We start from the raw sequence: 242,654 nt of genomic DNA, 5'->3' as shown, positions 1-242,654 counted from the left end.
TGAGAGCAATGGTACATGTGTTAATTAGATTAGACCCACACACACATACACTTATTTTCCTATCAACATATCGCAGATAACCAGCATGCAGTATCTGTTTTCTGAGTTATCAAGAACTGACCTTTGGCATACATTGGGTGTTATCTGCCTCAGTGTGAGTTTTGAACCTTTTCAGGCTGTAAAGAGAAAAAAAGGTTGACACGTGCCCACTAATCAGTTAATAGTAATCAGTTTTCCTCTCAAACGTGTCCACTCCTCTGTACTTTGATTATGAGTGCCAATCTAATGGCATTGTTTGGAGTTTGTTTCTTGTTTTTTTAAATCCAGATTTCCAAGAAGCACACTGAGAAAGCAAATCTCCACCAAGGCAGCTCAGACACTGGGCAGTATTTACTTTTACTTGAATGTTGTTTGATATTTTAGCTAAATGTTATGTAGGAGTAGGTGATGGAAAAGAGGTACTGACTTGTAAATAACTGGACGTGAATAACTTATATAAAGATTATAGGGTGTTTATTTTGTGAAACTGGAGTTATTCACGTCCAGTTATTCACTGGACGTGAATAACTTATATAAAGATTATAGGGTGTTTATTTTGTGAAAGTTTGACCTTATTTAACCTTGAAGAAAAGGTCAGAGCTCCAGAGTAATGTGACATTTAGAATCCCCATATATCGTTCCTATAAGCCTGGAAATTATCACTATAAACAATGGCAGTAAGGAACGTAGCTTTAAATAACTCTGTATCGTATCATCATTTTGACCTTGAAGTAGACGTCAGATGTCAAATGATATGACAATTTAAATCTTTATATGGTACTTTCTGTATATTGACAATACACACCACACTTGTAGCAATAATACTTTTTATGTTATAAGACTTTTTTGTCAGTTTTCGACCAATAAATCGTTAAACTAATCTTGGTGGACGGAAACATCCTAAGGCTATAATTCTTCTTCTATGAATAACATAATCGTATCTCCTTTTTGCAGCGTGGGGACACCAGCATCTGCAATTTGTTTGCATGTGAAAGAAGTCACTGAATAATTAAAACTCATGTCTATGTCATAAAAATGCAGCAACTGACAGAAACTATAAACTCCAGCTGTGACAACTATAAATGGCTGTTTGTTATTAATAAAAATATTTTGCATCAATCAGAGTTTGCATGTTCTCGTTTTCTCTGCGTGGGTTCCCTCTGGGTACGCTGCTCCCTACCACAGGGTAAAGACATGCTTGCTAGGTTTACTCGTGATTCCCATACATGTGATGGATGTATTTGAATCCACCAGTTTGCTGGGGCCTTTCTGAGTGGAGTTTACATGTTCTCCCCATCCTAACACTCACACAGGTTAGGTTAACTGGCAAGTCAAAATTCAGAGGTGTGAATATTAGCATGAAGGGTCTGTCAGTAGACTGGTTACCAGTACAAGGCTTTTCCCTTTCTCTTGCCCTGTAACTGCTGGGATAACCATCCCCACAACACTGAACTGGATAAATTGAAGAAAATAGATGGATTCTTATGGCAAGACATCATTTTTTTTCACTTGGAAAACAAGCCAATACATTTAAATAATATGTAGGTTTAAATTTTAACAATGAATATGTATGCAATATTAAGATATATTAAGACATTAGTAAAATCTGTGTCTCAAAGAGCCACCCTATTTGGTCTTGTTATTGTAATTTTTCTGCTTTATCTAAGGTATCCAAACTCATTTTTTTTGTTCTGTACCTGTGTTTGTACTGTTACTTTTAGTCAGTATGCCACAGGCCATAACACACATCCTTCTCTCTTATCTGCAGATAATCTGTGACAGATGTTGAGTCCACCAGAAAAGCCTAACAGCTTTTTTGGCTGCTGACTATAGTTCACAGTATTTACTTTCCAGTTGTTGGAGTTTGTTATCAGTAAATTATGAAAAAAAGAGGTCGTTTTTAAATCTAATTTTACAGAAATCATACATCATACTGATCATCATCACCATCATCCCCACTGCTACACTGGAACTGCTGCATCCAGCGTTGATGCATCAGGATTCACTTGTTTACTTGAAAATAGCCATGAGATATTTTATTATTACTGGTTAAAAAAAATACATTTTTGGGCTCATCTCAGTAAGGCTACTTCCAGCTGCTCCCTTATTCACAAGAGGTCACCACAGCAGGTAGCTCTGCATGATTTTATTTTATTTTTTATGAATAAAATAAATATGGGTCACTGTGCACCCAGCTCCTGCTGATGTGTGTCTCCAGAATTAAACCTGGAATCTTTGACTTGTGAGCAGATGTGTAAACCACTACCAATGGAGCCACGTGGTAAATGTTAAAACAATGGCATGGCTTGTTTCACAGCATGATTTTCTACAAGGACATTTTCCATACTTACATTATCTCTCCACAACCATACATCTGCCTAGCTACAGGGCTAGGACAACAAGGCTGTAAAATTAAAAGAAAAAAACCCTTTACAGTCACAAAGTGGCAGATGTGTTTTCATACATGACTAGAAACTATTTTTTTTAATTCAACCGATATTTTTTTGTGTGTGTGTTCAGGCTCTGCTAAGAAACAAACAGCCAAATAAACAGTAAATATCTAAACGGATCTCAGTTGAAACGCAGTCTGGCCTACAGGAGCCATTCCAATTGGTAGGTCCTTAATCAACAGCGGCTTTCATTAAACAGACTGAGTTTTGCAGGAATTAATGCATCTGCACGAGGGAAACTACACATCTACAGTTTTATATTTCGCGGTAATAACCCACACACTAAATATTCGGGCCCACGGTAGAAATTTGCGTTTTTACAGCCCACACTGAGATGCTGTAATCTGAGCTACGGGGCTGGTTTCTCCGACAGACTGCCCATTTCCTCCAAACCAAGACTCGACGACAAAGTCTCGACTGTTCACTGCAGATGAAATAAGGTGAAAGTTGTTTAACGCGAGGACCTCTCCCTCCCTTTCTCTCTCTTAAACTCATTCATTCTGATATTTTCGCACTTTTATTTTTAAAGTAACTTTACTCTGCTGATCAGTCGAGGGGAATAACCTGGGGAGCTGAAATAAATCAGACGGCTTGTCTCACTTACTTGATGACTTGAGTCAATCAGATAACCCGGTCTCATTGATTAAGCCCTCGCGCAGACTCAGACGCTACACCGCCGCATTAAAAAGGGGACACATGGCTGCATCTGTGGATAGCAGATGTTCCTGTCAAACCTGTGCTGCTGAGGTTAATGATTTGCTGGTTATCTCGTACTTAGTACTTGAGCGTGGAGTTTGGAGTCTGCCCTCCGCTCCGATAAAACAAAGCAGAAGAAGCTTGGAGCTGCTTTGCCTTTCCTTTTTTTGGCCCTGTGGTGCCACTTCATCCACTGACTGATTTTTAAATTCATCTGGCCGCAGAGAGAGGACGCACAATGCTGACTTTTGTTGTGTTCTTGATTTGTGCAGCCATATCTGTCTCGGCTTCTGCCAAAGGTGAGTTGATGAGTCTTTCTGAGGGGACTTTGGGGATGTTTAGAGGAAAGCTGTCAGTTATAGCGAAGCCTGATTGAGTTTATTTGGGACTAGAAGATTGATATCTTGATTTGTAGGAATTGGTCAAAACTCTGGCACTTTGCTGTTTTCTTGAGGCGTTTACAGAAAAGAAATGTTTGTTAGTTACTGATGGGCTTGTTGTTCCTTGCTTCTTGCTTCTGAGACACTGAAACTTTCAAAGGCACAAATGAATGAATGCTGGCAGGAAAACAACCACCACATTCAATGTCAGTGGAGTGGCTTCCCATATAGTGCTGTTTGATGAAATCACCAGCTTATAAGAGGTAAAGGAGACATAACATAAAAGCACGTAATATGTGCCATTTGTAATGATGACTGGCTTCAGATCTCTCTGAAATATCCTTTGAGGTTTCCCAGGGAACAAAAAGATCCACAAACTGATCAAATAGGCTTCAGGGTGCACAGTGACCCATGATGAAATCAAATACTGACACGTCAGTCTGTCTTCCCCTGTGGAGTAATCTCATAAAGGGTGTCACTAATAGAGCCCGGGAGAGAGTTTTATCTTCTCTCACTTGGAGCACACCCAGTTAAATGACCGCTGATTGAATCACAACAGCTCTACAAACGTACCCACTATGCAGTTTGTCCATTTATAACAGGGAATTTGTTGCAAAATATATGTTTTTAATATGAACAAGTTACTTTGATATAACTGGCAGTGTATGCGGCACCTCAGTTCATCTCAACATTGCTCTGAAGTTAAATTAAAAGCTCTAAACTTTCAAATCTGCACATCACTTCCTCTAAGTGTTTTAATAATCAGTCTAAAAGCTATTTATTTGATGGCATTTAAATTTTTCTACTAAGCAGAAACTTTTCAAATGAAATAAATGACCAAATTATGTCTTAGACTTTCTACAAACCTGAGCTGTTGTGTTATTGATGTGATTTTTCTGAGAAACACTATCAGCTTATCAGCAACTATTCCTCAAATGTAAGAATTTGAAGCCTCAATGATTTAACTACACACAACATTATTCTCTTAAAAATGACAAACACTTGATTTTTGAAGTGGTGGATTACTATTTCACTCTCATGATGATAATAATAGTAATCATAATCATAATAATGATGCATTGTCTGAGCTAAAAGTCTTTTCATAGATGATCGTAACCCGATGTTTGTTCACAAGCTGTGCTTCCTGTGTTTCTTCAGGTGCTGCTGCTGGACCCCGGCTGAACAACAACCAGCTGTACAAATTCAGCTACACCACTGAGGTTCTGGTAGACAGAGCCAGGGGGTCAAAAGAGGGCAGTGCTGGCTACAAGATCTCAAGTGATGTGAACGTTAATCTGGTTTGGAGAGATCAGAGCAACAAGGATGACCAGCTGATTCAACTGGCGGTATGTGGACCCGAATCTATGCTGAGAGAGGACATAATGAGATTATATCGTACATTAATTTAATGTTAACTCCAAATTCATTTGGATGAAACTTCTTACTCAAGCTAGCTTGTGATAGAAAAAGAAGAAAAGAAGCTTTTTGTTATAATTAATCAATCTCTCTTTAACAGATCTCAAATTTGAGGATAGAGCCTGTGTCGCCCAGATCAGAGAAAAAGAACATCCTACATGGATCCACAACCGAAAGTATTTTGGGAAAAAATAAACTAGCAGATCTAACAAAGCCTTTCTTGGTGCATCTAAAAAATGGAAAGGTAAGAAAACCACTGTTGTACCTTCAAAGGAATCTCCGACCTAATGTAATTGTCAGCATTTTCGGAATGACAATCATTATTTTCTTCTTCTCTTTTAAATGGAAGGCATGCTGATATAGGTAGTGATAGAAAGTCAGTACTGTCCTTGCAGAACTCACAGCACTGTTGCTGTCATCAGAGAGTTAATGAGTGTACTTTCATTATACTGAAGTGATGATGCTGGCAGCGGAAATACCAGACAGATGTGTGCATGCATGTGCAAAGGTCAGCTGGTTCAAAGGGTCAATAAGTGAATGAATGAATGATGGAGTCTGACTAAATGAGGGACTTTGGGCTTAAAACTTTAATAATTATTTAATAATTAAATATAATAATTATTATATGGTCAGTTTCAAAGCTTTATACTTTAGACGAGCATAAAGTGTGATGAGACTAGTTGAACTTTCAGGTTGGCAGTTTGTTAAAACAAATCTAATAAGACGTTGTAACCAGTTTTCATTCAATAATTGTCACATTTAACAATGTATTAAAAATGTATACATTGCAATGCAATACAGTATAATACAAAGACCTGCAATAACTTGTTTGAAGCAGTGTGTTCTATGAAGAGAGCACAACCTGCAAAAAAAGGGTTGAAAGTTTAAATAAATGTCATTGAAATAAATTATACAAAATATATAAAAACTGCTCATCTAGAAAATCCTGACTAGATAGAAATATAGAAAAGCTAGACGATAATATAATAAAAAAAAAAGATTTTTGTGGGTTTTTTTTTTCTATTTTTCAAATGTTTTGAATTTTGATTTGTTTTTAACAGATTTTTAATATGTGAAAACAGACAATCAAAAATATAAAATTTGCAGAGAAAACAAAACAAAAAGGTGTCTTTTTTTTTTTTTTTTTTTTAAATGTAACTATCTGGCATAATTATATTTGCTCTTTTCAATATGTTTTATATCTTCTTTTTTTTTTTTTTTTAAACATTTTTAACTTTTACATATTAAATTAAATTTTTTAAAATATGTTCATATTTATTTTTGGTTTTTTTTGCTGATAATAATTTTTAACAATTCTTTTAATTTTTCATATATTTTAACACATTTGTAATAATTTATTTTTTAAATTCTAGTATTTTTGCATTTTTCATCTTGAAAAAAATTACACTATTAACACATTAAAACCTTTTTGAAGGAAAAAAGTGATGCAGTTATTTCTCACACCCAGTGTGTGGTGCAGTCAGTGAAGAGTTTTTTTTGTGTGTTGTTCAGACTGGTTTCAGACATCGCCTTCACTGGTAGATATGGATGCCACACTTCATCCAAACATATTTAAATTTGTGTCTTGTACTGATCTGTAACTTCTGTAACAGGATTCAAGAAAGTCTCACACATTTTAGCTAAAATATCATCTTAGCTCCAGTTTGGAGAAAAGTTGAGTGTATGTGAAATACGATAGAAGAGTGTCTCCCTTGGTGTTGTTAGTTTATTTTTACCGATGGCAAGCTGTGGCAGGAAAAATACACAGAGTAGCAGTGGAGCGTCTATTTATGGTGGTCCTATCTGATATTGTGGTTGGGGGCCACGAATAAATTACATACTGTAAAGGAGACACTGTAGGGTGATGTAACTGGCTGATCTCTAAACTCATGACTGAGAGTCAAAGTCCATTATTGAGCCAAACTGAAGCCTCATTGGAGAAATTTGTGGTGTGATAAATTTAAATATATGGTCAGTCTGATCTAAATCATTTCAAGTCTGTTTACCAAAAAGCCTGAGAGTGATACAGCCGCATGATTCACAATATATGAGAGCACCATTTGCCATGTGTTGCATGTGTCTACAACATCAATAATACATTTGAGGTGATTTAAAAACACCCTGGATCTCTCAGTGTGCTCCTCAAAGAACTGACATGTTTCTTTTTCAATTGTTTCAACATACTCAACTCTTAAGTACTTAAGTTACTTAAGTAACTTCCAGACTTCTAGTGTGTTTGTTTGTGTTGAAAGTAGAAGTGTGATGTCTTATATATTTTAAACTAGAATGATTTGAAAATATATTATAACATTGCATTATACTATTTCTCCTTCAGGTCTTTTATTTTATGTGCTAATGCTAAAGTCATTCTAAGTTTTTAACATTTTTTATCTGCACCTCAAAGAACAGCGCTAATGCCTGCACGTAATGCAAATAGTCCCTGATGTCACAACTATGCACACATGTTTCTATACACGAATGTGCAAAGGAAAACTGACACCTGTAAAGCCATTGTCAGTTACAGCATGCACAAAACGGAAGGTTGTTTGCCTCAGTTGCTATTTTAACTGCTGGTGCAGTTTGATATGCATTGTTTGAGAGCATAAAATTCTGCTCTGACATGTTGCTTTCTTTTTACATCTACACTGTAGGCAAAAGCATTTTATTCCTACCGGTCAGAACCTGCAACAGTCAAGAATCTAAAACGAGGCCTGGCCAGCTTGCTGCAAGTGCAGCTCAGTACTGGGAAGGTTGTAGAGGTTAGTGACAAACTAATCATCATTTCACAATCATTTTTAACATGCATCCATGTACGTTACTAATAAAAACAAGCTGTCTGTTTAAACAGAATGATGTGTCTGGGAGGTGTACTGTTGAGTACAAGGCAGTAAAAGGTCAAGTAACAAGAACCAAGAATCTAGAGACATGTAAGACAGAAGAGGCTGGATTTACCACTCACAGTAAGGTCAGTCAACATCCAGAACAGCTCCAACTCTAACCATACTAAACACTAACTTTTGCAAGCTGATTTCTGAAGTATTTCTGAATCCCGCCCTCTCCAGGTCCTGGGTGTGAGTAGGAAGTCCAGTTCTGTTACAGTGTTCACACTTGAAAATGGTTTCATCCGCTCAGCTGAGGCTGAAGAAACACACTCCCTGGCTGTTAATGCTCGCAGATCTGTTGCAGCTAAAGTCTTGTCCAGGTAAGTACCCTGACTGGGAATTCATCTGAGATTCCGTGTTTTATAACTACACACTTCAAATTGTACTTCCTTCTATCCTAGGCAAAGCCTGAAATTGGTTGGTACAGAGGCAGGACCACTGGAGGCTGCCGGGAAAGATGCTGCTGCAGTTGTCAAGTCAATAGATGCCAAACTGGCAGCTGTTGGTATTGTGGCTGAGAAGGTCAAATCTGAGTGCAAAGGCTGCCCATCGGTGAGTAACTGTTTACTTACAAATCTTCACTGTCACACAGCTTTTGTTCTCATGGATGCTATAGTTGATGATGGCTGCTCCTCCCTGACCCTGGTTCTGCCAGAGGTTTCTTCCTGTCAAAAGGCAGTTATTCCTTCCTCTCCCCTTATAAGGGGAGTTGCCTGATTGTTGGGGATCCCTCCCTACTATAGATACTATAGAGATGTGTAGAATGCCTTCAGGCAACTGTCGTTTTGATTTGGTGCAATGTACTGTAAATAAAATGTAATTGATCTGAATATTTCACTATCTTTTTTCATTTCTTTTGTTATGGTATTATCACCCATGTATAGCTAACATAGCTTATCTGGCTCTGAGAATTAATTCGCTATTATGTATTTCTATTCACATAAATAACATGTCTCTTTAAATTTGTATTAACAGGACAGGGAAATGTCTTGTACTTGTGTTTCCTCTCCAGGAGCACTTTTCATGCATTTAAACCTTGTTCTGAATAGGAAAAGTGGTTTCAAGTTGAGCTGTTACAAGTCATTTTGCTTTAATGACTTGTAATAGTACAGTCTTGGTAAACAGATACAGTTTATTTTTGTACTTTGATTACTAAGTGAAGATGATCTGTGTTCTAATCCCCTCTCCGCTGTGTTCTTCCTCTTAGCTTTTTGAACATTGGCAGGCTGAGAAGAAGCAGCTGGAGCCAGAGAGCCTGTCCAAAACCAGGGCTCCTCGGAGCTTCCTGGCCCTCATCCAGACCATTAGGAAGGCGCCCAAGGACGAGATCCTCAAAGTGCTGAGGAGTGCCAGCAAGACGTCTCTGTAAGTGAGAGCCTCTAATATCTATAATAGTATATATATTATAGTGAGATATAAGATATATATTATCTATATATCTCTATATATTATAGATAATATAATAGATATATATATAGATAGATATTTATATATATACTATATATATATATTATATATAAATATATTATTTTTTATAATTTTTTTTTTTTTTTTTTGCATCTTATTTCCTCTTTACTGCTCTGCTCTGTTTAACTTCTTTCTGCTGGTATCAGACCTCAGGTTGTTGATGCTGTAACATCCTCCCAGACCTCTGAATCCCTGGATGCCATGCTTGAATTCCTTAACTTCACTGATGCCAAAGGTTTGGTTCTGCAGGAGAGGTTTCTCTATGCATGTGGCTTTGCTTCACATCCCAATGAGAGAATGCTCCAGGCCCTGCTGGTGAGTTAAAGGAAAGTTTAAGAATTTCTCCCACTTAGAAGGTATCGTAAGAAACTGGTGCCCTCTAGGTAATAAGATAATAATGCAGGATTCACTCCCAGTTGGTTGTAAACAAAGAATAATTTTGCTTAAGTTACCTGCCAGCAGTCAGTGTTTTCAGCAAATCTTTATAAAGAACATTTTCCTTTCAGGATATTTCTAAAGGGAAGATCGGCAGTACTGACATCAAAGAATCTGTGGTGATCATTATGGGAGCCCTGGTCCACAAACTGTGTCAGAAAGGAGGCTGCAACTTACCTGTGAGTCATCTAAAGAAGAAGTGACACTGAACAAAGCCCAGCATTTCTTAAGGGCCAGAAAGTATACCCTACATACTGGAATATACTACAAACGCAATAAAAATGACCAACAGTTAACTGATGATTTTTCTGCTTCATGTTTGTCCCTCAGATCGTGGAGCAGGTCAAGAAGATGATATTGAACGCTCCCGACAGCACAACGGTTGAGTCGGAGGTCCAGATGTACCTTTTGGCCCTAAAAAACTCTCTCCTGCCCGAGGCCATTCCTATTTTCACCAAATATGCAGAATCAGAAGTGGGAGCCTACAACACCATTGCCCTCACTGCCCTGCAGAGATACGATGTGAATCTCATGACTAGTGAGGTATGTATCGAATATTACTCTGTGGATAAATAATTACACACCAAAATACTTTCCTGCCAGCTAATCTTTTTTTTTTTTTTTTTTAGGTCAAGCAAACAGTGAACAGGGTTTACCACCAGAATCGCCGCATCTATGAGAAAAATGTGAGAGCCGCCGCTGCTGACGTCATCCTTAGTAGCAACCCCACATACATGGAGGTGAAGAATCTGCTTCTGTCCATCGGAAACTTGCCACATGAAATGAACAAGTACATGCTGTCAAAGATCCAGGACATCCTACGCTTCCAGATGCCTGCCAGGTGTGTTACAGGAAAATAACCTGTCTCTGCATCATAGCTCAGAAGGACTTGAGAGTTATATGATGACGATATATTAAAACTGTTAAATATGTTTCCCTTTTTTTTTTCAGCAAAGTGCTAGGGCAAGCTATGAAGGACATGATTTCTTGTAACTATAACCGCTTTGCAAAGGTTGGATCATCATCTGCATTTTCAGGATTCATGGCTCGTAAGTGACAAAAGAATGACATACTTTTAATATTTCATCACAATTAAAAAAGTAAGTCAGCTTAATTAAAGAAAATATCAATCTTTGACTATATAAGCAAACACAGTTACATGCATACTAACTGAGTACTTCTAATGTCTTGCTCCCTACAGAGTCCCCCGATCTGACCTCCACATACAGCTTGGACATCTTGTATTCAGGCTCTGGGATCCTCAGAAGAAGCAACATGAATATTTTTGGTGCTACTAATGAAGCAATGCTACATGGATTACAGGTGAACTTAAAGAGTTTCATAAAATCACTGAATCCTCAAAAATGGAGCGAATTACTGAAATAAATGGGAACATTTCTCTTCCAGGTGGCGATCGAGGCCCAGGGTCTGGAGACTCTGATTGCTGCCACACCTGATGAGGGGGAGGAAGACCTGGAGTCCTTTGCCGGGATGTCGGCTCTGCTTTTCGACATCCAGCTGCGTCCCGTCACCTTCTTCAAGGGTTACAGTGACCTCATGTCTAAAATGTTCTCCATGACTGGAGACCCCATCAATGTCGTGAAGGGTCTCATCCTGCTCTCGGATCATTCTGAGGTAAGATCCCAATCAGTTATCAGCTGTTCCCAGAAGCCTTTCCACTCCTTCAAAAACAGTGCCAGATTTGCAGATTGTAGTTCACTCTGTTCAAGGAAAAGCAGCACACACTTAAAAACATACACGTGTACACTCTGTGTGAAGTCAGAAGTGCCGTCATTGTTGCTACATCACGTTGCCACGTGGATGACTAAGAGTGCAATAAGCAGACTTTGACACTGGAGACGGAGGCTGAAGAGGCTTAACGCTGAAGTCAAACTTAGCGTAAATGTCAAGAAAGCGTAGAGGAGGCAGGGCAGAAAAAGCTCACATGAGTCATGCTGGGCAACACATGTCTTTTTCACTTGGTCAGATTCAACGAGTATGTGTACACAGAGAGGAACGGGTCATACTTAATAACTCCAGCTGTCGAGGTGAATGACGCAAGTGTGAGTAGGGTCTAAATGTGTGAAGCTGAAACAAGGATGAGGTATTGTGAAACAGGTGCTATTTTAAAAACAGTGCTTTTTTTTTTTTTTTTTTTAAATTTTACTTTCATATGATACTCTATCCCTTTTTGTATTGGCTTTTCGGTGGAAATACATGGAATCAGTTCTGACTTCAGTGTATCCATAGAAAAGGGTTACTTCCTGTCTGTGACTGTGACAAGCTCATTAGTTCCTACAAAAGCAGATTTCAATCTAGAATATTTCTGTGTATACAAAAGCTAAGTTGATCATTATTTTCTATTTTGAACTGAATTCAGACATTGATCATTTTATTTTTTGTCAGCTTGTGAGTATTTATGTTGTCGACTTAATAAACTATTGTTAGTTTGGGTAGTAGAAGTGATTCATTCTCATTCATGACTGATATATAATTCAGTTATATAATTGTACGTTTGTCAGAGTGTGATGAAGACTTGGGGTTAATATGGTCTGGTGTGTATTTTTTTTTTTTTTTTTTTTTTTTTTTTTCTCATTTTCTGGCCTAATATACACAAAGAATAAATGTGATATGAAGTTTAAACTAGAAAAGAAGTTTCTTGTTTTCCTGGGGTTAATTTCCACATGCTTACATCACTTAATATCTAGAAAGACTCTCATTTCTTTCTTTCTTTTTCTTTTTTTGCAAACTATCTTAATTTCAATTAAGCATCCATTGTGGGATTTCTTCTTATTTGCTGTCTTTCAGGTCATCCAGCTCCAGTCTGGTCTGAAGGCAAGTGCGGAGTTTCAAGGAGGTCTCGCCATTGACATTTCTGGAGGCATGGAGATCAGTCTGTGGTACAGAGAGTCCAAGACCAGTGTCAACAACAGGTACATCCCTAAAACATTGAAATAAACAACTTTTACCATAAAACAGCGTACAACACAGCACAAAAAGCCTTTTGATAGACAGACAGTTCTTAGAAAACACTCTCTGCGACTGAACGTCGATTCTAAACCCCATCACTCCACTGCAAATAGATTTCTGTTGATGTTGGATTTACGTGAACTTTAGACAGTCTATAAGTGTTGTCTGATTCATTTGTTCCATCTGCACTTTGGATTTGCTCCAGTATTGTGCTTCACTCCTGTCTCACTGGTAGGGTTGTGTGGCTATGACATCAGGTCTGTCTGGTTCTCTATTTTAAAAACATTACAGTCAGTGCACAACAGTAACTGCACATCATCAGGTCGATATCAGTTAGCTGTCGGCATCCGGTGATGAAAGAGTAATGCTACAGATTTTTAATATTCATATGTGGTTTGATGGACTGCACATCAGTGCTCATGTCCTGCATCTAGAATGTTTAAACTTGAGTCCCAGAGCTGGTTAATTAATTGATTAAAGAGAAGCTTCGGAATGATTCACTGTGATGATGACATTAGAAACAATACCTTGGTTTGTAGACCATTGTTTGGAGGGGTGTTCGCAACTTGAAGTTGGACTTCAGGACTGTTTGTGTGCAGGGGAATGGCAGAGGCAGGTGAATGGATCAGCATAGCTGTACCTCTTCCACTCTGATAATAGAGTGGCAGACTATCTATAGAAGCAGAACAAACCACATTGGTATCTCACCATGTCTACATGAGCAAAGTTTTGACTATTTAGTGCTCAGGCATTAGGGTAGACATTGGGATTGGGCTTATGTATGTACCTTTCCCTCTGTGAGTGTCTTCATAACTGAAACTTGCTTGACTTCTGTTCACTTTATCCTCATTCATGTGATAAACCCCACCAAGAAGTAGGCTTATACTGGTGGTATCACCAGTACGTTGATAGCATATTAGAAGGAGACGCATATTATAGTCAGTGGTGGTTCTAGTCTGTTCACAGGGTTCACCTCCAACAAGCATTCATCACCACTGTGTTATAAATAATCTGACATGAAGAAAACAATTCTTACTTGACCGTGACGTGTCATGGCCAACAGAGGAGGCAAATTTAACAAACTTTAGTGTCAAAGTAGAGAAAAGAAAATATTGAGATGCTAGAGGAAGTCATGTAATAAAAGCACCTCTGCCAAACAGTAAATGATAGACTAGACAGCTTTTAGTTATTTAGCATTATATTTAATTATCAGTTACACTCACCAGGTTTTGCTCTTTTTTTTTTTTTTTTTTTTTTTTTTTTTTACTGAGTGGCTTTCCTCGCTGTCATTAGGTTTAAACAGAATTATGCTCTCCACTTGCAGTGGGAGGGAGTGGAGTCAGGTGGGGGCCCCAGTAAATTAGGTCAGGTCTCTCCTACTGTCACTGCAAACTTTGCACATTGCAACTACTGTGGTTGCTCACTCACCAGACCAAAGCACAGATTTCAAACGGTCTAATGTCCATTCCTTGTGTTTCTTGGCCCAAACAAATCTGTTCTACTTGTTGCTTTTCCTTAGTAGTGGTTTCTTAACAGCTATTTGATCATAAAACCCTGACTCCTCTGAACAGCTGATGTAGAGATGGGGTGCAGTGACTGCGCCTGAGGACACATTCAAAGTTTTGGCAATTTTCTGGACTGACTGACCTTCAGTTCTTAAAGTAATGATGGACTGTCATTTCTCTTTACTTAGCTGATTGGTTCTTGCCATAATATGAATTCTAAAAGTTGTCAAATTGGGACAATCAGCTGTATACCAACCTGACTTCTGCACAACACAACTAATTGTCCCAACCCCATTAAGAAGGCAAGAAACTCCACAAATGAACAAGGCACACCTGTGAAGTGAAAACATTTCAGGTGACTACATCCTGAAGCTCACTGAGAGAAGGCCAAGAGTTTGCAGTGCTTTCAACAAAGCAGGGGGTGGCTATTTTCAGGATCTAAAATATTAAACACATTTAGAGTTATTTATATTTTTTCCTTTGCTACATAATTCTATATATCTTGTTTCATATATTTGATGTCTTCAGTATGTATCTACAATGTAGAAAGTAGTAAAAAAAAGTGCATCCAAACTTTTGACTGGTACTGTATTCCAACTTCAGACCTACAAAGCCAAGAGTCCCAGCATTGTCTGTTGAACACATTGTTTTGATTTGGCTGTGTTTTCAGAGCAGCATTAGTAGTCACTGGCAACGTTACTGTGGACATGGACTTTTTAAGAGCGGGTGTGGAGGTCAGCTTTGATACAGAAGCATCTTTGGACTTCATCACCACTGTCCAGTTCTCAGAATACCCCTTCCTGGTGTGCCTGCAGATGGACAAATCTACCTTCCCAGTCAGGTACTAAATAAAAAAAAAAAAATAAAAAAATGTTGCCATCTTTGAATAATCTCTTATATTACTTAACTTTTTATTTGTAATACTCTTTCTTCAGTGAATACCTGACCAAGTATGAGAGCCTGCCGTCAGGGAAGAGTGTTGTATCTCGCAAAGGCAGAAAGACACTCATTCCTGGTTCCGAATTCCCTCTTCACCAGGAGAACTCGAACATGTGCAAGAGGGTTTTCGACTCCAACTGGTAGAAAAGAAACCGTCGGTTTTCCACACGCCCAAGTGCTTCACTGCATTCAGGGACAGCAGCCACACCTCTGGTGTGACAAAGCAGGTTGTGAAAAAGCAGTAAAAGACCATAAGAAAAGAAAAGTGGTGCTTTTTTTTTTTTTTTTTTTTTTTTTTTTTTTTTTATTAACAACACATGCAATGTTTACATTCCTGTGAGTATTTAAGTAATTGTAATTCAAGCTTTTGTTTCCAATCAGGGATCCTTTCTTTGTGTTTTTATGGATTTATTTGAAAATATATTTATGATGGGCACATACAAGATGTATGTTTTATATGATGTGAAATACTCAGCATGAATAGTGCCACTGTAATCTTCTCCAACACAGTTACAGCAAAGAGAAACATGTAAATATCAGACTTCAGAGCGCAGGTTAACTCAGAACACATGTGCTCTTTTCCCGAACCAATTCTTCTTTCTTTTTTTTCTTTTTTTTTTTTAATTAAATGTATTTTAAAGAGGAGTAGTTTATTGTTTTACATCACTGTATAACCCTTGACAAGCTTGAAATCACTTCAGGGTAATGTTCTCAATTAATTCAGTCTTTTACAATCTTGTTGAAGATTTAAGTTGCTCGTACAAAGTTAACAGATTTGTTAGCTTTGTCATTACTTTATGAATTATCAGATGAAAACTGAATCAATAAAAGTGAACCATTACCATAATTTATTTTTATTTTTTTTGTATAGGAATATAATTGGTGTTTGTCTGAAAATGTTTGGGCACAACATGAACTTGATTCCATGTTAAGGAAACAGATTGGTTGACAAAAAGTGTACACTAAAGAATAAAGTTTTACATGTCAAAGTCGCTATATTTGTCTATTAACCCCATGAAAGCGATTGAATGTATGCATGTACAGTGCTGCGCAAACATTTTAGAGACAAAAATAAACTCAGGATGCTTCTGAAAACTATTTTATGTTTTAATTTTTGTCCTTATGTTCATGGAAAGTAACACAAATAGAAATAAATTAGGACGGTCTTGTGATGTGATTGCACCAATTACAACACCCGGCAACGTGTTGGTGGATTCGGTTAGGATGCTTTGTTTGAATTTGGCTTTCAACCAGATCTTAATCACACACCTGCAAAGTTTTGTGATGGAGTCAAGTTGAAATCACAATCTAAAATAATATTGCGACTTTGTCATAAATTAACCTTGGCTTCCTTGAGTATTTGGCAAGTATGTAGTTCCAGGTATCTTGGAGAACAAGCAGCAGTTAGTGAATTTAAGTAGTCTTCTGTTTCTTTATGCTATCCAATACTGACTCAGAGTTCAAGACGTTAATCTGTATTCAAAATCCAGTGCTCTTTGGGAGCTGTAACATCTGCAGCACTCCCAGTTTTCTGTTTCTGCGGTTGCTTCAGAATAAATGTGGGACTGCTTCATTTCCTCTGTTGGTACTGCATGATAAATAAAAATCTAACTTACACAAAATATGGCTAAATTTGATAAAGACCCTCAAGTAACATCATCTACTTATATTTTCAGAAAGCCTACATGTTAACACCACTGAGCTTGCATAACAAAAACCGAGCTCAGTATTGACTGTTCTCCTCATCATTACAAACATGAAGACAACACTGCCCCATGGCTTGTCATCAAGTTTGCTGCCACCTGATTAAACACACCTTTAGAGTTATGCTACTTTTTAAAAAATCTATTTATATATCTGTTTTTTAAATTAGATAAGCAGAATGAAATTGATTCATAGATGTTAAATGAGGAGGAATGTAGCTATAGTCCTGGGCTAACGACACTAGAATTTAAAACTTGATACTGACACCCAGGAAAATATTTGTAGTTTTAGATACCACAAGGAAATATTTGACTCTAGTAAGAGGCATAATTTTGTTAAAATAAAGATTATAGTAATTCTGGTTCATCTAGATGTATTCAGCCAAAGCCCAATTTATTTCCTGTGCTTCTGGTGACTTGGCACCATGTTTTTATTGCTGATTAGATAGAGTTGGTGAGTATGGAAGCCTGTTTCCACCACTAAAGAAAAAAAAAAAAGGATCCATCACTCAAAATTTCCACTTATTTACTCGAAATTTTGAGAAAAGTAACTCGAAATTTTGAGTTAGCGCTGCCAATCAGTAATCTACGTGAATGATGTCATTTCCTTGTTACCCGGAAGCTGAAGCCCTCAGGTGTAAATGCTACAGCTAAGCTACCAGTATTACATCCAGTCATGAATGCAGAGATTGCTGAGTATTTTCAGTGTGGCTTCAAAAATGATGAAATCCTTGTGTTATTAGCTGAATCACATGGCGTTACTATCAGCAAACGTACTCACGAAAGCGCCAATGTGTTGCGATCCGGTTTTGAGTGCGCGAAAGTGACCTCATTCACGTAGATTACTGATTGGCAGAGCTAACTCGAAATTTCGAGTTATTAACTCGAAACTTTGAGAAAAGTAACTCGAAATTGTGAGTTATGTTGCTCCAAATTTTGAGTTATGTTTCTCGAAATTTCGAGTTATGGATACTTGTTTTTTTTGTTTGTTTGTTTTTTTAGTGGCGGAAACAGGCTTCCATAGATGAGGGAAGATGCCACTGTTTCTGTGCTGGTGGACTTTGCTCAGCTTCAGTGTGGAACTTTAAAAGAAAAATAAGACTTTTTAGATGCAAATAATTGTGTTATCATGTTAAATTAACACTCTGTTAATGTTATAGATTGGCAGGACTGATAATGTTTGCTCCCATTAACATTGTCATTTTGTTATTAGGCACAGCCACTTGTCGCTACCTCAATGATTGTCACTGTGAGTAGAATGAGGGACCCAAAAGCGGAGCTTGTGGAATGAATAGACAGCATGTTTATTTACAGTGAAAAAGGATTCAAATAACAGTTCAATGTGCAAGCCGTCCTCCGTGTGTTCCTCCCCGTGTCCCAAACGTGTGTGATAGTGCGTCCGTGTCTTTCTCCAAAGTGAATCTGTGCTCGTGACTTCCTTCCCAGCAATCTCCTCTCCGTCCTTAATCCTAAGGATATAAGTACAACGAAGGTAAGTTCACTTCTCTTCACAGTCCTCATATAACAAGACACTCAAAGCTACTACCAGGCTTGGTTAATATTCCCACGCCGAGTGTCGCCTGACTCTGCAGTTAAGTAGCCCTCATAAGATGGCGGATAACTGGGAAGAGCATCAGTGCCGGTGTGGCGACTCCCGTGCGGAGGTGCTTCCAGGTCAGATGTCACCCGGCGTCTGAAGATGACCTCTGTAAACCCACGGAGATGGAGAGGAAGAAAAACTGGAGGACAACACACGGAAAACACACACAGGCAGGTCGGCCGTTGGGGACCATCCAGCCATGACAATGACAGCAGACAGCTAATGTGAGTACCTGCTAATCGTTAAATTGCTAACATTAATGTGTGTGCCAGCCAGATTAATCAAACTGTTTAATGCTTACATGTTGTTGAAATAGGAGCTATACTCACCTCACAAAATTCTTCCAGGGTGTCAGTCTTTAAGATGCTTTGCCAAGTTGTTGTTCTACTGTTCTCATGTTCAGCTGCTAGTGGGGGGAGGAGCTGTGTCTGCAGGTGCTAACAGCTGAAAGAGGCAAAGACACCTGCTACAAATGTAAATGTAAAAGTTAGTATCCAAGCTGTTGGCAACCTTATGTGCTGCCAACAGCACATAAGGTACAGAATAAAGAACTAAATTCATTCATCAGTTCAAGACAGCATACTCTTCATATAACATTATTTGATCCTTTAGAGCATATAAAGGATTGATGTTTTCTTTATATTCCCAGGTAGCAACCCCTAACGGCCCTTACACACCAAGCGCACTGCAAAAAAGCAACACAAAATTCCAAACTTAATCTGTAAAATATATGAACACTGAACATGCGGCGTTTTTCTGGAAAATTTGTCCTCAAGAAAATGTGCTGTAAAAAAATGAGTTAGACATTAAGGGATGATGAGCTGGTTCTTATGTTTCTAAACAAGAAAGAGACGAAATGTAAACTCTGGGTTCATTCAGGGAGAATTTCATGGTTTTCATGGTTTTGTCTGGGGCGTTTCTTTCCTCCTCTCTTTGTTTCATCAGCTGCTTCCTGGAAAAAGCTTTTACTCTACCGTGATCTTTCATGACTTTGTGTAAGTTGGAGGTACAGCCACAGTACAAACACGGATCGTAGTTTGCAGTGTTTTCATTTACAGCTGTAAAGTACCTCTGCCTTCCCACTCACAGAGCAGATAGTTATTAGCAGCAGTAATTAGCAGATGCATATCTGGGTGTTTTGCACGCACACTGTTCATGGGTGCATTATGTAAAGACGGCATGCTAGTCTTAGCTGACAATAGTTGTACAAACAGGGTCCCTTTTGGTTCCAAAAGAGCCGAGCAATCAAAAATGATGACATTAAGGCTTTAAAATGAAGAGTCCAGTCTATGTTCCTGTCTGTGAAGGCTGTACCAGCATTAGCATGGACTTTTGATAGATCATTGTTTTGCAATGATGATATACCTTAGTGGCTTAAGTGCAACTCACACTTGGTGATCCAGGTGAGCTAATAAATCTTGTGTTTTTCCGTGGTACAACTGTGCCATCAGAGTACCTGCTGGCATCCGAGGACAACAACTGGTCCTTAATGTAGATTCTTTAGAAACCACTGAGAGCAGCTGGGGGCAAACCAGTGTCTGCCAGTCTCCCTGCATCCATGGCAACCAAGTAAACACAGCAGCAAACTGACAGGTTAAACTTAAGCCTGGCCGGGTGATGTTTCAGTGTCACCCGAAAGCTAACCTCGCACGCTGCTAGATGCCAAATGTGTACTTATGTTGGCATAAATCTGTTTGACTGCCTTTCACCCTCGTTTTTTTCTTTTCTTTTTTTTTTTGCTCAGAGGTGAAACTTTACAGTAATTAGGTCAGTGAAACTGAGTGTAAAGCTATGGTAAACGCACAGGGAAGATAAAAGAAAGTAAAACAAAAAGTGTATATATATATATATATATATATATATATATATATATATAGATAGATAGATGTATATTACTTTGATGTGGCACATTTTTTTATTGCTCCTGTTTACCTTATTTACTTTTCAATAACATTCAGAAGGAAAATATAAGTTCCAATCATAATAGCCTTCACTTGATTTATTTATTATTAATCATGTTCAGATCAGTTATTGCCATTGCTATGCTCACTTCTACATGCGCTGACTGTCTAACTAGGCACATGGATTTCACACAACATGATATCCTAACAGTGTTTTGGTAGTGGATGAAAGCATTAATGAATTAGTAATTATTCACTAATAAAGCTGCTTCTTGCAAAAAAAACGTGTATTGGGTTTCACTTTAGAGTATCTTGATGAATAAGCACAGCTTCTGTTTATTCACATCATTTCCTTGTTGATGATACCACCTATCAAAGATTAATTGAATAAACATTAATTTTATTTAGTTAAACAAATGTTTGATATTAGCGCAGCTGTTTTGAAAGTGGCAGTAAATGCATTTCATTCAAACACAAGGAGGCCTTAAAATGATTAAAATGGACACACACATGTTCAGTAGCTTGTATTTTGAATTTATTGCAAACATATGTAGGCTTGTCAGTCTACATAACAGTCACTAATCATGTTCTTATACTTTCCAAGTTGTAAGTGCAAACACAGCACTCACTTCTCTTTTCAAGGTATCTCTCAGCTGTCGTCCTGACCTCTTCCTGTTCCTGGGCCAGCCTCGCAACACAGTTGACATCATGCATAGAAAAGGCTGTGGGTAATACACAGCTGTATCTCATTAGAGGACATTTCATTGAAACATGTGCCCCTTTCCTTTAACCGTTCACACAGTCTTTGCACTTATCTCGAACCACCGTCACCTCACCGTATCCCTCTTGTTTAATACAAAATCAAGCACTGATGCAATCACTTTCTCACATTAAACCTCAAAATCAGCAGGTGTTGTATTTGTTTGTTGTTTGACAAACATTTTCATGAAAGTTTTCAAAGAAATTACATTATCTCTACGTTACAGTGCAATATTGGGCAAAATTCACCTGAAAACATGAAAAATGTTATTTTCAAATGAAATCAGATTTTAACAAAATTAAACAAATCTACATTGTGCTGCTACCACCAGTGTTTACAGCCATTCATTGCTGACAATGTTGATGACAGGTGCATTAAGTACATTATTATTATTCACAGATAAAAATCATACATGGTGTTCATAAAATGCATGGGAGAAATTATGCTTTACATTCATAACAACATTAGAATAGCTGGTTTACTGGAGCCTGCAATTTGTAATATATTAGTTATTTAAATTTCACAGGGTTTAAAAATGATATGTTAATGTGATAAAAATAAAATCATCTAGACTTAGGAAAATATCACCTTGGACACCTGGGGAAACACATAAAAGTTCAAAACTGGGAGGCAGTGTTATCATTTTTGTACTTCAAAATAAAAAATGTGTCATTTATTTATTTAAAAAAAAATTTTTTTTTCATCTCTTAGGTCATTTCTGCCATTTTGTACAAATTTTATATAAATAAATGTTCAGTAGCATCAGTTGCTTTATTTGCACTGCTCTCATTTTACAATGGAGTAAACTGATTTCATTCAACAGCAAACCTACAATTTTAAAGGAAGTGTTATTAGTTACAGTTACATATCTCAGTTACATTTACCTCAAAATGAATTAAATTTGGCAACATTAACATGCTCCAAAGAGCAGCTCGTGCACATGAATCAGTTAGAATGAAATCAATTCATAAGAATAAAAGTTGCAAAAATTGCATTTTACATTAAGGTACATAGACTGTCCAGCATGTCCAGATACCTTTAATCTGTGTAACTAGGAAACGTGATAAAAATAGCAAACTACATGTATTACTACATGTATGCTTGCTTATATAACTGAGTAAAATCAAGCACAATGACACATGATGCCCCTGCATATTCAAATGGAAACAGGTAAGAAAACAGAAAAAAGTATTCAAATAAAAATATTTGAATATATTTGCTCAGTGATTTAGATTTAAACTGGCATTTCTCCGTATGCTATGCAAAAACACCCAAACCAAACACTTGACCAGTCTATGCTCACGTCTGCAGCAAAGTAACATAACTCCTCGTTGTACTCACATAATGCTCAAATGCCACACATAACTCACAGGCACAAACACAGACACACATCAGCCCCCATCTCAGTACACAAAAGTGTAAACTGAACCAAAGCAAATAGAGGAAGTCATCCTCTAAATGTCCCAGCTGGCTCTGACGCATTAGGCCCAACGCTACTTAGTTACCTAAGTAAACTAATAAACCACAGTCCCAGCTTTGTTTCATCTGACATACACACATAGTGTATTACTTTTCTCCTGAGCATGCTTTAAAAATATAAATGCAGACCACTTCATACTATAAATCAGTTATGCAGCAGGTTTGAGCATCATTTCGTGAGTCATGACAGGACGGTTATATAGACTTCAAGACAAACATGGGCATGGACTGCTCAAAAACATGGAAATGCTGCTGCTGTGCATGTGAAAAATATGTTGGTGAGTTGTAACACAGCACATAGTAATGCCAGCCGATTATTCTTTAACATATATTTAGTAGGGAATTCTTTACAATATATTTATTTTAAATCCAACAATAAATGATTTCCTTTTTTGACTGAACTGACTGTAAAAGAATAAAAATATATACAGATAGTGAGGTCTTAATCTGTCGTGTTTAATTTTTAATTAAGTGCAGACAAATGGTCCCTGTGCAAAATGTGGATCATATGATGTACAGCAAAAATATTTTGTTTAAAACCAAGACTATGCAACTTCCACTGAACAGCAACCACTGTGGCACAAACATCAAATGGAGGAAAGCAGTACTTGAATGAAAGATGCCATCATCATTACACCCATCTGGCTATTTTTCTTGGTTAAATAAGATTACATACCTAAACTTTTAAATGTGAAAATGAATAATATGTGATACAGAATCGACTTGCTTGGTATCTATGTTATCTTGTTTATTATTTTACTGGAGCCCATACATTCATTTTCTGTGGCTGATCTTGGTGACAGCAGGCTAAACAAAGTTGCCCATATGTCTTTCTCCCTAGCCACATCCTATGTAATCCCTCCAGGGTATTCTGACTCTGTGCTGTGATCTCTTTCCAGTTGGATCTGTCTGGAATACCTCCAGAGAAATCAGATGTCTGAAGAGCAGCGTCTCTTTCAAATGTCTCAGATCACCCTCTCTTTGCATCACCCAGCGAATGAAACTTGTTTCAGATGCTTGCATCTACAACCTCATTCTTCCAATGACTAATGGGTAGGGTTAGAAAGCAGATCCACCGGTAAGTCGAGAAGTTTGATGCCAGGCTCAGCTTTCACTTCAGCGCTTCCACTCCACTCTGCATTACTGCTGATGCGGTACTAATATCTGCTATCAACCTCTCTGTCCATCCTCTCATGGATGAATTCACTTGGAGTATTAATTCACTCAGAATTCCAAAAAAGATCTGTGTACTGTGGTCTTGGGATCTTCTACATGTTACCTGGCTACTAAGGATCCCAGTGTCCACAGGAAGACAGAGCCTTTGCTGTGGCTAGAAGTTGCTCAGTGTCCACTGAGCATGGTTGACCTCTTTAAAATGGCCCTGATCCACTACCAGGATGGATCTAAAGTTAGAAGCTTTAATGCAAAATGATGTAAACTTTATGTAGGAAGTTGAGCAATGTGATACCCCAAAAATAAATAAAAATGGGACCCACCACTTGCTACCTGCACTGTCCCCAACATTCACATGGCATTCAGGATTGCCAGTCAAATAAGCCCTACAATGCCCCGGACCTGAAAAAGACATCCTCTGTCCTACCGAGCAACTGATGTGTGCAGATGAAAACAGCAAATGCAAAGCACCTCTTTTGATACCTGCTGATACACCAGAATCTCATATTTGTCTCTAATACCGTACTGCATTTGCCCACTGGGATAAACAAGACCGCAATGCCTAGCTGTTGTCATACGCTTAGAATAAGTGTGACCAAGCATCAACCGCAGCAGACAACCAATATGTGCTCTTGTCAGGTACATCTTTACTTTTTGTTTTACTTTTCTGATAAAACCATAGGGACCTGTGACATCCTTACACAGTAGTGTTAATGAATTGCACACACACTCAGTAAGGTCAGGTACAGCGTAATGATCACAAGAGGTTATAGAAAACAAATCTTGGGTATGCGGACTTTAATAAAGTTGAATTTTATTTTGCACATATTAAACCTTTTTTAGGTTAAATATGTTTTTCAAAAGTTACATAGTCTTGCTTAAAATACTTGGCGACAGTAAAATATCAGTAAACCAGTTGCTTTTGGCCAGTAATGAATAACACTGAGCAGGAAGCGAAGACTTGCCTTTTTTCCTTTTGAATAAGCATGCTGCAGGGCACAAACAGCATTTCAACAGATCTAGACAGCAGCTGAATGGAAAGTATTATAAGCCTATTCACATCAGAACTTCAGCAGGACAGCGTGGCAAAAATGTTGAGTTGACCCTATGTAGCACTGCAGTGCGTATACAGTAATGTCTGCTGCAAGTTTAAACAACACAGAACTGGGGGCAGATGATGGTGGTGGAGGTTGTCCTGGGAGTAGATCACGGGGTGGGTGACAGGTGAAAACTGAACTTACAGTGACTGAAGGCAAAATCCTCAGCAGAAACATCTAAAGGTGATAAAGAAGACAAAACATGGGTGTTAAAGTCAGATGGATGCTGTGAAAACAAGTTAAAAACATAAAGGAGAAAAGTTACTGTGTGGTGCAGTTTGTGAAAGAGCTACTTTCACCAGCCACTGAAACGCATTCACTCTTCAGATTTCCTCAACCTTAGCCAGCTGATCAGATTCAGCCAAATCACTGCTGAGGGCACGCTACAAGATTTGTTTACATAGAAGGACAGCAGTGCCCTCCACCTCCCTCTCCCCATTTAGGAATAGGCAGAGGGGGAGGGGGCTATAAAAAGTTGACCCCATCAGAGTCCCGCAGAATCGCCTCCAAGCTGGAGCTGCAACAGCATCTGATCTCTCCGAGCAGCTGTCCTCTCCCTGCATCAGCACAACAAATACTTTGCATTGCCTGACCTTTTCCTCCTGCATCACTATCCCAGCAATCCCCCCCCCCCCCAACACACACACACACACACACACACATGTCCCTCTGCCCCACCGACACCAGTTACACACACACGCAGACACACATGCACATGCCCTGGTTTCCCTTCACACAACTACTCAACCCCGCGCTAGGCCTCTGCCTGACACGCACCCAGCTGACATGAATCCCTCATGCTCATGGGGATGTATTATTGCTCTGACACATTAGCTGAGAATGGACTGTGGTTAGTTGTAAATGTGTATATCTAAAAGAAAAGAAAGAATATGACACTAAAAAGATTTCTTTTTATAATTTTGCATTTATATTTGGTTTGTTTTGCTGGTGTTTTTTTTTTTTTTTATGCCCTTCTTAATTGTTCATTTGCAGAACTGCTGTTGATGTTTGTCAGCTCAGATTATTGCCTTGGTAACCTGTCAACCTGTGTTCATATAAACATCTGCTGATAAAACAAGCATACCACAAACATAACACATTGTGGGCCACACACACCCCAATTTGATGCTGAGAGGACCAATCCAGTAAACAGAAATGTCTAAAATACACAAAAGTGTAATTTTATTTATTTGTTTGTTTGTTTGATGTTTGTGTGGGCCTACTATAAAAGTAAACCTAACAAACAAAAAAGACACCCCGATAAAATGTTACAGTATATAGGCATTTCTGTGTTATCGATTGGAATTTGTTTTTAATATATGTCATTTAATGGTTTATCTTTTAGGCTGCTTACCTTTGGTACTGTTGGACAATAAGAAGACTGTAAAATAAATGAAAATGAAAAATGAAAAAAATGCAGTTAAAAATCCAAACTTTCTGGCCTTCTTCTGCTTTTACTTTTTCCAAAGCCATCCAGTGAGCCAGATTTAACCTTTTGACAAGCTGTTTATACGTTACTACAAAACCTCTGTTGTAGAGCTCTTTAGGATTTTCTTAAAAAGTGGCAATCAACCAAATAAAAAAAATGCTTCCTGGATTTACATCACTTTGATCTTACTTACTATTGTTAACTTTTTCTGATTATATTAAAATGCATGTATTCAATTTTAATTCATAGCTACAAAAGCATCATTAGTAATTAGTAAGTTCCAATGGCTAAAATTTAGATCAGTATTTAGGTCCATGGTTCAACTGTACAAAGTCATAGCTGGTGTTACAGGTCAAAATGTATGCAGTTTAAAATGGCCTGAGAAGTAAGGTTGGAATGTAAGTTAGACACAAAACAATGTGAAATATAACTCCTTATTATTCTATTACTGTAAAACTTTTGGAGTGAAAACTTTAAAACCAGTGCAAATAAAACTTAAACTATTTGTAAGGAAAATATGCTGCAGTACCATTTACCACCACAAAGATCTCTTGTTTAAATTTGATTTCCACAGTACTGTAAACTCAGGTTTTTGTTTATTATATAACATTATTTAAAATTATTTCCTGATTTGCGTAAGCTCTACATTTAAACTACACAGTCAATTATTCTGTAAAATTAGTGATCAGATTATTTTAGCCCTCTGAACCCACTGCTTGTCTTACTTGCTTAAAATAAATTAACATTACATTGGCTACATTGTGTCCACCTTCACTGCACAATAAACATATTGCACCTAGGAGTTAATTATTTTGCAATCTGTGAACTGATTATTTCTCAAGATATTTGTTGGATTTGTGAAATGTCACAAGCAAGGAACGAACACACTAATAAACTGTAAAGTTATACAAGTAATTAAAACATTTATAACGGATTAAGAATAACTTGATGTGAGGTGTCACTAACTGGAATAGTTTCCTGTGACACTTTCCAACCCTGAGAATAAACCATGTAAACAAAGTCGTCTCACACTATCAAAATAGCCCGACGATGTGTAATGCAGAGAAAAGCTCTGGGCCATGGCTGAAAATCCAATCTCACTGCAAGTCCAGCCGAGCTCAGTGGAGTCAGGGTTACCTGTCATGAAGCTGCTGCGTGTCTATTAACATGTCACTGTTATAGCATCCAAGTTGGACTGCTGCTTTGACCACATTTATGGCACAAAATAATGAAAAAACACGAGTTGGTGAGGTCATCTGAATGTAACACACGAGCAGCCTCGGAATGTGAATCTCTATAAGTCTTGGTACGGACTTCAGGAGATTCCTTGAAAGTAACAGCATTAAATTCTGTTGAGATTTTATGTACTGAATTTGGCTACCACATTTGTAAAGAGGCACTTGCAAAATGTGCAGCGCTTTAGAAATGTATTATTCACATGCAATAAAAACAACAAAACACAAATATTTTAGCTATCTGTCAAAACCTTGCTTAAGACTAAAAATTACTGAATTCACTGAACAGAATTAATGTTTTTATATCCAGATTCGAGCACACTGGACTTCTCTGTCTTTTGGCGTCAGAATAAAAAAAAAAAAAAAAAGTGCTTTTTAATGTGTATTTTTTCAGCTTTTTTGTAAAACAGCACCTTTGAAAAATCATAATTAAACAACGATAATTAGATTTGAGCATTAAAGTTATCATTTTAAATAAAGATCTTAAATACGCTGGCAGATTAACCACTACAGTAACCTAAGAAAGATCTTGGTGATTACTCTAACCCTCTATTTAATGTAGCTGTTGCATAAACCTTATATTATTTGGTGGTGGTGTAATTAGGTTAAGCGCTGCAGATATAGCCAATTATAACCAGAACAAATTGGTTCACAATGATATCTTTATTAGTTTGAAATAAGTGCAGAGGCATCTTATCATATATTAAAACTGAAAAGTTTGTTTTAAATACGTGCTTATTTTGAATATGATGCCAGCAACATGCTTCTGAAATGTTGGTTCAGGGCATATCTCTCACTGTCTTCTATGGTATCTTCTTTTAACAGGTGCTTAAAAAGTGCTGAAAGCAATTTCTGCAGTTTTGAAAGCCAAAATTTCCCCAATCTTGCTTGTTACAAAATTCCATCTCCTCTACAGTTTTTGACCTCAATTAGTTTCTAAATATGTGCACAGCCTGGTTTACAATTATTAATGAAATAAACAAAGCCTTCCTAAAAAAAAAAAGACTATCCATATGATAGCATATGTTGCTTGAAGATCTGTATGTATCAGTTAGCATTAATTGGGCCTTTATAGGTGCCAAAGCCAACTCCTCACCCAACCTCTGACACCACCAATACCATCAAGAATATCTGTGTCCTGTCAACACTTTAGATGATTAAAACCCTCTTACTAATTAGGCAATTTAATTTGGAGGTAATTTTATTTTAGCCTTTGTACAACTTTTCCAGTCTTTTGCCCCTGCCCAAATCCAAGGTGGGGCTTTGTACATAAAAAAGCGCTATAGATGAGCAGTGCATGTATATCAAAATGTATTATAGATCATGATCAGGAAAATCTTAATGAGAATCTGTCTGAAAAACTAGATTTATGTGCTGAGTGTGCTGAGCAATTATTTTTCCATATGTCAGAAAAAAAATATTGTTCTACAGAAATTTCAAATCCCATTGTTTTTGCTTTTTATCGCTCTTTAAAAAAAATAAACTAAAATTTCAGATTGGGAAAATATTTTGCTTTTTGTTTGTGTGTGTGTTTTCTGTTTTTAAATGCTATTTGTTTAAATGCACTATTATTACTTCCACCCTCTGTGTCTAATCAGAAATTGACTGCAAATATACATCATGACATCACACACAGGAGATTTTGAACAGTCATATTGATATTAAGATTCTGAGCAAGACTTACAAAAAAATAAATGTCTTTTATCTGCTTCCAACAGAATAGATTCAAAATTTAAGAGCGGTTGGAGTGAGGTGAAGTCAGGTAAATACGGAGTCATGCAAGTTGCCAGTCTGAATGAGCAGGTGAAAAACTTACATCACTTATGACGAGACGTTCTCTTGGTCACCGATGCTCCACTACGAAGCTCATCGTTGTGCCATCGAAGGAGGGAGGGGCAATGATTCTTGGACCTTGCTGCGTTGTGATGCTGATAACTGGCTTTCTCTCTGAGCTCCCGCCACTTCCCCTGGTGGTCAAAAGTCCCAAACTCACAGGTAACTGCAGCTGCGCCTGGGAAGTTTCTCCTGTTGCACTGTAATATGTACTCTCTGTGCCTGCTGTCTTACTTTCTGGCTGAGGACTAATATTCTTTTTGATATTTTCTCCTCCACCTGCATCTTCAGAATAACATGGGGACTGTGGCAATACCGTCTGGGCTGCTATAGTGGGTGAGGAGATGAAGCCTGGGTAGATCATGTAGGTGGGGGCATATCCTCCTGGGTTAAGTGCCAGGGGAGACACAGAAAGAGGCACCGGGGTTACAGGTGCCGCAGGTGAATGAGGCATGGGTACATCCACGTACTGACCTGTTTCAGGGTCAAACAGTCTCTTAGAGGTCGCTTTAATGGGAGTGTCCACCAAGTAATAATGTCCAGTTGTGGGGTCCACAAGCATCTTGCGCTGGGTTTGTTGCGCTGGCTCTCCAGTAGAAGGTGTAGGCGACACATTTGGGAGGTAGGGAGAGAAACAGAGCACCTGCTGCTGTTTCTGAGGCCCTGTTGCTGCTGTTGAGTGATGGTAGATGCTCGTGCCTGGGTACTCCATGATTAACGGAGAAGTTTTCTGCTCAGGTGCCTTGAGGTCAGCTGCATTGACTTTACTGTTATTTGAATTGCCCTCCTTCGAATCGTGTTCTGGGTTTGAAAGTTTGATTTCATTTGTGTAGGCCATCCCTGGTATGGTTAAATAGTTCTCAGAGTCCGAGCAGCCCTGTGTAACAGAAGGATTAGTGGGGCTGATTTTGACCTTTCCATTCTCCACCTGGCAATGTCTTGGCTCCTCTATTTTCACAGACAGTGGAGCCGCTGGAGTTTTGAAGCTTTTCACAGTTGGTGGCAGTGGAACCGCAGAGCTGCTGTCTGAGTTAACACTGACGCAAGCCTTGCTGCCAAAATGGAGGACGCTTTTGTTAGTAAATGTTTTGCTTTGTTGTGTTTTAAAAGCATCACTGTCATATGGAACATGAATGACGTTGAGGGCTCTTTTGTCTTCATGCGGCCTCCCCATTTCTGACTGAGGAGTGCTGTCGGTGCTTGCTGCCTCTGGCACCTCTGCTCCCTGCTCCTCCCTGGCAATAAGCGACAGCACATGGCTGCCTGTGATGGGGCGTGGAGCCTGACTCTTGCGCTTCCACTCATTGTTGTCAAAAAAATAAAGCTGCTCCATCGTTTTGACAGCAGCTTTTATTTTCTCCACTGCATCCTGTTTTGGAGCTGCCACCTCATTTCTCCTTTCCACCGTCTCACCTGCAAACTTCTCCTGCCTCTGTTTCACCAGTTGAGTTGTTTGAATGTCTGATTGGTCAGGGCACCCCTGCTTGGTTATGACTGGCGGTGCCCTGTTAGCCACAGAAGCAGAAGGTCCACTTTCACTCTGGGGATTTTCAGATGTAGCTGCTTGTTTCTGTGCAGCAGTTTTCTCTGACTTGACATTTGTTTTAACAGAGTTGCATTTGATTACAATAGGAGACGGTAATAAATGTTTAACATGCTCTGTTTTTGCCTTTTCCTCAGGTTTATCAGCTGCTGTGGAACATTTACTGCCACTATTATTCAAGGAAACAAAGCGATATGAGCTTTTTACCAACTTGCGTACATCCCTTACGTGATATATTGGTGTTTGAAGCTTGCATTTGGTGTCTCTTATGTCTCTAACAGTGAAATTTGGAACCCTGTCGGCTGCTGACAAAATGGGGACTCTGGTATCATCTGCTGTCCTGAACGTGTTGACATTGTAACTTATTTTAGGGGTTAGGAGATTGGCAATATTCAGCGTGCAGCCTTTATTTTCTTTCACGCTTCTCAGACATATTTTTATCTCGGGTTTCTTCCCTCCCTTCCCATTTTCTTCTTTGTTTCCGTTATTACTCGCTTTCAGCTCCTTTTCACTTTTCTGTGAAGCAGCAGGTGTGACAGAGTCAGGTGTGTGTCTTAGTAAATCTGAAAAGTTCCTCTCCTTTGAGTGTAGCTGGCAACTTGGAACAAAAAGAAGTTTTGACAGCATGCTGCTGGTGTCTAATCCTTCCTTTGCTGCAGTCTGTGTGCCACTTACAGATGGAGGTTCGACCTGTTTTACAGGTTCTGGATCATCTTCTTTTAATGAATTAGATGAAGTACTTTGACTGTGGATGGTTGAATCCTTTTGGAGTTCATCCTGTCCCTTGTCTGAATCATCTGGTGCTTTGCTGCCTTTTGTTTCCTCTCCATCACCACAGGAACTCTGTTTGCCAACCTCCGGACACTGATCATCAGCAGAATTCACAGTGAATCCTGAGCCCGATTCTGATGTTTGCCTTTGTAGGCCTCGTCCCGGACTCCTTTCTCTCATCACCTCTGGATCTTTTATCTGAAAACAGGGGGATGTGTCACAGATTTCACCCCTCTCCATTTTGCGCTCCTGCTCAAATTGCATCTTTTTGGAAATCACATTTTTCAAAAGACTTGATGCAAAAATTGCCCTTTTGTGAGTATCTCCTAGGTTATCTGTGTGATGATACTGCATCTCATACCCAGACCTGGCCAGCACAGCCCCGGTAGCTCCATTGGGTCGTGCCTTTTTGGGGCATTTTGAATCAGCTGTTTCATGTGATTCAACATTACAGCGGAAATTCAACGTGACACCGCGCTGCACTGGCTGAACGTGATCTTTCACTTGGATCTTTTTGCTGGAAGATGATGCTTGCTGTGAAGTTATTCTTTTATTTAGCGCGCATGTTTTGTTTTGCGGGGTTTTCGTGCCGGTAACAGACTTACCATGCTTCTTACTTTCCACGTTCTTATTCATTTCCAGCGTTGCCCTGGAAGTCTTGTGCGCAATTACGCTGCGCTCTCCGCCTCGCGTTATGTTTCCATAATTCCAGTCTACATAAGCCGACCACTTATTGAGGCCATATTCCGAGACAGAAGATTCACTAGAGGTGCTAAGATTAATAGCATCGAAGTACGGACATGCCAGGCTCCGGAAAGACTTGGCGGTTAAATTACGCACCTCTTTATCAGCGTCATCCAGCTCACTGATCGAGCTGGACGCTCCGCTGGAATACTCATTAATATCTTTCCGTCTCAGTTTGGTTGCAAGGTGCTGACGGCCCGGAGCAGGGATGAAATATGGGGCCCCGCTGGCGCCAGGGCTCACAAAAGAGAAATTGCTCTTGTCTCCACAGTGTTTCTTGTACCCAGAGAAGTTGTTGTCAAATACATTAACTGGGTCGTTAACTGCTCTAGAGGAGGTTTTTATCGACAGGTGGATTTTCCCCTCACTAAGGTCTTCACTTGGATTTTTACACACGCTTTCGTCCGAGCTGGCGCATTTGTCCGAATCACAAAGATCGCTCTCCTCCTGCTCAGTGCTGACAACTGTTCCACCGAGATTTGACTGCACTTTCGCCTGGCCCCTGCCCTCTAGTATCAGAGTGCTCTCCTGAGTATCATCGCTTTCAAAAGAGGCGTAATCCACAAAGGAATAGACCAGGTTGTCGTCTTCAAACTCCCAACAGGTCCCGCGGCCTAAGTCGTAATCTACGTCGTGGTCGAGCTCGGTTAGCTGGATTTCGTGCGTGGTGATATAGTGGGACTCGTCCTCCACGGTGTCGGAGCCGCAGTGGTCGGACAGCAAGGCGCTGGCGCCGTCATCGGACTCCGTCTTGCTGTTCAGATACATGTCCGTGTACCGGAGCTCATCACTTTCACTGCACACATTGTCGCTGCAGTCACTCGGGTCGAGCTCGGCCTGGCGCTGATTCTCATTCTCGGAGTCCTGATCAGTGTTGGGAAGTTTAGTCAGAGTTTCCGACCGGGGCTCATCCGATCCGAGCCCGGGGACGGTGTCCTGCTTGTCCTTGCTCGAAATGATTTTACTCTTTCGTTCCTGCTCCCCCTGATTTGAACTGTCGCATTTGATTACAGACAGCTGGTTCCCTACACCTGTGAAAGTCACTTTAACCGTTTTGGGACAGTCAGGTTTTACGTCCAGATCCACATAATTGGACTCGTCGCTGTTCGTCTCGGTGGCGTGGTCCTTACCGCCGGTCTTGTCCTTATCCTTGTCATCTGTGAGCAGCTTCCTGTGAAGTCCGGTGTCATCTTGGTAAGTGAGAGTTTTCTCCGCTGCTTCCATTTAGTCCGGTCTTACCGTCAGGTGGTCCTCGTTTACGATGTTATCCTGACACAGGACGGAAAACTCTGCAGGCTGGAGGGACCGAGGGGCACAGAGAGCCAAGAGAGAGAGAGAGAGAGGGAGAGAGAGGGAGAGAGAGAGAGCGAGAGAGAGGGGGAGTAGGAAAGAGAGAGAGAGGAAAGTCCCAAGATGGTTTCTCTAATGGTTACTCTCAGGCTCAAGCAGCTACTTTATTTTTGTAGCAACAGATCGGTCTTCTGAAATCAACATCCAAAAAGTTCATTTTCAGCACCTTTTCTCCAAGAACAGCTCCTCCAGAGTCCATTATTAGTTTCACTTACATAAACAATACAAGCATTGCTCAATATTCTTTACAATTTACTAAATAAAAAAAAGATAGGTGTATTTTTTTTAAATTAATAATAATAATAATAATAATAATAATAATAATAATAATTGTACATTTCCATTTTATTTTAATTATTCACTTATCTGTCCTGAAACCATAAAATATTTTTTTAAGTGGAAGATTTGGAAAGTAGTATTTTTTTTAATGGGAAAGTGGCACATTTTAAACAAATCATTTTCAACATTAGTATTATTTTCTTTCCAACAACAGTTACACTTTGTTTTCTAATTGTGCATAAACATAAGACCATGAAATATAGCAAGATATTCAAAGTATGGTCAAACATAAAGAATTGAAGCGAGAAGGCTGCCCCATCAAAAGCTATAAGAAGATATAAAAACTAAGAAAACGTTTGTCAAACCATAAAAAAAACATATCCATGTTCGTGCATGAAAATGTAAGCGCGTGGAAATAAAAAGCAAATAATCTAGAGAAAGGAAAACAAAAGTTGCTGTAGCATGAATACCAGATGTAACGTATTGGCACTTTTAACATTTGTGGACACGTGAATGTGCTCAGTGCTTAACCCACTCACCGAAACAGCTGTGAACATGATGGAGAGAAACACTCACCATCAGCTGGTGGAGAATGACATTTTTTTTACACGTGTTGAGCTCATTCCACATCACACCCTGAGCCATTTGGGGCTTGGCAAAAAGTTTGGGTAAACTGCATGAAGGAATATTTTCATGATGATTATTTGCTAGCAGAGACAATACAGAATCCTCATGTCTTGCATAATAATAATAATAATAATAATAATAATAATAATAATAATAATATAGTTATGAGAAGTCTGCTTAAGTGTTGAAAACACAAGTGCTGTTTCTGGACTCGGCCCCAGTTTGGTGGTATGCAGCTAGGAGGGGGTGGGCCGACAGTTGCTGCATATGGAGGGCACACTGACAGCAATATCAAGGACAGAGGCCACTGGCATAAAGCTTTTGTCACCCTCAAATCCCACTCCTGCTCTCAGTGCCACTAATGTGGTGTAGGGCAGCGGTGAAAACAACTTTAGCATATTTATTTAAGGGGTGTACTAAAGTGCATTTTGGGATTCCATGGACTATGCTTTACAGTTTGGGAGCACCTGGAGTAAAATATAATTGTATATAAAGTAGTATAGCTTCACCTCAACTGGTGATATTAGTAAAATAACATCAGCGGTCTAGAGTTCAAGCAGCCTATAGGTAAACTGAGATCTTCTCCCATTGCTGTTGTTGATGTATTCGCCTGATAGATGAATGGATTAAGGGTCACAATTCATTAGCGCAAAAGAACGAGAAATAAAAAATGAAAATAACCCATAATTTCACTAATGATTACTAAACACATGTAATGAATGTCATCCAGAGAGACATATCACATATGATTGACCCAACCCCCACCTCTTCCTCGCCCCCCTTCATATAACTCAAATGTGAGCTATTAAGCATTTCACAACACACGCAGGTTGAAGTGAACTCCACAAAGCTGATAAATTTAGGTAGCTATTTAAAATGGGGACGTTGCTCATGCAAGCAAGTTGAGATCAGTTTCTTACACTGGCCACATTAAAACAGCAGGTGCTAAATCATGAGCACCATTAATCAAAGTCTTGAACGGTCCATGCGAAGACTTTTTTCGAGCCTAATTTTCACCCTCACACCTCAAATGTTGATGCAGAACAGAGGGGATTGAAACCCAATACCCAAAATTCACAGGGAAAGGTAAGCTGAACAAACCCTCACTCTACATTAATATAGTAGCATTTTATACTGTACAGATAATACAACACTGTGCTGTGTAGAATATAATATTTGCACTATAATACTGTCAGTGGTTTGACTGTTATTGTTTTAGCAATGTAAACTGTTTGTTGATTTACACCAATATCCAGTATTTAATCATCCAAATGCTTTTTTTCACATCCTTATCTAGATGCTTTCTTTGAATTTTTTGAAGTTACTGTCATAGTAAGATTTTTTCTTTTTGTAATTTCTTACCTAAATTAATGGCTTGAGCTAAACATTTCCATTTCTATGACTGTTTGTGTTCACCAGTGTGGAACTGGAGATAACTAAAGTAATGGCTTTGTCAGGTTTCCAAAATATTTTAACCATACTTTGTGTTTCTTGTGTCATAAATGAAGTTGTGGGACATGATTTGTCAGTGAGTTATGGTTAAAGTCAAGCAACAGGGTGAGATCCAAGATTGCCCTAAATGGAAATGGGGCAGAAATTATACTATATTACACTGTAAGAGTACACAGTAGTTTGCTGTTAATATGGTATCTGCATTTTTTTTTTTGCAGTTTAGCAGTATTTGCAAAGAACAATGCATCCCTTTACCAGTGCATTATTGTCATTTCTAGAGGCTGTTCCACTCTGTTTATAATACAATAAATGACATGAATTAAAATGCAATCTAACAAATCTCCATGCAGCTGCAATGCAAGTTTTTATGCTCCATAGGAAAACAACTTAATCTAAAATAAACAACTTGAAAATGGTAGACAAAATACATAAATAAAGTGATGAGGTGAGATATGCAGCTCTTCTTTATAAAACATTACAACATGCTGCTCTTATTTGTACAGTCATTTACTAAAATAAATGTGGCACAACCACAACATCACTCTCACACAAAATCCATTTTAAACATGAGAATTTGTGTGATGTATGTTGCTCGTATTTAACACAAACTGGTACACAGCATGCTGTTGTGACATGTCTATGTTTTAGGTACCATGCGGCCGTACTGGTGACCTTCTGACACTCACTGCTGAGCCCTCTGCAGCTTCTAAGTGGGAACTGGAGAAGTCAGAGAGCCTGAACACCTGCTGTGAAGCAGTCACCAGCCAGACACCGCACTTTTCTAGGTTAAGTTCCCTATCCTTCAAAGGTTTCATGGTTCAAAGGTTAAAAGGTCACCTTTGGATTTGCAAGTGTTGTATGGAAGTTAGTTTAGAGGATGTTATGGATTAGAGAGTTACCCTAAACCAGTGATATTGACAATTTACTTAAAGAGGAAAAGTGATCACTCTGACAGTGTCATTGCCGGTGAATAGGTTGGATGAGTGTGTTTACCAGTATCTAAATAACTAAATATAACTCCCAGATCTCAGGTGAATGATAGACTTCCCTTCACATATAGATTATAGCAGGTAAAGGTCATACTGGGTTTATTATCAAAATATGGCCTACCTTAATTTAGCAGTTAAGAAAAAACTTGTAAGGGTTTCCTTCCTCATTATGGTGACATCACTTACATGCATCCTCTCTCTTCTACACTTCATTCAAGACTCTGAGTATCACAGTTCTTTATGTAACTCATTGTTCAGTACAAGTCACTAAGTGACTTCTTAATTGGTTTGCTGGCCCTCTTGAAATCTAAAGAAACAACATCACTTTTATTTACAAAGTCTTACTGGGTAAATTACATTTTCTTCATTTCTCCCATCTTTGTTTTGTATTTTATGTGAATTTGTAATGGTGTACTTTCTTGGCCAGGTCTCCCACAAAAGAGATTTGACTCTCAAAGGAGGAAAAGAAAAGAAAAGAAAAGAAAAAAATATCACAATTGGGAAAGTGACATATTTATGTAAAAATGAAAAAAAGTTGATCACAAAACATATTTTAAAAAACAAACTTTGCAACATGTATCACCAACTTCCAATTAAAGTGCTTTATTATAAAGGCATAACAAGAGAAAACAAGCTATTCGGTTATTTTTACTAATGTTATCAATAAAACCGAGGTTGAAAAATGGTAATTTTTATGTATAAATTTTTTTATGTATTGTTATGTATATTCAGTAATGTATTGTAATAACATTATTAACATCAAAGGTATTTTTTATACTTGTTTTAGTATTGACTAGGTTAAAAAAAATGTTGGCAGTAGTTATATACTGACATACTTTTTTTTATAAGTAGACATTATGAAGTGGTACTAATTTTCTTTACAAAATGTTTTTGATTGTAAGATTGGATGTCAGTAGAGAGAAAACAACACAAAACAAATCCCACTTTAACAGGACTATCTCTGCTGTCTCTCAAAACGTGCATTTATTACTTTGTCCCACTTTGTTCTCTTCAGGATCAAAATCTGTTCACTCCCCTGAAGTGGCATTTTTGCCTGATATGAGTCAAAAAGAGAAAAAGTTATCCATTTCTGTGATCTCTTTGTGTCTGTCAGAAAATGTTTCATCCTTCATCTGACACAACCAGTTACATGCCTGTGAACGAGGACAAAAGAAGACAAAGCTGTTTTTAAGTGATTCTTTTGGATAAGTCATTACGTGCCGACGTGCCAGCACTTTAAGTTACCAAATGGAAAAAAAAAGTGCAATTTGTTGTATTCAAGTTGCAGAGATATCCAAAATATGAACAAATAATGATGTTTTTAGTATGCTGGGGTTCCCAAAACTCAGACACCCTTTCATGTTTGTGTAGATTAAAACACACGTAAAAATAAATGAAATATAAAAATGCATCTCTCAACTTGTATTTCCAGTTCTCTAATTCCATCTTAATCATTGTTTAGATTAAATAACTAGGAGATGTTTGCTCTGTATCATCTGGTGGTCCTGAGTGTTTAGGAGTACTCTAGCCTATAAACAGCAATGCAAGAGTCAGAGCTGTCGTGAATTATGCCAGCAATGGCAGACATGTACGGTTGCTCCCTTCTGGCAATGGCTATTCGGTTTCACTCATGCTGCCAGACTGCTGGGCTACCAGCAAAGGTTGGCACCTTGTTAGGACCTGGTGGGACAACTTACAGCCCTATTGTTGTGCTCCTTTTCATGAATAATGACACAAACCTGCGTCTGAAAAAACTTTTGAAGAGCAGTGTCTACAATAAAAATCATAATGAATTGTTATATGTAGCAGCATACGATGGACAATCTTGGTTTATGTCTCTTAATGTAATGATGTGATAACTGTTATTGACTACTTCATTAAATGCAGTGTTGTCAAAATGTATGTGTCACCCTTGCATGTTTCAGATCATCACACATTTAATATCAGACAAAGAATGCAATTTTGAAATTACGATTTCATTTATTAAAGTAAAAAAGCAATATGTGACGAGGCAATTAGCCCCTAAACCTAATAACTGGTATAATAAGCCTACAATCAGTTTAACAGGGAGTGCAGAATTATTAGGCAAATGAGTATTTTGTCCACATCATCCTCTTCATGCATGTTGTCTTACTCCAAGCTGTACAGGCTCGAAAGCCTACTACCAATTAAGCATATTAGGTGATGTGCATCTCTGTAATGAGAAGGGGTGTGGTCTAATGACATCAACACCCTATATCAGGTGTGCATAATTATTAGGCAACGTCCTTTCCTTTGGCAAAATGGGTCAAAAGAAGGACTTGACAGGCTCAGAAAAGTCAAAAATAGTGAGATATCTTGCAGAGGGATGCAGCAGTCTCAAAATTGCAAAGCTTCTGAAGCGTGATCATCGAACAATCAAGAGTTTCATTCAAAATAGTCAACAGGGTCGCAAGAAGCGTGTGGAAAAACCAAGGCGCAAAATAACTGCCCATGAACTGAGAAAAGTCAAGCGTGCAGCTGCCAAGATGCCACTTGCCACCAGTTTGGCCATATTTCAGAGCTGCAGCATCACTGGAGTGCCCAAAAGCACAAGGTGTGCAATACTCAGAGACATGGCCAAGGTAAGAAAGGCTGAAAGACGACCACCACTGAACAAGACACACAAGCTGAAACGTCAAGACTGGGCCAAGAAATATCTCAAGACTGGTTTTTCTAAGGTTTTATGGACTGATGAAATGAGAGTGAGTCTTGATGGGCCAGATGGATGGGCCCGTGGCTGGATTGGTAAAGGGCAGAGAGCTCCAGTCCGACTCAGACGCCAGCAAGGTGGAGGTGGAGTACTGGTTTGGGCTGGTATCATCAAAGATGAGCTTGTGGGGCCTTTTTGGGTTGAGGATGGAGTCAAGCTCAACTCCCAGTCCTACTGCCAGTTTCTGGAAGACACCTTCTTCAAGCAGTGGTACAGGAAGAAGTCTGCATCCTTCAAGAAAAACATGATTTTCATGCAGGACAATGCTCCATCACACGCGTCCAAGTACTCCACAGCATGGCTGGCAAGAAAGGGTATAAAAGATGAAAAACTAATGACATGGCCACCTTGTTCACCTGATCTGAACCCCATTGAGAACCTGTGGTCCATCATCAAATGTGAGATTTACAAGGAGGGAAAACAGTACACCTCTCTGAACAGTGTCTGGGAGGCTGTGGTTGCTGCTGCACGCAATGTTGATGGTGAACAGATCAAAACACTGACAGAATCCATGGATGGCAGGCTTTTGAGTGTCCTTGCAAAGAAAGGTGGCTATATTGGTCGCTGATTTGTTTTTGTTTTGTTTTTGAATGTCAGAAATGTATATTTGTGAATGTGGAGATGTTATATTGGTTTCACTGGTAAAAATAAATAATTGAAATGGGCATATATTTGTTTTTTGTTAAGTTGCCTAATAATTATGCACAGTAATAGTCACCTGCACACACAGATATCCCCCTAAAATAGCTAAAACTAAAAACAAACTAAAAACTACTTCCAAAAACATTCAGCTTTGATATTAATGAGTTTTTTGGGTTCATTGAGAACATGGTTGTTGTTCAATAATAAAATTATTCCTCAAAAATACAACTTGCCTAATAATTCTGCACTCCCTGTATGTTAAATGTATTTAACTATACATTTAACAATTAAAGCATTAGAGTATCTTTAATTAGAGGACAGCAGATATATACTCACCAGTCATTAGTCACCAGTAATTAGGTACACCTTGGATGAAGTCTTCTGGTCATAGATTCAACATGGTGCTTTAAACATTGTGCAGATATTTTGTTCCATATTGACCTGATAGCATCACACTACCACCACATCCAACAGCTGCTTTACTGGATTGAGATCTGGTGACTTTGAACTCATTCTTATGTTTATCAAACCAAGTTTAGATGATCTGAGCTTTATAACATGACATGTTATCCTGCTGAAAGCAGCCATCAGAAGATGGGTACCTGTGGATGGACATGGTCAGCAACAACACTATCAAACGAGGTGATTTTTTTTTTCAGTCTTGTGTTTCCCAGTTTTGATGATGCAGTGTAACTTGTAGCCTCAGCATGTGGCGTGTTCATCTGCTTCAGGGCTTGAAGTCTTCTGTCTTCAGAAATGCTTTTCTACATACCTTGGTTGTAATGAGTTGTTCAAAGGCTCTCAAATCACCTTTCTTCCCCATTCTGATGTTTGTTTTGAACTTCAGCAGGTCATCTTGACCACGTTTGCATACCTAAATGCATTGAGCTGCTGCTGATTAGATATTTGTGTTAAGGAGCAGAAGAACAGGTGTACCTAATAAAATGTGTATATTTTAAATCAGATGGTTGTAAAGAAAATTAGGAGAAGAATATGAAAAATAATCAGGAAATAGTAAATAAAGATTCAGGGCGATCACAGTTCTCAGAAATTCTCAAAACCTTCTTTTAAAAAACTCATTTTGAAAACTTTGAAGTCATTTTCACTCAAGACAGAAACAAGAATGAATGAACAAACTTTACAAACCTGATACTGTGTTAGTTTTTACTTCACCAACCCAAATAATTAGTGCAGCAAGAGTACTGACAGGGACTAGAAAGAGAGAGCAGATTTCTCCTGTTTTGGCTTCCCTTCATTGGCTTCCTGTTAAATCCAGAATTGAATTCAAAATCCTGCTCCTCACATACAAGGTCTTAAATAATCAGGCCCCATCTTATCTTAATGACCTTGTAGTACCATATCACCCTATTAGAGCACTTCGCTCTCGCTCTGCAGGCCTACTTGTTGTTCCTAGAGTATTTAAAAGTAGAATGGGAGGGAGAGCCTTCAGTTTTCAGGCCCCTCTTCTGTGGAACCAGCTTCCAGTTTGGATTCGGGAGACAGACACTATCTCTACTTTTAAGATTAGGCTTAAAACTTTCCGTGTTGCTAAAGCACATAGTTAGGCCTTAGTTATGCTGCAATAGACGTAGGCTGCCGGGGATTCCCATGATACATTGAGTTTTTTCTTTCCAGTCACCTTTCTCACTCACTATGTGTTAACAGACCTCTCTGCATTGAATCATATCTGTTATTAACCTCTGTCTCTCTTCCACAGCATGTCTTTCATCCTGTTTTCCTTCTCTCAACCCAACCGGTCGCAGCAGATGGCCGCCCCTCCCTGAGCCTGGTTCTGCCGGAGGTTTCTTCCTGTTAAAAGGGAGTTTTTCCTTCCCACTGTCGCCAAAGTCCTTCCTCATAGGGGGTCATATGATTGTTGGGTTTTTCTCTGTATCTATGAAGCGCCTTGAGGCGACTTTTGTTGTGATTTGGCGCTATATAAATAAAATTGAATTGAATTGAAAATAAAATTAACACTTTCTATGACATTTTGGATTTTAAAAATATCAAAAATTAAACAGAACAACTATAGCAGCACGACAGATGCTTTCCCCCCATGTTAGCAAAACAGTTGCCACAGTGTGGTTCCTCTTTCTTTATCAGCAGCTTCCCTCTAGTGGTGCACTATCTGAACTGACACACTACACTACTGACTGGTAAACAAAAGTCTGGTTACCCTTAGGCAAATCACACTTTGTTTATTTCTGAAAAAATAAAACATGATTAAAAAATGTATCTTCTCATGTTAAAGCTTTGTACTGCCTTTTGTCCTATAAACTTAATATTAAAGGTCAGGCATTGTGTGTGTAACATGACAGGGGTCTGTAAGTCTTACTTACCTTATTAGCACTCAAGATATGTGGGAAAAGTCATTGAAACCAAAGAGACTCACCTAAGTAACTTAAAAACAACTAACAAAGCAAATATTAGGATTACATGGGGTCATGAAAATACTCCAAGAAAAAAAAACAATAAAAGAAGAAAACTTATAATAATACAAATGAAAAAAAAAAACTCCTACAAACTAACATGATCCAAATAATATTTCAAATCCACCATGACGTACTTGTAGAAAACAATCACATACAGCAATCTTGAACAGTTAGAAGGCTGAAATTCATAAATTGGTTCATGGCCTGACATCTCACCATACTTTACTTTTTTTTTTTTTGCTTGGTTTTTTTTTTTTCATCCCTTTGCTCTCCAGAGTCAGAACTATATTAGCAAAAATTAGTTATAAAGTCACTTGCCTTTCCTCCCGGGTGGAATTTAGTTCATTTTAATATGATAAACAAACTTCCATTTGTTACTGTGATTTATTTTAATTTTACCCTGATTTTTGACTTTTAGTATTTCTTTTTTTGTTAACTTATTATTAAAAACAGACTTTTAGTCTCAGACTTTTTAAATAAAGCTTATGAGAATAATAATAATAAAAACAATCACCAGGAGAGTGCATTTGGTGAACTGATGACTTTTCTGTTTCTTTTTTAATATAGAAAATGAATTGAGCCTCTGAAATGCCTCTGTACCAGTTGGTAACTACAGCTGAGAGGATAATTCAACTACCAGGTTAAAAAGTGCAATTAAATCTCTTCCTGGTATGTGGAGGGACTTTATTAGGCTATTTTCATTGGATTTGGTACTTTCTGCATAGTTATGCAGAATGTATCACGTGATGAAATCCACGACAGACGCGGGCAACTATTATGACAGTATTAATACTCTCCATGGTGCTGAAAAACCGAGGTCTGTTTGTGTTTTCTATTGATTGCCCCACTTTGAATGCGTCTTTAAGTCGAGCACTTATTAAATGCATATATACACAAACGCTGCCTTGAAGTCTTTCGACACAAATCACCTCTGATCACTGACGTCCGACACCAAAGCAGCAGCCCTCCAGGACGCAGCTGCAGCCGTATCAGCCTGTGTCAGGGCTTTCCACTGTAGTGCTGCATTCTGATGTAGCCCAGCGGATACACAAACGACACGCTCAGACCTCGCATTCAGTCGCTGTTTTTAATGTCTACGAAGCATCATGACACTTGCTAAGCAGTGGCTGGCCGGATTCGCGCTCCTGTGCATTTATGTTGCAGCTGAATCGAAAAAGAATTTCAAATGCCCTTCAGGATGCTCCTGCACAAAGGAGACCATCATCTGCGTCGGCACTTCACAGATCCCCCACACTATACCGAAAGAGATCAACTCCCTGTAAGTACATTTCTTTGGCTATGAAGAGGGTTATTAAAATCCGTCAGTGAGTCACAAGATAATATTAATACCGCATTCAGAAGAATAATTGACTGCCTGTAGTGGGATTTCGTGCCTGACGTGTCTGGTACAGACTGTTAACATGTCCCTAATGTGTTTCACTCAACAGGAGCATGGTTAATGGATCAATTGCGGAAATTACAGAGGGGATGTTTTCACTTATGCCTTCTCTTCAGCTGCTGTAAGTACCCACTGATTACTTGGTGATTATTGACGTCTTAGAGGAGTCACACCCAAACAAATAAGGCACACGGATTTATTATTGGTTAAGTTGTTTTTGGTTGCTTTATACTGGAAACCAAACAACTAAAAGTTGTTTTTTAAAGGAAAGTTTTAATATTTTAAGCTGTAAAGCTTTTTTTGTTGTTGTTGTTGTTGTTGTTTTTTTACCTTTACAGGCTTCTTAATGCAAATTCTTTGACCGCAATCAAAGATGATGCTTTCTCTGGTCTGCCTCATCTAGAATATTTGTGAGTATTATTAAACAAATTCTTTCATAATCTAAAAAAATCTCAGTCACCAACAACTTTTTAACTTATCCCAATACCCAATGCCCTCACCAGTGGAGCAGAAAATCAAAAATAATAAACAGTGCACGTGTGCTTTTCAGACATGACAAAATATATTTATCTTTCTCTTGTCATTGACAAATCTGTTCTGTTACTATTCATGGAACAGGTTCATTGAAGGGAACAAGATAGAAACCATCACCAAAAATGCCTTTCGTGGTCTACGAGGGTTGACTTATCTGTAAGTTTTGCTGTCATCTTCTCTCCTAATCATGACAGCCGCAACGGCAACATTTCACAGTTAAAGTGAAAAAAACAAAACAAAACAGAATTGTGTTTTTTTTTCCTTCTCATTCTTTGTGTTTCTGGTTTAGCTCCCTTGCAAATAACAAGATAAGGTTTCTGCCGAGGGATCTCTTTTTTGACTTGGATTCCTTGCTGGAAATGTGAGTAAGCAGTTGTTGTGTCAGCAGTGTGTATGTGGGTGTGTTTAAGAGAGAGAGAGAGAGAGAGAGTGTGTGTGTGTGTGTGTGTGTGTGTGTGTGTGTGTGTGTGTGTGTGTGTGTGTGTGTGTGTGTGTGTGTTTTTCTAACTGAAGCTGACTCAGACTGCACTTGGCAGTGTTCAGCATTAAATCCTCCGAGTGGTATGATATCTATCTATCTATCTATCTATCTATCTATCTATCTATCTATCTATCTATCTATTTTGTTTTCCAGTCATTTTTGTCTCTCGTCTTAATCCTTTGTTGTTGATCATTCCCTCTGTGATGCATCAGAGATCTGCGAGGCAACTCTTTCCAGTGTGGCTGTGAGAACAAGTGGCTGATGACATGGCTGAAAAACACGAATGCCACAGCATCAGATGTCTTCTGCGCAGGCCCCAGTGACATGAAGAGCAAGCGGCTCAATGACCTTCCTATTCCACCGGGCGAATGTATTTCCACAGGTGAAATAACAAGGGCATGATGAAAGGCATTTCTGTCATTCTAAAATCAATAAAAATGTTGAATAATTAATCATTTGCTCTCAAAAAGAAACAGATTCAAGGTTTGCTAACATGTTTCCTCCTGAAAACATAGACATATCCACACATGCTGCATAACCTTTGCAAAAAAAAAAAAACAAAAACACACACACACACACACAAAACACAATACGTTTATATTTGCAGATATAAGAATGAAACTGAGAGCCAAATGCCTGTTCCAAATCTCACAACAATCCATGCAGCAGTTGGTGAAATATTTTGTGCAAAACCTTATGGTCACTGCAAATGACTGTTAAAAAACATACAATCTCGAAAATAAAATATTACTAAGCTGAAAGCCAAATTTAATAGCCCTGAGTACATGAATGAGGCTTCTCAAAGCACTGAAATGTAACTGAAGCTGTGAGTATGTAAATTTTGGTGTTTTCACTTAATCAGCAAACCAGCAGTTTCTGTTTTTGTCTGCATCTCACAGACTTTGTGCGTCATCAGTCCATCCCCATTCAGTCCATATCAGCGGACATCTTCTCCTTCAAAGACGACATCTTTGTAGCGATGGCCGCCCCAAACTCCAACAGCTGCATAGTCATGGAGTGGGATCACATTGAACTGAACTTCAGAAAATTTGATAATATAACAGGTTTGATAACATCCATAAAGCTGGTAAAGTTATTTTTTTTTTCAGTGTCAGTAGATTTCATGAAAAGACCAAAATAGATCAATGAATGGTCCTGCATACATTTTAACTGCACATCCAAATCATGGATATTGACTAACTGACATCCTCCAGGTCTGAAAAATGAAGTAACAGTAGATAATCAAATGGCCAACTGAGACTTGATCTGACAATTTGAGACAGTTGCCATATATTTAAAATACCCAACTTTACAGAAGAACATTTAAAGAATATTTTTGTGCAAAATACTTTTTTGGTATATAAAAGTAATTTCCCCCAGCAGCTGTAGTCTCTGTTACATGTGGGTAATCAGATACAGTTCTTCCACCAACTCTGTGTGAAGCTTTTAACCATGCATCCCACTGATCCTCACTGAACACTTTATTGCAGTAAGACAGGAAATGTCTAATCAAACATCATCTCCCAGCAACCTCCTGCATAAAAAGAAAGAAGGTAACCAGGGGAGCCACTGCTTAGGTTCATCTTCCAACTCACCTGACAACGACGCCTGCTATATGCTAAAGTTAGCTGATAACTAAACACTAGTTGTATAAAAAAGTGAGGCCAGAATCCCTAAAGTCCATTACATTCATCAACAGCTGAAAGAAACAAAAATCCAACTTTGTCATTGGTCTTGTCTTGGTCTGAACTTTGGTCTTTTCATGCTTGACCATAATGATTTTAATACTGTCATCATAGAAGTCATAGAATTCACAGATAGAATTCACAGATCCTTCAGAGTACGTTAATTTTCAACTAATACTTTCATTTTCCGTGTTGTATTATTAATGACCAACTTTTCTTCACAGGGAAGTCTGTTGTTGGATGCAAGTCGGTTCTAATTGAAGACCATGTCCTAATAATAGTCACCCAGCTCTTTGGGGGTTCCCACATTTACAAGTTTGATGGTCAACAAAACAAATTCATCAACTTTCAAACTATTGAGGTGTTCAACATCTCGAAGCCAAATGATATTGAAGTCTTTCAGATGGAAGGTCACTGGTACTTTGTGATTGTGGACAGCTCCAAGGCAGGCATGTCTACTCTCTACAAGTGGACTGACCAACCAGAACGCAATGAAACTGGTTTCTACTCCTACCAGTTTCTCCATGAATGGTTTCGTGATACAGATGCTGAGTATGTTGAGGTGGACGGGAAGTCCTACCTGATCTTAGCCAGTCGCTCTCAGTCACCAATCATCTACCTGTGGAACAGGAGTACCTTAAAGTTTATACTTCATAGTGAAATCACAAACGTTGATGATGTAGTGGCTGTCAAAGCTTTCCGGGTGGAGGGTGACTTGTATCTGGCCATGGCTTGCTACATCGGTGACTCCAAAGTCCTCAAGTGGACCAACAAGCAGTTCATCGACGTGCTGCCTCTTCCCTCTCGAGGGGCGATGATCCTCCAGCCGTTCACCTTCGCAGACAGGCACTATCTTGCTCTTGGCAGCGATTACTCTTTCACACAGATCTACCTCTGGAATGCAGAGTCAAAAACATTTCACAAGTTCAAGGACATTTACGTGCAGTCACCCCGGTCATTTACTGTGGTGACCACTGACCGAAGGAGTTTTATTTTCTCCTCCGGCTTCAAGGGGAAATCGATGGTCTTTGAGCATATATTTGTAGATTTAAGCTTATAATAACTACAAAAGCAGTACTGATCAAAATATACAGTGCTTAAAAAAAATTATGAGACCATTGTAAATGCTGGCGGATTAACATTGCAGAAACATTTAAAAATGACTTGGCAATTACCAGTACTGATAATTTAGGACAGCTGTGGGATGAACCTCATGGTGGTGGTCAAATAAATTTGTTAAGTACTGCATGTTGGTTAGTCGCTTCATAATGAGTGTATGCTGTCAAAGAAGTGTCAAATGCTGTGTATTGTACTTATGCAACTAGATTTATCGTTCTTGGTTTGAAACTAAATTTAATCAAGTTTTCTGCAAATAATGTGATATGGATTCAGAAAATTATGAAGGCAAGGTTAATGTTAGACCAAAGTAACTAAAGGCTGACAGAAATATAATATGACAATGCAACTGCATTAAGAAAATGTTATGGCAATACCAATACATCCTTAAAAAGGCTTGGCTTTTATCATAATTCTGTCAAGCCAACAAGCCAGACACTGTCCACACTAGCCAAAGATATCACAGACTATTACCCTCCTGCCCTACACAGGAAGTAAGTGAGAAGCGTGACCATTTACACCCTACAGCTGATGGTGTAGCTGTGCAAGCAAAACAAACTTTGTATGTCACGTCAAAATGAACACTGGCAAAAGCAAATCATGTTGTATGGTGTTGTATACTCCGTTTAATCTGCCATGTCTGAAGGAAAAAATGACCACCGTTATCGACATTGGTATTGCACAGATGTCACGGTTTTTGTAGTTTCAAAAAATTACAAAAACTGTGACATGTAGTCCTCAAAATTTTGGTATTTGAAAAAAGTGTGCATTTCTGAGGGTTTACGCTTGGAAGTAAAATGCTGAATGTTAGTCAGAAAGTCATGGCGAGTAAAAAAATGGACACTTTCTCTGAGAAGCCATCAAAAATTTTGAAGCCATTTCATTGCAGTAAGTGTTATGACTGCAAAGATAAAAGTGCATGATGCACAGTTTTCTTCCTTACCTGAAAACAGAATATCCATCCATCCATCTTCTTCCACTTTATCTGGGGCCGGGTCGCGGAGGCAGCCGCCTAAGCAGAGAGGCCCAGACCTCCCTCTCCCCAGCCACCTCCTCCAGCTTATCTGGGGGAACACCAAGGTGTTCCCAGGCCAGCCGAGAGATATAATCTCTCCAGCGTGTCCTGGGTCTGCCCCGGGGCCTCCTCCCGGTGGGACATGCACGGAACACCTCACCCAGGAGGCGCCCAGGGGGCATCCTTGTCAGATGCCCAAACCACCTCAGCTGGCTCCTTTGAATTTGGAGCAGCAGCGGCTCTACTCTGAGTCCCTCCCGGATGGCTGAACTTCTCACCCTATCTCTAAGGGAGAGGCCAGCCACCCTTCAGAGGAAGCTCATTTCTGCCGCTTGTATCCGCGATCTCGTTCTTTCGGTCACTACCCACAGCTCGTGGCCATAGGTGAGGGTAGGGACGTAGATCAACCGGTAAATTGAGAGCTTCGCTTTTATACTCAGCTCCCTCTTCACCATGACGGACTGGTGCAGCGTCCGCATCACTGCGGCCGCAGCACCAATCCGTCTGTTAATCTCGGGCTCCCTTCTCCCATCACTCGCGAACAAGACCCCAAGATACTTGAACTCCTCCACTTGGGGCAGGAACTCATCCCCGACCCGGAGTGGGCACTCCACCCTTTTCCGGCTGAGAACCAATGGCGTAGGATTTGGAGTTGCTGATTCTCATTCCCGCTGCTTCACACTCGGCTGTGAACCGTTCCAGTGCGAGCTGGAGGCCATCACCCGATGAAGCCAACAGAACCACATCATCCGCGAAAAGCAGAGATGAGATTCTGAGGCCACCGAAGTGAAAGCCCTCCGCCACTTGGCTGCGCCTAGAAATTCTGTCCATAAAAATTATGAACAGAACTGGAGACAAAGGGCAGCCCTGGCAGAGCCCATCACCCACCGGGAACGAGTCTGACTTATTGCCGGCAATGCAAACCAAGCTCTTGCAACGGTTGTATAGGGATCGAATGGCCCATAGTAATGGGCCAGACACCCCATACTCCCACAACACCTCCCACAGGACACCCCGAGGGACACGGTTGAATGCCTTCTCCAAGTCCACAAAACACATGTAGACTGGTTGGGCAAACTCCCATGCACCCTCAAGTATCCTTGAGAGGATAAAGAGCTGGTCCAGTGTTCCGCGACCAGGATGAAAACCTAATTGTTCCTCCTGTATCCGAGGTTCGACTAGCAAACGAACTCTCCTTTCCAGCACCCTGGCATAGACTTTCTCAGGGAGGCTGAGGAGTGTGATCCCCCTGTAGTTGGAACACACTCTCCGGTCCCCCTTCTTAAAGATGAGGACCACCACCCCGGTCTGTCAGTCCAGGGGTACTGCCCCTGATCTCCACGCAACATTGTAGAGGCGTGTCAACCAGGACAGCCCTACAACGTCCAGAGCCTTCAGGAACTCGGGGCGGACCTCATCAACACCAGGGGCTCTGCCACCAAGGAGTTGTTTAACTGCCTCAGTGACCTCGCCCCCGGAAATTGACGGGCCATGCCCCTCATCCCCAGACTCTGCTTCCTCCTCAGAAGACGTGTCAGTGGGATTAAGGAGGTCCTCGAAGTATTCCTTCCACCGCCCGACAATTTTCTCAGTCGAAGTCAGCAGCGCTCCGCCAGCACTATACACAGTGCAGGTAGAACACCGCTTTCCCCTCCTGAGACGCCTGACGGTTTTCCAGAATCTCTTTGAGGCAGTCCGAAAGTCTTTTTCCATCACTTCTCCGAACTCCTCCCACACCCGAGTTTATGCTTCAGCCACTGCCCGAGCTGCATTCCGCTTGGCCTGTCGGTACCTGTCAGCTGCCTCCGAAGTCCCACAGGCTAACCAAGCCCTATAGGACTCCTTCTTCAGCCTGGTGGCTCCCTTCACCTCTGGTGTCCACCATTTGGTTTGGGGATTACCACCACGACAGGCACCAACCACCTTGCTGCCACAGCTCAATGCAGCATCTTCGGCAATGGAGATGCTGAACAATGTCCCCAGTCTCCCTCGGAATGCTGTCGGCTTGCTGCCGGTACGTTGGGGTATGTTGAGGGGAGATTAGATCTAATCTCCCCTCGGCTTGAAAACAGAATATTACTAGCTTAAACCTAACTCCACTAGATTTATATCAAACTACTTTATGGCCATGCTACTGAGTGCCTATTTAATAGCAACATAACATACATAATTTACTTTTGATTCCTATGCAAAATGTATGATACTAAGTGTTAATATGGAATAATAACCATAATGTCTATTATGTGCTACTATGTACCTTTAAAGCCTTTGTAGGAGGCCTTTTCAGTCAGTGAAAAAACAAGCGTGCCCTTTTCTTTACAGAACGTTTGATATTTGTCATATATTGTAAAGATTTTTTTTCACACATTAAACAATATTAGAGCCTGATTTTTGAAAATTGGCAGTTAGATAAAAATGACAAAATGCCAACTAGTATAATCAATGTGTTTTGATAGCTTTGATAACAAGTTTGTCCTTTAATTATTCCTAATGCACTACCAACAGTGATGTATACATATTTTTTCCCATGTCATTAAAAAGTAATGCTGAAAAATAATCATGTTTTTCAGATCTTGAATCCCATGTAAGAACAGTTTGTGGAAATGCATTAAAGAACATTTAACCACAAATGTTGTATTAAATTGTTTTTCCATCATGTTTTGCTGATGTAAACATGAAACCATTAAAGTAAAGATAAAGTGTTGCAGACAGCATGTCTTAAACTGAATGTACTGTCCGTGTTTTTTGATTAGCATAAGGACAAAGACAGAATCTCATGTTTTGTTGATTTTAGGAAACAAGAAGATGGATAAAGTATTGTGATAGTGTGGGACAGTTTCCCCTAGTAGTAGTGATTTAGACCATTACAGAAAAAGTAAGGTGATCATAGAGAGCATCATTATAATCTGCTATTGTTATAACTCAGTGTGCATTGATATGACTGAGGTTCCTCTCATAACCCTGACTTAAATTGCTCGCCACTTGTCTACAGCATGCCATCAACTGTATAAATGATTATTCACTGACCAATCTTAGGGGTTTGTGCTTTACACAAGAGCGTCATAAATACAACTTCAAGCCCAAAAAAAAAGGGGAAAACTCACACCAAACAACCATATAACAACAACAGCACTAGTATAAAAAGGTTTAAGGTTTAGTCACATTTGACAAAGAAAAAGAAAAAGTAATTTAAAGGTTTTCCACAGTAAATCACATCAGGCTCAAAAATACTGTTGATTTGACCTGTATGGTAGAATTTTGGGACACAGGAAGCTCAAATGGCTATTGCATATTTATTCAGTTCAACAGTGCAGTTAGTTTTAGTCTTACAGCATCACCATCATCATAATCATTATCAACAACAACAACAACAACAACAACAATAATACTAAAATCTTGACGACATCTGATAAAATGTCATATTTTGAAATAAAATATAGAAGATCAGCTGTATGCTGACAGTGTTAATGCCTGCCTTCGTTTTAATAAAGTTAAACCATCTTATTTTCATGATTTGGCACTAGTTAAGCTATAAAAAAACAAACAAACAAAACAGAGAAACAAGTATTTTTACCCCAATTCTTATTGACTATTTTATAAATAGAGGGACATTTATTGCTTAATACAGGGGTGGGCAATTCCAGGTCCCGAGGGCCGGTGTCCTGCAGGTTTTAGATCTCACCTTGGGTCAACCCGCCTGAATCACATGATTAGTTCGTTACCAGGCCTCTGGAGAACTTCAGGACATGTTGAGGAGCTAATTTAGCCATTTAAATCAGCTGTGTTGGTTCGAGGACACATCTAAAACCTGCAGGGACACCGGCCCTCGGGGCCTGGAGTTGCCCACCCCTGGCCTAATACATCATTTGTCACGCTCTCTTACTTGTTTAGGGGTGATTACTATAATAAACACACACAACAGCTCAGCTGTTAGGCATCTCGTTCCGTTTTGGTTATTTTGTTTTAGACTCTTTCTGTTTTACGAGGTTCTGTAAATGCGACGTGACGCTTTTCTGACGTCGAGACGGACGGAAGTGATGCAAATCGCGTTTCTCGATCGCTTTAATCGGTTTTGACTCTGATTTCTGCAGATGCAGAGGGGTGATGCTTCTGTGAAACTCACTGTGCTTGGGTAACCTTTGTTCCGCCGCAGGACGCGATGGATCCGTCCAGGAGGAGCGAAAGTGACTGGCAGGGGCTGGTCAGTGAGGTGAGACTGCGAAGACGCAGAAAGGACGAGAATGAGGAAAGAGCGTAAAAAAAACCTTCACTGACGCACACTGGGACAGGTGTCCTGACCGGCTAAAATACTGTGGCGTACATGATCGTTTCACTGTGTTTTAGTTCTGTCTGCTATCGCTTGTTCGGATCCACTGAAACACTTGTGTCCAAATTAATCCGAGCTCACGGGATTAAATCTCAGCTGCTGTGGTTTCTCTTACCTGCAAGGACTGCACATGTATGAGGAAGAAGATTTGAGTTTCCTTGTACCTGCTGAGCCCGTTGCCTTGAAAAGTTACTGACTTGCACCACACTGCGAGTTGCAGCTTTAATGAAGAAACACGTTCAGATGGCTGCATATCAACGCGTTTGCTCGAGTATTTCACTTGAGTGCAGTCAGTGTTGAACTGCTTTGCATTTAAGCTACTGGAGTAGTTTTATCCTAGTCTATGCTTCATGCTACTATTTTTGTCCACAGCTTTGGTTGTGCAATACTTTGCAGACATACACTCATTAGCCACTTTATTAGATACACCCTGCACTGGGTTGAACCCCTTTCCTTTCAGAAGTGCCTTAATTCTTCATGACATTAATTCGGCAGAGTACTGGAAACATTTTGGTCCATATTTACATGCTAGCATCACACATCCATGATGTAAAGCTCCTGTCCCACCATTCTCTCTATTTGACTTAAATCCGGTGAATGTGGAGGCCATTTGAGTACAGTGAACCCCTGCTCAAGAAACTAGTTTTCACAAAGGGTCAGAGGGCATTGTAGCCTCGGTTTCCTGTTCATAGTTGACAGGAGTAGCACCCTGTGTGGTCTTAAGCGGCTGTAGCCCATCTGCTTCAAGATCTCATGTATTGTGCATTCAGAGATGCTCTTCTGCTTTTGAAAATGTTTAACCAATACATCAGATGGACAAGCAGTTAAAATAACAAGGAGCTGCAATGCAAACCGTTGCTATTTTTTATTTTTTTTTACCATCAGAAAACGTTTTTGTGCCACTATAGTAGTGTATATGTGGGTTTTTTCTTTTTTTCTTTTCTTTTACATGTTTCACAGTGCATTTGATCTTTAATGATGACCAGAGAACTCTTTAGCCCTCAAATAATCAAATAACGTTATATCGACTACATGCCAGAAGCTTTTGTTTTTCCTCAAAACCTTGCTTTCTCTGCAGTTCCTGGTTTGTAAGCGGAAGTTGGAGAGTAAGAAAGAAGCTCTTCTCATTCTGTCTAAAGAGCTGGACACCTGTCAGCAGGAGAGGGATCAGTACAAACTGATGGCCAACCAGCTCCGTGAGCGACACCAGGGACTCAAGAAGAAGTACAGAGAGCTCATTGTAAGCTGATCTGACGCAGTTTTAAAAGATGCATCGGAGCGGAGGATAAAACCTACTGCTATTAAACTTTGTGGCATCTAATGACAACTTCCTTTGTCTTTGTGTCACTGACAGGATGGAGATCCTTCTCTGCCTCCAGAGAAAAGGAATCAAGTAAGAGATTTAAAAATGCTAATCACTGCACGCAGAACTGTCTTAACTGTACTTTGATACACTTGCATTTCACAGTGATGCTGGAGACTTTCAGCAAAGTCAGTAATGTGGTCACAAGTTGGAGATCTCTTTGGATGGGGTGCTTGAACGCTTTACTACTAATATTTACTCCTAACTATTAACATCTCTACGGCGCTCTTTGTTTGACAATTACAGCACCTTGATCTTAGAATAATACATCAGATCTTTGTCTGTCTGTTTGTCCACAAACTTCTTATCCGTATCTGATGTTAAGGCCTCATCATGCTTCCTAGCATGAAGTGCCAACATCCTAAAATGATCCATTTTTATCCATGTTCCTCTAAAACTTTATAAAGTCATTGTATCATTTTATTTTTACGATGGTAACGTCTGATTTATATCAACAAAAGTTGAGTTTTGTATTATATATTTATTGCGTTACCTAGAAACCACTTAGCAACAAGCTCAAATCACCCAGTTTTAGTGTTTATGCGCCTACAGTACAGCACCTTCTAAAGGGATGGTATCATTTTCATTTCACAGTCAACAGCATGAACAGCCCAAACAGTGCTGTAGCATGGGTGTGTACTACTTATCATAATGTGTCATAGCATGACACACACAATGTTCTCACAAGTTGCTCTCTGATATAAAACTGTTGGTTAATGACACAGTAACAAAGTCACCACTGAATGAATCACAGATTTAAAAAAAAAAAATGTAATGACAATTTTATTTTTATGGTGCATTTGTTTACATTCAAACTCAGTGTGCTTAAGATCAACAATAAAAACTGAAAAAACAAGAAGAACAAGAAAATAAAACCTTAAAAGAATTTAACCTGTTTTCTCTCAAAGATTACACAGAAGAAGAAAAAGATTTGGGAAACATATTTAACCACAATTTTTTTTTTTTTTTTAAAAAGAATTTTACGTTTGGTTGTTTTGAACCTAATGTTTCAAATTGGAATGATAGAAGCTAATTTTTTTTCAAGTATATTATCTGGTGGGCGCTGTACCTGGAAGATTGGAAATGCTAGAAGGTCTATCATTCTTTTCAGAAAGATACTGATGGATTGGCTTTAATGTATCTAAGGTGGGCACTTGATCACCTCGGAACTAAAACATAACATTAAAGCCAATGAAATAGTAAGTCGAGTGAAATAAAGACATAAAATGATCTATATAACATACAAACATACCTCGCTGGCTGACCCATGCTTTGAGGCAGAAATGAGCACTTTACAGATACTTTTAAGAAACCACTTTCTCAGAATTAAATTGGCTTCTCTTGCTTCAACTTGCCATGCTCACACATCAACATGGGCGTGCATCTCCCTCAGGTGCACCAGTGGAACCAAAATGCAGTACAATAGTTCCTACATGAGAATTTTCACAATAAATGACCTAATGGCATATAAAATATGCATAGTGCAAAACAAAATACATTAACTGAAAGTAAGGCAGTAAAAATGTCTCTGTATTTACTTCATGATCAGGTGAATTTAGCCCAGCTACTGACAGACTCCAGAGAGCGAAACTCTCATCTGTCCGAGGAGGTGAAGGAGCTGAAACAGCGACTACTGGAAGCTCAGGGTGATAACAAGGTATGTTTCTAATGTATATTTGCTGAATCTTTGCCTCTCATTATTCATAAATACATTTCCAACATACCTTTGTACATTTATTTGTCAGTCTAAGTAACGATCAAGTGGATGACTGTTGTTTATTTTAAGGGCAGGTTTCAAATTGTACTGTACAAACACACCAAAGGTGTATAATTGTAGCTTAGTTGAGACTTTTCTTACTTTGTGCTATCACAGCTTCTACGGATGACCATCACCAAACAGAGGCTGGGAGACGAAGAGGTCGGCGCCCGACACTTTCCCGCGCATGAGCGAGAAGATCTGGTCAAACAGTTAGAAAGGGCGAGAGAGCAGGTGAGAGCCCCCTGCTTGATTTTGACTATTCAGCTGATATTCACATAATGGTTCACTTTTTTATGATTTACATTTATTATATACATTATATACTGGCATTTAATAGTTCTAATTGGTTCTTGCATTAGAAAAAGAAAGTTTATATTTATTTATATTTTATTTGTCAGTATTTTTTTTTTATTTATTTTAAAAGCAATCACATGAACCCTATTTCCATTTCAGCAAACCCAGTGTTTTCACCCTTAGCTGTCACAAGGTCACCATATCAGTATCAGATGAATATGATTTAAAAAGTATGATAGTTTAAAATATCACATAAGAAATAAAAGTGCTGTGCAGGAAAAAAATGGAACCGATTAGCAGTTTTCTTTAAATGTAGGTGAATATTAAAGCTGCTAACACTGGTGGCAATTAGATTTCTTTAAGCTGTGACACTTATTAGATGCTGTGCAGCGAGGTTGCATATCCCTTTCTGTCTGCTATGTGACATTGCAGAACAACCAGTAATTATACTTTAGATAGATGTAAATATATGTCAAGCACAACATGTACATTTCATCCAAATTGGATTGAATCTGTCCCTTAGGTCAGATTTCCTGTTGCGAGAAGGTGGCGCTAGGATTATAACCGAATATTTGCTTGCAGACCTCTTCTCTTAGCAATAACGTAAAGCTTTGGGGAGATCCGATGATGTTCGTCTGAGTTATAGATGAAATGGCTGACAAAATATCAAAATTCACATTATTTAGCATTTTGATTAGACTGACCAAATAAAAAGCCAGTTTGATTCTGAAGGATCTGCGTTATTTAGTGTACAACTGTAAATGGGGGGGGAAAAGAGAACACAAAAATGCAGGAACGGGGTGCTAGTAAACCTTTTATGCATAGCCACAAGTGTCATCAACTTTAAGCAATTCTGCTGGTTGTTCAAAGTTTAATTTGTTTTTTGAGTACGTCAAATCCCTCAACAATGGATTAATTTCAGGAAATAATAATAAAATTTGGAGTTTCAAGGAGGTCCTCGCATTAGAGTTCCACTTTTAATGAGAAGATGATATATATTTGACAAGAAGAGACTTGTATTGCTAGATAAAATTGTCCTACATCTTGAATCTTGTTTGGGTGCAGAACGAGGTGCTGGAGAACAGCGTGAAGTCGCTCACGGATGAGCTGCAGGATGTTCGAGCAGAGCGGGACGTGTTTCAACAGAAGGCTCATCGTCTCAATGTGGAGATGAACCACATAGTAGGGAATGATGATGTCCGCATCTTAGACATCGACGCGCTCTGCATGGAGAACAGGTTTGTTGCTCTTTTAAAAAGATCATTTTAAGTAGTACCTCTGTGATTGGCTGGCATGTTGAAGCAGTGATTTTCAAAAGTCTATTCATGTACACGTGCTGTCTTGCAATATATAGTTACATACACTGATCAGACATAACATTATGACCACTGACAGATCAACTGAACAAGACTAATTATCTCTTCATCGTGGTACCTGTTAGTGAGTGGGACGTATTAGAAAGCAAGTGAACATTTTGTCCACAGAGTTGATGTGTTGGAAGCAGGAAAAATACGCAAGCATAAGGATAGTTCAGGCTCTGGCCTCTTTCACCAGGATGATGCACCCTGACACAAAAGCAAAAATAGTTCAGGAATGGTTTGAGGTTTGAGGATCACAACAACAAGTTTAAAGTGTTGACTTGGTCTCCATATTCCCCAGATCTCAATCCAATCAAGCATTTGTGGGTTGTGCTGGACAAATAATGAGTCTAGGGACAAATGGGGTCATAATGCTGTGCTTGATCTATATATATACAGAATTTAGATAAAAATTTACTGAGTTGCAGTTGAAATTCTTCTCTACTGTTGAAACAGGTTAAACTGAACAGCATTTGTGGTTTCTGACATTTCAGGTATTTGCATGAGCGACTTAATCAACTTCAAGAAGAGGTCAACTTGCTCAAGACAAATCTGCTGAAGTACAAGGTAGTTGTAGTTTTTTTTCTGTAATTTCATATATATTTATTGTATGTTATCTTTTTTTTTTTTTTTTTTTAAACTCTTTCTTTTCTCCAAACTGTTTCCTGCTGATGTCAGAGTGCCCTGGAGTGTAGGAAGACCTCTAAAATCAGTGGAAAGCCCAACAGCAGTGCTCTGACTGGGGTGCTTTCTGCTAAACAAGGTCAGAGGAATCATGCTAGTTCAAACATCTACACTTTCTATTATGCACATATTACCCTTTAAATGTGTGAGTTCAGTTTTATTCAGTGTCTCGTGGGAAATGATGACTGCTGTTTCTTTTAACCGTGGCTCGTGACGTGCTTGCAGTGAAGGAACTGCTGCTGTCTGAAGAAAACGGCTGCAGTTTGCCGGTGACTCCTCAGTCCATCTCAGACCTCAAATCTCTCGCCACAGCCCTGCTGGAAACCATCCACGAGAAAAACATGGTGATTCAGCACCAGCGCCAAATCAACAAGTACTAAAATTCAGACTTCACTCGCACTCTTATTATGTGCTCCATAGATCACGGGTGTCAAACTGCATTATAAATAAATGCTCCTGTAGTAAATGAAAGAAATCTGTTAGCATGAGTTGGTGGACTTAAATTGTAAGAAGTAAATGTGTAAAACTACAGAAAAAGCTCTGGCGTGCCGTTGCCCAGACTGTTCTGCAGAACGTTTTTGTTAAGTCACAGAAAACTTTTTGGTTTGTTCTTAGTATAAATGGCCTTGGAGGAGTCTTTGCTATTAGTAAAGCCTGCAAAATTTATGAAAATGAAGTTAATAGTCCATAATGTATGCCCTCCTTCACATTTTCCAAGACTGAGTCTTTGCCAGGCTGATTCTGCCCCCTAGGCCTTTTATTTGACACCCCGGCTGTAGATTTTTAGCCACTTCACTTCTTGATGTAATGATGGGTCAACTGCAATATCCTTTTTCCCCATTAGGATTCTTGGAAATCGAGTAGCCGAGCTGGAGAAGAAACTAAAAACACTGGAGATGTCCGGATTATGGAGCCTTCCAGGTTATTATAGTTGTCTCAATATACTGAGACATGTGCATATCACTCTAACCTGTGCTAAGAATACTGTTTTTACAATAATTCCTCTTCCTTTTTCTGCCCTTTTGCTTCTTGCAACCTGGAGGCCTGACTTATAATGTGTCTCTGGGAATTTGCGGAAGTATGTTTCTCCAAAAACAATGTCATCTACGTCATAAACTCTCAACTTAATCTTCTTCTAATATCTACCAACACTTCTTATCGCTATCTAATCCAACCTTTTTTAAGTAGCTGTTTATGTGAACCACTTTTCTGAAAGCTTACTTTGACTGTTTTGTGATAACAGGGGGAAGAGACGCCATCATCCTGAACACGCAGCTAGTGGATTCGACCGATCCATCTGATTCTCCGGGACAGAACGGTGATTATTCAGTGGAATTATTCCTCTATTGGTCAACAGCAGTTAAAATAGGAGCTGCATTTCTTGAATGTTATTTTTCTGATTTGTTCTTAAAGGTGACAAAAGGTCAAACAAACCAGCTGAGCACGAGAGCTCCCCAGAAGACAGTGTAACACCAGCTGCGTCAGATTTTCAAGATGACGCACCAACACCATCATCGTGTGTCGAGGCCTCGAACCAAAACTGCTCACCACAGTTGGACGAGCAAGAGTCCTCAAGGCCTCAAACAGAAATGCCAGCTAGTGAGGAGTGCCAGGAAAGTGGCCAATCACAAAGCACCGCGGTTTTTACCAGTTTTGCAACAGAAGAGGGTCTGAGTGACTCCAGTGCTGATGTGAAATACTTGAACAGACCTGATCCCTCAGACCCCGGCCACTCACAGCAACTCTCAGAGAACTCAGTCCCAACAGCTGGAGGAGAGGAGTCAGATGAATGCACTGTAGGGGGGGAAAGTGTTGAAACAGAGTGTAATGTAATAGAGAGAAATAGTCACGTTACATCATCTACTACTGTGTCTACTACAGCCTCCGAAGAGCAGCAGGAGGACGTCCTGACTACCGCGGATGTTTGCAGTAGTCAGGAGGAGTTGTGATGTCGCACAGCATTAGGAAAAAACCAAAACTAATTAAAGTATTTACAAAATCCATAAAGCTCTTTAATTATTTTTTTAAATAATTCAAAAATCAAAAAAACTGATAAACGAATCTTTGGAAAACAGCATATTAGATTTCAGATGAGTGTGAATGAATCAACAGTGACTCCTACCAAACTGAAGAGTATTAACGATACTCTTCAGATGCTCTATTGTTTCTCTGCTTTCACTCGGTGCATTGTCTGAGTTCTGCACCACCTTTTGAACTGATGTCAATGTGACCAAAAGTAACTGGACACCTGTGATTCGTCATCCCCCAAACCATACTCACAGGAGTAATAATATTCACTCCTGTGAGAGTTTCTCTGAGAGTTTTAAAACGTGGTTCATTCATTCACTCGCACGTTTCATGTAGTCTGCATATCTAATGTGGCAAAACAGTGATTTCTCTTTATTAACACCAGAAAAGATGCATGCATCGGTGCTGTATGTGTTATACTTAAAGGTTTCTTTCTGCTTTTGAAGGTAACATTTACAGAGTTGTCTGCTTTAGGCGTAGGAATTCTTTTGCTTATTAAATCACATAATAAAAAGGAGTTAATGATGATCTTTTAAATGACCTTTGTTAGGTCATGAACCGGCTCCTTACTGTCAAGAATTCAGCCCTGGCATGATTTAATTCAGTCATCACGAGGATAAAAGCAATTTGACAAAGATGACAGGAAGCACTGTGTGCTTGTTCTAAATACGATGTGCCCCACGTGAACCAAGCACAAACAGACCTTCTGCTTTACTTAACATTTGCAGCGTATAATCAGCAAAGCCGCATATGACAACACTATGAGTTCATGAGACCGTATGATGATGTGATATGTCAACAATGTAAAAGCTAACTCAAATGGTTAACATTCAGAGACTACAAGTTCTAGTAGTGCTTTTTTTATCACATCAAATATTACGAAACAGTCAGATAATGTACAGAACAAGCAATATGTTATCAGAAAGTATAATAAAAAATGTGGTTATGATCTGAGAGGAGAGCTAAAAAAAGAAAAAAATAGGGTGAACAACAAAGAAGAGCTGGTTCAAATTAACCTGTGCAGTGAATTTGTGTAATAATATGGAGAAGGGTTTTGAAAATGTGCACAAATATAAATCAGTTTTAAGAAATTATACATGGGAAAAAAAACCACTTATAAATCAGTATATGGAAGCAGAGTATTAAATATTAAACTCTGCGTGGATATTTGGGTTGAACACTGTGAGGTGATATGATGGTTATACTGTGCATAAAGATATAAAAATATTTTTAGATTGTTGTATAGGTACATTTATTTATAGATACAGGTATATATTATGCTCTATAACCAAAAACAGACATATGATTTAAACAGGAAGTAGGAATTGGAAAGCATTTGCTTCCTTCTACTCCTTTTCGAACAGGAAATGGTCAGTATTTTATGGGGGATCGGTCTGTGGAGTTTATTTAATATAATGGCTTCTTTATTTCATACCCATTTTTTAATATTTATTAACATTTGTTACTTAGATGTTGGAAATAAAGATTTCATTCCTTTTATTCATTCAAATATGAGATGAGAGAGATGATGAGATGAGATAGCCTTTATTTGTCAGTTGCAGGTCTTTTGCCCACAACCGAGATGACAGACCTTGCCGACCGTACATACAATACACAAACATCACATTGGGGAGACAGGTCAGGCTAGGTAGCGAGGAAAAAAACATCGAAATGTGTAACACAAAAAGATAATACAGGAATGCACAGATATCAACACACCATGTGTTAAATGCTATACGACAGCATGCTACTGAGTAAATAAAGACAGTCTCGGTTGTTTCTTTTATCTGACCTAATTTATTGACAGACATTTGATAATTACAAGAGTCATTTCTCGAAGCTCCTCCTGAAATATAACACACTGACATCTTGATCTTATTTTTTTTATTAGAAAATTTGTGTAAATTACCTTTTGTTTTTGACTTTCAAAACCATTGTATTTGTATGCATTTTTATGTATTCTGTATTTATTTATTTTTACACAAGACCACAGCTACGACTAACTAACTTCGAGCTACAAAGACAGCACAGCTGAGGCTGATGGTACTGAAATTTATTTCAATAATTTTGGTCACAACTTAAGGACCAGGATAAGCTGAGAGGTGAATCTGATGATGGAGCCAAAGGAAAAGCAGTCCAATCATATATTTGGTTTGTTGATACTCCAACCAACCAACTGTACCATTACTAATATTGAACACCATAATTATGCTAATTTGTAGTAAGAAAACTCTTGAACAATTATTAAAGCATGTTTCTAATACTTCTAAGAAGCTACTATGCATTTTGGCAGGATGTGGGTTTAACCACCTCGTTATTTTTTTTCTTGGTATCAAACTGGAAGTAGAGTATAGCACACTACTGTAGGTTAATTCCTCCTCAGCCGCCTGGAGTACTGCTTAAAGTTCATATTCCAGAGATTGGGGGACGAAACCCCAATAATACAGCATGCGAGCCTTCGGCCTGCGTTTCCATGCAGCAGGCTCCCAGCATCTCCACCATGCCCTAAGTCGTCTATCTTTTCATGAATCACCACTGCTCTCCCAAACACAGACAGGCTTCCAAACAGTGTTGCATCAGATTCTAGCATTGTATTAATCTTCCCTTGCTGGGGCTCAAAGTTTCCAAAGTCTCCAGGGTGGTTAGGGTGATTTACACCATATGGATTGTAGTGGCCACCGGTGGAGTCACATCCCCGGCTCAGGTCTCCATACTGATGGATGTGCACCGCTCTGGGCTCCGGACTGCCGTCTCTGGGGAAGCCACTAAACCGGAGAAGGACCTTGACTTTCTCCTGAGGATGATCCTGCTTGAACAACACATGGCCGTACACTTTGGGCAGGTCCTCCGGGAGAGAGGTGCTGGGTCTCACCTTGCAGACTGCATACAGGGTGCCGTTGTTCTGCAAGACCTCTGGAGCCAATGTGTCGCTGGATGCTAAGACACATTGTTGACAGCCTGCCAGCAAAACCAACAAAGCAGCTTCCAGTATACCCACTGACCTGTAAGATATTAAAAAAAAAAATTAGGACAAGACCCCTCTGGCATGAAGGACAATTAGTGACTATAGACCAATTAAGGCAATATCTAGATTGTTCACCTTGGTAAAAAATGTCCTGCTATTGCATTTCACAATACAGCAGTACATTCAGAAATATTGTTATTGTTAAGAATCCACACTGGGGAAGCTGTAATTATGTAATTATTATCGCTGACATGTTATGTAACTGCTAAAACTCAACTCTACACAGGGTTTAAACGAGCCTCTCTTATATCATAGAACAATTTTACATAATTTTTATTTACAATCTTCATCTGCATCTAGGTATAAGGTGTACTTTAATTTACTTTAATGTAAAACTTCAGTGTTTCTAAGTCTGAGGACAAAGTGGCACTCAAAAGCTTCTCAGTTAATGTTTTTCTGACGATGTTTTTAGGCGCACACAACATCGCCCAAAAGTACAAGTGGTTAACTGTCGCAGGAATGCAAATAAAGTTAAGTACACAGTGCCAAACAAAGTCCACTTACGCGTATCGATGCATGGTCACCTGTAAAAGGCGCAGAAAAGGCTGTAAATTAAACGTAATGGTTTTCACAAGCCGAGCGCTGCAGTCTGCAGGGTGAGGATGCAAAGCGTTTCCAAACAATGTTGTATAAACTCTTGTGAACAAATGGGCGTTGCTGTTTGGCGAGGGTGGAGCAAGGGACTTAACAAGTCTTTTGATGATTTGATGAGTAAATCTCGAAATATACATTACCGTTCAGTTTGTGGGTAACAACAGAAAATGATATATTTTATTGTTCTCACGTGGTATCACACGGAGTCATTTTAACAAACCGAGGACGTTTTGCCTGATAAGAGCATAATCACGTCTGTGTAAACTCGATTCATAGAAACCTTAACGCTCAATGTACCACGTTCTCCAACCACGTTTGTCCGTGATTTGGGAGAGGGCGCAAACTGACAGGGTCAGCCTGATGTTGCTTGTGTCGCACTTGTGCCCATTATTATTATTATTATTATTATTATTATTATTAAAAATGAAAGGACAGCACAGAGTCCTATGAAAAACTAAGTACATCTATTACTGCTCCCACAGGAATTAAGAGCAGCCAGATGTTCCTAATCAAATACACTTGATAGTCAATCGTCAGAAAGTGTGAGCACCTCCATAAAAGCCAGTTTGTTGGTCTGGAGCATTCAGGTGCCGCAGTCTTCCCAGGAGTGGATATCCCAGCAAATGTATACATAAGTTCATAAATGTATTAAAAATAAATAGCTAAATAAAACAAGAGCAGTTAGCATGTTAAATGTTTACATTCATGGCAGTACAAATAGAAAAAGCCTGAACAAGTATGGCTTGTTTGGAAGGGTGTCAAGGACAAAGTGTCTTCTTTCCAGGAAAACCATGACAGCACAACTTAGGTTTACAAAGCTGAACAAACCACAACTCCTGTAGAACAATGTCCTTTGGACAGATTGGAGCAGAGTGGAGATGTTAGGCAATAATGTAAAGTGCCACATTTGGTGAAAACCAAACATAGCATATCAGCACAAACACTTCAGGGGTGATGAGGGGTGATGATTTGCAGTAGTTTGCAGCCACAGGGCCTGGGCACCTTGCAGTCAGTTGACCATAAAGTCCTCTGTATACCAAAGTATTCAGTAGTCAAATGTGAGCCCATCTTAGCCAAAAAACTGATCATGCAACAGGACAATGAACCCAAGGAGACCTGCAAATCTACAGCAGAGTGTCTGACATAGTAAAGAATCGTAGTGTTGCAATGGCCGGTGTGGTGGGGCGTTACGAGAGCTGTGCATGAACCAATGAACGCAAACCTCAATGAAATGAAGCACTCTGCAGAGTCGGCCACAATTCCTCCACCGTGATATATGACACTAGGACTTTATAGAACCCATGGGAAAACCTTTCATATGACTTTAAAGTAGAATAAAAAATATTTTGATCTATGCTCAATCATCCAGGTAAGTAAATCTGTAAGGTTTCGGTGGATGAGTGGATGAGTGACAAAATGTTTCTCCCACTGAAAACGTTACATCCATATGAACAGTAAATATATATATATATATATATATATATATATATATATATATATATATATATATATATAATTTTGTAATAGATTAGGCCTAGAATTTTCCCCCAGTGACACACTATAAGCCCCTACCACCACTTCTAAAACATCTGTTTGCGTAATAATAAATAGATGTGCTTGATTTCCTGTGTGGTACGATTATCAAATTCATTGTTTAAGGACCAGTAGCTCAAACAAATGGGCAAAAAACGTGTTTTTATTTGCTTGTTTTTAATGTGCCAAATTTCTTTGAAATCCAATAGAAAATAAAAAGTATTATATGGTTATATGACTATATATAGAGCAATTGATAATAAGTGAAAATCCATTTGAAAGAGATTGCCGTGGAAACACCAGTGAAGACTCCACAACAGTAGGTGGCGCTTGCTGAAATTGTGTTACACAAATACGAAAAGAAGAAAACACTTCGGTCGGAGAACTTGCAGCACAGGAATCAGGAAATATAACCTGCCGGGTAGAACTGTGCCCGCGTTAATTGTTTCACAGAAAGCCACATTTTACCTTTAAGATGTCAAAAAGACATCGGTTGGATTTGGGTGATGACTACTCCTCCAGCAAGAAGAGGTCCGACGGGTGAGTGAAGTCCCACAGTTATCGCTCTCAAACTAGTCGGGTACAAGCTAACTGCTAGCTGCCGCTCTCGGTCACCATGGATGGAAGATGGGAGCTGAGAAAATATAACCCTAAGCTGCTCATGCTGCAGCTCTGCTTTATTCGCTGTTTCTTGATGGCACCTGAATGATCGTGCAGCGCGAACAGAAACGTGCTAAGTGCTTGTATTAAAAAAATACCGTAGACGTTGGGCTAACAAACGAAGCATCAACGTTACCTTCATCGTAGCGGGGGCACGTGTGTTTGGCTAACGTTAACATAGCTCCTTATCTAACCCGTGTTGGTTCACCTAGCCAGCCGTAGCTTCGATTTAAAAGACTGTGATTTGGTTCTTAAAATAGCCATCTAATGTTGTACTATACTAGCTGCGAACTAAAATTGTCCTTGGCGCCGATTAAGCTAGCAGAAACTTTAGCGTCTCTTAACACTCACATGTTTTACGTTGTGCTCGTGTGTGTTTATCTCAGTGAAAACCTTCACAACAGACTTACAGATGCGAAAGAAATCGTGGCAATTCTTTTTAAATTTGCAGGATTTCATTGAGATTGACTGTTCAAACTACCAGTAAAAGTAGGCTAAATATTGACAGTTTGCAAATAAGTATATTGTGACCCATTAATTGTAAACAATTTGTAAAAAAAAAAAAAATAAACATATAAACTTTAAAGCCTTCAAAGAATTTGATGTGATATTAGAAACATTTGCTATAACTGTGTGTGCTTGTTAAACTGACAGTGTGCACCCACTGCAGATATGTCAGTATCTGACTAAATGCAAAAATAAACGTCAGGTAGTTTAGAAGTGGCACTGCTATAAGGTCATAATTTAAACAGACTGGTGTCAGGTTCGTTTTATAACTTTAAAATATCACAACACAAAATCATAAGTATGAGGACAGCAATGAAGAATGCAAAGGAGTGACAGTTGGGTTCAAGGTGGGCGTGGGATTACACCAGGAATCGGTTCTGAGCCCCCGCTTGATTGCCATGGTGATGGACAGACTGACAGATGAGTTCAGGCAGGATCCTCTGTGGACTATGATAACAGAGGACGGATCTGCAGAGAGCAGGTGGAGGAGAGTCTGGATAGAAAAAGAATGAAAGTCAGTAGAACTAAGACAGAATACATGTGTGCGTGAATGAGAGGGAGACAAGTGGAAAGGTGGAGTTACAAGTAGTAGAGATGGTAAAGATGGATGAGTTTAAATAGCTATGAACTGAGGAAAAGAAATTTGAAGAAGAGAGTGCAGGTAGAGTGGCGTGGGTGGAGACCAGTGTCAGGGGTGGTGTGAGACAGAAGGATGGAAGCAAGAGTGAAAGGGGACATTTATGAGACAGTTGTGTAACCTGCTATGACTCTGATTTGGACATGGTGGCACTGACAGAAAGGTAGGTGGCTGAGCTGGTGATGTCAGGTTTTTATTAAGAGTGACCAGAATAGGCAGTGCATTAGAGGGACAGCTCAGGTTAAGCAGTTTGGAGATGAAATTATAGAGGCAGACAGAGGAGGGATAGTAGATATATTGCACAAATGATGTTGAGTATGATGTTTCCAAGCAGGAGGAAATGAGGAAGACCCCAGACGAGGTTCATGGATGTAGTGAAGGAGGACTTCATTACATCCATGGGTAGTGTAGTGGGTGCGATAGAGGAGGATGCAAGGGATAGGGTGAGATGGAGGCTCACTATGGCAAATAAATTTGCAATAGGCTGCCATTTAGTGCCTATCAATTAAAGTGGTGAAAAGGTCGGTAGACAGTTTAAACATGTTGAACGAATCAAGCATGCTTGAATATGGGAAACATGGGACAATGTCCCAACTTTACTCTCATTGCCCTGAGATGGCAAACTGTAGCCTGATTATTTCTTTTACAATTAGAATGTTGACAATGATGTGCTGTTCTAATGTTGACAGGAGAGACCGGGACCGTGACAGAGACCGTGAGGACCGTTCGAGGGATAGGGACCGAGACAGAGACCGTGATCGGGACAGAGACCGGGACAGAGAACCAAAGCCATCTAGTGCCCCATCTAACAGCACACCCGCTGCTTCAGCCTTACCACCGCTCAAGCAAATGGTCCTACAACAGCAGATCAACCCATTCACCAACCTGCCCCATACTCCCCGCTACTATGAGATCCTGAAGAAGAGGCTACAGCTTCCAGTGTGGGAGTACAAGGAAAGCTTCACTGACATCATCACACGTCACCAAAGCTTTGTGCTTGTCGGAGAGACTGGCTCCGGCAAGACAACACAGGTATGAAGTCAAGTAGATTGGTGCGTCTCTTATGTGTCAGTAATCTTGTGCTACCCTTGCTGAAAAAAGCCAACAGTGTGATGGCACAGTGTAAATGCATATCATTTTTAAAAAATTGATATTCTCTTGATTTGGTTTTATTAGATTCTCTGCAACCTTTGATTAAATCTGCAGATCCCACAGTGGTGTGTGGATATGGTTAGAGGCTTGCCTGGTCCTAAGCGGGCAGTAGCCTGTACTCAGCCCAGAAGAGTAGCAGCCATGAGTGTGGCTCAGAGGGTGGCGGACGAAATGGACGTCATGCTTGGACAGGAAGTTGGCTACTCCATCCGATTTGAGGATTGTAGCTCTGCCAAGACTATATTAAAGTAAGTGGTGCTGTGAGTGAATGAGATGGTTTGATTCAGAGAATCTGCTTTTCACTGGCACAGAGCAGCCCAGCCTAACAAAGCATTGTTGTTTCTTCAGGTACATGACAGACGGTATGTTGTTAAGAGAGGCCATGAATGACCCACTGCTGGAACGATATGGTGTGATCATTCTGGATGAGGCTCATGAGAGAACTCTGGCCACAGACATCCTGATGGGAGTACTGAAAGAAGTGGTTCGTCAGAGATCAGATCTGAAGGTATTTTTTTTCTTCACCCAAGTGGGATGTAATTTTAATGTATCTATGTCTTTAAAAACAGGTGCTTCCTAGATAAAAACAAACAAACAAACAATCTAGATGATTTAATAACAAAATTTAATTTCTACTCAGAATATTTAAAACATTTTGTAAGGAAAACAAAAGCAGGTGTGCCAGGTGAATTATGCTTCTTTCTAGTTGCCTCAGAAGTTGGATGTTGGATTTAGGAGTGACACCACTCACAAGTTGAGTATGTTCCAGTAGTAAAGTTAGAAACGCTAAGAGCAGCAGGATTTGTTTAGCCATTCATGCATCAGTAGCAAATATCACTAATGGAGCATGTCAATGGTCGTTAGCCATGTTAAATTAAGCAGTGTCTACTGGAGGTGGCCTTTGATGCTTGCCATGGTTGTAATTTGTTATCACTTTAGTTATCCCCAGAAAATGTAATTTTGTACACAAAACTGGATTTTGGATGTGGCCACTAAAGACGCTGATTAGAATTCCAACCAGGGACAAAGACCAGAAGAGACAGGAAGTCAGAAATTGGGACAGTGTGGAGAATCTGGTCAATTTAAAAAAAAAAAAAAAAAAAAAAAAAAAGAAACCTGGGGTAGACTAAAACCTCCACTTTTAGAGGTTTCTGGTGTGATTTGAAGTTGTGTGAATGACAGAAGAAAATGCAGATGGGGTATTTAATGTATAGAGAAGGATGATTGCATACATAGGAATTTTCATAAAAGCTCCATCTTTTGTTACCATGTAACAACATTAAGAGCACTATACAGCTAATATCATACAGAGATGATACCATTGCAGATATTTGTAAGATTTAAGTATTTTATATACCCACATATAAACTTTGTGTGCAGGTGATTGTCATGAGTGCCACACTAGATGCTGGGAAGTTCCAGGTGTACTTTGACAGCTGTCCTCTTCTAACTATTCCTGGACGTACACATCCTGTTGAGATCTTTTACACTCCGGAGCCAGAGCGGGACTACCTTGAGGCGGCAATCCGTACCGTCATCCAGATTCATATGTGTGAGGAAGATGAAGGTGACTGTCTTCTCTTCCTCACCGGTCAAGAGGTAAAGCTCATAATTCTCAGGTTACAGTTCCAGTAGACTTTAATTTGAAGCAGCACACCCTCCACTGATTCAAAATGCAAGGTTATAATACTTTTTTTTTTTTTTTTTCTTTCAGGAAATTGATGAGGCATGCAAACGGATCAAGCGTGAGGTAGATGACCTGGGTCCTGAGGTCGGAGACATCAAAATCATTCCACTGTATTCCACGTTGCCTCCACAGCAGCAACAAAGAATCTTTGAGCCTCCTCCTCCAAGGAAGCCAAATGGTGCAATAGGAAGAAAGGTACAAGTTTGAAATAAAGTCAAGGAGATTAAGGTTTTAAAATGCATTTCCTGTAAATTTGCTGAAGGTATTACATTCGCAGATGGTTGTTAAGGCTAGTGGAGAATAATGATGACCAATAACATTAATTTTGTGCATCACTTTTAAAGTTATTGCAGTTTCATGTCATTTACATAGTTGTCTTTATTATCTCAATAGCCTGCATTGTAAGATGTACAGTGGGGCAAAAAAGTATTTAGTCAGCCACCGATTGTGCAAGTTCCCCCACCTAAAATGATGACAGAGGTCAGTAATTTGCACCAGAGGTACACTTCAACTGTGAGAGACAGAATGTGAAAAAAAAATCCATGAATCCACATGGTAGGATTTGTAAAGAATTTATTCGTAAATCAGGGTGGAAAATAAGTATTTGGTCAATAACAAAAATACAACTCAATACTTTGTAACATAACCTTTGTTGGCAATAACAGGTCAAACGTTTACTATAGGTCTTTACCAGGTTTGCACACACAGTAGCTGGTATTTTTGGCCCATTCCTCCATGCAGATCTTCTCGAGAGCAGTGATGTTTTGGGGCTGTCGCCGAGCAACACGGACTTTCAACTCCCGCCACAGATTTTCTATGGGGTTGAGGTCTGGAGACTGGCTAGGCCACTCCAGGACTTTCAAATGTTTCTTACGGAGCCACTCCTTTGTTGCCCGGGCGGTGTGTTTTGGATCATTGTCATGTTGGAAGACCCAGCCTCGTTTCATTTTCAAAGTTCTCACTGATGGAAGGAGGTTTTGGCTCAAAATCTCACGATACATGGCCCCATTCATTCTGTCCTTAACACGGATCAGTCGTCCTGTCCCCTTGGCAGAAAAACAGCCCCATAGCATGATGTTTCCACCCCCATGCTTCACAGTAGGTATGGTGTTCTTGGGATGCAACTCAGTATTCTTCTTCCTCCAAACACGACGAGTTGAGTTTATACCAAAAAGTTCTACTTTGGTTTCATCTGACCACATGACATTCTCCCAATCCTCTGCTGTATCATCCATGTGCTCTCTGGCAAACTTCAGACGGGCCTGGACATGCACTGGCTTCAGCAGCGGAACACGTCTGGCACTGCGGGATTTGATTCCCTGCCGTTGTAGTGTGTTACTGATGGTGACCTTTGTTACTTTGGTCCCAGCTCTCTGCAGGTCATTCACCAGGTCCCCCCGTGTGGTTCTGGGATCTTTGCTCACCGTTCTCATGATCATTTTGACCCCACGGGATGAGATCTTGCGTGGAGCCCCAGATCAAGGGAGATTATCAGTGGTCTTGTATGTCTTCCATTTTCTGATGATTGCTCCCACAGTTGATTTTTTCACACCAAGCTGCTTGCCTATTGTAGATTCACTCTTCCCAGTCTGGTGCAGGTCTACAATACTTTTCCTGGTGTCCTTCGAAAGCTCTTTGGTCTTGGTCATGGCGGAGTTTGGAGTCTGACTGTTTGAGGCTGTGGACAGGTGTCTTTTATACAGATGATGAGTTCAAACAGGTGCCATTCATACAGGTAACGAGTGGGGGACAGAAAAGCTTCTTACAGAAGACGTTACAGGTCTGTGAGAGCCAGAGATTTTCCTTGTTTGAGGTGACCAAATACTTATTTTCCACCCTAATTTACGAATAAATTCTTTACAAATCCTACCATGTGAATTCATGGATTTTTTTTTTTTCACATTCTGTCTCTCACAGTTGAAGTGTACCTCTGGTGCAAATTACTGACCTCTGTCATCATTTTAGGTGGGGGAACTTGCACAATCGGTGGCTGACTAAATACTTTTTTGCCCCACTGTAGGTTTTTTTTTTTTTTTTTTTTTGACTGACACTAGGGGGCACTAAAGTATTCCTGAAGTCTGATTTTGGGACGCAAATGTTACCCTGTGTGTATTACAAATGGAAAGAAAAACTGATTTCTGATAATGCACAGTAGATCAGACCAAGGATAATATATAACAGAATTCTTATGTCTTTAAGAAAAATGCACATTTAGGCCATTTGTGGCAAAGAAAAAGTGCCAATACTGTGCTGTGGCCTAAATATAATGGATGAGTTTTGCTTTTGTGTGCAGAAACCCCTTTTAAACAAACAAACAAACAGATTCTCACCTATCAGGTTTCAAATATTTTACATCACTTTGCTTCTTCCCTCAGGTTGTGGTGTCGACAAACATCGCTGAGACTTCTCTAACAATTGATGGTGTGGTGTTTGTCATTGACCCTGGATTTGCCAAACAAAAGGTAGACCAAAAGTGACTCACCTGATTGCACTGATTGCTCAGCTTTATGATTAGTTTGGTCTCAAGTGATGTGAAAGTGACTGAAATGTAGATGTTTATGATTTTGTTTGTTTTTTTTCGTCTCATTGTAGTAATCTATCATGAGAGCTGTTGTACCTAAACATGCTTTGCCACGTGTGTCTAGGTGTACAATCCTCGAATCAGAGTGGAGTCTCTGCTCGTTACAGCCATCAGTAAAGCTTCTGCCCAGCAGAGGGCAGGACGAGCTGGAAGAACACGTCCAGGGAAATGCTTCCGTCTCTACACAGAGAAGGCCTACAAAACAGAGATGCAGGCAAGTGATTTTTTTTTTGTTGTTGTTGTTGAGGTTTGGATAAAGGCATAGTAAACTGTGAAGGACCTTGTATGCCATAGTGCAAATGGAGGGGCCTGGGACACACAGATTGTGGCAGTGTGAGTCACAGAAGCCCAAAATGACAACAGCTCATCAAATGAAAGGAAACTTTATACCGAATACTGAGTTATGCTGAACTAACCTGATTCCTGTAATATTGAAATAAAGTTAGAGTGTAGTAAACTTTCCTAAATTAGAGGCATGCCATCAGACTGCTGCCTTCATATGGATGCAGCAGTGTCAAGAAGTAAGAGTTTATACAGTGTAAATACTGCAGATGTCACTTCACATTCATGATCATTTGTAGATCATGCGGATTGCTTGAATGGTGATCACTCAAGCACAAAGATTTAAACTCTTTGCTGCCTTCGAAGTGAACAATCTGCCATATAAATTCAGCGTTATGTCTTCTCCACAGTTTGCCCTTGTACATAGGTCGCTCATGTTGTGTGACAAAGGCTCTCAGACATTATGCTAAGAGCTCTGCCCTTGTTAGCCCCTCATATCCCCTCACTTCACCACATCAGGTTAATCTTTGTGCTGCTCGCTCCTTCTTCAGGATAACAACATTCATTATATTTGACTTTATTATCGTCCCTTTGTAGGATAACACATACCCTGAGATTCTTCGCTCAAACTTGGGATCTGTAGTGCTTCAGCTTAAAAAGCTGGGTATTGATGACCTCGTCCACTTTGACTTCATGGATCCACCTGGTAAGTCAGCCTGCAGTCTTATTGTGAACTGTAAATAGTCCTTTTATGCTAGTTAGCCATGGCTAGCTGACCTCACTGTCTTTCCTCCATGCAGCTCCTGAGACGTTGATGAGGGCCCTTGAGCTGCTTAACTACCTGGCAGCTCTCAACGATGACGGTGACCTGACGGAGCTGGGCTCCATGATGGCAGAATTTCCTCTGGACCCCCAACTGGCAAAGATGGTCATTGCAAGCTGCGAGTTTAACTGCTCCAACGAGATCCTTTCCATTACTGCCATGCTGTCAGGTAATGCCCAGGACTGGGCTGACATCTTACTTGCCTGTTGTAGGCCAAGTCCCTTTGGGTTAACACTTCTGATTACAGGTAGTGTTAAAAATAATCCCAATGTACGTCCAGTTTGTGCACATTTTCTACTCCTCTAAACCAGCCATTCCCAAAGTCAAGAGTGCTGCGACCCATTTAAAACACAGAATATCCCACGGGGCCCACCAAGTCTTATCTTATGTCTTGCATAATAAATTTACTGAATAATGATGAGATGTATAGAAAGCTTATTAAAGAGGTGCTATTATCCTTTTCTTTATTCTGTCTCATGTATAAAAGGTACTGTCAAACTGAGGGATGCTCATATTGAATGGGCTAAAGAGATCCACATTTGTGGAAACAAACCTTGTGAGACACAATCTTGAACTTCAGACTGCTCTAAATGATTTCCTCTTGATTTCTGAGGTTTTTCCCCTACCCCTGGCTTTGCTTGATTTCAATGAGAGCAGATAACATTAATATGATTATCTAAGCCACGTAGCTCTGGCTGTGAGGACATCAGCCCCCATCAGAATTGAGGGGTAACGAATGAATAATAAACTGACTCATGCAAAGCTGCTCTTGTAGAGACAAAAAAAAGAGATCTGGGGGTCACTTATGCCCCTTTTAAGATTTAACAACTAAGCGCTGACTTAATGTTTACGAAGTACTCAGAAAACAAGTGCAGATCGTTTGTAGTGCCTTGTCCAGGGATTATGACAACTGAACAGGCTGATATTTCAGATGCTTGTCAATACATATATGACACATTTCATGCCAGTATTAGTCACAACTGATGTTATTTATATTGAATCATATATTCATCAGGGTGGTTTGTTGGAGAGTTTATTTTTGATTTTAGTACAAATAAGGAAATAATGAATCAGTTGGAAAAAGACAATAAAATACTCATATTTCTGTTTTGTTTTTTTGCCACAGGCATGTAGGTCAATACGACTTCATATATTAAGTCTTAACTTTACATCTCAGGTTTTTGTTTGGGTTTTTTTTTTCTTTTCTTGCATTTTTGTTAATAGAAAGCGAGTTTTTCACGAGTGCTTCATCATTAAAGAAAGTGGATAGGGCAGGCACCACTTGGACGTTTTTCATATTTATTGAATTTTCTTTTTTGAAGTAACACTTTAAAAATTAATGTTGCACTGTAGAGTAACATGTAGCTCAGATGTGTTTCAGTCTTCCACTTACTAAAAGGCCTAACACTCATGTAGCTAAAGTAAGATCTGTGAGTTTTGGAAAGGTTCAACTTTGTTGGTGTCCCTAACACTCTGCAGCTGTGTGAAAACTCTTGTTTTACAGATGTGGTTAAATGACCCCTCTCTACGAGCTAGTAACCATTACAGTTGGGAATGACCATGAGAACAGACTGCAGCTCCCTCTTATAGAGCTTGTGGTCCTGCCCTGTCCCAAGCAGTGTCGAGTGCCCTAGCATCATAGGCTTTGCTGCATTTTTCTGTGAATGTTTGACTCATCCCTATGGGCGGCTTTGTTGGGGCCCATACCAACCTTGTTTAGTCCCACAGTGTTTTGTCCGTCCTACGGAGGCTAAGAAGGCAGCAGACGAGTCCAAGATGAGGTTTGCTCACATTGATGGAGACCACTTGACGCTGCTCAACGTCTATCACGCCTTCAAACAAAGTGAGCATCAGTCCACGTTTTATTTGGATTTCTGCATGATGAAGTTAAACCTGCATTAATTTGCTTTTGTTTTTGTTTTTTTTATACACACACTTTATGGTCAGCAGAATAAGATGAAAGTGCAACATATGAGCTTTTAAAGCTAAAGAAAACGTGCTGAAGAAAGATGTGTTTATAATGGAGCAGTAGAATGGTTGAATGTTATATGATATGTGAGCATTCGTACAGAAAAATACAGTAGATGAATACAATGAGATTTGTTAAAACAGTCACAGGTGGCTTCTGGATAACCAGCCTGAGCAGAGATTTCAAAGACAGCACTGACTCTGCTGACCAGATTTCCTCAGGCAGTTTATTCCAATGCTTCAGGGATCTGACTGTGAATGTTCCTGGAAACAGATGAACCTCTCTGTTACATACAGGCTAGTATGCAACAGAGAGGTTTGAGGTGTTGTGTGACAAGACTCAAATGTATAACCTATTGAGAGCTACTGAGGTGACAGGAATATGCGTTTTTGTGTCCTCATGCATCATTTCGGTTTAAAATGACTAATTCAGTACATGATTTGTACACATTTATGCTTGAAAACATGTTTCATCTGACATATTTTAAAGATAAAGAGTCATGATCTATTTATTAACAACTCATTTGGGGATTAGTTCAATTTTGATGATCTAGTTAGCACCTTAGACTTGAATGTCTCTCATGCCTTTTTCCAGACCATGAGTCTAACCAGTGGTGCTATGACAACTTTGTCAACTACCGCTCGCTGATGTCTGCCGACAATGTGCGGCAGCAGCTGTCCAGGATCATGGACCGCTTCAACTTGCCTCGTCGGAGCACGGAGTTCACAAGCAGAGATTACTACATCAACATCCGACGGGCGCTCTGCACCGGCTTCTTCATGCAGGTGAGCAGACATAATAGATTTGGAGGAGGAGGAAGAAGAAGGAGCTTTGGGATGCTTTGAGGACAGTCTGTTGTTCAGTTTGGAATCAAACGCACATGAGTTTTGTTAAAACCTTTGCAGCCATAAATCGAGACACAGTACAGCGAAAAACGTGTATATTAGGAAAGCTGCTTTTGATTTCGAATGGATCTAAATTATTCTGTTACCCCAATTTTCTAATGATTGATTTATCTTTTCAGCCCAGGTAAAACAGATAATGTGGTCAGTGTTCCTCTCTGGCAGTAAACTGAAGTCTGCTATCAGCCTGTTAGTGGGCTTAGTGTTGAAAAGGATTAACTGAAAAGGATTTTATTGTTATCCTTTTTAAATTATTCTTTTGGACCTCCCTGCAGGTGGCTCATTTGGAGCGCACAGGCCATTACCTCACAGTGAAAGACAACCAAGTGGTGCAGCTGCACCCATCTACAGTCCTAGACCACAAACCAGAGTGGGTGCTCTACAACGAGTTTGTCCTCACCACCAAGAACTACATCCGCACATGCACAGACATCAAGCCAGAGTGGTACGTGTACAGACAATAAGATCTCACTAAAAGCTGTTATTTTAACATGTGTTGCGTTAGCTGAATGACGGGGTCATCCATGTTCTCCTGTCTCTGTTACAGGCTGGTGAAGATTGCACCTCAGTACTACGAAATGAGTAACTTCCCACAATGTGAAGCTAAGCGACAGCTGGAGCGAATCATTGCCAAACTAGAGAGCAAAGAGTATTCCCAGTACTGAACAACAGCCAACAAGTGTCCTGGAAAAACAACTGCTTACTTTAGTTTTAGATCTTTCTCTCATTGTATCTTAATGTTTCAAATTTGACTTTTTGATTATTTTTTAAAAATATTTTCTTTGGCCCCCCCATCAATGTTAATTCTGTAACTACGTGTACCGTCAGATAAAATGTCAACAACAGTGGTTAGACCCGGTCGTAATTACTGAAACGGAATAACAAATGTGTTATTTAGATGTGGTTGAATTTTGTTTAGGAAACTGCTGAGTCATAAACGTTTGTGCTTGCTTTGTTTCTTTAAAACAATGAGCTTTGACTTCATTTCTCTGTATAAATTAATTAGTAAAGTCAGTTATCCGAAAGACAGTTTGATCCGTGGTTTTTGTGCTTTTCTCTAGATGCTTTTGGTTGACTAAATATGGGAAAAAATCTTGGGTAAAGTGAATTAGTACTTGAACACCTGCTGTTTAAAAAAGAATGATCTACTTCAGTGCAGTGTTATGTTTATGCATAACATGACTTTAGAAATTCTGGGAAAATCCAGTAAACGGTTTGCTGGACTTCGACTCAGGCAAAATATATTTTTTAGGAACAAAAGGAAAGTAAAATGTAACAGATTTAATGAAACTCAGTTTATTGGAAATATAACACTAACAATAATTTCTCACCTGGAAATGGTTCTCAAAGTAGACATTAGTAGGACTAAAACAGAAAAATGTAAAAGTTGTGCGCATTTTAATGAAACTGCTGATTTATGCAATCATAGTAGTCGTCGTGGTAGTGTAATTAATTGATTTGGTTATTTGAAATCCTTTAAAGTTATGCAGTTTCTAGAGTAAACTGCACTTGAGTTCACAGAATAGACTGCACTTTGGCTGTAGAATATCTGACGGGCCGAACAAGTTCATGTCAGAGATTCTTTACTACTGCTTCTGTTCAATGTCTTCTATGGTCTCTGGCAGGCACCTGTTGCGGGTCTCTGAAAGGGTCCTTGCTACTATTCCCCCGAGTACAGCCACAAAGCAAAAGATGACCTGTGGCAGCTCCGTCCAGACCTCATCCAGTAAGAGGATCATAGGAGCCACAGCTACGCCAAACCGAGCCATGAACGAGTTGTAACCCATACCATTCTGCCTGAAAACATAAACATATTAGTCTTAATCAGAGGATCTTGCAGAAAAAGCGATGTCCTGAAGAGTTTATTCAAAAGCAGAAGATTGGAATTAGGCGTGTAGAGTTACCTTACTACAGTCGGGTACAGCTCAGAGCTATATAGCACTAGAGTGGCAAAGGATGCTGAAGAAAACCCTTTTCCAATGATGGCTACCACAGTCGTGGCGACCGACATTTCTACAAAGAGCATCAGAATCACGATTACCGCCAAATTTGAACACAAACGAAGATGGTGTGTTAGTGTAACGGTGCAAACGGTACAAAAAGGGAAAAAAAAGATTTAAAATACTGTGCAACAATATTGAGTGATCCCTCATTTCTTTTTGATTTTCCATTTTCTTTTGATTTATCACATTGTAGTTTATTTCAAAGCTGTAAAACATACAACATTACCACCATTCCCTAAGTTGGTAGTGACAGCAGTCTCTTCTTGAAAAAGATTTTTTTTTTTTAAAACAACCCAAATCTTAGATCAAGCCTGTGATCAAGAAGTGCCTACCTTTTGGTATCACAATATTGATTCCAAGACAAATGGCAGCCATCAGCAAAGTTCCCACCACAGTGTGTCGCCTGCCTATCTTTTCCAGTAAGTAGAGGACTGCCAGCTTGGCAGGAATTTCAATTAATGCATAGGTAAACTGAGTGAGATAGATGTTGAGCCCGAAACCTGTGATCTTGAAGCTGATGCCGTAAAATGTAGTTGCAACGCAAAACCTAGGGACGGAGAAGGAAGCGGCTCGTTAGTGAACAATCTGTTGGTTTACAATTTATACCCAAGATTCAATACACTGTAAAGCCCTGAGAATGCAGACCATGATATACCAGTACGCAGGGCCAGTTTCCTCATCTCAGGTGTCCGAATCAGGTCGAGGTAAGAGTAGGTTCGATCTCGTTTCTCCGTTGTAACAATGGTGGATAGTGTCTGAAAGAATTCAAAGCCATTTGAGGGCAAGCTTCCATTTGCAACAATGCTGTGAAGATCAGAACAAAACCTACGATTACATTTAAATAAGAATACACTGTATTCTTTAGTGCCTTTGTTCACCTTCTTTGTGTGTAATTAGTGCCTATAGTAACACCATAATGGACTCTACTTGGCTCCCTTGACTTAACCATCTGGAGCTTACAAACCTCTATTTCCAGTGTGTGGATCGACTCTTCTGTCCGATTCATGTTGGCACAGTTTTTCAGATATATCTGAGCTTGCTCCAGCTTTCCATTGGCAATCAGCCACCTAGCTGACTCTGGCATCCACCTAATGTTAGGGGGGAATTATTATTATTATCATTTTTAACCCATATGTAGGCCTATTGCAATGCAGCATTTAAAATAAAAACCAATCTCAAATATCTGTTCAGATTGAGAGACATAGTGAAGACTTGATAGAAGATTTTGAGCTAATAGTTGACCAATGGAGCTGGTTTTTAATAAAACAGATTGCAGAAGCCATGACAACAGACAATGGTTGGACATGTCTGATAACATGGATGATAATAAGAAGAAACCATACATTCAGAATCTAAATGTCACAGACTATAAAGAATTATGGTTCAGCTAAAAGTTATCAGTTCACTGTCCCTGTGGTCATCACACTGCTTCATTTTAAATTTTTGTCAAGTTTTGTCAGTTTTCAGGAGGTCAAAACTTCACTTGTGAGGTTTCAGGGAGCTTGACCTTTGACCACCAAGACCTATTCAGTTTATCCTTGAGTCCCAAGTTTTGTAAAGCATCAGATACGTAGTCTTTGTATTCAGTTAATTATTCTTCCTTCAAGATCAAGTGTCTACACTTACCCAAAATCACTTCCCTCGAAGGCCACAATCCCAGAGTTTTGTTAAAATTTCATAACTAATTTCATAACTAATCTATCAGGACAAGGACAAGCAAGGATATGCATGCCATTTTTGTTTCATATATGCAGTGGCAAGCTAGTGTTTAGTTACAGAGGAATCATCAAATTATTTTAATGCTTAAATTTTCTAAATTAAGCTTTGTTGTAAAAGGCAGAAATTGGGGTGCTTAAAATTTTACTATTACAACATTAGTATTATGTTATTAAATCGGTGCGCAAAATATTTTTAATCTGTGTTTGTCCTTCAACTCATGCATGACTAGATCGATGCTGGATGTTAACCAGTCACAGACTTCCAGGTGAAAGCGATTAAAGTGTACTGAAATGAGCCTCTGTTTGATAACATGCCTTAGTCATACCTCCAAATGAAGATGGCCAAGATTAAAGGTAATGTAACACTGATTATCAGCCTCCTCCAATCATTCACAAAATAGGCAATAAGTGAAAACGCTGTATTTCCAAACGTCCAGGATAAACTGTCGATCACTCCCACAATCTTCCTGTGTTCAATGTCCACCCACTCCACACCTGAAATAAACAAACAGTCGATTCATTTCTTAAGTAGCTTAATTAAAGAAAGCCTTTAGTATGATGCTTATCAGCAGCCTTAGAGGGGACACAATTCAAATAACTTTTACATGAGCTGAAAAAATGTTGTTGCGCGCACACAAGCCAAAAGAGAGTGGGTGCCTCTATCCTCTATAATGCAATATAATACTGTAATTTGGGAACGCGTTTCTGTCTTTTATGCAAAAATTTGCAATACAGTGTGCTCTCTCTGCGTCCCCCCCCCACAGAGTTGAAGCTGAACAGGCGTCTGCAGCAGCTCATTTTGATCTTTTTTTTCATTTTTAAATTACATTACTAAGCATACGGCACTACTCGTACTGCAAGTCAAAAGTTCACAGGACTACTGACCAATGTTCCCTCTAAGCTGCACGCGTGCGCAATTGCGCACTGCTGGCACGGTCTCTGCGCACAGTAAATCTGCGTTGCGCACGGAAAAAAAATCTGACCTGAATTGAAATTAAAATTAATACTTTAACAATTCTGTTTTGCAGTGTTAGTCAGTGAGTGACTGGCTGTGCCCGTATGGGATTAGAATGATGCCACCTTATCCCATAGTCCAGCCAATAATGCGATTTACATTCGTATATACGCAGCTAATCAACGTCGTTGACAGGCTATGACAGCGTCCTTATGTGCCGACACCGGTGTTTTAGCTAGCAAAGCGGCGTGGCTGATGTGGAGTGAAGCCACGTTAATGACAACGTGGACAACCATTGGAGATGTGAGCAGGACAGACGGAACAATTGACGGAAAAAGTGTGGATTTTATACCAGCTTTTAAATTGTGTTGATAGGCCACGTAAAACCAGAGTTACGATAAAAATATCTGCAATGTTTGGTTTTCTTCCTGAATACTATCGTTGTTTATATTTACTGCGGAAAGAAACGGTAAAAACAGCGTTTTATAAGGAAAACGAAAAAACCCCACCCTTTCCCATTGGTGGAAAAATGTACCATGTCGACCAATCAAAAAATGATATGGCAACAGTTGTTTAGGAAGGGGGAAGTTTTAGGAGTGACGGCGGTGCTTTGAGATGTGAGAGATTTGCGACGTTTAGCGCAAATCTTGTGTAGTTAGTGTGTAGTGTAGTTTTGTTGTGTGTGTCAGAACAATGAGGCGACTGCTGAATGTTACAGGTGTTACAGCAGTGATACATCTCCTGTTGTCAGGCCTGCAGGAATCAGGCTCCTTTATCTCATAGTGGACAGAAATTATTTTTTGAAGTGGCACAAATAATTTGTGTGGCATCAAATTTGATGCAGAACAGCTGATTGTTCTGTAAATAGCTTGAAATGTTTATTTAAAAAAACGCCTTGGCTGCATTTTTAGGTAAACAGCTGCAAAAAATGTTGTTGTTTGCATAACTCAATTACTTTTTTGAAGAAGTAACTATATAATTAATTGCCCAACATTGGTCATTATATACTGTATTTTGCAGACAGAGAGTTACAGGACTCTCTCCCAGACCACAGACTCAGACTCATAATACAAGTCAGAGCTTTATAAAAAAATTTTTTTAGAAAGTTGTGTTTTCAAAATTGGAGTTCAAGTTATTTTTACTTCCAATAGTTTTAACATACTGCACAGATCATGAACAAGATTTCTTTTTAAAAATTTTCATTGTAAGTGGGCTAAAGCAGTTAATTAAAAATAGTCTAACATAAATGCTGTAATTTGATTATTTTAATAAACCATGTAACTTGGATGGATTAGATGCCGGCGTGACCACAGTGCACACGTCTGATGTCGCTCACAGTGGTCCACGGGACCGCTCAGGGAGTTTGTGTGTTCGCTCAGACACATGAAAAATTAGAGGGAACATTGCTACTGACTAAACACTGCCTGCTATCATGACCTGTTACGTGTAATCAATGTGTGCAAAGCTCCTCTGTTCTAGAAAAAAAAAATAGATTTAAGATTTTTTTTGCGATTACATTTAAAGCTTTAGTGTGCTCACAGCAGTCAACATGGCATTGAAATAGTACATATTCATATACATTCTCCTCTGTGGCTTCTGAAGTGAAGCTGATATAAGAACGGATACAGTGTATGTTTAGATGAAGAAATGAAATAATCACTGAGGACTGCTGAAACGATGACGATGCCTGTGATGCAGAAGCCAGTAAGGAACCTCAGGACCATGAACATCACGTAGGAAGTAGAAAAGGCGCTTGCAACAGCAAACACCATCCCAGACACGTATGATACCAGCAGCATGATCCTTCTGCCATACCTATGGAAAAATCAGAAAGTCTCAATATTTGTTTTGTTTTTTTCAGTAGCTGGAACACTGGAAATCGCTGATACCTGTCACTCAGGCTGCCAAAGGCCATCGCTCCAAACATGACTCCAACAAAGAAGATGGTAGCAGTTGCTTTGTTTTTTCCTCTTCTATCACACACCAAGTCCCACTTGTACAAAGAAAAAAAAGATGCTATTCTACATTTGGTTGTGGGATTATTTAATAATTAGGAACAAATACATTTTAATTTATTTCACAATAGAAAAAAAAAGTACAAAAGAATCACCTCTGAGGTCAGAGTAGACTTGAAAGTAGTGTTATCGTACACCCATCCCTTCTGGCACGGCACTTTACGCGCATCAGTGATGTGGGAAGTGTTAAATAGCAGATGATATTGAGGCTCCTGGAACATCTGACAGGAGCTTGGAGTCCCATCCTGCTGAACTGGAATAGTAACAAGAAGCCTCTCTGTCTGGGATAAATTCATAAAAATACCCACATCATCCAGAGAGCTGATGTCACAGTGATGAGAGGGAACAGCTGCAATGAAATTGTTGAGCATGAAGTGGCAAGGCAGAGTGAAGCGGCCGATGAAACTGATCACAATGATCATTATCTGAAATCTTCCAAATCCGTTAATATCAGCAAGAACATTCTCAAACTTCATTGTGGCCTCCTGCTGTAAACGAAATGTCTTCCTTTAAGGTTAAAAAGAAAAGGAAAGTCCTCAGTTGCTTGTAGCCTATATCCGAAACTAGCAAATCTTTGTTTGATTTGCTTCTGGACTATCTGTAATAAGTCAGTGTTTTACCTGCTTAACTAATGTTTATCTATGTGACTGTAAATAGAAGCTTGCTCTAGTCTACTGCAGGCTCTCCATTGTTGACACAGCGGAATGACTCATCAATAATAAAGAAACTGCGATTCAGTGGAAATTTATGGGCAAACATGGGAAAAAGACAATTTGCATTTAGTGGTTTTTGACCACTTTTTATTTATTTCCTTTAAATAATATAACAAAATAGCAAAAGTAGCAATGAAAAAAAAAGACTATTGCTGTTACAAAAATGCGAGACAGGGTTCAATGTCCTGTTACAACAGGACATGAGCAAAACCAATAGGAATAAATGAAAAAAGCTGATGGAAAGCATTTCAAAGACATCAAGCTCTATTACATCATTTTATCTTTTTTTTTAATAGCATCTCTGTTTCTTATTTTGTAAGGGACCAGCAGCAGTTAGGACTGATCAGTGCGCTAAGACTAAAGTTCTATGAGGTAATACTGTGATCTGTTGAAGGCACACCAAATAATAGCATATATATATTTTTAAACCAAAATGTCACCTAATAAATTACTAACTACACCGTATGGTATGACCGGCTCTTGCTGGCAACATCTGAAACTTTTAAGGTGATTTGAAGTAAATTCAAACTGTAGCAAAATGTGGCAAATGTGGGCCACATACAGGAGCTGCTTGGCAATGGAAACCCATGCCACCAAGCTCCCAGTGTGCAGTTTTTGTGCTGATGATAATGCCAGTGGAGGTTTGGAGCTCTGCAGCTACTGAGTCAACCACAGAGTGCAGGTGATTTTTATGCCAACTTGGTGACCCTGCTCTGTAACTTTACATGGTCTGCCACTTTATGGCTGTGAGTTGCTGCAGTTCGTAAACGCTTCCACTTTACAATAATGCCGCTTACAGCTGATCGTGGAAAATCTAGGAGGAAAGACCAAGGTCATCTTTTTAAAAACAGGCCACATGGCTAGGTTCTTGATTTTACACACCTGTGGCAACTGGTGAAAACATCTGAATTCAAAGATTAGGAGTTGTGGCAAAAGACACACTTTTGTCCATATATTGAGGAATGAGGAAATTTTAAATCTTGTGTGTTTTTATTATTTAGAGCTGTAGGACTGATGTGTTTGTCTTATATGAAGATCTTTAAGGTCAAAGGGCAGTTTGTCAGAGGAATAGAAATGTGGTTATTCCTATTGTATTTTAAACCACAGGATTCATGGCAGCTATCATGTTGTTGTAACTTTATTGCAGTTTATTGTTTGATAACAGCATTTTGGTTATTTTGTAAGTGATTTAAGTGTTAGTCACATGTTTAGTGAGAGCTGTTAATTATAGATTTAATCTTTTGCTAAAGGGGAGCATTTAACAGGTATTTCATTAGAAAACTGCGTTTTCCAGAATCCTTTGTGGTAGACAAAAGTTACTCTGGGTTTTTTTTTGCTAGCAAGAAGAAAGTTTTCGGGAAGCCATTATATGTTGCTCTGATGTCGAGCAGTTTATTTGTTGTACATTCCCCTTTTTGAAGCCTTATATAAAACTATCGTTTCTACAATTGATGTCCGATCCATTTTTTTGGCTAGTGGATTCGCCACAACACATGTATCAGTTTGCCTCTGTTTACAGCAAGTTACCACACTCGCTCTTGCACTTATAGATAGAATTTAATTTATAATAACTGTGGATCTCCTCATTTATCGAGCATAAAATCAACACCTCAAACACAAATATGTCATACAGTTTTTGAAATTGGGTTTCAAGATTTATTTAGATTTATTTTTACTAAAGAACACAGACGTATGACTCACAAGACAATCAGATTTAGAGCAAAAAATATATAACTGAATCTAACAAACCGTGCTTCTTCATTAGCTCAAGTTTCCTAACATACTCAATCTAATGAAAGGACTGAGATATTTGTGTTTTTTATAAATTTATAGCTACACAGCGGTATGTACTTAGATCACACATGTGAAAGGCACTGCATTTGTACCCTCTGCAACAACAAATAAGAATTCTACTACAGCTAAATTTGGATATTTCCCCCACGAGGAGGTAAAATGACTTCATATTCAACATGGATTGAACATGTGTAAAAGACACTGTTTTACATATGTTTAAACTGTTTGCTCCCATCAAGTTGCTGTGGTGATTTAGTGTAGTCCTATGGGGATTTTGATTGCACTGACAAAAATGCACAGGCAGGAGATTTCTCATCAGAGGCGGAGACTGATCGTCTTCTGAAATACAAAAGACATTTTCATTTTAAAATGTACATAATTTTATATACATTTTACAATGTTTATAATGTCTCATGTTTGGATGATTTTTCTACATTAAAGCCCAGTACCTTGTCTGTTCCACGTCCTCAATAGTCTCCGGTAAACGCACATTGTATGTCTCAGGGAGCAAAGAAGCTGACAGTCCGGAGCCTAAAGCCACCAGGGAAAAAACAAAACTTGGCAGATTCACCCACACGTCTTCAAGGAGCATGATTAAGGGGGATACAGCCACACCTACACGGGCCATAAAGGAACAGTATCCCAATCCATTTTGCCTGAATTACAAAAAGAAGAAAAAATAAAACAAATGTTGTGCTCTGATTATCAGGTAGCAAAATAAAAGACAATGTGCATTTTACTGACCTCATTACTGTGGGATAAAGCTCCGTTGTGTACAGAAAAACTATTGTAAAAGAGCCCTCTGAAAACATCTTGCCCAAAGCTCCCACAGCTGTCCGAAGATCCCCCCTATCTGAAAAGAAAACACTATAATTCACCTTGTGTTCTAATTAAGACTTTTCACTGAATTTATTAGAAGATTAAATACTACAAACGCATAAGGACATTTAATTTAGCTCATACAGATAATGGGGTCATCCCATATTCAACTAATTATAATGAGCTAAAAGTTCAACCTTCAGACTAAACACTGAACATCTTAGATGTTTTGTTTCTAATTTATTATGTCAGATATGGGGGTAATTACTAATTCAACAATCTACTGTTTAAAGAAAACTGTTTCACGGGAAGAACTACATTGAAGAGGAGCTAACATGGTTTACTTCAGACACTGGATGAACTGGGCTGCGCCAAGACTAGAACAATGAATTTTTATGAACTAACAGCTTGAATCATGCAAAACTACTCCAGAACAAGAGTGAATTATGTGTAGTCTTTGTCAGTCTGGTCAAATAATCATGGCTTGGTGCATGTGACAAATAATATAATACTAGAAAGTAAGCTAATAAACTAAAATGAATACATCTACACATTTGAATGGATCATATACCTGCATGGATAAACACACTGCTGAATATAAGCAGCCCAGTCAAAATGAGCATCCCGGCTTGATTCCACCTTCGACCTATTTTGTCTACGGTGAAAAAGACGAATCCTTTGGCTGGAATCTCTATGACACCATAGATGAACTGTGTGAGATAAATGTTCACACCAAATCCGCTGATATTCAAGCTGATCCCGTAATAAGCGAAGGCCACTCCAAACCTGCGAGCAAGACCAGACTTTTGTTATTTTAAAGTTAAACAGTTGCCCCAAAGAACAGTAGTTTCTCATTAGCTACCTGGTATCTGACATGGATAACAGTAAAACCATTGTTATCGAAACAGTGTTAGAGTTCAGCAAACATGATGTTGAATAACCTGTTCTTGGCAGTTTATTCTAGTCTAGTCTAGTTAAAAATTTGTTTAGACATGAGATTTGGGCCAATGTTTTCGACGCAATTTTGCTGTTGACCTTTTGAAGGTTGCCTGGATGTCCTTGTTAGACTTTCCAGCAAAAGGTGAAGTAGGTAAGGAGGGGTGGGGGGTGGGGGCACAGTGCTTCTGCCACTGAGCTAACCAACTAGGCTGAGGTTTAATAACTTCAAGAGCTGAATTGCTCAAAAACGAAGACTCCAGAAATAATTTAGATGTAGTGTTGTCGTTGGAATATATGTTCTCAATGTAGCTGTAAATTTCCTTAATACAAAATTATGGTGGTGATATTTTTTACTTTTTCTAAATGCACCTCAGAGAAGAAGAAAACAACATCAACATCTGGCCTTCTACAGTTCCGTTTTTGCCATCATAACGGCCAGTGGTTTTAACCTGGGGGATAATGCCACCATTTCAACCAAGTTTACTGGTTGTAGCTAAGAGACACTGGTAAATATTTGTATAGCGCTTTACTTGGTCCTAAGGACCCCAAAGCGCTTTACACTATACACAGTCATCCACCCATTCACACACACACATTCACACACTGGTGATGGCAAGCTACAGTGTAGCCACAGCCACCCTGGGGCGCACTGACAGAGGCGAGGCTGCCAGACACTGACGCCACCGGGCCCTCTGACTACCACCAGAAGGCAACGGGTGAAGTGTCTTGCCCAAGGACACAACGACCGAGACTGTCGGAGCCGGGGGCTCGAACCGGCAACCTTCCGATTACAAGATGAACGCCCAACTCTTGAGCCACGATCGCCCACATCGTGGGCAAGTGGGCCTTAACAATGCAATGCAAGGCCCTAACTGGGCATAGTTTTAATTTTTGGACTGAATAAACATACTGGTGCATCCCTATCATGGATATAGACAGCTGTCTCCAAATTTTAAAGGTGGATCATCTCAGGTTGAAGATCAAATATGCATTTCTCGGTTATTAATAATTATTCAATGAACCTCCCAATCACGGACATGGACACCTTTGTCCACAGTTTTAACCATCAAATATGTACTAATGAGCAAATAGTTTATATACTTATGTATAATGTTTTAAATGTTCAAGATAAATACCACACAATGCCACTAAGTAGAGCGCGCCTTCTCATTTTGGGTGTCTTCACGAGGTCCAAATAGGAATACTTTCTGTTTTCATCTTCTACAAGTATTACTGTAGACAGAACCTGTAGAGTAAAAAGGAAACTTTATTCAGAGAAAGGAGCTGTGAAGTGTACAGTTCTGTCTTGAAGTTAGCTGATAATGAAAATGTTGTACCTCAGGTTTTAAGTCAGCCATGACGTCCTCTCTGCCGTTAACTGTTGCACATTTACTCAGGTAAAAATGAGCGTCATCCGTTTTTCCATTACTCATCAGCCACCTGGCAGACTCAGGGAGCCACCTATGAGAAAGAGCGATGAGAAGGTTTAGAAGGTCTTTTAAATACTTTTAGAAAGACAGGAACTAGTTCTCCCTGCATGAAAACTGAATAATGATATTAATTTGTCTTTACCACCAACAGAGCATAGCTGGAAACAGTGGGGAGATTACAGCAACAGTCAGGAATCTCCAATCATTGATCAAATAGGCCACTCCAGGTAGAATAACACAACCAACACTCCAGTCCAAGCTCATTAAAACAGCCACTGTAGTCCGATGCCTGATATCCACCCATTCAAGACCTATGTGGAGGAATTTTATGTATTTTTTTTATTAATAATGACACTGATTGAGGTTACTGATAAAAATAAGGATTTTGAGCAAACCACACCTGTATGGGCATCATCTCAAAAAAATGTAATTGTGTCAGTGTGATGTTTCATTTATTTTTTGTTCGATGTGAATGACAGGCAACTCACAGAGGACGAAGGAGCTTATACTAATTCCAGAGAGTCCGAGTCCAGTACAAAATCTCATTGTGGCAAACATTAGGAAATTATAGGACAAAGCGGTCGCTATCCCAAAAACGAAACTTGCCATGTAAGACAACAGGAGTGTTTTTTTCCGGCCAAACCTGTAAAACAAATTTTTAAAAAATTACAGTCAAATAATCTACGGAACACTTAAATGAAAAAAAAGCCTAGATTACAACTGTTAAGAACACTTTATTTCCTCTTAATTTTTGAAGTTGAATGTTTTTTTTAGCTCATTAAAATCAAAATAAATGTTAGACTTTGGAAATGGAAAAACTAAAAAAAAATCCTTTGCACTTGGAAAAATAACTAAAATAAAATAAAGGAGGGAAGTAAGGAAATAATATTTGTTTCAGTATTTCTTAATTTGGCAAAACCTTTATTACATACCAATGAGGTATTGATGGATATTTTTTATTAACCCTCTACTGCATGACTTTTTAATTTTTGGGGAAAAAAATATTTCTCCCTATTTTGGGGGAGCTTTAGGGTCCCTAATAATATATCAATCATAAAATTTGACACCCTGCCCCCCCCAAACAGATATTGGTTTGTTGCTTCAAGGCAACACTGTGCAACAAGGGTAGTAAAACACCAAGTTATTCTATAATAAGTTGTATTAGTACAACAAGGATGGACAAATAAATAAACAACAAATAAACAATATAAACATTTCACAAAACAATAAAACACCAAAATACATCCAACATTTGACCCTAACCCCATGCACGTGCCTGCGCGCACACACACACACACGCACACACACACACACGTTGTTTTTCCATCACTTTTGGGGACATTACATTAACTTACATTAATTTCCTGGAGACTTATCCTGACTCTACCCATCACAAGTCCCTGCCTGAACCTTACCCTAACCCTGACTCAAGCCTTCACCCTAAAATTGAATGATTTACCTTGCAATTTGTCCCCATAAAGTAGGCGAGACCTCACAATATGAGTGTGTAAACAACTTTGTGTCCCCACAACAATAAGTAATACATGACCACACACACTGATACCCACACAGCAATATTGGTATGGCAGGGATCAGGCCCACACAATGTGCTTACACATGGCCCACATACTGCAAAGAATGACGGTCCTTTGGTGGCCCAGACCTGGTTTGCCAGAGGTGGCCCACACATGGGCCAGCACAAGGCCAGTTTCAGACACCCTGGTCGTCCTGTGCTGGCCCATGTGTGGATTACCTCTGGCAAACCTGATCTGGGCCACCAAAGAGCCGTTATTCATTGCGGTATGTGGGCCATCTGTAGGTGGTGTGCAGCCACGGGCCAGTTGTAGACACACTGCTGGCTTTGTGCTGGCCCAGAACGGTTTCAGCTCTGGCCCCAGATGTCAGCATAATGTGTACCTTAATCAAGCCATGCAATAATAACATGTGCCAGAACATGCAAAACAGTGCAAAAGTAACATGCCGAAACTCTGTTCAGACAGTGAATGGACTGATTTTTATGTAGCGCTTTTCTACTCTCCCAGATTACTCAAAGTGCCGGCTTGATACCAGATCCTGGCCAGACCTGCTTGCTATGTGGGCACTAACACACACACAGACACAGTTACTTTACCAACTGACCCCTGACCCCTGAGCTCCTAAGTGTCCCTCAAACCTCATTCAGGGATCCACTCCTCTACTTCACTGTCACTCCCTGAAAGCTCACTGTCCTCACTTTCTGAGGACAGAAAGTGCACATTCCCTTGGTTTCCTTGCATAAAAAGTTTTTACATCCATGTCCTGTAATTGTGAGTAGATTGTAAAGTAAAAAACATTGACTATGATCATATAAATGCACACAAACACATCTCTACACACATATCCAAATGCATTATATTGCCTGAAAAAAATTGGGCTAACTGTGCAGTGTTGCCTTGAGGCAATGAATGAAAATGAACAGTTTTACAGTATAAATAAATTTAAAAAAGTAGAACAAACAATCAAATATGCTTCTTAACATATTCATGCACATACAAGTATTTTTTAATATACATTTATTTCACTATAAACATGTAAAATAGTGATCTTTATCTTGCCTCCTAATGGAGATGTCTCTCATGTAGTGCAGCTTGCAGAAAGGGGCCCTGCCCCCCCCAAATCAAAGTCACACCACCTTCAACTCATCATTTTATTGGAAAGAGATGTGCCTGGTAGCATTGTTTGAAAAAAAAAAGTTTTTTTTTTTTTTGAAGGGCCATCGTAAGGCATGAAAATGTGGTTTGTTGCCTCAGGGCAACACTATGCAGTAGATGTCTACAAGACTGTGAGTCAACTGCTTTCAAAAAATTGTGTAATTTTAATTGTACTACCTGCAATGGCTATCCTAAATCTTGCCTTTGGCTTATACCAACCATATAGTAATAATTAAAAAGACTAAAACTAAACATTTTCCAATAAGACAAACTAAACTGAAACAAAATCCTCTGTAGAAACTAACTGAAAATACATTGAATTAAAAACTAAATGTCAAAATGAAATAAAATATGTTACGTTTCGGTGTTGTCAGTGTGTTGTTTTTGGCGTGACTGTTATGTGTTTCCTGTTTTACTTTGAAAGTCTGTGTTATCTTAGTGTTTTCAGTTTACGTTTCCCTGTCTCGTCAGTTCTGAGGTGCCCCAGCTGTGTTTCCCTCTTGTTGTCCATTTTCCTGATTGCTCCCTCTAGGTATTTAAACCCTGTGTTTCAGTGTGTCATGGTCGCGATCTCCCCCGTGTTGTAAATAGTTTGGTGTTTTGTTGTAAATAAATAGTTTGTTGTAAATAGCTGTAAATAGATTTGTCGATACTTTCGTTTTGGGATTTTGGTGGTGAGCTTTAGTGGGGTTTTTTTTGTGTGTGTTTTTTTTTTTTTTTTTTTTTTTTTTTTTTTTTTTTACTTTTTTCGTGTTGCACTCCGGTTGCCTAGGCCGGGGTGTAACAAATAAAAATTAATGAGAAAATAAAAAAACGTTAAAATAATTCTGCTCCCATTGTCACAGATGCTAAAAAAAAGGCAGACCTAGCCATGCGGTCTGCCTTTTCAAACATTTGTGAATGAACGGGGCATTCAGAAGACCTCTTTGATTTTGAGTGTGATGTAATGGGATGCCACTGTTGCAACAAGTCAGCCGTGAAGTGACCACACACCACACAAGGTTCCAGAGCACCAAGTGCTGAGGGCCATAGCACATGAAAAAAAGGGACACTATTGATAGAAGAACTGCAGAGATCCAAACTTTCTCCAGCATCAACCTGGAGCTGGAACTTTACGGCTTTGCTTTTTGGGCAGTTCCTGTATGGGTAATGTTTGGGTGGGCTTAATGCCTTGTCAGTATAGTGTACTTTTACATAATTGAAATATTTCTTATAAAGAAAAAAGTGAAATCCCTCTGACCTGAAGTATTTCAAAAAAGGTTGTTTTAAATATAAACAGTACTCTAGATAAAGGATCTTAGTGATGTTCTCCACTGTTCTGTCTTTGAGGCCTCTATGGAAGCATCCAAACTCACCTAATAGAGGGGCTTACTCCACCCTACTTGGAAAGTACCTGTGAATGATTACTTTTGGCAATACAATTTTGTTCTTTGCTATCTAGGGCTCATCATAATATTTGGCAGTGCACACCCAGATCAATACAGACTTGTCACCATAGTTGTACTTGTACAAGAAAATGTTAAGCATAGTTGATTTTATTATTCAGTGTGTTTGTGCTCGATTTTAAAGGTGATGACATGGACTCACCTGTCACTAAGGAAGCCAAATATTCCTGATCCTAACATGACCCCCACAAAGAATATGGTGGCCGTGGCTCTGTTCATTTTTTTCTTGTCACAAACCAGATCCCACTATAAAGGGAACAGAGACAAAAGGAAAACATAGGCTAATTCACAACTGGTATTAATTTCCTGCTTGTTAAATGGAATTATTGATCCTCACCTCTGTAGCCAGAGTAGATCTGAAGATGGTGGTGTCATATATCCAACCATTCTGGCATGGCACTGTGGGTATGTAGGTTAAGTTGGAAGAGTTTGACAGCAGTTGGTACTGAGGCTCTGCAAACATCTGACAGGAGCTCAAACTCCCATCCTGCTCAAAAGGAATATTAACATTGAGCCTCTCTTCCAAAGATAAATTCCTGAAAACACCTCCATTATTCTGAGACCTGATATCACAGTGGTGAGAGGGAATAAATGTAATAAAATTATTCAGCAGGAAGTTAAATGGTAAAGTCAGCCGTGGAATTATTAACAAGAGGAATGTTCTTAGTTGGAATCTTCCAAAGCCATTGATCTCTGCCAGCACATTGTCAAACCTCATCTTGGAAAACAAAAGAGACACAAACTAGAGAATAACCTGAAGCAAATACCTTCAGGAGCACAAAATAGATTTTCATAGTGAGCCACAAGCCGCTTTTATTCCATTAAGCGTTCTTGGTTAACGGTCAGTTGATGTTCAATGTGTTAATTTGTTGTTAGGCAGTATGAACAAAATAAACTGAACTCAGTGAACCATAGAAGTAAATAAATAATTTTCCAAGAAAGCTGTAACTTTAGTGATAAAGTACCAAGGTCCAAAGTTTAAACAAATGTGTATTGGCTGAGTTTAATACAAGAAATTTCTAGTGGGGAAAAAGTCATTCTTTTTTTCCCCCTTTTGGTCAATACCTGTAACATCTTTATGTCTGTTGATCTAGCTTTTAAGAACATTTCTATTTTTTAACCAGAATGTAAAGTTAAGAAGTGAATTTGTTTGGGTCAAGGAGAAAAAATGATGTGGAGCACATTCTTTGCACAATAGCTCTCATATTAGAAACATGCTGTCTCAGAGTGACCCTGAAAAACGAGTTCATACATTTGTTACTTCTAGACGGGACTACTGTAATTTGTTATTATCAGGATGTCCTGATAAACACTTCAGTTGATCCAAACTGAAGGAAGAGTACTGACAGGGGCTAGAAAGAGAAAGCATATTTTTGCTATATTGATATTGAATCATTGGCTCCCTGTTAAATCCAGAATTGAATTTAAAATCCTCCTCCTCACATACAAGGTCTTGAAGAATCTTGCCCCATCACATCTTAATGACCTTATGGTACTGTTTCACCCCATTAGACTGCAGGCTTACTTGTGGTTCCTACAGTATTTAAAAGTAGAGTGGGAGGCAGAGCCTTCAGTTTTCAGGCCCCTCTTCTATGGAACCAGCTTCCAGTTTGGATTCGGTAGACAGACACTATCTCCACTTTTAAAATTAGGCTTAAAACTTTCCTTTTTGCTAAAACATTTAGTCGGGGCTGGATCAGATGACCCTGGATCCTCCCTTAGTTTCGGTAGAATAGGTCTAGGCTGCTGGGAGATTCCCATGATGAAGTGTTTCTTCTTCACTCACCTTTTTTACTGTGTTATATGCCACTCTGCATTTAATCATGAATTATTATTAATCTCTGCCTTCCTCCCACAGCATGCCTTATTTCCTGTCTTAATTGACTCGAGAGTTTTTCCTTCCTACTGTTACCAAATCGCTTGCTCATCAACAGGGGGTCATATGATTATTGGGGTTTTTCTCTCTTTTCTTTGTATTATTGTAGGGTCTTTACCTTACAGTATAAGGTGCCTTGAGGCAACTGTTGTTGTGATTTGGCGTGATATAAATAAATCTATATTGAATTGAATTAACAGAGAATGAAACAAAATGAAGCCAACATCCAAGGAAAAGCCTTGAAATGTCCTTCAAGAAGCCTGGAGAACTATTCCTGAAGATTATTGAAAAATATTACAAGAGAGGATGCCTAAGAGACCTCTTAATTTAATGTGAACAGAGATATATGAAACAAAAGCTCATTAATGTTTCAGTCATTTATTGAGACAGTTTAATTACCAACCATAGCAAGGCTAATATTTGTGACTACTATATAATTTTATATCCACAAATCATATTTTTCCTAAATGATATAAAGCCAAACTAGAATTTTCATTAAAAAAAACCCTCAAATCTGCATTATTTAATGCCTTGTATTTTTTTTTTTTTTTTTTTTTTTTTTTTTTTTTTATTAGCTCATATTTTTACAAATTGACAGATACCAGGGCTTGTATATAGCTTTGGGTTTTAAGCTGAATACATACATTCCCTAACCCTTCTCAACAAACTCACAGAACAGAAGGTCTAAAATTACATATACACTTTTGACAAAACTTGATACAGAGCTGACATTTTGTTTGTTTCCAGCTGCTTGTAGGCCTCTTTCTTCTAGACTGATGAATTATTCAGCAACTCAATCAGTGAAAGTTGCCAAAATGACACTTGCACACATGTACAGACATGAAGTCATGTTATTAATTATAATGAGAATGACTGGTTACAATCTAAGGCCAACTGACAATGAATAGTTTGTGATAATGCAAATTACTTGTGACATACAGATCATTCTCAGGCATGTAGGCATTTGTAGCAGTGCACCTATCATGACCTAATATGCTTATGTGCAGACTTTACCCACCTGGAGAGTCTTCTTCAGTTATGTGAATGACCTGACAAAAAGCTGTATTACGTAGAAACTATAATTCTAACAAGTCTGGTGTAACATATAGCATACAAGTAGAACAGAGTTAAGGTTGCTTTGAAATGTGCTTCATTCTTTTTAGAAATAAACATTGGAAATGTATGCCATTTTTACAAGGTTATTGCATGTATCTAAAAAGTGTGAAAAAATGATGTAATAGCACTGATATAATAAACGAAACTAGACTAGACATGAATTAAAATTACTATGAAATGATGCTGTGTACTAACACATAATTTTATCTCTATTCTTTGTTAGTTTGTTCACATCAACTTATATACTGTTTGTGTATTGAGCTGGATATTGCGATAGCTACACGACTTCCAAAACACACATGACCTGAAAAATGGCCTAATATTAGAATATATTTAGACAACCAATAAAGCTAAACAGAAGCAAAAACAAAACAAAAATATAATGATAATAATAATAATAATAATAATAATAATAATAATAATAATAATAATGATAATAGAAAACTAAAAATAATAGTTCTTAATTTCATCAAAGGTGCTTGAAAGGATCATATAACTAGATGGATAAACATGCTGCAGAACATGAACGTCCCAGTCACCAGGAACAACCTGCCTCGAGTCCATCTTCAACCTATTTTGTCAGTAAGATGGTCAAAAACTGCTGCTCCAACCATGACCCCAATGAAGACAATGGTAGCTGTGTTTTTCTGTTGGTTTTTGTCTTATCACAAACCAGATCCCACTATGAAGGGAGGATGGCCGAAAGAAGAACTTTAGCTGATTTAGGACTGGTATTCATTTCCTGCTTTTTAAATGGAAATATTGAATCTCACCTCTGTAGCCAGAGTAGATTTGAAGGTGGTGGAAACCAATAACTTGTGTGCATCTAACAGGCCAAACATTTACTTTATACTGAGGATGGTAGGATGGAAATTTCCTAATTTAAAAAAAAAAGCATGCATGAAAAGTGGAAGTAAATAAAGCATGGAAGTAAATAAACTCAATAAAGTAAAGTAAGCATCACCATCGATTCACTATCAATACCAGCCTATCTTTTCATTTGCTAATGAAATGTGTTGTATACAGTGAAACATGACAAGACTAGTGAATGACAAGTGAATAATAGTGGTGTTAACATTACGTTTATTGACACTCGTTGAGCATTTCAACAATGATGATCTTTGAAGTTGTAACAGTGAAAGTGGTAACTTTACTATTTAAAAATCAGTTAAGATCCAATCATTATAAGTCTTATTATTGATGACTGTGTTTTTCTTATTGAATCTCCTTCCTTGGTGACTGTCTCCTGCAATATAAATAAGACTTCAGTTAGTCATTTGACCTTACATGCAGACATCAGGACATAGAATGTAATGTGTATTTTGGACTTTGATAAACAGTAAACTGCAGTTTACTGGATTATTGTTTCGTGGGGAGTTTCTGTGAATGGTTAATCTTTTAGCTTTAGTTTGGATACTGAATTACATGCTGTGATGCTTTAACACTCTCTTCTCTTTACCTTGGTTTCTCAATATCTTCGATGAACTCTGGCAGTCGGGTGTTTAATGTTTCGGGCAGAAGTGAAGCAACTAAACCAGTTCCAACTGCCACTGCACAGTAAGTGGCTGCAGGGAGGAGATGCCACAGATCTTCCAATAGTACAATGAGTGGAGAAATGGACACGCCAAGTCGTGCAAGAAATGAGGTGTAGCCTAAGCCATTTTGTCTAAAAAGATCAAACCACTGAGGTTAATGTAAACCTTTCATATGAATAATCAAAGCAAGGCAGAAGAACGTTTTTTGTGGACTAACCGTACGACCGTAGGGTAAAGCTCAGTTGTGTAAAGATACATGATAGTGAACGAGGCCTCTGACATAGATTTTCCAAGAACTGCCACAACAGTACGAACAGTCCATTTATCTAAGGAGAACAGGAGAGAGAACATTTTCAGGTGAGAGAAGACATCCACCAAAGACCAATCTTTTAATTTCTAAAGATTGATCCTGCTTACCACCAGAAATGAACGCATACATTCATATCAACTATCGGTGGCAGAAATAAACCACTAAATGTACGAGAAATGTAAGAGAAATGACCTTTTGGAACAAAGATGTTGATGAAGAGACAGAGACCAGTTAATAGCATGGAACCCATCTGGCCATGCTTTCTCCCAACTTTCTCCAGGAAGTAATAGACGCCAATCTTCATGGGCATTTCAATGGATGCAAATATGAACTGTGTTAGGTATGGGTTCAGTCCAAATCCTGTGATATTCAGAGTTATTCCATAGTATGTAAATGCAACGCCAAACCTAGAAAAGGGGGGAGAAGAAACACTTAAACTTAGGCTGATAAATAAAGGGGTAAATACAAATTTCCTCAAAGAAACCCCAAACATGATTGCAACTCTCATTTAAATATCATATCACTTGACAGGATTTTTTACACTGTATGCTAGAACAAAATCAAAAGCTGTGTAAATTTCCCAGTGTCAAAAATGATAGCTATACAAATAACAATTGCTTTATATCCATGAGATAGCTCAAAGGCTTTAACATCTTTGTCCCAAATACAATTTGGCCCATTTGTCTATTTAATAATCCACCCATAACTGTCACTTAAGATAGCAAAAATACACACACAAACACACACACACAGAGAAAAGTCAGTTAACTCTTTTTAAAGTGCGTTTGGTAGAAAATGCACACATATGATGAATATCTGGAAGAAATCAATTTGCCTTTTCCCAAAAAGCTGAACTATCTCCTAACTCCAAACCATTATACCAAAACTTACCATAGCATTCCTGAGTATATAGCAAGTTTTCTAATATTTGGGGTTCTGAAAAGATCTACAAAAGTGTACTTCTTAGCGCCATGTTCAGTTTCTGCACATTCCAGTAATGTCTGTGAGAAAGCCAGGGAAACATAATGTGAATGTTCATTTACAAAGCCCCCTTTTTGTCTTATTTTACAGTAAGACTGTCGGCTAATAAAAAAACCCCAAAAACATTTTGAGATGTACCGCTGGTGTGATGGTGGCCATGCACTTGGATCTGTTGTTCATCTTGGCACATTTCATTATGTAATGATGAGCAGCATCTGTCTTTCCTTTGGCTACAAGCCACCTAGCAGACTCTGGAAGCCACCTAAATCAACAAACATGGTGAGTTTAGCATCTGATCAAAATCCAATGAGATTAAGGATACTTTGCAAAGTCAGCAAATAAAACTTAAATACCTCCAAGCAATGATAGACAGAATCAGGGGGGAGGTAACTGCTAGAATCAGCTTCCTCCACTCGTTTACAAAATATGCAGTGCCAACCAAGATCCAGTTCCCAATTGTCCAATCCAGGCTTATGATCACACCAGAGAAAGTCCTGTGTTCAATGCTAAACCATTCAACATCTGCAGAAACATTAGCACAGGTAAAAGAAAGAGAAAAAAAAAAGAAAGAAAAACTAATAAAAAGAAATTGTGCAAATTCTTGAAAGAGAAACAGAATATGCCTGTAAACATGAACCAGGCTATAATGTCTCAGTCATAGGTTAGCACAGCTTTAACAATATCCTGCTTACTCAAAACAATGGCCATGATGCTTATTCCTGCGAGTGACATGCCCGTAAAAAATCTCAAGATGACAAACATTACATACGAGGTGGAGAATGCACTCAGCACTGCAAATATCAAGGATGCCAGATAAGACACGAGCAGAAGAGGACGTCGCCCAAACCTGGTCATGAACAGAAAAAGCATGAAGTAATGACTGTGCTCACAGCTGTGGGGTAAACCTCTCACATGTATATATTTTAGTGCTGTCAGTGTTAATCTCGTTAAAATTATGTTAGCGCCATAACCGCATTAACGCAGCAAATCTCCGTTAGCGAGTTAGCATGGATCGCCCGGTGCGTGGGGCAGTACGGCGCCGTTAACGCTGACAGCACTAATATATTTATAATTCGCAAGACGGTTTTATTTTGCAACGCTTCAACATCTCTCTTATTGATCTTATTGTTATTGTTTTTTCAGTTATATACATATATATATATATATGTGTCTGTATCCAAGTTGGCATTGGTAATGGTACTGGTAGAGATTGAAACAAGTCAGACCTGGAAAATAAAAATAAAATAATACATTTCTGGTCATTTTGTCGAATATACTAGTACATTAAAAAAACTGGAATATTATGGAATACAATTTCATTTAAAGCAGTAAAATTTTTGAATTAAATCAACCATGTTCTATATCCATTACAGGTGATGTGAAATATTTCAAGTCTTCCTCTTTTCTTTATTTTTTTTTTATATGTGTGATATTATCAGTGTTGGGAAGGTTACTTTAAAAATCTATTCCACTACAGATTACAGAATACATGCCCCAAAATGTATTTTGTAACGTATTCCGTTACATTATTCAATGAGAGTAACGTATTCTGAATACTTTGGATTACTTAATATATTATCATGCTTTTTACAACTACACGAATGTACTATTGCTGTGTGATTTATTGCTTTTACTGAAGGTTATTCGTCATAGCAATGCCAACTAGATTTTTAAATCTTAATATAAAATGAGTAACAGGGTTGATATTAGGTAAGGCTGCACTTTTTTCAGTGATCTCATACAGGGAGTGCAGAATTATTAGGCAAATGAGTATTTTGTCCACATCATCCTCTTCATGCATGTTGTCTTACTCTAAGCTGTATAGGCTCGAAAACCTACTACCAATTAAGCATATTAGGTGATGTGCATCTCTGTAATGAGAAGGGGTGTGGTCTAATGACATCAACACCCTATATCAGGTGTGCATAATTATTAGGCAACGTCCTTTCCTTTGGCAAAATGGGTCAAAAGAAGGACTTGACAGGCTCAGAAAAGTCAAAAATAGTGAGATATCTTGCAGAGGGATGCAGCAGTCTCAAAATTGCAAAGCTTCTGAAGCGTGATCATCGAACAATCAAGCGTTTCATTCAAAATAGTCAACAGGGTCGCAAGAAGCGTGTGGAAAAACCAAGGCGCAAAATAACTGCCCATGAACTGAGAAAAGTCAAGCGTGCAGCTGCCAAGATGCCACTTGCCACCAGTTTGGCCATATTTCAGAGCTGCAACATCACTGGAGTGCCCAAAAGCACAAGGTGTGCAATACTCAGAGACATGGCCAAGGTAAGAAAGGCTGAAAGATGACCACCACTGAACAAGACACACAAGCTGAAACGTCAAGACTGGGCCAAGAAATATCTCAAGACTGGTTTTTCTAAGGTTTTATGGACTGATGAAATGAGAGTGAGTCTTGATGGGCCAGATGGATGGGCCCGTGGCTGGATTGGTAAAGGGCAGAGAGCTCCAGTCCGACTCAGACGCCAGCAAGGTGGAGGTGGAGTACTGGTTTGGGCTGGTATCATCAAAGATGAGCTTGTGGGGCCTTTTCGGGTTGAGGATGGAGTCAAGCTCAACTCCCAGTCCTACTGCCAGTTTCTGGAAGACACCTTCTTCAAGCAGTGGTACAGGAAGAAGTCTGCATCCTTCAAGAAAAACATGATTTTCATGCAGGACAATGCTCCATCACACGCGTCCAAGTACTCCACAGCGTGGCTGGCAAGAAAGGGTATAAAAGAAGAAAATCTAATGACATGGCCTCCTTGTTCACCTGATCTGAACCCCATTGAGAACCTGTGGTCCATCATCAAATGTGAGATTTACAAGGAGGGAAAACAGTACACCTCTCTGAACAGTGTCTGGGAGGCTGTGGTTGCTGCTGCACGCAATGTTGATGGTGAACAGATCAAAACACTGACAGAATCCATGGATGGCAGGCTTTTGAGTGTCCTTGCAAAGAAAGGTGGCTATATTGGTCGCTGATTTGTTTTTGTTTTGTTTTTTTGAATGTCAGAAATGTATATTTGTGAATGTGGAGATGTTATATTGGTTTCACTGGTAAAAATAAATAATTGAAATGGGTATATATTTGTTTTTTGTTAAGTTGCCCAATAATTATGCACAGTAATAGTCACCTGCACACACAGATATCCCCCTAAAATAGCTAAAACTAAAAACAAACTAAAAACTACTTCCAAAAACATTCAGCTTTGATATTAATGAGTTTTTTGGGTTCATTGAGAACATGGTTGTTGTTCAATAATAAAATTATTCCTCAAAAATACAACTTGCCTAATAATTCTGCACTCCCTGTATAGAAAACTATTCGGCGCGTATGTAAAACAGGTCCGCAGTGTTGGGGAGTAACGGAATACATTTACTGCAGTTACATATTTAAAATACAAAATACGAGTAACTGTATTCCGTTACAGTTACCGTTTAAAAAGGTGGTATTCAGAATACAGTTACTTTGTTGAAATAAAGGGATTACACGGCGGTATTTTCCTGTTTCATATGTTTGGCTATGCTCTCTCTATTTTTGGTAATTCCACGCCGGTGGAAACCCAAACAAAACACGCATTAAGAGGCTCAATTGCCTGTGTCTCAATCTCGCGTCTCATAATGACGTGAAGAAATATTTTTTAAAATGATTTAATATGAAGGCAATAGGCAGAGTGTTACAGGCATTGCCCTAAAGAATGTAGCCTCCTGGGCAGCTAGTCCGTGCTGCAGGGAGAATGGACTGCCGTACCCGTTATGTGTCTGTGAGCGAGGGAAGGAGAAAAAGGAGAGTGGAAAAGTACGAGTTGTCATCGAGCAGAAACGGGAGCTGGAAGCATGTAAATATAATAATAACCCCTGCAGCCAAGAAGAGTGCCTGACAAGCCCAGTTGTAAGTAAGCTATTAAGACTCAACTGTACACTGTGTTTGTGTTTTCCTCTGAAACAACAAGTTCCGCTGGAGCCTTTCAACGCCTCTCTCTGTCTCTCGCTAGCAAAGTTGACCCAGACAACAAAGTAAAGCTAGTTTTCGGCTACGAGCCCGACACGGAACCGGATGTATTAGCCAGAGGTCCCTTTACGGTTTTACACCTTTACGGTGCCTTAATCATCAAAATTATCGCAAAAAATGATTTAAAATATTTCACAATGTAGAGTGTATATGAGAAGAACTAGTATTTTTGACCATTTAACCCTTACCTGTCACTGAGAAACCCAAAAACTGGGGCTCCAACCATAACACCAATAAAGAAAATGGTTGCAGTTGCCTTGTTCATACCTTTTCTGCTGCACACGAGATCCCACTGCAAATAATCGTTAAAATATTACAATATGTGATTTTACAGTTGCGTCTTCTGGAAAATAAACAATAATTAAATGAATGATGCCTGGGAAATTACATTTAGCTAGTTGGATTATTTTCTGTAGATAATAAAATGGATAGCAAATTATATCCTTAATGTTAGCAAAAGAAAATTTGTTCTTTAAAAAGAAATCCAAATGACTGTGTAAAATGTCTCTGTTCAACATAACTACTTCTCACTTACCTCTGTTGCCAAAGTAGACTTGAAGGTGCTTTTGTCATATACCCATCCATTTTGACACTGAACAGTAAATGAGCCTTTGCTGCTGTTTGAGCCTAACAGATATTCATATTGAGGCTCTGAAAACATCTGACAGGAGCTTGGAGTCCCATCCCGCTCTGCTGGAATACCAACGGCTAATTTCTGATCTAAAGTTAAATTTCCAAAGACAGCTCCAGTATCCAAAGCATCGATGTTGCAGTGATGCGAAGGAACAGCTGCCATGAAATTATTCAGCAGAAAGTGACATGGCAAAGTAATTCGAGACAGGATCTGAATCAAGACTAGAGCAATTTGGAATTTTCCAAATCCATTAATTTCTGCAAGAATGCTGTCAAATTTCATTTTGCTGTGCTTCCTGTATCTCCGGGAGGACAAATGCACTAAAAGTCAAGTGAAGTAGAGTATCACTCACTATAAAGGACACATTCACCAGCACAATGTTAATAATTAAAATGAATACCAAAAGCATGTATTAATAATGTAACTTAACTGTACCCAGTACGATACAGTCACTCAATCAAACACTGGCTTTGCTTTGATCAGTTGTAAGGCTGATATGTTTATTCAAATGCTATAATAGTCAGGATTTATAATTGAAAATTAGCACTCACAGTAGAGAAAGCAAGAATGTGATCTAAAATTGATCTCAGTTCTCAAGAAAGCACTCTTATCCCACAATGCAGCTGCAGTGCAATATGCAAAGGAATCAGATGGTTGTGTAATGTTTTATTTTACAATGGTAGTAAGTTCTAAGACATCAGCTCTGGCAGGGCTTAAATTTAATAACAAACACATCACACCCGCAGGCAACTTAATATTTTAGCACCGTATCATGTACACAGCCCAAAGAAATATACAGTCACACAGGATTTCTTCATGTAGCAACTGCACCAAGATAAAACCAGCCACAAAAATGAGATCAACTATAGGAAGATTAAACCGATCTGCTACAATCTGCACAATAAAAACTTGGATGAGAACATAACAAATAAAAGCATTTCTGAAAATTTGGCAGCCAAAAGCAAGAGCTCCCTTTACAGCAGAACCAACATAATTACAACATTTTTCAATACAACACCTGAAGACCATTGCCACACACCTGCTGCTGATCAGGCTCGTCGGGGGAGCTATTTAAGGAAGACACGGCATGGGAGTCAGGGGAATGCAAGGGGATTGTTTGTGTGAATATTTACTGCACTGTAAATAAATGCACTGTTCACCACATGGAGTCCAGCATTTAGGTCCTCTTTTCCCCACATCCCCACGGTCTGCCAGCGCTAACCGTGACACATAAGACTTCAGTGTTTGTGTTTTAATGGAGACAAGAAACAAAGAGTATGCTGAGTAGCACAAAAATGAACCATAAGTGAGTGTGACGCACTAAGAAAACATTTTTTTTATAAATTTTCCTCTACATACCACCGAAGTGGATTTTAAAAGAGGGTTCAATAAAATTATTGTATTAACTGCTTAGAAATTACTGACAGTTTTATAATTTTATAACAGCTCATTTTAAGAGATTCAGAAGTAATTATACAACTGAGCGACAAACGACTGACTGTCCTACATTAAACCACCAGAATTCAAGATCAGGCTCTGATTCCAGGTGAAGTGCTGAATCTGCATGAAATATTTTTATACTGGAATTCTCAGTATGAGGTCCAAAGAGACGTTTCAAATGAAAGCTTTTCTTTAGCTGCTGGCTAAAGAAAAACAAAATAAACCTATTAAAGTGACAGCAAAAACTTTAGGAAGGGCCAAATCAACAGTCTGGTCTATTCTATAAAAGAATGAATGTACTGACCAGCTTATCAACACCAAAAGAAGCCCACAGAAGACTATCAAAGTACATAATAAGGACCGATAGAAGTAGCAGGAATAATGGTGACGCGTGCACAGTGCTTCACTGTGCAAATGGACGATCACCCAGAGCAAACTGCAAAAGCAACTTACGAGTTTCTCAAGGCAAAGGCATGGGATACTCTTCAATGACCAAGTTACTCATGTGACATCAGTCCAACAGAGGGTGTGTTTCAGTTATTAAATACAAAACTGTGGGCAGAAAAGCCCACAAACAACTGTAAAGAATTTTCAGTATCCAAGTAATTTATATTACAGTAGTTTGTCCAATTTGTTTGATCCTCCCAATATGGGGACTGCATATAAAAATGTCGGTAACCCCTTTTCCTGCTGCCCCATATTTTTTTAATTATTATTATTATTTTTAGAAAGAAGAGGCTTTCTCCTGGCAACCCTTCCAAAACATTTAACATGATAACTTCACAGGGCTGCATAGCTTTGTGTTAAAACTCTTTTTTCCCCACCTGACAGTATATATGGAGAAACTGTCACATGACTGTATAAATAAACAAAAAACAAGCACAAAAAAGATACTGTGATACCTGACTTGCTTTCCAACAGAGTTTAAGATCTTAATATGTTTTTTTACTTCTAATAATAAACATTGTTTTCTTAAAGATTAACCGAGTGATGCGTTATCCCTTTTTACTTTACTTCAGCAAACCACACTTTCAAAACTAGATTGAATTCCATTTACGGTCATCCCCTCAAAGAGAACAGCAGTCTTACATAACCGGTTTACCATTCTGCTGAGATTATTATTATATTAACCCTAATTAAAGGTACATTATGATGAGCAAATCACCATAAAGGTATAGGTATTTTAAAACACTATGTAGTATATATCTGCTCGAATCTGAATATAAGAGTCTGTTACTATTATTGCAGTTAGTTTCTTTCAAGTGGTGAATTATTTTAATTATATAATTAATCAAAACCAAACACAGATACTAAATTCAAAGCTTGTTTCAAATGAATCTAAAAATATTTTGAAGCTTCTCAATTGACATGTTCATTATGTCACCTCACTGCCCCTGCATCAACTGAACTGTGTAGGTGGCACATGGGGATGGGTTAGGAACACCTCTTCTTCTCCCTCTTTAAATACAGCTGCATACATGAATGACCAAGGCTACATATGAGCAGTTAGTGGGATAACACTCAGGATCATTTTTGTTTTAACAGACAGGATGTGAAGATGCCTGTGCTGGATATCAAGTGCAGAGATGTATAATGTAAGTACCTGATGTTTGGAAAATTATTTTCTTTTAGGGTCTCTTACAGATGTTTAACTCTTTCTGATTTGATTTCATTAATTTCATTTTTAGCTTTGACTTTAATTAACATCTCTATTGATAACAATACAAAAAGTGTAATTTATTATCATGTCATGAAGTGTTTTACCTTTTGCTTGAATTTCTGTGCTTTTCTTCACCAGAAACTGCTCGAGAAACCTAGTTTCCTAAATGCAGTGGCATGAGTTTAAATTATATATGTGACTTAATAAATATATATTTTCACATTGATTTTGATTTTTGTGGGTTCTGTGGGTTTGTTCTGCCACGAGGCCACTGAAATGCGCAATAAAACTTTGTGTGCAGAGACTGCTGAAAATGTGTCCACATGTTTCTTATGGTTGAGCTTAAACTGTCTAATTATGTAAGAACATGGAAACATCTAATCCGCTAGAGCTCAGTCCTCATGGGGGTTGCCCTTCAGAACAAGAGTTCACTCCTTTGTCAAGGATGCTGACTCTCTGTTTCCATGGCAATAAGTCAACAGACTGAGGTTACTGCCATACTTGGAAAAAGAAACCCCTGCTGCAGCACAGTCAGATTTGCTGGTGGTAGAGTGGAACCAAGTGTGAAGATAAGCCGGTGGCATGCGACAGTGTTTGTACAAAACGTGGCTAGTGTGCAAGAGGTCTTTCAGTTTTAGTAATCCCACAGCTGCATATGTGGTCAGAGGTTTACATCCACTCATTATGAGCATGAATGTTGTAATAATTTGGGGCTTTTAATGATTTCTTTGAATTGTTCTAGCTCGACATTTGACCATTCGTATTTGCAGAGCCAGCTTTCAATCATGGACAAGAAAGGGAGTTTAAAGTGGGAAAGCCATCGCAGACCCTAATGTTATCTAGCTTTATCATTCCAAGGCTCCAGTTTTCATGTAAGTTGATTTAAGGTGAAGTTGAAGAAATTGCAAGTATTTATTCTTCATTGTTTCATCCACTTTATGCAATGCACCATTACCACAGGCAGCAAAACAGTCCCAGAGCTTGATGCTACCGCCACCATGCCTGAAAGCTCGTATAGTGTTCTTAGGTTTGAAAGCCTCACCTTTACTCCTCCAATTATTCCTCCTGTCAGTGTGAACAAATAGCTCAGTCTTTGTCTCATTGGATCATAAAGCTTTTATCCAGAAGGCCTCTGGCTCATCCAGGTGGGCTGCTAAAATAAATCTCAGTTGAGATTGAAGGTGTTGATTTTGGGACAGGTTGTGTTTCTTGGTTGGCACACTCTCAGTCCATGGCGATGTAAAACATGTGAACAGTGACACTGGTGTTCCAGCAGTTTCCAGTTCATGGCACACTTGAGTCTTGGTTGTTGCTAGGTTTTTCCTGAACATCCGAATCAATTCCCTCTCATCTGATGGTGACAGTTAGGGTCCTCTTAGAGAAGCTGGCAAAGTGTAGACACATCTGAATAATTGGTACTAATGTACAACTGTTTGAAGTAGCTAAAATCCCTTCTTAGACCTTCACTGAATTCCTGCTTGCAGCTTTTATGCTGGCAAAGAGAAACTACAAGTTGTCATCAATCTTGATGACTGCTGAGAATTTAGGAGGCCTTGGTCATGTCAAGGTTAAAGCAGATTTAAATGAGTATATGTATATATTTGAGCCTGTATGAATTAGAGAAAAAACAAAATAAATTCAAGCTTGTGCACCCAATTTTTGTTTTTTAAATAATTGCTTTAAACTTACAAAGTAAGTAAGTTTAAAGTTTAAGTAAGTTTAAAGCAATGATTAGTGTATGTGTACTGTATCTGAGAACTAAACTAAACTCTGATAGAACCAGTTGTGGATGGATGGATGGTGCAGTTCCATCCATCTGTCTGTCCATTTTCTGCTTCAGGTCTGAGTCATGGAGGCGGCTGTTTAAACAGAGATACCCAGACCTCCCTTCTCCAGAGCCACCTCCCTTAGCTCATCGAGTCGGTCACAGAGGTGTTCTCAAGCCATTTGGGAAACATAATTTCCAGCATGTTTTGGGGCCTCCTCCAGAATTTCCATTTGTACTTACTAGCAACCACAAGCAATAAAATGTTATAGTAAACAGAAGAAACGATAAAGGTCCCCCCCTAACACGTGCAAATACCCAAGAAAAAGTAATAATTAATGACAGTAGTGAATCATCAATTTTCAGCTTGTATTGTCTTCATAGCAGAGGGTGTAGCTAAAATATGTCTGAAGCAATTCAAAGCTAATCAACTGAAAAATCAAAAGATATGATCTTTGTCACATCACTGTAAAAATGAGCTAAAGTTTAAACACTGTATGCAAACACAATTCAAACACAGCTGCGGGTTAATGTCATTGTCATTATCATATCACCTGGCCTCTTAGCCAGCTCCAAAAAACTTTGAGTCGGACATTTAATATCTTTTGATACTGATGTTTTTTTAGTTATGACTTGATCATTTCTACACAGCTGCTATCAAACCAAAATATACATTTATTTAAAATCAAAAGCGTAGAGTAGTATTTGAAAAACAAACAAGCAAAGAACCCACGAAACCAAAAAAGATGAAAGAGTTCATTCTTTTTGGCGACTATATAATTTTTTCTCTGGTGTCATCCTCGGGTCATTATGGTAATATTAACTGACTGATGTAAGATTTACTGACCTTATCCTCCTGGGAGAACCTTCTCTTGTACTAAGCAAGACATTTATCTCCTCTAACACCATATTTTAATAGAGGCAAAAACTCTGGTTTTCCCAGTCCACTTAAATGTACATAAACAAAGTGGTACTCTATAGAAAGAGCGTGTTTCCAAGACCTATTAGGAGGTGTATGTGTTTGGTTGCTTTTTAGAAAATATGGCTTCAACAAAACATGTCTTTGGTTTTCATATAAACTCTTCCTGTGTATAAGAGAAAGTTGGGTTCCTTATAGTGACATATATGGTAACGAGATTATTATAGATGAACCTGGGTGTTTTTTGTTTGTTTGTTTGTTTTAGATGAACACTCCACTTACTGTATGCATAGTGTACAGCGTGGGACTACACAGTGTGAAGTTTCTACAGCTCGTACTGACTTTAATTGGAATAAACAAAGGCTTATTGAAGAGTATGGATGTTGAGTCACAGTGTTAGAGTGCCACCTCTTGGTGAATGTCAGGAAATGTTTTAATTTACAATAAAAGATTTATATTGTCAGTAAAAACTATTTTTAGTGCTCCGTCCTGTTCTACAAACAGCTCTCCCCCTGTCTGAGCCCTGCTCTGACTGTCTTTTACAGCTGTTTTGAAAAGGACAGATTTTTCTTCATAGTCATTTTCTCAGTTGTGATATAACAACTGATTACCAAAAAACAAGCTAAGAAACAAACAAAAAAAGCATGTGACAAAATAAACAATGTCTTTGAAGGAGGGGAAGGAGGACTGGTGTCTTGGATTTAGTTCTTACATGGAGAGGCTGACAGAGATTTCGGTTGTTGTGACAGATGACGGCAGCGGAGGGAAAAGAAATCTCTGTATAAACACAAGTTCGGAAAACAGCCACCAATTGTTTTGCTTATGCTCTTGGATGTGAATGCTGTTTCCCTCATGATAATACATACCATTCCATTTACAGCAACGGCAGCTCTGTTGAAACTGCCAAAGCAGAGCTGCACTTCCTATTGGGGATAGGAATAATTTAGGAAATAATATGGTAACCACTAATGTCACAAAGGTCACTGAATGCTAAAAATCTCTTGAGCTGAACAGAAAACATGAATTGTAGCCAAGGGTGGACCTTCAGGGGCATGCTATATAGTTATATGTGTGCTGAAATAGTTTGTTATATTGAGATATATATACCTAAAGGGAAAAGATTAATTAGCCTTAAGTTGTTTGTCCTTGTCTTAATGAAGGTATTGCTGGTGAAACCCGGGATATTGTGAAACACTACTAGAGATGGAACCAGAAACGGAAGACCAAGAGCAGAGTGGTAACTTGGCCTCCTGGTCAGGTTCAGATGGGTCCCAGGAGATTTATGTGTCTGGGTCTGTGGTAGAGTCCCACAATGAAGATGAAGTCAGCGAAGCAGAGTACCCGTTAGAGCCAGAAAGTACTTATATCTCCAAGTATGACCCTGACTCCCCAGAACACCTTCAAGAATGGGAATCTGCAGGTGAGCAACAGTCCCCGCCTGAACTTAGTGGAAGTGAAGAAGAAGTATCATATCAGGAAGAGGATGACATCTACCTTAGTGAGTCGAGAGAGTCTCCTCACATCCAAACCTCACAAACATCCCTGCATCCAGAGTGCACAGACTCAGAGGATCATGCTGGCAAGATATCACGGCCACATTCCCAGTCTTCTTTCTCCTCTCTTGGCTGTGCTGCTGATATGACCATGGCCTTGACCCTGACCACAGGACAGCTCACGGGAGCCAGTAATAGAAAAGGCCCAGAGACTGGAAACAGCAAGCTTGAATCTTCAGAGGAAGGAGGGAGCAGTGAAGCACCTCCTGCTTCTGTCTCCTTTGGAATTTCAGATGAGGGTGCTGAGCAGGCAGAGAAGTGGAACTCGGAGTCTGACACAGATCTGTGCAGACCAGACAGGCAGAGGGCAAAGTACACACGTAAGTATTGATCTTCTACCCTCCTTTTATGTGTCAGTCAAGGTAGTACTGCAAACTGCACAGCAGCAGAAAGGTTGTTTTTTTCTAAGATTTAAAATGATTTAATAAGATTTGTGAACAGTTAAGATATTATTTGGTTACTTTAAATTCAGCCAGTGAATAAAGTTTTTAAAAAGTTACCTTTGGCTGTATTTACTGTAGCTGGTATGTGAATCAAAAGACCTAACTTAATTGATAAATAACTTTGACAAAGCACAATGGGTGCTGCTGTTTTTTCATGCTGTAACACAGGGTCTATTTGAAGTGGACTTACAGGGAGAATACCCATGGCTTTATTAGTCAGAGCAGGATAAGAATAAAATATGACCATATGATGAGGCTGGCAGAAACAAATTTGACAGACACCAGCATGTGTCACCCTGGCCTGTCACCCGATCCCTTTTCCGATCGTAAGCCTTGACTGCAGTGGAAAATGAGCTCCTCACTTTTCTTGCCTTATGGATGCCCCCTAAGTTAGCTGTAAGTAAATATGATGCTTTTATTAGTGTGCTTGCTTCAGCAGGGGGATCTGAAATTGTGTCTTACCTGTCATGCTTCCATTAGTTGCTTATACTAATGGCATTATCAGTCCCATAGTTTTTTTTTTTTTACTTTACTGAAAATTGACCAATTGAGTACAGTGTAAACAAAAAACATTACAATCCACATTTTTCTATGTTTTATGGTTCAGCTTCTTCTTGTTTTAATCTCTCTCCTTCCTCCTCCTCCTTCTCCTCTCACCCTCGTTCTCTTTCTGTCCCTCCCTCCATTTTTTTCTTTGTCTCAGGGCTCAGTCGCAGAGAGAGCCAGTCAGAAAGGCATGTCAAGGAGACCAAGTCTAAATGCAAGAGAATTGCTCGGCTTCTAACCGATGCGCCAAACCCCCAAAATAAGGGAGCCCTGCTGTTCAAAAAACGCCGGCAGAGAGTCAAGAAGTTTACACTTGTGAGTTACGGAACTGGTGACAACAAGGTTGACAGTGAAGAGCAAATAGAGGAGGGGGCTGAAGAAGTTAGATCAGCCGGGTATAACTTTGTGGCCACCAGTGATTCAGAGTTAGAGGAGCAGTACTCTCTTTATCAGCAGCAGCACAATTTGAGTCTGAATTGGGGAAGTGTTCAAGAAATGGATGCTCTACCAGAGACAAAAGGGAAGGGAGTTTTGATGTTTGCTCAGCGGCGCAAACGAATAGATGAAATTGTTACCGAGCATGAAAAACTGAGGAGTGAAGGATTACCTGTGGAAGTATTAACAGAACCTGACTGTGAACAAGCACAGAAAATTTACGACACTGAGGAAATGTACGCGCATGCTGATCAGGCAGATCAGAGTTATATGAATGCAAATCTCAAGCAGCATGGAGAATACCAAGAAGATTTCCAGGACATGAACCATCTGTCCAATGTACCAAAACCCTTGGTACCAAACAGAACTGCAAGGCCTTTTCTAGGATTTCAAGATAGCCCAAGTTCTACCCCCATACCTGGGAGTGTTGTTCCAGTTACAAAGAAACACGAAACAAGATTTAAAGTACCTGTGCCTATTAACACTAACCCACAGGTTTGGTCTCCAACTGGAGACATAATAGCCTCAAGAGATGAGCGAATATCTGTGCCAGCCATCAAAACTGGCATCCTACCAGAATCAAAACAGAAAGCCACTAATAAACAGTCATCTGTGCGGGCACAATATTCAGATCTTCACACTCAAAACAAAGGGGAAAGGAGGTCTTATATTGATTCGGAGGAGGACTGTTTTAGTCTAGGTGCTGAAGCTTGTAATTTCATGCAACCCAGAACAATAAAACTCAAGAATCCCCCTCCAGTAGCCCCAAAACCCACCCTCAACCCAAACTGTCCACCATGGATGAGAAGGAGCCCCTCCAGCGAGCCCAATATTCCGCCAAGAAGTCCGGTTTCACAACCTTCGCACAGTCCCGTGGGTCCTCATAGTCAGAATTACTTACAGCAACAAGACTGGGCTCAGCTTCAACAGATGGCCAACCGCTGGGCACCAGATCAAACTCAGGCAACACTTCAAACACCTACTAATGCCTGGGCTCCGGACAGCTCTTCTCAGCTTCATCTGCAGCCAACCACAAATAGCTGGAGTCAACAGCAGCAACGATCCCCTGTGAGTATGCAGGCCCACAGTCCTACTTACAGACCACAGTATCCAACTTCACGCTCAAAGAACAAGGCAGACAGCACTTCACACTCAATTGCCTCTTGTCCACCACAAGCAGGGAAGTCATATATCCACTTGTCAAAAGCACCACAGTTTTCTCCAAAGGGTCGGATCTCAGACAGAGGTACCAGTTGGGCTGGTGATGGCCCAGCTATGACTGGAAAAGGTGCAGAATTGTTTGCCAAAAGACAGTCCCGTATGGAGAAGTTCATTGTTGATGCTGAAACAGTGCAAGCAAACAAAATCAGATCCCCCTCCCTGACCTCATCCCTCCCGAACTCTTGGAGGTATTCATCGAATATTCGAGCCCCACCTCCATTATCCTACAATCCCCTTCTTTCTCCTTTCTATGCTGCAGCCAAACAACCCCCTTCCACAAGCCCAAAAGTCAATGTCAAGACCAAAGAGAAATCTAAATCAGCCCCCAAGCAACTCAACTCTTTAGATATAATGAAACATCAGCCTTATCAGTTGAACTCATCACTGTTCAAATATAATGTGGTGCCTGGAACCAAAAGCCCCACCCCCAGCCCCACCCCCAGTCCCAAACCAGCCCCAGTGTCAAAGTTCGAGGTTACCAAAAACCTTAAACTTAGAGTTGCCTCTGCCACTTCTCCTTATAATGCCTCTGAGCTTGCTGTTGAAAGCAAGGCAGAAGTCCCAACTAAGTCACCTGGATCGGTAAGTTCCCAAAGTTCTTCTGCCCAAAACACAAGATCGGCTGAGCCTCTTGCAATTGACAAGCACGTGGATAAAAAGCACACTGCAGCACCTGCAGCCCATCGCTTAACCAAAAAGCCAGCACACAGCGCCAGACCTGCAAGCACATCCTCCCAGCAGCCATCTGCTGCTGACAGCATAGCTTCAGCTTTCTCTCCTGCATCTCTTATTGCTAGAGGCGCACGTCAATTGGCTCCTTGGCCAAAGTTTTCTGCTAAGAAGCCAGTGGTGACAAGCAAACACTGGAAACCTGTAGCCATGCTACATTAATTCTTATGCTGTATATGGTCTTGTTTTGGTATAGTCAACACTGAGACAGTAATTACATAGTTATCTGCAACTTGGCAGCCTCTAATGTGTCTTAACAGGTGGAAATATAGAGTCCTTTGCACTAAACGTAGGCCTCAACTGGAATAATTTGCAGCTATAGAGATCTGTTTAGCTGGCAATGTAAGGAATCAACTTAAGGTACAGTTAAGCTCTTTTAAATCTGTGACAGATAAATTCAACATAAAGTACAACAAATAAACACATTAGCACATAACATAATGTCCCTGACAATTGGAGAAAAAGGGAAAAGCAAAACAAAATAATGTAGATTCTTGTTATGCGCAATAATGTGTGCAGAGAGTCCTGTTCTGCCACAATATCTTCTTTTATTTATTTATTTATTTATTTTTTAAGAAAATAGATCACCTGCAAATTTGCATGCTAAGATAGGAACCCATGAAACCCCAGACAATACAAAGCAAACACATAATGTTTATTCTCTCTCTCTCTCTCTCTTTCTCTCTCTCTCTCTCTCTCTCTCTCTCTCTCTCTCTCTATATATATATATATATATATATATATATATATGAGATAGATAGATAGATAGATAGATAGATAGATACACATTTACCCTTATCAAATTAGATTGTTTTATCTTTTATTCAAGTTAATGATAACTGATTTTTACAACTTATACTTATAATACTCATGTGTGTTTGGGGAAACAATTTGCATTTGCTTCAGCCTCATTCCAGACTTGGCATTAGAGCAGCAAAAAGCATTCATTTTGGTTGTGACCTGATGACTAAAATGTTCTAAAAATGTTTTTTATGTGGGTATTTTTCAACATGGCCAGTTATTCAACTGTCAGAAATTTCATCAGAAATTCTATATCCTCATCCTTGATGGAAAAAATGAGCAAAATATCATAGAAATTTGAATGTTCTGCTACGGTTTCACGAAAACATCTACTGCAAATCTTTATCCCCTCATCTTTCTGACATGTCAGTGTTTGCACTTCTTGTACTCGGCACTATCATGCTATTAAATTTCTCTTTCCTCCTACTTGTGTACTTCATATGTGTGTTGTGAACAATTTCCCTATTTCCTTTCTCCTTTGTCTTTCTCACTGCCTCACACTTTTGCACATAAGTGGCTCAATCTTGTTTCACTTTTAGCAATTACGACCTAATCTTTCAAACTTAACTGTATTTGTGTGTTACAGCTTTTCGATCTTAATCTCTGAATGTTGAAAGTCTGGAACTATAATCTCAGCCCCCAAAATATTTTTTGCACACTTTTGGAAGCAGAATTTGATTTTGCTATTCTAAACATTCATGGACAGCAAGTCATTAGCTTCCGTCATGATAAATAATATATTATCTGTATACAGCAAAGAGGCATTTTTTTCAAATGTATAACTAGAGACAGAGTAGAATGAACTAAAGCTTTGAGCATTTTCAGTGGTTTCATATACCCCTAACTTATTATCACTGATCAAAGATACAGCAATCACAAAACATTTCCTTACCTTTTTAGTGTTCCTGTTTTCTATTGAGAAACTATACACATTAATAAACTTTTTTGCTTATTTCATGTAGAAATAGCATTTGATTGACATCAATCTCTCTCTCTCTCTCAGTCTAGTTACAGCTATAATTATGGAACAAACACCTTTATTATAGTTACCAGTTCAATTAAATTAAATTCAGTTTAGTTTATTCAGAAGTCAGCTTAAAATACAAGTAAAAAAAATGTTAACATGCAAAATAGTTATGTATGAAATTGGACTAAATAGTGGCCCAGGCATCAGATGATATGCATGAAAAATATAATAATAATAATAATAATAATAATAATAATAATAATAATAATAATAATAATAATGGATTGCAATAATAATGAATAGCGCTTTTCTAGGCACCCAAAGCACTTTACAATTCCACTATTCATTCAATTATATACATTTGTCCCCTTGGCCAAGTCTCACTTGGAAAAGAGATTTTAATCTCAATGAGACTTTTACCTGGATAAATAAAAGATCATGAAAAACAAACACAACCTTCTAACATACAATGTCTTATTAATTCAAATATCGTCATATTAATAACACTAATCTAACACACGTAGGCAGTGATAATAGTGTTAGCACATGATAATAGTATTAAAGTATATAAAGTAAGTAGTTTATTAAAGTATGAACTTAAAATATAGTGCTATTGCAGATTTTGAAAGATCTTTGCTATACAGGGTTCAAAATCAAACATATTTTAGTAGCAGCTGTTGTATATAAGTTCTTTTAAATACTGAAAAATATTGATGTTTTTAAAGTGCTTCCAAGCTCATCCCAATTCTGTGGACCTCGACAGGTCACATGTAAAATTGCACATTTAAGTTTATATTTCTTTCTCTTAAGAATTGTCGTTTTCCTTGTCCTGTGTGTGTGAGAGGGAAAGTGTATTTGGATAAGCTCACAAACTTGCTAAATACTATAGTATGCAGATTACAGGCAATATGAAAAATGCTACATTCAGTTGACTTCAGGAGTTTGTGACAATGAAAAAGAGAGTTAGAGAGTTATCCAGTCACACAGTTTACAGCATGACTCTGTCTACCTTTAATCTGACGAGAGCTATATAGAAGCTTGTTTCTGCCACTGAAAAAAGCAAAAACAAAATAGTTTTACTTTTTTTTTTTTTCAAAAAAACATTTAAAGTCATAATTACAGGTTATCATCTCAAAATTTTGATTTTATAACTTAAAATTTCAAGTTATTTTCTCAGTTTCAAGTTGTTGGTTTTTTTCCAGAAAAGTTATTAAATTAAAATTTTGACATACTTACGTGTAGCTAAATGTTTTGTTTGTTTTTGCATTAAAAACACTATTAGAGTGCCTTTAGAAATAGACCCATAACATAAATACTTGTTCAAACTAAAAAAAATAATAAAAAAATAAAATAAGTAATTTAAATTTTTTTTAATTTTTATGCAAATTCTAGAGGCAGAGGAAATAGTTCCAGTAGTTCGAAGTGTTTCCCTCTGTCTTTTCAATGGCATTAACACTGTACTTGTTTCAAGGTGCTTGAACCAGCAGCAGGTAAGTTCGGATAATCTTCTTCATTTAGTCTGAATAATTCCTAAAATTCAGATATATATGACTTTTACACAAGTGAAATTGTCCATTTGCTACTAATATTGATATTAACCATGTCCATTTGTTTTCACTAAAACATTTTAACAGGATTCATAGAAAAAACAAATAAAACCTCAAAATATTCTACAAATCTGAAATTGCTTTGTAATGTGTAAGGCATATTTAATCAATCAAAAAAAGATGGAAAAAACGGGGGGGGGGGGGACCCCTAAACATTAACACTACTTCTGCCCTTGCTCTGTGGAAGTGTAAAAAGGAAAATGTAATAAAATGACCAAAAAATGACATGAAAAAAATATCAAAGAACAGACAGTCAAGATGGATTTGGTAAAGTAATAAAGGATCTTTACTTTAATTTATTTCACAGAGCTAAAGACATAAACATGAACAAGATTTCAAATGCATCAATGTATTCCTTCTTCTGTGTGCAGAGACACAAGTATACCAGCAGAGCAATTATAGCTACACTTACCACAGGTGTGCAACATCAAATACATGCATTGGTTTCTTTAGCTTCTGCAGGCAATATTGAGTAAACCATTTCTGTTGAGGCATCACCCACGAAGTACAAAGTGCTCTCGTGGGCTGTTAAAACACTTTTCTAAGCAAGGACAGATGCAAGAAATAAAAAAGTTTAAAAAGACTCAGAACAGAACAGCTAGAGTGAAGCCACAACAATATCAAATATACAACAATGCTTGACAAGAAAGACAGGATTATAGGTCAACTCAAGTCAATCACAAAAACAGGGTTCCTAATTTCGAGCAAAGGTAATGACTTAAGAAATATCAGAGGTCTAAGTCCTTATTTAGACTTTTATACCAGGCTAACTGGTGCAACTCAATCCTACATGCTGTTCTTTATTTGAGGCATTTGATAGTATTCCCACCTCTAGCATCGAAACTAATAGTTTCAATACCTGACACTCTTAGGGCTCAAACATTCACATAATGGTAATGTTTTGTCATAGGACAATTCAAGGATAATCTTTATTCAGTAAGTCTTTTTTTTATTTTAGAGAAGAGTAACACACATTTTATTAAACTTAAAATATGAATACACTTCAAAAGCATTAGCTCTCCAGGTTTCAGAGAAGCCAGAGGGTGGCAGCAGAGTCTACAATGCTGCTGTCACTCCAGCCAACAAGTTTGTGCTTTTCTTTTAGGGATTTGGTAGAAGTCGTTCGCTGAGCCTGCCTCAGAGACTGAGTTCAATGCCTTCTCCTGGACATCTGTCACCAGTGAGCACACCCGGGGTACTGCCAATACAGAGGCAAACATCATTCCAAGAAAAAGTCCGCAAACCACTTACACCATGGGAGGCAGCATCAAGAAGCCCTATTGGCTCTGTGGATGAAGCCTTTTTGTTTCTCCCCTCATCTGCAGCTACTAATGCCAAAGCTGCAAAGCACCGGGGATCTCTGCCAGAGCCTCCAGAAGAATGGAAACGCAGGGTATCTCTTGATCCTGCACCTGTCAGTAAGAGTCATTATCATCATGAGGCCCCAGCTTTTCACATTCTTACCAAGAGCAGGACATTCTCACCTGAGAAACCAGCCTTCTATGGGCCTCCCTTCAGACCTGCCCAGCCTCTTAGGGCCAGTATTGGGCAAATGGCACAAGGCTTCAGTCCAACAAAGTGCTCTCCTGTGTACAGTGCATTTCAGCGAAGTTAATAGATGAAGTCAGATATCAGAGAAAGAGAAATAATAAATGATATTAACATTGTAAGGCACAGATTTTCCTTCAGAGTATAGAAAACATGAAATGCAGAGAATTGTTATTTGTCACTAGGAGATGGAGTACTGTATGTCGAAAAATGAGGGTAAGGCTTTGGCACAGTTTAAGCCATTTGTTATGTTGGTTTTGCATTTATGACGGGATGGATAATTATGTTGATTGCATGAAAAAATCATTTGGTTTAAAGCAAGAACATACTGTGACGATTGTGTGAGATATGAGCTCAGCTTTCATGGGAAATGTTGCTATTGTGCCACCAGAGTGTCATCCAAACAGTATTATATCACTCATCCTATAATAATCAGATTTTTTCTCAGTAGTAATGCAGTGGCGATTACACAAGTAACCATTTCCAATTATTTCATTCACTTTATTGACTTTTGTGTTTTTCAGACATCATATGGTTCCTATTTTATCTTTTGCAATGCATTGCCAGAAAAGTTGTAAGCTTACAATCAATGTGTGTGTGCCTTAAGGAAAGTGTTATTTAAAGTGACAAACTGTGTGTTGGCTTATTTGCTTTTATTTTGTTGATCTTTTAATAGGAATGAATCCTGCATGAATAAATGCAAAGTTTCCCACCTTTGATCAGACACTGTGTGGTGTTTAAGTGTTAACAGAAGCAGATGCTGTCCTTGAGTGCCAGAGTTTTCACGTGACGCGTGCAAATTTAAAGTTGGGCTCTTACCGTGTACAATGTCACTGTTTTCACTTTTGAAACACAAGAAATAAAACAGATTAAAACACACTTTTAGTGTTGTTATTTGAATTTAATTTGTTTCTCAGAAGTTCCTGATATCAATCTTTTATTGTAAAATTTGACTCTTGAAGAGTAGATATAGTCTTTTTCATTTCTCTGTTTTGCCTTTTTAAATTCAGATTATAGGATAATATCACATGCAGCTGATGCCGGTTTTCCCCCTGAAAAATGGTATAAATTGCAGGATACATTTTTAAGCTTTTTTTTTAATGGCGGATGTAGCAAATATGATGCAAATTTATATATAGAAAATAAAATGTAATTAATTTTTTAAACAATTTTGTCAGATGGTTCAATAAACGCTCCATTTTTAGATTAGAATTTTCTGGCAATTATTTCATGGTTCAGGCTTTAAAGGGTTAAAATACTGCGTTGACAGGGTTTCAGCCTTATTCCTATTTTAAACTTCACAGACTTTGAAAAAGATTTAACGGTCAGAATATCCGCAGCACTGCAACAGCTTCAACTGCGAGGATAATGACTTTGATATAAAACCCTTCTTGGCAATACACCATCACCCCTTTAACACCCCTCTCTTATCTGTTTATCATTATCCAGAGTCAGTAATTACACAAAACAATAGTAACACAACTCAGTTTGGAGACAGAAGTGCGCACGCAGCATTAACAGCTTCCCTAACATGAAGGCATGGTACCTCAGAGGTTATGTCAGCCCACAGAGACATGTCGAATATAAGGCGTCGAGAGACAGGAGAGGCACCAAACAAAATCTCACTGAGTGGGTGTGTGTGCTGTCCATCCTCCCCCCTCTCTCTATGATAGCGATCCTTGCCCCATGGTGTTTGAGATTGGTTTTGAGTGTTTGGCGGGTTAAATTTAGCCTATTGATGTAAGCTGCATTCCAGTCACAACAGACCCAGAGACACACTCACAGTTTGGCTTTAGTGTCCAGGAGTGTGAAGATCAGGGAAGATCAAACTACCTACTGTAGGTTGACCCCTGAGCCTCCGTGTCTCCTCTTCAAGGATACAGGACGACCATCACAGGTATGGACAAGCCTTATCAAGCTTATTTTGTGAATATGTGATGTATTTTTAATTATGCTGTAATAACGTTAACACAGCACTTCTTTTAAAATTTAAAAAAAATTAAATTTGACACCATCTAACATTTATGTTTTCTAAATGGCTGCATGTGTGTTTAGGAGTTTATCAGAGCATAGGATATATTTTTGCATTGAGAAACCCATTGATCGTCTTTCTTTTTACTTTTAACATTTTGTTTTAATACAGTTCTTCCAAAGTCAACGGCATAGGGCACAGCAGAGTTATTCAACATTTCAGAGTTTTTAAAAAGCATTTTTAGAGCTGTACCATCTTTGATCTCATTCTGAATTTAGCAACAAAGTAAACCTAAAAATACACAAAACACCAGCGACAGAGAAAAATATTTTTGGTCTCATGCTTGAGCAGTTTTATTTGGCTCTGCAGGACAATGATTGTGTCCAGCTACGCATGCAAACTTAGGACACATATTCATCCTTGACCTTTACGCAGCATTAAAAGCGATGCCACTAATGTTAGCTCACATACTGAAAAACTGGTGCAGTGACCACCAGAGATTTAAGAATTGCGTGTATGGCACTAATGCATGTACAATGGAGCTTTATAGTTTATGCAATATGCTGCAATCTTTAAATGTGGCACCTTCAGAGTTTATTATAAAATGACATGAGCAGTATACTGTTCAAATCATCGATATGCAAACAGCAAATGGGACACAGACGTTAGAGACTCAAAAACTATACATGTCTCATGTCTGTGAATTTTATTATGTACCAAAACAGGAACAGAACGAACACTGAATGAATATATTTTGAGTTTTATTTAGAGATCTTTAAATACTCTCCATTTCATACATGGCCTTATATTTATAAACTCATCAACCCATGAGCAAAAAATAAAACTTTATGATTCTGGCAGAACAACTACATCCTGTGTCCTGTATGTGTTTCCAGTCCTCCTGAGTTCTTCCCATCTCGCCAAAGCCACAATGTCACAATTCTGTACAATGCCTGCTGGAGAGAGGAAGAAGTGTGCCACAGCTATATGCCGAGAGGTCCAGGGTACCAGCGGTATGATATTAGAGCTGAGGCTCGGCAGACAAAAACACAAGAGAAAATTCGTTGTTATCAGAGTTCAAAATGTCAAGGCTGCTCTCCAGTGACTACCATAAATCAGCTAATGGGATGATTTATACCTATGGTGGCTATGTTTTTGTCATTTCCAAAGGTCTATTTTTGGGTGGGTGTCAGAGGGGAGGGAGGTTGTGAGGGCCAACTGCTGCTTGGGAAACGTGAAGGTCTGTGACAGCTGGGGTACATTCTGTCTGTACACGTGGATAACGGAGCATCACGTACAGCCAAAACTATTGTACAAGTACAAGTACAATGGGGACAACTTGTTTTCCATGGCAGAGCTCACAGAATTGAAATTGTACATTTTGTGACTCATATAATGTTATCTTATGAGCTTGCCTAAACCTAGCCAGGCCGATAAACTGATACCGCATGACATTACGTTGTGTATATTTATACTTTCTGTCCCACATTTTTACCTTTAAAACCAGTGCTGCAATGATCTCCTGGACGGGTTTATGGGAAAACAAGATAGTGGCCACTGTTAATCCCATCCATTCCCACTTTAGTACACAAATGTCTGCAGGAATATGCATCTAACATAGATACAAACTAATATTGTTATTTATGTACTGATGAATGTAGTTTTTATTGTGGCACTGGCATAAACCAGGAACTTTTGCCTGCACTCCCTCATTTATAGCAAAACATCAGTTATCAGTGAAAATTAAAATTCAAAGTTAAAACTTAAAGTACATACAATAAAATACTGGAATATCAAAAAAATATTGCCTCATCACTATTATGCAAAATGTAATGAATACATTAAACTACATAACAGACTGCTTTTTCCCCGTCTTTTCAACTTTGTTGTTGGGCAGGTTACGTTATGGACCTTGGAAAGAAGCTCAGCACTCCTAAAGACATCATGTTGGAGGAGTTATCTCTGCTTTCCAACAGAGGTTCTCGGCTTTTCAAAATGCGCCAGAGAAGATCTGACAAATACACGTTTGAAAGTATTCAAAACGAAGCAAATGCGCTGCTCAGTGTAAGTCGACTTATTTGTTTTACTTGCTTTTTATTCATTATCTCTCTCTGAAGTTCCAGGATTTGGTTTAAAGAAAATCTGTAAAGGTGCCTGCACACATTTATCAGGATATTTGCTCTTAACAAAGAGTGTGGTAAGACATGGATGATAACAGAGACATGTGCCTCGCGCCTTTTACATCCTGCGGGCAAGTCTTCTGAGAGGCTGCTCAGGCACTTTGCTGTTAATGTGCGTGACACAAAAAGCAGCAATAGATGTTAGCAGTTCAACATGTAGCTACACAACTGATATTTTAACCCAATGATGCACTTTATTCTGTTTTGCAGAATGATATTTTGAACATGAATACACACTCTGTGGAAATAAAAGTGGAGCCGCCAGCCAATGGAAATATTGCTAATGCTGAAAAAAAAGATTCAGGTAATTATGCAGCTTAGTAAGTGAGGCTGTTCTTGTTTTATCCAACAGTGAATTAAATGAGGATCTAAATATGGTAATGCAAAAAATAAATAAATAAATAAAACAATCATAATCAAAGATGTAGTTTTGAGATGGATTACTCTGTTTTACATTTCCTCCGTTGTACATGAGTCTGAAATTCAGCCGATAAGACTGCACAGTCAAATAAAAGCTACTGATTATGTAATGATGTCATAATAATAACAACTGCTATCATAGATTCATAACAGCTGGTCTTATCTTATGGCAACCGATTTCCAGAACAGGACACCATGTACTAAATGTAACTATGATTAATTATGGGCAGCTTTAAAAGCATTATTTAATTGTATTATTTTGATAGCAAACAGAGTCCTGTGCCTCCTCTAAAAACCCTTGAGCACAATATCATCTCATGTCGACACATTACATGATGAGCACACGCTTCAACTATGTGCTATTTTTAAGGCCTCAGATCATATTGATGGACAACTCAGTGTGCCTGTGTTAAGTGTTGTCTAAGCGCAGTATCTATTCATAAGCCTGTCCACTCTAAAACATTAAGGCTCAAGAAAACAGCTCAGAGTTAACATGTAAAAGCAAAGCAGGCTGACGGATCATTCTGTTCAAACAATAGCCCAGATTATGATCGCCCTTGACTGATTCTGGTTTCCTCCGTCACAGTAACGACTACTGAGAAGTTAAATCCCACAGCTACACACAAGTCATATCACTCCCCATGGGAGGAGGCCCTGCTCCGTGACCCTGACCTCGCTGAAACTCTCAAACTAAAAATGCCAGCAGCAGACCCACGGTCAGAGCTTCCTGAATACAAATGCTTCAACCGGTGAGAAAACTACGAGTCTGTTTTAATGAATTAGAGCTGAGCACAACAAAGACTGACAGTCATAAACTGATCTTAATTACAGGGTTGCCACTCCATTTGGTGGATTTGAGAAAGTTTCCAGAGGAATCACATTTAAACTACCTGAAGTGGACCTGAACCCCCCCAAATACCCAGAGCTCCAGGACGCGGGGTTGAAGCGACCCACCTTCAACAGGACAGCCCAAGGATGGATATCTGAGGGCACCCATCTGATTTTACCCACTATTACCCTGGAGCCCATCTCAGTGCCAGAGTCTGATGACCTGTAGATGATTTTATGCAAAATGATGCCAGCTTGGTGCTGCCTGTGAAAAGAAAAGAGCCAATTAGTAACACTAATTTTTTTTAAAGAGATTTTAATGGACAGAGAGGGTTTCATGTGTTTGACACCCTTTAAAGAATGTTTACTGCCTTTGAAGACATGTGTCAAAGAAAACAATGTAAATAGTAAAAGGAAGGTACCCCTACGTGTTCTGGAGTCTCTAGAGATACTGAAGTATATCTGTATATTACAAAGATTTTGAAAAATGAATGAAGTGATGAATATAAATTGTAAATAAAAAAAAACATATATTTATTGGTGGTGCAAGAAAAAAATGGCCATGCAACAAGTTATTTAGGTAATATTCATATTTCTTCTTGTTAGGTACACCTGTTCATTTGTTTTTTAACACAAATATCTAAATAGCCAATCACATGGCAGCGACTCAGCACACATGAGCACATAGACATGGTGAAGACGACCTGGTGAAGTTCAAACTGAGCAACAGAATGGGGAAGAAAGGTGACTTTGAACGTGGAATGGTTATTGGTGCCATATGAGCTGGTCTGAGTATTTCAGAAACTGCCGATCTACTGAGATTTTCCCACACAACCATCTCTAGAGTTCACAGCGAACTGTCCAGAAATGAGAAGATATCCATCAGTTCTCTGGGGAAAATAACTTGTTGATGCCAGAGGTCAAGGGAGAATGGGCAGACTGCTTCAAGATGATAGGAAGCAACGATAACTCAAATAGTCACAAGTTGTCTGCTTCCACATGTGAATGGTCAGAATTTGGTGTGAACACTATGAGGACCAGGGTTAGGATCAGGATGGTAATGGTGGGGGATTTGTTGTCATACTTTGGGTTCCTTAGTATCAGTTGAGCATTGCTTAAAGGCCAGAGTGAGTGTAAATTTAGATTTGTAAAAAAGAAAAAAAAATCCACTAGGGAAACAATTATAAATCAACATTTATAAATAAACTGAGGTCTAAACCAATTTCATCCAAAAAGTTTCATCCAAAAAAAAGTACTGAGTGTATGTATAAAAATATTTAAGCTGTTTCCATATTTTTTCTGTGATTGTAACTATTGTATAAAAGTTACACTTCTCTTCTCTCTTACACACACACACACACACACACACACACACACACACACACACAGTTATTTCTACCGTGCCTGAAGGGAAAAAACCAAAAACACTAAAGGAAAAAAATGTAATTGTTGTGTTTTATTGTTTCTCATCATAGGAAGAAGAGACAGAAGTTGTAACAGCATCGTTACATATACTGTACAAATACATATAGTAATACAATGAATCACTGTACAGGTGTTTGATACTGAGCTGAAGAATCAGACATGTGCCATTATTCCTTATATTATATAATACTTATATAATTATATAATACTTAATTATAAAATATTCCTTATATTATATAATATTATTGTGTGCTATTAATTAATTTCGAAGTGGAAAAGAAACAGAAACAAGCGGTGTCTTCCAGACAGCTGCAAAATGTATGGAAGAGAGCGAGGTGAGAAAACAAGAAGAAACGTCACACAAGATTTCTCTAAAATCTCAGAACTCCAGAGAAGATCGAATAGTCTCTGCAGAATGATGTGCGAGCAGTTCATCACATCAGAATCTTTTACTTACAGTGCTTAACAAATTTATTAGACCACTTCTTATAAAAAACAAGAAAATACAAATATTTTAGAAATCTATCAAAAACTTGTTTACAACTAAGAAATTGTGATTTCACATTTTTATGTCACTGGATTTTCATGAGAGCTCACACATTAATCAATGATAACATTCAACCACTAAAATGTTTCTGTCCAGAAATGCAAGCAAATAACTGTGATTTGGCATCTTAATAACATAAGAAAAAAAGGGCTTTATATTATTATCTTTTCTTTTCTTTTGTAAAACAATTACATTGAAAATTAATGGATAACAACAGTAATTATTAAGAGACATAAAAATGGTTTTGGTAATTAGATTGGATGGTGGTCTAATGAATGTGTTAAAGCAAGTTTTGAAATCTTGTTTCATTCCTGAAATGACACACGCTGTGCATGTTTTGTGTTTTAAATAAAAGTGATGTTTTGTTTTCATGGTTGAGCATGTATGTACATGTACAAACAAAACAAAAAGTGTTACACACGTGTAAGCATGCGTGACATTGATTATAAATTATAAATCTGGTCCAGCTTTCCAGTCTTAAAGTTGCTCAAAACCTGACTGTCACAGGAAAAAACTACAAGTATTGCAAAAACGCAACTCCCTCTAATAACCACTGCTCCAGAGTTAAGAGCTGCAGGAAGGCTGCATTATAACACCACATGCAGAAAACAGGAAAAGAAAGAAAAATAGGTTCATCCAACTCCAAAAATAACCTTAAGAACATTTAAGATGTGTTTGACAGAACATCTGAGCCGAAATCAGCAAACTAACATTCAGCAGGATAAATTTGAAGCCTATGTTGTTGGGTTTTTTTTTTTTCAGATGTATTTATAAATAACACCTTTTCATGTCTCCCACGGGAGGTTTCAGTGCTAATGCTGGAAAAGACTAACAGCAGAATTTATTTCACTGGAAGAATACACATAATATCTTAAAGGTATTCTCAGATAAGATTGCACAACTCTATCTATATATCTGTTTAGGAGTACGGAGCTAAATATATTCAGGATCACGTGTAAATAGTAGTAATGCCTGATTTGCGTCACAGCATCCAGGGTCAAACTTGAAGGTGTCGAAGGTGTCGATTCTTACAGTGAGTGTTACAGTGAGTCACTGGGATAGTTCTGCGTGTGACTGCCAGCCACAGGACAAAGTGCCTGTTTAATATTCCTGAACAGATTTCATTCTTGGACTCAGCATCAACAAGGACTCCTCAGTGTAACAGCTCATAAACAGTGATTTACTTGTTTTTTCACAGGCTGGCACCACATGCTGTGGATACACAAGCGCACACACACAAACATGTATACACTCACATACACAAATGTAAATATTCAAAGTAGGAAAACAGCATGAGCACTTGGCAAGATTTTAAGTCAGTTTTTTTCTCCTTTAGTTTGCTTTACAGTTAAGCGACAAAACTTTCTCCTGTGCAGGAAAGATGCACTGTAACCTATGTGGGAAAGACACAACCAATTAGTGGCACTTTTGCTGACTCCAGCTTACATGCACCATCAGTCTCTTTGAGTCTTCCTGTGTACACTTATAACCTGCTCAGCTGGGCAGTTTTTCCCCTGCTAGGCCCTCCATCTGCCTGGATTTTTTTTAGCGACTGCATGTGCTGTTTACTGCAGCATTACACTCACACAGATAGAGACTGTGGGTTTAAAATTTCTCCAAAGCCTCTTGACAAAATGTTCAATATTGGGCGCAGTTTTCTCCCCCAGCTTATATTTTATAAGAACGGGGACGGAGCCCTTTATCTGGCGTTGCTTGAAAAGACACTTGTGGAATATTTACGCATTTGGGATTTCACTTGGACTCCAAACAAAGACATAAAACGCAGCAAAGACATGCTACTCTTTTTTTAAATTTATTTGAATGAGAGCCTGTGCTGCACGGCGCAGGCAGGGGTTAGTCCCCACAGTGCTGCATGATTATGAAACCAGTGCAGTCATGTGATGTCTTCTCTCATCATCATCATGACAAGTTGGAAGTCTGACCTTCCGCCAGCACACAGTTTGCCATGCAGGGATTGAAGATTGCAATACAGCAGCAGTGCACTTGAGGCTACACTAGGGGCGGAGTTTGACCTCTCAAGTCTCAAAACATCACTAATCCGCGTCGGACATTCTGGTACAGGCCATCATCGGCCCCGTTTTAAAAAAAAAAAAAGGCGGGGGGGACTAATTCCAGTGAAATAACACTGTCCTGTGTTGAGTGCGCTATCAAGCAGAGAAGCAGGGGCTCGGGCTGCCGCTCGTGTGCGTGTCGGAGGGGTTGGGAATGCTGCACAGAGAGTGCGTTACGTGGACCTATCTGCAGTCATTTCTGGGCAGTTTTATTTGCAGGATTCACCGACCAATCGTGGATTGTTTTGGATTTTTTTTTTTTTTTTTGCGTTGACAGCTGGACCGCTCTGCGCCTTCAGCGGAGAGGAGAGACAACTATCCGATATCCGACTCCTCTTTAAGGTGAGTGTAGAAGAGCGCTTGTTTTCCCACTGCATGATTGCAAGTTGCGGCATATTTATGATACAGTGGCAGACCGGGAGCTGCTCCCATATACAGTAAAATCTACAGCGTAAGGCTGTGTAACACTGGGAACGTGTCTCCTACTGTGGGAACGTCGAAGCTTTATTTATTTATTTATTTTTTGGGGTGGTGGGTGTAGGGTGGGTAGGTTGTTATCGCAGGGAAACACAGGACCAAGGATCAGGTCAACAAATCCCGTTCAATAAAGGAGGATGTATGCCCTCTTCATGAACCCGACAGCAAAGATGGGCGCTTATGTACACGTATAGGCCTATACAGGCATCACATGGTGTCAGAGAGGGTTGCAACAAACACATGTGGCCACTGAAACGTTAGAATATATGATGACACTGTTGAGTTTGTTACCAACATTGACTTCAGGATGAAATTAATGTCCTGAAATCAACGTTGTTTCAGCATGTATTTCATATTGGCTATGTCACTTTTACAATAGCATTTACCAATAATATACTATTTAAAATAATAACTTATTCGCCTGTGTATAGATGTGTATAGAAATGAGGGATCTTGCACAAGTCACGATTCATTTATTTGTGTTTTGATTTTTTTTATGCATGTATGGATGTAGCTTTAAAATTAAATGTTATGTCTTTTTAAAATGTACAACCACGGTGTTATTTACTACTTTCCTTCTGTAGCCATTCATTGTAATTTCATACTATATTCATAAGAAATTAAGCTATTCCAGAGACATGAAAGGAGTAAAGTCGGATCATATAAGAAAAATACAAGAAAGTGTCTTTGGATTGTTGTTTATTTTATCTTATATCTGTATTTTATTTCGTGTTTAAGATTAAAAACAATCATAGTTTTTGAGAATTCCATAATAAAATATTTTCTCACTATTTAAAATATTACACCTTCCCCCCCCCCTCCTCGGTCCTCAGACTTTGTCCAGTAGCATTCAATGTTGGGCAGCACATGGCTGAGGCTGCCTTGTGGCTGACAATGCTTTCCACAAACCGCTCAGGAGGTGCGTGGGGATGAAATGGTTGGAGCCCATGGCCAGACCAACTTACTATCTCCCTCATCCCAACATGTCCAACTGCAGCAAGTCTCCCCCCAACTCTGGAGAAGGTAGTTCACAGGATTCATCTGGCGTCTGACCAAATCAGTCATTTGCATTAGTGATGTAATGAACACTGTATCCAAGATTAACAGAATTTTCAAGCAGGGCCTCCATTACAGTATGCAATAAATATTATTGCTATAGGTATACTGGAGTTTAGCTGCAACTGCATTTAAATGGACAGAAATCTGGGTGGTGGTGTGTTTTGAGTTGACAATAGTTGTTTCTTTTTCAAAGTACTTTTTTTTCATTTACAACACCACCACCAAAAAATACAATAAAATAAAATATCTATTATAATATAATATATTTAAACCTACTGAGCACCAACTATAAGTACATGGGACAAAGGCAGATGAACAAAGTATAAGGAGATAAGAATGTAGATGGTGCTAAATTGATCTAGTATTTTGTTAATTACTGATTACCTATTAAAAAGTATAGCTTAGAGTTGCATCATTACTTGGTAATAAGAACAAAAAGTAAGTAAAAAGTTGATTTGTGTAGAGAGAATAACTTTGGGAAGTTCTAATTTAAAAAGTTATTCTTTTCCTTTAGCTGCAGGCAATAATTCCATGGCATGGGTGAAGATGTTCAAAAAACCTGGAGGAGGCCTGAAGAAATCCTACCAGCCTGGGAGCATGCTGTCCCTCGCACTCACCAAAGGCCTGCTGAATGAGCCCGGCCAGAATAGCTGCTTCTTAAACAGCGCTGTTCAGGTGTGCACCGTGTTTTAAATAGGTTTAGATTTCTGGGTAACTCTAACACTCTTTTTTAGTTTATGTCCTTGTGTGAACACATGTGTGTGGTTGATTGGACCCCCACAGGTGCTTTGGCAGCTGGACATTTTCAGGAGAAGTCTGAGGCAGCTCTCAGGTCACTTTTGTCTCGGTGATGCCTGCATTTTCTGCGCTTTAAAGGTACATTTAGTGTTAATTCATTAAGTCATTCTTCTTTTTTTTAAATTAGTTTTGTCCAGGATTAAATTCTTGTCTGATCATACATGCAATATCTGCATCGCAAACTAATAATTAATTATGCAACTAATTATGTCTTTTTCAGAGTATATTCAGCCAGTTTCAGCAGAGCAGAGAGCGGGTGCTTCCCTCCGACAGCTTGCGTAACGCCCTTGCTGAAACTTTTAAGGATGAGCAACGCTTCCAGCTTGGGCTGATGGATGATGCTGCTGAGTGCTTTGTATGTTGACACCGTGCCTTTTGCTTTACAATCAAAAATAATCTTCAGCTCGCCTTTCCACACTAACTGAGTGTTAAAGAGTATTACTGTGTTACTGAGGAAAAGAAAGAAGAAATAGGAACATTAAAAGACTGTCCAAATGTTGGTACAGGATCACCATAGTTACGTTTTTGAGGAGTGTTACTCAGTGGTTCTCATTTACTGCGTCAACTTTTGTGTTTACAATTACGCACCTGTGCTGTGTTCTTTGTATTGATCGTTGCCTCTATATCTGCTCTCACACATAATAGGAGAACATCTTGGAGCGAATTCATTTACACATAGTTTCAGACACGGCGACTGATTCATGCGCATCCAAATCCTGCATCACCCATCAGAAGTTTGCAATGATGCTTTATGAGCAAGTGAGTAATCTTGTAAAAAACCACTATGTGTTATTAAAAAAAAACTACACAATAGCGTTGTCTTGTGCAAAAGAAGGGCATAATTTTAAGTTGGTCAGTTTTTTCAATTATTAAATTAAAATAATAAAAAGAGTCATATAGCTGGTTGCTTGTTAGAAATCTGCATCTAACACGCTAGACTGTAAACTTGAAACAGTAGAATAATGCACAGCCTTTGTTTTGCAGTTTGTGTGTCGCTGTTGTGGCGCATCTTCAGACCCACACCCATTCACAGAATTAGTACATTATGTCTCCACTACTGCTTTATGGTAAGTACTCGATTGATAAAAAATATTGATATTGATTGATTAAAAATTAAATAAATCAGGCCAAAGCAGTAAACCCAATTTAAATGTCAAAATACTACCAATGCTAAAATAACTATGGTGGTTACTAGTTTTAATCAAGTCATCACATTACAAATCCAAGGCTGGTTATTATCAGCAGGTCTATTGTGGTTTATTGTAGTCACAATTTTTAGTTCAAATATGTGCAAGATTGTTTCTGACTTTTTTCACCTGCACCTGACAAAAAAGAAATTCCAGCATATTATTATCCTTCAGTGGGCTGGTTTCAGTCATTATGCAAATGTACTGTTTATAAGATTGTGGAAACCTGCAGTCAGCTGAGACTGAAGAAGTCACTTGGATGAGTGACGAAACGTTTCTCCCACAAAACGCTACGTCCAGATGAACAGAATCAACTTTTGGAGATCCAGCGTATTATCTCTGATTTGAAACGTAATAATTTATTTTCTTATTTTTTCAGCATTTTGAATTAGTGAGTCTCAGACCTAACCATAATTTCAAATTATTAAGTTGAAATTTAAAGATAATAACCAAAAGGTTTGACTTTGACAGCCAAAAAGAAGCATTTCAGTGGCAGAAACAAACTTCCATCAATTTTTCACACAATCTTAATGATGTGAGAAATCAATAATAGTGTCTTTGCTAGAGTTGGATGTCTCGAGACTGGTCTCGAGACTGGTCTTGGTCTTGTCTTGGTCTTGTCTTGGTCTCGACGTACTTTGGTCTCAGTCTTGTCTTGGTCTCGCTGTCTCGCTGTCTTGGTCTTGCTGTCTCAGATTGACATAGTGGTCGGGAGATTTGGAGTCAACAGTATCCATGACACACAATGTAATGTTCGATAATGTGTCACGCGCAAAAGCATCAGAGCCGTGCTTAGAGAGTGCTTTGTAGTGAATCAGAAGAGTCGACTCCGGCTCCTCGCTTAATTTCCTTTCGCTGCTCAGCTCTCACACAGTGGCTCAGCTATGCTCCAAGACTAGACTAGACTACAAGTCTAGTCTTTGCATTCATTTATTTCCAAGCTAGCGTTATTAAATTGAAATTAAGAGATTATAAATGTTTTTGTGCTTTTTAAATCATTATGGAACAAAACGTGATGGATAGAAGACATATAGCAATAAAGGTTGAACAGCTTTGCTCACTCATATTGCCACATTAATTTTAAAAGATAGTGAGGTGAAAAGCTGAAAGACTTAAAATTGTTATTTATTAAAGTAATAGTTGTTTAGAAAATTAATTTGCTTCTTTTCCACCAATGGGGGAATAAGTGCATAAAAACGTATAGATATCGACATCTGCATTAACTTGATATTAGCTAAATTTCAAACATTGCCCAAGAATTTTTACAATCAGTTTATCCCTGTTTGAAATTTTCTGTGTTAATCTTTTTGTTTCTTAAGAACCCAAAAATGGATGCTAAATAACACCCTGCTAATTATATACACCTAGTGAATGAATATATACACCTAGTGGCCACAACTCTAATGCTGCCCACTACAAACTGTTGTACCATAAAGATAAAAAATGTTTAGTAGTGACTGATCTTGTCTAAAATCAGTACTCATATACTAATGATAACAAAACTGAATATGTCTTGATCCATATTTGCTTTACTCACTTTCAGAGGTTGGTGAAGCTCCCATTTCAACAACATTAAATATTAAACAGTTATCATAACTGTTAACTTGACCAACGTACACATTAATGTTAGCTGTTTAACTATTAGCAATCCCCCAATAACCACATTATCAACCTGTTACGTTGTCATTAAGGCAGCAGCTAGCGGCTGTGGTTAAAAATAAAACAGCAATATTCATGTGGGAGCGAGGAAGCGAACCTTATCAGTCCTGCCTATGTTTATTATTAATAGACAACTTTAGTTATCAGGATAACACTAAAAACAAATTTGACAAAAAAATCACAATTTGAAACTGAGAGAAGTCTACATCAGTTACATAGAAACATTGGCAGCCTACCTTACAAAGCCCCCTTGATCAGCAGTATATAGTGCCGTCACCTGAAGCACAGCACTACTTCAGACAATTTAAAAATATGTTTTTTCCTTTTTTGCACTACCAACGAAAGTCTTAAAATATCTGTAATTTTTAACCTCATAGTTTTTTGTCCTGTTTCAGACAACCTAAAAATAGTGTTGTCATTGATTAATTTTGTATTTCTTTTTCATGGTAAAAAAGTGGTATCCAGTATTTTGCTGGCTATTGCTATGAAGTTTGAAATTCCAATATCGTAACGACCTCAACATTTTCCAATCCAGTCCAGTGTCACCTACTATGGTTGCTATTGTGATTTCCTTTGTATATTTAACCTTCACTTTGTGTGTTAAAAAACAAAACACCTTCATAAACAGTTTAATGGAAAGATATATTTACATTCTCTTTCTACTCTATATAAGTATGAGATGTGTGTACATTCATGCAGGATTTGTGAATTTTTAAATTGTTTGCAGAGTCAATTACTCTTTCAGAGATGTATTAGATGGTTTGTTACCTGCTAAATAATTGCACAGTTTGCACAGTTTTGTAATGGAAAAGTGTTTTTATATTTCTTTAAAGGTGTCCAGAGGGGATTTTTAGCTGTAGTCTGTTATTATTATTGGATTTTATCAGTAGGTGTTTCCTGGGCTTTGCACACTCTACCTTACAAAGACAAAAAATAATAAAATGCACAACCTCAATAATAAATAGCATAAATTATTATTATTATCTGCTTAAATACAGAATTTATATCAGATTTATTGTTTGGATCATATTTTCTGATTCACACTTTTTTTAATGTTACACATCGAATGGGAACAAAATATTAGTTGATGCATTTTCTGTTATTGCACCCAGCCAACAGGTTGATCGCATGTTGGGGAAGAGCGAGCGGCTAAGGTCAGACATGTTTGGAGAATTGCTGCAGGCAGCAAACAACACAGGTGACCTCCGAAGCTGCCCGGTATGTTCCATATTTGCTGTCACTTTTCCTTTTCCTGTGGTAATATTTCTTAGAAAATCGGTGGCTCACTACCTTTTCCCTGTTTTGCTATTTAGTAAGAACATCTGTCTGAATTTAACCTTTAGCAAATGCTGATTTGTTTGACGCAGCTATAAATGAATAATTTAGGCATTCAGTTTAACAGTTAGTGTGATACTTTAAAATGGACACAAAAATGACTGTTGCAACTGTGCAGAGTACACTCTGTGCTTTCTGCTGCGACACTGCACTTGAAGCGACCGGAAGGAGACGATGCCAGACTAGTGTTAGGATATAAATAGCGGTAAGGGCTTATCCACTGTTTTTCTCTCATCTGTATTTGCTACCGCTGTCTTCTTTTCAGTGTGCATCAGTGAAGGCACAGTGCTGTGTTCCCTTAAACCCGTACTCTTCCCATGCTCTCTGGCTGCTTTATGCCTTTGCAATATTCTGATGATGATATTTAAGTCACTTTAATTTCCTTTCAGTTTATTTCATCTTTTTGTTTATACCTCAAAAAGACACAACCTATGACTCTGACATTTGGGGAAATTTGCTTAAAAGAAGTTAGTAAGAAAAGTTCACGTTTGCTTTTTTTTCATGTGTGTTTCCAGCAGTGAGATTGGTTCAGTGAGAGTTATATAAGCAGAACAGCTAGCCTCAATCAAATTGTAAAACAATTCAAAACTTTCAGCCACATTGTAAGTGTTTTATTTACACACGGTCATTTCATTGTTTTATTGTGCGTCTTGTTTATTCATTGTTGTCTTGTTTATTTAATGCCTTTATTACTTTGAGTGAAGAACTTTGCCATTTTCCTTACCAGTGTCTGCTTCTTTGTTTTTATTGGTTGTTGTTTTAAAGTATTTTGCAAATTTGGTAAAGTGTTTTATAAACAACTTTATTACAACTTTACAACTTTATCACTAAAAAACTAATTACAAAACATCCAACAGAGTGGTTTTTTCTCAGAGTTAGAAAAGACAGCATATTTGCCTAAACTAGTAGCCCATTAGAAAGGCACATTTCCCATTACTGCATAACTTAAATGCAAACATAATTTTTTTTTTTCAAATAGAAAGATTGTATAGTTTTACTGGACTTTACTGGACAATTAAAAATTGCTATGCCCAGTTGTTTTTATCCTTAAATGCATTATTTGTTATGCAGAGTAACTGTGGTCAGAGCATCAAGATCCGTCGCGTCCTAATGAACTGTCCAGAGATTGTGACGATTGGATTTGTATGGGACGCCGAGCAGTCTGATCTTACAGATGATGTTATTAAGTCCCTTAGCCCCCGTTTGAACCTGTGTGGGGTAAGACCAAGTGAAAGGCTGAATGGAGTCACCAGTAACCTGATAACAAATGGAAATCCATTAGATTATTATAGATAAAAAACATTGTACTTTTTGCACTTTTGTCCAGTGTGTTAAAAGACTTGTTACAAATGTACATATCGAAAGATATTTGTCAATTTTATCATTTAATATCATATATATGAAGGTCAGCATGCTGTAATCTTTAAACTGGCCACGGAAGTCACACAAATAACTGATATTTTCATAGGATTTAGAATCTGACACAAAACCATCAAACTTCAATTTGATCTCTTTCAGCTTTTCAACCGAGTCACTGATGAAAATGCTAAACGGAGTGAGCTACATCTGGTGGGGATGATCTGTTTTGCGAGTAAACATTACTCAGCTTTTGCCTATCACACCAAATCTTCAAAATGGATGTTTTTCGACGATGCTACTGTGAAAGAGGTTAGGATGTCTGCCATTAATCCGCCTTACCCCTTTTCAAAAGTGTATTACCTACTACTGTGTTACATGCTCTAACTTAGTTATTTTCACCTTTTTTTCAGATTGGGTCCAAATGGAAAGATGTTGCTTCTAAATGCATTAGAGGACATTTCCAGCCGCTTCTTTTATTTTACACCAACCCCGAGGGCAGTCCTGTATCTAATGAAGATGCACCAAGGCAGACCACCATGTGTCCCCGCTACAAAGCCCAAGTAAACGGTGACATGAACGGTAAGACAGCCTTCCACTTATTATAACTTCTCAAAAAACAAAACAAAACACCCAGCTCACCCCTGCAGGCGGTTTATGCTTCAAGCTCGGGTCCTCTACCAGAGGCCTGGGAGCTTGAGGGTCCTGCGCAGTATCTTAGCTGTTCCCAGGACTGCGCTCTTCTGGACAGAGATCTCCGATGTTGTTCCCGGGATCTGCTGGAGCCACTCCCCTAGCTTGGGAGTCACCGCACCTAGTGCTCCGATTACCACGGGGACCACTGTTACCTTCACCCTCCACATCCTCTCGAGCTCTTCTCTGAGCCCTTGGTATTTCTCCAGCTTCTCGTGTTCCTTCTTCCTGATGTTGCTGTCATTCAGAACCGCTACATCGATCACTACGGCCGTCTTCTTCTGTTTGTCTACCACCACTATGTCCGGTTGGTTAGCCACCACCATTTTGTCCGTCTGTATCTGGAAGTCCCACAAGATCTTAGCTCGGTCATTCTCCACCACCCTTGGGGGCATTTCCCATTTTGACCTCGGAACTTCCAGGTTATACTTGGCACAGAAGTTCCTGTACACTATGCCGGCCACTTGGTTATGGCGTTCCATGTATGCCTTGCCTGCTAGCATCTTGCACCCTGATGTTATGTGCTGGATTGTCTCAGGGGCATCTTTACACAGCCTGCACCTGGGGTCTTGCCTGGTGTGATAGACCCCAGCCTCAATGGATCTTGTACTCAGAGCTTGTTCTTGTGCTGCCATGATTAGTGCCTCTGTGCTGTCTTTCAGTCCAGCTTTGTCCAGCCACTGGTAGGATTTCTGGATATCAGCCACCTCCTCTATCTGCCGGTGGTACATACCGTGCAGGGGCCTGTCCTTCCATGATGGTTCCTCGTCTCCCTCCTCTTTCTTGGGTTTTTGCTGCCTGAGGTATTCACTGAGCACTCGGTCAGTTGGGGCCATCATAAGCTGATCTACAATACGGCAGCAGTGATCAGTGAGATGCTTGTCTATAAGTTGAACAGCCACAAGGAGCAGTACCCTCCATGGAGAAGGAGGCTAGAGGGCAAGATCAAAGTAGTACGGAGGGAGGTTAGCCAACTAACTGAGTTGGAGAAAGGTGCGACAAAGAAGGTGCATAAAAAATACAGCAAGCTGTCCATACCTGAGGCCTTGGAAACTGCCAAGCAAAGACTCACAGCCTTGGCCAGCCGCTTGAGGAGGTACACCAGAGAGATAGAAGGCAGGAGAATAAACCAGCTTTTCTCCACAGAACCAGCAAAGGTGTACTCTCAGTGGCAAGGGAACAATAATAAGAGAACAGCACCACCAAGGCTGGAGACGGAGCAATACTGGAAGAGCATATGGGAGAAGGACGCAACCCATAACGGCAATGCTCAGTGGCTAGTGGATCTGAGGGCAGACCATAGCAACCTCCCTGAACAGGGTCCAGTAACCATCACGGTGGCAGACATCCAAGCAAGGGTCTCCAGTATGAAGAGTTGGACCAGGCCACGACATGGTTCACGCCTACTGGCTGAAGAAGCTGACTGCACTCCACGAGCGTCTGGCAGCACAAATGAACCAGCTGCTAGTTGACGAGAGAGAATGGCTAACCGAAGGTCGAACGGTCCTGATCCCCAAGGACCCCAAGAAGGGACCGGTCCCATCCAACTACCGACCAATAACCTGCCTCAGTACTACATGGAAGCTCCTGTCAGGCATCATATCGGCTAAGATGAACAGGCACATGGGTCAATACATGAGTGGGGCACAGAAAGGAATTGGCAAGAATACCAGAGGCGCAAAACAGTTACAAGTACCTGGGGATCCCGCAGGCGAATGGGAACCATGAAGAGGCAGCTAGGAAAGCTGCAACCACCAAGTACCTGCAGAGGGTCAGGCAAATCCTGTGGAGTCAGCTGAACGGTAAGAACAAGATCCGGGCTATCAACACGTACGCCCTGCCCGTGATCAGGTACCCAGCTGGTATAATAAGTTGGCCAAAGGAGGAGATAGAAGCCACTGACATAAAGACAAGAAAGCTCCTTACCATGTATGGAGGGTTTCACCCCAAGTCCAGCACCCTGAGGCTGTACGCTAAGCGGAAGGAAGGGGGCCGGGGACTGGTGAGTGTCAGCACCACAGTCCAGGATGAGACAAAAGATAACTTCTCATATATATATATGTGTGTATATATATATATACACATATATATAAAGGCGATAATCCACAATATATATCAGGTGTGATGTCTTTTTACTGTGAACTATATTTTCCCACTCTAAACATGTTCAACTCTGCCTCAGAAATGCTTGTATTTATGGTTTGAATAGTATAGACCTACTTTCTGTTCATTCCTTCATTTTTCTACATCAAGATCATTTGGTTATACATTAATGCCTAAAATCAGTTATCCTGCATTTACTAACTTGAGAAAGTAAATAATGTATTAATGATTATTGGATTGTTGGCAAATACTGTCAATAAATCCATGAGATTAAATAATGACCTACCCCGAGTCAGATTAGGGATAATCTACAGTTAAGTCCTGATTACTACCTGTAATTATTCAAAGCATTAAATGTTTATGTTTTACTTCCTCAAGTGCAAAACTGCTGTTTACATAAAAAGACAAATAAAAGAAAATTCACAGTGAGCAGCACTTCTGTGGGACAAATTGCCCTGTTGATATCAGAGGTCAGAGGACTGTTTCAAGCTAACAGGAAGACATTAGTCGATGAAATAATCACAAATTTCATCCAAGGCAGAAAAGTATCTAAAAATCTAAGAACAGGAGCTCAAGGGTTCAGTTTGCGCAGGCTCACCAAAATTGGACATTTTGCCTGATCTAACGAGTCTTGATTTTGGCTGCAACATTCAGATGGTAGGCTCAGAATTTGATGTAAATGACATGAAAGCAGTGAACCATCATTGTGGTGGTGTAATAGTGTAGGGGATATTATGTGGCACACTTTTTGGACCCCTTAGCACCAAATGTACCCATCACTGTACCCATCCTCTTATGGCTACCTCCGCTACATTCCATGTCCCAAAGCTCAAATCACTGAAAACTGGCTTCTTGAACAGTAAATTAAGTTCACTGTACTCAAATGGCCTCCACAGTCACCAGATCTCAGTCTAGTAAAGCACATGGTGGAACAGGAGATTCATGATAAATGACCATAAAACTTTTTGTGACTTTAGATTGGACATACAAACTTTCCAAAAAGGAATGGTGGTTTTACTGAAACACTAGTGTGAAAAGAATGAGGTAATATTAGGCAGCTAATATCTGGATGAGTCTTAACTGATTCTTCACACTATAAAATGGGGTATGTGAAATTTCACACATGTGCGCACACATTCACAAACTCAAATGTTCTCTCATATAGCATAGAGTGAAGTTAATTCCCCCTCACACAGGAGAAAACAATTCATGGCTCTGACTTCTGATTGTGTAAAGATGCCTCCATATCAACTCTATCTGATTAATGTAATAAGTGCCTAATACATGCTGTGGAGTGGGATGCACAGTTTTGTTTTTTTTTGTATAAACAAGAGGAGAAAGAATAGAAAAATTGTGGGATCCTGACACTTGATGTGATCTGTGTCTATTTTAGCATCTTGTATTTTATCAGTGATATTCAAATGCCAGTATGAGGCTATTTTTTTAAAGTAAGGTAACACATATGTAACTCTATAATAGTGGACTCTGGATTATTAAAAAAAAAAAAACAATGATTCATGTTATTACGTTTGCAAATGCCTTAACTAACTGCAGTAGCTTGCTAACAGACAGCTAACATTAGCGTTCTAAAAGCTACCTGGACATACAGCAAGGAGAGAAGAAAATAATCCTCTGACATAGTAATACGTAATAATTTTAGCCAGCTAAAGGAATTTTGTTTCTTTGAATTTTGCTTTAGTTACATAATGTTGGGCTCAGTGTTCTTTTCAGAGTAAGATGCAGTGTGCTCTCTCTGTTAGCTTAGATTAAAAAAGTACTGTGTGTTTTTTACTGTGTGCGTATGATTTATCTAAGCAAACCTTACACTTACACAATGAGTTTTGTGCAACAATAGGGTTTAGTGTCCACCAGGCTGCAATCACAGAGATTATCCTTGGCTTGTCCGGGAACTTAAAGTGAAATGAAGCTGCGACATAAGAGAGCATGATAGGGATCAGAATGCTGATCCATTCCAATTTGTCTAGTAATTTCTTTTCCAAAAAGCCCAGTCTGTTTCAGCATTTGAATTGTCTTTGTGAAAGTATCATCAGGTAAAATTTAACAGTATGACAATAGTATGACAGTGGTGATTTCAGTCAATCACAAATTACAGTTATGGTTTCCGTCAGGGTGATGCCATTAAACCTCAGGCGGAAAGATTGTCCTGGTCTATGTGCTGGCTTGAACTTGACATGAGGATGATGCCTCTGTTGCACGCAGATTACCACCCACGCCTCGCTCCCTAATCCCTGCTTCTGTGGCCAAACGCACTCATGCCCCTGCTCCACAGTTCTCACTCCTCCCCTGGACATTTCCGACATTTGCCTCCATTAATTTCTAAGCTTGGGGTTTTGGCAATGGCACCTTTCCTGTTTAGATGGATTGCTTTGCTTTAATGTGGAGCCCAGATACTTTGGCATGGGACAGGATTTTTGTTTTTATGACATTCAAAGTAAGTCGTTGATGCATTTGCTTCACACTCAGATGGCTCAGTTTTTTTTTATTATCCTTTCATTGAATGTAATCATATTTTGCCTGTTGTCCTGTTAATTTGATGTGCAGTTTTTAGGAGTGAGTTTTCAGTCCTGTACAGTACTTTATGCTCATTCAAACTAAAGCAGCAAACCAAGAAATGTTTTGTGGTTTAATGCTTTCGTTACAAATTTGCTCTATCATTTCAAGACACAAGATAAAATTTGCTTTATTAAATTAAACAGCACTTTGCTGCATATACTGTTTAGTATGCTTGGAACAGTCGATGTCCTTCAATGCCAACATTGGGCTGCATGAACAGTATATGACAGTTTACTCACTGCTCTTACTCACCACTTTTGTAACATCCAGCTTTGCATGCACACAGCATTATGCAATATTTCACCTCATGTTTCAGATAATCCTCACAATATTTCCTTCACTGCAATATAAATATTTGTAGTGTAATAATTGTATTATGTTTTAATGTCGATCTTATAATAAAAAGTAAAAACAAAGCCTTTGCTTAAAGCGCAGTACACATACAAAGAAAGAGACAGTGCTGCAAAAAGCAAAGTAACTAAGAGAAGAGCTGAGTTACAAAAGTAAAAGACAGTGGAAGCTGTTAGGTGATCATGCTCATTAAAAAGCCAGATGTTCACAGTTCACATCAGCACTGTTTCTCACAGTGACCCGTTTGCTACAAAAGGCAAAGAAACACCACAGGGTGGGCAGCCATGGCAGCAATTGTGTATTTTACCAAAGTTAATGATGCAGCATATGTTCTTTGTTTTGTCTCTTTCCCCGTTGGCAAGAAGCAACGGCAGAATGGTGCATCTACTGTGTACTTTATATGGACTATGATTTAATAATGAAAGTAGCCCTTCTAACATTTTTCTCATGCAATACCGTTTACTTGATTCATAACTAATTCTTATAAGTATATGGCACAGGAAAAAATGCAAAAGGAGTCACTCTAAGAGTAAATCATAGCCCATGGATGAATTTACAGCCACTAATTGTGCAAACAGATTAACACTGCTGTCTTATCATGAGATTCAGGGTGTAACAAGACCATAAGGCAACCAGTTTTTGCTTAACCAGACAAAGTTTCCAATTGCTATTGAATAAGTGTTTGCACAGGATTTCACATCTTATGGATCAAAAAATGATATTGAGGTTTTGTGAGATACATGACTGCTAACTACGTCATGTTGACTTGTCTGCCCACTTTGGACATGTGACAGTCATGATGATGATCATAGATTAAGTGAATAGCCCAGAGGGCTAAATCATGCAGGCCTAAAAACTGGTCCTAGCAACCATGTGTATTTCCTGAGTAATTGGCAAAAACCTCTTTAAGATTGCTTTGGTTACCCATAGTTTGCATTGAGTACACTGACACACCGGCAGATGTTCCCCGGCTACTCTTCGAGCTGTATTGAAACATTTGCCTTCAAAATCAATGTTGCATCTTCTGGAACATGTAGACTGCAGTAGATTAGTAGATTGTGAGTGCTTGCAGACAATGCAGACATTTTCCATGCAAACCACAGGCGACTGTAGCCATTTGGTAACAATCAAACCACTGACAAGCAGCACTCTCTTGCGACCAGTTTCACCTAGTAATAGCCGACAAAATCCAGAAACCACTTGCTAACCAGTTCCGGGATTTACACTTTTCTCCCGCTGTCGGTGGTTGTTTTACAACCAATATGGACGTTCGATCAATGTGACCATGATGTCAAATGAGAAACATCTGTAGTCACTGGCCACTGGCTACATCCCCAGCGTCCTGGCAGAAATAAAAAGATAGAGTACATTACTCAAAGTTCGAATGCACATTTGAGTGTGTGCTCTTATTGTCTCTTTGCCAAGATATTTGTGATGCTGGAGAGTTGTGGTTACGTCATACATAATGTTGGTCAAAAGCACAATAATGTCTTTTGTATAGACTGTAGTCTTGAGTTAAAATATATACAAATCTTTAGAGTTTTTCATTTTACTTGTTATTTCTTTCTTTCTTTCTTTTCTTAAATTTGGGCCATGGGAACTAACCTTGCTAAAGGTAGTTTATGGCTCAGAGTAAATATTTAACACTCATTTAGTTGTTCGAGAGCCAGAAATATTTCAAATTATTTGTCAAAAACAGTATAATTTCTGTGTTGTAGAGAAACCACAGTCCTGTCATTTGATTAATTTATTTTCCTCAACAGTAAAACATCCTCTTGGCAGTCCTAGCAAATTTCAGGAAACTTTCATGGAGAATTTGCAGAGGCCAGGTGAAACATCAAAAAAAGACAGAGGTCATCGAAGAACTGAACCATCACAAAACAAAGGTAGAGGGCTGTGTGCACATAGCACATGTTCTCTAGTTATAAGGGTAGCAGTGTAAATCTGGGAGGAGAAAGACAAATTTGCAGACTGCATGGGCTCTACATGCGATATTCTGCAAATAATCTGTGTTCACTGTTCTTAGATATGACGCATGCAAGACCTTCATCTCCACCAGAGAATGGTCCAGGGCCTCCTGTGGAAAAATCAAAAAGCTATCCACGTAATGAGAAGCCGTCAAACCATTCAAGCAGAGGATCTCAGGAGCCACATGGACAGTCCTTTGGTGCACAGAGTGGTGGACATAGTCGGAAAACTAATAATTTCCCAGGTCACAATGACCAGGATGGCACCCATGACCAATGGGAAAAAGGTGGGAGTGGAGGAAGTCGCAATAAGTCTAAGTCTACTTGGAGACCTATTCGGGAGGTGTTAAATGTGGACACGGTATTGAATGAACTAGAGCAGCGGCGTCAGCAGCAACATGACAGCCCGCGGTGTAGTAAGCCTCCATCACACGAGAGGGTGCACCCGGAACAAAACCGAGATCGCGAGCGGGAATATGTCCGAACCAGAGAGGATCGGAAACAGAAATGTTTAATGACAATTTATGAGGACGAGCAGCGGCTTGAGACTGAGAGCCACAGCTCTGTAGAGTCAGAAAGCCGAGCAAATTACCAGAGGGGCAGCAAACTAAAGGGGGGCCCAAAGACTCTTCTACGTAGTGATACCTGGACCATTCAAAGGACAGAGTCTGGCTATGAGAGCAGTGATAGACTCAGCAGTGGCTCCACCAATCCTGATTCTCCTGGGGTCGATGGCTTTGCTGTTAAAGACCAGAGATCAACAGCGGAGGTACCGCTGCAAAGGTAAGACTCAGCTGATGACTATGACAGATACTGTCATTTTAATTTTACCTGCGGCAAATCGCCAGCATGCTGTGTTCATAAATAGTTTATTTAATAGGCAACACCATAAGATCTCTAGAAATAGAGTAAGATTTAAGTGAATCTTTTGTTATGAATTTTCTCATTAAAATAGTACATGTGACAAAAGGACATTTTGATGACCCAGAACACTTTGGCCCAGAAATCACATTTTCAGATATCTTTTTCTAGAAGCACCAATAAGCCTGTGTTAACAATGACAAAAAGTAGTTTTGTATATGTTCAAAATGTATTTTAAGGCCTATCCTTTCCTGGAAAACCAAAAGAAGTTTATGACTCATCCTGCACTGCGAAATGTGTACTATGTGTGAATCTAAGAAGACGATTTCTTCTTGATTCAGCTCGTTACCATGGCATTAATACACTATGGATAAAAACCTTCATTAATAAACATGTTGAGAATATGTCAAGTTCTTTGTCAGTGACAATAACTAGCATTTCTATTTGTAAACTATTATGAAAAACACGCAATTGGCGTTACAATGTAAACAGAAAAAAACAAACAAACTTGTGTTGTCCATCTTTTCAGCTTATGTGTTTTAAAAATGCTGCTCTGCACATTTTTGTTTCATAGTCACGCACACTCTTGTTTTCCTTTTGCGCCTATGGTTATTTTAAGAGAGCTGGATATATTCTGCCACTTGCTAATTTTTTCCACTTGTCCACTGGTCACGTTTTGTGTTGTGGACAAAAAAGCTTTTTCTCCATAGACTGAGATGGACGCCGCTCACTGCAGTGTACCTGGACTGAGTCCAGCTGGAGTAGGTCTGGCTAAATCCATTTGGATCCACAGTGAGCGCCATAATTATAAAAGAGACACCTTAAAAACCTTTGATAGGACACAGGATATTTTTCCATTATTTTTTTTATTCTCTGACATTTTATATTTATAAAAGTTTCCCAGAAGCTAAAAAAGGGAAGTTTATTTTAATACTCTACTCCCATGTACACTTTAAAGGGTGAGTGTGTGGAGGACGCCAGCAGCAGACACAGAAATGCACATATATCTACAATACATAAGCAGACCTGGAAGCTAGAAAACAGTTTTGGCTGTATATTTAACAAGGAATTATTAACTCTGTATCACTGAAAGCCATCTTTGAGTGGTTTTCAGTCTAAATCTTGTTCAGATGGCACTTTTCATTACTCAGTATGTTTTGATTGGTTGTTTTGTGTGTGTGTAGAGAAGCAGTCACACTGTGAGAATTTGGTCCTAAATTTGTTTGTGTTCACCAAGGCTCCAAATCACCCATCAGTTAATGACTTTATTTGACATGAATATTGATTGTTTAAAGGTCACATTCAACCCAAAATTGTATGGTTAAAAAGGACTTTAGAGTTTAAAAAGAAATGCATGTGTAAATGCTCTCTAAATTTGCAGTCTGTACACGGAGATATTAAAATATGAACGTGCCTCATGCAAGTAAAAGCAAACTATTAAAATACTTGTATTTAAGTATGTAATTATATTGAGTAAAAGGTATTTAAGGTAGGAAATCATCTGTTTTTTGTAAATTAATATTATGAAAAATTTAATAAAAATTTCTCCATAATGGTTCAATTTGCAGTTTGTAAGTCTTTGTCAGTGAGTATGGTTTATAAACAGAGAGTACCGATACATACAGGTAAATTTTAGGGAGGATTCATAATATAATAAGCACCTTTAGGAATAATAATTATTTAATAAAAGCTGCATTTTTTTTTTACAGCCTATTGAGTACTGCATTTAGTCACTATCATATTACAAAGGTATCCTTGAAATATCATGAACGTTATTGATGATGGTACTCATCAAAGCATTATTTTTGTAATGGTCTGAAGGAATGTAGCAATTAATAATCAGTTTTAACTTGGTAATAACGATAGATATTTTCAGTGGTTGGTTATTTACCTTAGATGTCTGTTGAAAATAAAAACACTTTAAATGAAAGAGTACCATGGACTACTACTGTTTTAAGCCTTTTTATGCACATTTTTGTCATTTTGTAGAACAATATATGGTATAGCTAGAGAACTACATGAAAGTTTGAATGTAATGTAAGAATTAAAAGCAATCATAAGTTTTTACAGGCTCTACAATATATTGGGTCAACTAGACAAGATTCAAAACAACTGTTATACTGTCAATTCCATCTAAAGTCAATTCTAGTCATTAGAGTCTCAGTAGACCTTGAATATGTCTTTGGTCCTGCCATACTACTGGTATTATCTGGATTGATGTGTATTATTTATTGCCAGAAAAAGAGTAAAAGTTTGATGCTTCGGGGTTTTTTTTTATGCTGGCTCTGTATTACACTTGGAAACACACTCAGTTGCTGTCTTTTATTTTCAGCCAGCAACACCAAAAAGGAGGCGATGCAAAATCTAGTATAATGTCCTCACCTCCACACAATGGTAAGTTCCACGATTTTAAAGGCTTCCTGAGGTTTCCGTGGCACAGTACAAGAATTAGCTGGTAATAAATGTAGTGTGTGAAGTAACCACAGCGCAGTACGTAATTGTAACCTGCTATTAGTAATTTTCAGTTTTTGGTAAAATGTTAACATGCATGTACTTGTATGTAACAGCCTTATTCTATGTAACAAGTCCACTTTATATAACAGGTATGCATGGAAACATACGTTGTGGGTAGATGTAATTATCCCTCCACAAACAAAGTCATATCTGCTTTAAAAACACAATGTGGATGTTTTAAATGTAGATTTTGCCTTAAAAGAAGCAAAAAAAGGATAACATGTAAAAAAAAAAAAATTAAAGTAATATAATGTGACGTTTGAAACATGACTTTGGTCTCAGTTATATGTTTTAAAATATTTGCAATACTTACATGAAAAGATTTACAAGGAAAAAAGAAACTTAGATTAGATCTTTCAAAAGTTCATCTTTCTTTCTTTCTTTCTTTTTTTCTTTCTTAAACCTGTCTTGTATAGACTATGTTGAGTTTGGACTGGCTTATTTAACCTCTTCACCCAGTCAGTCCTGCACAGGCATTAATCTGATGATAATCCCACAAAGCTTGTTCAGATAGCACAGCTGGACGTGGCTGCCGGCATTGTCATAAATATCTTTCTGTTGCATGCTGTACTTAGGAGTGTGCTGCACTCAATACTTAATCATGTGCATTCAGAGCCAGTGTTTCCAACCAACAGCTAGAGCTTTTATCCTTGCATGGACCTCTCCAGGGCAACAGCGAAGAAAAAAATAACACATCTATTTTTAGGGAAGGAATTCAGCACCACACTGCCTCTTGCTGCACTGGTGCATGGAGGGAGCTTGCTGACTGATTCATCCAGCTGTGTGAAAGTCTTGTGAGATTAACTTGCTGCTGCTGCCACCTTGTGTCCTGAGAGGGCAACAGCCTTGATGTCAGACATAGATGATTTTCTCCCAGCTGCCTTCTTAGTTTAGACTTTTGATTAGCCTGTGATTTTCCATGTCTTAATATTTGTATTGCTCTTCTTGTGTAATAATAGTAATAATAAACCTTATAAAAAGATGGATTTATCTTTTTTGGATCTTTCCTGTTTTATTCAGTTTACTGCTTTGTTTTGATCCTGTTTTTTGTTTTGTTTTGTTTTATAGGCAAAAATCAACCCAAACCTCAGGGAAAGAACCATGATCAAGTTTCACATTCACATCAAAAGAGCAGTCCATGTTCGAGGTTGTTTCTTGTTGTTTCTCTTGAATTACATAAAAATGGCTTTAGTTTTTAAAAAATAGTTCAAGTTGATGGACTTAATCCACCTGTATATGTAGGGATGACTTGCACTGTGGTTATAGTGTGTAATGGGTCATATTGGATAAATTAACAAATCGCATAATTAGTATAAACTGAGAACACAGACAGAGAGCTAAATGAAATGGAAGAGGAGACCTAAAGGATGGAGCCAGAAAGTCAACACTGCGATTCTAAAACTCAGTTTACCTCTGGAAACTTGTTATGTTCCTACAATCAGTGCCCTCCACATCAATAATAGATGTGTGCATATCTACTAGAAGAGATTATTTTGCAGCACTGCTGTCATGGAAACTTTAGTTTCTCCTCCCCAAACATCAGCTGACAAAAAAAGCAAACCAGACCAGATGCTGAGCTTCCTTCCTGAACATTCCTGGACATTTCATTCAGTGAAAATCAGTGATACCTGAGAAAAAGTACAGTTGTATAATATATCTTTAAAAAAATACATGTGACATGTCAGAGTAGTTTGGATTACGGTGATTAGGCCAGCCAGCAAGTTGTAGATCTTGGATGTTTGAAAAGTTGTCGGAAACTTGCGCTGCTTCAGTTTGCACCCCAAAATGTGTTGTTTTGCATAAATCCAAGTTATTACACTGAAATGTAATATAGCAATAATATATAGCAAAATGCTTTAAGACAATATACATGAATTTTAAGTTTTTACATTTTAATTAATTTCCTCTTTTTCTGTAGACGGAAATCAAAGTACACGTCTAGTACCTCCAGAAAAGCAGGGTCTTCTGAGAGGATCTCGTCTGGCTCGGACAGCAGGCAGAGTGAGCAGCAGGAGATGACAAACTGTAGAGGGCACACTGGAGAAAGTACAAACCTGAGGCACATTACAAAAACCAGCAGCTCAGAATGGAACAGCTCTGATGATCTTGCTCTCTCTGAGCCAGAGGATAGAGAAAGCACTTACCTCTCCAGTAACAGCGAGGCCACAGCCTCTGATTCTCAGTGTCCCCATATAAGCCTGCCATACCACCCTCCCAGCAATGTGACGGCAGAACCTCTTCAACTGAACAGCCAGCGTCAGCTTGGTACAACAGGGTTGCCTCACCTTCGACCCAGCCAACGGACTCCTCACCAAGGGGAAACAGGCCACCCAGTGTTTCGTCCCAGGATGCTCCAAGAACCTTTTCCATCAAGTCCTCGTCTTTCGTCTACATCTTACGTCAGTCCTCACAGAAAGCCCGACATGTCGGGCCTCCGAACCTTCTCAGATGCAAGCTCCAAGTCAGGGTCTGACCCAGAAAGGAGTACCCCATCATCGTGTGAAAGCGAGGAAAGAGCAGCTGGATGCAGGATGGAACAGGCAGTGCCTGCTCAAGAGGTTTCTCTGACAACATACTTCAATGTGGATAACTGCATGACGGAAACATACCGTCTCAAGTACCACAACCAGAGGCCTCTTGTCCTCTCTGCCACGGTGCCACGGACAACGGTTGCAAGTGAGCGGAGAGATAACAGTGATACACATTCACAAGATGTGCCAAAAGCCAGACCGGAAACAAGTAAGCCTCCAAACAAAACCAGTAAGTTACTGGAAAGGACAAAATGACAATATCGTATTGTTTTCTTTGTTGCTGTGTCAGTGACACGTGACTGTTGTAAAAACAAGGTTTTTTTTTTAAAGGAAACTCTTTTTTTTTTTCCTTCACAGGCCATAATAGCAATAAACCCACTGCAAAATGGAACCCAGTGACAGCCAAAGGACTGGATGAACGTGGTTTTTTATGAGTGTAACTTGGTAAGTTTTGTTTACATGGATGGGCAGTATTAACTGGATGCCAAAGAGTTTACAGAATGGAAATATGTCAGGAAGCCACGGCACCTCCAAACCGAGACGAACTTATTTATGCAAGCCTGTCACATAAATAAAACCTATTTCTAAATGCTGTTGTGTATGACTTGACGGATTATCAACGTTCACGTGTATCTTCATTTGTTTTGTAGCGTTGCTGCACGAAGATTTCGTTTCAACAAAACCCTGTTTTCAGTTTGCACTAAGAAGTTTTTTTAGGGTTAGATCGTTCTTTTTTATCACCGTATGTTTGTTTTAAAATATTTGTATTTTAGTGCACATATTTTATTTGTGCACTAGTGCTGCAGAAATTAAACTATACAAATATATTTAGGGTAAGGCAAAAGAGATTAAGGTGAATCACAGATGATGTGCTGTGGTCTGTATGGTAAAAGAATTGAGTGTGATCACAAATAAGAGCATGCTATCATGAAAAGATATGCTAAAGATACATTATCTGATTATGATGTCATTCTACACAACATAATAACATCAAAGGTTGGCCTCATCGATAGCAGGTTAAAGGCAGTTAATCTAATTACCCCTGTCAAAGGAGTAAGATCGGAAAAGTATTCATGATTACTGAGCACCTTACGAGTTTTATGCACATTTTGGAGGCTTTAGGTCACCAGAGGACAGACGCTGTAACAGTGACTCTTACTTATTTACTGAGGTGTTCTAAGTGTTATCAGTTATCAGTTATTTTACAACATTATTCTGTTAATGAATGACTGTGGGCTGCCCCATACCAGTCAGTCTTTTGATGTAAAAAAAAAAAAAAAGTGTACTGGAAAAGATGATCGATTGTTCATTTACTTGAGAAAACCACCCCCAGTAAAGGTCAATTTTATGTCATCCTTGAGAAAAAAAAGTGTAACTTGTTTTATTGGTTGGTTTTATTGGCAATGTCACAGGGCAGCCTTCAGGCTATTTAGTAACCGCCATACACAGTCGTGCAACCTTTTTGTGTTTTCTTGTCTTCAGTGCTGATTCTTGTAACCTTTTTTTTGTAATTCCCAGTGATGTCAAAACCATTTTTTCCCCAGTCTTCCTCTTAAAGTAGGCAGATTTAAATGCAGGTCTGTATTTCCAGGTATTTTCATAATAATGCCAATGTAATTGATATAACTGACATAACTATTAACCATACTACTTAACATAACACACAAGTATCCTTGTTCATAGTAAGACTAATATTCTGAAACCTGCATGTGGCCTTTACAGAGTCATACTAGCTGTTTGTACAGCCTGAGCATGAGCATGATAATCCTGGACTGACTCCAGCAAACATAACATTCTGTTTGATTTTATTCAATTGTAATAAAACAAAGTCATCAAATAGCAATTTGTAACCTTTTAAACACTTGAATGTTCTCTTGCTCACACTAGAATACATAATATTATGTTATGCTTACATTTTTGAATCTAAATGTATAATGCAAACAATGTGTTGGAAAACAAACTGTCCAAGACATACTATGCATTCACTTTAAAAAATAATTACTTTAAGAGCAGGTTTTGGTGTTTTTAGATCCTTTTTTTTATATGCACATTTTTCAAATCTCAATATATATATATTTTTTTCAACTCACTAGATTGCCAAGTCTCTTTATAACCATCATGCCATATACACATATTTTTTTTCACCTTACATTTTTATCACATCAACCTTTGTCCAGGTATTTACTCCTACTGAACACATTTAGCTGTGTATGTATGCCGTGTTTGACCCGACAGACATTTGAAATTTGTGTTGGTCATTTCAATTTTTGTGTGTTTCTACTTGTATTTGTCATGGTTTACTTACACTGTTTAAATATAAGAAAAACAAGACTTGGACTTCACAGGCAGTCCAGTCTATCGCTCACTGATACAGTACACGATGATATACACTAGACTGCCTTTAAACAACTTGATTGTGCTGTAGTAATTATAAATCCCTGCTATTTTTAAGACTTCCTATATATTTAATGGAAAAAGTAACTAAATAACTAAATTACCGATAAACTGAAGCTCAGTCCACGAATAATAACCAGATTACCTTAACGTTGATTCACATGTGAAGTGTTTTTTCTTCATAATGATTGTGGTTTTTTTATTTTTTCCTTCATCTTAAAAAACTCTTCTCTTTTCCTCACAAGTTTAATTTGACATTCTGAACATTGTGTCTTCAGTTGTATCAACAGTGCCTTGACACTTTCAGTGAATTCATTTTTTGTTGTTGTTTTGTTCTTTGTTGGTGAACCACATTTAGAGAATAAAAATGATGAATGAAGGGAAATAGACGATGTTGCGATTCAATTTGGAGCAGGCAATGCTACCGGTGACGTATTTGACACTCCTGTATGTGAAAATGTTATTTATAGGTTGGATTGGGGTTCTTAGTGGCTCCTTCGGACTTCAATGCAACAATCACACCTGCAGGCAGCAAACTCAGCAGTTCAAAAACGATTCCCTCTGTTAAACTAACAGTACTTAATGCAATTGTGCAAATACGATTATGTCTTGCATCCACAGTTTGTAGTCTTCAGTTAAAGTTTGAATTTGCTCTCGAGGCCTGCTTGATGAGACTGGTTTTCTCCTGTGTCACTTAAAGTCACAGTTAGCATTGCATCAATCTGTTTCTTTTATTTCGGGCTACCCGTACAGTGGAGCAACCTAATTACGCTGTAAAACCACAAAACAAAAGAAAGCTTTCTGCATCATGTCACTGATCTTATCAGTTATAAGAAGTTATAAGATGACGATGCCTGATAAGTAGGCTCGGGATGTCTCCCTGAATCCTGCCGTCTGCTTGGTTTTGGTCCTGTGCATTTGGTCTGCTGAGTTGATTTATTGACATTACAGTAAATGCTTCATGTCAGTTTAAAGAAACATGTGAAACCTGTCTACACTTTATATTTTTGTAGATAATATATATTTATTTTTATTCATTGTTGAATAAAGTTTCAATTATTGTATCACTACTAAATTAGCCACTTGACCGTGTGTGTGTGTTTAACTTTGCATGAGCTTCCACAGAATATTATTTGATGAAAAGCAGAGGAAACAAGCACACAAATTAATAGGCAGTTGTGACTTTATTAATACAGCTATTAAAATATGATGAGTTACATGTTGTTGATGACTTGGCACAAAACTGTATGTAACCCTGAAAATATTTCAATTCGGTTCTTTAGATGGATTTGGTCTAACTCCTCTTGAAAATCCTCTTTGCATCCACACCTTCATAGTTGTAGCTCTGTTGAAGAAAGATTAATCAAATACAGTTGTTATTTAACTTCACATTTTTTTATGTCGGGATGAAAATTTATATTTCTGAATGTATAATCTCTATTTTTTATGCGTTTGTAGGAACTCTGCCTTGCCTGTATGAGTTCATCTCCTTGAACAATTCTGGTTGTCGTCAGGTCTTTTCCGTTGTCCTTTCTCTTGAAAATTCCCTTCAACACGTCTCCCTCCAAGGTCCACGCACCCTGAGAGTTGAAACCAACGATGAGGAAATTAATGAAATAGAGAACAGGCAAGGAGGGGATATTGTGCAGAAGTCCAAAGGCTGACTAGGCTGTTTGACACTTTTATGGTTGCAGTATTGAACAGAGGGCAAAGTCAAGGCTTGATGTATGGATTGTTGACTTAGTAACAGGGACTCAAAAGTTGAAAGTCTAAAGTGAGTGAAACTAGGAACTTACTGATAGTTCTGTTCCATCTGCAAGGGCGTACTCAAAGGTGACTCCGAGGGTAAATTCAATATCGATGTTGCGGAAAGTGCTGCTTTCCTTGATGCTAAACTTGTCTCCCTCCTGTGCGATGGTAATCTTGAGGTTGTCGTGAGCAGCCAGCTTCCTCTTCACCATGTTAACTCCTGTGGATAGACACAATAAGGTCACAATAGATTGAGCAATGTCAGGAAGTTTTACCCGTCTAAAGGCTAATCACTTATAATGCAGTCACAAAAAAATGTGCATGACTATCAGTTTGGTGCAAAGATTATATTTAGACATTATTACATCAGTATTCTTTATTTAAGAAAAAATGAAGATTCAGAAGCAGCTTATCAAGACAGCTCTAGCACTCACCCATTTTTTCCATGAATTTGTCATAGTTCTCATTTTGAGTAATTTTCCAGGTGCCGTTGAAAGTCATGGTGGCGGTGAGGGTGAGCTGGAGGACTCTGCAACAAGGAGTGCCCTTTTCAAACTCTGCCGCTCCTTTTAAACCACACACCCTCTTATCTCATCATCTATCTGATTGCTGATGTGGCCGTTTAAAGCTCATGTTTTTTTTTTCCAAGGTAATATCCTAACTGTGTGACAATGAATAGTTAAATGGTAAATGGACTCAAGCTTATAGAGTGCTTCTCTACTCTACTAGAGCACTCAAAGTGCTCTATTGAATGTTTAATGGCCACTTCATCCTGAATCTGTTTGCCAAAAGTGTTGGTCACAGCTTAACCACTAACCATATTCAGTGCAGAACTGCAGCATTTAAGTCTGCACTATTTGATACAAGAGGAATATATTTGAAAATTTTTTACTTTAAAACTGTTCCTGCCATTTACTATTATTACAGATCCATTGCACATGTGCACTCCTCCAAATCTGTATGTAGCTAATGCAGGTTTAATCTTATCATTCATCCAAGATACTGCATCAGTGTAGTAGTTGTAATTTCTCTCTTCCACTATAGTTGATTATATGTGATACCTTTGTCCTTTATTGCCCATTGCTAATAAACAAGACCTTTGGCATCTAAAGTTAATGTTATACAAAACAAAAGAAAAAAATATATTTTTTTGAGTCATTAAACCATCCTTAAACAATTTTGGTATCACTACATCTATCACTACGGCTGTCTTTTTCTGCTTGTCTACCACTACTATGTCTACCACCATCTAGTAATTTTATATAATTAAATTACCACGGAAATTTAATTTAATTTAATTTAATTTAATTTAATTTAATTTAATTTAATTTAAAGGGCATCAAAAACATTGTGAAACTATTAACTAACCCACAACCAACTGCACTATTAAAATTGAAATATTTAAGTTTAACAGAAAGAAAATGGGATGAATAAAACATGTAGAGCATGTCTTCTCTTTCATCACAGTTTCTTGTCATTCTATGTGTCAAAGAGACCTTTGCCTGACCTTCACTTCCACCTCAGTAATACTGCATCTTATCAGACAAAAGACCTTTCTACCAAGACCGCAGTGATGAAATTCACAGGTGAGCTGGAGCCATAGTTGATCAAGTCTGGTGGAAACTCTTTGTAACATAATTATATCCTTTGAGGTTTATCCAGTTTGTAGTATAAGTCATAAAAGCACGTGACAAATGAGACCATAGACTGAAAGGGTTGAATTAGTGATTCAGTGAACTCCATTTTAGTAAATACTAAACAAATGCTGATAACAAATTTCCGTCTTTTTCAAATCCATTCAAGTACAGTCAGGTGCGTAGGTTTTTGGACAGTGACACATTTTTTGTAATTTTGTCTGCGTACTTTACCACAGTGACTTTTAAATCAGGCAATCAATATGTAATATAATTGGATAATTGATTGCCAAGAAGTTTTTATTTTAGTTATTGTTGCACTGGCAGAATTGATATGAGGTTCAAAGAAATGTAGGTGAAGAAGGCCATCACTAGGCTTAAAACCTAAATAAATATATCAGAAATATATATTTTTTAAAAAATAGGAGAAATGCACTTGCAACAAGCTCAAATGGCCTGGAAGACCATGGAGGAGGACTAAAGTGAATTTTACAATATCTAACCCAGAAAAACCTCTAGGAAATTCGCATGCATTTGTCAAAGTCAACAATCATAAGACGGTTTCATTAATGTAAATAAGTACCGAGGATTTACAATAGGGTGTAACTGAATGGGGCTGCAGTAAATGCATGGCAGAGCATCTCAAGACGGTAAACATAGCATTTGGTGATGTCCATATGGTCCGGACAGGCAGTCATTGACTGTAAAGGATTTTCATCCAAATATGAAAAACAATCTTGAACTTTAAATCTTGATGTTTGTTTGTTCAATTAACTTTGAGCTTTTAAAAATTAGTTATGTGTTCCTAAACAATTCATGCTAAACCCTTGGAATTAAAGCTGAGGGTCTTGTTTGATTTAAAATCCACTGTTTTGGTGTACGAAGGCAAAATTCTCAGCATTGGGTCATTACTCTAAAACTTTATGGACATAACTGCTTAACATTTGTTGTGCTACCAGAAGTTTACAAGCAAGCTCGTGATAATTCCATGCTGGACCTTGACCTAGCAAGATAAATTTGGGTACGGAAGATAAGAGCACTTGTCCCTCACTCTTTAATAACAGTGAAAGAGACTTGAGCAAGACTCTTAACAGCTTATTAATTCTCCAGAGTGGCTCACTGACCAGACTGTTGTCAAGGCCAGACCCCTTAACGCTGATCACGATCTATAGTAGAACCGATACGGATGATACCTCTGTTTAAGTTCCTTAGTGCTCCATTTGATGAAGGAGTTGTTATAACTATTTACTACATCTGTGGGTGAAGCATTTAAATGCTATATTACCTCAGGAAAGTGAAATGAAAATCCAGTTTACCTTTTTCCAATATCTGGTATCTAATTAAACACAACTGGCTCTTTAGCTACAGAGCTGAAGAAGAGCTACTAAAGAAACCTCTTGGATGAGAGGTAAAACATCTTGAAAATAAAAATTAAACAAGTTCAGCTGCCACATTTTCAGTCTCCTTAGACTGGAATGGCCTGGATGACTGAGAACCTACACAGACTTTTTAGCTACAGGTTTACTCCCTAATCTTCCTGACTTTACCATCAGCTGCTATTAGCTTCTGTTGCATTGCTTGAAAACAACCATAGAAGCAACATGGTAAATGTGTCTTTGAGTAGTTATTTTGTTTTTCACAGTCTCTAAAATTTTCTAGGAGAACAAGGTGCCACATTCTAAATTAGATTTAAGGACAATACCTGTAATTTGAAAGATACTTGCCTTGGGTACAGCTCATCCATTTGTCCATCCATTCCCTTCCACTTATCCTTATCAGGGTTGCAGAGGGGAGGGATGGAGTCTATCCCAGCTACCTTAGGATGAGAGGTTGGGTGCACCGTAGACAGGATGCCTACTGATACCTATGGTATCAATTTCAAAATCCTACATCATGTCAAGTTATTGCATTTACAAGATTTCCAGAAAACTTAACCTCCGACTTTGAAGTTGATTGAGATTTGAATTCATCTGAGATTTTTAGTGGATACATGTGGTATCAATTTGAAACACCTACATTGCTTCATTTTCGAGTTATCACATTCACAAACTTGGGTGTCCACATTCTCTGCATGCCCGTCCAAGACCCCATCAGCCTCTTACATATGAAGGTAAGAATCTAATTTTAAGCAAAATTCACATTTGGTTATTTAAAGAAAATTGGCTTGACCAATTTTTTTTTATTATTGTACTGCAATAGAAAGTTTATTCTGAATGGATAAGCAGGACAAGAGACACATAAAACAATTTACCTGATTTTGAAGGTAGAGTAATGTGTAAATGTCTTGAGCCACTCCTTTATAGTTTTTGTAGGGAAATGGGAAACAGTGATTGCAGTGATTTATTGAAACATGAAAACATACATGGAAATGCAGTATATAAGGCAAAAACTGCGTTTGTACACTTCTAACGTGAATGAAAGTCAACTTTATTTTGTTCTTTGTCGAGATGATCCCACACTGCTTCAGTAATGTTGAGATCCAGACTATGGAGAGGCTAATCCGTGACTAATAATGTTCTATTGTGTGTTTTTCTATCCAGATATGCTTTTACTACAATGGCAGTGTGTTACCAGACTGGCTGTAAAAGGCTGCTTGTAATAAAATCCCTAAAGTTGCAATTTAAAATTAATTCTTTGCTAAGATGTCTGTTATGAGTAAACACTACAGTGGTTCGTCGCTTGAGTTAGGTGCCTTTTTTATGCTTGAATGATTCATAGCTAGGGTTGACAAATCCAAAAAAAAGTATTCCTCTGAAAATTTTCAGGTACAAGGACTGGACTGAAAATGAGTGAAAAGCAGCCATCTAAAAAGTTCAAAGACCTTCAAAAAGCAAAATATTTTAAAGAAAAGGGGTGGCTCAAGACTTTTGCACAGTACTGTATGTGGCCATTACCACAGAAAAGGGCTGCAATCTTCTGAAACACCACTAGAGGGAGTGCATCTCAAAAAAACATACTTGTGTGTGCCATACTTCAGCCTTTGGTCAAAAATAAAGACCATAAAATACTTAAACAGCTACATGATTCAGTCTGAATTTCCTGACGGATTATAAAAAAAATAAATATATGCAGTACAAAATAAAATATCTATATCAAGTAATCCACACTTGTCCACATTATTTATTAGTTACCTCCAAAATAAACACCAGATAAAACAAGATGTCCTACAAGCACAGAAATGCACTCTTATAACACAAGAGGCACCTGTGTGTTGTCACACATTAAACCTCGGAGGACACTGTGTTTAGTTTATTAATAGTGAATTTGGAAAATATGTTGAAAAATCGTACAGTACATATACTCAAGTGAGATTAATCCAACATGTGATGGAGGCACAAAGTAGTGTCATACATAGCAAAATCTACCATACGTTTTCTTTTTTCATTTCTAAAAGTAATAACAGTTCTTTTCTCAAAAAAGGAATAAATACAAAATAACATGACACAATAAATATGTAGCTTTATCTCAGTAACATACAGTAGAACTGAAAATAGCATTCAATATCATTTAAGCAGACATGAGGTGATTGTGCAATGTGTACAGAGGTAACATAAATATATAAAATAGTGTTAAGTGCTTTTAATACTAAGGGTATTTTAATAATTAAGTAATGGGTACATGTAAAGAACTAATGGCTCAAATGCTTTATGATTTGTGGCTTTTAAAAATACAAGTAAGTCTTTGTAATGTAAAACTGTATATGAATGTAGTTGGCACAGTAGTTTTTATGACACAGATTTGACATCAGTATTATATATATAATAATATCTAGTCTAAATCTAAATTCTCATTTGTTATAATAATCTTGAAGCCAGTGTAATATATTCAGTGTAAAACTATAAATTCTCACATTTGGTGAACAAGGACGATAATGTAAGCTCTACAGTCATTTTCATTAAACTAATTAGTCCAATTTTTACTTACATTTAATATATTCTGTACCTGTAAAATTTAATATGATGATGATAAAATAAAGTATACTCTGAAATTACTTAATTTGGCTATAAATTGTCTTTTTTTTGGCACGCTTCACACTACACAAACACGGCAGACAAAAATGGAAACTAAAATAAAAATAATCAATAAATGGAAATTGTTTTGTTTATTAAAACCTTTAGTGTGTAGTCTAATACACCACTTTGTATGTATCAAACGTATCAAACTTGACTGCACCAAATACTGTATCACGGACCTCTTGATGAAACGCTACACAGCTATAAAATGTAGTGAGGTAATGGCAGACCATGGGTACGTAGAGAGAGGCGGGTGTTCGGATAGACAAATGTGTTTCATCATAATAAAAATATCTGCATATGTGTCACCTGATCCAACCCATCCCTGTGTCAAAATGTGACAGGACATGACCGCATTAATGCAATCCTTCGATGATCCTTAAGCGTCTGTGGGCTTCCTGGAAAGAAACCACACCTTCATTGGCTCCTTCTTTCCTTTCATGGTGACCGGGCCCCGATACTCCAGATGAAACTGAGGGTCGGCATTCTCGGCAGACTGCAAACACCTGCAATACAACGCTACATATCACACAAGCTGCACACTTGCCGTGCTCACGTCCACAGTAACTAGGTTTGTTTTTCCTTGTATATGCTTCATGTTTTATGTCTATTAATGGATATTTTCTTAAAAGTTAAAAGAATTAAAAAAATTCTAGCAGTACAACTGATCCTGAAAAATAAGGAGACGCTGCTGCTCACCGGTACGTATATTCAGACACGTTTATTTTTCCTTTTTCACCCGTCGTCTCTGTACGGCTTGTGAGGTTGACCGTATTTCCAAAAAGGCAATATCTGGGCATCCTCTGCCCAATGACTCCGGTCACCACCTCTCCTGTGTGGATCCCAATAGTAATCTGAAAAGAAAAGAGAAGAAAACGTAATTGAAGCGCATGTTTACACTTTAACCAAAGCAAAATAAATGCTGCAGTTACCTAAAGACATCCCTGTTTCTTTTCAAATTTGCAAACTTAACTTTAAATACATCTCTGCAGCACAGATCATTAGTTATCTGCTGTACATTTATTTGTAAAACAGCACACAACAAACCTTATTTATTTACTTAATAACTATGGTAACAAAATTTCCTACTTTAAATCCCGTGTACATTATAACTCAAGGACTTGAATGAATAATTTATGCTTTATAGAAATAAATTGCAAGTTTTGTGTTGGCACAAATTCTTAAAGCCATCGACTGACATGTGGTTGGTAAATATAAGGTTGACTTTGCCTGGGGTGTCTCCATGCACAAAATTAAAATTTCCTTGTAGTTTCAAATTTGCAGTAAACAGTTCCAAAAGAAATCCCCGGCAATCAAGAGACTAATATTTACACTTAATCTTATAGGCACTTCAGCGCTTGCTGCCATCAGAGCATGAACATGCCAGGAGTGTTTGGGACAAATGAGAATCTATTTTAAGCCACAGGATCGTGAAATGATTTGAGTCTGTTTCTGCTACTAAGCCAGGCCCCTCTTTAGCCAGTGCCATGTCTGAAAATAAACAGTCTTTTGTTAACCAGACACGATTTTCCAAAGTTAAGTCTCAACAGTCATTGATATAATAACAATCTCCAGCACTCACTTCAACAACTTCTCATTGCTCATTATTTCAGCAAAAAAATACATTCCCAGATGCGCAGGTATAATTATTCTAAAATAAAAATGTGTATATATTAAGTGTAATAGAGTAAATGCCTGACACATTAATATGGTGCACTAATATGAGAATTTTCAAACTAATATTAGAAAGCCGACAGCGCTCCAAAAAAATCATCTGTGCCAAAATAACAGATGGAGTGCTTAGAAGCTGAAAAATAATTAAATGTGAAGGAGAACAGTTAGACAGTCAGCGCATCACCACACAGAGATAATCCAACAGCTATATAACAGACATGTTAGAGAGACAAGATGAAATACATGCAATGACATTATTTTCCAGTTAGTCCTTTTTTTGGTCTATTTAATTTGTTTTAAAAAAATCCTCTGTGCACTAAAGTCGACACTGTTACGTTCTTAACTGTTACAGCCTGTATGTAAAAATGGAATTATAGTTTTGCATTTTCTAATTAATTTCTCTATTTCATTTCATTTCTACCTTTTTTTAAAATTAAGTTTAGTTTTAGTTAGTTTCCAGAGTGTTTTTTTTTCCAGTTTCGGGTTTTTTTTTTTTTCAGTTTATAATAATATATTTTAGTCTTTTTACTAAATTAATTCATGTATGGAAGACATGTGTCGGAGGCAAGATCTAAGAAAATCAGTTACAATAAAAACACATCATTTTTTAAAAGGACTTGACTTACAGCCTCATAGTCATCCAAAGTCTCAATAAACACATCCATCAAAGATATAATAAGATTTTTTCCAAACTATCAAACTAAGCATGTTTGCTCTATATTCTCTTTTTAGTTTAGTTTTCAAAGTTCATTTCAGTTAGCTTTTTTTTTTCTTAAAAAGTCTATTTTTAATTTGAATTTTTTTTTCCACATCTAGTGTTAGTTTTTAATTTAGCTTTTGTTTACTATAAAAGTCTTGGAGCTGACAGGTCCACAGTAAACTGTCCACAGTGAGTGACTGAGTGTGTTGATTCTCTGCCACCACAATTAAATTTGAACAACATCTGAACTGGCTTTAGACTAGACAGACATATACTACTGCCACACTGAGCTTCAGCAGGTGGAGGTAATGTTTCCTACACCTTCACATTTTCCTTTGCTACCCAATCAAACCAGGACTAATACAGGAAATCTTTCCTCTCACATGCATTAACTTCCCAATTTGGGAGAAATTATTCTTATTAAAACCAATTGTTTTAAAATCAAATCATAAACACACTTTGATTCACTTGTGATGATTCATCGTTGATAATCGCAATCAGCGAGCGAGACCTAAAGATTACACTCGCCACTACTGCCTTAAGGCACAACAAAAGTGACGGCTTTGCTGCGCTCTGGTGTGGTTTAGGCCAGTTACACACCTCACAATTTTTGTAACATGGTGGGCAAGAGTGTTCGAGGAGATCTCTACAGGCACGCCTATAATCTATCAGTGTTGGAAGCAGCTAAAACTATAGAAAAATAAATATATCCTGCTAATTTTCTCAGCAGCAACAGGTATTATTTAAGGTCAAGCAAAAGTACTGTATAAAAAGTTGCTCAGCTCACATTTAGTTGCAATACAATTCCACACAGATAATGAAGTATAATATGCAGAAATGTTTTATTCTGAAACCTGAGATTCATCTCACACCTGCACTGGTTCATCATCCACTTTCACTTGTCCAGCAATCTCCATCATGTCGAGAGCAAGGTGGCAGATCGACTTTGCGTGGTGCGTGCACGGCTCGGGCAGGCCACTAACCGTCATGTACTTATCACCGACTGTTTCCACCTGTATAAAGAAAATAAACCAAAACATTTTCTTATTCTCCACATGAGTGATGTCATGACTTCTTTTTTCTTTTCTGCTTCTATTTACTTTTGCTTCATGTAGAATGATTTGTTCCCACTGCGCAACGGGGGGGTGGGGGGTGTTCCAATGTGCTGTGCAGCCAGAAATAAACTGAAACACCCCGAGATAAACACTTAAACACTTACATCAGCTTTAAGACATTCAGGGACTCTTTAAGCCCTGTTAAAACCCCTGGACCACCTAGCCCTTCAGCTTGTAGAGTAAATATTACTTTTTTTGGTGACCCAGTGCCTGAAGCCAATCTCATGGAAGAGGTCTGTTTGACTTCTGAAAGTGCATTCTTGTCTGAAAGCCTGGAGAGTAAATCTGTTGCACGAGGCCTATAAAATGGTGCAGTGCCATTGTAAAACTACACCCTGTTTAGATGTTGGTACTACCCTAAGTTAACTGATATAAATACTCTGTAACTGAGTTGCATGTGCATAATTGCATAATATTATTCAGCAGCTTAGTGCATTACAGCTGCAGAACCAGACCTCCAGAGTAGAAGCAAAACTTCCTCCTTTCAGGCCTTTTTATTGACCACAAATTTACACCAGTATGCAATATTATGTGATGGTAAAGTTCCTGCTTCTGACCTTGTATACATAAGGGTTCTTCCGAGAGTCTGTCAAAATGTCAAAGCGTGTGTAAACATCGTTGAGCAGGTTGACGATCTTGATGGCTCCTTCAGCTGAGGCGTGCTTGCTGCAGAAAGCATTGAACCCGACAATGCCACTAAAGAGGATGGTCACGTTGTCATAGCGCTTTGCCGGCACCGGGCGTTTGTGTCGCAGCTCATTGGCAACAGATGGTGGCAGGACAGAATAGAGCAATCTGAGAAGGAGAAGAGAAATGAACATTCTGAGCGAGAGCACGGTGGTGCTGGGGACGCCGGGCTGAAGTCCGTCCTTTGGATCAGCATTTTGTTTGCACAGACACCACCTTTTGGTCATTTTGCTGTGGAAGCTGCTTTCAGAAAGGAGGGTGGTGTTTCTATGGTAACTGGTTAGATCATGGCTGCCTCTTAAAAGCAAAATACCTTCCTTGATGCATCATAATCTTAGGATGAATGATGCATACAGATGGCAAACTCTAAAATGTATTCATAAAAAAATAGTATATATATACAGCGCTTAAATACATATATTTAAATCTAAAATAGTTAATATTTTATGCACAGCCTTGTACCTCTAAGTTTAAAAGAAGCAAAAACAAAGAGTGATGTAGCATCTAAAAAGGCAACAACAGTGCAGCAGCAGTTCTCTTAAAATTTAGAGAAGCCATGAATTCAAATCGATGTCTGGAGCCCGAGGCAATCTGAGTCCAGAGAATGGTCAGAATAATAACGTGGGAATCCAGTGGGAGAGTGAAAGTCTTTTCCTAAGAGAAGATAAACTGCTACAGCGCTCTTAATAAAGATCACACTCCACCCTTCTCCGTCTCCAGCTGTCACCCACTGCTGTGACAAAATACAATGGCAGGCATTTTTCTGACAGGGACTGAAGAGAAGCTTAAATATCAGCCCCTGCTTGCCCTGCTGTCATACATCCTTAATGCAACTTTATTGTACTGAGACCTGTGTCTTTCTGTATTGTCGGTGGTTTGCCCTTAAAAGGGAAAACTGGTTAAGGCTTCTCTTTATCTCCCTACTCAAGACTTATAATAAACAATCTTTTTTTATCATTTTTTCCTAGCAAATGAATCATGACAGTGCTATTAGAGATTTATAGTAGTGAATTTGGATACTACACACAACCTACAGATAATGACATAACTAGAAAATGTAAATGACATCATTTAATACTTTCTTTTGTTTAAATAAAGTGAAAAAATGAAGGGAGACAGGCAACATGGGTTAAAGCTGCATATACTAGCTACATTATAATGTCAAAAAACTGACTGAGAATTGGTGGGTATAATACCTGTAATTAATGAATATCTGACCCCACACTGTACTTAAAGACTACTTTAATGAAAATATAAAAACAGTCAAACCTATCTGTCTTTTTCTTTTCGTCCTCCAGGGCTCGGAGTGTGTGCTGGAGGCGATCCGTCAAGATTTCCAGCTCTTGGGTCAGTTTGTACTCCTCACGAAACTGCTCGCCCAGCAGCACCAGGTCGCGCGTGGCGTCATGCAGCGGGATGTCACTTAGGTAGAGTCCCCGCCGTGTAAGATCGTCCAAGTTCATAACACTAACCAGAAAAGTAGGAACAGGTCAACAAAGAGAGGGCAAAAAAAGTGAGAGTCATAAATTATAAGAGATTTTTGCAGAGTGAAGCTGCTGGAAACATTTGATTTGTGTCTTGCTGTTCTTGTTCATATCAAGAGGTGTTATAAATTATACAGGGCATAAAAAATGAGACATGAGCAGTGAAATCATCATCCTCTTGTGAGGGCTGAGAGCACTGTAATGTTTCCAGATAAATGCTGCTTTTTGTCTGGTGAGGTCAGACACTGTGCTGTTCGGATCTTTTCTGGTCAGCTTGCATCTCGTTTTCATTCAGTAGCAGTTAAAGTCCTCCAAGGCAGCAACCTTTAGTGAAAACACTCATCCTACGAGCTGCAAACTGCCTTCAATGTAAGGGGACAAGACCTTTTTAACCCTGCCATCTCCTGGATCGAACAGTTTACTAAAAAATTCTGAATGATTACGTAAGAGCTACAGAGGATAACGGAGGTCACGCTCTGGCGATCTACCTGCCCATTGTCATTTCCAAAAGGCCAAGAGGAAAACACTTCTGAGTATTCTGGGTAATTGCTTGATTAACAGAGTGTGTAACTACATGGAAAAAATAACCTCATTTTCATTAGTGAGATTATAACAGATCTAAATTACAAGTAAATCAAAAACAGATCTTCTGTTGATGTCTCTTCTACTTTTCATCAATCATTTTCTTGCTCTAATTAACTACACTTAGACGTTTTACACAGAATACTGTACACTATACACTGTTAAAGGATAAGCCTTGTAGTCATCTAGACCAGGGGTGTCAAACCACCATATATAGCAATGTTAAACTTCATGAGACCTTACAGCACAGTGAAAACACATAATTGTCTCCTTGGTTTTTGCTAACTGATGTTTTTGATGACTCTGGTGAGCTTCTTTTTTCCCCTGAAGTTAGATCTATTTTTATTGTCGACACTTTGAGTGTGATTTTTGCAATCTTTAATGTTTGCATATGACCAGTATGTCCATTATTCTCAGATTCTGAAGTTAACCTTGTCGTTTAAACACTCTGGCTGTTTGAGGGGACCTAATTAGTCTCCTTGCATCTAGCATCAGCATCGCCAGCTGGACATAAGAAATGCAAAATGAACAACGAAAAACATTATTACAGATGTCCAACAGTATATCATCAGTGAATATCTGGAGGACTTAGACAGAGTACCACCATTAACTCTGTAATAGACTCCTTCTGACAGCAGCTCTGATTCAAAGTAGCATCCACTTCACCTGTGTTACGTTAGCTGTCTTAGATTATGGTTAGACTATATATCCTGAATGTTAAGGTTTGTCTCAGCTCACTGTAATTTGCAGAAATTTTTAGTTTTTTCCAACACTATCATGTAGCATTACAGCTCTAAAAGTGGAAATTAGTTTCTTATATTTTGGTTGGAAACAAAAACCACAGAAAGAAAAGCACATCGTTAGTAACCTTCATGCATACGAGCAATTAACAGTGAACAAAACTCTTCCTTTAAAAAAATCAGCTTTATTTCAAATATTGGTTTGTCATATTTCTGCATTTACAGAGATAGATTATACTTTGCTGTAAGTCAAAACCTTGAACCTTTAGATTTCAAGATGTCTTTACCTGAAATCTGAGCATTCTCATTCTGCAGGTAAAAGTAACATTTTTCTGGTGTGCATATTCAGTCAAGGCTTCTGCAACTGATGGCTTACCTGGGTGAGCAAAGAAAAAGGATGTTCTCAGCCTCTGGCAAATAAATCATCTGTCCTTTCAGTCTCAGACAGCTGATCTCCACCCCCGTCAGCTCGTCCTCATTCTCTACAGTCTCCACATTCAGCAGGCCCTCCTGTCAGGATTACATCCCTCTTGTGAATATTTCATGATGCAGTGCGTTCATCTCTACATGTGCTTCCAAACTGGGTGCCAGTTTAGCTCGCACTTTATTTTTAAATCTGGCTTTTCATTTTAAATGTTAAATTTTTCAGCGCTCATTACATTAAATAAATTTTGATTTTATTGTGTAAAGAAAAAAAAAAGTAAACTCCTCTTTTTTGTCAGGGCTTACGTAGCCATGTAGCTTATGCCCCAAGAGTGGCAGTGCTTCAAGGATCAGTCTTGTCACAATTAATCTGAGTATAGCGGTCGGGCCCTGCAGCTATTATTTTGTCACTTAAGGATTAACCATTCCATGAGAAACCAAACCACACAAATTTTAAATTTGAAACTATTTTCTATTCTTGCTCTATTTTTACCTTGTGACTTTTCATTTGACTTCACACTGACCTCTGTGCTCATAAAATTAGCTTTTCAGATTAGTCTTTTCTCTGTTTCTCCCACAACTTTTTGTCTATTCTGAAAATCAACAAAGGTATATTCTAACTGTGCTGCATGACCCTCTTTGCTCTATGCATAAACATAAGCATTGTAAAACTGTATAGTAACTGTATAGCTTCTATAAATTGTAAGGTTTTACATTTTGTCATCATTGATTTAACAAAAACTGAGATAAAACAATGAGTGAAAAATGCATACACTCAATGATGTTGTAGATTTAGATTCATTTATGGACAGCTCTCTTAAGGTCCAATAATAGCATTTCAGTCAGATTGGGGTCTAGACATCTTCATTCTTATCTTTTTCAGCCATTCTGATGTAGATTTGCTGTGGTGTGGATCATCATTTGAGGTTGAGTTTGAGCCAAGCTTGAGCTGTTGGGCAGGTTGACTCACATTTGATTCTAGAATACTTTGGATTACAGAGGAGTTCATGGTCGACCCAATGGTGCCTCAAAGGTGCCAAGATCGTGTGGCTACAAAACAAGCCCCAATCATCACCACCATGTGTGGCAGTTGGTGAATTAGGTGTTTTGTTGGTTTTCACCTAACTTGGAGATGGGCATTGTTCCAGAGGTCTTGTGGTTTGTTCAGATACAACTTTGCAAATTTAAGCTTTAAGTCATTTCTCTTTAGAGAGAAGAGGCTTTCTCTTGGCAACCCTTCCAGACAACTCATACTTATTCAGTCTCTTTCTAACTGTACTGTCATGAACTTTAACATTAGACATGCAAACTGAAGCCTGTAGAGTTTGAGATGTAGCTCTTGGTTTTTTCTGCAGTTTCTCTGAGCATTCCATGGTCTGACCTTAGGGTGAATAAGCTGGGAAGTCCACTCCTGGGAAGAACTGTCTTGAATGTTTTCCACTTGTGAATAATCTTTCTCACTGCTAAATAATGGATTTTAGAGTGTTTGGAAATGACCAGAAAACCCTTCCCAGAGTTATGAGCAACAGCATTTGCTTCTCTGAGATCATTTCTGATGTCTTTCCTGCTGGGCACTATGTTTACACTCACCTGAATGCTCCATAAATGCAAAGAGCCAGAACTTCTACTTTTATAGAGATGCTCTCATTTGCTGTCAAACAATTGATCGAGTGAATTTGATCATCAGCACCTGACTGCTACTTACCCTCTTAATTACTATGAAGCAGCACGGGTACACTTACTTTATCACACTATTTCTGCATTCTGGTTTAGTTTTTTGTTAAATAAGTAATGTATGTAAAAGGTCAGGTGATGTTATTTATCTGAGGTTGTATTTACCCAACTTTAAAACTGGCTAGGGACCATATTATCTTAATTATGTTTTGATACCTAAAACCTTAGAATATAGACATGGTATACTCACTCTTTACTCTTGAATTTACATATTATTTCTATTTGTTTATATGCTCATTGCTCCCTGCATGGCAACAATTTCCTTCTCCTTTATTTTTTTTCACTGAGCTCCACAGCATCAAATTTTACGGCGCTTCTAAAAATATCAGTGACCTTATGAATATTAACACACTGTTAACACATTCTTTCAAACCGCATTTTAATTAATTAGACTTTGGTGTATTTTATTGATCTATTTCCTCTGCTAAACTAATACATGAAAAGTGATTAGCCAAACACACTCGTGCAAACATACATGTTTCATACATACCTTGCTACGAAGAACGAAGACAGTGTTGATGTGGGAAAGGATGCCGTGAAAGCTGAAGTCAATGTGAGGACGTACCAAAGAAAAAACTGAAGGAAGGATACAGGTACCCGGCTGGAGCTATATGATAAAAATATCCATATGTTAGTAACATTGAATTTATTCTTTATATTAAACTATAGCATTATTATTGATAATAAAAGACAAAGCAAATATTTAAAACATAATTATTTGCTAATTTCTTGAAATTCTGAGTTTGGGAGAACTGAATGTGAATGCAGACCTGTGGCAGGACTCGGTATATGGCGTTTCCACACTGTGTGAGCATCAGGTCCTTGTCAAACATGAGGTGGAATGGAAAGGCCTTGCAAAATGTGTACGGGCTGATTCGAGTCTCCTGCGTGCCGTTCTCTTCAAAGCCATCGAGATCTTCGTAGAACGCCTCTTCCTCTGACTCCTTCTCCTCAATCAGAAATTTGATGTGGTCACACTCCTCATTTTTGGGTTGGATCATCTGCAGCACGTGAAGTTAATCAGTTGATAACATATTGACGACACTGATGCAAGACTAACTTTGTTGCACGTCATTAGAGCACTATGACGGCCTTAAAGAGAAATCTGAACCTTAACGTTGCAGTTTTCATTTCATAAACATAATACCAATAATACCAATGTTAATTTCGCATTTATTATATAGAATTAGGCGGGTAATAATGACAGAGTCCTGTGGCTTTATGGGCATAAGGCATGCTGACGTCAACCTGGTGTCTCTGCACCCTGTTGCCACAGCAACACTGGCTAATATTTCCAGAAATTGTGTGTCACATTTGGAGCGTCTGCCATTTTCTGTGCTTTCATTATAGAATTGCTGAAAGATATTATCCTGTCTGTATAATATGATTAAGTTTGGGAGAAAATGTCACCGACTGAATGAAGAGGAAAAGCTCAATCTAAACACAGTAGACGTCTGAGGGGAATAACGTGCTGCAGGGAATGGTACAGATTAAGGCTGAGGCTTTGGGTGGCCTACAATTAAAAAATACAAGCGTAACAGTTTTTAATGCTGGTTTGTTAGAAAATTTTAATTTAGTGCTACTGAGATTAGCCTGGTTAAGTTAACATTTTAAATGTGGCTTGTTCTTCTATTCCCTCAGTCATTTTTGGTTCAGCCGCAGTGAGAGAAAAGTTTAAAAAAAATGAGGAGCAAGAATAAAACTCCTTGGAAGATTCCCACCGTCTCTATGCTAGAGACTCTATATCTTAGATCTAAAAATATCCTGTGACTCACAGACATTATCCAAAAATTCACTACTCAACTGCAGCTGTCACAGTGTTCCCATTTGGGTATTTGAGAAGTTTCTGTTGTTTAATCTTCACGTTACAGCCTCGCCACTTATATTGTGTGACAGAGACTTACACATTCTGACACAATGCAATGCAGGAACACAAGAGTGCCTTTGAATATTGTACCATAAATTAAAGGGGAGCGAGAAGAAGTCATATCCGTTCATTAGCAGTGACAGAGTGAGCCAAAGAGTCGAAGGCTTCACGATGCACAAAAAGGTAACAAAAACAACAAAGGAGACCTTCATCTCTATCTCTGTTCCGTGGATTTGCTGAGCGACGGTTTTAATGATGCCAATCACTATGTCTTGCAGGCCTTCTCTCTCCGAGTAATAGTGAAGAATTAGATTGTTTCCTTTCTCTGCATCAGTGCAGCGAAACGAGGGAGCCCTCATCCCGGGATAAATGGTGCCCAGGTGATCGTGGAGAGCATCCAGATTCTGAAAATTCAAATCAAAGAAAAAAATATGCAACAGCCGGTTGTAACACCACCCTCTATGTTGTGCAAATAGAAGAAGTTTAAAAGGTGAATAAAAAAATTAAAAGGTCAGCTGGGTGTTCATCATAAAACCTCATTAGACCACATATGACAACAGTAAGTTATCTTTAATTATTATCGCATCATGTGATCACTACTAAAAAGAAAACACATATACACCTGCACAAAGAAGCTGCACTCCCCCACATCACGATTTGCTTCTGCCCTTTGAAGTGCTGCTCCTCCTCTACTTGTTTTTTGTGAAAATGCAGACTGCGGGCCTCATGCAAGAACCAGCTGTACAAACAGATGTCTTACAAACTATGAAGGGATAGGCTCGTTTCTACGCAGGGTGAAAATAGGCTTCTTTCACAGAGTGCGACTTAATCTGAATGAATATGATTAAAAAATCCTAACAAACTTAATGCAAAATGAAGGGCACTACATCATAATCATCCTAGCACACCAATTTACTGAGAAGTACTATTATCAGCATATTTTGTCACAGCTGATTATACATTTTAGTAATTACTGAACACAGGATGGAAAGCTCGTGGATGATGTCTTCTATCATGCTGTTGTACACAGCACTGTTACCCTTCGTACTGTAATAAACTGAAATCTAATAACCCAGCGACTGTTTTCGCTTTGACCTTGCTTTCTTTTTAGTATCTGACATCACACAGCCTAAACTATAATTAGAGCATCACTGTGTTGCACTGAAATATCTACTCTTTCTAAAGGTTTTGAAGTCTTTTAAAAGAATACTGGCATTTCTTAAGTTTGCTGATTTCTGACAACAGAATGCGGCGGCACAGTGAGAAATTGTTCCTTTTATTAAAGAACAGTGTTGTGCAAAAGACTCGAGCCAACCCTCATTTCTTTATATTTTGCTTCCAGGCAGCCCGACATTCTTGTAATCGTTAAAGTGGTCTTGACTGATAGTTCTTCAGGCTTTCTGAAGTTCTTTCAAATAGGACTGCAACTAAAGATAATTTTGGTAGTCGACTAATCTGCCAATTTTTCTTCGATTAGTCGATAAGTCTTATCTCCGTTTCCTGGGCAAACCTCCTGTTCTAAGCTCACTTGCTCTAGTCTGCACACCAGTGAATGTCACCCTGTGATCTCGTCCCACAGCAAATTAAAATAATATAAATTTGAAAATAATCAAATGTATTTTTAACATTACTCAATAGGACTGTCAGAATAAAAATAAAATAAATAAAAATATGAAATAATACAAATTAAAGTGCTACTAGTATTTAAACAAAAGCAGGCATCATCCTGAGAAGTTTCCAATAGGTAAGCTAACATAAGCATCACAGTACAAACATTCACATAAACATGGTATCAACACGATGCACTAACTTAACTTTGGGTGTTTTTTGTGTCTAATATCTTTACTTATATTAGTAAATAGACTGTAGTGAACAGGCCACTTCAAGTAAGTTTATAGAACTGTGATGTTATATATCTAACAATTTCAGCTGTCCTCTTGGCTAGTCTCGCTTGAAAACCACGTTTTTAATGTCAATGACACTTTTTACCAGGATAAATAACAGATATATAAAAGTCACTTAGCCAAAAACTGATTGCAGCATCTACTTTGTATTAGAGATGTTATTTCTGGCTCTAAATTACTTGATATTCTTCATGAGAGATATGATTGACCTATTTTTAACAGTTTTTGGTCAGCAAGTCATTTATACAAGCTTAAATTCCCACAATCATTTTTGATATGCACTGCAGTAGTGCTGTAGTGGAAGGAAAGCTCTGTTTTGCACAGTCTGCATTTAACTTTGTTTGTTTTATGTGAAATGTGTTCACTTTTTTTTTAAAATCTTTGCTTCCATTTTCTTTTATCCTACTGTTTAACGGGTTGTGCTACGTTATTCTTCGTTAGTCCTGAGTGCAGTCTTGGCAGACAATATAGACAATACTGCCCCCATGGCTTCCTGTAGTGTATTGCAGTTACAAAAACACATTTAGGTGGTATTAGGATATGACGTGAAAATACAATTCCGCATTGACAAATTTTTATAGTCGACTTGATTGATTACAATGATGAATCGTTGCAGCCCTACTTTTAAAGTTGCTTTTTGAACAAAAAAACAAAAACCAAAGAAATAAAAAACAGCCATAAAATGGTATTTTTGCACCGTCAAGGGGATTCCCAAAGAGCTAGAAAGCTAAGCTGAAAACTTGGGTTATCTCAAAAAACTGGACAAGTCGAGGACAAAAGAAGAAATGGCAGACCTAAAAATTATCTACAGCAGTTGAACTTTATCTGAAAGCCATGTCTCAGAAATAGGAAACAATTTAGTAAAGACCTGACACAGGGCCTGAGAGATGTCAATCTACTGTTTGCTGAAGTGTCACTGGAAGGGTGGCTGTTAAGAAGTTATTGTTAAGGAATGAAAACAGGGAGAAAGAACTGAAAATCAGTGGCAACAGGGCTACACAGTGACTGTCTACAGTGATCTGTGATGGATCCTGTGCCATGGAACAAAAGGCTTCCAACTTTCAAAGAAGAGTTTTGAATGTCCTTCAAAAAGCCTAAATAACTATTACTGAAGACTACTTTTTTAAGAAAGGTTGTCTCAGAGAGTTCAGGCTGTGTTAAAGAATAAACCTGGTCACAGCATTACAAACTTTCAAGTTGTATTTATACAGTATTTCCATTTATGTTTGCACATCTTTCAATAAATTGCTACACCTGTTTCCTATTTTACCATTACAATATACAGAACTGAGGGATAGCCCAAGACTTTTGCAGAGTACTGTGCTATAAGTGTTTACTTAACTTGAGGCCTTTATGTTTGCTGATTTCTAGCAGCAGAATCCAGCTGCACAGTGTGAAATTCTTCTTTGTTTTACAGTATAACATTATTTTTTTTAATTTACTGCAAAAGTGGAATCTTACAAATACTCCCCGAACAAACGGTATTTATCAGCATGAAACGACCGATTTACTACAATCCAGTGTTTTCACGTGACACCCAAAGCTGATTTATGCGATGTAACATATCCAGCTGACCTTTAAGCTAAAAAAAAAAAAGATATATTACAACATAACATTTTTTGTGCTCAGTAAATTCTCGTGTCTTTCAAACTTTACAGCCACAGTGCGTTAAGTCTGGCTTTCTGTTAAAAAGCCTCAAATCTCCAGCCTAAGAACTCTCCAAAACTCAGCAGAAAATATCATCCAAATGTTTTTACAGGCTAAAAACTCAGTGTGATGAATAAAACCTCCTCTCATCTTCAGTTCGCTCCCAAAGGCAAAGAGGAAGACTCTACCTGCAGGAATTCACGAACGTTTGAGCCCAGCACGCGTAAGATGGTGTCATATCCTGACTCCTGGCAAAATTCAAAAAACATCTTGCCAAACATCTGCAAGATCTCTCCCGCATCAACTTCTGCAAAACAAAACAAAAAGCTTAATAAAATCGGGCAAATGTCTGCTAAAGCTTCATTTGTATCCTACATCAAATTACATTTATTTCATTTCCAGGGATTTAAAATCGTGCTGTTACTTACTGAGAACTTTGCTTGCAGCTGCAACAAGATCATATGTTTTGCCATCCTCATATATGATTCTAACGAGGAACTGGCCCTCAATATCAAGCTGAGCCTCCCTCCTGAAAACAAAGGGAAGCTGTTACTCACAAGCTACAGCGAATGTCACAGCAGAAGTAAACAGTCTCGTAGGCAACTTGTTCAGGAAACCACTAGCTTTGGCTTTTTTGCAATTGCTTTTCTGTTTACACCAACAACTCGACACCAACGGTTGGGTCTTCTTTCATGATATATATTCAGCTGGAAACATTAAAAAAAAGCTTTTGATATTGCTTTGAAGTCCTTGTGTGAATTGCACTGCTGAACAAGCAGAGATAGCTAATCAGGTTTAGATCTACTGCAGGTCCTTTGATACAATGCACTCCAAGCTCCTGAGTACATTTTGCTATTTATATCTTAGAAAATCCAATTTTCACAAAATTGTCAGAAAGCTTAATGAGCTTCTGATTGCAAATATTTAACTGAGTAAACAGGAATGATTTACAGGCCTGACCAGCAACCACAATTTTATCATAATGTGTCACAGCTGGAAAAACATACCGAGCTTTGAAAAAGTAAGAATTCTGATATAAATAACTCAGTTCATGAAAACCTTTAAAAAAGCACATGACGGAACCTGGTAAACTGAGCACTGAGTAACAGTGAGTTACATTTGGAGATGTAACATATAACCCTGAGCTGTAGCATGCTGCGCTGAAGCATGTTTTTTTGTGGTGGCTGGAAAATGACCACTCTGAAAACATTTACAAAAGGCAGCTGCTGCTCACAGGGTCATGCATAGGGCATAGAAGACTACAGATGAAAAATAAACTTCACTTTAAGCCAAATATTTCAACAGCTGAAGAAAATAGCGTTTATTCTGGGGAAAGGACTCATTAAGACTAAACCTAAAGTTGACTAAACTTAAAGCTCATATAGTGTAAAATATTTTATTTACAGGGGTTTTGGCAATTGGAGCACATTTGAATTATACTTTACTGTATATGAATAAACAAAGGATTCGTTAGTTTTGCTGCTGTATCCTTGTCAATCTTTAGTGTCCATATTAAACATATTAAGAGGCAACTGCCTCGAATGCCACCTCAGTCTAAAATGAGATAATAAGCTTACTTGATATTGCTCTCAGTATCAGCTCGAATGCTTTAGTTTCAAATCCCACTAAATCAGACACTGCGTCTCTTTCCTAAACAAGGTTTCACTGGCAGAAACCTGCAAACAGCACTTTCATTTGTCATCTAAAGCCACTATGTTCACAGCAGCAGATTGTCATATTAGAGGTCCCACTTATCAGTTTGTTCACAGTGTTATCATAATGTTGTTTGCCAACTCAATGAACTACTTTGCATCTTCACTTTCTAGACATGACAAAAGTACACTCTTTTATAGTTATAGTTCATAGTTATTTTTATACTGGTTTTATTTTTTATCTTTATTTATTTTGTTGTTATTGTTGTTGTTATTTCAGAGTGTGCAATAAAGTTTCCTGTCTTTTGATGTGACACTGTGCGGTTGTACTGTCTGGTTAATGCTGATCTTTAGCAATGTTTCCAGTTGCATCTTTAGTGATTCTCCTACTGTTAAGTCATCATGTTTTGTCCAAAGGGGTGTACTTGCAGTTTTTCTTTGAAAAAATGTAAAAACATCACAAAAAGATATTGCCAGCTTTTTCTGCAAAAAAAAAATAAAAATAAAAATAACAGAATTAACACATTCACTTAAGTTACATTCTGGTGAAAAAGGCATTTTATTCAGTGACTAATAACATTTTGATTACAATTAAAGCAAACCTACTAGGCCTAAATATAAGAACCTGATAAGAAATGCTTATTTAAAGCAAGAAATGGCAGATGGATTTTCTTTTTTTAAATGTTAAACTCCACTAATAAAGTGGATAATCTAAACAGTAAACAGCAATTATGATTATAGTTCCAGAGGTCAACCAGTTCTATGAAAAAGTAAGATTACATTTTTACTTTAAATATTTCCACTTATAGGTAGCAAATATATTCAAATATAGACAAATATGACAATAATTAGTACTTGAATTTACTTGATATTGGTGATTATTTATGCAGATTTTTACATAAGCAAGATTTTGAATGCAGAATGATAAGTTTTTGCATTTCTTAGTAGGTTACTTCATCAAACAAGTTTTTTCAGGTCTGTACTGCATATTTATTGCAGGTATTTACTTGTTACAATTACAAACATAATGGGAAATAATAATAATAATAATAATAATAATAATAATAATAATAATAATAATTATAATGGCATTTTGTCACTTCACCAACTAACTTTTGGTGTGAACCTACATGAGCCTACAGAGGGTGGAGGGTAATCGGGTTAATCTGTTTCTGCTGGTAACACTGTGGCAGTGTATGCTGCTGGGCTGGCTGTACAGTATACATTAGGCCTGGCCTGTGTCCTTGTTGTGATCTGAGTTGCTACAGTGTAACCTTTTATACCAACATGGCTGAATAGTAAACACATCCTGAAACTCACTTGATGTCTTCCCACACTTCCGGACCGTAATTCCTCAAAACGAGGAGCTCCAGGGCGTGATTCACAAAACCATACTGTAAAATTTCAAAAACACGAGCAACGTGAGTTATATTTCATGGAACGAACGCAATTTTCTTAAAAAAAAAATATATGTATAAATTTAAATATGCTTATTACATTAAATATTCTTAAACATTTTATGACCTTTTGTGTTCATGTACGTTCTGTTCAGCTGTTAATATATTTTAATATGAGGATAATCATGGATATTATTGTAAAAACCGCTACATAGCGGTATTCCAACAGGAAACGACAACCGCAAATACACCGTTTCGGGGGGGAAATGCTACTTATTTAATTAGTATTCAAACACAATCGGAAATATTAATGTTAAATACTTACCATGATGTCCGCTGTTTCTCGTTTTCTTTATTTTTGAGCAAAATTATTAGAATCCAGCAAAATCTTCATCGTTTGGTACAGATGCTGACTGTCTCTGGGTCCAGCTCCCGTTTTTCAGTCAGCTTCTTACTGACAGCCAGACTGTCCAATAACAGATCGGCAATGGCGTTACGTAAGCAGACTTTGACCAATGGCAAAGAAGCTGCTGTTGCCCAAGTGATGATGGTCAACCTGCACTCTCCGTACATAGTTTCTGCTAAGAGCGTTCAACTGTAATGCCCTGATAATATATTCTGATAAACATGTTGACAGTTTTTCATTTAAACTTACCTAAAATCATCATTTTGAAAAAGTATGCGGGGTAACAGGCTTTATTATTGATATTAAGGGTAGAAGTACCCAGGTGATACACCTGGAACCACAACTATATATAAATATATTTAAAACAGACCTACTTTTCTTTTTCAAAATAAAGGTCATGCATTTATGTTTCTACTAAACAAGGCTATAAGTAACGAAACATTAACATAATTAATATTAAGATTAAGAATAGTAAGTGTTGCCTATAGCAAAATACTTCCTAATAACTCTGTATTTTATAAAGGTGTTAGTATTTTAACCTGTCTAGCACACATCAGGGTTGTGTTCATTCTTTCTGCAGCTACACACAGATCCAGATTCATTTATTTCATGGTCTTATTTTTAAAATGATCCTCACTTTACATGTGCACCTAACATTTTTGTTGCTCTCCATGCAGCATTTTAATGCTGTAGCTGGTCACATAAAGTTTAAAAATGTTATATGCTATTGGTCTGATAAAGTCATTATATTTCATTAAGCTGTGATGCAGCGATTTATCAACCCAACACTGGAACTAGCAGGACACCAATGGCATTGGTTGGATTTCTTTTTTATTTATCAATGCAGCGCCTACATGCAGTTTGGTCAGTAATAGAACAAAATGTATTCTCTTTCAAGACAGTATGATAATGGACTGAAATACTTTAATAGTTATTTATTATAATAATTTCTTTGTTTACACAACAGGGATTAATAGCAACATAAAAAATAAACAAAAATCAGCGGTATAAGTATCAGCTATCAGACAACGTCTTATTTAAAACATACATATTAGCCAACAATTTCACAATTCCAATATTTAAATGAGCATGAATCTGAATAGTAAGAAATAGTTTTTGTAATCCCAAATTTAGGAAGCTCATATGTGTTTCTGCCTTGGAATTAATTTTTGTGAAGTTATCATATAAATTTACTGGAGTAAAAGGGAATTATTCTACTCTGAAATTTAAACTAAAAACACTCAAGTAAAATAAAAGTGCCTGAAATGATACAGAAAAGAAGTAATTGAGTAAATGCCTCTAGTTACTTTTCAATGCATGTACTGCATCATATATATGTCAATAACTTAAGATGACAATTATTCATACAATGCAATGTGCTACAGAGTCATTCATTTAAAACTGTTTGTCAATATTTATTGCACTTTGATTACATTACAATAATGGTTAAAGCACATCATTATGAGTCACATTCATTGTACTCTGGCCATGTCATATTCCCTCTGTAGCAAAGGAGTGCTATGAAACTCATGTAATAAATATAGTATAAATGTGAGGTGTGGAAAAAGACTAAAAGTATGCACAAACATTACATATGTTAAGATACTGAGCGTTAGGAATGCTTTATGTTACACAACACACCTAAAAAACAGTGTATATGTTTTTTGTCTGACTCAGAAAGAAATTATTGGTTGTGTTTTATTAAAAAATAAAAATAAATAAATAAAAGCATTTGTTTGTAAACCAACATATGATCCTGCCTGTAGAGCTTGCATAAGGCACCTTGATCTGCTCGGCATTGCTTCATTGGTTCAAAGGTTTAATCCTAAACTCTTAACATAGTTTAATTGTTTGTGTTATATGTTATTAAAGAGTATATTTTTATTTATTTATTTTTATTATTTGTATGTACTTCTGGGACACATTGCTTTACCAGGTACCTAGTCTGGGTAGTCAGACATTTACAGGTCATCATATCAAAAATGTATTTTTGTAACATAGCCACATTTTAAAAGATTAAAAACTTTAATGACTCTTTTTTTAAAATTTGTATGCTTTTTGGTGCATTTACTATACATTTTATACTATTTTTTACAGACAACAGTCTTAGAACAACAGTCCCAAAGTCCTCTCTTGACAGCACTTCTATATCTCTGGCAGGAGCTAGAAATGAAAGCTACTTTTATATCATATCAGTTTGCGCAGATGACTCATTCTGGAAGAAAGATGAAGTAAGTTTCTACAACAACTGTACAAATGGATAATTGTACAGAGACAAGACTCATGTTTGACAGTAAACTGACATCTCTGTAATTAAGCAACTGCAAGAGTTTGACTCGAAGACACTATCATCGACATCAACTCAACCAAAACCAAGATATACAAGGTTGTTGTATACTGTGTTCACTAGATAGGTTTATATTACTCCATAGCTAACGTTTTTGGGATCTGTCACATGACTTCATTTCATATTCAGTTTTGAAGTTTTGACAGACGCCTCCAAAAAGTAACAAACTCCAGGGATGTCGTCTGGAAAGTTGGCCGGAAGCTCCTGTCTGCTCCTGGGAACAAACACGAACTCTGGGCGACCCTTCAGCAATCTGGGACAAAGAGCACACAGATAAAAGATGGATCTCAAAACAACGTGGCGAATTATTTGACACAAGAGGAAACACAGTGCTCATCCAAATGTTAAGTTTCCTGTCAAGAGCACTTTGGGTTTTTTGTTATCTGCAACAACCACTTGTGGAAACAAATTATACTGTGCAGAAAGAGAGGTATGCAATTTTATTTGGGGGGTTCTGCCTGAATAGGTTTACTTTGAACAGTTATTGTTCTGTTCTGAAAGGCTTTTCTTTAGTTCCAGTAATAGCTAGTCTGCTCTGATTGGTCAGTCTGTCTCATAAAAATGAGGCAGTGGTCACCTTTCATAAGTCTATAAGTAGCAGCGTGGCCCCGTAAGAGCTGCCAGCTAGGTAGCAGGGCAGTCTTTTTGTTTGTGGGTCTGTCTGTAGGGGGTAATTGTCATTGTGTTACCTGGCGATGTAGATAAGTCACAGCAGAACTGTCTGGATGATAAACAGGACACTTCAAGCAGTTAAAGGGTAGCATTTTCAATGGGAGATTATATCTCCTTTTGGGATGGACTAACTTGAACCTGCAAAGCTTTTACATGCACAAAAAACATAATACGGGCACTTTAACATACAATATTTAGCTTGGTGGACAGTTGTTTTGAAGCTTTTTTTCAGATTATATGTTTTGAGACCGTGACATGTGACTATGAGCTACTTTTCTTGTTCCCAAGTTGCAGAGTTATATCACCTGTGGGTTGTGGGGCTGATGTTGATTTTTCTAGGTTGGCTGCATGATTCAAACTTGTTGGCCAATGTGACATTGTTCCCAAAAAGGCAGTAGCGAGGCATCTTAACCCCAACTACACCAGCGAGTACTGAACCGGTGTGGAGGCCGATACGCATCTAGGAAGAAAATGAGATGTTTTAGTTCAAGTTTCAGCTTGTCTTGCCTTACACATGCACGCAGTTGTGTGCACGATGACACCCATTCCTGCCTTCATTCTCATGCTGCTATACTCATCACCTATGGTGAAAGTAACATCTGAATACAGTAACAAATGCAGAGACCTGCCAAGAAACCAATGTAATTTTAATTTTGGGAAAAGTGAGATTTACAAATATTGGTGTATATATATGTATATATATATATATATATATATATACATATATATATACATATATATATTTTTATTATTATTATTATTATTATTATTATTATTATTTATATTTTCATATATTAGAAACAAAATCTAATTCCTCAGCATAACATTTTCTCAATATTGTATGGGTATAATTTTGCTACAGAATAATGTTTTGGTGTTTTCAGAGGGATGAAAACCTTCCAAAGTAACCACTGAGGAAACATCCAGAATGGCATTTCTGGCATTCATGGAAGTTAATGACATGACTTTACACATGTTTGGTTTGGCTGATTCTGACAGCTGTTAGGCCAATTAGGACTTTTTAAGCCAAAAACACCACATAGTTTTATCATCATCAGACATGCATGATTACATATCAGAGTATTTAGTCAAATATCTAAGACAGTTCACTTTTATGAATACAATTCTTTCTGTGTAATAAATTCTGTGCTGTAATGTGCCGTGCAGTTTGTAACATCTTATGAAGAGTACAAATTAAGTAATGTTTAACTTATTTTATTTCTGATATTTAATACATAAATTAATGCAGAATGAATCTTGAATCAATGCCATTCGATCAAGATATGTATCTATTTAGGTTTTTAGTTCAAGGTCAATAGAGCTAATCAGTTAAGGATGAATAATTCACAGTTAATTCTTTCATAATTTAATATGCAACCAAATAGCTGAAATGTGAGGCTATTCAATTAATAATGCATTTACATACTACTATAGAAATACATTACCCTGAATACACTTTTCTGTTATAGAAATCAAGCTAGCTTCATGCATAAACTTCTTCTGTAGAGTGCGTGAATCAGCATTTCTTAACAGAAGATAAGTTTTGTGTGAACTGCTACTAATGTAATAAGAGAGACACAGAGACACACAATTAAATCATCCCGAGTCAGATGTTGGTGAAACATTATGATGTGTACTCTGATTAGAAAGTGTCACCTAATTATTAAAGATGTTACACTCTGCTTTTGTGATTCACATTCTTGTTTTGATAGATTAGACTCATGTTGAAAAAAACCCTAAATTGTCTGACTCACTGATACAGTGACAGTAGTGGCTGTCAACGTCATCGTTCGTTAATTGTGCCAAGTTCTCTGCAGATAAGGACAATAACTGGAAAGCCACCAATAATAGTGACAACAGTTTAAAGTGCAGGAAGCCATTAAAGCATTACTTATTGTGTGAAATCATTATCTGCTTTATATTCAAATTATAATAAACAACATTTTGTAACAGCAACAATGTAGTGATAGTTCTCTTTTTCTTGTTCTTAAAACTCTCCAAATAAAAACACTCTGACACTGTTGGAAGTTACATAATCTGACTGAATAAAGAATTGTACAGTAATTAGTGCTTGGCCCTCACCTGTATTGGTTCTCCCGTTGGCGTCATAACTTCATTTGAAAGCTCCATCATCTTTAAAGCCATGAGTGCAATTTGAACAGCATGAGTGTCACTCTCCCTGTGCAAGCCACCAGCTACACAGTATGCATCACCAATGGTCTCCACCTGAATAAAGCGGAAGATTGTTAAAATTATTTTTACAAAGACAAATATAAAACGGCATACATTGTTTCAGGAGCTTTTTATGTCTTCTCCTACTCAATGTCAAGGGCTTTATTGCTGCATTTAAAGTGGCACACCACGTTTAAGCTATGAGCCGCGACATTGGTGCATATTAATATTGTAGCAGTAGCAGTGTGTGTGTGTGTGTGTGTGTGTGTGTGCGCGCGCGCGCATGTGTGCGTGTGTGTTTATCTATGTGTAAGCAGGCACGTTTTGTTAAAGCAATAGTTATGTGATAGCTGTGAATGTGTTTAGGTGTGTAGTTTTAAACTTTAAAGATGTGTGTGGTCTGACGCATGAATAATGGGTTAGACGTAGCAGAAGTAGCCCACCCTTACTTTACTCACCAGTCCTTTATTTTCATTTCCAATGCATTAGTAAGTCTTCCAATATGAGCTATCTTCATCTGATATATAAATGTGATATTCTTGAAGCTTGGTCAATGGTGTTGTGGCTGGTGTGATCACATGAAAATATGGACCCTATGTTTTTTTAATCTGAGACTATGATATTTAACTGTTAAGAATACATTTGACATGAAGGCAACGAACCTTAGACAGAGTGATAAATGTAAAGTGGATATTCACCAAACAGTCGGCAACAATTTGCCTCCATCGTGCAGCAGAAGACAAGTAAGTGTAATAAAACTTAAACTGTAATACTGTAGTACTTTATTAAAAAGTCCAGCTTTTTACCCCTTTCTTCTTCTATTCTGTGCAAATCTGAACTGGAGAGCACTCAGCTGCTATGTGGCTGGAACAAAGTAAAACTATTTTTAGGCTCACACATGTGGAGTGGAAACAGGGTCCTCAAGGAACCTCTGACTTCCTAGCGTTTTACGAGATATTTGTCAAACGCGCTCTTCTCTCTGTTATGCTTCCACGACAGTTTGATTACATTATCCAGCCTCCCTGCAGATTAGCAGCCTATGCAAGACACTTGGCTAGCTGGTTGAGTTACAGTCCTTTGTACACAAAATGGTATTACTTTGTTCAAAATGTTGTGAAAGCATTTAATGCATTTTGTAACCTCCTATTCATATATATACATATATTTATATATAAATGTATGTAGGCCTATATTATACTTGTCCTGGTGGCCCGGGTTACAGGGGCAGTTCTTTGTCTTTGAGTTTTGTGTGTATAGTATGTGTATATTATTTTAGTGTATAATTATATCTAAGTTATTCAAGCTGCAGGTACGGCTGTGTGGTCATGGGGGACACACAGGTAATGTCCACCTTAATTTACGTGGGAGTTAAGAAAAGGATTTTAATGATTTACAAAAGACAGAAACTGAGTACTTACAACTGACTTGCACACTTACATTCCTAGCAAGATCGAGTTTACTTACATAAATATTAATGAACCAACAAATGAATTAATAAAATAACGATTGTTGTTGTGGCTATTCATAAAGAAAGAAGTCACCTATCTATAAGTCTGAAATTTGTGCCAGCAAAATGATTTTCTAATAAACTGCGTTTTTTGTTATTCAATGTGTGTGCTCAATCTTGATGTTGAGTCTTGGTTAATGTTGTGCCATGTCACTTACTGTTCCATAACAAATTTGAAAGCTTGACAATGATCCAGCATTGTTAACACCTGAGTGGTTTCCCAACATTTGTGCAGTGCAGACATGAAAGCATGAGCTCAGCTCAGCAATATATATTAACCTACCTTATACACATCAAGCTCTCCACATTGGTGGTCAAACCTGGTGTATAGCTCATTGAGCATGGTGATCACTTGCATGGGCGTACAGATTGAGCAAACAGCCGTGAAGCCCACAATATCAGAGAAGAGCATCGTAACATGGTCAAACTTCTTGGCTTGGACGGTTTCACCCTGCCACAGCTGCTGTGCCACAGTGCCGGGAAAGATCGAGAAGAGGAGATCCACTGTTTTCTTCTTTTCCTCCTCCAGAGCTTGATGTGCATGCTCCAAGGCTGCCTTGGCCTTCCCCAACCGCTTCTTCAAACCATCCTGTGCTTTGGCCTGCTCGCCAACCAGGACTACATCACGAAGAGCGTTATGAATAGGGATGTCTGACAGATAGAGGCCGCGACCTGTCAGCTCCTCCAGCTTGTCCACGCATGGCGATCCCAAGAACAAGATGGCGTTTGACTCTGAAACGTAAATCATCTGACCTTTAAGGTCCATGTGCTAAAAGGAAAAGTAAAATGATGAGAAACATTTAGAAATTTTTAACGAAATTGTTATTAAAAGCTATGAGATCCTTACAGCTCAAATATTCTGTGCATTTGTACTGTAGGATGCCTTTTTTTCTTTTTAAAAAAAAAGTATATACATACATATATATATACATATATATATATGTATGTATGTATGTATGTATGTATGTATGTATGTATGTATATATATGTGTATATATATATATATATATATATATATATATATATATATATATATATATATATATATATATATATACACACATATATATATACATATACATATATATATATGCTGTGGGGGTTTTTTTATCCTTGGAAACAGTTTTTTTCAAATGTATACACAATTAATTCCCTCAAGAGATGTAAATATTCCAGTAAAATAAAATGACAGCTGCGTACAGCTGCAATCAGCCACAGTTTTAAACAAAGCTGAAAGATTTATTTATGTAGGGAATGTAAGCCGGTCAATTGGTCAATCTGTCTCACAGTCAAGACTTCAAGAGATAAAAATGTGGGTTGTTTAAATAAAAAGCTTTGCAAGCCTTTGGTTTGTGTGTTTTTGTTTGTTTGCCTTTGAAGAGATCTGACATCGTCTTCTCAACAATTTTCCAATTTCATTCATTTTGTCTGAAAATAGCTAAAATTTTTGACAACTTATTGTTTATTTTTCATAGACAGACAGCTTTCCCAACAATGACACTGAATGCTTTTGATTTCTCATGTTTATATTCTCTCTACTATAAATTATTAAATATTTGTTAGAATAAATGAACATGAAAATTTGATTTGTGGAGCCATAGGAGTGGGCCTTTTTTCCTTTTTTTTAACGTATCAGATAATTCAAGTTATGTTAATGTGCTATCTCTGCTGACTGGAATATAAGTATCAAATTGCTGACCCAAGATGCAAGAGACTGTGAAACTTGCTGGCTCGCCCACTTGCTGATTTCTACCTGTTTTAATTGGACCCTGTTCACTAGCTGTAAATCTACCACTGGAGGACAAGTGCCACATGGTATTAAGTGGAAGCATCTTTGAATAAGTTTCATTATAGCATGCAACATTTACTCGCCAGTACCTCTCATTGCAACTGATGGCTGTGGCTTTGATGGATAAAATGGTTTGACATTTCCTTCTGATCTCCACTGGGGGTATAATGTTGATCTCTACCTCAGGCCGAGTGCACCCAAGTACACCACTAATAAGCTACGATGCTTATAAGCAGCCCATTTTTCCCCTCTTCTACCCAAGTCCCTTAAACATGTAGGTGATGATGGGAAAATGTTTTCAGCCTCTCTAGTCACTTTTCAAGGAATTTCACAGATGTATCAACGTACCTTTCCTGTGTTATCTGTGGTGGCGACTCCATGCTTTATCCGAATGATAAACTGTGCATTTAGCATAGTGAGGATACCCTGAAAGGTACATTTGATCTGGGGGGACACAATAGAAAAGTGGTCTTGGAAGGTACTAAACCGTCTGAGTCCATCCTTCCTGATCAGTCTTTTCCTGAGCCCGTGTCCTACTTGCACCAGAACCAGATCCTGGTCAAGTATCAGATGGAAAGGGAAGATAGTGGAAAAGAGAGAGGTAGGAAGGGTCCCAGCTGAGGTAGCCCGCAACGGACTGGGGCTCAGATTTTTTGTATCTTTAACTACAACTGTGTACAGGAGGCTGGGCTGTGGACTGGATTGCAAGATGGTGTCTCTGCCATGTTGGAGGTCCATCACCACATCCACAGTGGTGTTGTACAACAGGCGGGCAGCAGCTTTGATGACTCCTGGGAAAAAGAGCTCAGTGGTGGTGCAAGGGTTGAAGAAATAGACAGTAAGCAGGCCCGGATCTTTGTCTAAGCAGAGTACCGAAGGTTCGTTTACACAATCTCGTCTATCCGGGTTGGGCAGCATGCTGCTCTGTTTCAACAAGACATTGAAGCTGTTGAGGAAGTCGTGGAGCGCTCCCCCCACCACCGTCAAAATGTGGCTGTCCTCTTCGTAACACATATTGAAAATCTCCTCACCAAGAGCAATTTTCAAAGCTTCTATCGGGATTCCTGTTAGATACATGAATAGGATAAGGATCTGATTCACAATCAGTGCTTAAAACCCCCCTAAAACATTAGCATGTTTTGGCCAATAAGATTCCGATTTGTCTTTACCTGTTTTGACAGAATGAATGTTCATCATCTCTAATAAATGCTCTGGTTCACTGCTACAGCTCTGGTGATGTGAACAGGAAATTGCTAGACTGGAAAGTCAACAAATATCAAAGTCAGACACACATTAAAAACACACTTTCAGTAGACAGTCACTGAGATACATCAGACTTCGGCTGAAATTGTCCACAAGATCATTTTAACTATTGATTTTCCTTTTCATCTGTCTGTAACATCCCAGACAAAATGGAAAATGTCTGCTATAACTTCCTAGGTGGCATTTTTCTATGTGCTTTTTTGTCTGAACAAACAGCCAAAGATTTTTTTTTTCCATATTTGTATTTCTATATCCACATATATGACATGTGACCACAAAGACTGCAAAACCTTGCATTTAAGAGGCTGCGGCAAGGTAACAATCGGTACACATGCATTAAAAATGAGGGAAAACATCACCAAAAATAGTTCCAAATTAATTTTCAGCTAATTGGTTAATACACTAATCGTTTTAGCTCCTCATCAGACCGTGACCCTACTGTGAAAACTACGCATTAATGTCACTGCGCATGTTATATTTTCCATAGCAGTTTAATGTGCCCTTCATTTGGGAGGGTTTTCTCTTTTTCTCCAGGTATCCATAGCAGCCGGAGTCTTTATCACAACTCCTTGTATCAGTCTAGTAGTGAGAGTGCCAGAAGGTATTTTGTAACAAATCACACATCTCACCCTCACTATTTTTATCATGAGGAATACATGCTGTGGTGAAAGTTGTGGGCTAGACCTATAATTCACAGACTGCTGCTGATAGGATGAGCAGTGTTTTTATTGATGTGTTGGTGGCAGCTGAAATTAAAAACACCAGTTACCTTTCAGAGTCCCTGCTGTGATCTGATAGTGTCATCATTCGTTGGAGGGCAGTGTGCAGCCTTTGAAACTGTATCACAGAGTGCCCAAAGCAAGTTAAAGGTCAGCGTCTGGGAATACTTAAACGTCAATTACAGAGGCTCTAATATTTATAGCATAAGATTTATCTGTTTCATTGTCTCAAGCGGACACAGGGGCATGGTGTCTGTGCTTTAAGGCAAAAAATAAAATAAATAAAATAAAAATAGATGCGATAAATGCAGTAATAGTTGTGTTTTTTCACAGGTCTAAGTAAAACACTGCAGAAGATACATGAGGTGAATAAGAAATGCATTTATAACTCACCTCGGGACATGCCAGTTTTCGGATGCTATCCCCAAGTGTATGCAGGTTAACTTTGGCTCTGCTTGTCTTCTTTCGAGGTACACCCTCACCTGTTTTTCCGTGCACGTCCTTGGAAACAGGCAATAAATCCGCCGTCTCAGTTGAGCGCTCCTCAAAGTCTCCGAGCTCATTATTTTTGGCGCTGGCAGAGAACGGACACTCTCCGGATATCTTCAGCTCTTTCAGCTTGGCGCAGAACATCTTCCCGGCTGTAACCTCCTGGCGCTTCTCTCTTATCTAATTTCGGAGGGAGACAGTTGTGGACGAGCAGTTGTGGTCTCTGAGGGAAATTCCATCATCTGATGTGCTCATTCAGGATACCTTCCTCCTCTCAACCCGACGATTCACATGATCAGCACCAAAGCCAGAGACCACATACAATATTTATTGAAAACAGCATGGGCAAATGATGGCAGGGAACTATCATTACCAAAAGCCAATGAGGAACTAGAGGGGGGCAAGAGCACTAAGCCAATCCATGCGCAAGTGGGGATGGTGTAGCCAAGCAACCTATCAGCAATGAGAAATTATTTCCAGACGACTCGTCGCATGCAAAATATTTTTTTTTCACTTTAGCCCGACAGGGAACCATCAAATAAAACTAGTAACGTATAAGGTTAACCACACTTCTGTTATATCCCCGCTCTGCGCTGAAAGGTGTTCATTTTACATTTATTATCTTATTTGGCATTACAAATCTCGCATAGCTTACTCTAATAATGTATTTGTCACTCATGTTATCTGCACATGTTTAATTCATTCCAGAATCTCACCAGTATTTCCTGTACGAACGATCAGCTGTACTGTAATTATGAGAAGGATCAGGCCAATGCAGCCAATTGTCCTGTCTTTTCAAACCAACGACTTAAGCCTTCCTAAGCATTTTGTAACTTACAGCTGTTGGACAAATTAATTGTTTGAATAACTTTCTATCCAACATAAAATATGTAAATAAATAAGTAACATGATCAGGATCAGCGCGTTAAAGCTTTCCTCACCGAGAACACTTTCCAAAGCTTTCTTGTCAGATACATGAAGAGAATTGAAGTTTGATTCACAAACAGTGCTTTAAAAACATTTCTACATTTTGGGCAGTAAATTTCCGATTGATCTGTTTTGACAGAGTGAATGTCACTACTGCAACTCTTACAGGGTCTTAAGTCCTAAACAATTTGTGGTGCCGCAACTTGCAATCGTTACACAAACTATTGAACCAAAAGTTCATTTAAGCGGAAGACTGTATGAAAAGCAGTATTTCTAAATGCTTTATGAGCAGCACAATGATTTAAAGATGGTCCCCAACTTGTTTAACTCACACCCATGCCTATACACGTTTTATAAAGCTGTACAGATAACTTAACTGATGCCATTGCATCCAGTTTGGCTGAAAGGGACTAATGTTAAAAACAAGTGAGTCCTCCTCATCTCTGCTCGAGGCTACATCAACCACAGATAACTCAAGGGTTTCATGAAGCAGCTGTCTAACAGTGGCACATTTACAAAAACACAAATGTGCTTCAGTCTTGTAAATATATGAAGTCTGAGCAACATGAGATCACATTTCCACAGAAGATGTTACCCTGTGTGAGTTGAATTAGGTCTGTTCTACTGAAGGTCGGGGAAAGGCGCAGAAAGGATTGGACATGTTAGATGATCATTTATAAAAAAAATTGTGGAAAAAAATAGATTTTGTTGGCTATGACAAGGCTAAACTCGTGCTTGTTGGCCATGTTTGGTCTGAAAAGCAAGCAATTTCACTACAACACCATAAATCAATTTCGAGAGTTTAAATAATGAATAGTATTGTCACATGGGACTTTTCTTGTTTCTCACAGGGACTCTCTCTTATATAACCCTGAGCTTCTTTTAAGGTCAAGACCAAAGATGTTGCTACCATATAAAACAAAAGGTTTATAGGTTAGAGATTAAAGGAGGAACCCTTTCATCAGGCCCCATGGTGGGCGCCCCACTAGAGTAATTAATTTAACAGTTCAACCTAAAGGGGGAAAGGGGGGGGGGGGGGATTTTTTTAAAAAGCTACTCTTTTAAAATGTGCAAGTTATGTTACATGTGACAGTTTCATAGTACTTTAACTGAAATGACAAGAGCATGGATGCTCTGAAGGAAGGCTAAAGTTAGTGATACAGGCAGATAGTGGCTTATTAGCTACATCTGGCAATGCAATAAAATAAATAAATAAAATAAATAAATAAAAATAAAAATAAATTCAGTGAAAGTCAATGAATTTTAAGATGATTTTAACTAACCTGAAAGCAACTTCAGTGCAAATCAGTGCCATTAATACCACTGGACAATCACTTTTACTGATGTTTTAGGCTTTACTGCCACTGAAGTTGACAGATTTGAGTATGTTCCTCTTTATCTATTGCATATTTGGTATACTTAATGCACTTTGTGGATTTTTGCTAGGTGTCTCTTAATCTAAAGAATCGCAGTATCATGCTTGTGTAAAGGTTAAATAATATTTATACAAAATAAAGTCAATCTGTTTAATGTTGTAGCATCTACTATCAGTCAATACAGAAAGGTGCTAATGAATAGAAATATCATTATTTGCCTTTTTAAAATAAATCAATTGACTTTAGTTATTTTACACAAACAAAATCACAATATGAAATGCAGAAAAATAGAATAAATATTTATTTTAAAAAATAATTAAAATATATTAAATCAATACTCCGAAGTTAATTAAAGTTATGTTCTTCATATAAAAGAAAATGGAAAGTGGAATAATCCAGGTTTCAGTCTGTAATCATGATTAGTCATGGGGAGGAGCCATCGAGTTTGACGGCCACAGGTGGGAATGATTTCTTTTACTGAACGTGCTCCTGTAGTCGTAAAAAAATCACCCAATCTTGGTCATGAATACAACAAAACCTGTCATTTAACACAGACCCAAACATTGATCGTGAATTTATTCATGAATGAGATAAAACATTTTGGAACCACACAGTCCTAACTGTGCAGACTATCTTTAAAACTACTGTAGGCGTTGGTCTGGTGGTGCTGTAATGTACACTTCTTAAGAATGATGGCTTTCTGACCCTTTAGACCCCTATAGATATGATTTAAGAAAGAGAACCAAATCTTTTTAATTACATTTGGAGTTTCTAAAGACTTTCAATGACTTTTAACTTAAAATTATTGCACCCAGTTGTGGGGTTCTGATGAATAAGCCTCCTGAGCCACAGGACTCAGGATGTGGCTCATTTCCTAATTTTGTTTTGGTTTGTTTTATCCCAAGCTCCTCCATCTTCATGATGAAGATATTTTGGGAAAGACAATTAACTTTTTGTTAAAGTTGCTGTTGTTAAAGCTTGTTGTGTAAAACTGCTTTGAGGTGAGTAAAACCACTCCATTCAAAGGCCGGCTCACAAAAGTTAGCAAACATTTCAAACACTTTTTCCCCTTACAAGCAAATTTACTTAAAAGCAGCTCTAATGGAGACCAATTGAATAATATTTTTAACATGTAGCAGCGTTTGTCTGATTTTTTTTTCCAGACATTTTTAGCTTGAAACAAGATCATGCTTTACAACAAGTCCAGAGCAACGACTTCTAATTCACTTTAAGTCAATAATATAGCCTCTATCACAGCTATCCAGCCAGTGACTTGCTCGTTTGGATTTGCCTCTCGGGGCACTGATATGGGGTTGGAGGGCAACATCTTGAAGCAGATCTTTTTCCCCAGGTCTTAGTGACCCATCTGCTACCTCAGAGGTAACAGCTGCTGCTGCCTCTCACCAGGACCCAGTGGAGAGAGCACCAGCTGTGCTGGCATGAACAAACATCTTTGTCATGACTGGCTGAAAAGTTTCAGTGTTAATCTCGGCTTTGTTTTACTCTGTGTCTTATCAGTGTGTTCTTTCAGAGGAGCCATGTTTGCACTGAGGGAGTAACCACCAGGTTTCAACACATCTTTCAGATAAAATGAGAAGCGCTGACTGACACAGCAGGCAGGTCTGTTTCTCGCTCTGTTTGTTCTCAAGTAACACCTTGGCGACAGGGGAAAGTGGAAAATGGTTCTCCGTCTAAGTGCAGTTGTTATGATTAAGGATCCAAATTCAGAGAAAGAAGAGGTGCTAATAAGAGATGACATGATATCTTCAACATCTCATTCATCCTCTCAATGATCACAGGACTGAACCGAGATTGATCTCACAGCTACTTCTGGTTGTCTGTGCTAGAAATTTGAGGAAGGTGGAGAGAGAGCTCATGCAGAGCTCTATGATGTCATTAGGATATCAGTTAATAGAATAAAATAAAATACCTAGAAGAGGTTGGAAAAAGAGGGAAGAAAGTCCAGCTCCTCCATTCTGTGGAATCTGGTTTCTGTGCATGAAATCCTCCAATATTTCCATCTATGGCTACACCGTTAAAGCCTGAAGTCATACAAGTGGAAATAAGAAACATTTTATCAGCAAACTGTAATAGCAGCAAATGTGAAAGCCATTAGGCAGCATAATTACATTTCAGTCTTACTGCATATTGAAGCCCAGCTGATTATTGGCAAGCCAGTATTTACACCAGATATTAGCTATTTGCTCATGTATCAGTATAATTTATAACAGGGAATAAATGAAAAATTCTAAAGAGTAAAGAAGAGATGGGAGAAACACCCTTCAACCATATTATAAGAGTTGATGCTACACAGTTTGTCCACAAGAGGGCACTCTGCAGCATCCTTTTTGGGAACAGCCATGTTTGGAGACATAAACAAAACATCCAGCTGATCCAAGTACATTCAGGCAAAGCATAAATATAGGGAAATCCGTAAAGGGAAATCCATTTATGTGACTGAATGAATAAGCTAATATACTGGAATATTCTACTGATAAATTATGTTTTATTTTATTATTGGCCTCATTATGTTGACAAGTTAAACAAATATCATAATTTCTGGGCCACAGCATGAAGTGGAAATCCATAAATATAATATTTGTGATTAAATTATTTATATATATGTACTTTTTTTTAATGCAGCATAAGGAACAGAAAAGTATGCTTTCCTTTTCCTCGTCTGTTGCCTGCCTCTATTTGTCCCTCAGATGTTGCCCTGTGGTGAGCCTCTTAGTGTTGAGGAATGACTAGGACCAGTGTGCAGACCTTATGCCTCAATAGGAGACCAATCAAGTGAAGCTAAGCTCATTTGATATCCTGCAGCAAAAGGAGGTTTTCATGCAATGCTCTCTTCTACTTGTTGTTTTTAATTACCCCTGGCATTCCCTAACATTTGTAGGAAAGCCAATAAGATATAATATTCTTTATAACTGTTTGGACTTTAGTTCCATGCAGGTGACAAATGTTTGAGAGCAGAGAGAAACTGCAATGCTCAAATTATTTCTGACATTATCTGATGGGATTTGGGAAAGAAACTCAAATAGTGGCTTTAATGGCTGGATAATCTAAAGGCAGGCAGGAAAATGTAATTATAGTTACATAAAGTATTTACTGTATACTGCTTACATTGCCTGATATAGACAAATGAGAAGATTTTCATGAACTAGATTAATCTTTCAGCTCTGAGAGAGCACACAGATGCCAAAAGCTACTTCTTTCATCTGTGAAACCTCTGAGCACAACATGATCCAGATGTTTCTCTTCTTGACATTACTTGAAAAAAAGTATCTTGTGAGGCTTTAAGATTACTTAAAGGATTTTTTTTAAAGTGGGCCTTAAAATAACTACCAAGTTCTCATAGAAGCACTGAAACATGAGATTCTTGCGGTAATCATTCCTCTTGTTCAAAGTGGTCATTAAAACCTCCCTAATCTACGTTCAGTGGCTATTTGGTACAAGTTATTCCAACATTAATCTGAAGCTAGTGGATGTTTTACAATTGTTTTGGGATTTTTTTTTTTATCATATAACATCAATTTTCCACTCTGTCGTTGCTCACATAGGTGTGCAAGACAGATTTGTGCTTCTATTTTGTAAAAATGTAGCTTTGAACCTTCATGGCTCGTCTACAATCACCAGCCACTCGGCAAAAGGAGCAAGAAAATAATCACACTGCTGATACTGAAATGCTTTTATATAACTCTCATTAGAAAGCCAAAATGGGCTACCCTGAAAATAGTTATATGTTCCATCACAGCTGCACAAAAATTCTTTATATATATTGAAGTTGGGTTTTTTGTTTTGTTTTTTACATCCCAGCACATCTGCCACTTTTCACAAAAGACTCCAAAGATAAACTCTGCCTATGGACATATGATGAATGTGCATTTGTAATGTGAGTTCTTGCCATATAATCATTCCTCGCTCACACTCTAATATTTATAGCATATAACTGAAAAGATCTTAATGCTCTGTTTATGATACAAAGGGAGATAGTTAATCTCATCACAAATCTTCCTCAGCACACTAAGTCCACGGGAACTCAAGAGTCATGACTTCACACTGTTACAATGCATGCTGCTGCTGCCGGACTCAGTTTGATAAGAGGGAACATCCTGGAGCAGATTGCCACATTTAGGCACAAATAATTGTTTAATAATGTAGGTACTTGGAGTACAATACTGTGGTAATGTTGTGTTCCAGCACTTTAGTGTATATATTGAAGAAATATTGAATATTCTATAAATGTTTTAGATAAAAGAAATCTTAATATTAGACAAAGATAACATTTACAAAATGCAAAATGTTTTGTTCATTTAGAGAAAAAAGTTATCCAAACCTACCTGGCTCTGTGTGGAAAAAAGTCATTACTTTCTCTCTTCTTTGCAGAATTGTTTTATTTTGACCACACTGGAAGGTTTTCAAGCATAAATGGCCTGTTTAAGGTCCAGCACCATGTTTGACTGTTGGTGTGATGTTCGTTTTATGAAATGCTATTAATTTTATGCACATGTAACTCAAACCTTCCAAAAAGTTCAGCCTCTGTCTCGTCAGTGCACAGACTGTTTTCCAAAATGTCTTGGGGATCCTGAAAATATTGTTTTTTGGCAAATGTGAGTCGAGCCTTTGTGTTTCTTTTGGTCAGCAGAGTTTTCAGCTCTCACCATAAGTTCACTGCCATCCCAAAGAGTTACAATGGCTTTGAAAGTCTTCCCAGACCAATAGATGTGACTGATTTTGCTTCTCAGCTGTTTCTGTCATGATGTGTTGCCTTTAGAGATCTATTAGTCGACTTCACTCCGTCAGACAGGCTCTAACTAAGTAATTTCTTTAGTCAACAGTAACCAAAGTAACGTGAGTGTTGCTAGTGAAATTGAAATAAGTTAGGGGGCAAATACTTTTTCCCTGCACTGCACCTGTTAGGTGTGTTTATTTTATTTTATCTGACACTCTGTTAGATTTAGACAACTGACTTTGCATGCGTGTACAAGAGGAACCATTTCATCTCTGTTTTCCAGTAATCCTAACAAACTTGATTTTATCCAGAGGCATTGTTAGGACAAAACATCAGTGACCTGAAACTGTCCTCATTTTCAACCCCACTTCCTGGCATGTGGTATTTGTGCTATTTGACTTTGACATAGCAGCTAAGAATAGCTAATACGATTTAAAATGGGGTGGAAAAGGTCTGTAATGGGAATATTTTTTCAGTAGATCCTCCTTTTTACAGATATTCTTGTAATTTATAATTCTTAGGCTGAAGAGTTGTCCTTTATATTTTGTAAATCAGAGGGTGTAAATCTGATTTATCTGCAAGCAGAGCCTTGATGCTGATTTAATTTATCTGCCTTTGACTAGAAGAGCTTTGGCAGTGATGTTTGGAACAATTTATGACTTAAGCCTGCATAACAGCAACTTAAAATATCAAAAGCCTTGTCTACACTTACACTTCTGGCTTAACTCACATAGCTCTTATGAATATCCTGAGATAAACTGGCAATGCACCAAGAAACACATTTTAACCTTTTTTTGTGTGTGTCTGACTGTGAGCACTTACAGTGTTACAAAACACTTCTTGCTTTTTTTAATACCCTCCTCCCCTGCACACACACACACACAGTCACACACACCCATACAAAATAAATATCTCAACAAAATTAATAAGAAGAAGAATATTGACGCATTGTGTCAAATGTTGCATAAGAAGGGGAACATGGGCAGTGAAGCAAGACTAATTAGATGGAGTAAAGTGTGCATTAGAGACTAAGCACAAGATTTTGCGTTCTCTAAGGGAGGACTGAGGAGGATTATAAGTGCCTTTATTTACTTATTGGCTAATTTTACCCCAGATGTAGATAGACTAATGTTGGGTGTTGGTTTTTTAATTTTTTTTTAATTTTTATTTTTGTAAACTATTGAGTATATGATTGTTTATCTGATGAACTACAAAAATCCATGCAGTAAACGAATCTCAGGGGATTCACATTTCACAACAAAAGTTCAACTAGAAGATGCACTTTTCCTCGGTTCTCGGGAGGATATAGGTGGTAATATACAATACATTTATAGGCGTTTTAAATTTAAAAGGGAAAAAACTGATAAAAGAAAACGAAATATTGTGAAGACGTGTATGACAAACTATCTAGAAAACGTTCCCGAATTTACGAGTTACTCTAAATGCACCATAAATGGGCGGAGCCAGTGTGGCCCAATAGAAAGCCCCAACCAGAGACACGTTGAACTTTTGCTTTAGTAGACATGTCAGCCCCCAGTGCTTAGAAACAACTGACAATAAACAGTGTAGTTCCTTTGCTAGGCTGAGAACTCCAAAATGGTAAGGTTGCTGAAATTAAGTTATCGAAACGAGGTCGTGTCTGTGTTCCTCTGTGTTCAGACCCACGAGTAAGTCTATCTTGTGGGTTCTTCAGTTCGTGGCTTAGCAGCTAGCCAGTAACGCTAAAAGAGTAATTACCATCGTTGTCAGATGATTTCCCCAACCAGCCGCTGACTTTCTGTCGTTTTGTGTGCTATCAGGTCGTTGTTGACTCCGAGACTACGACTGTTCTTCGTGTCAAAGGTCTGCTGGAGTTCAGATGTCAGCTGGACAGCACAGATGGTGTGTTCAGAAACGTTTTTTCACAATATGTCTAAATGTACACACCCGTAAAGTTAAAACATCCACAGTCGTGGTAAGTGGTTTGCATCCATTCAGCTCGCGCATGAATGTCATGATATTTTGGGGCTTTTAATGATTTCTTGGAAGTGCTGTCTTCCGAGCACAGCACACATTTTTAAGACTTAAAAAAAAAAAAATTGTGTGTGTGCACATGTTTATTTGGGGTTTTTTTTTCTTCTACTAAACACAGAGTCAAACCCTGTGTGAAGTTCAAATAAATAAATACACTCATTTCATTTTTTTTTTTTTTTTTTTAATAAATGGAGATTAAAGTTCTAAAATGTATTTTAACTTGACGGGGCTAAAACCTGTTACCTTCTCATTTGAGATCATGATTGATTAATAAATTGTAGTTTGTCTTTGTAGTTGTGAAAGTCAAAGGAGCTCCATGAAAATCTAAGAATGAGAATTACAGATTTACACAAGCTGAGAAGGTCTCATGGAGCGACTTCTAAACAACTGCAGATTCCATAATCATCACTTCAAACAGCTGTACATAATTACATGTTATTTACATATGTCGCCACTTTGTCAGGGTCTGGTAGAAGACCCAAACTATCACCCTTAGATTAGAGGAAATTTGTTAGGATGCTCAGGAACAACCCAGGAACGACCAAAGCTCAAACTTCCTATGAACTAGAAACTGCTGGAACACTAGCGTCACTGTCCACAATGAAGAGAGTTTTACATCACCTTAGACTGAGAAAGAAGCCCTTGTTCCAAAATCGGTACCTTCAAGCTCAACTGAAGGACTATTGAAAATTAGTGGATTATGCTTTAAATCTGCGTCCGTGCCAGGAAACCAACCAGTTTAAATGAACTCTACCAATTCTGCCAAGAAGAGTGGTCAAATATCTAGACAGAATTATGCCAGAATTTTGTTGTTGGGTACCACGATGGAACTCACTAAGTGACACTTAACCTAATATTAGTGGGGGTCTATCTATATATTTGATCCCGTGTGGATTATAGAAAATGCAGTTTTTCTATTCATTTTTCCTGCTATAATTGAGTCAGACTAAATGCTATTTCAAACTTTACCCACATTGCCAGGAATATAATTTCAGTATACATGCTTGATGTAATGATGACCTTCTAAGACAAAACCCCCAAACATTACTTTGGATGTCCTCATTTAGAAGATATTTAGTTAACTAAAGTAAAATGTATACATGTGTAGCCGTTTAGTGTACTAGACACAGTAAATTCTATAACAGAGTGGCAGTAACTGGTCAAATGCAAATTCCAGAACTCAAGCCATACAAATCTATTACCCTAACGCTGTAGTAATGTTAAAGAGAAACACTATTTTCTTCTTACAGAGCAGCTGGTGCGAAATGTCATCTCGAGAACGTTTGAGACTCTTCGCTCCCAGGTGAAATCTGAATCCTGTGTTCTGGCAGTGAGCAACAGTCCTCTTATTATATGGCCAAACAAAGATGCTTATGCCACACCTGAAGAAATAACTCCAAGTACACTATGTGAAGATATGCATCAATGGATACAGTAAGTACAGACATTATTACAGTGCCTTATTTCTCTCTTGAATAGATTCTTCATCTTATTTTGTAAGAAGAAGGCTGACTGACATGCAAGAATTGAGACAATATCTTTGATTGTGGCTCATGAACAGTGGTCCCTTGTTGCACAGTGAGAGATGTTCAGAGTTGTGGACCACAGATAATTTGGGATGTAATTATAAAAAAAATGTCTGAAATTTTAAGACGACTACCACACAATAAAACTGTTGCTACCAACTAACCAACAGGAATACAGTCTTTAGTGACATATTGATCTGCATCTTTTAGTGGCACGATGAAAAAAAATCTAAAGCAGAATAGATGAAGGTAAAAAAAAATAAAAAATTCGAAGCTAAAGTAGAACATTTAGTATCAGTATCTTGCCCGAGGATACTTTGGCATGCAGACTGAAGCAGCCAGGTTTCAAACTACCAGATACCTTCAGAGTAGACTCTATCCCTGAGCTGCAGCCACCCACAGCAAATTTCAGATATTATGTAAAATTTCAGACATCTGTGGTCATGTAGTACATTTTATGCACTCCATACTACGAACTTTATAGGAATAAATGCATTCATGTGTTTGACACTTTGATTTGTGCTCATCTGTTTTAGTCTCTGTTTTGTTTTATAGTTTTAAATGTGTGTTTGTGTTTTTCTCTGTATTGTTCTGGACCTCTTTTATTGTCATTGCTGTTTCTTTGTATTTTATTGGGCTATATTGAAAAGTGTGTGTGTGTGTGGGGGGGTTGTTTTGTTTTTTATTTCAGGACAGACGAACAAGAGAGTTCTGGGAAAAAATCATCAAAAAAGAAAAGCAAAAAAAGTTCGGTGGCGGTACGTATCGAATAATCAGCAATATTTTGTGTTCTGTGAATAATATGGAGCCATATTAAAGACTATAATCAGTTTGACAGTGATTTTTTTTTTAATTATCTGACCAATTTTTGTTTATAAAAGAAAGAAAGGAGAAAATAGCACTGTTTCCTGAGCCCAGTGTGATGCTTTGATCCAGTCTAGTCACAATAGTCCATATCACAGTGACAATACATGATAAAAGTGCTGACACAGTAGAGCAGGCTCAGTCCTGCTGCCACAGGCCAGGCATGCTCTGTCTTTGTCAACCTGCTGTTCACTGCAGATGCGACTTGAACCTATGCCACTGGCTAATTGTTTCAGCTCTCATCATAACGTTTTTTTATGTCTAGTTGTCTTTATGGCGTTTGCGTTTACCTGTGAATATAAATTCACTCTTATTCCCTTTCAGAGTGTCATAAACCTTCGACTGATGACGGAGGTGACAAAGCCAGGCCCCCTCTCAGCCCCCATCCTCACCAAAACAGTTCTGAAATCCCACTTTGTGAGTGTGACTCTTCCACTAGACTGTGTTGTCTGCACCGGCCGCAGCGATACAATCAAGGAGTATGTCTTTTATACAAAACATCTGGTTTCATACCACTAACCAAAGCTCGTCTCTTACAGTAATATTACTTTTTGGTTTTTTTATTCTGGTATTGCAGTGCCTGCGAGCAGCTAATTGAGGCACTAACTCATCAGTTGTGTGAGATGGAGAAAGTGACTCTTCAGAACATGAAGGGAATGACATTACTTGTTCCTGAACCGGTCCACTTCCTCCTTCCAGAACCAAAAGGACTGGTGACTGTGGTTTATCCAGTAGGAGTGCCTGACAGCCAGCTAGTAGCACAACGTAAGGTTAGTGTCTTAACATGTGCTCAGTCATCCAGGTAAGGAAATCCCAAGAAGTTGATTCACTTCATCTGGATGTAGAGCTCCGTCCAGATGAACAGAATCAACTTTTTGGGAAAGTAAAGTAAGAACCGCAGACTGAACTTCTATCATCGTAGACATATTAATCCCAATGAGTTCAACTTGTGCTTTCTTGTTTAAAGAAAGGAAAAAAGAATGAATGACCTTTCCTTGAAACTTTATTTTGTCTGAATAGGAGCTGCATCAGCAGTTTGAGCTACCAGATGACAGGCCTTACTTCAGAAGAGCCAATGCTTACCACTTTCCCAATGAGCCCTATAAAGACGGTTATCTTCGAAACCCTCATCTGGCTCTCACGCACCCTACCCTAGATAATGGAAAGGTATATCTAATTACTTATTTTAAATCCTTAACAGTATTCTGCTCTTTTGCAGAAATGGATGAACACAGCAAGATTTTTTTTTTTTCTTTTTCTTTTCTCAAGGTGTACTTGGTCCAGGGGATCTACAGCTATCACCACTACATGCAGGACCGTGTAGATGACAACGGCTGGGGCTGTGCTTATCGCTCCCTGCAGACTATCTGCTCTTGGTTCCAGCAGCAGGGTTACGTAGAGCGGCCTGTGCCCACTCATAAGGAGATCCAGCAGGTAGTTGCCCTATAAAATATGATCCGAGTACAAGATATGCCCACATTTCCTCTTTTTTTTTTTTTTTTTTTTTACAATGTTATCAGACATGTCCAAGCTGCCTGGTTCTCTGCTTTCCAGGCTTTAGTGGATGTTGGAGACAAGCAGGCATCCTTCGTCGGGTCACGTCAGTGGATTGGATCCATTGAGGTTCAGGCTGTTCTGAGTCATTTGCTTGGGCTCACTTCCAAGATCCTGTTTGTGAGGTGGGAATGCATTTCTTGTGAATGATTATGTGTTTGTGGATGATTTTAATATATCTGACAACTAATCTGCCTTCTCTGTAGTCAGGGAGCTGAGCTGGCGTCCAAAGGCCGTGAACTGGCCAACCACTTCCTCACTGAAGGAACTCCAGTCATGATTGGTGAGCTCACTTTCAAACTGTTATAGTTACATTAATTTTATGACCTCGCAGAAACTTTGTATTCTTGATATTTTTTATGATAAGCCTTATTTTTATAATTCATTATCCAAATATAGAAAAGTCACATCACCACAAAAACCCGAAGAGAAGCAGAAGCCCACTATCATTCCCAGGATTTTTTTGTTTGTTTTGTTTTAATTGGCAGCTTATTGATTTTGGATTTGGTAAAGAAGGGAGTTCATTATATTCAAAGTCAGAATCCATAAACTTCATTTCCATTACAAAGTAGTGGAAATTTGTCATGAATTTTGCTGTCAGTGCATGGCAACATAAAACTCACTATAAACACCACATATATATATATATATATATATATATATATATATATATATATATATATATAACATTAAAACATTTTTAAGTCACATCACCACAAAAACTCAAAGAAAACCAGAGCCTGCTATCATTTCCAGGATTTGTGCGTACAGTTGACATCTTAAGAATTTTACTAATTGGCCCAAAAATATGAATTGTACTCTATTGATTATGGATTTGGAAAAGGAGGGAGCTGGCTATTTTCAGAAGCTTGTACTGTTGATAGCTAACATAGACAAAGCTTGTTCAAACTTACATTGCTGTTTGCTCTGTGTTGCAGGAGGAGGCGTTTTAGCTCACACTATCCTGGGTGTGGCTTGGAGTGAGACCACAGGGCAGATCCGCTACCTCATCCTAGATCCTCATTACACTGGAGCAGAGGACTTGCAGGTTATCACAGACAAGGTAACGGAAAAGCATTCACACCGCCAGCAATTCTCAGTCTGAAAAGCAGGTTCCCACACACTGTGCTGATCTTGGTGTGGCTGTTATATTTCCAGGGCTGGTGTGGCTGGAAAGGACCTGACTTTTGGGATCAAACTGCGTATTATAATCTGTGTCTGCCTCAGAGGCCAAAGGTCATCTGAGCTCCCTCAGCCTTCCAGATGGATCTAGTTTCAGTGAATCATGTTCAGAAATATGGAGGAGCACTCTAACTCGCCTTCTTTATGAACACGTGTCAACTTTTGCAAACTGAAGTGAAATGTGTTATTATGTAAAAGGCTTTGGTTTTGGTTGAGTCCTGCATAAATGATTAACTTGCAGCTACAGTTGGAAGTAATGGTTGTACTGAAATAAGAAAATAGTTGTTTAATGTGCTTTCATTGTTTTACATGGTTTAATATAACAAAGGCTCATCAATTATATCAATTATGCTCAGTTATATACGTTGATCTTACTTCATTTCAAACAGTTAAAAGGCAATGAGAAACCCGTTTGTTCCTGGTGGACATATGAACCTACCATGAAAGATGGAGTCCTTGCTAAAATGCCATAACGGGCAAAACACTCATTGGTCACTTTATTAGGTATACCTGTTTAACCGCTTGTTAATACAAATATCTAATCAGCAAGTTGCATAGCAACAACTCAATGTATTTAGGCAAGTAGACATGGACAGGACGACCTGTTTAAGTTCAAACTGAGCATCAGCATGGGGAGGAAAGGGGATTCAAGTGATTTTATGCCATGATTGTTAGTGCCAGGCAAGTACAGAGAACGGTCTGAAAAAGAGAAATTATCCAGTCAGTGGCAGTTCTCAGAGTGAAAGTATGTTGCTGATGCCAGAAGAGAATGATCAAACTGCTTTAAGTTGACAATCAAGATATGCAGAAGAGCATCTTTTATGTGTTGAACTTTGAAACAGGTGGATTGCAGCAGCAGAAGACCACACTGGGTGCCACTTTTGTCAATTAAGAACAGGAAACTACAATTCGTGCAGGCTCACCAAAATTGGAAAAAAGAAGTTTGAAGAGTTTGATGTCTGCTGCAACATCTGGATGGTAGGGTCAGAATTTGGTGTAAATAGCATGAAATCATGGCTCCATCCTGCCTTATGTCAATAGTTCAGGCTGATGGTGGTGTAATGGTGTGGGGAGCATTGCTGCTGACCATGTCCATCCTTTTATGACCTCAGTGTAATCTTCTGATCAATACTTCCAGGATATGAACCAAAATCTCTCAGGAATGTTGCCAGCACCTTGTTGAATCTGTGCTACAATATTACTATTTATATGATAAATAATTAGTTGGTGTAGTCCTACATAAGACGACTAAAGAACAAACCTTACATCACATTGTACAGATATGTATTCTGTATTCATTTGGAAACAAGTTACAGTTGAAACAGAAAGAAATTAACTCTGTCTTTAATGAATAAAATACATTTCACTGAAACTAACCCTCAGTTTGTAGGATATGCAGGTATTCGTGTCTTGGGTTTAAAAAAAAAATGGTTAATGAAAAAGTTATTTGTGGAAAATGGTCCTTCTTCGTAACTGAAGTTCCAATATTAGCCAGGTGTCACAGTCAAATGGGTGGTTTTCTTTCAAAGAAAACAGATTTATTAACTTTTTTCATCTTTTCCATACTAAATTTGCAGTTACTTATGCCTTCATTGTCTGAGTATGGGACAAATAAAGAACCCCCCCCCCCCCCCCCCTATTCAATCCTCATTTCTACCCATCCTGCATTGGCATGTAAATTATATGACAGTGACCAGTCACAGGTTTATACAACAGATTCCCCCGAGTGCTATTGTCCCAGGACATCGGCATTTCATTAGTGTGTGTCACTTCTTGGTCTAATTATGTTATTAAGAGTAAAACCATGACAAATTGTGATTTCAGGGGACGCGCCTCCAGATAATCCTCTTCTTGGTAATGGAGATGCACTAGGGGGAGCAGTTACTGTGGCATAATGGATCCCTAGGAGAAACTTAATGACCTCCCATCTGTTTGTCTCCAGTATCTGTTTCTTGACATGTTTCTTAAGTAGGTTAGAAATTTGTGCACAAAGATAAAAACACAACACAGGGCAACTCTCTTTTTGTTTGTTTTCTGCATAAAACAGACAGTAAGTTGAGTGGCCAGATTGCAGGAAGTAAAGTAATTTTTATTGTCTATAAAGAACAAAACTTATAACCTCAAGAAAAAAAGGTGAAAAATATAAAACATGGAGAGGCATCATTGTATTAAGTCATATTTTAGTAAGTAGACACGAATAAACAAATACAAGGGGCAGGAAGAGTAACAAATGATAAATAAAGGATAGAAATCAGAATAAAGGTGATTCAAATTCAAGTACATACATATTATATGTCATATACTCTGTTGTCCCAGTGTATCAGTTGCATCAGTTTTGTCTTGTTAATGCGCATGTTTTCTATCACTCAAAATCATGAGAAAGAAATAATACAATATAAATTAAGTTTACCTAATATTACTCAATAAGAAACCATTTTGTAAACTGTATGTTAACTGAATTTTATCCCAAATACCTTCAAATATAACACAAATAGTTATTGTTAGATTCAGTACCAAAAAATAAATTTCGTTTTGATCAGTTTAACTTACTTTGACTGAAATAATCGGATTTAGCAAATCAGCGGCTGAATTTTCTCTGTTATTGTTTTTATGAAATAAATCAAACTCTGATAACCCTCATAGCGATAAAATGCTGGAGTCGACTGCTTCTCTTAACTACTGCAGAGATCTCCTAGGGCGACCGTTGCCAGGAAGTGACGTTGCGTAGTTACCAGGCACCGTGTTACTCCAGCTTTAGCCTGCTAACGCTAAATTTGTTTTTATTGCAGGTTTGTTCTGTATTTATTCAGATTCCTGACATTCTTTCTTAAGAAGAAACTTAATTCTAACGTGAAAACGGTGTATCGTGCCTTCTTTCGTTGGGTAAGAGAACTAAGATATTCTTGGAGCTTAAGTTAGCTAAACTAAACGAATTGGATAAGTTAGCTATGTTACTATTAACGTTAGTTAACTGCCAGGCTTAACGTGTGTTGTTTATGGGTTAAAACACATGTGAAAGCATTATACCCACCACATTTTATTGCATACATTTTTATATTATTGTAGTAATGGAGATTGAAAGTGTAGGTAAACAGATAACCAATAGTGTTAGTGTTTTGGAGCTTGCTACACACTGATGGATAGATTACACAACAGTTTGCTGTTATGCCACTTTAAGCTAAATGAAACCCAGTCTTTGCACTGAGGAAAAGTGTTGAAGAGGCCACTCTAGGGGGACCAACAAGCGAAATGTGGGGCAAAGATTTTATTTATATGTGACAAAGCTTGCTAAAGCTACACGATAGTATAACATGTATTATCTAACCTCAACAAACACACACACACACACACGCACAAACTATGCAGATGTCTTTTATTTACTGTATCTGACACAAAGGATTACATACACATCATGGGCCTGAATATCTTGGTAATTTGGGGCTTTTAATTAATTTTTGTGGACTGTTCTTTTTCCAGGGTAGAATGATTGTACAGCTACATCTTTAATTACTTTGTATTGGGTCCATAAGTTTGAATTTAATTTGGATTCTCTAATCCACACATCGTCAAAAGTATACATGTAGTCTCAAGTGTATACATGCACCCCTACTAATATTTGGTTAATTGTCCCTTAGCAAGTTGCGCCTGGAGCACACATCTTTGGTAGTCATCAGCAACTTTCTGGCATAATTCTGGGTGTGTATTTGACCACTCTTCTTGGCAGAGTTAGTAGAGTTCATTCAAATCGGTCGGTTCCCTTTATCAGACCACAGCTTTTAAGCATGGTCCACAAATTTTGAATTGGAGGGCCATTCATGAAGCTTAGTGTTAGCCTGCTTCATCCAAGCCAGTGTGTGCTCATCTTGTTGGAACAAGATGGTTCAAGTTTGAACCCTCTAGCTGCTGATTTGAGGTGAAGTTGAAGAATTTGGAGGTAGTCCTCTGTCTTTAGTATTCCATCCACTTTGTGTAGTGTGCCAGTACTACTGGCAGCACAACAGCCTCGGAGCATCATGCTAACACCACAGTACTTGACAGGTACTACAGTTTGAAAGCCTCACCTTCATGCTACCAAACATTCCTCTTGTCATTGTAGCCAGATAGCTCAGTGTTGGTCTCATCTGACCATAAAATTCTTCTCCAGAAGGCATTTATTTTATCCCTGTGGGCAGCTGCAAATAATAGTTGAACTTGAACTTCGATGTTGTAACAGGGGCGTCTTTTTTCATTGGCGCCCTCTCAGTCGAATAGAATAGAATCGAATAATCCTTTAATTGTCCCAAAAGGGGAAATTTGGTACATGGTGATGTAAAACTCTCTTCACTGTAGACAGTGGCACTGGTGATCGAACAGTTTCCAGTTCATGGCAGGCTCGAGCCTTGCTGTTTCCTGGGTTGATAATGAACATCCTCATACAATTTCCTTTCACTTGATGATCATACAGCAGTTTGAAGTGATGATCTTCAGTTCTTTAGAAATGCATTCAAGTTCTGTAACTTGTGCATATCAACATTTCTCCATCGTGTGTTTTCACTGAGTTCACTGGACTATCCTATTGTTCTTGTTCTTGTTTTCATGGATTTATGCAGTGTTACCTGTTTTATATTGCAAAAAACCTTTAAAAATGTTAACCTTTATTTTGTATTTCAGTATGGATCCTTGTTTGCACATGTCTGTTTAAACCACGTTTCTTGTGAGGATGTTTGTAAGCTAGAACCACATAAAGTGTGGAACATTGTCTCAATATGTGGGACAGTGGACAAAGGATAAAAATGCTGTGCAACCCAACATAAAGAGGGACACCTGGCCAATCATTTCAGTCTTTGAAAGCAGTCACTCTAGCAGGTTTTGCTAAGTTGTTAGCTGTTATGTTAAATAAATGGGTTAAAAAATTACTATTTAGGTATCTCACATTACATCCTTACAGGTGTGCAGAGGGGAAATTGCCATGTTCAACCCCAGTGAACTGGAAGGTGAAGTGGATCACTCGTTTTTCGACAGCGATTGTGCTGAAAGCAGCACAGATGCAGAACATAAGGTGGAGAAAGGTTTGAAGGCTGAGAAGAAGATCTCAAAAGCACATGATAAGTTACATGCAAAACACAGAGAGAATTATCGTGGCGATCTGTCATCAAGGAGTGATCAGACAAGAAAACATCTAAAGCAAGCGGAGACCTGTAATAGGAGCAGTAGATCATCCGTTTCCACTACATCGGATAAAATCAGAAATGAAAGCAGTGATAGTGAAGATTGCGCCAATTTAGAACCTAAAAGGTCCAGTAGAACATTCATGGCTTTACTGGCTGAAGCCAAAGAGGTAGATAATACAGATGTTTACATTCAGAGTCCAAAAGAGACCAAAGGAGAAGCATTACCATTCAGTGCCAGCTCTAAAAGGAGAAATAAACAATCTCCTAAAAAAGTAATAAGAAATTTGCACAACCAAAGTCCTTCAGCTCCTCCAAGCAGGTCTGAGAGTCCTTCTCTTTCATCGACTGAGACCAACACAGATGCAGACTCTGAGGGCTCCTATAGCAGTAGCAGTCACCAGAGCAGCTTAGAGTCCCCTGCCCTCCCGAAACCAAGTGCAACTACTTCTTCATGTCCGGGAATAAGAAGGACCAGAGTAGGCTCAGCAAGGCCTCGTGATTTTCCTGTTCTCCATACGGCAGACTCAGATGATTCAGTGACAGATGTGACTCCACTCTCCTCACCTGACACCAGTCCTCTTCAGTCACTGGACTTGAATGTCACAGAGGTCGAAGAAGAAAGTCATAAAGAGGAGCAGCCGCGGGAGAGTGTGCCCTCCAGTGGTCTTAGAAACATACAAGATGACGACTCAGATCAGGATGTGGATGAGTGTGAGTATGGTTGAGCTTTACGTTATAATAGTTGTATTTCTAAGCCCACATGGAGTTATGCCCTAGGCCTCTTTTCACAGCAGTCGTTTTGACATGTCGTAGAAGCGTAAATAGATGTTTAATTGGTTAAAGGTATTATGGGAACATTTCCTTTATTACGCCACACACATTCCAGTGAGACAGCATGCATTACTAGGGACAAGGCCATAATTAACCTACAAACACATTTCAGAATAGCGGCTATGAAAAAGGTCCATTGATGTGGTGAAAATGACATGAAAATTTGTTACACTTAAAATTGCAGTCTAAGTATAAAAAGCACTTCAGCCCCAAACCTGAAAAATAGGAACTGTTGCATCAACATGCATTTCATTAAAGATTTTAGCTGGTAAGTGTAGTGTAAGCTTTATATGAGCTTCTCTCTCTGTAACGTGTATGAAAACAGTTGTCCACACAAAGATTTGTGAGTTTTAGTTGAATCCTGCTTCACATAAAAAATCTTTTTCAAGGTTTTCTCTTTTAGTTTCAACATACTGCTGTTTTTCAAAATGTAGCTCAGAAGGGGTTTGCACAGAGTGTGCTTAACATTACAGAGCAAGCTCTTTTGAACACTGATGAAGAAATAAAGTGCACAAAAAGATTCTACTTCACTTATTTGTGACTTTTTAAAATGTACATGATGGAGGTTGCAGAAATGTAGCTCAAGAATATGGCTCTTCAAAAATTCAGTTTTTCATATCAAAGAACCCAAACTTATATAAGCAGCAGAAGTAAGTACAATTTTATTTATACAGAGAAATTCACAACAAAAATGCTAAAACCTAAAAAACAAAGACTCAAAAACAAGTTGGAAAAAGATATGTTTTTAGCTGTTTGCAGAGGATGTTCTGTTGTACTGATGTTTGACCTGAGCATCAGTACAACAGAACATTTTCCACCACTAGCACAAAATGTGAAACTCAAATTATGATACAACTGTTTGTTTTTCCTTTCAGGCTCTCTCAATTTAGAAAGTCAGCTTGGAAGAAAACTGGTTTTCCACTATCCTGGAGGGAGAAACAGGAAAAACTACTCCTTCAGCAATGAGGAGGTTCGGCGCATTGATTTAGAGAATCAGCGACTACTTCGCGAGCTGTCTCGCCTCTCTCCGGGTCCCAGATCGGGAAGCGCACCAGTGAAGAAAAGCCACGGGGCAAGTAACTCTCCTCGAATTCGCCTCACTCACAGTGCAGTGAACAGGCAACGAGAACAGCAACGGATTGAGCGGGAGAACCTGGTAAGTTTCACTTCTTGGGTCAAAACTCAATCCTTGATTTGCTTAATTGTTTTGATAATAGGCGGTCTTAATAGCAAGAGAAACATTTGTGATAAACTGGGTAAGAAATTAATTTGCTTGTGTGTCTTTGTCTTTTGCAAACAACAGAAGAGTTTCACCAGGCGACAACTCTTCACCCACTAATGTACTGAATTGGATGATCCCCCCCCCCCCCCCCCCCCAAACTAATTCTAGTATGTAATGTTGGGGAAAAAATTACTCCTGTGTCCTTGCAGTATACTTATAATCTGTAGAAAGAAATTCCAGTTTTCAATCATATAAATATATTTATCCATCCATCCATTCGCTTCCGCTTATCCTTTTCAGGGTCGCGGGGGCGCTGGAGCCTATCCCAGCTGTCATAGGGCGAGAGGCGGGGTACTAACTATCTAACTGTTCTTCCCTCTCAATCAACCTTTGCAAGTGTAACATATTTTTGAATTGACTTTCAATTGCACAGCAGCATTAGCTGCTATAATAGCATTGTTATATTGCTTTCATGTTTTTTTTCTTCAACAAAGTTTTAGAAAGGATAAGAAAATGTATTTTCTTTTGTTATTTCGCTATTTATTCAGTATTTGTATTAGCTCGTTTTTCAAATATCTCAAAATGCTTATGGTTAAAAGCAACTTTCTTCAATATGGTTTTGAGGAGAAAGACTGCAAAGAACAACACCCCTAATAGAAGTTCTCAAAACTAAGAAAGATAATTATTAACATGAGTGGATATCAAAAAGAGCAGAGAGATTTAATGTTACTGTGAACAGGCTTGTCACTCTGTGAGAGATCATGTAGGTTAATAATATGTAAATCACTCAAAAGTTAAGATGTAAGTCAGAAAAGTCCCAAACAAAAACCTTAGGACTGGTTTTGAGGTTTCATAATTCAAATGTAATAATTATATTTCTTTTCTTGTTGAATCTAAACGTCTACAGGTGTGAAATTAATAAAATAAAAATGACTTTTAGTTTGCTAGATAGGGTGAGAGTGGCATTATTTTTTGTTAGGGGACGTCTAAATAAGTCTTTTTGGGTTCCTACTCTAAAAACAATCTTTTCTTACTGTATTTTAAATTCTTAAAGAGACTGTAAATACAACATGTAACTATAGAAGTTGACTTTTCCCACTAGACTTGTTACTCAAGTTGGCAACTTCCTTGAAAACCAGTCTACATGTTACTGTATTACATCCTACTTTTTAATTATTTACTCTTTTTTTTAATGTTTTTTACGTTGCCTTTAGTAAACTATTGAAGAAACATAAAGAAAACATTTTATGAAAAAAAAAAATGAAGTTTCCTCATAAATACTTTAAGTAGAAAACAGAATAGAGAGAATAAAGAATAGAGATGTTTTGATTTGAGTTTAGCGTCAGTCCAAGAGTGCCACCTCTGCAAACGTACATGGAAAGACTTGGACAGATGGCAGCAGGTGGCAGCCAGCAGCAGTGCCGCAGACTGACATTTGACAGAGTTCAGTCTCTGCAGCTTTAGTCTCTCATCCCATATATTGACTTATCTTGGCAACATTTTTTATGTCTACATGCAGCACAGGTTCAAAAGAGGAGATGGGGAAGTAAAGACATATTAATTATTGGTAGCCAGCCAAGGCACTGGTGTTACTAAGTGAAAACCTGACTTCTTTTTTTACTCATGTGTTCCTGTAATAATGATTAGATATTTTAAATTGATCCCTACTGTTGCTGCTATAAGCCAGAATGTTTCTATGGTTTTAAGGACAGACTGTCCTCTCTCTTGAGCCCATCTCTCTGCGTCAGGAGTGCTTTTCGCCTTCTCTATTCTTAGAGATTAGTAATTGAATCTGCCCGTGTGATCAGTGTATACACCCCACACATCACACATGTAAGACACCTCTGGCAATCACAAGTAGTACCACTTCTGTGTATTTCAAGTGCTAGTTTACCCTCTACACTTATTCTTTCAAAGAAATTATATACAATAATAATAATAATAATAATAATAATAATAATAATAGTACAATGGGTACATTTTCATTGAAGATGTCTCCTGTAATGCAAACATTAAAAATATAGTAGGTGGTAATTCTGGCTGTATTTAGAAGCCTGCAGTGCCTTTTCATGCCCTCTGGAAGACTTTTGATCTTCAGCACGAAGGTCTGGTGATGCTTGAGCTTTTTCCTCATCACACTGCTTCATATGGAGCTTTTGTTCACTGAGAGATTACAGCAGACCCTGCGTGTGGGAGTGCATGCGTGACATTTAGCCACTTGTCTACACTGATTTGCCTCACGCTGTTTTGTTGGGGTTGCTGTGTACCTTTCGCAAAGTCCTGGTGCACAGCAGTTGGTAAATTGTTGACTGGTAAGTTTGACTTATTTAATAAAATAGTGACTTATTCTTAAGAGGTAGATTGTTTTAAAATACATTTTAGTGTATGTGCTGTTTTTTTTATGTATTCATTCTAGCCAAGAGCAAGAATGAATATAATCAAACCAGTCAAATCAAATAATAAAAAAGTAATATTAAAAAAAATATTTAAAAAAATAAACTCTTACCATATATTTCTTTTGCACGGTGTTCATTTCAGGTTGTTTTATCTATATTTACTGTAACTGTGCTGCGTTCTTTAGCTTAAGAGTGTCACCCCGGTTTCATCTAAAGTGGACATACAACATTTAAACTGTTTGACCACATAAAAACAAAGAACACAAATATTTTAGAAATCTGTCGAAAACCTGTTTAAAACTTAAAATTGCTCAATTCACTGAATTAATGTTTAATACGGATATTTGAAACAGCACACTAGACTTGTCAAAGAAGTCTGAAATGAATCAAGCCTAATATTCAACTTTTTCTGCTGAGTATTGCAAAAAAAACCCCAAACAAACGGTAATTTAGCTTGTTAATGAAAAAATAATCATGTACTTTACTATTTGTTTCAGCTTTTTTTGTAAAATGGTAAATTTAAAAGTTCATGAAAAATAATTATTATATTTTAGACTTAAAAATGTTATTTTAATTAAAGAGCTTGCACACCAGCTTGATGTTGATTTAACCATTATCTAAACATAAAAAAATTATTTTGCCAATACAATAGTTAATTTCAGGCAGCTTTGGCATAACCCTAACATTGGGTGGTGGTCTAATACTTTTGTTAAGCACTTCAAAGAAACAATCTCACTGACTTAATGTTTAAAAAAACAACAACAAAAAAAACAAACAAAAACCTTCACAAGTTGATTACACTAAACATCAGTGGGCCTGATGGGACGTATATTTGGCATCATTGGTCTATATCACATACAATATTACAAACTGTGTGTATTTTTTTCTGTCAGTACCTTAGGTCCAGTACCAAAATTTGAGTTTGAAATGTAGTTACCTCCCACAGTGGTAGGGGAACAGTTTACTTTTACAGTATTTTTGGAGTATTAATGAGGTAAGAATCTTTCTATTCCTCTCAGGCTTTCCTGAAGAGGCTGGAGTCTGTGAAGCCCACACCTGGCCTGAGGCGCTCAGAGCAACTGGCAGACTATCAGCGCCAAGCCGGATACCTGGGAGGTTCTTCATTTCCCATCTGCAGGTCCACCACAAAGAAAGATCGATCTAGCAGCAGGACTACCTCCGGTTGGTGTCTTACATCTTTGGTTGTTTTCCAACAATTGTAATTTTAAGTACTTTGGTTTAGATAACAGATATGTACCTTCTAGTACATGCTATATCTTCCTCCAGTTACAGTTTGTCATACTGCAATTAAAGCACAGCTACAGAATATTAATAATAAATAAAAAACCTTTGCATGCAGACCTCAGTGTTTTTGTTCAACGAGCACACCACCTGCAGGAGTGTGTGTGGGGAGACATTTGGAGAAGCCTGCTGTTATTTGCTTGTGTTGCATTAATTAAGGTAGAAAAAGGCATTAGCATGTGGTACGCACTCATGTCAAACTGACGGCTGCAAATTTATCTCCAGATGGTTGCAAAGACTGGATTAAAGAGAACGAGAAGACTGTAAGAAGCAGCTCTTAACACTGCTATGAAATGAATTTCATGGCTCAGTAACTGACAAACTGTTTCTCCTCTTAACACCTTTTTGTCTTTTTAATGTTTGTGTTTCATTGTTGCTTCCTGGTGTTAAAATAAAATTTGAAATAATTAACCAATAACAGATTCCAACTGTCATAAAACACGTGTGTGTATGTGTTTGCCTGATTGTTTTTAAATACAATTTCAAATATGTACATATTTTCTTAGCAGTGTAATAACGATTTTTAAAGTTGTGCTATTTTATGATTAAACTGTAATGATAAGCCTGTAATCAGAGAGCATGTTTCTGTTATCCAGCAGGTCCCAGGTCAGTCAACTCCAGGGCATCACTCCCCTCCACTGACTCCAGCAGCAGACCTTCACCCAGGTCAAAAAAACCAGGTGCAGCCCGGGCAGCATGGTGCTGAGAGCGCTGCTTAACATTTAATCTGCTAAAATCTGGTTTCTGTTATCCATATTCAGTTGATATCTTTGCATCGCAAAATATTAAAAAAGGAACAAAGCTCAAAGGTTCTTGTCACGTAAATGTGTTCAGCATACTTTCATCTGGCTTAATCAACTCTTCAGTGATTTTCGTGTAACCATGCTTATCCATTATAAACATTTTCTTTGAATCTGAAATATGGTATGTGTGGCTTCCACAGCAGTGTCGCAGTACCAAAGTTAGCTGCACAAGCAGAAGATATTGTTTTGTTGAAGATATAAATGTACAAATTATTGTTTATTATGACTGAATTTCAGTTCCTATAAATGTAACCTTTTTTTTTTTTTTTACATTGCTTGATTAAATGGGATACACAAAAAATTGTGTTTTTAAGTTATTTAAAGGTTTACTTGTTTATATTTATTCTGTTTCCTGTTAACTAAAGCTGTTTTCCCACCAATTAAAAGTGTGCTGTTTTGCATCTTTAAAGATGCAAGTTTTGTTCAAAACATTCTTGCTGGCAGATGCATTTATTAGCTTTTATCATGGAAGACAATTGATGGGACAGCAGAAAAAAATGGGTGTAAATAATACATTGAAAAGTCGCACTTTGCTGCTTCACTTCTGAAGCATTGTGTATGTTGGCTTGGTGTCCGTGTGGGGAGTTAAACAGAAAATCTAATATGAAAACCAAGACTGTGACAACAGTGCATTCATCAAAAAGACTGGACTGTTAGAATAATACATCTTTATTCTTAATAAAATAATTTATGAGGATCAGAGTGGTCACAGCATAACACATGGGTCTCCTCAACTTGCTTCACAAACTTACTAACATGGGAAGCATGACCTGAAGTGACATCATCATGTGCGTCATCACAAAATCTCCACCTGCTTGACTTTTACTGAACGACTGCCTGTTGGCATGTCCTAGATGGGATATATACACTTTTGGTTCACCCACCCTCCTTACCTGGGCTGTCATACTGTAGACGCCCACACTGTAAATTCACCAAGCTGTTATCACTATCACCAGAAATAAGACTTAAACAAAGTAAAGGGTTTCCTTGGGGATTGGTTGAAAGTTTAGTATGCCAACTTCTTGAACTCATCGTAAAGCACCAGCACAAAGGCACCACCCATGCCTCTGATCACATTAGACCAGGCACCTTTGAAGAAGGCTTTTGGTCCCTCGTCCTTGATGATCTTCTTCCAGCAGTCGATTGTGCCCTTGTACATGATGTCAGCTTTGGAAATAAAAAGAGAAGAAGAAGACAACGGACATGAATAATGTTGCATAATGCCCTCACATGAATGCTTAATAACTGTGCAATAACTGGGCCAAACGAATCGAACATGGTTTCACCTCCTTTGCGTCCAGACTGCATCATCATACGACGTCTGACTGTATCGAAGGGGTATGAGATGAGACCAGCTACAGCAGTGACGGTTTGGGCGATCATCCAGCTGACGATGATGTGCGTGTTCTTGGGATCTGGCAGCATACCTATAAGAAGCACAAGTTAAGTCACCCACGTGTAAAATGCACATGTACACTGTTAATACATTCTAGTGTAACAGCTGTGCGCACCTTTAGCCGTGTCGAAGCATCCAAAGTAGGCCGCTCTGTAGATAATAATACCCTGCACTGACACGTTGAATCCGAGGTAAAGACCCTTGAGCCCATCGGTTTTGAAGATCTTGGCAATACAGTTTCCAAGACCAGTGAACTCTCTCTCTGCTGTGCCCTTGCCGATGTCTGCAGCCAGCCTCGTTCTGGCGAAGTCGAGAGGATACACGAAACAGAGCGAAGTCGCACCAGCGGCACCACCAGATGCCAGGTTGCCAGCGAAGTAACGCCAGAATTGTTTTTTTTGATCCACGCCACCGAGGAAGATCTTCTTGTACTTGTCTTTGAAGGCGAAGTTGAGGGCTTGGGTTGGGAAGTAACGGATAACATTGGCCAGGTTGCCTCTCCAGAAAGAAATGAAGCCCTGTTCCTTGGGGATTCTAACCACACAGTCAATGATTCCCTTGTACTGTGTTTCTGCTGTGATCTGCTTGCTGGCATGCTGGACCTGCAAACAAAGCATAAAAGTTCTGTATTGGACACACGTGTGCCATAGTTCCATGTAAACCTTGACACGACAGGGACCATTTTTTCTAAATAGTATGCAATATTTGAGCAAAATTTTAATTTTAAATACATCATTTTGGTATTTACATAATCTTAGACTACTATGTTTAATATTCTCCAGACAGACATCATGTAGTTGTAGGCCCAGCAGAGGCACACTCCTGTCACTTGAGACCTCACTGTGTATTAGATTACACACTTCAAGTTAAATTTAGCAGTCCACTTTCACTGACTATTGCAGCGATCATCTGTAATAATAAAGGATTAATTAACTTAATAAAAGCACAAACAGCATGATGAACTAGCTACTTATGGTCGTTTTACTGCAACGCTTATTAGGAGGGCTTGCCACCCTTACTGTCACCAGAAGAATTCTGCGTAATTCGGCGCGTAAAACTATTTCCACATCAATCCATGACCTCTCACGTGCCCACTGGCATTACGCACGAGACCAAATGAGTCCAAAGGGCCATTTCTTTCTTGAAAAACAATTCTTGTGTTGCAGTTTGTGTTTGAGTTATCGCAGAAGCCCCACAATTACGCACGCTTTACGCAGACATGCGACCGTGCCAGAGGCAGTCATTTTACCTGCAGCAACAGCTTGACTCTCTCAATGGGAGCGACAGCTGTTTTGGAGATGGCAGCGGCGATGCCACCGGCCAAAAAGTCTTTCATAAAACTAGTCACCGCGTCCGACATGATTGGTTGTTTCTTGTGGAGATCCGAGACTTCTGACTTTTCCAAAGGTGGCCAAGATCCTCAAGGAAACCCTACGCTTCTCCAAGTGGACGAGGCACCCCCATGTGTCTTAATATATGCGGGGCAATTATCGCGAGAATCTTGAGTGATGGATTTACAGTTGGTCGAACAGATAAACGAGGCCGAATAAATTTCCGAGGTTAAAGTTCAAGTCGTGCGCCATGTTTCTGAAGTCAAGAGTCGGCCTACCCGGGGACGTTTAAAGGACACAATGTGTGTAATTTGATAATTATTAAAAGTCAGATGTCACTAATCCATATGATGGAGAAGTCCTTTATCTAAAGTCCGACTGGAGAACAGCTTTTGCATTCTGTCTACACACACTTGTGGGGTTTATTGAGTCTCCAGAAAACTGAAAAAAATCTGTCTTTATTAGAATAATATTAAGATAACAATTAAATTTCATAGCGTATTAAATGTGTATCATGACTTCAACCCCAGTATGACATTTACAGAGAGCTGTGTACTCTGTAAATCTGTAAATCTCATGGTGTAATTTTTATCCAATGACTCCAGTTGCTAAGGCCTCAGGAAACCTAACCTTTTATCTATCTATCTATCTATCTATCTATCTATCTATCTATCTATCTATCTATCTATCTATCTATCTATCTATCTATCTATCTATCTATCTATCTATCTATCTAAATACAATCTGTTCTAGGACAGGGCAAGTGGATGGAACACATATTTTCTGAAAAAAAAAAGAAGAAGATTAAACTAAGGCCTTCCCTTGAATAACAGATACTTCTTAGAGATTTTGTATCATCACACTGGCAGTTTTGTCGCATATTCATTTATAATAAATAGTCATTTCAAAATGTCACTTGTCCAGCTTTGTTAGCAGGGAGGAGAGGTTATTCACTGCAGAGCTACTGATGTAGTCTTGCTCCACCTCTATGGCCCCACCTAACCCTAACTCTTTGTGCTTAGGGTAACTCTCTAAGTAATGTATACCACTTGTCAAAAAGCAAAAATATAGTTTCAGGTCATTTTTTCTTGTTGCATAAGAGATGATATGAACTTACCTGAAAACAGGTAAACTGGCCAACCTGGATTTGTTCCACTGAGGGGTTGCCGAGCAAATGTTAACCAACCAGAGTATCATGTTCTCTATAGTGTTCCAAAATTACCCCATTCACATATTTTCCCCAAAGACTTACTTTCTGTTCAATAAGCCAGGGCAATACCAGATTCACTGCACAGAAGTTCAATAACATTAATTTAAACAATTTACAAACTACGCTAGGCCTTTATGACAAGTTCAAGCAAGAAGGACATATAAAATTCCGCACAGTGTTCAAACCCAGGACCTTCTTGTTGCGAGGTAACAGTCCTAAACCACTGCACCGACATATATACACCATTGATTGATGAAGCAACTTGTGCACCATTATAATACTTCAGTAGGTTTGTAACTTTTACTGAAGTTAAAAGCATAAATAAGTTTTTTTTTCCACTTTGCAAAGCAACTATCTAACACAAAATTATATTTAAAGTCTTATGCAGTTCCACTTTTCACATAATAAATTTGGAATAGGATTCTGAAAATTGTGCCCAATGTTAGCGTTTCTGCACAGATTTTATTTCTGATAAATGTTTGAGTTGCCGTCCCCCCCGCCCTGAAATGCTTTGTTCTTGTTTACACTCTAAGAATATGCCTATAACTAACTACCACCTTGTGGCCACTTGGTGGCGCTTATTGACTGTTTAGATTCACAGCCAACTTGACGCTTCAAGGCGTCTCCTGTCAGGATAGCATCAGTAACCCCGTTGTAAGACTACAAAACTCATTATTCCTACATTTACACTCAGTCTGTATGTATATGTGTGTATGTTAGACGTAGAAACAGATTCTTCATGGTAGTATATCTAACACCATGGAGACAATATTATTATTATTTATCTATTTATTTATTTAGTTCATTATCAAAAACCATATTGGCTGAAGCTCTTATTTATAGAATGGGGGAAACAATGTTTTTCATCTTTAACTTTTTAACTGTGTTAAATGTTTATCTGGAGGGTCCCCTGGTTGTGGTCCTTCCCCTTTTCCCTGCTGCTGACTTTTGAATTAAAAGAAGTCACTGGGTGGCACCAGAGAGCTGAATTGCACACCAGAGCATCACTAACGCCTCCAGAGTGCAACTTGTGCACTCAGTAAAACAGGTGCTTTTCCTTATTTACTTACCACACAACAATGAAAATAATGCACCACTTTATTTGCCCCCCTCCCACCACCCAGGTCAGAGGTCAGGCTCAGCTGCAGGCCTGTGACCTTATTTCTAGTTAGGGATTCAGCATCTTGTTCACTTGAGCACTTCGGTAAGGCAGATGCTGGCTGGCACCGGGACTTGCACCTGCTTTTGAGTGAGCAAATGTTGGAGTTTTTGCAGTTACAAGTGCACAAACTCAAACCTGGCTTTTCTAGTTTACATCATTGTCTTCTAAGGCATCTTTATCCTGAGTTACAGCAGACAGCCTCATTTAATGGGATTATTAAAGGCTACTTTTGGAAAGTATTCTCGAAATGAAACTATATCTTGATCCACTGCATCAGTCATCTTCTGTTAATTGAAGATGATGTGCACTGAGGGAGTTTTGGATGACCTAATATAACCTAATATTCAAAGAGAGATTTTTTGTTTCTAAAAATGTTCTTATGACTCGTCATCTTCAAGGATTTTCAAAGTCTACAGGTCTACATATGAGCTGTGAATATTATCTGAAGTGATCTCATTATAATTCTAGAGAAGCAGTTTAACGTTGCCTTTACTGCTGTCAAACCTCTTTTTGTGCTATTATTTAAATCGAATCTAGGTTTGCAAAAGTCGTTGCTCAGTAACCTTGGATTTTAGATTGAGGGAGGGGTCACCCGGGGTGGGGGTTTAGTTTGGATTTGCATTTTGAGTATGAAGAGCTGCAGGTGTCAGACAGTTAACCCCCTCCCACCGCTCCGAGAACACGCATACACAGAGCCGTTACACACCACTCTTACACTAATACAGTCACTGATTTTATCTGTTAAGAAGCAGGCATGTTTTTCTTTTCTTTTTTTTAATTCCCCTGAGCCCCTATTGTCTATTTGAGGCACGATGAGAATGGAGATTATAAATGTCAGACAGGGTTAAAACCACTCATATGAAGGTCAGAACTCAGCAGTGTAGGTTTCTTCTGTCTGGAGGATTTAATTTAATTTTGCCACAATGCAACAAAAACTGCTGCAAACCTCCTGCGCTGCCTTGACAGTATTAGTGTTTCGTCCAAAACATTGTAAACATTAATGTTTGTGTTATTTTGATTTACAGTATTCACCAACCACAGTCGCTTAGTTTTCCAAGACACTTTGACCTCTCATGTACACAGGTTAAAAAAGAAAAACCTTTCATATAAACCGAACCAAACCGAGTTTCTGTGTATCTCTTAACACTTTCTGACTTCCCTACGCTGTCTGTAGCACTAAGCTCCAACTGGTCCTAAGGCAGCATGGGGATACGACACAAAAACCAATAATTATACAGACATTTGGAGGATGTTTCATAATTCTTTGTCCTATCTCCTACATATGAATCAGCAAACACCCTCCCTCTTAAGAGAAAACCATATTGTTTATTTTCTTCCTCACAATACTCAGTCCCGTGAGCTTTGTGAGTTTAAAGGCACAATCTTAACACAATCCCGTGGCCTCAGATCCAGCATGAGTTCTCCCTGGCAGACAGAGAGACTGTGCTCTTTGGGGCTCAGGAGATTATTTAAGTGCTTTCCGTCTTCTCTTTGGTGCCATTATTGGCTGTTGGCCCCTCTTCATAAACGTTAAAGGGGCTGACTGGGGACTAAACATGTCAAAAGCACGTATGCGTGTGTGTGTGTCTGTGTGTCTGTGTGTCTGTGTGTCTGTCGATATAAAAAAAGATGCAGACATGGTGAGAGGGAGAGCGCATCATGCAGCTGCCATTTAACACCCGCAGTCAGGGCAGTGCCCATGGCAGAGCATGCGAGGTGGATGAACACACACACACACACACACAGAGCTGCGAAGGAGTAAAAATCTCCATGACCAATCAGAAGGACCTGGAGACATGCAGTCAGTGGGGGACTAAAGGATGGACCGGGCAGGAGTGGGGGCTTCAGATTGACAGACACTTGAGTGACAGGAAAAAACATGAGAAAAGGAAGTGGGGGAGAGTGACAATATGAGAGCAGACGTGTTGCTGAGGAAAGAAGAAGAAAAGGTGAGAGTTAAGAGCAAAGTCTGATGATTGCAGCTGTTAAATAAACCTGAGCACTCAAGTTCATTGTGTGTTGGTGTTTTGTTATGATAATGTCTGCACAACAATTACGTTATTAAAAATATGTTATTAAAAATATCTATGAAGATGATTCACTGCTGGGTGGTCATGGCACAGCTACAATATTTTTTGACATTAAAGGATACTTAAGGATAAAAATTCAGACACATGACCTGGAGCTGTGGGAATTTTTCATGGCTATTTTCATCATTGTCTGACCTTGAAGAGAAAAATGGTAATTGCTTAGTCAAGTAAATAATCTACAGATAAATATATAATGTACAATATTGAAAATGATTGTAAGACAATAATCAACATATGTTAGTATAACAGGGACATATTGTAAACAGAGCACAGAAAAGAAATATCCAGTAAAGCATTTTATCAGCTGCACTTAAAACCAGGTCAAAGTGCTCCTATGAGAACTACTAATACAAAATATCTGCAATAAGAAGAAGTGCTAAGTGAGGTAGTAAAAGATGCTCCTCTGGTCCCAGAGGAGGACTGCAAGCAATCCTCCTGAGAAAACTGCTGAATTTATGTATTTATACTACTTGTCTTGTCCTAATAATGTGGTAAAGCAGTTTCAATAACTGTTCATTTATTGATTCACTGCATTTTACTTTTACTATTAGGGCCAAAACCTTTGTACAGTCCCAGTTAATTTTCCAAACTTGTTATACTTTTCCAGCCAGATTCGTATTCCGGGTTGTTTGAGGTGTCATATTTTCACCCAGCACCTCAAAACAAATATAAATTACTATAACAATAAGAAGCATTGCATTTAGCGCTAATAATGACTCACATACAAAATCAGAGACTTAAGAACCTTCTGCGCTGGTCTTTAATGATAAAATTTCAGGGATTCATAGATTAAGTTTCCTAAATTGGATAAATTTGCCATTTGTAAACTTTACTTAGAGTCCATTTTCAGGTGTGGCTGTGGTGCAGAATGAGCAGTAACAGGATCACCCAGCTTGTGTCTCTGTGTGAGAGAGTGTTTTATAAGAGGTTTACTGCATTCATTCATGTCTTCTTCTCCTTTTAGATCTTTTTCACTTACTAAGAATGATCAAGTGCACTTTTACATTCTTTGTTCTGGTTTTCATGCATCAGAATATCTAATATGCATAAGCCTAGTGGAGGTTCATGCACACTGGCGTTCACATTCATCGGCTAATTGATGTCATTCTTGTGTAATCCAGGTACACATCTGGCCGAGGAAATGTGTGCAAACCTCGTCAGCATAAAGCAAAGTAATGAACAAAATCTCTCTTCTTTTCTTTGACGTTAAAGTCTCTTTTACCTTCCACTGCCATGGTTTCTTTGCACCACAGCATTGGAAATTTTAAATAGTTGCACTCATCTCTTCTCATAATAGGAGTATTTCACTTGGACTGGTGGTCAGTGAAGACAACCTAATCAGTTCAGAGTAGCCACATACTTGTAAAACCCTCGAGATGATGGTCCCTCTCATAGAAGCACATGCACGGCATTCATTCATTTGTCTTGCTGCTCGGAAAGACAACAACCTCTTCAAACTTTAGGGTCGTTTAAGACGAATTCTGAACCTTCTCAAGAGCTCTTACTTTCAAATTAGTGCTGCCATTATAGCTGTGAAATTATCTCTGCCCGGGTGAGAGTGTGCAATGAGGAAGGCTTTGTTGCACAGCTTGTTGAGTTTACATTTTAGAGGCTCTATTGTGTAGATGTACTTAAAAGTACAGGTTTTGTCTTGGAAATTTGTTGTACAAAGGTTCGGTCACTTTCTTGCACAGAGGGCATCTTTCTGCATTTGCAGATAGAAAACAAGAAGACCAGAAGAGATGACTTCAAAGGCTGTAAGAAAATATATTTGAGAAAATGCATATATATTTGTCTTTATTTGAGTGTAATAATGTTTAATTATAAATTTAAATCAAATCTCAAATAAGTCAAGTAAAAAATTTGATGCTTCGTTAAACAAATGATAGTCTCATGTATGTTGAAACAAATATGCTTTCATTATGGTGTAGATTAACCTTATTGTTCTTTTTTTTTGTACTTCTTTAAAATTAACAAGTTTTTTTAAAAAGTGGATAAAAGTGATCATCACAATTTTTATTTTTTTTAATTTATTTATTGGATTTTAATATCAAATCATGTTCTTAGGTAAGAATATTTTAACTCTTTCTTAAAGACAACTATGTGAAATGTAATTATATTCTTATCCTCAGCAGGTTAAATATTTTTGTTAAATCTTTATTGTTTTGTGTATTTGTTTTCATATTTATTCCATTATCTTTATTTAGGGTTTTGTGTGCATGTGTGTGTGTGTAAACTTTATTAAAAATAACATCGACCTTGTGTGCTCACACACCCAGAAAGGTGCTACTCTACAGATGTTCAGAGATTAGAATCTGACAGACACAACAATAAACTTTTGAATCTGAAATGTGATTTTGTTTTTCAGGTATTTTTTGCTCCACCCCAGGAGAGCGAAGATGTTGTCATACATTGTTTGCTTCCGTCTGCTTTCTGATACTCACCTATAACACTAGTGTATCATTTTCATGCAAAGCACCCAGTCACACATCTTTGGTCCGGGATAATGTCTTCATGTTGTCTTTGTCTCAGGTTTTAGAGTATTTCAAAATCTTAAAGGTAGATTAGTTCAAAAGCAACTCAAAGCCTTTGGTAAATCAATTTGTTTTCACGTGTGTTCCTGTGTCAGTGTGTGCGTGTGCCTGACAATGCATGGCTAATTCATTGATTGGGGGATAAGTCTCTGCTTGTGCATCCATCTTGATTTGATGGCCGGAGAGAGAGCAGATTGACCCCGTGACCTTTGTGTGTGGGGTGGCGCTCTTCTCTTCGCTGTCCGGAGCTCCTGTCAGTGGGTTAATGAGCGACGGCTGCTCGGGGCATGCTGGGCCCTGGCTAAGTGACCAGACCGGATGACCACCCTCTGCCCCGACTCTTGCATCTCTCTATGGCCTTCAGTTAAATACCCTCTGCTCTTCCTCCCTCTCTGCGAGAGAAACTGGGACTCAGGATTTAAGCTCGGGTTTGTACAGCTGCTGCTCAAGCTTTCACTGCTCAGCAGCGGAAATGATCACTGAACCTGTGGCAGCTGTGCAGCAACTCTATCAACACAGGAGCATTATTATTAAAAAAAAAAAAACCTGAAAGCTGAAACTGACTTTTAAGCATAAATTTCATTAGAATAAATGTTATCCTGATGCACTATTAAAACATGTTTTAATAGGTTTATTCATGTAACTCATTGCTTTAGGCTTTTAGAATTTTTACATATGTAGAAACTTATTTCACTCACAATGAAAGATGTTACAGCCTATTCATAAGACTAGTACATGCCTATATCCTGTTCTGCTATGTAAATGTAGTTTTACTCATTATCAGCCGGTTATCAACACAATACATTATAATATGTAAGCTTTGTGGACATGAATAATGACATAATCCTTTTATAAGTGTTATAAGTACACAAATGCTAAAAATAGTTCATTTTAGTCCTCTGGTAGTAATTGTTTCAATTATCCATCCACCCATCCATCTTCTGTGATGTAGGAGTATTGGCATCCTTTGCTGTAACAGTAACAATCTACTAAAAATGAAACAGCTTTTGAAACACCTGTCTTGAATTTCATAATAATCGACTACAACACTGTCACAGATTACTGCACGTGACCCACTGATCTAGGTAAAGTGCCTCAGACCTTATTAAATACATGCTCTAACAGTGAAGGTGAGTGTTTTGCCACATTTATCCTGACTGACACTGAGCTGTAGTGATGTATACAGATTTACCGAACTCAAACATCCCACTGGAAAGATGAAATTGTGATTTTCTTTATTGTTTTATTATTTATTTATTTTTTCTTGATTTCTTATTTGCTGATGTATTTTTTGTAACCTCAGAAATCCTTATTAGTTGAATCATGAACTAAAAAAGTCAATAAAACATCAAACAAATAGATTACAGTGACTTAATCAGGTAATATATTTAATTCCGTAAACCCTGTTGAGACATGAATAGATTTTATACATTGTTAAAACAAAATTATAAACTACTATCTGTCTTTCTTTTTTTATTGGATTAGGATGGTTGGGATGTGAGGACAATAACTTTTAAATTGTCTTGCTAAATGTTTCTTTACCTTTTTCTTTAACTCCTCTTAATTTGTCCTATGTGTCCAACAGATTTGACCCACGGAGCAGCAGACTTGTTTCTCCGACCCTAACCACAGCACGCCAAAGTACAGCTGAAAGCAGCCCATCCCAGAGCGGACGTTTGTTAAAGTGAACAGGGTAATGAATTTTAAACTGCTCTAGTAACAGCTCTCAGACATGTGGTTTTAGTGTGTGAGCATGGGTGAGTGGGTGGGCGTGTGTGTGTGTGCGGTTAGGATTTGCAGTTGTGGCTGTGTCTATGTATCTGTATGAATGTAGGGGGATATGTGCATTAATGGTGGGGGTGTTAGGTGGGGGTAGGGAGTTAGCCTCTGTGTACGTGTGAGTGTATGTGCTGGGGATAAAGACCTAGCAAATTAGCCTGGCTTAGCTGACAGGTGACAAGGGTTGTTTTGAATGGGGATTTTGTAATACCAACAGTGAGCAAAAAGCCGGGGTACCAAGGGACTTTTGAAAAGAGAGAAAGAAGACTTTTCTTCTAGCAGTGAAGGAAGAGAAAAAGGGCCCTGAAGGCTTCGGGGGACTTAGGGATCTCACTAATCAAACCTCCACCGTCTAGCGCACTCATTTTTATTCAAAACGTAGAAATGCTAAATCATTCCAATCGGATTGATCCCTGTGTCAGTGCCTGTGTGGTATTCTCATTCTCTTCTTTCCGCCATGTCCTCAACTTTGACATATCAGTCAAGCAAGGACACTCTGCCACAAAGAGCACTGATCCGAAGGCAGACTGATGGCTAAGAAGTGGCATTTTAAATGTTATTTGTAAATTTGCATGTATTTATTAGGTCCTCTTGAAACAAACTGTTTAAAACACCTTTGTCTTTAGAACTCCAACAAAGCAACATTAGACATGCTCCCCGAAAGTTGTTCTGTTCATCTGTCCAGTCATGTGGACGTTACTCATCCAAGTGACTTCTTCAGTCTCTGCTGATCTCTGAGGTTTGTATAATGACTGAAACTAGCACCACTGATGAACAATGGGCTGTGAGATCAATTTCTTCATCATTAAACAGACATGCTGTTAAGTTGTGCATGACATTATTAAGTTCAGATTGTGTATAAGAATGTGTAATAAGACACAATCAAGAAGGCCTTGATTTTGTTGCACGCGTTAATTACACAGAGAATACATGCATTTTAATAATAAGGGTGTTTATAAATTGTTAAGCTCAAACACACACACGCACACATGGAGGCCATTACTTAGCTGGAGATTTAGTTTTAATCTAATACTACTTGCCTCAAACTTCCTGTAACTTAACCTTAAAACACAAAATCCCTCTAACATTTTGTGATTTACATCATGCTTAGACACCCTTGTCATGTTGACCAACTTAACAATGCAAAACGAGCAATACATGAATTGGAATAAATATTTAGAAATGTTATTTTCTAAAAGAATAATTGAATTGATGAAATAGATAATAATAAGTTTGTCTCTCTGCAAAACAGTTCATGCACTTTAGATTCAAACACTGCATTTTTATGTATTAAAGCTATGAGACTGGATCAGTATCTAATATTTTTTGTTTTTTGCCATAAATGCATGTATACATTGAATTCATAGTTCATTTGGTCAGTCAGCCTTAATGAGACAGAAATGCCATTATTTTTTTAGAGAACAAAAAGCTTTCACAAAGGAAGCAATCGACAAACAAAAGCAACAGAACAATGCAACAAACGAGACATAAAAAAACGGCAGAAAGACATCCAGAAAATCAAAAACAAGTTTTAAAACCTCCAAACAGAAAATATGTGTCTAGTTTTCAGCATGAAATCTGCATATCATCATAATACTGTCTCTTTTCTGTCTTTAGAATATAAAATATCTACATAGAACTCATATTTTTTGGATTAAACTAAATGTTTGCTACTGAATATCTTCATAATGAAACTGTCAGAGATTTCAAAGTATGTCACTTTACAGTTGAAACTTTTCCGCTCAGTCTTTGGTTCAGAAGATGTGAGTGAGGAGAAGTTCTGAGCTACACCTCAGCTTGTGGCACTGGAGGTTTGTCGAGTCTCGTTGGGGACATATAAAAAAAGGAGGGGCGATATAACTGAAAAATACTATTGCTACCTAACAGCGAATGTATAAACATGTATTTTTTTCTATCTCCCCTCTCAAGAGATACAGATTACAGATACTTTTAACTTATATTTACTCTGTGTCTTGTAATACTTCAGGCAACTTGAACTCCCATCTTTGCACGTGCTTTTAATGAACAAGTTCCTGTAAATTTCCTCACCCAAAAACAAAAAAACCCTTCAGCAATCACATATATCACCTTCTCCAAAATAAGATAAGATGAGATAACCTTTGTTAGTTCCACATGTGGGAAATGTGTTTATTATAATTATTATAAGACAGGATGCCGAGTAGAAAATTATTTAATCAAAATTTGTACCTAGATAGAGTTAAAATGAGAAGTTTAATTTAAACATACACGCTCATTTTGTTTTTAGTTGAGACAGTAGCATGTTTATCACTTTGTTGCATCACATCGTTTTTTAAAAGCACTCTAAGCATTTTGGAAACTGAGAAAACCAAGAAGTAACATCTTTCTTCTTTCTTTTTTAATATACCAGTTGGGCTGCTCTATGTTTCAGGCCCACCTCTGAAATATTTTTCAGTTTGTAATGCATTGATTATATTCAGTGGATGGCAGGTCTGCACTTCAGGAGGAGTAGTTTAGTACTCGGTCTGTGACTCTGGAGCTGTGCTGCTGGAATGTGGTTTGTTATTGTGTTGCTGAAATAAACCTGGCAGTAAAATGTGACTCTAAAACCTGTAGATAGGATTTAGCTTTATTCGTGCTTTGGTACAATTCCATATTTGGTTGTTCAGATCACAGCATAGTTTCCCACTACACCTATGGACAATTACTGGTTAATCTAACCCTACTAAATGTATGTCTTTGGACTTTGTGAGGAAGCCAGAGTAGCAGGAGAAAACTGACACATATACGAACGTGCAAACCCCCCACAGAAAGGCTCCAGCTGGATTCAAACCCTTCTTGATGTGAGGCAACATTGTTAACCACTGAACCACTGTTCTGGAGTGTCGCCCAATAATCATTTATTCACTTTCCTTTAGCTTTGATGACAACATCCTTTCACAACTTTTGGTGCACATAATATTGCTGAATGTAAACCCCCATTTTTATTGACAGGCTGAAAGTAGCAGCAATGTTCATGAGCGGTCCTGAGGCCACAAAGTGACTTTCTCTCTGGATTCTCTGGATCTTTGTGCTGTGAATTATGTATTTTATATCAGTGTTGAAATCACCACATTCTTGCAGTTTTATGTTAGCCAGTTAGCCCGATTAGTTCTGACATCTTCTTCCTCTTGTTTGCATTACACAAATGTTCCAGTCTTTTGTTGCCACCCTTGTCCCAGCCTTTCTGGAATTTGACAAGACATTTCAAAATGAGCTCTTTTTTTTAACGAAACACTCCATGTGGTATTTTTTTCACGTTTAGTACATTGTAAAACCCGTTTGGGAAATTAGAGCACAAATAACAAATGAACATCCTTTGTTTTTCACTATGCTAGGTATTGAAAACAGAAATAATGCAGCAGTTTTACGGCAAACTTTTGAAACATGCAATCATTGTAATGTCTTTCTATTATTATAGCATCTCTACCTTACAATAAAAAGTGCCTTTAGGTGACTGCAGTTGTTATTTAGTGCTATATAAATAAAAGTGACTTGAATTAAATCTCATAAAAAACTAATGAAGTGAACAAATGAACAATCAGGACGGTAATAAGCAAATATGCTAATTTGGACCCCTTCTTTCCATCCATCTTGTTGATTTACGCGCCCCAAGCTCTCCTGAATGTTTTCACCTTAGATCATGGATGAACCTCAGACTGGATTAGTGGTGGGAGTTAACAGAGAACTCAGTAATTGGTAAAAGAAACAAATTTTTAGGGTTAAACATGCCTGCTGTGACCCAGTCTGTCCTGCAGAGAACATTTACCCAGGCAAACAGTGGCCTCTCCCTAGCCCCCACCTTAGCCCCAACACACCCACCACAGTAGCACCCTAGGAATGAAAAGAGGAGCACTGACTCAACTCTCATCCTCTCCAGCATCCTCTCTGAAATTAAATCATGAAATCATTTAGTGTTTGTGTGGTCTTCTCTGGGACGTGGGGAGAAAGGATGGACCGGGCAGAGAAAGAGAGGAGCTTCAGTCAGTGTGTGGGAACCACATAGGAAGAAATCCCTGGCTGATCCTGGCCAAGACACTTTGTTTTTCTCCCCTCCTCTCCCACCCCTTCCCTCCCTCTCTTTCTGTCCATCCATTTTTTGGGGTTTTCATTTTTATTCATAGGGTGGTCGGGGTGGAGGGAAGGGTGTCAAGAAAGCAGGGGGCAGTTTGTGTCTGTGTGTGTGTGTGTAGGAGGAAGGGATTGTTCGTCGGCCGATGCCAGTGGAAATAGGTGCAGGCCTCAGACCAGGCCTGGCAACAATAGCCACAGTGTTGTTTGGGTAGTTGCGTCCAGGACTCTTGGACATTCTTCCCATGTCAGTATAATCACTACTGGGAGGTAGCTCCATTACGGATTACCATATCATTAATAGTATCCATGACTTTTGTTCAAAGGCTACTTGTGTAATGTTGCCTTGTGGATGACGGCTAATCCGCTGAGCTGCAGCTGTAGGAAAGAAGAGGGGTAGATCCCACCATCAGTCTCTCTCTCTCTGCCTCACACACACACATATAGACACACACACATGCAAACACATATAGAGGCATCTCCCTGTCTTGGCCCACGGGGATCAGGCTGCTGAAAGACAGATACAAACAACAGTCAAATACAAAGTTCCCCCCATAGCGAAAAAGAAACATCCATTCTACACTTCCCAACTGATCCCCTCCTTAAAGCCAAAGACCAGCCCCCTGCCACCACCACCACCAGCACCATCATCTCCCCCTCCTCCCCTCATCTCCCCTGTAACTGAGTTGGCTGTCATCCTCCCATTAAAGCCCTGCGCTCTTTAGCGCAGCCTTCCTCTCAGATGGTGGGCCAGATTAGGAGGGGAACAATAACAGTTTTCAATGTAAAATGTGCATCTTGTTAGTCTTTTTTCTCTCCTCGCCTATCTTAAAGAGAGAAGTGTAAGCAGCCATTCAGAAAGTTATCTGTGGGTGTTTTCTCTCCTCACAAACCGAGGCTTGTTCTGTAGTTATTTTAATCCCCCTGTTTTTCATTCGACCGCTGGATTTTCTGTTTTCTCAGCTCAGATATCTCAACTCAGCACTCATTTGAACTTTAGCGAGATTTGAAGTTTCACACTGATGTGTCTTTATGTGTTAGCACCGCCTACAGAGATGCTGTGGGAGTCTCTTCACATGTTTTAAAGCTTCAAATTTAAATTTGCTGTTTCTTTCTGGCAATTTTAAAAAGTGGTGGGAAAACAAAAGTAACATATATTTACAATAAATCCTTAACATTGCTATGATTATTTTTGATATCTTTAAGATGTATTACTATTAAACCAAGCGGCTTAGTTGTCACTCTGAATAAATCCCAGCTCGTCTTGAGAAAGCAGAGTGTTCGCCAGTGTTGGCAGGAAGAGCTGCCAAGTCTAAGTGCAGCAGATACCCCTCAAGCCCTTGTTGTTTTCCTAATGGGTATTAATTCTGCGCAATAAAAATAATCTTTTTTGTAACAGAGTCCTGCAGTGACAGTGGGTGTTCAGAGCGCTGACATTAAGCTGAACTCACAGAAGTCGCATGTGGACATCAAGCTTTAACATCAGTGGCTTGTAATAAACTGGAAATTCAATCTTTATGCAAAACAAAAAGCTCTACTGTTAAAAATGTGGGAATAACAGCATATATTATACGGACACCAGAACAGTCTTCTTCTGCCTCCCTGAAGCAGTGAAAGGTTTATGCATAGCTGCTGATACACATCCCAACAGAGATAAAGTACATGTGATTGAAATTATAGTTTGGCTAACTTCGATTCATTCAAAGCCAGTTTAATAGGTACAAGCAAAATGTCACTGTCTTATTTTTAAAGTCAAATAATATTGTGTGAGGTTAAAATTAAAAAGACATCTGTGTCATGTGTTGTTTATGTCACTGAAAAAAGGTATTGCAGAATTTCAGTGTACTAACTGAGAAAATATTTTGACATTTTATATTATATTTTTGAGATAATCCTGTGGAAAAATTCGCTTATGGAAGGAAAAGATTTCTTTTCTTTTTTCCAGTGGAAATAGTGTCGTCGTCACAGTCGTCACAGTCGTCACAGTGTCCTCAAAGCCCCCGTTCTCGGTCTTAATGGGGTTCTTTATTGCATGTCACCCACTCATACTCTATATATCTATATTATAATAATTATTGTTATTGTGTCTTTCTCGTTCTGCAGGGTGTTCGTGTTGTGCTGCATCATGTTCCCAGTGTTGGACACGGGTGTCCTGCTGTGAAGGTCAGGGTGAGGTCACTGGGGCTGTGACTGTTTCACCCAGCCGCCACGATGACCACTGATTTTTAACCAGTGAGATGTTGAGATGTTAAATTCTGATTATTTTCATTCACAATGTTGTTTATTATTTTTAAAAACTTTACAAACAGTTATCTTGTTAGTATGTTAAAGTCTGTCCCTGCGATGTGTATTCAGAAGCAAGCTCCCCCCCCCCCAAAAAAAACCTTTCACTCTGTCCCTACTATAACTTTCACACGAGAACATTCATTTGCTCATTCACTTTGAACACATGCACTCACTTGAGATCAAGTTTTCCACCCTCTCTGGCTGCCAATCTCATTTCTGCTGTTTTTTTTCCCCTTTCTCGATTGGTTACTCAGATCGTGACCTCAGAGCCTGACCCGAGCCCTGGGGTCCCCTCTTGCTGGCCCTGCGCTTGCCCCCAGGAGCAGCTAAATACAGAGGAGCAGCCGTCATCTTACCGGACAAAAGGGCAAACATACCATGCTCACCCCTCATGAGTCCAGCCAAGCGCACAGGGAGCACATTAGGACCTCTGGGTTTAATTTACCCTTTTTTTTTGCTCCTGCAAAGAGTCGACTGGGGCGTCAAGTTTGTCAGGTGCCTCAGCTGTGACCGTCTGACCACATCACACTCTCACACAGCCCTTCAGATTCCCAAAGAGCCTCATGCTGCACTCTCCTGATTCACACTGTCAGGTTTCATGCTTCATGTTACTGAAGCGTTATGTTTGAGAAAGATTTCTGGGGCAAATGAACCGGTTACAACTTGCAGGCTTTCCCGAAGAAACCCTAGGCGTGAATACGGTCTCACGACCGTGGTGTGATTGAAGCTGAAAGGACGGATCTCCCCTTTCAAACACAAGAAGGGGATTCCAGTGGTGCTGGAGATCTTGAGCTCTACTTTCAGAATAGAGACAGCACGATAGCTTAGCAAGGAAATAAAAAGTACAAGTTTATTACTTAAATTACAGACAATCTCTGATTTTAAGTACAAAAGAAAATCACTGCTAGTTTTGCTCTATTTAAACACACAAAACTTAAAAATATTTAAGTGGCTATGTTCAGATTGTTATTTGAATCTTTGTGTTGTTATTATTATTGTTTCCAGCACATTCACATGTAGTTTGTAAACATGTTTATTTGTTTGTTGTTATTGTGTTTTATTCATATGGCATTGATTCAACAAGGTGCTGGAAAGATTCCTCAGAGATTTTGGTCCATATTGACATGATAGTCATGATGTTAATCTCCTGTTTCATCACATCCCAAAAGTGCTTGGGCTGGATTATTGGTTTGAGATGTGGTGACTGTGGAGGTCGCTGTCATATTCAAGAAACCAGTTGATGATTTGAGCTTTGTGACATGATGTGTTATCCTGCTGGAAGCAGCTACCAAAAGATGGGTACACTGGTCATAAAGGGATGGACGTGGTCAGCATCCAAGTCTGACCTGACCATTCAAATGTCACTGCAGAAATTGAGACTCATCAGACGAGGCAACATTATTCAAATGTTCTTTAGTGAATTGTAGCCTCAGTTTTCTGTTCTTAACTTGCAGGAATGACATCCAGGTGGTCTTCAGCTGCTCTAGCTGCTACTTCATGGTTTGTGCATTCAGAGATGCTCTTCTGCATACCCTGTAACAATTGTAACAAGTGGTTATTTCAGTTGCTGTTGCCTTTCTATCTCTAGTGTTTACAGAGAATGGCCCAAAAAATAGAGACAAGATCCAGTGATGACAGTTCTGTGGGTAAAGATGCCTTGAGTATGCCAGAGGTCAGAAGATAATGTCCAGACTGGTGGGAGCTGATGCTTTTATGGGGAAATCCCAGTATATCAGCAGACTCCAACCAGTCCCTATGGCACCAACAACCATAACATGTTTAAGAGTCTATCATATATCATTTGCACTGACTTTAATTTCAACTGATATGCGACTGTTTATTTTCTTTATTTCCAATATTTTTCAATGCCAGTCTCAAATATCAAGTTTAAGTAAAGAAATAAAGGAATCAGGAGAAAACTGTGTGTTATAATATTATAAATACTTATGGCCTTATTTAGGTTAAGATTTCTTTAACATATTTTTCCAATATGAATAATTTATGGATGTTGTTATTGTTGTTAACTTAATGCCTTTAATCTTTAACAAAAAGGCCTTAAATTTTAAATTATGCCACTCCATTGGACGCCTTGTGAAATTACTCACACAGTGTTACATTTGCCAGGAACCAGAATGACTGGTGCTCATTGTCCAACTACCATGCAAAATTACCTGATTTATCTTGAGCACTTTCCAATGTCACACTGTCTGTGCTCATGACAAAAGTGCCCCTTGTTGTGGCACACCAGATAACTAAACCCTCCCTTGTGAAACACTCAGCACCGATCCAAAACGCACTTTCTCAACCTTTTGTCCTCCAAAAACAAAGAACTGCACTTTCTCTTGGCAAATGATGCCTTAATTGTGCAACTTAACAAGCTTGCTCCTTTTCTCCCATGAATAACAAAGAGTTTGATTCAAGTTTGTTTCTTTTTCTTTCTTTCTTTGCTTTCTTTCTTTCTTTCTTTCTTTTTTTCTTTCTTTTTGCTTGTTGTGTTGTTTCTATTGCAGTGTACTGCTGCATGCAGGTTGGGGTATTCCCATGCTGCCGTGTGGCCGGATATGTTTCAGACTGCAGCAACTGCGCTGTGCTGTAAACTAGAAAAACATTACCAAACAACAGAATGACACAAAGCAGCAAGAAAAGCAAGGGTGTGACTAAAACCGTGGTGCACAGTGGGATATTTTGTACAGTCTTCATTATGTTTTCATTTATATCGGAGATGTCTTTGACCCTTCATTGCTCCCTCTCCTTTAAAACACTGCCTCCTTTATCACTCTATTCATTTTTGGCTCAAATATCTTTGCTCTAAATGGTGGTAGTGTTGAATAGAGTATCTCCATGGATTTGCATAATCTGATGGCATTGCTGGTGTGCACATAGAGGGTTGTGCCAAGTGCAAAAAGGTGAAGCCCTCATCCCTTGGCAGGGGGCAGAAACAGCTATGAAAACCCTCCTCCGACAGGATGATAGCAAGTTTTATTTGTTCTGCTTGCACTCATTTTTTTGCCCATCTTGTGCAAAACATACGCTTTGCATAGAGAATTATGACACTTATTTAATATGTGTACACACCCTCAAAACCCACATGATCAAATCAAATCCTATCACTTTTCACACTGGCTAAAAGCTCAGCAAGGTCCTTTCGCCAGAATCACTCCCAGACAATCTAAAGCAATTGATAAGTGCCCCCCCCCCCCCCAAAAAAAAAAAAAAAACAGACTCCATTCATGTCTGCAGTCGTCTTACAGTGGCTGTCATTCTTCAGACACCACTGGTGCCAAGGCAGTGGGATGGCTGCCTCTCTCTGATGGGAAACTGTTGCTCATGTGCTGTGTTGGCTGCCAAGTTTTGGCATTATTGGTGAGGAAGGGGTGGGGAGGGAGAGGGGAGGGAGTGGGGGGAGTACAGAAAGGGGGCCCTTTAAACCCTGTGAGATAGTGCTATCTGTTGTGGGAATGATCTTCATCCCTTTCCCCCCTTTTCTGAGACTTAGGGCTCTCGCTCTATCTCTTGCTGTTTCTGTTTCTCGCACTCACTCTCTTCTTCTGTCTCCCCGTTTCACCCCCCTCCTGAACCCCTCCCCCTCTCCCTCCCCAGTCTGTCTTTTCATGCTGTAGATCAGACAACCATCCTGAGGTGAGCTGGCAAAGATCCGATGCCACTGGAGCACTTTGATTATCAACCAGCACTGACTGTTGGATTTCTCACAGCTTGGGTACTTCTTTGGCTTCCCTCCCAAAGTATGACTGTAACCCTCCTTCAAGCACACACACACACACACACACACACACGCACACACACACACACACACACACACACACACACACACACACACGCACACATACAAAGACGCAATGCAAATGCAGTACAACAGGAGATGTTGTGCCCTGAGAAGCTTAGCTAAGCTTGACTTTAGTGCAAAGATCAAACAGGAGCTTTGAGACACATATTGAGCGAATCAGCATTTAGAATTTCCAACCTTACCAGTTTATGGCCTCTTAAATGAAAAGTTATGTGAATGCACATTTTCTGTGTCTGTAAAATAAATACAAGTGGCTTAGTTTAGCCTGATATTATGATGGGAAAGAGGGTTAAACAGTGCCTGTTTCTTTCTGAAAGTATCATGCTGTCCATGATCTCTTTGATCTGAAACTGAACTATAAAAACAAAGAAAGAAGAAAATCACAGGTTCATGCTATTTACATTGGGAGAAGATTTATTCGCCGAGAGCAGTAAATTACTCTCCCACTTGTTTCTGCTTCCAGCCTGGAAAAAGAAAACATTATGCAAGGCTCTATTGTCATTGTGCAAGTGTAATGAAATTAAGGCAATACTCCCTCACATGGTGCAAAAAAAACCACCATAAACACCACAAATATAATGACAAAATACAATATTTAAATGGAATTTACAGACATACATGGACCCATACATGACAAGTAAAAAGGTTTAATATGTGCATAGATTCATATACACAGACACATGTATTTGTGTGCATTCACACATAGACACGCAGCAAAGCAGTAGCTATTCTTCACACTGTGACACTGCAACAGCTCAGCACAGAGACAAAGAACATCTTAACAAAACAATAATTGAAACACGCACACCAACAAAACAAGGTCCTTCCAGCACAAACCGTGCCCAGCGAGCAGTCAATTGTTAAAGCGCACACATTATAGCAGAGTTCATTTGATCATTTTTACCTGGGATCAGAAATCCTTTGAAAATTAATTTTTTTTATCTTCATCCATTTCTACCAGCTGAGACGTTTATGCATTCTCACCGTGTTTGTTCTGTAGTAACAACCAAACACAGTGTGTGCTGCTCTGTTTTCAGCCATTCATTGTAAACTATACTGCTGGGCAATAATAGAAAAGGCACAATACCAAAGCCCACTGTTTTCATTTCTGAACTTTAGAGGTGGTCAAGGGCTTTTTTAACATTTGCATGTAATACTTTTCCTCTGTTAATCTAAAACAATTGTAAGGCTCAAATAAGCAGGCTGTTTGCATCTTTTCATCTGGTTCTTACGGATGTGAATTAAGACATTTTCCAAAATTTTTCCCTTAAGATGAACTGATCTCTAATCATGAGTCATGAAATTTCATTTTCATTTTCTTTCTCAGACTTTAATTGAATGAATATTTCTATTATTTAAGAAGACAAGAGGCAGAATAAAAGAAAAGAAAAGAAAAGAAAAGAAAACTGCAGAAAATTTAAAGAATTTCTTATTAGTTTAGATGATGTTTGGCTATTCAGATAAAGATGAATTCTTCCACCACTGCTCCTTAGTACATTCATTATACACAATTTTAACTTTTACATTTAAAACCTTGAAAACATGATTTTACAGAAGCAAAACTAATTTTGCAATAAATTTTATCTTCAAAATAAATTTAAGATAAAAATGAATGAAGTCTTTTAATTAAGCATTAATAGACGTTAGGCATTAAAGCATCACAATGACAGGAGTAGCTGCCCAGATGCTTAGCTTAAGGAGAACTTGAGACCTGCTTTTTCAAATGATGCAGGAAAAACTGCTACACATAACAGTACACAACCAGCAGAATTATAGTGACTGTAACATGTATTCAGACAAAAAAAAGTCATATCACTCTTGATGAAGAGAAGCTGGCTGGTGTGCAAAGAGTCTTGTCAGTATAAAAAAACTGCAAATGTAGTCTTGGTTGCTTTTACAAACAAAATCGGAGCGAGTGACGAATTGTGTCTCATGTGTCTTGCATGTAACGCAAATCCATTTCTCAGAAAGTGCACAAAAAGGAGTTGCAGTTAAAAAGTGTGTAAACGGATGAATACGCAGATCTTTTTAAGGTTTATCTTACTTTATCTTTATAAAATACTTTTGTCTTTGTCCCGTAGGATGATAAAACTCCTTTTTTCTCCCTTATGAAGTTGCCTGACTTCATTCTCCTCAAAGTTCAACTCTAAGACTTAGCTCTGACGGTGAGGTGCTTTGATATTCCCATGATGAATAATTTTATGAAAGAGCCGATTGTTAATGTTCAGCCTGTGATATTAATGCTAAAATAAACATTCTCCAACTGAAGCTTTACCACCGCGGCTCATTTTTACATGACAATGAATGGTGAATGGTCTGGAGTCTGTTTTTTATTCCTGCTCAATTTATTATTATTCATGTGAGGTGCTGTGGCTAAATCTTTCTCATCTGGTTGAACATGAGTCTTTCTTCCTGCTAGAGTCAGGATTTAAACCAATATTGAGGCTGCAGGGATCCAAGTATTCCTTGAAAAGCCTTTCCTCTTTCATCGTATTGTTACTTTTCCATCTGCGTGGCCACTGTCTTCCATTTCTTTCATTTGCTCGCTTGTTGCTTGTCTTTTTGGTCAGAGGCTGGTTAATGTGGGTTTATCCAGCCATCCAGGCGATTAATATGGGCTTATCCAGCCGTCCTCCACCTATCCACTGAGTAATGATTCGCACACCTATCCAACAATTTTAACATGAAAACATGCACATGAAGACACCTACCCACCTCCTTTTTTCTCTGTCAGTACCACATCGGAGGGCAGATGCCTAAAGTGGCAAAGGGGGTAAGCTACGTGTAATAATTTCAGCTTTGCCTTTGAATTAAAACAGAGAGAAAGGGTTTACTTGCTCTCCTCTCAGAGAGAAACTTTGATTTCATGGTGTTGATTATTTTTCTTCGCAGTCACTCAAGGATGAAGCACAAGGATTCATCAATTGTTCCCCTTCCAGATGCACCACAAAGGAGCTTCTTGGTTTCAAAAAAACAACAACATGTGGTTTCCCCCACTCTTTCTTTCTTACCTTCTTTTTCAGAAAGTAAGAAAGAAAGGGGCCTGAAAGCACTTTGTTCCACTTATTGAGATGTGGCAGTCACATACAGCAGACGCAAGCTTGCCAAAAACAAGTTCTTACTCTGTTGAAGGCAAAGAAACCTACTGACTGTAAAGATTGATCAGCGCAATAAAATTGTTGGTGCTATGTTGCTCTGAAGAGGCAACAAATGTCAAATGTAAATAAACAAAAACTTTCTAACTGTGGCAGGTTTTCTTTTTCCTGCATAGCATCCTTCTTTAATCCTGATGAATAAAGATCCTCATTTCCCTAAATATATGGAAACAGGAAAACTAAAGTTCTGACAGGATAACTTTTGTTCTCTTACAGACCCCTGTGATCAATAAAATGCAACTTTTGATTTAAAAGTACTCACACACGCACATTATCTAATCTTTCTAATCAGATGTCTAGGCTTGTGTTACTCATATTTGAACTAGAACATTTGCTCTATAGAGAACTGTTCATCATGCCCAGCTTCCAGTAGACGTGGCATCCCTCAAGGATCCATTTTGGGTCCTCTTCTGTTTTCAGTTTACAAGTACCCCTCAGCTCTGTCTTTTAGAAACATAATATTTAATAGCACTGTTATACAGAAAATATTCTATCTGATTGTAAGTGACAGTGACTATTCTGTGAAGAACCTCTTGAAATGTTGTAATGATTTCAAATAGTCTTAAGTCTTAACTAAATTTCCAGCAAAGCTCAGGTAAATTTATTTTGCCCCAACCCAGCCTCAAAATCACTGCCATCAAGGCCCTTGGTCTTAACTGTAGATGAAAATCATTATGCTTTGTTGTTGACTTTGAACAGTCAAATCAGTAGTGTTGTGAAGAACAACTGCGATTCATACTAAATTAAATCCAGTTTTGCCTCTAGCTAGCTTAGAAAAAATTATCCAGGCCTTTATCACCTCTTGGCTGGACTATTGTAACTCCCGGATTTTATTATTCCACTCATTTTCAATTGCACGTGGGTCAAAACTTCTTCCATTTTACCTCATTTACACTGAGTAGCTGCATGGGTCCAAGGACACTGAGGTCATCCTCCCAACAGCTTCTCTTAGTGTCACCTACTCACCTAAACAACTAAAGGAGAGTATGATTTCTCTAATATTTCCATCTGACATGAGGACCTGTCCAACAGCTGGATTTGAATCATTTTTAAAGGCATACGTATTTTATATTTGTATTTAGTCATGCTTTGAGGTCAAGGTTTTGTCAATCACACTGCATGTCTTTTTACTTCTGTTTTAATAAAGTTATTGTTTGTTCTTTTGTGATTCTTGTAACACACCCAAAAAAAGAAAAGATTCTAGGTCTGACCAACCGTCTCAGCCGTGGGCAAAAAGATGACAGTCAATAAAATTCTAAAAGATAATTTATTGACAAATAATCAAAAGATAAAACAGTCCAGTGTCCCATTTATGAATCAAGTAAAACACACAGTCCCAAGGCCAGAGCCGGTTATGCCACACTGCCAGTTGCACTCCACGTGTTGCCTTCAACAGGGTTAGAAGTTGTCCTCTGAGACCCACCACCCTGCAAGTATATAGCCAGTGGTCACTCCAGCCTCTGCAACTCTGCTGCCTTTAGGCTGTGGCATATAATAGGCCCTGGCCTGCACAGAGAGACAAAATGACACCTTCACTATAGAATTCATAGCGCAAAACCCATCCATCCCAAACATAGACAAATACAAACCATTCACTCATCACAGGCAGACGAACACATACATACCTGCACAGAGAGACAAAAATGACACAGCAGTGTTTGTAGTGTGGGCTATAAGTAGACCAGTGTATCAGTGCAATCAAGTACACCTGCCTCTAATTAGTCCAACCCCATTCCAGCCATTGGCTCACCAAAAATGTGACACACACACACACAACCACTCCCAACCCAGTGCAACTTCACACAATAATATGGAGCTGAATTAACACAGGCACATTAGTCTACCACGTTACAATTTTTCCAAGGGTTTTTTTTTTACTCAATTTCTTTTATTATTGCAAGTTTATTGCTATTGTAATTGTTTCTGTGGCTTTCATTGTTATCATGTTATTTGTTTATGTGGGGGGTTTGTTTTGAAAATTGATTTTTGGAAATCTGGAATGCAGATTCATCTGCCTGGAAAACACACTGGGGGTGGGGATTGGGGGGCATCCTGTTGTTTTAATAGTTAATGTTGAAAACTTTTATTGACATAAAAACTATGCTTAAACAGCATGTTGAAATTAATTTAAGTAAGGGGTAATTTGGGGTTTCTTTGGTGCTGGCTTGGTTAAGTCAGGGGTGGGTGGGAATCAGACTCATGTTTACACCCTTATTTGTCACAGCCACAGATCCTAGCTTGGGATTTATACTCAAAGCTATTCTGTGGATACATTTTTCAGTTTAGTTTAGCTCATATCAAGAGGACTTC

General features: G+C 38.5%; 17 protein-coding genes across 27 annotated transcripts; 9 read left to right on the top strand and 8 right to left on the bottom strand.

Moving 5' to 3' along the window:
* Positions 1-3,118: 3,118 nt before the first annotated feature.
* Positions 3,119-16,146, top strand: LOC120728887 (microsomal triglyceride transfer protein). The gene is made up of 18 exons (XM_040024146.1): positions 3,119-3,484; positions 4,724-4,911; positions 5,082-5,225; positions 7,633-7,740; positions 7,830-7,946; positions 8,044-8,183; positions 8,265-8,415; positions 9,071-9,228; positions 9,477-9,645; positions 9,837-9,944; positions 10,096-10,308; positions 10,395-10,606; positions 10,717-10,814; positions 10,967-11,088; positions 11,173-11,400; positions 12,574-12,698; positions 14,911-15,081; positions 15,176-16,146. Exons 1-18 carry the CDS (start codon positions 3,424-3,426, stop codon positions 15,321-15,323), a joined length of 2,661 nt encoding a protein of 886 aa, XP_039880080.1. The 5' UTR covers positions 3,119-3,423; the 3' UTR covers positions 15,324-16,146.
* A 4,750-nt stretch (positions 16,147-20,896) lies between these two features.
* On the bottom strand, positions 20,897-33,754 carry LOC120728886 (uncharacterized protein C4orf54-like). The gene is made up of 2 exons (XM_040024145.1): positions 29,373-33,754; positions 20,897-25,069 (listed from the first exon to the last, which is right to left on the bottom strand). The coding sequence occupies exon 1, from the start codon at positions 33,669-33,671 to the stop codon at positions 29,400-29,402; it is 4,272 nt and encodes a 1,423-aa protein (XP_039880079.1). The 5' UTR covers positions 33,672-33,754; the 3' UTR covers positions 20,897-25,069; positions 29,373-29,399.
* Positions 33,755-43,675: 9,921 nt separating this feature from the next.
* Positions 43,676-49,217, top strand: LOC120728885 (leucine-rich repeat LGI family member 2-like). The gene is made up of 8 exons (XM_040024144.1): positions 43,676-44,228; positions 44,398-44,469; positions 44,687-44,758; positions 44,967-45,038; positions 45,172-45,243; positions 45,576-45,745; positions 46,263-46,427; positions 47,273-49,217. Exons 1-8 carry the CDS (start codon positions 44,056-44,058, stop codon positions 48,106-48,108), a joined length of 1,632 nt encoding a protein of 543 aa, XP_039880078.1. The 5' UTR covers positions 43,676-44,055; the 3' UTR covers positions 48,109-49,217.
* Positions 49,218-53,117: 3,900 nt separating this feature from the next.
* LOC120728883 (coiled-coil domain-containing protein 149-like) lies at positions 53,118-61,962 on the top strand. 4 transcript variants are annotated; one of them, XM_040024139.1, is made up of 13 exons: positions 53,127-53,389; positions 54,585-54,746; positions 54,861-54,899; positions 56,419-56,526; positions 56,743-56,859; positions 57,988-58,160; positions 58,775-58,847; positions 58,959-59,043; positions 59,190-59,337; positions 59,809-59,885; positions 60,007-60,042; positions 60,208-60,282; positions 60,378-61,962. In XM_040024139.1, the coding sequence occupies exons 1-13, from the start codon at positions 53,339-53,341 to the stop codon at positions 60,911-60,913; spliced, it is 1,680 nt and encodes a 559-aa protein (XP_039880073.1). In that variant the 5' UTR covers positions 53,127-53,338; the 3' UTR covers positions 60,914-61,962. The 4 variants fall into 4 exon arrangements, with proteins under 4 accessions (XP_039880076.1, XP_039880075.1, XP_039880073.1 ...); XM_040024141.1 differs by lacking the exon at positions 60,007-60,042 and having other exon boundaries at positions 53,125-53,389; positions 59,190-59,308; positions 60,378-60,389; XM_040024140.1 differs by lacking the exon at positions 60,007-60,042 and having other exon boundaries at positions 53,136-53,389.
* An 804-nt stretch (positions 61,963-62,766) lies between these two features.
* On the bottom strand, positions 62,767-64,649 carry LOC120728884 (extracellular superoxide dismutase [Cu-Zn]-like). Its single transcript, XM_040024143.1, has 2 exons — positions 64,522-64,649; positions 62,767-63,994 (listed from the first exon to the last, which is right to left on the bottom strand). Exons 1-2 carry the CDS (start codon positions 64,533-64,535, stop codon positions 63,361-63,363), a joined length of 648 nt encoding a protein of 215 aa, XP_039880077.1. The 5' UTR covers positions 64,536-64,649; the 3' UTR covers positions 62,767-63,360.
* Positions 64,650-66,499: 1,850 nt separating this feature from the next.
* On the top strand, positions 66,500-78,373 carry LOC120728880 (pre-mRNA-splicing factor ATP-dependent RNA helicase DHX15). Its single transcript, XM_040024136.1, has 14 exons — positions 66,500-66,684; positions 68,638-68,980; positions 69,155-69,348; positions 69,449-69,608; positions 70,481-70,699; positions 70,815-70,982; positions 73,163-73,249; positions 73,433-73,582; positions 74,248-74,356; positions 74,451-74,642; positions 76,194-76,316; positions 77,037-77,227; positions 77,620-77,789; positions 77,892-78,373. Exons 1-14 carry the CDS (start codon positions 66,620-66,622, stop codon positions 78,007-78,009), a joined length of 2,289 nt encoding a protein of 762 aa, XP_039880070.1. The 5' UTR covers positions 66,500-66,619; the 3' UTR covers positions 78,010-78,373.
* A 198-nt stretch (positions 78,374-78,571) lies between these two features.
* LOC120728881 (solute carrier family 22 member 7-like) lies at positions 78,572-84,732 on the bottom strand. The gene is made up of 9 exons (XM_040024137.1): positions 84,131-84,732; positions 83,910-84,013; positions 83,681-83,835; positions 81,392-81,560; positions 80,312-80,435; positions 79,993-80,102; positions 79,680-79,894; positions 79,249-79,357; positions 78,572-79,141 (listed from the first exon to the last, which is right to left on the bottom strand). The coding sequence occupies exons 1-9, from the start codon at positions 84,509-84,511 to the stop codon at positions 78,931-78,933; spliced, it is 1,578 nt and encodes a 525-aa protein (XP_039880071.1). The 5' UTR covers positions 84,512-84,732; the 3' UTR covers positions 78,572-78,930.
* A 13,377-nt stretch (positions 84,733-98,109) lies between these two features.
* On the bottom strand, positions 98,110-104,605 carry LOC120728879 (solute carrier family 22 member 7-like). Its single transcript, XM_040024135.1, has 9 exons — positions 104,225-104,605; positions 103,878-103,981; positions 100,376-100,530; positions 100,037-100,205; positions 99,822-99,945; positions 99,594-99,703; positions 98,895-99,109; positions 98,610-98,718; positions 98,110-98,523 (listed from the first exon to the last, which is right to left on the bottom strand). The coding sequence occupies exons 1-9, from the start codon at positions 104,603-104,605 to the stop codon at positions 98,313-98,315; spliced, it is 1,578 nt and encodes a 525-aa protein (XP_039880069.1). The 3' UTR covers positions 98,110-98,312.
* A 2,394-nt stretch (positions 104,606-106,999) lies between these two features.
* On the top strand, positions 107,000-120,836 carry synpo2b (synaptopodin 2b). Of its 2 annotated transcripts, XM_040024122.1 has the most exons (4): positions 107,000-107,358; positions 111,268-111,980; positions 112,807-114,152; positions 119,515-120,836. In XM_040024122.1, exons 2-4 carry the CDS (start codon positions 111,311-111,313, stop codon positions 120,022-120,024), a joined length of 2,526 nt encoding a protein of 841 aa, XP_039880056.1. In that variant the 5' UTR covers positions 107,000-107,358; positions 111,268-111,310; the 3' UTR covers positions 120,025-120,836. The 2 variants fall into 2 exon arrangements, with proteins under 2 accessions (XP_039880056.1, XP_039880055.1); XM_040024121.1 differs by lacking the exon at positions 119,515-120,836 and having other exon boundaries at positions 107,021-107,358; positions 112,807-116,261.
* On the top strand, positions 112,419-152,226 carry usp53b (ubiquitin specific peptidase 53b). Of its 3 annotated transcripts, XM_040024118.1 has the most exons (18): positions 112,419-112,429; positions 129,679-129,743; positions 130,712-130,901; positions 131,452-131,612; positions 131,721-131,813; positions 131,956-132,090; positions 132,381-132,494; positions 132,720-132,802; positions 135,694-135,799; positions 136,988-137,134; positions 137,435-137,584; positions 137,686-137,854; positions 144,757-144,879; positions 145,020-145,743; positions 148,154-148,215; positions 149,404-149,482; positions 150,254-151,095; positions 151,224-152,226. In XM_040024118.1, exons 3-18 carry the CDS (start codon positions 130,808-130,810, stop codon positions 151,298-151,300), a joined length of 3,159 nt encoding a protein of 1,052 aa, XP_039880052.1. In that variant the 5' UTR covers positions 112,419-112,429; positions 129,679-129,743; positions 130,712-130,807; the 3' UTR covers positions 151,301-152,226. The 3 variants fall into 3 exon arrangements, with proteins under 3 accessions (XP_039880052.1, XP_039880054.1, XP_039880053.1); XM_040024119.1 differs by lacking the exon at positions 112,419-112,429 and having other exon boundaries at positions 129,259-129,743; positions 150,254-151,074; XM_040024120.1 differs by lacking the exons at positions 112,419-112,429; positions 136,988-137,134 and having other exon boundaries at positions 129,254-129,743.
* Positions 121,691-125,894, top strand: myoz2b (myozenin 2b). Of its 2 annotated transcripts, XM_040024132.1 has the most exons (6): positions 121,709-121,854; positions 122,826-122,942; positions 123,827-123,993; positions 124,320-124,413; positions 125,116-125,278; positions 125,361-125,894. In XM_040024132.1, exons 2-6 carry the CDS (start codon positions 122,861-122,863, stop codon positions 125,584-125,586), a joined length of 732 nt encoding a protein of 243 aa, XP_039880066.1. In that variant the 5' UTR covers positions 121,709-121,854; positions 122,826-122,860; the 3' UTR covers positions 125,587-125,894. The 2 variants fall into 2 exon arrangements, with proteins under 2 accessions (XP_039880067.1, XP_039880066.1); XM_040024133.1 differs by lacking the exon at positions 122,826-122,942 and having other exon boundaries at positions 121,691-121,854.
* Positions 152,227-154,436: 2,210 nt separating the features above from the next.
* On the bottom strand, positions 154,437-155,538 carry LOC120728878 (fatty acid-binding protein, intestinal-like). Its single transcript, XM_040024134.1, has 4 exons — positions 155,444-155,538; positions 155,057-155,229; positions 154,733-154,840; positions 154,437-154,605 (listed from the first exon to the last, which is right to left on the bottom strand). The coding sequence occupies exons 1-4, from the start codon at positions 155,508-155,510 to the stop codon at positions 154,555-154,557; spliced, it is 399 nt and encodes a 132-aa protein (XP_039880068.1). The 5' UTR covers positions 155,511-155,538; the 3' UTR covers positions 154,437-154,554.
* A 4,185-nt stretch (positions 155,539-159,723) lies between these two features.
* gucy1b1 (guanylate cyclase 1 soluble subunit beta 1) lies at positions 159,724-178,723 on the bottom strand. The gene is made up of 13 exons (XM_040024124.1): positions 178,588-178,723; positions 178,186-178,259; positions 175,642-175,742; positions 175,402-175,520; positions 171,869-172,066; positions 170,566-170,796; positions 170,286-170,402; positions 168,015-168,148; positions 166,102-166,299; positions 164,703-164,940; positions 163,903-164,043; positions 161,356-161,510; positions 159,724-161,162 (listed from the first exon to the last, which is right to left on the bottom strand). Exons 1-13 carry the CDS (start codon positions 178,588-178,590, stop codon positions 161,036-161,038), a joined length of 1,836 nt encoding a protein of 611 aa, XP_039880058.1. The 5' UTR covers positions 178,591-178,723; the 3' UTR covers positions 159,724-161,035.
* Positions 178,724-179,171: 448 nt separating this feature from the next.
* On the bottom strand, positions 179,172-190,134 carry gucy1a1 (guanylate cyclase 1 soluble subunit alpha 1). The gene is made up of 8 exons (XM_040024123.1): positions 189,531-190,134; positions 189,188-189,255; positions 188,325-188,413; positions 187,504-188,219; positions 185,650-186,135; positions 183,770-183,913; positions 181,993-182,147; positions 179,172-181,268 (listed from the first exon to the last, which is right to left on the bottom strand). Exons 1-8 carry the CDS (start codon positions 189,768-189,770, stop codon positions 181,130-181,132), a joined length of 2,037 nt encoding a protein of 678 aa, XP_039880057.1. The 5' UTR covers positions 189,771-190,134; the 3' UTR covers positions 179,172-181,129.
* Positions 190,135-198,157: 8,023 nt separating this feature from the next.
* Positions 198,158-205,175, top strand: ufsp2 (ufm1-specific peptidase 2). Of its 2 annotated transcripts, XM_040024129.1 has the most exons (12): positions 198,158-198,263; positions 198,464-198,545; positions 199,928-200,111; positions 200,895-200,961; positions 201,392-201,546; positions 201,645-201,837; positions 202,088-202,234; positions 202,337-202,501; positions 202,622-202,746; positions 202,828-202,904; positions 203,560-203,684; positions 203,780-205,175. In XM_040024129.1, the coding sequence occupies exons 1-12, from the start codon at positions 198,261-198,263 to the stop codon at positions 203,864-203,866; spliced, it is 1,410 nt and encodes a 469-aa protein (XP_039880063.1). In that variant the 5' UTR covers positions 198,158-198,260; the 3' UTR covers positions 203,867-205,175. The 2 variants fall into 2 exon arrangements, with proteins under 2 accessions (XP_039880063.1, XP_039880064.1); XM_040024130.1 differs by lacking the exon at positions 203,780-205,175 and having other exon boundaries at positions 202,832-202,904; positions 203,560-203,673.
* Positions 205,176-206,482: 1,307 nt separating this feature from the next.
* cfap97 (cilia and flagella associated protein 97) lies at positions 206,483-215,826 on the top strand. Of its 3 annotated transcripts, none has more exons than XM_040024127.1 (5): positions 206,485-206,686; positions 208,731-209,664; positions 210,660-210,940; positions 214,422-214,584; positions 215,304-215,826. In XM_040024127.1, exons 2-5 carry the CDS (start codon positions 208,752-208,754, stop codon positions 215,408-215,410), a joined length of 1,464 nt encoding a protein of 487 aa, XP_039880061.1. In that variant the 5' UTR covers positions 206,485-206,686; positions 208,731-208,751; the 3' UTR covers positions 215,411-215,826. The 3 variants fall into 3 exon arrangements, with proteins under 3 accessions (XP_039880062.1, XP_039880061.1, XP_039880059.1); XM_040024125.1 differs by having other exon boundaries at positions 206,486-206,686; positions 215,301-215,825; XM_040024128.1 differs by lacking the exons at positions 214,422-214,584; positions 215,304-215,826 and adding an exon at positions 211,088-211,424 and having other exon boundaries at positions 206,483-206,686.
* A 332-nt stretch (positions 215,827-216,158) lies between these two features.
* On the bottom strand, positions 216,159-218,365 carry slc25a4 (solute carrier family 25 member 4). Its single transcript, XM_040024131.1, has 4 exons — positions 218,153-218,365; positions 217,019-217,505; positions 216,794-216,934; positions 216,159-216,674 (listed from the first exon to the last, which is right to left on the bottom strand). Exons 1-4 carry the CDS (start codon positions 218,261-218,263, stop codon positions 216,514-216,516), a joined length of 900 nt encoding a protein of 299 aa, XP_039880065.1. The 5' UTR covers positions 218,264-218,365; the 3' UTR covers positions 216,159-216,513.
* Between the last annotated feature and the right edge of the window lie 24,289 nt (positions 218,366-242,654).

The sequence above is a fragment of the Simochromis diagramma genome, unplaced genomic scaffold, assembly GCF_900408965.1.
Source record: "Simochromis diagramma unplaced genomic scaffold, fSimDia1.1 OVJJ01000302.1, whole genome shotgun sequence".
Lineage (NCBI taxonomy): Eukaryota > Metazoa > Chordata > Actinopteri > Cichliformes > Cichlidae > Simochromis > Simochromis diagramma.
Note: the sequence above shows the minus strand (reverse complement) of the source record. Positions and strands in the feature narration are given on the sequence as shown.

What these genes read in the sequence shown, in the direction of transcription:
- LOC120728883 (XM_040024139.1), top strand. Translation starts at nt 53,339, where the DNA reads ATGGATCCGTCCAGGAGGAGCGAAAGTGACTGGCAGGGGCTGGTCAGT. An exon ending in TAGAAAGGGCGAGAGAGCAG is followed by an intron (nt 56,860 to 57,987) that starts GTGAGAGCCCCC and finishes GTTTGGGTGCAG; the next exon opens with AACGAGGTGCTGGAGAACAG. An exon ending in GGTGCTTTCTGCTAAACAAG is followed by an intron (nt 59,044 to 59,189) that starts GTCAGAGGAATC and finishes ACGTGCTTGCAG; the next exon opens with TGAAGGAACTGCTGCTGTCT.
- cfap97 (XM_040024125.1), top strand. Translation starts at nt 208,752, where the DNA reads ATGTTCAACCCCAGTGAACTGGAAGGTGAAGTGGATCACTCGTTTTTC. An exon ending in GGATTGAGCGGGAGAACCTG is followed by an intron (nt 210,941 to 214,421) that starts GTAAGTTTCACT and finishes TATTCCTCTCAG; the next exon opens with GCTTTCCTGAAGAGGCTGGA. An exon ending in TAGCAGCAGGACTACCTCCG is followed by an intron (nt 214,585 to 215,300) that starts GTTGGTGTCTTA and finishes TCTGTTATCCAG; the next exon opens with CAGGTCCCAGGTCAGTCAAC.
- LOC120728885 (XM_040024144.1), top strand. Translation starts at nt 44,056, where the DNA reads ATGACACTTGCTAAGCAGTGGCTGGCCGGATTCGCGCTCCTGTGCATT. An exon ending in CCGAAAGAGATCAACTCCCT is followed by an intron (nt 44,229 to 44,397) that starts GTAAGTACATTT and finishes TTCACTCAACAG; the next exon opens with GAGCATGGTTAATGGATCAA. An exon ending in ATGCCTTCTCTTCAGCTGCT is followed by an intron (nt 44,470 to 44,686) that starts GTAAGTACCCAC and finishes TTACCTTTACAG; the next exon opens with GCTTCTTAATGCAAATTCTT.
- slc25a4 (XM_040024131.1), bottom strand. Translation starts at nt 218,263, where the DNA reads ATGTCGGACGCGGTGACTAGTTTTATGAAAGACTTTTTGGCCGGTGGC. An exon ending in GAGTCAAGCTGTTGCTGCAG is followed by an intron (nt 217,506 to 218,152) that starts GTAAAATGACTG and finishes CTTTGTTTGCAG; the next exon opens with GTCCAGCATGCCAGCAAGCA. An exon ending in GCAGTCTGGACGCAAAGGAG is followed by an intron (nt 216,675 to 216,793) that starts GTGAAACCATGT and finishes TTATTTCCAAAG; the next exon opens with CTGACATCATGTACAAGGGC.
- LOC120728881 (XM_040024137.1), bottom strand. Translation starts at nt 84,511, where the DNA reads ATGAAGTTTGAGAATGTTCTTGCTGATATTAACGGATTTGGAAGATTT. An exon ending in CATCGTTTCAGCAGTCCTCA is followed by an intron (nt 81,561 to 83,680) that starts GTGATTATTTCA and finishes TGTTTATTTCAG; the next exon opens with GTGTGGAGTGGGTGGACATT. An exon ending in TTGGCCATCTTCATTTGGAG is followed by an intron (nt 80,436 to 81,391) that starts GTATGACTAAGG and finishes CCCTAACATTAG; the next exon opens with GTGGATGCCAGAGTCAGCTA.
- LOC120728886 (XM_040024145.1), bottom strand. Translation starts at nt 33,671, where the DNA reads ATGGAAGCAGCGGAGAAAACTCTCACTTACCAAGATGACACCGGACTT.
- ufsp2 (XM_040024129.1), top strand. An exon ending in TCAGCTGGACAGCACAGATG is followed by an intron (nt 198,546 to 199,927) that starts GTGTGTTCAGAA and finishes TTCTTCTTACAG; the next exon opens with AGCAGCTGGTGCGAAATGTC. An exon ending in CTCATAAGGAGATCCAGCAG is followed by an intron (nt 202,502 to 202,621) that starts GTAGTTGCCCTA and finishes TCTGCTTTCCAG; the next exon opens with GCTTTAGTGGATGTTGGAGA.
- gucy1b1 (XM_040024124.1), bottom strand. An exon ending in CTTTTTCTTTGCTCACCCAG is followed by an intron (nt 166,300 to 168,014) that starts GTAAGCCATCAG and finishes TTTTCTGGTTAG; the next exon opens with TGTTATGAACTTGGACGATC. An exon ending in GTGTCTGAATATACGTACCG is followed by an intron (nt 161,163 to 161,355) that starts GTGAGCAGCAGC and finishes GTTGTATTGCAG; the next exon opens with GTGTTTGCAGTCTGCCGAGA.
- myoz2b (XM_040024132.1), top strand. Translation starts at nt 122,861, where the DNA reads ATGTCACAATTCTGTACAATGCCTGCTGGAGAGAGGAAGAAGTGTGCC. An exon ending in AAGCAAATGCGCTGCTCAGT is followed by an intron (nt 123,994 to 124,319) that starts GTAAGTCGACTT and finishes TCTGTTTTGCAG; the next exon opens with AATGATATTTTGAACATGAA. An exon ending in GAATACAAATGCTTCAACCG is followed by an intron (nt 125,279 to 125,360) that starts GTGAGAAAACTA and finishes TCTTAATTACAG; the next exon opens with GGTTGCCACTCCATTTGGTG.
- gucy1a1 (XM_040024123.1), bottom strand. Translation starts at nt 189,770, where the DNA reads ATGTTCTGCGCCAAGCTGAAAGAGCTGAAGATATCCGGAGAGTGTCCG. An exon ending in CAACGGGAGAACCAATACAG is followed by an intron (nt 182,148 to 183,769) that starts GTGAGGGCCAAG and finishes TTTTCTTCCTAG; the next exon opens with ATGCGTATCGGCCTCCACAC. An exon ending in ATCAGCCCCACAACCCACAG is followed by an intron (nt 181,269 to 181,992) that starts GTGATATAACTC and finishes TCTTTGTCCCAG; the next exon opens with ATTGCTGAAGGGTCGCCCAG.
- LOC120728878 (XM_040024134.1), bottom strand. Translation starts at nt 155,510, where the DNA reads ATGACTTTCAACGGCACCTGGAAAATTACTCAAAATGAGAACTATGAC. An exon ending in CAAATTCATGGAAAAAATGG is followed by an intron (nt 155,230 to 155,443) that starts GTGAGTGCTAGA and finishes GTCTATCCACAG; the next exon opens with GAGTTAACATGGTGAAGAGG. An exon ending in AAGGAGATGAACTCATACAG is followed by an intron (nt 154,606 to 154,732) that starts GCAAGGCAGAGT and finishes TTTCTTCAACAG; the next exon opens with AGCTACAACTATGAAGGTGT.
- LOC120728880 (XM_040024136.1), top strand. Translation starts at nt 66,620, where the DNA reads ATGTCAAAAAGACATCGGTTGGATTTGGGTGATGACTACTCCTCCAGC. An exon ending in CTGGATTTGCCAAACAAAAG is followed by an intron (nt 73,250 to 73,432) that starts GTAGACCAAAAG and finishes ACGTGTGTCTAG; the next exon opens with GTGTACAATCCTCGAATCAG. An exon ending in ACAGACATCAAGCCAGAGTG is followed by an intron (nt 77,790 to 77,891) that starts GTACGTGTACAG and finishes TCTCTGTTACAG; the next exon opens with GCTGGTGAAGATTGCACCTC.
- usp53b (XM_040024118.1), top strand. Translation starts at nt 130,808, where the DNA reads ATGAAATGGTTGGAGCCCATGGCCAGACCAACTTACTATCTCCCTCAT. An exon ending in TCCCCCCAACTCTGGAGAAG is followed by an intron (nt 130,902 to 131,451) that starts GTAGTTCACAGG and finishes CTTTTCCTTTAG; the next exon opens with CTGCAGGCAATAATTCCATG. An exon ending in AGTAAACGGTGACATGAACG is followed by an intron (nt 137,855 to 144,756) that starts GTAAGACAGCCT and finishes TTTCCTCAACAG; the next exon opens with TAAAACATCCTCTTGGCAGT.
- synpo2b (XM_040024121.1), top strand. Translation starts at nt 111,311, where the DNA reads ATGGAACCAGAAACGGAAGACCAAGAGCAGAGTGGTAACTTGGCCTCC. An exon ending in GCAGAGGGCAAAGTACACAC is followed by an intron (nt 111,981 to 112,806) that starts GTAAGTATTGAT and finishes TCTTTGTCTCAG; the next exon opens with GGCTCAGTCGCAGAGAGAGC.
- LOC120728887 (XM_040024146.1), top strand. Translation starts at nt 3,424, where the DNA reads ATGCTGACTTTTGTTGTGTTCTTGATTTGTGCAGCCATATCTGTCTCG. An exon ending in GTACTGGGAAGGTTGTAGAG is followed by an intron (nt 7,741 to 7,829) that starts GTTAGTGACAAA and finishes CTGTTTAAACAG; the next exon opens with AATGATGTGTCTGGGAGGTG. An exon ending in GAATGCTCCAGGCCCTGCTG is followed by an intron (nt 9,646 to 9,836) that starts GTGAGTTAAAGG and finishes TTTTCCTTTCAG; the next exon opens with GATATTTCTAAAGGGAAGAT.
- LOC120728879 (XM_040024135.1), bottom strand. Translation starts at nt 104,605, where the DNA reads ATGAAATTTGACAGCATTCTTGCAGAAATTAATGGATTTGGAAAATTC. An exon ending in TGGCCACCATCACACCAGCG is followed by an intron (nt 99,704 to 99,821) that starts GTACATCTCAAA and finishes GCTTTCTCACAG; the next exon opens with ACATTACTGGAATGTGCAGA. An exon ending in CTTTACCCTACGGTCGTACG is followed by an intron (nt 98,524 to 98,609) that starts GTTAGTCCACAA and finishes TGATCTTTTTAG; the next exon opens with ACAAAATGGCTTAGGCTACA.